The sequence below is a fragment of the Lacerta agilis genome, chromosome 16 (assembly GCF_009819535.1).
Source record: "Lacerta agilis isolate rLacAgi1 chromosome 16, rLacAgi1.pri, whole genome shotgun sequence".
NCBI classification, from domain to species: Eukaryota; Metazoa; Chordata; class Lepidosauria; order Squamata; family Lacertidae; genus Lacerta; species Lacerta agilis.
The window spans coordinates 39,078,552-39,308,241 of record NC_046327.1 but is presented as its reverse complement, the minus strand read 5'-3'; the positions used below and the strand labels follow the sequence as shown (position 1 = coordinate 39,308,241).

The following is a 229,690-nucleotide window of genomic DNA, read 5'->3' as shown; positions in this document are numbered from 1 at the left end:
AGATACAGATATGAGCCTAGAAAATGTTGCATAGACAAATTCATTTTTCCTTGCCTGAACGAGTGCACTCACCTGAGAGATAGCTCACTGCAAGGATGGGCAAGGAACGTCCCCTTATTAACCCATTTGAGTCTTCTTGTGCTTATGTAGCCAAAACTGCACCAAACACACTCAACAGAGAAGTCGTGGAAAGGCCAGGGCAATGCCATGTTATGCACAAACATGATAGGAGGGCGTTCCACAGGGTGGGTGCCACTACCAAGAAGGTCCTCTGTCTGGTTCCCTGTAGCTTCATTTCTCATGGTGAGGGAACCACCAAAAGGCCCTCGGCGCTGGACCTCAGTGTCCAGGCTGAATGATGGGGGTGGAGACGCTCCTTCAGGTATACTGGGTCAAGGACATTTAGGGCTTTAAAGGTCAGCACCAACATTTTCAATTGTGCCCGGAAACATACTGGGAGCCAATGTATGTCTTTCAGTGTTATGTGGTCTCGGCGGCCACTCCCAGTCAAGAGTCTAGCTTCAAAGGTAGCCCCACATAGAGCGCATTGCAGTAGTCCAAGCGAGAGATAACTGGAGCATGCACCACTCTGGCAAGACAGTCTGCAGGCAGGGAGGGTCTCAGCCTGCGTACCAGATGGAGTTGGTAGACAGCTGCCCTGGACCCAGAATTGACCTGTGCCTCCATGGACAGCTGTGACTCCAAAATGACTCCCAGGTTGTGCACCTGGTCCTTCAGAGGCACAGTTACCCCATTCAGGACCAGGGAGTCCTCCATAACTGCCCGCTCCGTCCCCCCAAAACAGTACTTCTGTCTTGTCAGGATTCAACCTCAATCTGTTAGCCACCATCCATCCTCCAACCGCCTCCAGACACTCACACAGGACCTTCACCGCTTTTAGTGGTTATTAGTATTATCTCACAACATGTCCAAACCTGTGCTGGGTGGGAGGTGACATGGTCAATGAAAGCCCTAACACCAGGGATTCATGAGGATGGTTGTTGCTGTGTTGAAGGTGCGATACCAGGAGAGAGCTAACTTTGACACCTAAGAAAACAGAAGCACACCAAACTGCAACTTCCAATTATTGGATCCTCCTGCCAAGCCTAAAGGGTAGACCATTATTGAAAGAATTCTCTCCCAGAGCGCTAGAATGACATAAGTAATCTAATGAGAGAATGTGATATGTGTTATTTTTACTGTACAGGTATATGATATCGCATGTCAACCTATGGGCATGGCTTCACTTGCAAATAGCCTTAAGAGGCATGACGTGAGTCAGGTTTACATGAAACCACACATCTGGGAGGGTGGATACCAGGTTATTATTTATTGAATATCTATATAACTTAAGGGACCAAAGGGGTGGGTGGGAAATATGTATAGTGGTACCTTGGTACCTATCCATTCTCAAAGAAAGCCCTGAGTGCTCACTAGAAGGACAGATCCTGAAGCTGAGGCTCCAGTACTTTGGCCACCTCATGAGAAGAGAAGACTCCCTAGAAAAGACCCTGGTGTTGGGAAAGATGGAGGGCACAAGCAGAAGGGGATGACAGAGGATGAGATGGTTGGACAGTGTTCTCGAAGCGACTGGCATGAGTTTGGCCAAACTGCGAGAGGCAGTGAAGGATAGGCGTGCCTGGCGTGCTCTGGTCCATGGGGTCACGAAGAGTTGGATACGACTGAACGACTGAACAACAACAACAACCTTGGTTCTCAAACTTAATCCATTCTGGAAGTCTGTTCCAAAACCAAAGCCTTCCAAAACCAAGGTGGGAAGCCCCAATATTTTTTCATTATCGGCCTTTTCCGATGACACTGACTAGAAGCTGGAGGAGGAGGAGGAGCCAGCAATGGAAGGTAACTCAGTTGTGGAGAGAGTGGCTGCTTAAGGCAGGAGAAATTCTGGCGCCCAAAAAAGAACAACCTCCTTGCCAAAAGGTTTCAGCAGGCTGCAGTCCACTATGCAGTAAGGATGAATGAAGCTGTCAAATTTGGTTTCTCTCATTTTTTCATTTTCCCAATTTTAAGTTTTCTGTATTTCCAATGCACAGTATGTGCATTGTCTCTTTCTTCAGGTCTTGCATTTTTAAAAAAATATCCTCTGCAATTTTCTCCTAATATATGCATTTTTGCAAAGCAATTTCCCCTAATGCAATGCATTTTGGTATATTATTTTCACAAATATATGCATTTTTATGCACACTTTATCCTAGTATGTGCATTATTTATGAGCAAATTTGTAGAAGTGTGAATTTCAAAGCACAGCTGTGTTTGGGTTTGCAAATTAGGTACATTTACCTTTAAATGTGTACTGAATCAACTTTTTCCCTCAGTCCTACTTGTGAGTGAATCCTATGGAATATAGTAGCACTTACTTCTTAGTAAACTTGCATTAGAACAGTTTTCATACAAAATTCCTCGTTCTTAAAGGAAACACAAACCCTGGAATCTAGCACCACTTGGAGATTGGGGCAGGTGCAACTAAAGCCATTTATGTTCCCTGCGGATGTCACAACTTAAACCTAATTATATTATAGAGTTATATATTGCTTAGACTGCCTTGTTTTGTTTTTTAAAATAATGTTAAATTGTTCCTTCCATTCTCCTCCCAGGCCTAAAAAAGCAAACAGTTACATGCAGAAGCCTCGTGCTCTCGTGATTTCCCTTTTGACAAGACTTTGAATAATATATAAATTGAAACTGAATCCTGGCAAGACAGAGGTGCAGTCCCCTGCAAGGAGTGGGGTCAAAGCTTGAGGGTACTTCTGGACCTGGACCCAACATTGTAATTGGAGGCTCAAGTTAGAGGAGGAACTCCTGCTTCTCTTTTATTTTCAGTGCCCTCAGCCACAAGCCCAGGGACCCCAAGGGTCATCTAGTCCAACCCCCTGCAATGCAGGAATCTCAACTAAAGCATCCATGACAGAGCCAACCTCTGCTCAAGACCATCCAAGGAAGGAGAGTCCACCACCTTCTGAGGGAGACTGTTTCATTGTTGAACAGCTCTTACTTCCAATGAAACCTTAGGAAAGTTTTTCCTAATGTTTCATTGGAATCTCCTTTCTTGCTACTTGAAGCCATGGGTTCGAGTCCTGCCCTCCAGAACATGAGAAAACAAGCTTGCTCCCTCTTCCATTTGACAGCCCTTAAGATACTTGAAGATGGCTGTCATATCTACTCTCAGTCTCCTCTTGTCCAGCCTAAACACACCCAGTTCCTTCAAGCACTCCTCATAAGGCTTCATTTCCAGACCCTTGATCATCTTGGTTGCCCTCTTTTGCACATGTTTCAGCTTGTCAACATCCAGGTGTTTGTCTGACCATGGCAGAATAGAGTGGTACTATTACTTCCCTTGATCTGGACACTAGACTTCTGTTGATGCAGCCTAAAATAGCATTAACTTTTTTTGCTGCTCCATCACACTGTTGACTCATGTTCAGCTTGTGGTCCACCAAGACCCCTAAATCCTTTTCACATGTACTGCTAGTAAGCCAGGTGTCCCCTATCCTATATTTGTGCAGCTGGTTCTTCCTACCTAAGTGCAGAACCTGACATTTGTCCCTCTTGTGCCCTGTCACTGTTACACTGCAACATTTCCTTGCAATGTCCAAATCCCAACTAATGCCAGAATGCCTAAGCTAGGTCAGATTTGCCAACATTTATGTCCACAAAAGGACATTTTGTCAAACCTTAGAGTATAATATGGTGCATCCATTTGGGACCTCCCTCTTATTCTCATCCCATCAGAGGTAGAGAGTGTGGTTTCAATTGCAATCAGCTGTGTCCCTTTGCATCTCATTGAAATTGGTCTTGGGGGGTGGTATAAAAGGCCCTTGATAAGGAAGCTTGGTTTCCCCACCTCTCCACCCAGTGTCTTCTGCCAGGAAGGATTTGTAGGTGTGCCTTGTGGTAGCTTGTTCATGGTAAGTACACCCCTTCCCCCATGATTATGCTTGTGCAATCTCTAATCCTTGGAAGCCATGCAGGAGTTTTGTAGTACTTTTTTTGGGTAGCTTCTGCTTTGTAAATTTCTCCCCCTGGTTTTACCACCATTTTCTGGCATCAAATCTTTGGGTGCAATCTCTTTCAGAGTGGGATGCTAGCACGGTCCTGCTCTTGCTTGTCATGGTAGAAGCCCAAACTTGTAGCTCTGTGGAGCTTGCCTTGCTCCACAGGATGGGGCTGCAACTCAGCCCCCACTTGTTCCATTATGGTTCTCAACAGTGTTGTGGATGAACCTGACAAATCTAGCTTACCAGGGACTCACTGAGAGGGACAATTAAAGCTTCTAAACTGGTGACAACGCACAAAAAAAACTTGCCGTATTTATGTATATGCTAAACAAGCTATATCTTAGGGCCCCACTCTCTTGGCCCCCCCCCCAAAGATCCACTATTAATATACTTCTAAATTGTATTTCAGTTCAACAATTACTTTGATAAAATACATGTTTTGTTATGTGCAAATGGCATTAGATACCTATTAGGTCCATAAATTACTATATACAGTAGCATACAGTATATTCCACACACAAAAACAGTGACAATTTGTTGACAAAGGACAGCTGGACATATAAAAGGCCCCATTACCTTCAGTAGCTTAGGGCCTCATCAAACCTAAATCCTGCCCTGGCTAAATTGGTGGAACTGTGAGACCAAACACTTGCCTTTCTACTGATGGTCATTTGGAGAATGGTTTCTGGTGCAAGAGAGTGAGTGTCTAGGGTGTGGTTTGGCCCTGGATGTTGAAAGCTTCTGAGAGCTGATGTTTACTCTGGCTTGAGGGCTCATCCAGAATTTCTTTTGTGTCACATTTCCCAAGTGCTTTCTTTTTCTTACCCTGGCACTTTCCCCACGAAAACCCGCTTTTTACTGCTGATTTGGAGGAAATGGCAATCTTGGAAAAACCTGAATTATCATGTGTTCTGATTCAGCATTAAAGAGCAGGTTTTCCTGGGGAAAGTGCCAGGTGTGTGTGTGTAGCCCTTGGACACAGAACTTTAAAGCACAGACCTATCACCTAGGAAGCATGGTGCAAAAGGCAAGTGTGGTGGATCCCAGAGTACCAAAGAAAAGAATTGTGACCCGGAGAAGCATGTCTTTGGTGATTCCCACATTGTAGTTATGCCATTGCTCCTCTTCCTATCTGCAGTGATTAGCTATACAATTTCAGGGTGTTGGAAAACTTTTGTTTTGTTTTGGGGTGGTTGGGGGTTTTTTTTGCCTCTTAGCAGATCAAATTGCTTAATCACAGGCAGATTGAAAATGGAATATTAACGACTGCAGACCTAAGCTGGTCTAATTTCGCTTCACTGGGGTTTAATTTCAAGCAAGCATATTTGGGATCATGGGGTGTCCCCACTTGATGGGTGTGGAGCATGTGCAGAGTGCTCCATTTTTGGGACTTGCCAACTTATGTCCTACATGCATGTTTGAACTAGGGGCAGTGGTCTCAGGGTAAGTTTCAAAACGTCTGAGAAGGTTAACCTAATAGCTTTTAATAGTTTTGCTGAGGCAGTGTCTTGTCACACTGGTTCATCCAGCCCAACAGGCATGGCTGACACAGGAGGGAGCTGCACCACTGTGACTAGAGCAGGGATGCAGAATCGGTGAACTTATTCTGGTGCATATTGACTGAAGCTGATGGATGCTTGAAGCCCCACAACAACTGGAGGGACAGGGGTTGCCCATCCCTGAGTGGGAGCACCCAGATTTACATCCTTCTTTGGCCATGGAGCTCAATGAACTCCATGGCGATAAGACAACCTATTTCTGAATGTTTGTTTTAAAGCAACCTTGTCCAACCTGCTGCACTGCAGATGTTTTCAATTTATAACTCTAAAAAGACCCAACCAGCATGACGGGGAGGATGGGAGTTGTAGTCCTGCAACATCTGGAGGGCACCAGATGTTTTTGTCCAAAGTTTGATTCAAAGATCAGGATCAGAGACACTGGCAGACACTGAATTAGGAGTCTATTGGGAATAACCAACCCACAAGCTTGCACTATACCCCTGACATGAGTTTCCATCTATTATTGTTTCAGCTTTGCTTGCGGAGAGTCTCCAAAGGCCTGGGCCAACTTGAAGCCTACATTGATGCAGAAGAAGGGGTGGCTTTCCAGATGGATAACAACCTGATCTGGGACTCATTGGATGGCCAATTCACATGGGCCATACAGGGCCTAATTGAAAAGTTGGCATCTGGCAAATTCTGGGTCACTTGTCTGCCTATGGGAAAGGTTATGCTGAGAAACTGGGCAGGGAAGTATCTCGCTGCAGTGGCTATAGGAGAAAACCCCGTAAACTTTCCCATCCAGCCTGTTCAGTACTCAGAAGATCCATCTTTGCAGTTTGACGTCTTTTACAAGGGCAATAGGGTAGCTTTCCGGGCCTACAATGGGCTGTTCTTGACCAGGACATATAGAGGGTTCACTTCAGTTGAAGCAGCCAAGTTGGTCGCTGATGATTCCTGCTATTTCCGCCCCCTGATTGGAGACCTCCTCCCCCCAAAGTTCAAAATACTGAGGGTGATCACAGGCGATCTCTCTCACATGATATACCACCACTCTGTGGTGGGCAAGCAGGTCTACGCCAACCGGGGGGAAGCAGCAGTGCAGCACACTTTCGACATGACTTGGGAGACGACCGTTGCAGACACCGTTTTCTGGAACAGTCTGTGGGGGCTTGGTGTGCAAACTTCCTGCCACTTCACTGTTGAAGATGCAACGCCTCGTTTGGAGTACACTGAGAACAATGACCGGACCGTCCTTGTGCAAAGGTATATTAATCAGAGGCTCACCCAGGAGGTGCTGGTGCCCCCCCACACTGAAGTATTGGCCAAGCTTGTTGTCCACAGAAATTCTACGGCTACTGTGTCCTTCACAGCTGTCATCCAAAAGGTGAAATCAAATGGGGATGTGGTGATGCTGAACAAAGGTGGGCTCTGGAAGGGTCTCATCTACCACGGAGTCCGGCTGGAGATCACAAAGCGGAAGCTGAATGAGCTCAGGCCTCTTGAGGAATGCCCCCTCCTGTGATGTTATGGGGAGGGGTGTCCTTCCAAGGGTGCCATGCGGACTGGATGGCAGGTGGCTCACCCCTGAAGAGACACAGCTGTGGCTGCTCAGATTCTGGACCATCCTGGTCCATTGTCACTTTGAAGACTCATCAAGGCAGGCAGGGGCTGCTTCCTGGCTGTCCTCTGGCAGATCCTTTCTACCTCCCAGGTGCCTGAAAATGATGGCTACCTTTTTTACGACAAAGAGGAAGAGAGCTCCTTGCCTTTTTAGCATAATTAACGCAACTTAAATAAAATGGTGAATTCTTTTTTTGTCTCTGAAAAATGCCTCCTGCCTCTTTGTGTGTGGATAGGTTTAGAATAGGGACACCTGGGGGTGGGGAAGGGTCACTGCTGCTGGAAAACATCACAATTTCAATGGGAAAGCTGTATGGAGAATATTTAAACTAACATTTTGGCTGCCCACAAACCATAAATTTCAAGCACGTGGCTTCCCCCAAATAACCCTGGGGACTGTCATTTACTCCTAGAGAGCTACAATTCCCAGCACCCTTAAAAAACTAGAGTTCTCAGGATTCTTTGAGGAACATAATTTGCTTTATTTAAAAGTATTATATGCATGCAGCTGAAATGTTTTCAGAATTAAATCCTTTAGTTAGCCTGGTTTTGCTATCTGCAGCAGTTCTGTGGAGGAACAGCCTGCTCCTTTTGATAATGTCTTGCTTTTACTCCTTGCCCTCCTGCTGCTCAGAGCCATTCTGTTCCCGCTGCATCTTTCCTCTTCCAATGGAGCAGGGGGAGCCATCATGGCAGCGCAGGGAGCATGTCCCGCAATGCAGCCCATTCCACCAAGTTCCAGTTATGTCACTACCACTACCAACATTTGGCAGTCCAGAAACAAAGCAATGCCACCTTCGGCCTGTGTGTGCAGGGCAAAATAGCATGGAGTACATTGGAGTAGCTGGAACAGGACGTCAGAGGGAAAGATACCAGGTCATTTCCTACTGCACACTGAGAATCTATTCCGGGATGACCCAAGCAAGGGATGGAAGTGAGAGATACTCATAGAAATTGAGTCACCTCAAGAGGCAAAAGAAGGCAAGACTCCTGCCTCTTTAATAGCAGGTGGTACATTGTGTGTACTATCTGTTTTTGTTGTAAATGGCCCTGAAATCTTTGGATAAACATATGCATTAAAGGGACCCTTTGTATAAGGAAAGGCTGGTGATCCAAATTCCAAAGCAAATGCAGTTCATATTGTAGGTCGGATGTGGTTGGGAAAGAGTGACTTACTAATTAATGACTATTCCATCATGCCATCCCTGCAGGGCAGTGAGAGTGGTTATACAGTTGCACCCTCCCTGATCCCCCCCCCCCGACCAAAGGAAGTAATCTGTTCCATTGGGGAGCCTCATGCTCTGTTGAGTTCATGTAGAGTGGGTGCCCTTGTAATAAGACTTTGAATAATAGGTAAATACTTTAAATGCAAAATAGTAACAGTAATAAGAATAGATCCAAGTTTGAGCAAAAACTCCCGTCTCTGGTTCTAACTTTTATCTGCCAGGGCCCTCAGCCACAGGCCCAGCTAACATATGCAGATCAGGGACACACTGCTACATTTTGTTGCAGCACCCCACATCCTAACTAATGGCAAGGATGCCCAAGTTGGATTGGACATGCAGTGAGACAAGGACACAGAAGTATCTATCTTTTGTAAGGCCTAAAGTACTACTGATCCATTGGGGAGCTCCCTTTCAGTCACCTCCCATCAGAGACAAGGTGTGGGCTTTTTAATCGCCATCAGCTGTGTCTATTTGACTTTGATGGACAGGGAGCAGGGAGGTATAAAGGTCATTAATGAGTAAGCTTGGTTTCCCCCCCCCCCCTGTCTTCTATCCCTAAGGTTTGTGGGAAAGCAGCTGATCTGGGCCTGGTGATATATTGCTAATGGTGATAATATTTTTAAAATTGAATAATGATGCTTGTGGAATCTCTAATAACTTGAAGCCTTGAATAAGTCTCATTCCCTCTATAGTGGGGTTGTGGTTTTTTATGGTAAGTTTATGCCTTTCTTAGCCAGGTTTTCATCATCTCTAGCATGCGCTCCTCAGGCACAATCTGTTTCTGATGACTGCAAGTATGTTTATTCAGAGAGCTATGCTTTCAAATTTAAAAGCAGGCTTCTGGGAATGCAGTGGAGATCTTTACATTGACTTGAATGCTTGCTCATCTGCTGTCCAGATGTTTGCCAGCTGTTGGACAACTTCAAGGCCGTCTCCCTCCTTATAGTTCTTCTAGTGGATCAGGACCAGGCAGTGTTTCCAATGAATGGCTGTTGTCTGTGAAGTGGGACACATTTCTTTATTTGTGAAGGATTTTAAGCTGCCCTTCATTAATTAAATGTTTCATATCAAGGCGGTGCAGAGAAAATTAAGACTAAAGGTGGTTCAATCACTGCCTGATACAAACACAAAATATAAAATGATAAAAACATGACCCAAACAACATTTCTATTAGAACTAAAAAAGGAATAGACCCTAGTAAGACAGAATTAAACAGTAAAATGCATGGAGAAGTGTGACCGCTGTACAAGCATCTTGGGAAACAGAACCATGTTCCAGAATCCTGTGGGCTGCCCCTGCCTCTAAATATCCCACTCCCCTCTTTCCTGGGTCAGATGTGAGGCTTCCACGGAGCTCACTCCAAATGGAGGCCTGAACTTGGTTAAGGACTGGCATTGGTGCCTGTTCCTGCATTGTGGAGTTGCTGCAAATGTGGTGTTGCTTATTATTACTGTCAGTGGCTCTCCAAGGTGTGTTGGGCAATGGTCTTTCGCAGCAGCAGCTCCTGATCCCTTCTTAGACTGGATCTACATTGATTTAAAAAAAAAAAAACCGCTGTAGGGGAAAATGCTATAAAAGCTCTCAATGCAAAACCCCACTGGTGAGGGATCACAGCTCTACATCGCCATCTGGTGTCACATGTTTATAATGCAGTTATAATTATATAATTGATGAGCGTAGCTGAATCCTAAGTGTAGATTTGAAGCTGGGACCTTCTGCCTGTACAGCACGTGCTCTTTCACACAGTGAGGGCCCCCAAGAAAGGCACCCTTGATGCACACCCCACCTCTTCCAGGTTGAGGTGGCCCAAGGATGCATACTGCACTCCCATGTCGTCTCTGCTCTCAGATGCCCCATGCAAAGGGTGAATGTGCAATCTGTGCCATTTGCCTGCTCTGCAGGATGGGACTGCAGCTGGGCTGCCAGGTTGTTCCACTTGGGCCTAAATTTCTGAGTAACGTCATGGTGAGCTCAAGTTAAAACACAGTTGTGTATAACATGTAGTTTGCCCTTTATGTTGAAAGCTCCTAGGAGGAGTTGTAAACAAAATTTGCCCTTATTCCCTTATGGGGTACAAAAGAGCCCTTCTAGAGTCCATCAGTAGGAGAAAATAACATAGGCCAACCAGAGAATATTGAGAAGCAAAGCAGCTAGTAAGCTAACAAGTGTCTGAGAAGTGTGCATGCACACAAAAGCTCATACCAAGAACAAACTTAGTTGGTCTCTAAGGTGCTACTGGAAGGAAATTTTTATTTTGTTTTGTTTTGACAATGAGTGTCGACTCAGTTTTTTAGCATCTTTGCTGACACCAGGGGGCAGTGTTTCTCTACATGTTGCATCCTGCAACATATTGAGACAGGTCCCGGCCTTGACAATATAATCTCCATGCCACCCTGGAAATGAAAATAAAACAGATTAGGACACCATCCAGCAACACACTGTGTACATGTTACCAACTTAAAACGTAGCTAGTTGTTCTTTTTTCTCAATTTGGATTGAAGCTGGGGGTATGTTACAAGAGATACAGGACAGAGATGGATTGTGACTATCAGGGTGTGTGCACCTCTTTCCAAACCAGTGGGGGAAGCACAGAGTCAATGGCAGTGCGTACATAACCTTAATTTCTTTTACAAAACAAAATAAAATAAAAAAATCCTTCCAGTAGCACCTTAGAGACCAACTAAGTTAGTTCTTGGTATGAGCTTTCGTGTGCATGCACACTTCTTCAGATACCAAAGTTCTCTTCCAAATCACTGCCTTCCCTAATCCAGATTTTCTCATAGCAGGGAACCTCAAAAAAGGAGATTGTATGAGAAAGCCTGGGCCGAGGGAGGGGGAAGTGTGGGAAGGCAGTGATTTGGAGAGGATGCCATATGGACAATGGAGGTTGCAGGAAGCTAACTTTCCACCTTAAATGGCAGCATGGAGGAGCCCTCCATAGCTCACACGTATACATTCCCAGCTGCACATTTCCATCCAGGCAAGCAGGAGCTGTTATCCCAGTGAGCTATGCAGGCTGGGGGTAGGGGCACATAGCCAACGGAGAGTCCCATGGGCCACATGCAGCTCCCAGCCCTTGGGTTCCCCAGTCCTGGTCTCTGTCCTGTCATCTTAACCTGCCTGCTTGCTGACTGTCTTCAGGAGAGGCTCTTCTTGCCCTTCGACCCGTGATGGAGGCGCGGCTGGCTGAGATGCAGGAGAGGGGCTTTGGCAATGGGACAGTGGAGGAGGGCTGCAGCTCAGGGGTGGATGGAGCCCGTGCTCTGCAGGCAGAAGGTCCCAGGAGCAACCTGGGCATCTCCAGGTAGGGCTGGAAACGGATTCCCTGCCTGATACTCTGAACAGTGGCTGCCAGACAGTACTGAGCTCCACCTGGCCTGACTCTGTATAAGGCGGCTTCTGAACTCCTTACTAAGACAGGCTTCTTTGACCTCCTCTTGCAAAATTTTTTTATCATTATTATTATTAATTGAATTTATATACCGCCCTATACCTGGGGGTCTCAGGGCAGTTCACAGAATGAAATCAAGATATAAAACCACCAAATACATAATAAAAATAAAAACAACAACCCAATAGCCCCCAAACTCCCCCCCCCAAAAAAAACACATTTTAAAAGGACATAGAATGTCAGTCAAATCAACCAACGGCCTGGTTAAAAAGGAACATTTTTGCTTGAAGCCTATAAGTGTATAATGAAGACACCTTGACAAACTTCCCTGGGGAGAGCATTCCAGAGATGGGGAGCCACTACAGAGAAGGCCCGTTCTTGTGTTGCCACCCTCTGAACCTCTCAAGGAGGAGGCACACGAAGAAGGGCCTCAGAAGATGATCTCAGGGACCGGGTAGGTTCATATGGAAAGAGGTGGTCCTTGAGGTATTGCAGTCCTGAGCCGTTTAAGGCTTTATAGGTCAAAACCAGCACTTTGAGTTGGGCCCGGAAACTAATTGGTAGCCAATGCAGTTGGACCAGGTTTGGTGTAATATGCTCAAACCATCTTGCTCTGGTGAGCAGCCTGGCCGTTCAATTTGCACAAGTCGAAGTTTCCAAACCGTCTTCAGAGGCAGCCCTACATATAACGCATTGCAGTAATCTAACCTTGAGTTTGCCAGAGTGTAGACAGCAGTAGTTAGGCTATCCCTGTCCAGATAGGGGCTTAGCTGGGCCACCAGCTGAAGCTGATGGAAGGCACTCTGTGCCACTGAGGCCACCTGAGCCTTGAGCAACAGCAAAGGATCCAGGAATACCCCCAAGATATGTACCCACTTCTCCAGAGGAAGTGTAACCCCATCAAGAGCAGGCGACCTCCCACCCATCTGGTCTAGGGAACTACCCACTAACAGTGCCTCAACCATATCTGGATTGAGTTTCAGTTTGTTGGTTCCATTACTGAGGCAAGATACTGGTCCAGCACTTCCACTGCCTCACCTGCAGATGTAAAGGAGAAGCAGAGGTGAGTGTCATCAGCATACAGCTGACAACGTACTCCAAACCTCCAGATAACCCCACCCAGCGGTTTCATGTACATGTTAAACATCATGGGGGATAGGATTGAGCCCTGCAGAACCCCGCATTGAAGGTTCCACAGGGCTGAAATGCATTCCCCAAGCAACACCCTCTGGGAACGACCATGCAAGTAGGACTGGAACCACTGCAAAGCAGTGCCACCCACCCCTAGTTCAGGCAGCCACTCCAGAAGGATACCATGGTCGATGGTATTGAAAGCCGCTGAGAGGTAGAGGAGAATTAACAGGGACATGTTTCCCTTGTCTCTCTCTCGACAGAGGTCATCATACAGGGTGACCAAAGCAGTTTCTGTGCCAAAACCAGGCCTAAACCCCAACTGAAATGGAAACAGAAAATCAGTTTCTCCCCAAAGCGCCTGGTTCTGGTCTGTGACCCCCACACTCCAGAACCTCTCCCCTTCTTCTGCTGGGATATTTCCCTTTCTACAGGTGTCTGACTGGAGGAATGTATTGAACTCAGCCTTTGCTTTATCTGCTTTCACCACTCTCTAATTATTATTAAAATGTTATTTTTAAAGTGTTATTAAAATGTTTATGATGGTTTAAAGCACACACACTGCCCTACAAGCTGCCCTGAACATTGTCACTAATACAAAGAGTCAGATATAAATATAAATAGACTTAACAAAAAATGGCAGCCTCCACAGAGGGAGGGTCATTCTCCTGGGATGTTAATGATCTGTCAGACCCCATGTGGGTATAAGACAGAAATCCCCTAAATACAGGGCAGGCTTTGCATAAGGAACCAAGACCAGTGAATCAGACAGAGGTACAGCAGGCAGGCCTCTCTTGGACTCAGAGAAGCCCTTAGGTGACACAGTCACTTGTTTCTTGCGGCAGAGTAGCAGTTCTCTAATGCTAAGGCCGGTAGTGTGACCAGTTCAGCCACACAGGGCACCAAAGCAATGGTGTAGAATGGAGTGCCAGAGGGATCCCCCTCCCAAATGTTAGCGGAGCACAAGGCACTGCTGAAAACTGAGAGCCCAAAGGCCACCACCATCCAGTGACGAGCGCTGAAAGTTTTCCTAGGGGAACAGTTAGGGCTGCAGGCAACAGCTTGCGAGGGAGATGGGGGGGGGGTAACGTTATGCATGTGAAATTGTGATGTTCTGACGTTGCGCACGTGAGCATCACACCAGGCAGAAGCTTCCCAGGCACCAGGGGATCATTTAGTGGACTAGCCTAGTCCCCTTAGTCCAGTGACTGCTCGCCCTGGCCACCATCTAATGGCATCACAGTATTCCCCAGCTTGCACCTTGGGAACGACCATGTTACAGGCCATTTCCAGCGTGACCTTGTGCTTCTGCAGTGACTGGGTGTCTGGGCAGACCCCTCCACCTCTTGCAAGGAAACACCACTAAGAGCTTTCTCCCAACAGATTTCTTACCAGGCACCCATTCCATCCTCTGAGTTGTCGACCACAATCTTAGCACAAGCCACATCTGGAGCGATGTTGTCTGTCAGCAGTTCTGCAAGGAAAGCAGATGGAATACAGACATGACGGGTCCATGTTGGGATGTTATAGGTCTGGATAAGTTTTGAGAAGATGGGGCATGGGTGCAGGTAGGTAAAAAAAAAAGGTAAAAAAGGTAAAAATTTAAAAGGTAAAAAGGGAGGGTGTAAAGTAGGCCAAACAATATCACCTGACCCATCCACTGTCCAATGTCACTGACCCACTCCCCATTAGCATGCAATTTGAAATGCCCTGCAATATTTCTATACCCTTATGAATTCAAAGTCAAATAAATGCATTTGCTGAGGTCTCACTCCTACAATGTCCAAAGAGACTACATCCCCTGGCTGGGAGGGCTGCATTTCAGGGAGGAAGCCCCAGCTAACAGATACATCAATGTACCAATCAGCTGGTCAGGCTATCCTACTTTTTACTTTTGGGATTGTGGACTCCACACCTGCAAAGAGCAGAAGGTGAGGAAGGACATCTGGTCCTTTCTGTCTCCCAGAAGTGTCTGATGTGGCTTACATCACAATTTAGAACAGGGTGGGGAACATGTGGCCCTACAGATGTCATTCAAGTCTAGCTTCCATCAGCTCCAGCCAACATCTGGTGGGCCAAAGGTTCTCCATCTCTGAATGAGGCAAATCTCTCTCCAGGGGAAGCCAATTCTCACCAGAGCATTGAATTCTGCACATGTTGGAACTTGGCTGACTGCCATTCTGGCACCAGTAACGACTGTTGATCTGGAAGATACCAAAGTCAGTGCTACCATCATAGTCATTGTAGTGCGTGGCAGCAGTATTATAGCTGCTCTCGTGGCATGCCGTGCAGACCCCTGAGACAGATACATGATCAGATCAGAACTAAGTGCACACAGTCTGGGAAGGATGCCCCATTCTTCACACACACACACACACACACACACACACACACACACACACTCTGCAGGTGTTTCAAAACCCTGCCTTATCAGGAGCTGTCCAGAGAGTCAGTGATCAGGACGTGGAGGGGGGCAGGGGAGCTGTCCAGCAAGGAGTCACAGGGCACATGAAACATGAAAAAGAGCATGTTTCTGGCACCTCTTTAGTCTGGCCTCCAACAGTGTCTGAGGGATAGTGAACTGGCCCCCTGTTTAAAAAGTTTGAGGACCCCTGCTATAGCAGGATGCAGCAGAGCATGTTCCAAATTAGCTATAGAAATGTGGAGGGAGGCCACCTTCCCCTCATAATGACAGCTAGACACATGGTCAGGGAGACCCAGAAGATCAAATACTCACCCCAAATGGAGTGTGTGCGCACGCGTGCACACACACACCCCCACGTGCCCCACTCTCAGATAAATTCTGTCTTTTCATAATGCCTGCCTAGTCAAGACCCGGATGCCCCCCCAATGGACTCACAGTTGGCCAAGCTGTAGCCAGCATAACCATCCAAGCCCAACTGCTGGAGCCTCTGAGCCAGCTCACAGCGCCCATAGACCATGCCTTCTCCTGTGGCGAGGAGACCGGTGAGGAAGGGCAGCAGCCAAAGAGCCTTCATCATTGCACTTCAGGAGGGCAAGGAGGAAGGTGAGGGTGTCACGCCTACTTTTATAGAGGCTCTTTGGCATTCCTCTGGAAAGCAGCCAAGTCGGTAGGACTTCATGAGACCTTTGAGGACGTTCGCCCTGACCTTGCTTAGCTAATCAGCATGTGTGTGTCTACAAGAAGCAGCAGGCATGGCTCCCTGGATCCCACTCCCTGTGGCGGAGGGCCGAGAGCTGTAGCTCCAGGTTCTAAGTTGTATTACTAGATTGTAATTAATTCATTTTTTAAAAAGTATTGCCATACTATATTTGATAAATTCACAATATAATCAATTTAATTCCTGTATTAGAATTTTAATTTTAATGTACAAATAGGGCAGTTTATGGGAACTTTCTATGGGTGGTATTCAACCAAGTCTTACTCAGAATAGACCCACTGAAATTAATGGACCTCATGTTGTCATGTTCATTAATTTCAACGGGCTATATTCAATGAAATCGTTGCACTAGTGCAGGGGTGTGGAAACCTTTTGACTCTGTGGATCAGATCCTGATCAGAATCAGCCTTGTGAGCCAATGTTGACAAGTGGGTGGGGCCTCTCACCTGACAATCACATGGCCTCCTCCAGTGTGATGTAGTGGTTAAGAGTAGTGGTTAAGAGCGGTAGACTCGTAATCTGGTGAACCGGGTTCGCATCTCCACTCCTCCACATGCAGCTGCTGGGTGACCTTGGGCTAGTCACACTTCTCTCAGCCCCACTCACCCCACAGAGTGTTTGTTGTGGGGGAGGAAGGGAAAGGAGAATGTGAGCTGCTTTGAGACTCCTTCGGGTAGCGATAAAGCGGGATATCAAATCCAAACTCCTCCTCCTCCTCCTCCTCCTCCTCCTCCTCCTCCTCCTCCTCCTCTTCCTATAGTGATTGGTTACCTCTCTAAGAGCCTGCAGAGTTGCTCTTGATAACTTTCATTAGTCAAAAGGACTTTCCTCGGATTGCCTCCTGACTTTTATCTTCCCACCTTCTGAACCCAGAGCAAACAGTAAGGTGGTTTGATTCCTGCTTCTTATTCGATGTCCAGTGGAAAATCTGGCACCTGGCTGTTTGCAAAGTAGTCAGCTGGCTCCAGCGGCACGGACTGTTCCTTCACCGCAGGGAAGGGTGCCAAGTGGTTTCATACTTGCACATTAGTTATTCATAAACAGAAAGCAGCCCAATATTATGTGGTATGACCCTGCCTTTAAAGCATATTCAAAGCACATCCTTTCCTGCAAAGAATGCTGGGCATGGTAGCTTGCCAGGAATTGTAACTCCCTGAGGGGTAAACTGCAGTACCCAAAATTCTTTGAGGGAAAGCAGTTTCATGGATGCAGAACGTTATATGGCAGTTGTGAAAGTGCAGGTTGAAATGGTGCAAATAAACTGGCTTCAAAAAGGGTTGTTGTTCAGTCGTTCAGTCGTGTCCGACTCTTTGTGACCCCATGGACCAGAGCACGCCAGGCACGCCTATCTTTCACTGCATCCTGCAGTTCGGCCAAACTTTTGTAAATTTATGGTCTTTTTGTAAATTATAATTATGTAAAAAGAAATATATGCTATATTTATTTTCTTATCTGATTCAAATATTTCTACATGTGGGACCTACAAGGTATTATAATATAACAGGATTGGAGAGCTGCATTTCTTCACAGTCCATTTGCCACCTTTTCTCTCTCTCATTCTTCTTCCCATTTTGCTTTATCAACCCCTTCTCACTCTCTCTTTCCATTTTTTAAAATCACCTCTCCCCTAAGCCCCAAGCAGTCTGGCCAGTGGTCAGGGATAATAACACATGGGGGGCACCACATTTGGTACCCCAGGGTAGCTTATTGGGAAAGGGTTGTGGGGAGCCCTGAGCCTGTCTGCTCCCCAACCTGCACATTGGAACAAATGACAGTTTTGTGTTCCATATGGACTCTGGGAGCTGCAGTTCTCACCAAAGCAGGACAAGGGCTGAGTGGGAGCTTATGAGAGTGCCCTTTATTACCAAAACAAAACAAAATAAAAAATTCCTTCCAGTAGCATCTTTGTTGTTGAAATCCAGCTTGCACTTCTGGGAGTTCTTAGTCCACATACTGCTTAAGCCTGCCTTGTAGAATGTAATTATTGGCTTTGCCTAAATTTAAACACCACTGGTCTACTCCCCTTAGTATCGCAAGATTGTCATAAGAGCACTTGGACTAAAATTGCCAACCAAAAGCTTTACTTTTCCAGTTAATCACCACAACAGTTATTAACACAGGGCTTCTGTAAAGCAAATAATTTAATTAGACAGTGCCTATATGATACTGAGTGTCAGAACAATTTGGTCACAATAAGGACATTTTTTCCATGGTATGATTATTTTCCACCTAGTCATTTTGACACTTTGGCACCCTATTTGCAAAATTTAACAATTCCAAAATACAGGCGCGCTTTTACTTTTGCACTTTTGTACTTTCATCTTCAGCTGTACTTGAGGGTCGATTTCAAAAAATCCTGCTGGAAAAATGTCCATGTCCATGTGGAGATGGCAGCATTGAGTCAGTCAGTGGCTCATGTGCTTCTGGCTTGCACTCTTTATAATGATTTGAGGAGTGAGGTTATTACCCCTCTATTTTTGTCCATGCCAGGTCGCCCAGCCACTGCCACAGCGTCACTTCTCTTGGCAGATCAAGGTGATAGAAGAACGGCAAGGTTTTTAGCGGGGGCAATAAGAACAAGAGCCATTATTTGATTATTGCTTCCTTCCAGTAGCACCTTAGAGACCAACTAAGTTTGTTCTTGGTATGAGCTTTCGTGTGCATGCACACTTCTTCTGTGGTGTGCATGCACACTTCTTCTGTGGTGTGCATGCACACGAAAGCTCACACCAAGAACAAACTTAGTTGGTCTCTAAGGTGCTACTGGAAGGAATTTTATTTTGTTTTGTTTTGACTATGGCAGACCAACACGGCTACCTACCTGTAACTTGATTATTGCTGTAAGCCTCTAGAACATATTTTGTACAGTTAACGTTTTTACCTCTATCTTCAGTACATTTTATTTTATTTTATTTTATTTTATTTTATTTTATTTTATTTTATTTTATTTTATTTTATTTTATTTTATTTTATTTTATTTTATTGCTATGGCTAGTGGCTGATGCAAATAAAGATTCTTCTGATTCCAGACTCCTCCTCTTTCTAGCTTTCATTTATGCACCCTCTCCCACCCCCAAAATCACACGGAGACACAAAAAGCCAAAGTGCAGGCAGTCTTCTGCCTAATGGTCCATGTCTATGCAGAGCTTCCCTTGTACTTGGCCTGGAAAATCCATTTACTACAGAATGCTGCTGCTTTACTTCTTTCAGGCATGAGATCCTGCCTGCATGTTGCAACTCTAAGTAAAGATTTGCACTGGCTGCCAATCTGCTACCAAGTTCAAGGTTTTAACATTTGTATAAAAAGCCCTTCTTGTGAGAGATTTTACTTTTTTGGGTTCCATAATCACTGCAGAAGGTGACAGCAGTCACGAAATCAGAAGACGCCTGCTTCTTGGGAGAAAAGCAATGACAAACCTAGACAGCATCTTAAAAAGCAGAGACATCACCTTGCCGACAAAGGTCCGTAGAGTTAAAGCTATGGTTTTCCCAGTAGTAATGTACGGAAGTGAGAGCTGGACCATCAAGAAGGCTGATTGCCGAAGAATTGATGCTTTTGAATTATGGTGCTGGAGGAGACTCTTGAGAGTCCCATGGACTGCAAGAAGATCAACCCTATCCATTCTTAAGGAAATCAGCCCTGAGTGCTCACTAGAAGGACAGATCCTGAAGTTGAGGCTCCAGTACTTTGGCCACCTCATGAGAAGAGAAGACTCCCTGGAAAAGACCCTGATGTTGGGAAAGATGGAGGGCACAAGGAGAAGGGGACGACAGAGGATGAGATGGTTGGAGAGTGTTCTCGAAGCTACTAACATGAGTTTGGCCAAACTGCGGGAGGCAGTGAAGGATAGGCGTGCCTGGCGTGCTCTGGTCCAGGGGGTCATGAAGAGTCGGACACGACTGAACGACTGAACAACAACAACAACAATAATTACATGTCCTACACCAAATCTGTAATTCAACAGAGGGGAGATTAGCCTCTTAGCACAATAAAGCACTTGGGACACAGGATGGAACAGGAAAAAATTGCCTTAGGCACTTAGATTGATCAGCTTCTGTAGATCCAAGGTGAGTGCCTGTCCAGATCTGAGCCCCATATAATATCTGTGCTCAGGGTTTAGCTTTGAACACTTCAAGTGCTGACGGCATGTGATTGCCACCTTTTGAATGGAAAAAGCGTGTCAGAATTTTGGCGCTTTGAGGTGCTTTTTCCTTTGCATATTTCTGATATGCTCCCCATGACCCTGTTGACTGAAAAATAAGGCAGAGGTATTTAAAGACTTTAACTTGTTCAATCAACTGATTAATCATATACCATCTATGGGCCCTATAGTTTCTCGAAAACACCATGACTTTCGTTTTCTTGTAATTCATAGCCAGCTGTCCTGAGAATGCCCAGAAGGAGTCTGGAACATTCCACAGATAGGCTACAGCCTTACATATCTTGTATATTACTGTTGGGTTGAATATATTGTTTAGACTGTAATCTGCCTTGAGCAGATTGGGAAGACAGGATAAAAATATTTGTAATATATCCATCTACTATATATTTTGGAAAGTTGTTGGCTCGCTATGCATTTGGACTCCTCTTAAGATACCACAACCAAATTTTCCATGATGATTCCTAAGATCAAGGAGCAATTTTTCACCTATGCTCTCACACAGATCAATGCCGTTTTGAATCAAGGTGGCAGATTGCAAAACTGCACTGGTTTTTTATTTATTTTTCAGTTTCTTAGAATTCCCAAGCAATGGCAAGTACCCTTTATCCTTTATGGCAAGTACCCTTTATCCTTTAGATAAAGGGTAACTGGTCTCAAACGTTTATTGGGGCAGTCCTAGGTTTCCTTTTTGTCCTGACTTCAAGCTTTTCAGGATGGAGGGTGAGGGGACAACCGTAGTCACCTGCAATTCCTGCGCAATGTTTGTCTTCTTGCCAAAGGATGTAGGCAGCTACACCTGCAGCAATTGCAAGTTGGTTGCCCTACTAGAAGACAAGGTCCAGCAACTTGAGGCCCGTATATCTACACTTCAGAAAATTAAGGAACTGGAGCTTTTCATGGATACAGCAGAGCACACTGTCTGCACCAAGGGGGAGTCAGGGCACATCCCTGAGGAGGAGGACAGTTCCCCAACACAGGAGCCAGATGTATGGAGGAACGTGACTCAAAGAAGTAGAAAGCCCAGGGATCGCTCTGAGTGTTTGGAGCTATGCAATCGTTTTGATGTGCTCTCCCTTGGCATGGAGGATGAAGAACAGACTTCATTTGAGGACCTATCCCTCATCACAGTTGATGAGGAATATGAAGACGAGCAGCACAGTCAGTCCTCTGGGATTGTGCAAAAGACTTTGGAAGGGACTGCACATGGAAGAATCCCAACCAAGCCTAAGAGGAGGCGTGTAGTGGTGATAGGGGATTCCTTACTGAGGGGTACAGAAGCAGTGATCTGTGGGCCTGACAATATGTCTCGAGAGGTGTGCTGTCTCCCCGGGGCCAAGATCCAAGATGTAACAGAGCAGCTGCAAGGAATCATAAAACCCACTGACAAATACCCCTTCCTTTTGGTCCATGTGGGAACCAATGACACTGCAAGCCATAGCCTCCAGAAGATCAAAAGTGATTATGAGGCTCTGGGCAGGAAGTTGAAGCAATTAAATGCACAAATCGTCATCTCATCTGTCCTCCCAGTTGAACGGCGTGGCCCAGGGAGAGAGAGAAAAATAGGGGAAGTGAACACCTGGCTTCGCAAATGGTGCCAGCAGGAACGGTTTGGATTCTTAGATCACGGTCTGAAGTTTCTTGAAGATGGACTTCTGGCAAGAGATGGGCTGCACCTCACAAAGGTTGGGAGGAATGTTTTCGCCAACAATCTCAAAAACCTCATCAGGAGGGCTTTAAACTGACTTATGTGGGGGAGGGAGATAGTGGTCCTGAAGGTAGGAGTCTATCAAGTGCTGAAGATGATCATCTAAATGTCAAGCACCAAATGGAGCAAACAGCATGCAGACCTAGTAGTGGGAAGGAAAAATCCTTAAATAAGAGACTAGGGGGAATGATCAATGGTCTTCAATGTCTGTATACTAATGCACAGAGCATGGGAAATAAACAAGATGAACTTGAGCTCTTGGTACACCAAACTAAATATGACATAATAGGCATCACTGAAACCTGGTGGGATGAGTCTCATGATTGGAATGTAGTAATAGAGGGATACAATCTATTTCAGAGAAATAGACCAAACAGGAAAGGAGGAGGGGTGGCATTATATGTCAGGGATGTGTATACCTGTGAAGAGATCCAGGATTTAAAACTTCAAAGCCAAACTGAGAGTATCTGGGTCAAAATTAAGGGAGAGAAAAATAACAGTGATCTCATTGTGGGAGTTTACTACAGATCGCCAAGCCAAACTGAGGACACAGATGATGCTTTCCTGGAACAGATGACCAAGTATTCAAAAGGAAGTGAGATAGTAGTAATGGGGGATTTCAACTATCCTGATATTTGTTGGATGTCAAACTCAGCCAAGAGCACAAGGTCGAACAGATTCCTCACTGGCCTTGCAGACCATTTCATTGTCCAGAAAGTGGGAGAAGCAACAAGAGGATCAGCCATTTTAGATCTGGTCTTAACCAATAGTGATGACTTGGTAAGTGGGGTAGAAGTGGCAGGATCATTAGGTGGGAGTGATCATGCTCTTCTGGAGTTCATTATACAGCGGAAAGGAGCAACCAAGCATACTAAGACTCAAATTCTAGACTTTAAGAAAGCTGACTTCAGAAAATTTAGGGAAATGCTGGGTGTGATCCCATGGTCAGTAATACTAAAAGGGAAGGGAGTTCATGATGGATGGGAGTTTGTTAAAAGGGAGATATTAAAAGCACAACTTCAAGCAGTACCAATGAGACGAAAACATGGAAGGTGCCTAAAGAAGCCAGGGTGGCTATCTAAAGAACTTTTAACTGATTTAAGATTTAAAAGGGATATGTACAAAAAATGGAAAAAGGGGGAAGTCACCAGAGAGGAATTCAAACAAATAGCCAGCAAGTGTAGAGACAAAGTCAGAAAAGCTAAAGCACAGAATTAACTCAGGCTTGCTAGAGAGGTTAAAAGCAATAAAAAGGGCTTTTATGGGTATGTCCGTAGCAAAATGAAGAACAATGAAACAGTGGGGTCACTTAGAGGAGATGGTGAAATGCGAACAGGAGACAGAGAAAGGGCAGAACTCCTCAATGCCTTCTTTGCCTCAGTCTTCTCAAAAAAAGAAAACAATGCCCAACCTGAAGAATATGGGGCAGATGATTCAGCAGGGGAAACACAGCCCAGAATAAGTAAGGAGGTAATACAAGAATACTTGGCTAGTTTAGATGTATTCAAGTCTCCAGGGCCAGATGAACTACATCCAAGAGTATTAAAAGAACTGGCAAAGGTGATTTCAGAACCACTGGCAGTAATCTTTGAGAATTCCTGGAGAACTGGCGAAGTACCGGCAGACTGGAGGAGGGTGAATGTTGTCCCTATTTTCAAAAAGGGGGAAAGAGAAGACCCAAACAATTACCGCCCAGTCAGCCTGACATCAATACCAGGAAAGATTCTAGAGCAGATCATTAAGCAAACGGTCTGTGAGCACCTAGAAAGGAACGCTGTGATCACTAAAAGTCAGCATGGGTTTCTGAAAAATAAGTCATGTCAGACCAATCTGATCTCATTTTTTGACAGAATTACAAGCCTGGTAGATGAAGGGAATGCTGTGGATGTAGCCTATCTTGATTTCAGCAAGGCCTTTGACAAGGTGCCCCATGATATTCTCGTAAAGAAGCTGGTAAAATGCGGACTAGACAATGCTACCATTCAGTGGATTTGTAACTGGCTGACTGACCGAACCCAAAGGGTACTCATTAATGGCTCCTCTTCATCCTGGAGAGAAGTGACTAGTGGGGTGCCACAGGGTTCTGTCTTGGGCCCAGTCTTATTCAACATCTTCATCAATGACTTGGATGATGGGCTTGAGGGTATCCTGATCAAGTTTGCAGATGACACCAAATTAGGAGGGGTGGCTAATACCCCAGAGGACAGGATCACACTTCAAAATGACCTTAACAGACTAGAGAACTGGGCCAAAGCAAACAAGATGAATTTTAACAGGGAGAAATGTAAAGTACTACACTTGGGCAAAAAAAAATGAAAGACACAAATACAGGATGGGTGACACCTGGCTTGAGAGCAGTACATGTGAAAAGGATCTAGGAGTCTTGGTAGACCATAAACTTGACATGAGTCAAAAGTGTGATGCAGCAGCTAAAAAAGCCAATGCAATTCTGGGCTGCATCAATAGGAGTATAGCATCTAGATCAAGGGAAGTAATAGTACCACTATATTCTGCTCTGGTCAGACCTCACCTGGAATACTGTGTACAGTTCTGGGCACCACAGTTCAAGAAGGATACTGACAAGCTGGAACATGTCCAGAGGAGGGCAACCAAAATGGTCAAAGGCCTGGAAACGATGCCTTATGAGGAACGGCTTAGGGAGCTGGGTATGTTTAGCCTGGAGAAGAGAAGGTTAAGGGGTGATATGATAGCCATGTTCAAATATATAAAAGGATGTCATATAGAGGAGGGCGAAAGGTTGCTTTCTGCTGCTCCAGAGAAGCGGACACGGGGCAATGGATTCAAACTACAAGAAAGAAGATTCCACCTAAACATTAGGAAGAACTTCCTGACAGTAAGAGCTGTTCGACAGTGGAATTTGCTGCCAAGGAGTGTGGTGGAGTCTCCTTCTTTGGAGGTCTTTAAGCAGAGGCTTGACAGCCATCTGTCAGGAATGCTTTGATGGCGTTTCCTGCTTGGCAGGGGGTTGGACTGGATGGCCCTTGTGGTCTCTTCCAACTCTATGATTCTATGATTCTATACAAGGCTGCTGGGTTCTAATGCATTGTGAATCCAAAACCAATATTATGCATGCAGTTATTACAGTCCCAAGGTGGCACTCATCCTCTAACTACCCAGCACAAAGTACTACAGCAGGGCAGTTTCCAGATGGCAAAAGCTGGCTACTGTGCTGAACTCATCAGAGTCCCATTCGGGCATCCATATCACCCCACTGAGTTCATGGTTTGCAAGAAGAGGATGAGATTCTGCCAAATTGCTCAGGGAAACATGGCGTCCTCCTTCACAAGTTGAAAAGCAGAGGTGGAAAAGTCCAAGGAGGACACAGTGGATTTTGCATCAAAGCTGCTGACATGGGGTTCTGACTCCTCCTGTTATTCCCCTTCGAATTCCCTGAATTTGGAAAACCTAACTAACTAATGGACAGTTGCTAATCTCCATTTCCTAAGCAAGATTTTGGAGCAAGTGGTTGCAGACCAGATCCAGGCACTTTTGGAAGAAACTGATCTTCTTTTCAATTGGTTATTGCATTTCTGGTTGATTGACCTAATCCAACACAACAGGACTAGACTGTGCTCTGGACACCCCATGAGATTCATCTGCTATAACAGTAGAGTCAAGGTCTTGGTGGATGCAAGCAATTTTATCTTCGAAATGCCTTGCAAACAAGTCACGGTGAGCTACCATTGGTTCTCCTACCTCCTTTGATTGGGTTTTGATTGGATTTTACATTTCTGGTGGTTTGGCTTCAATTCAGGGAGATTTTGGTTGTTTGGGGGATTTGGTGGTGGTGCTTCTTTTATAATAGTTTTGTCTGTGGGTTTGGTAGTTTTGCTTCATTGTGGGTGGTTTTGCTGCTTTGTGGTTAGGTGTTAGGGTTAGCGGGTTAGAGTTAGACTGTTGGGGTTAAGCTCACTCCTCCACCAAGGTATGTCTCAGCCAGTCTCGGAATAGAAGTTTCCTTTTGTTTTGCTTCAGCTTGTGCCTGCTAGGTCAGGGAAATATAATAATGTTTGATTTCCTTTTTTCTCAGATGGGAGCTGGTGGCGCTCAACCTCTTGGACTTGCCAATCGGAAGGTTGCTGTTTTGAATCTGTGTGACTGTGTGAGTTCCCATTGCTCTGTCTTGTGGTAAGGGGACAAGAGCGAGCCCTGGAAAGTGTGTGGTAACGTGTGCTTGACCCAAGGTCACCTAACCAACCTGCAAACAAATCAGGATGAAGGCTCAATAAATAGGTGGCCTGGGAAGCAACATCTCTTTACTACTCAACACTACTTATTGGGTCAGACAAGCTGCATCCTGGCCATTCTTAGCCCCGTCTTCCAGCACCTGTTATAAAGGTATTCTCTTAAACAAAGGTTGGAGACACCACCATATTTGGAGGGGGCAAATATGGCCCTTCAGGCATCTACATTTGGCCCTATGGAGACGAGGGCCACAGCCCAGCAGCTCTTGGCATGCCGCAGTTTGGCACTGGTATGCAACAGCCTCCCCATTGTACTTGAAGCTTCTTCATTTGGCTGAGGCACAGACCAGCAGAATATCGGCTCCACTCCACCACCACCCGCCTCGGGCCCCGCTGCCAGAAATCTCTTGGTATGAGGGAAGTGCAGATATTGCATGCTAATCCCAGATAGGTTTGGGGACTGGGAGGGAGAAGGCAGGAACGCCCAGCGTTTGGGGTCCAAGGTTGCAGAGATTCTCTTCTTCCCTGCCCTCTGTTTCCGGCACATTTCCTTCCAGGGTTACAATTAAATAGAGAATAGATAGTGGAGGACAACATGGGCTATAGAGCAACAAGCTAAAGTTTCATTAACAGGCAGTTTATTGTGCTCACATAAAAGGTGAAAACAAAGAAATCAACTAACACATGGACAGAGAGCAGTACCTTAAATTAACATCTGACTCCCACATGAATGTGCTACTATTACTCCCACTCAGGTTTTCAACTGTTCTCATCTAGTGCCCAAAGCTGGTGAATTATTGTGCAGTATCAAAAGCCCACGTTCCGCTGTGAGGCATCCATCTTGAAATGGGCTTGAAGAAAGCAGTGGCTAAGACGTGGCAGTGAAACTGTTGTAAGAGTGAGAGGAGGGAAGTGCATGCTGGATTGAGGTGATCTCAGGTTGCAGAAGTGACAACACATTGCTCTATCTAAAAATGTAAAACTGAAGAGCTTTGGAAGGTGACATTAATTAATTTAATGATGTCCCCAAAAACAATGGGGTGTAGAAAAACCGTACTGTGCCTTCTGAGCAGAAGAGCAATGATCTGGGAAAGGATGACTATGTAGTCTCTGTCTATCTGCCCACCCCCAATCATCACAAGAGCTGAAAGCTCCCCCCCCCCAACACCCTATATGTGAATGCAGCTGAGCTGCAATGAAATTTGCCAGGGGAGGCAGTCACAGCAAGCTTCTGGAGTCCAGCTTCTGGGGAAGCCCAGGCATCGTGAGCTGGACAGACATACCCACCATTTCTCTGACCCCCTGCCTCTATTGACAGTGGAGCTTCACAGCGTTACTCAGCACTCTCAGCACCCCCTTTAATGCTGCTTGACAGGCAGACAGCTCCCAGGAGGCATTTCCCACCCAGCTGGCTCTTAATGCACAGCATAAATTTAAACTGTGCAGGTTCTGCTTTGAGCACTATTCTTCTCAACTACTCAAAATTCAACCCCCTTCAGCCACTATTCTGCTCTTGAGTGTAGAATGGATCTCCCTTCTCCTCTTGTCTGTCTGCTTCAGAATCCCTCAAAATCCAAAATGAGAGCAGAGTCAGGATCTAAACTGAGCTAAGCAGGCAGGGCAGTGATGCTACAGGCTATTAAATAGGCTTTGGGATTTTCTGCCCACTTAGGAAGACAAAAGGCAACACTTGGAGAATCTTAAGGTCCACCACCAAGAATTCTTAATCCATCTGTTCTGTTCTGTTGAGTTCCCTTCCTGCTGCCATGCATTTCAATGATTGGGAGAGGGAGAGTAGACCGAAAGGCGAGGTCACTACAAAATGGCAAAGGAATAGGCAACTGTGAGAGGTACCAGCCCCACCTTCAACATGGAGGGCTGACCACACTATAGTCTGTGGGAAGCAGCATTTAATTGCTTTCACTCTCCCCCAAAGGGAAAGAAAAGCCATGGATCCCTTTGAAAAGCAGCTATGGTCCCCAAAATGGGGGTCAAGGAAGGGTGTCCAGATGTTGACTAGCATGGCCAAAGAGAACTGCAAGCAGACCAACAACCACAACAGTCAGAGAGGGTCGCCGCTGCTCAGGTTGTTCCGGCTTTTCTTGCGCTTTGTCTTGGCTGAAGGAGAGGAGAAATCCAGAGATTCGAGACGAAAGGGACGTGGCTGGGGCATCTCCACCGTTTGGGCAGGGGGAATAGGTGCCAGGCTGGAAGTCAGGATGGAGGTATTGTTGTTCAGCAAAGGGGGAGAATTATGGGAAGCTGCAAAGGACAAAAATACGCGTACACACACACACACACACAGAGAGAGAGAGAGAGAGAGAGAGAGAGAGAGAGAAAACATTGAGATACTTGGTCTAATTTCAACATAAAAACTACATCTCCCTGGAGAAACCTATACATCACTTAGCATAAATATTTTTAATACTAGGGGCTGCGGTCCCACCTCACTCCACTCACCAAGCCATTTGCCAACCCTGCAACTTCCCTCTCTCCACCTCACCCCCCTTGCCTATCCCCTCCTTCTCACAGCTCACCTGAACCCCCTTCAGAGGGCGGTTTTCTGATGCACCTCCTCTTCCCCTCCATTAAAGCTCTCTGCAGCCATGTTTAATGGATGGGGAAGGTGCTTCACAGAGCGGTTTGGCAAATGGATCAAACAGATGACCTAGTCCACCTGCCCTCGCCTCCTGACAGCCACATGAACTACATCATCAACAGCCTTACATTGTTAAGTATATAGGAAGATTTTGAGGCTATGCTTTTTAAAGATTTTGAGACACGCTTTAAAAACAACAACCCTGTACATTGCCTATTGTGTATGTGTGCATATTAGATACTTGTATAATAACTGAGGGTGTTGATGATATGGAATAGGTACGGTGACATACTAACACCACAGTCCTAACCATGTTTACTCAGAAGCAAGTCCTATTAACTTCAGTTAAATGACTGTAGGACTGCAGCATAAGGCCTGACCTTGTGTAGTAAGTACAGTGCCATCCAGGAAACTATTACCGGTAAGTAGTAAGTCCCTAGTTTCAGTCTTGCCACTGGGCCCTTACAGACTGTTGTTTGGGTGGGATTCAATCACATGATGCCAAATTCACATTGAAACGAATGCCGATTTGGTGCTTTTGCACAACAGAACTACTGCAAAATCAGACTATAGCAATAAGGAACGTGATGGGGAAATAGCAATTACTTGATGCAAGCTCATCTCTTTGCAACCTCAATCTGAAGAAGTGTGCATGCACACGAAAGCTCATACCAAGAACAAACTTAGTTGGTGTCGAATTTATTTTTTTATCTTTGCAAACAGATCAAGATGAATGCTCAATAAACCAGTTGTTTGGAAGTGAGCATTGTCATGGACTTACTGGTAGGTGCGCCAGTCCCTCCAACGCAGCTCCTCATTTGCAAAACAGAGATAATAATACTTCCTGGCCTATCATCCTGGGTTGTTGCAGAGCAGGGATGGGGAGAAACCTGCTTATCATGATTGGTCTCATGGGACAAATTTGACAAGTGGGTGCAGCCACCCACCTGTCAATTACACGGCACCACAGCAATGCCATCTGCAAGGTGCTACTGAATTGGAGGGGGAAATAAAGAGAGAGACTGAGATTTTAGATTTTGAAGGTACTGCTTTTTTTTACAGTGGGCATTTGCAGAGCAGGCTCTCAACATTATCCACATAAAAAGGAAGTAGAGGGTAGAGAGTGGAGAGAGGGGGGGCAAAGGCTGCTGAAAAAGGAGCCTGCTGATTGTGTGCTGCTGCAAAGTATTTTGCAGCCTTGGGGGACCTGAACTGCATGGACACTCCCCCACTGGCACTCTAGTGCACAGGGCTAATCCTTCTAGAGGTCTGCCTGCTTAGCTGCTACAACCTTGAACTTTAGAAGTCTAGTAGAGGGGGGAAGAGACGCAGGTGGCGCTGTGGGTTAAACCACAGAGCCTAGGGCTTGCTGGTCAGAAGGTTGGCAGTTCAAATCCCTGCAACGGGGTGAGCTCCCGTTGCTCGGTCCCAGCTCCTGCCAACCTAGCAGCTCGAAAGCACGTCAAAGTGCAAGTAGATAAATAGGTACCGCTCTGGCGGGAAGGTAAACGGCGTTTCTGTGCGCTGCTCTGGTTCGCCAGAAGCGGCTTAGTCATGCTGGCTACATGACCTGGAAGCTGTACGCCAGCTCCCTCGGCCAGTAATGTGAGATGAGCGTCGCAACCCCAGAGTAATCCGCGCCTGGACCTAACGGTCAGGGGTCCCTTTACCTTTAGAGGGGGGAAAGCAGCAGTTGGGTCTCCCCCTGCCCCCTGCCAATGCTTGCAAAAGGCACCTTTCTTCCTCCCTTCCCTGTCACTTGATGGGGAGGAGGGGAAGAAATAATGTTTTGGCTTGCAAGCTCTTGTTCCCTGTTGGGAATAGGCAGTTGCAGCCAAGGCAGAACTGAACTCTGGCCTTGCACTCTTCTGTTGACAGGTGGTTCTGGTGCAGGCAAAACTGGACCCCCTGGTGAGCCAAGATCCTCCCACAAGTGGGAGTGTCCCTGCCTCCATTGTAAGGAATTCTGAAATAATGTTTCAGAAACATTTAGGACACCTTAAAAGTACTGTACAAGTGTTGGGTATCATGTAGAAGTCAGGCAAACCTTTTGAAAAAAAGGAAAGAACACATGAATGCATTTACCTAGACTCTTCATGGGGTCAGCACTGAGAATCTGGCTTGCTCGTTTTGAGCGAAAATAGTTACTGGCAATATTCTCACTATCACTCTTGCTCAGCATCACTTTATAGCGGTCTTCTTCCTGCTGGGAACATAACCAAGCAGTCACCAGTCTGTCATCATTTAACCTAAAGAGGTCACTACTGTTCACCTTTTCGCATGAGGGAAACTGAGGCTGGAACCTGACATGTCAGCCCCCCTTTTAACCTGCTGAACTACACTTACTTCTCTGTCTAGTTTCCACACTGGTGTCCAAAAACTAGGTTGCAAAGCCTTGGAAAAATAATCTAATCCAGACCAAGTTATCCATGGGGTATAAATGAGAGGGTTGAGCGCTTAATTACACGTATCTTATGAAAAGCCATTGTGTGTAAAAGAGCTTAACTTCTCATTTAATTTCTGGGGGAGTAACAGCACTGCAGAATGTATACACTCTGGTTAAACATGAAAAATTGGGAAATATTGTTGCACGCCACCCCAATCTCTGAGCAGTGTGAGATTCCAGGGATTCACCCAGAGTTTGTGTTTCTTTTGGAATGAGGTGCGGCACAGACTGTGGTGTCCTATTTACACATATCCACAACCTGAGCCTGCAATGGAGGAGTTCACAGCATTAACACCGCAAGAAGGTCTTGCTTCACCATGACCATGATTGCTCCCAGTTAGCCGGTCTGAGCTTTCCACACTGACTTAGGGACTGATTTACATATTATACTCTAAAGAAAAGAATGCAGGAGATGAGGCCAATTCCTTGCTGCCGCTGCCGCCATTACTGCAACTTTGCCTTGGCTGCTGGAAGAAGGCAGGAGTTAAACCCTCCCTGCATTCAAGCCCCCACCCCTAATACCTGTAGGCCATTAGTTTCATTCTTTCCCCTCATTATGAAGGCAGTGTGTGAACCAGCTTGGGGCTCAACAGGATCCCCTGAAGTTTCACCTTTAGCTCTTATGCAGAAAGCAGCAAGGAGCCCTGCCATGCCAGTGAAGCACACTGGATCATTTCTTATGCGCACATTGTGTAACATTCTCAGTATTGCCCAAGTACCCTTCCTTAGCTTACCATTGTTGCTGCATCCCCGTTCTCCGATGATGAGCTCTTCCTGCCTGCCTTCGTCTGTGACAACGATGAAACTGCTATGGGGGGGAAAGAGTAAAGGTGGCTCTCAGCCTCAGTGGTGGCTCATTTCTCTGGGGCCAGTATCCAATATGTGCAGAGATTTACAAAGGCCTATTTAACAGCTTGCTTTCTAAACATTTTTTAAGCGGGGCTGCAATAAATTCCATCCGTTCATTAGTCAACAACAGTTGCTGTTGCTTAATTGGTGGGAGCCAATCAGAGGGCAAATGTCGATTGGTTGGTCAGGACTCATATTTTGACCTAAGGCTTGAGCAGTTTAGTCTCTTTCTCATAAACCCTCTATTGATCCACCCTTTCTCCCAAAGGAGCCCTGGGCAGCAAGGAGCATTTAAGGCATCATATATATATATATATATATATATATATATATATATGCGCAAACATTAATTGTGGGTGGGTGTGATTATTATTGGGATCACAGCAGGCAGGCAGGGTTTTAACCCTTTCCTTCTATCCAGCACTCCTGAGGAAAATCCTTCATCTGAAGCTTCTATTTGCATTGGGAGGAAATCTCCATTAGCACCAATAGGGATTTTCTGATGTATAGCTGTAGTCATGTACACACTTAAAGGTAAAGGGACCCCTGACTATTAGGTCCAGTTGCGGACGACTCTGGGGTTGCGGCGCTCATCTCGCTTTACTGGCCAAGGGAGCCGGCGTACAGCTTCCGGGTCATGTGGCCAGCATGACTAAGCCGCTTCTGGAGAACCAGAGCAGCGCACGGAAACGCCGGTTACCTTCCTACCGGAGCGGTTCCTATTTATCTACTTGCACTTTGACGTGCTTTCGAACTGCTAGGTTGGCAGGAGCAGGGACTAAACAACAGGACCTTACCCCGTCGTGGGGATTTGAACCGCCCACCTTCTGATCGGCAAGCCCTAGGCTCTGTGGTTTAACCCACAGCGCCACCCGCGTCCCTCCACACTTACCTGTGAGCAAAAGAATGAGGCTTAATTCTGAGTAAGCACGTGTGGGGTTTTGTAGTTAGAGAAGCAACACCTCACTGCATTCTGCAGTTTTTAAGTTGTTCTCCTTCCAGCTGGTTTCCATACCAGAACTGAGCTGGGCAGGGAGAAAAACTCTTGAAGGAACAAAGCGTAGTGGGGGAAGGGGTCACATTTGGCTCCCCTACTCTGAGAACTCCATTTTGAACGCAGTAAGTAGATCCACAACCCAACCACACATCTTGCTTAGCTCCCAGTCCATGAGCCTGAAGCCTGTTCCTGATTTCACTGTGCATGAAGGTGAGATGCGAAAAGTATTCTAAATAGTCCCAGAGTAGAAGGGACCATGAAGGAAATAAGATATCCAAGAAATCCTTAAGAAGTGAATGAAACCCACATGAAAATCCCGGGAGGCAATTTTTGCTCCATTTTATATGAATGGGCAACCAGACCAATAAAACATGGTAATTCTGAGTTGTTCTTCTTACCTGCAGGGAGACTGGTCTTCTGAGTGACAGGCTCTGGGATTTTCCAACAGCCTGATTCTTCATCCCACGTGGACTCCCGTTTGATTTTATCAAAGTTGCTGTAATTACAGTCCCGCCGTATGAGGGGCTGCACCTGGTCCAGTAGCTGCTGATAAAGGAGGAGCTCCCGCTCTTGGCGGCGGATGGTGGCCAAATAATCAATCTTCTCCATTTCAAATTCGGACTGAAGGTCTTTGATTTCAGTCTCAGCAACCCTCAGCTGCAAAGAAAGCAACCAGTTGTGGGAATAAGAACGAAGTAAAATGTTGGGATCCAGAGTACACAAGCTCACAAGGCCTTACCTGAGCCTATTATAGGGCTGGCTCACACCTGCAGGAGCCTCACCTGAGGAGCTTGCATTTCATGATGGACACTGAACTAGCTCAGTTGAAAATCATAATATAACTACAGAACTTTTTTTTTAAAAAAAAACCAACTTTTTATTTATTGTTAACAAAATATAGGATATTAATTACCAGTAGCCAAAGCCCTAGTTGAAGAGGAACGTTTTTGCCTGTTGCATAAAGGTATATAATTGTCAGGAACCCCCCCCCAGGGCTGCTGGAGAAAGCGAAAGAGCATTATAATTACCGAGATCCTCCTAAATTATATTCCAGCGGGGAGAGTTCTCAAGGCGAAGATTCCTCCTCCTCCTCCTCCCCCCTGCATTCCTCAAGTGGTGAGACGCCAGCAGAAGCAGGAAGGAGGGGTAGAGGCGAGACGATGAAGCAGCCTTATGGCCGGGGGGAAGGCTGGGGGGAGGATCAGATTCCCACGCCCAGAAGCAGGGAAGGGAGGGGTCCACATCGGATCCCACGCTGGTTTTGCTGGGCAAGGAACAGGAAGTAGTTATTCCTGGGATCTGTCTAGTCAGGAATGGACGTGTTTCTTTTGCTCTCACTGTACATTTTTTGAGCACAATAAAGAACTTAGCTTAGAAGTTCCTGTGTCTTGGCTTCACTCATGAACAGCCACTGAACGTCGTTACAGCATCCCAGGAATCCCTGCTGGCTGTTTGTGAGAGGTTTTATTTTCTTTTCCCCTTTGCCTCTTATCTTTTGGCTGCTACCGGCAGACGATGAGCACGGACGAGCAGGGGATGGCAGAGGCGGCCCAGCAGATTGCAGCATTGCAGAAACGAGTGGGGGATTTGGAAGCCTATGCAGTGAAGGTTAACGCCCGACTGGAAGAGAGGGAGAACCAGCTGGCAGCGCTCCAGCAGAGGAATGGTGAGCTACAGACCCATGCCGATAGGCTCAGCGCGCGTCTGGAGGAACACAGGCAGCTGAGCCAGGGGGGGCAGAAGGCACCGGTTGGCCGTAAGTTGGGGGCGCTGGTGAGCAAGTTTGGTGGGGACCCCGGGAATTACTTGAATTTTAAGACTGAGATAAAGTATGCCCTGAAGCTGCAGGAGGCGGAGTTCACCAATGACGGGGAGAAAGTTGCATTTGTGATTTCTCACCTGGAGGCGGAGGCCAGGGCGTGGATCAGGCCTTTAATTGCATCAGAGGATGCTGCTCTGCAGGACCTTACACAGTTTTTTGATGCTATGGATGCGATGTTCACATCCTCGGTCGAGAAAGATGTGGCCAGGCAGGAGCTGCTAGCGCTCAAGCAGGGAGCCATGACCGTGAGAGCTTATTGGTCAAAATTCTCAATGCTCTGCCATACCTTGCATTGGGACTTATCATCCGAACAGAGCCAAGCCTTATTTGAAGCGGGGCTCAATGAGGAAGTGAAGGACGAGTTGGCACGTTGTCCTAAGCCGAAGGACATGAATGAACTGATGCGGAGCGCTCTCTCCGTGGGCGTGAGGCTGGAGGAGAGGGCGCGTTTGAAGGGATCGCACAGGGCGGAGCGTTTCTTAAGCAACCGTATTCCAGGCAGTTCCGGCCATGCGCCCAGAGTACAGCAGCCAGAGCCGATGGAGATTGGGGGGGCGCCTGTGAAGCCTTCCCAGGGGCCTGGAGCGGGGCGCAAGGCTGAAGGCAAGGCGCCTCGGACGGGTCTCAAATGCTATGTCTGCTCCCAAACGGGGCATTTTGCGAGATCATGCCCGCAGAGGAGGGGGTGGCAGGGCATGGCAGGAACCGTTCAGCCTGAGGGGGAGAAGGTGGAACCACAGGGAAACGAGGCAGCCTGGCTGGAGAAAGGAGGGGCCAGCAGCCAGGCGGAACGGAAGTGAAGGTGCCCCGGCCAGAAGCGCCCAAGCCCAGCATTGTGGTTAAGGTGACGCTAGAGCTTCCCAACGGTCACCCCGTGGAGGTGGAAGCCTTAATTGACTCAGGTGCCAGTGCAGATTTTTTCAGCAGAGACTTTGCCTTGGAGCATCAGTTGCATCTGCTTCCATTAGACTTTCCGTTGCAGGTGACGACCATCGATGGAAGGAAGTTGTTGGGAGGGGAAATTGCCCATCAAACCCCTCCAATGCGCATGAAAATAGGGAGGCATGAGGAAGTAATCGCTTTTAATGTCACCACCTTAGCAGGGCCGCCCATTGTACTGGGCATGAGCTGGCTCAACCAGCATGACCCGGTGGTGGCCTGGCACCAGAGGTCACTAACTTTCGGATCAGCACATTGCATGGGGCATTGTCTGGGTGGAAGGAGTGACTACAATGGCAAGGTGTTGGCAGCAGCGGTCCAGATGTGTGGGGGTGGAGTACTGCCTGAAATCTACGCAGAATTCGCGGAGGTGTTCAGTGAGAAGGAGGCCGATCGGCTACCACCCCACAGGCCCTACGACTGCCAGATCAACCTGGTGCCGGGAGCAAGGTTGCCCACGGGGAAGCTCTATGCCATGTCGGATCAGGAGATGGATGAGCTCAAGGAGTTCATTGACAAGAACCTGAGACGAGGGTTCATACGGGAGTCCCGGGCAGTAGGAGGAAGTCCTGTGTTCTTCGTGGACAAGAAAGACACCACCCATAAGAGACTGGTGGTGGATTATAGATTTTTGAATTCCTTGACGCAACCCCTCACATTCCCAATGCCCCGCATCGACGACTTGTTGACGAGAGTGCGCGAGGGCAAGATTTTCACTAAGTTGGACTTACGCGGAGCGTATAATCTGATACGAGTGCGAGAGGGGGACGAGTGGAAGACTACCATGTTTACCCCCCTGGGCAGCTATGAGTATTTAGTTATGCCCTTCGGTTTGCAAGCGGGAAGCCCCTGCTTCCAGGCCTTCATGCATCACGTGCTGGGTCCTCTCCTCTACAGGAACTGTGTTTGCTATTTGGACGACGTCCTGATCTACTCGAGGAACGAGGAGGAGCACGTGCGTCACGTCAGGGCGGTGTTGGAGAAGCTGCGGGAGCATAGGCTGTACGTCAAGCTCGAGAAATGCCAGTTTCACACCAGAGAAGTGGACTTCCTGGGTTATCGTTTAACCGACAAGGGGTTGGCCATGGACGGCGAGAAGGTGAAGGCGGTGCTGGAGTGGAAGAGCCCTAGGAACAAGAAGGATGTGCAGCGGTTCCTTGGGTTCAGCAATTTCTACCGCAAGTTCATTCCCAACTTTGCCAAGGTGGCGGGGCCCATAACGGACTGTTTGAGTGGCAAGAAGAAGTTCGTCTGGTCGGAGGCGGCCCAAAAGGCGTTTGAGCGTTTGAAGAGGGTGTTTGCGTCGGAGGAGCAGCTGGTGCACGTGAACACGCACGCTCCACTCAGGGTGGAGACAGATGCCTCTGACCGCGCAATTGGTGCCGTGCTTTTGCAGCAAGACAAGGCCGGTGATTGGAGACCGTGCGCTTTCTTCTCGAGAAAGTTGAACAAGTCTGAGCGCAATTACACAGTGTGGGACAAGGAGCTGCTTGCCATTTATGCGGCCTTCAAACAGTGGAGGCACTTTCTGGTAGGGGCCACGCACCAGATACAGGTCTGCACAGACCACAAGAACTTGGAGTACTGGCGCACGGCTAGGGTGCTCAACCAGCGGCAGATCAGATGGGCAGAGTTTTTTGCCGGTTTCCATTTTAAGATCCAGTACGTCCGGGGAGAGCAGAATGTCAGGGCGGATGCCCTGTCCAGGAAGCCCGAGTACTTGGCAGACGAAGGAGCCCCGGAACCGAGACATGTCTTCAGTCAGCAGCAGTGGGCCTGCGGGGGGACCTTGGACCTTAGGGGGGAAATTGCCAGATTGACCAAGGACGATGAGTTCGCCCGCAAGCAGCTGCAGGAGCTTAAGGAGGGCAGCCCAGAGGGAGACTTTGCTGAAGGGGAGGGGCTGCTTTTCCGCAAGGGGGCAGTGTACGTTCCAGATGGGGGGTTGCGGGCCAAGGTACTCAAGCAGCTGCACGACACCCCCACAGCAGGTCACTTTGGTCAGCGAAAGACGATGGACCTGGTAACCAGGGACTTTTGGTGGCCAGGGGTGAGGGAGGATGTAAAGGAGTATGTGCAGGGGTGTGAAATGTGTCAACGGGCCAAGGGGGAGAGAGTTGCACCAGCGGGGCTGTTGGAACCACTGCCCACGCCCAGGGGGCCTTGGGAGGTAGTTTCGGTGGATTTCATCACCGACTTGCCAAGGTCCCAGGGGCAGACGGCGGTGTTGGTAGTGGTGGACTTGTTCACCAAAATGTGTCACTTCATAGCTTGCCCGAGGGCAGTGTCAGCAGAAGAAACGGCCAAGCTGTTTCTCAAGCACGTGTTCCGACTGCACGGCCTGCCGTCGAGGATTGTTTCGGACCGTGGACGGCAATTCACCTCTAGGTTTTGGCGCAAGCTCATGGACTTGCTGCAGGTGGAGGTGGCTCTGTCCACGGCCAGGCATCCTCAGACCAATGGCCAGGCGGAGAGGGCCAATGGGGTGTTGCAGCAGTATCTGCGTTGTTACGTGAACCAGAGACAGAACGATTGGGTGGACAAGTTGCCACTAGCAGAGTTTGCGTACAACAACGCAGAGCATGTCACCACAGGGATGAGCCCTTTTATGGCCAACTACGGGCGGCATCCTCGAGCTTTTCCGGGCAGGGACGAGGAGGTCCTGGAGGTACCGGCGGCGCAGGAGCTGGCTGGGGAAATGGTGAGGGTGCATCAGCAGCTAGTTGAAACGCTGGAGAGGGCCAAGGAGACCTACAAGAGGGATGCGGATAGGCACAGGAGGGAAGGGGAAAGCATTCAGGTAGGAGACAAGGTGTGGCTCTCGTCACAGGGATTGCCCATCAGGAGGGGGTGTAAGAAGTTGGTGCACCGAAGGTTGGGGCCGTTTGAGGTAACCCAACAGGTTAATCCAGTCACCTTTCGCTTGAGGCTGCCGGAAAGTATGCGGATTCATCCCGTGTTTCATCGTGCCCTCTTGTCCAAGTATAGGGAAGGGAGCCGGTTTCATAGGGAGGCCAGGGAGGAGGTACCAACACCGGTGTTAGAAAAGGAGGATTCCTACAATGAGGTTACGGAGATCCTGGATTCCAGGTGGAGGGGAAGTGAACTGGAGTATCTGGTGGCATGGGAAGGGGAGCCAGAGTCCGAGAACACATGGGTACCAGCAGGCACCATCTCGGAGGAATATCTAGTGCATGAGTTCCATGCCTTGTTTCCACATAAGCCCAAGCCGGCGAGGGGCTCGTGGGAGGAGGTCTTTGCTCCCACGGATGACAGTGAGGAAGAGTTTTGGGGTTTCCGGTCTGGTGGGGAGCGGGACGACACAGAAAGGGAGTCAGAGTGGGAAGAGGAGGTCCCGGAGGGTAATGAGGTGGAGGTCGGGTTACCCATGGGTTTCCAAGACATCTTCGCCTCCACGGAAGACGAGGAGGAAGATTTTAGGGGTTTTCCGGTATCGCCCCTCAGGGGGGAGGGAGGCGAACTAACAGAGGGAAACGAGGGGGGAGTACAGCAGGTGAAGCCCAGAGCCTCGGGGGAGGAGGGGGGCTTTGAGGGGGGGGTGGATGTCAGGAACCCCCCCCCAGGGCTGCTGGAGAAAGCGAAAGAGCATTATAATTACCGAGATCCTCCTAAATTATATTCCAGCGGGGAGAGTTCTCAAGGCGAAGATTCCTCCTCCTCCTCCTCCCCCCTGCATTCCTCAAGTGGTGAGACGCCAGCAGAAGCAGGAAGGAGGGGTAGAGGCGAGACGATGAAGCAGCCTTATGGCCGGGGGGAAGGCTGGGGGGAGGATCAGATTCCCACGCCCAGAAGCAGGGAAGGGAGGGGTCCACATCGGATCCCACGCTGGTTTTGCTGGGCAAGGAACAGGAAGTAGTTATTCCTGGGATCTGTCTAGTCAGGAATGGACGTGTTTCTTTTGCTCTCACTGTACATTTTTTGAGCACAATAAAGAACTTAGCTTAGAAGTTCCTGTGTCTTGGCTTCACTCATGAACAGCCACTGAACGTCGTTACAATAATGAAGGTGGCAACCGAACCTCCTTAAGGAGAGCATTCCACAAATGGGGAGCCACTGCAGAAAGGGAACATTCTCACTGAAACTCTCATGGAGGAGCCACATGAGGAAGGGCCTCAGGTGATGATCTCAGAGTCTGGGTAGGGCACTTCTGTTGATACAGTCTAAAATAGTATTAGTGTTAACTGATGTTAAGCTTGTGGTCTACCAAGACCCTGAGATCCTTTTCACAGGCTGAGCATTGCTTTCCTTTTTGGTGAAGACAGAGGCAAAGCAGATGCTGAGCAGTTCCGCCTTCTCTCTGTCACCCAACAGCATTCTCCATGCAAGGGACATACCACTTGGTCAAATATGGAGGTAGTCTTGGCTCCTTTAAACTTGAATAGTTGTAGCTTGTTCTGCAGGGTGGGGAAAGCTAAGCCTGTCGCAAATCCCCTTTTCTAAAGAACTGTTTCAGGTAAAGGAGCTCTGCCCTCATTTCCATAAGGCCTCTCTGGTTTTCTCCTCTCTCCCCACCACCCTTTCTCCTCTTAAAAAATCAAACTAAATATAGATACAAAATAAAATGGTGGTGATACTACAAACACTACTTACATTAGTATGAAATACAATGCTTTAAAGCAATGCTTCTCAAGCTAGAAAATTGTTGAAGGTCTTGGTGGACAACTTAATCATTTTTCTGCCTATTACAACAATTGCAACACGCTGTGTGAGATGCTGTATGCTTTTTGAATTTTATGGAATTTAAGTTGTAAAACAATATAATGTAAGAAGCATTGCTGGATTACCAAATAGGCAGAGTTGGCACTGGCCTAGGGGTCCACGCCTTTTAGGGATCCCACAGCAATGGATCAAAATAATATTGATTTGATCTTGAAAGAATTTGAATTTGGAAGAGAAACCTGCATTGACTCAGAAACCGAGCCTACCACCTGCAAGATTTCAACTGCCTAGGGGCCTCCACAGGGTTTAATCTGGCACTGGTAAGAAGAAGAAGAAGAAGAAGAAGAAGAAGAAGAAGAAGTGTTTGGATTTGATATCCCGCTTTTCACTACCCAAAGGAGTCTCAAAGCGGCTCACATTCTCCTTTCCCTTCCTCCCCCACAACAAACACTCTGTGAGGTGAGTGGGGCTGAGAGACTTCAGAGAAGTGTGACTAGCCCAAGGTCACCCAGCAGCTGCATGTGGAGGAGTGGAGATGCGAACCCGGTTCCCCAGATTACGAGTCTGCCGCTCTTAACTACTACACCACACTGGCTCTCCACACTGCCTCAAATCCAAGAAGTTAGAGAGACAATAAATATACCATTAAAATCAATGACTACTGAACGTGGACAAGGCACAGACCACCTGAATGAAGCCTGTAGACAACTGGTGGTCCATGCACTATGGTTTGGGAACCCCTGCTTTAAAGGTCATGGTGAGAGGGACCTGATCCTAACTCCATTACTGCACAATGTCCTCAAGTATCTACATGTGGTAAGCTGTCCTTACCCACCACTGTACAAGAATTCAGAGGGGAAAGGAATCACCTTTTCCTTCATCTTCTCCAACAATTTGCTTTTGGCTCGCACTTCTTCCTGGATGGAATCATAGACGTTGAGCAGGACCCAGTCACTGCTGTCCTCATCTGATTTCTGCAAAGCTGCCAGCAGCTGCTTCTTCCGCTCATCTGCAATTTTCTTTCGCCGTTTATGCTTTTCCTTCAGATCTTTGTTCTTGGCCTGTTCACCTCCTACCACCTGCTGCTCCAGCATCTGCAATCTAAGAAGGTCGGAGGCTATGTCTTAGCTCTAAGCACGGCTTGTCCAACTTTCTATATTCAGTCTCTCCCACCTCCATTTTGCCACTAACTTGTCTGTTGAGGATCCCTGAAACTTGGAACCCCCAAACTTTGAAAACTTTCAGCTTCCCAATTGCTCCCCATAGGCTGTGTAGATTTGAAGCCCATTCTTCCCCTCAAGCAATTCTGGGCGCTATCTTTTCCTCCTCACAGAGTTACAATTCCCAGCAACCTTTAAAAACCACAGGGCCCAAAATTCTTTGAAGAAAAGAATGCTTTGTATGTGCCTTAAAACTATAGTGTGGGAATATATGAAGACAAACTGTAAACAATTAAAAATGTTAGCAGGATTGACATAAACATGAGCAGTAAGAAATAATGGGAGTAAAAATGATAAATTTGTAAATAGGTTTGAATTGCTTATGCAGTAAGATTATGCTATAAAATAAGGAACCGCAGTGGGGGGGAGGGAAGTCAAATAAAATGTAGGTTAAATTTGTTTAGATTTAATTATTGTTGTTGAAACATTGTAAAATGGAAAAATTAAAAGGGGGAAAAGCTATAGTGTGTACTCAGTCTAAACTGAGACTGTGCCAGAGATGGGTGGGGTATAAATATTATTATTATTATTATTATTATTATTATTATTATTATTATTATTATTATTTCCAACACATTTTAGGAGAATACTGGTGATAATGGGCAGGCTATTTTGCATTTTTAGGGAAACTTCCCACTATTTCTGATTTTGTGACTAAGAAACCTCAACAAATCTGTAAAAAATAATAATCCCCAAATAGAGTTTGAGAACCAATGTTCTAGTGCACTGAAGAAAATAAATACCTCCAAAAGGGAAAATAATTTTTCATGCCAGACTGAGCCTACACATTCAAAGGTTGTTGGAGCTGAATCAGGGAGACAGACTTCAAAGGCTAGCCGGAGAGGCAGCTGAAACAAGACCCTCTGGACCACAGCTGGTCAAGGGAGGACAAGAAGGAAAGCATGGTGGGAAAGGAAGTGGGGACAAATGAGGAGCAACTGAGAATCTACTGTCATGAGGGAGGAAGAAGTTGCCATTCAGGTCACAGATGTTCTACCTTCTGAACAACAGAGTCCTCCACAGACAAGGCCTGGGGAGAGAAACTATGTGTTGGCCATCAGGCAATGGCTTTTTCCACCTGCCCTGCCCCCCCCCCCCCGCCCCCCAGGCCAAGGAGACCAGACTTGTAAAAACAGCAGAAGCAGATGCGAAGAGAGGAGAGTTCAGGGCTTTTCTTTTTAAATAATTTTATAAGTTGTGTGTCTTTGTTTCTCAATTTGATCCTTTTACATGGTTTTGTATGTATTGTGTTATTTTACGCATTGTGGCTTGCTGTTATTATTATTGATTATAGTTTAGCAATTATTTATTGTAATTGTTAATAATTAAACAGAAATTCACTCTTATTTGCTGACATTTAATTTTATTGTGCACTATTATATTCTAATGGATTATTGAATATTACTTTATATGATGTAAGTTGTTTGTTTTCAAGTTAGGTTTTTATTATGACTTTTTTTGTATTGTATGAGGTGTAGGATATTTTCTTGTTTCTTCAGCTTGTAAATTGCCTTGTGCATAGATATAGAAAGGGGGCATACAAATGACGTAAAAATGAAATGAAATGAAGGTGCATGCGGGGACTCCAGTCCCCCAACACTGAAGGGAAATGGAACAGGTCTGCTTCAGGCCTAGTGCCCACAATGGAGCCTCTCTGGATCAGAGCAAGTGAGCAAGTCCAACAAACATTTGCACCCCTTGATGGTCTGTCTGTTTCTCACACCGACCTGGCAAGTACTTGCTGCTGGTTCACTGCCACTGGGAGTTCCTCAGCCACATCAGTCCCAGGTGTCCCCGGTCTGACAGCTTTCTCCATATTCTGGGCCACAGAAGGAACAGGAGGCTCAGTTGAGTTGCACTCCTGAGTGTAAGGAAAAATGGGAGGCAGCCATTTTGAATATGCATGATATCCACATTGAGGGATGGACTCAAGCTGATTCACATGCAAGTTTCCAAAATTCAACATCCTATATTTTGCCAGTCTCCCAGAAGGGATTGGGAGAAAGGAAACAAAGACTGGACCATCCACTGGACACACAGTCTGAAGTCTAAGGTCAAGGCTTGCTGGAGCATTGTGCATCCAGTGCTTGGTTACTACTGCTGTTGGTTTTGCTGCCGCCATACTTCAGTCCCAGCCAACCAGCTGTTGTGCAAGGTTCTGGGAGAGGAAAGGGAGAGGAAACACTTTGCTCCCTGGACATGCCCTGAAGTTGCTGGGCAACAGTGAAATGCTTCTATCATCAACCAGCAGAGCAACTGAGCTGCTGACTTCACAATGCACACTGCAATGTAGGAATCTCAACTAAAGCATGTTTACCCAGAATTAGTCTCACTTATTTAAGTGGGATTTATTCCTGAGCAAAGCATGGGTGTAATCCTATACCACTTACTGGAGACTCACTTCTAAATAAACACACACGTGCTTGAAGGACTCATCCACACTTCCATTTGTCCCATGATTTCTAGGTATAGGTCAAAGAGGTCCTTTTTTGTCCTACCACTTTCCGCAGGAAAACCTGCTGTTTACTGTAGAATCGGAACAAACAATTGGTTTTTCTGAGGATTGGCGTTTGTTCCGATTCAGCAGTAAACAGCGGGTTTTCCTGGGGATAACCTCTGGAACCCATGCCAAGAAATTGTGGGAGAAGCAGACATCTGGATGAGCCCTTAGTCTGGTTTTCAAAACTGTTTTAATCCAGGAGAATACCTATTAAGTTCAAGTATAGTTCCTTACTCAAAGTTATCTCATGGAACTAAATATATAAATATATAAAAGTACTGGCTTTAATAATTTGTTACATCAGACACAGTTCATTAAATTCACTTGAATCCCATAATTAACCACCACGAAGGGTGCTTAAGCATTAGCAAAAGGGGGCAGTGGGGGGGGCAGAAGCACATTTCTGTTTCACTTCAATTGGTGAAACAGGATGGGCCAGCACTGGGTCCCTCTAATAACCTAGAGTTGGCATAATGGACTAGAGTAGTCCTTGAAAGCTTATACTAAAATAAATTGGTTTGTCTTTAAGATTCCACTGCTGTGTCCGAGTACACCACAACACAGCATATATTCAAGCTGGGCTCACCTGTAAGGTAGAACGGTTGAGAAGTGGCTTGGGCCTAAAAGACTCCTCTGCTGTGAACCTGCTAAAAAGCTTTAGGGAAGCCAGTGTCCTCCCTTGCTGACCTAACTTACCCGGCTCTTGTAAGAATCACACCCAAAGGGCTATGTTTAGATGTCATGATAATCCACAAAATAGAAAAATAGAAAATTCTTTCCAGTAGCACCTTAGAGACCAACTGAGTTCGTTCTTGGTATGAGCTTTCGTGTGCATGCACACTTCTTCAGATACATGCACACAAAAGCTCATACCAAGAACGAACTCAGTTGGTCTCTAAGGTGCTACTGGAAAGAATTTTCTATTTTGTTTCGACTATGGCAGACCAACACGGCTACCCCCCTGTAACATGATAATCCACAGTTTATTGTGATAGTCATTAGACTAGACATGCCTTGGGCTTGGATGCTCCCCTCCCCTCTCTTCTCCTACCTATGCTGTAGCTGCAAAGAGAAATTTAGAAGCATTCACATCTGGGTTTTTTATTTGTTAAGCACAGCTTATTGCATAAAAAACATAATAAATATTAACCAACTTAAACATTTGGTTTAAGAAGTTGGCTTGCTTCAAAAGCCCATAGCTAAGAATAAGGGTTGGGGATAATGCTAAACTGCAGTCAGTCAAAGACAGAAGCAGAAATCTCTTTGCAGCTGCTCCTAAAGAGCGGAAAAGGAAGGGGAGGAGGGTGTATCTAAGACAAAAAGTCATGATACCTAAATGTTAAATTGCTATTATTATTAAATCCAAATCCCCTCCAACTGAAACACACTCCAGTCTCCTGTGACAGAGCTACTCTGCATGGCCATCGGTGGTTCATGTTACACAGACCCAGACACCACAAATTATGAAGTACAATCTGACACATCTTGTGTCATTTTACAAGTATTTTTAAAGGGTTTATGCATGGCCATCATTTCATCTGTTGAAGGAAGTTCACCTTCCTGGGTACCTTGGCTGACACTTCAGTTTCTTTAGCAAGGCCTGGTGGCAAAGAATCTTGGTCAGCAATGGCTTCAACTGTCTGGGTGGTTTCTAGAGAAAATAAAGGAAATGCAGAGGAAAACATGAGTTTCAGCCTGAAGCTCTGTTAAGCTTGAGAGAGGCAGTAGTTTTTAACTGAGAGTGATGTAATTTTTTATATTTATATATTGACTTCTAAAATATCTACTTTGTCTTTCCATACAATACTATGGGCACTTTCAATAACTAATACAACAGATGGGTGGGGTATAAATAACAAATTATTATTATTATTGCAATAATAATCACAACAACAAAGCCTTAAAGCATACTAAAAGGCAACAGAAGCAATCAGATTTCTTTAAAGAACCAGTCCCTTCCTGAAGTTGCCTCAAAAGAAGGTCCTCAGGTTAAAAGGTATAAATGAATATCATCACCTGTCAATTTCCGACTGGTGGGTAGGAAACACACACACCTTATTGGTAGATTCTCCTGCAGATTGACTATTGATCGATAAAGAATTAGCCCAGCCCCTAAAACTTTTATCTTGAAATATTGCAGGCTGGAGGAACAAATTAGCTGACTCAGATTTTAAAAGGTACCTACACACATTTGACGTAGTCTGTGTGCAGGAGATTTGGCTCCTGGAGACAAACACTCTAAAGCTCCAGGGCTTTAGTACATGGGAGCAACCTGCCCGGAAAATTTCCTTGCTCAGGTGTGGAAGTGGCAGTTTAGCTATTCTGAAACCTGTCACTTTAGATGCAGAGATCGCAGAGATAGAGGACACTTCTTCTAATTATTGCCAGGTGCTAACCATCTGGGCTCACAAGCTGCGTCTGTTGTGTGCGCTGGTTTGTATCAACCTCAGACATGACAGCAGAGATTTGGCAAAGGATGGACAGAGTCTCTACTGGATATCCTAACTACCTTCTTATTGTATGTAGGGTTTTTAACGCCAGGATGGGGAATGACTTTTCTCATAAGTAAGGCCCTAGGGCTCAAACAAAAGGATGTCTTGAGCATTTCCTGTTCCTCAAATGATAAGACTGTCAACAAATCAGGCCAGGAGCTTTTTCCTTTAATTTACAAATATCAGCTGGTGGAGCAGCTGTCTCTCAGCACCATCTCTGGGACCAGAGAAGCGTCAAAATAGTACATCCTAATCCTATTCAAGAGTGCAGCCTACAGTCTCCTAGTCTGCATCATTTGTTCTTTTAATTTTACTACTTTGCATAATTTAACCTGAAGCTTAATAACCTGAAATTATTAAACATAATTTAACTGCTGGTCAGAGAGATGTGCTGGGGTACCCCACCCCTTCCATCTCAAAGGAACATTATTCAGCCGCTCTTCTGGCTTCATAGCTACACCTGCTTCCTTTTGGAGATTCTCATCTAAAGTATGGAACTTCATGTCATAAGCACTCCTCAAGGCGCTGATATCCTCCTCAAGCCGGACGCGTGATTCTTGTTCAGCTTCGTAGTCAGCCTTCAGCCGCGCCAGCCTCTCCTCATACTCCTGAGAAGTCAAGGAAAACAGCTGAGGGATCCTTGTGTGGCACATTCCAACTCTAGAGCATATTTGTTGAGGGAGGACACACAGTGGTTTTGCTCATTTATATTTTCAAGAGAATTGAAAACTTTAGATTTTTAAGAAACTTAGCCTTAAAGTAAACTTTGCTTAAGCACATTTAGCTAGAAGGAAATACCAGGGATATCATTAGAGGTTTGTTCATTTTGTTTTTTCAAATGGCTGTGCTTAGGACCACAGCTAAAATCAGAAGGTCAAACTCTCGCAATCAAGTAGTCAGGAGAAAATATCTTTTCAGTTGTGATGGCCTATCTGTGGACTGCTCTCCCAAAGAGGGTCCATCTGGCATTGTCACTAGTTTCTTGGGTGTTTTCTCAATGATGCACACACACACACACACACATTAGTTAATTATTAAAATAATGATAAACCCTTCATTATCCAGGGTGGTTTATAAAATACACTAAAGCACCATATACTAAAACAACAGTATCTCAAAACATTGGTACAATAACCACAGTAGAAGAATATAAAGGCATATTACCAAAATATTTCCCTGTGGAACGCCCTCCCATCAGAGGAGGTCAAAGAGATAAGCAACTACTTGACATTCAGAAAATACCTGAAGGCAGCCCTGTTTAGGGAAGTTTTTAATCTGTGACATTTTAATGTATTTTAATATTTGTTGGAAGCCGCCCAGAGTGGCTTGGGGGACCTAGCCAGATGGGTGGGGTACTACTACTACTAATAATAATAATAATAATAATAATAATAATAATAATCTAGGTATTAAACTCAGCAAATGCTTGACAAAAGATAAATATTTAATAGATGCTGGAACATAATTAAAACCATAATATGTGTGGTTCAGCTAATTAGAAAAGTTACCTGGCAAGTTTGTGCATGGAGGACTGTACTGTAACGCCACCCACCCCTATTGCCAGAAGATGTGGTGGCACCAACTTACTTCTCGAATGAGCTGCTTCTCTTTCTCAATATCGGCCAGGGATTCAAGAGAGGGCTCTGGCTTCGCCTCGGGCTGAGCAGCCTCAGGAGGGAGCATGTGAGACAACTCCACTAAGGAAGGAGAAAGGACAGAGCTGAGAAGATGGCACACCTAGAAAGCTTGGGAATTGGGCCTGGTAGCAAAGCTCACTTTTTCCTGATGACCCAAAGGAATTCATTTCCAAATAGTTTGATACAGTTTATATTGTCCACAAATCTATTAAAAGCCTTTCAAAACCCTGGAAAGTTCTGTTTCTTTTGTTATTTAACAAGGGGAAATATACACTGGTGATTCAGTTGCTGTGGCCAATCTTGCTTTCATACCCTTTGTTTGTCTACCCCAGCTGTATGTTATCCAGCCTGGTGAGAGGACCCCTCCCCTCTGAACTGTATTTGGGCCAGGATGCAGAGGTGTCTCTGAAGTGCAATAAGACCTGAACCAGGAGGCTAGGGAACAGACGGACCGCCATTGCTCTCTCTGACATTTCTCTTTTACTGTTATCAACCTCCTCAGGAGGAGAGCCAGTGGTGTGTCATCTCCCCCTCCCTGAAGCACACTTCAGCCAGGCTCCTTGGAGTGCAGCAAGACCAGCGCTAGAAATGTGACTGTCAGTTAACTCTCATTTTTGCTTTGTATTTATGTATGTCGAGATTAGATTTTTCTTTGTAATATTGAGTTTATTCTGTGTTTGCTAAATTGTTGGATATTTGTTATTTTTAATTTACTGACTTGTTTTGTATTGTATATTTGTATTTCCCATCTACTCTATCAATGTCCTGAATGTTTGCCATAAGCCGCTTTGGGTACAGGCAGCTCATTGTGGGAAAGCGGCATATAGGTAAGTAAAACCAATCAATCACTGTGGGAAACCACAATTTTCCCAGCACTTAACCCAGGGGCGAAACTAGGCTTTCTTTCATCTGGGTCAGACTCAGTCTAGCACCCCCTTGTGCATATATTATATCATATTAATAATAGAAACTGTATAAAAAATTCTTTCCAGTAGCACCTTAAGAGACCAACTAAGTTTGTGACAATGATCAGACACATACCAGAGAGTAAGTCCTATTGAACTCAGTGGGACTTACTTCTGAGTATAAGACTGTAAGTCTTTACACAGTGCCCTCTTTATAGACACGTAAGTTGTCCTCTAGATACAGACACATACAAACACACACAGAGAGAGAGAGAGAGAGAGAGAACACATATTATAAGCAAACAATACTTCAAAGTGCTTATCTTGTGAATTTGCCATTTATATTGTTTAATCATGACAAAAGCTCCCGTTTCTGAAAGATACAGGAGGTGGTGTTCTGATCTCTTCACCACTTTTAATTGATTTCTGAGATGCTGAGGGGAGCAAAAGGAGGAGGAAGGGTAGTTCAGGGGGTTGGCTGGGTGCCTTCCAATCCGCAATGATTCCCTTTAACAGTTGCAAAACGAGAAACAAAACTTCCCTTTTCAACTTTGCCTTTCCTTCTCCAGGATTTCTGTCTCACACAATTGCAAAAACAGAGAGGGGGAAAGGGAAAGGGGGATCAATACCAAGGTTTTCCTGCTTCCCCTTGCAAATAAGCAAAGATGAGGATTAGAGCTGCCTAGGTAGGAAGCTCCTTGCTGAAGGATGCTTTTAGACTCCAGAGCCAAGGAGGAATCTCACACAGCCTGGGAGTCTCCATGGTGCCCCTCGGGAGGTTTCATCTAGGGCAAAACCTGGCTAGCCACCCCCCCCCCCCTGAACCTGCTTAGACTGCAGTATGGGAGTTTCTGAGGAGATGCCATTGTTCCCAATGATAGCAAATGCCATCGCAATTACAACAAGAGAATGTAGCTGTGCCACCATCAAGGACACCTTTTTGAAGAAATGGTTTTCATTTGGGTTACAGAAGTACATACATCATCTCTATTTTCAGATCATAAAGCCCTTTTTACAGATCAGTTATATCTGATGTGAGACTTTGATGGTGTAAGGTTGGCGTAGAAGATAGGTGTGGGGGGAGAGCGGGTGAAGAGAGAAGGTGCCTAGTAAATGTTTATTATTTTACACAGTGTATGTGTGAGGTTTTGTGTCAGGGTCACATGAGTAGGTTCTTTTTCTATCCACTTACTAGTTTTCATAAAGGACAATTCCTAGTGTCAATGTTGTGCTGTAAAAATTATTTATTTTGTATGTCAGAATACTTCAAAAGATAAAACTTAGAAACCTAGCATTCCTAGCTCTCCCAGTGCAGCATGGAATACTCATTTAACATTTTAAATATTATTTTTGAAGTGGGAAACTCTTATAGCAATGCCCTGTCATTTTATGAAACTTTTGTTCCTTTCTGCACCTTGACTTATTTATTAAAAAATGATATTAAAATGCAACATTTTTTGAACAAGAACAGGCTTCTATCACATAATGACAGATGGAGTCTATTTGCCTGGCCAGGGTTGCCCCCGTGAGCAGAGTCTGTGGTCAGGGGTAACAATAACAGGAAGGCTGTTATATCGTATCTGAAGAAGTGTGCATGCAAACGAAAGCTCATACCAAGAACAAACTCAGTTGGTCTCTAAGGTGCTACTGGAAAGAATTTTCTATTTTGTTTCGACTATGGCAGACCAACACGGCTACCCACCTGTAAGGGTGAGTATAGTTACTGAACATGCATTTGAAAACCTTTTCCTTGGTGAAGCTATCCATGCCTCTTCCTCCCTGTATATGCCCCCCCCCCCAGGTTAAGGAAAGGGGAAGTGGAGATTGCAGTCTTGTTATATGCCTACCCACAAAGTCATTGGGCAGCTGTACTGTAGATACAACCTGGCTGGAATCACCTACGTCAGTTTTTTATCTTTTTCAAATGTATGTACTGTGTGATAACACAGAATCAATCTGCAATGAGCTTTTTTCTTTTAATGAAACCATTGCATTTCTGATTGGAAGGTAGTCCACTAAGAGAAGGAAAACTCTGATCCTAAACCTCTGCTGCCTTGCAGAATATATTTGGAAGAAGAAACGCCTAAGGAGTAAACCCTACACAAATCCAGAGTAGAGTCCTTAAGACAGTTGGATGGCGCCTTGTACGCCTCCTCCCAGCAACTCCTGCAGCCAAGCTGGTGTCAAACATTTCTCTGCTTTCCTTTGGACCACCCCGAGAGGGGCGTTTTGCCATCTGGGCACCGCTGGACCTCCATAAACACTGTGCCCTGGGAAGATCACTTCTGCGCTACTAACACAATGGCTGACATCACCCCTGGAGGCACACTCTATTGTCTGTCAAGACAGATGGACGCCAATAGTAGTAATAGTAGTAGTAGTAGTAGTAGTAGTAGTAATTTTATTTACACCTCGCTCTTCCCGATTTAAAAACTGGGCTCAGGGCGGCTAACAACAAATATAAAACATTGACTAAAAACGACTTAAAAAAACAGCATAAAGTACAGCATAAATGTAGCATCGCCAGGGCTAACTGGCCAAGTGAGTCCTGCTAGGGCCAGCAAGGAGACCAGGGAAGAATTTAAATGTGGGGTCTCTGAAGGGTTTCTTCATAGAAAAAAGGAAGGGAAAAAGGAATGGAGGATCAGGCTAATTCAAATTGAAGGCCAGGCGGAATAGCTCTGTCTTACAGGCCCTGCGGAAGGAGTTCAACAACAACAGATGGAGGGAGGAATGTGCAATAGATCAGTTTGTGTGTGCAGTGTGTCAAAAAAAAAACAACCCCAAGGATTCTGTTTCCATTGATTCTTGAATATGTTGTGTGTACACAGACTAATTGTTGAGAAGGGGCCACTACCTCCAATTAGAAGAATAGCTGCTGTTGTCACTCCTGGTGGACAGAGGTTTCCCCCAATGACTGAGGCACAGAACATAAGCCATTCCACCTCAGTAAGTGGTGAAGCAGCTACAAGAAGGGACCCTACCTTGCAACTGGCTCATGTTCATCTGCTGAGCCAAGATGGCTCTCAGCTTCTTGATTTCCTCTTGGTATTCCCTCAGCAGAGCATCCTTGGGGTCCTCATTGATGCGAGGTTTGTTCCGTATGTTCTTGGCTCGGTGGGCATAGCGCAAGGTGCTGAGAGTCTCGTCGTAATTGTTGTCCGCAGGAGACAAGCAGGCCACCATGAGTGTCTTGGTATTGCCTCCAAGCGAGTCCTGCAGCACCCGAGTCAGCTTGGAGTCTCGGTAGGGCACGTGTCTACACCTCCCATCTGCCAGGGCTGAGATGACGTTGCCCAGTGCTGAGAGAGAGAGGTTGATTTTGGTGGCCTCTTTGAGGCGTTCGCCCACAGCTCCAGTTTTGGACTGCCTCTCGCTCCCAGCCAAGTCCACTAGGTTGAGCTTTGCAGCCCTCAGGTGATCTTGCCCCCTCTCATCTGCAAGGAAAAGAGTCTGGGCTGAGAAGAGAACAATCCTGAATTGTCTACCAGGTTAATGCCAGACCTGAAGGGGCTTGTGCTGCACCATTAGCTGCTTGCTGTGATAAAATGTCTTGGGGCAGCCCTACTTCACATCATCAGACAGCAATGAGTTCCACAGATTATCATAGAATTGTGGAGCTGAACCCCAAGGGTCATCTAATCTAGATATGTCCTCTTTTTAAGGTTTAAAATTTCTGTCCAGGTGGATTATTAAAATTATGCAAAATGCCCAGTGTGTCTCGTCCACGCGCTCCATAAGGCTGCCGGCAGTGGCTGCTGCGGCTGCTCTGGGACGAAGAAGGGACACACGGTGCCTGGTGGCGGTGCTGCTGCTGCTTTGGAAACCTGTGCTGAAATTGCTGGGGAAACCCGGGTGGCCAAGGCAGCCACTTACAAGCAGCAGCAGTGAGTGAGCAGGCAAGCAAGCATGGTGGGACAGGGCTTTCGAGATCAAGTGTGAGACATCCAAGGCCTTGCTTGCTGGGAAACATGCCTGTGCTGGCCACAGGTGGAACTACCTTTACTGAAGGAGAAGAAAAGCAGAGAGGAGGAAGGGAAGAGGGCCACCCCCACACGCCTCCCCCTCTCCCACCACCGCTTGCAGCACGAAAGCATCCCTGCAATTGCAGCATGAATGTTTATTCAGTGATTTCCCCACGCTGCTTCCTTTCCCCGAATAGCCTCACTTTTTAAATGGTGTGGTGGTTGGTTAGAAGACTGAGGTGGTCAAAAGTCATGTCTGACTTCCAAAGCTATGCCTTTCAAAGCTGCCAGAGAGGATTTAAAATGCAGGCTGGCTATTGTTAAAAATGTTGAACGCTCATTGTCTTATACTGGGGGTGGGGGTGGGGAGAGAACGGAAGGTGGCTGGGCAACAGCGGGGGGGGGGCCCTTTGGAGAGACCTGGGGAGAGCATGTTGTATGCAAGTAGGCAGAAAGGGAAGGCCCCAAATGCGGCCACACTGTGAGGGGAGAGAGAGGCGGTGTGTTCTAGGCAAATGTATCCTCTTATTTGCTTTTCAAAATATGGCAACCCTAATGTAGTCCAACTCCCTGCAATGCAGGAATCTCAGCTAAAGTATCCATGGCAAATGGCCATCCAACCTCTGCTTATAAAGCTCCAATAAAGGAAAATCCAACACTTTCCGAGGGAGTCAAAAAGCTCTTAAAACTTCATTTCAAGCAGAATTGCAAGTAGAGAAACAGACACTGTTGCCACCCGGCGCCTTAACTCTAGATGTGCCAGTAGAGCACAGGCAACTTCTGCTGGTGCCTGAGGCAGACCAAAATTGTTGAGCTTTTTTGGGGGAAATCAAAGTTGTTGAGCTTCTGTGCTCCAGCCCCTGACTTATCTCATTCACATCCTCAACACAGGAATTTTCAGCTTTTACCTACGACATAGATCTCCATGTTGATGGTGAAGATGGAATGGGAACGGGAGGAGTCCTTGTTCATCAGTGTGTAGCCCACGGCACGGTTTTTCCAGCCCATCTCCATGATGCGCTCACACTGGGCGATGCTGTGCACTGTGTGCAGTGACAGGCCTTTCACGTAGACCCCTTTCTCTGGATGCTCCTTCAGCTGCAAGGAGGGCCGTTACAGCAAGTTACAGTAAAAGCTGCAGAAAGACACTTGAACTAGGAAATGACCAGAAGCTTGAGGGCCACTGCTATCGAAGGAGAAAGCTCTTACGCACAGACAGTGGCACTCTACCCCAAAGAACAAACCCTACAGAGGTGATGGGTTCCGAGATCTTTCCCCATCACCTACAGGCAAAATGGGCCATATCTTGCTCTGCCCATTTATACACTGGTGTGTTTTCCCAGATGGATTGCATCTGCTTATACACCTCTGGCAAACTGTATTTTTGGAACAAGAGCTGCAAATGTAGGTCTTGCATTTACCAGTAATACAACAGAACTGGGGGAGGACTATCATGCAGTACTGTATATGGGAAGGATACAGCAAAGGGTCTAGCAGAAGGTCCAGTCCCTAGTGTCTGCTGAAAGAATCTGGGTAACTGAAAGGCTGGGGAAGATCTGAGGCCTTGAAGAGTGCCTGCTATTTAGAGTAGAAAATACTAAGATAGTCTGGCTCATTGTAAGGCAGTGTGGCATTCATGGACATGACAGAACGCACATGGCCGTTAGCGGGTGCAACACCCCCACCCCCAAACTGGTCTATCTCTAGCATCTCCTGTTGTGAAGGAGTGATTCTGTAAGCAAGTATCGCTGGGTGAGGCCCCTCAGGTAGATGTTAACAATTAGTCCCCAAAGTGGGAGCAGGTGACAGGGCTGCCAGCATTCCCCAGCCCCTATAAATCTCTGTGTTAACCTGCAGAGGGAGGGGGAGAGAACATGCTATAGATTAGACTGCTGTGTGGTGTTTGTAGCTGGTGCCAGAGAAGACACCAATAAAGCCTGATAACCTGTGCCTACGTGTGAGTTTTTAGAAGCTTGCAGGGAGGACTTTGGAAAGTGACCTCCTCCTTGACACGGTGGCATAGTGGCGCATTCGAACAGGAGTTTTGGAGCTTCAGCATCTTGAGTGTGAATGGCAAGTGGCTGTTTAGACGGCAGAAAGTGTGCATCAATTCCAGGGGAAATGGCGCTTGTCTGTTTGGTGAGAAGCAGGAAGGGAGTGAGCTAGTTAATAGCTGGATGACCCTAGACACAATGGGTGGAGACGTAAAGGAGGAATATGGTCGGGTGTCAAGACCTAGAGTGGTTTGGAGCGAGGGAGACTACTCTCTAGAAATATCCTTCAAGGGGAGAAATAATTGTGTTTATTGGACAAGCATGTTTCCCCCATATACTGAAGGACAGGATTTAGTTGCATATTTTGCACTCTTTGAAGCTACATGTGAAGACTTTCTTGTTCCCATAAGCCACTGGATGAGAATTCTGCACTCCTTATTAACTGGTACATTGCCAGATGTAATGGGAAACCTGCCACCATCCAGTTTTAATGACTATGATAATTTTAAAACTAGCTTTGCAACAATTTGCTGTGTCAGTGGACCTACTGTCAAGCTTTTTGGAAAGTGGATGGGGGTGGGGCACAAATTCCTTGTTGCTATGAATACACTGACTTGGAACAGGGAGCATGGGCTCAGGGCTGCTGGAGTAAGCACTTTTAATGATTTAAAAGAACTGGTACTTTTGGAACAATTTTATCGTGTACTACCAGAAAATCTTCGGAACCCTAAAATTGCCAAAGATGCTGCAGTGCTGGTGGAAAACATGAAACTGAATCTTACAAAGGGGAGGAGTGGGAAAAACAAAAGCTTTGATAATAACAGGAAACCCCCTAGGCAGAAAGGTTTCCGTCTCCTCTCAGAGTGGCCTGTGTTTTGGTTTATTGGGTTGTTGGTTTTTTTTGTAAACAGCCAGGAGATCTTAAGAAAGACTCTAGCTTGCTGCAAGAGGAGCACAGGTGCGTGTGGTGCAGCCTGAGGAAGCTTTGTGGGAGGAGGGAGGAAGGCAGGCCAAGTGAACAATCTATAGCAGCACCTCCCTCTCCCCAGAATCAAGCTTCAACAGAAAATGGTTCCTCAGAAGAGGTGCCAAATGGGGTTCAAGAGACTGTGAGAATGGCTTCAATTGACCCACGACAATCGAGATGGGCTCAGGTGCAATTCAGTGAGGAAATTAAAATTAATAACCTATTAATACTAGAGTTAAGGAATACGGGGCTGACATTTCCTCAGTATACAAGGGGTTACTATAGCCTGGCCAAATTTTAGAAGGCAGTTGATTGTAACTCCCTATGGGGGCTAAGCAGTAAAAACCAGTCTAGCCCAGGTGGATTGTGAATACAAAGATTTTACAAGGTCCTTACCAGTGTTAGTACATGAAAAGGATGTTTACACCTTCACCTTATAGGCAATTATCTTGCTTTTAGACAGGGTTTAGCTCAGCTGTTGCCTGACCCTAAAGGGTCTAACTCTAGCCAATGTGTTGAGGAGCCTGTCACTGGAAATGTAAATCAGTTTGATGAAGCTTGTGAGTCAGCAGAAATTTCCTTGGCAAAGTCTGGTGAGAATATAGTGACTTCTCCTTCACCACTTCATGATATTGAATTTAAGAAAGAACTGCTTAAGGATCCAACTTTAGAATTATATAGAAGTGTGGGGGTGCCTAGGGCTGGCACTGAACCAAGAGTTAGTTTCATCTGGGAGGAAGGGTTACTTTATAGATGGTTCCTTCCAAAGAAATTGGCCCCAGAGTGTGAACTGAGAAGACAGTTGGTAGTACCCAAAAATACAGAAAGGCTGTTTCACATCTGGCTCACGAAGCTGCCTTTTCAGGACACTTGGAGTTTAAGCGTACATTAGGAAAGGTTACTAGAGAATTTAATTGGCCTGATGTGTTTCCTTATATGTCAGGTCTTGTGATGTATGCCAACGAGTGGGACATGATGGAGGTCATAAGCATTTCCCATTACAGCCCAGTGATATTATTGGGGAACCATTCACTAAACCTGGAATAGTTATTATTGGCCCAATGCCACAGGTCACTGCTCCATTTGAAATTAAGATTTAGTATGTAATCTAGCATGGGTTGTTTTGTCAGATTGCCAGATCTTGGGGTCTGATCGGAATACTTGGATCCCCAGGAGAAAGTCTAAAACTTCAGCATGAAGGAACAAAATCAAATTTCCTGATTGGCTTGAGAGCTGTGCTCTTTGCTCTAAATCAGGGGTCAGCAAACTTTTTCAGCAGGGGGCCAGTCCACTGTCCCTCATACCTTGTGGGGGGCTGGACTATAATTTGAAGAGAAAAATGAACAAAATCATATGCCCTACAAACAACCCAGAGATGCATTTTAAAGAATGGGCACATTCTACTCATGTAAAACACGCTGATTCCCTGACTGTCCACGGGCGGGATTTAGAAGGCGATTGGGCCAGATCCAGCCCCCGGGCCTTAGTTTGCCTACCCATGCTCTAAATCACCACGTCCATCAGGTTCTACCCAAGTTGCCAGTCTGCTGCATGGCCCACCAAAGGTGCCACCTCCTGCTCCAACCAGGCTCCACCCCCATGACCAATATAAGGCAACCTCTTGGCACCCACGTTCTTGGGGAAGGGCTGTAGCTCACTGGAAGAGCGCACACTTAGCATCCAAAAGTTCCCAAGTACAAACTCCAGATAGGGCTGGAAAATACTTCAGACTGAAACCCTGGGCAATCGTTCCCAGTTTCAGTAGACAGTGTTGAGCTAGATGGACTAATGGTCTGATTTTATATAAGACCCTAAAAGTTCCTACTTATTCTACTGCTTATTCAGATCCTGAACGAAAGGGAAGCAAGAGCAATGGAAAAAAATATGAGCAAAGAGCCCCATCACTGAGGGTCATGGAATAAGAAGGGTTCTGGTGATGGTGGTGACAAGGAGAGGGACAGATTTCACATAATGAGTTAACCTACCAAATTTTTCAATTCAGCTGTCTAATTTTCTCTGAATAAATGTTCTTTACATTCCTGACAATTCATTTTGTGGGGTTTATTTTTCTCACAGCGAACTGTCAGAATTCTGGTTTCTGGATTTTTTGTTTTGTTTTTTGACTTACTTCAAACTAAGTTGCTAGTCTGGTGTCCTCACCTCCAGTTTTTGTTTGGTGTTTGGACCAAGGAGGTCTCTGATGTCTTCGTTATAGATCTCCAGGTAAGAAGCCCTTACCAAGAACTTGGAGTTTTCAGCACACTGTAAAAAACCCGAAACAAAAACAAGAATAGACAAGTTTCCAAGCTGATTTATACTCTGTCAGGATTGTCTGCTGGGAGGACGGGGTTATTGATGGCATGATGGCTGTGTCCTCCGTCCGGTATTAGAGGCAACATGTCTCTGAATACCAGTTGATGGGAACTGCAACTAGGAAAGCGCGGTGGCACTCGTGTCCTGTTTGCAGGCTTCCCATAGGCACTTGGTTATCCACTGGGAGAACAGGATGCTGGACTGTGATGATGGGCCTTTGGTTAGATCCAGAAGGGCCCTTCTTACATGCTCATAACTGTATTTTGAACATCAGAAACATGCTTGGACCAGGTTCTCACTGTTTGGTCTGTAGTGTACCACTTCAGATGGAAAGTGGGAGAGAACGCCCCTGCAGAACGGAAATTCTTGCTCTATCTACTCTAGCTACGCAAAAGGAACCCACTGTTTCTACTCCACTAGGGAAACCATTTGTATATGACCAAGATGTGGAGACTGGCTTCTGCTCATGGTTGTTAGGAGAGAAACAAATTTCAAGCCCACATCTGCACTCAAGACAAGCCATGTTCTAGCTTTTCCTCCCTGGCTAGGGGCATACCTAGGAGTTGGTTAGGTTAAGGGTGCAGGCCCAGAGGGGGCACAAAAATTGCATGGCTAAGATAAGATTTCTTTATTGTCATTGTACAAGTACAACGTTGTACAAGTGCAACGAAATTGAATGCCATCCGATAAAAACAAAACAAAAAACACATTTTCAGTCACACTTGCACATACATACACACCCATCACAACTCTCCAAGGTCATATTATCTGATTACAGCAATTAAGATGGTTATAGCTCTGGGGTAGAAACTATTTTTTTAATCTATTTGTTGTTGCTTTAATTGTTCTAATGACATGTTGTGCAGCAGGCACCTCCTCTGCAAGCCCAAACCACACCAACCTTTCAGCTTTTCACAGTGCAGGGAGCCTGTGATTGTCTGGATGCCAAGGAGGTGCGGGTCTGGGCAGAGAAGAGGCCAATCTTAAAAGGGGAAGAGAGGTGTGTGGGATGCTGCAGGAAAAGGAGTAGCAAGGCTGGCTGCTACTTTTTAAGGGAAAGCAACACTTTAAGCAGCTGCCCAACAGAAATTGAAGGCAGGGCGAAACTAGGCTTTATTTCACCTGGATCAAAGACCCAGTTTGGTGCCTCCCCCCACCCCATGTGCATCTGCATACACTCATACAGGCTGGAAGCCTCACTGGTGCTCCTCTGGAGACTTCACAAGGGCAAAAAACCTGGCTAGCCCCCCCCCCCGCCCCTGCCCAGCTATGGCTTTGATTGAAGGGTGTGTGTATTTTATTTGGGTGGAGGTATAAATGATGATGAGCACCTGTGGATTCCTGACCATCAGAGTGGGAAGTCTGCCTCACGCAGGTGATATTGGGTGTCATGAAAGGGGCAGCAAATTGTTAAAGATTTTTATTTATTATTATGGTATTTTTATGGAGTAGGAAAGGTGCTTTTTGGCTTTTCTGCCTCAGGTGCTAGAAGAAACTGGCCAGCCTTGGCTACTATGCACCTGGATGTGGGGCGGGGCGTCACTGTCCACTCCTCAGCCATTAAAATGACTTAAGCCAGCTCTGGACAATTGGTTGAGAACACATTGTTCACAAATCTGTGGATAGCAGACCTCAAGGTTCAGGTTCAGCATTTCCCACATTTTGGTTTGCAGCATTATCGGAGAAGTCAGAAAGATAATAGTTCGTGAGGCGGACATATCATAAAGAAGCCATAGCTCCAATTCCTGCCAATTCTAAAAAGTTCAGAAGACATTCATGATTTCATAAAATAGATTTTCATCAAGTTGGTGCTTGTTCAGACTAATTAACTGGGAGCAAAGTTGTGTGGCCCTCACCTGTTCTGAATCCCTTCCTATCCTTCACCTTTGCAAAGAAACTGTGGACACTTGAACGCTGCAGCTTCTTTAATTCTTAGAATTTAAGTGCCTTACCTTGGTTCAGAAGGGATTGCTGCTTCACAATTAGTATTGCTTCTAATTTCCTTATGAATACTGCACAATTATATTCCATTTATTTAGTCACTACTTTTAGACCAGATTAAAACAGCAAACCTAAAATTATATACTAGGTCCAACTGAATTCACATTGGATTTACTTATGGGTAAACATGTTTAAAGATTACAATTCTGGAAGAAACTTACAATGAACTCTTTGGGATCTACTTAGGTGTTTAGGTTCTGAGTGACAGCACAGTGTGGTTGCTGTTGTTTTCAATAATTGCACACCATTAAAAAAACAACAGAAAACTTTTATGTGTTTAATTCTTGTTTATCTGACTGCTGGTTAAGACCCAGAAGGACAGCTGGTATTTCCTAAATCCACCATCATAAACGCCCAATGTTCTTTGGAAATAAGATTATATATTTCTGCTAAATCTCATATGCCTTTCTGTCTTTCTGCACCTGTGGCTCACATCCACGTGCCTTAAGCCAGCTTTTGCCAACCTGGTGCCCTCCAGATGTTTTGGACTACAACTCCTGGCCTCGACTCACCCTCACTCCAGAAGCTTCAAGTATTTGGGTTGCATTCCCCCCCCCCCCGGGGCGGGGGGGTGGCACAGTAAGGAGCAGGAGAGGAGCAAACTGCTTGTGCACATTAGATCATGGTTCAAAATAAGTTATTTTTAAACAATGTGTTTGAACCAGGCCAGCATCTCTCTCCTGCACCTGAAGGCAATAGGTTAGCTTAGAAGCAAGGGGTACGTTGTACGTCACAGAGAACGACTATTTTCTGCCCACAGGATTTGCTGCCTGAAGCAGCTTCCTAACTCTGCCTAGTGGTGTGGCTGGTCATAACTCTGGCTGATTATCTGGAGTCACATACAGGTCATTGAATGGAACAAAGTACTCCACCAGCAAGGGGAAAAAACACCTTACAATTCTTTACATGATCACATTTCCCAGGGAGAAAGAAAGACAAGTCAAGAACCCCTGATCTTGCTAAGGGTTGCTGGCCGGCTGACTTTCATTTCATATCATTCTGTTTTATTTCAACACCTTTGTTCAGAAAACACAACCAAAACATGACTTTGCTGTCAGGAGTGACCTGTGGCTCACTCTCCACCTTCTTGTTCCCCTCATGCAAAATGAGTCTCTCACCCACTTCCTGGTTCACAGCTTGCTTCCAAGCCAGAATCAAAATTCCATTTCAAACTGATGTTGGTTCTCTTTGGAGGTAATCAATGCTGTGGGGCTGTGTTCCCTTATCTGTTGTGATGTCCCCGTTACCAATTTTGGATGTCTTTGGGGAGATTATGACTCGGCTAGCATCGGGGAAAGTCAGGGTGGGGCTTCTGGATTTTCTTAAGCCATGAATAACTCACCTAGTAGCAGGAACACTGTAGGGAGCATTTTGATAAAAGTTTGTCACGTGTGCTCCTTTATTTGTCCCCTACACAAGTACACCTTGCTTATCAGATTTTCCAAGACAGTTACGGTTTAAATTTTATCAAATCAAGTGTCCAAAGAGAGGCCCTCTAGATATCTGAATTGCTAATTGTGTAAACAAGCTCTTAGCCAGCTAATCCCTTGGACAATTTTAATCATATGTACCTGCACACTCTCAAATAAGTGTTCAAATGCTCTGGGAATTATGCCCTTCTGGGAAGATGGATCCAGAATCCCTTGCATGGTAAAAGACTTCCCACTTCCCGTCTGCCCATAGGCAAAGATGGTACCATTATAGCCTTCGGTAACACCCTGGAATTTAAACAGAAAATTCAGATTAATAATAACTATCAGCTTGGATTTGTGTTCTCAGCTCAGGGCCTACCCTATCTCAAAAGATTTTGTTTGCAGGCAAACTAACCACAGGCATCAGCTACTATTAAGACCCACTCAAATATTTAATTAGAGTAAGCAAGCATCTCTGGGAGTGTTTCAAAAAGAATCGGACATGAGATAGCATGGATGTAGGGGCTCCATAGCCCAGGGCTTAAAGAAGTTACAGTTATTGCTACTTGCAAATTCTGCAATGAATTCTGTGATGAATTCTGTGTAGGCAGAATAGTTTTTCATACATATTATCCTATAGATCAGGAGCAGGGAACTTCAACTCTCATCACCCCTCACCACTTACTATGCTAATAACAGTGCAACAACATGTGGAAGACCAGAGACTCCCCACCTCTATAGATAACCACCAGTCTTCAACCATGCCACAGCTGAATTGCAATCTGATCTAACACAGGGCCCATCATCGTCTACTGGAGAAAGAGGTGGGGGGAGAGGAAACTGAAAAGTGTGTCTGATACATTATTATAACTACATACTTCTTGCTAGTCACAGAATCATAGCATTGTAGAGCTGAAAGGGACCCAAGGGGTCATCTACTCCAACCCCTGTAGTGCAGGAATCTCAACTCAAGCATTCCTGACAGATGGCTACCCAACCTCTGCTTAAAAACCTCCAAGGAAGGAGAGTGCATCACCTTCTGAGGTCATGCATTGGCTTGCTCTGTGGTTTTCTTTTGAGCAGGTTAACATGAAATGAGCTCCCTCAGTCTGAAAAAATTAAAGGCCATTGCTACAGATTTTTTCTGCTCCAGTACCTTAATTTCCCCCCTGCTTTAAGTTACCCACTTCCCTCGGGTAAGCAAAGTATGGACACATACACTTAAGTACAGTATGTAACATTTATATCACTGAGCTGTAGATTTCCCAACAGGTAAAGGTAAAGGACCCCTGGAGCCAGCGTTTGGCCACAGACAGCTTTCTGGGACAATGGAACACCATGACAGAAGCCAGAGCGCTTGGAAACGCAATACCTGCAGCTGGTTGCACTCACCTCTATAAGGGGGTAGGCAATTTCATTATAGATTTGCTCTGTGTTGTGGCTCATGTTATATGCCCCATCAAAAGTGAACTGTTTGGGTGGGTCCTCTGATGCCATAGGGTTCTGGATAAAGCACTGGCCACAGGAGCTGTCCATGTTGACCACCACCTTGCAGCCCAGCTGCTTTTCACGTTCATTCAAAGGGCGGCAACGCACAATCACTTTCACCGCTTCTGAGGCCATCTTCAAGGCCCATGAAGTTGGGCTTGGAGACTTGGTGTGTGGCTAAGGCACCTTACTTCCAGCACAGGAAGTAGGGCTTGTGCTCACTTCCATGGAGTGTCAAGAACAAGGCAGTAGAAAAAGGCAGCCTGAAGGCCAGCTGCTGTGCTGTCAGACAACTGGCCAAGGGTGAAGACTGTTTTGCCTGGCAAAGGAAGTAGTACAAAATAGGTAATTCCTTTTGGGTAAGAGCAGTGCAGGGAATGTGACTGTTAACAGGGCAACATGTGCTACACCAGGTGATGAATTTTCTAGGAAAATATGGGACACCTGAAGTGCCACAAGAGAAGTGCCAAGAATGTGAGGGGCCTAAGGAAGTACTATGTTAGGGCAGTGGGTGGGAAGCCTGGCAAAAGAACAGGTGTTCTTCCTTGGTCTTGCTTTGGCAGGAGCAGTGATGAGTAGTAGAGGCGTTTTCTAAGAACCTGGAATGTGAGTGTGACCTCACAAAGACCCTGCTAGGCAATGAAGGCTCCAGTGACAGTGGCCTGCAGCTCCGTGCAACTGTGCAAAGGCGGGCATGGAAGCCCTTTTCTTGCTTTCCCAAAGGACTCTGGGTGTTGCCGAAGGGAACAATGGGTGGGGAGACACTCATAAGTTTCACCTCTAAATCTGACAGAGATGATCCATAAATGTCTGGGCTGTCAAGCACAGAGACTTTGTAGCTACAGGGCCCTGGCAGTATAAGAAGCTGTGAAGTGGGCCTGCATGGGGCTGGCACAGCACGGCGGGGGGGGGGGGGGTTCAGCGGAGAGTGCAGGGAATGGGGGCAGTTGGTCAGCTGGCACAGGAGCACCGCAAAGGCCTGGGCCCACAAGCGGAGCAGAGTGTGGGAACAGCTAAGGGGCCCGGGGAGCCTGGCCAGGTGCGCGCGGCAGGAGAGCGAGTGGGAGCGCTGGGATCCTCACCGCAGCCTTACGGGGGGCTCCCGAAGGAGCCAGGCATGGCGCAGAAGAGGCGCGTTGCATGCGACCGTGGACATGGGATCCTGGTCCGCCGGGCGCAACCCCCTGCCTCCCCGCCTCGGGGTCAAGGGCGCGGCTCTTAAGAGGGGGCGCAGGCAGCAGAACTCAGGGCGAGCCGCGCGGCTTCGGGAGAGGAGAGGGGCTAGACGGTGCCCGCTCCGCGCAGCTGGGCAGGGGCCGGCATCGAGGGAGGGTCGGGGCGGGAGCTGCCAAGCGCCTCTCGCCGTCCCCTCCAAGCGGGCCTTGGCCTGCGTGGCGCCGCTTCGCCTTCCGGCCCGCCCGGCAGCTCCTGGCAGTGTCGGCTGCGTCCGCGTTGCTCGGGCGACCGGCAGCGTCTCTCGGCGCCCTCTCGGCGCGCGACAGCCTTCAAGGCGGGGCGAGGAGCGCCACAGTCCCGCACGGACCCGCGCGTCGCGCAGCAGCAGCAGCCGCCGCCACACGGCCGGGTGGGCGCCCCTTCTCTGAGCGTCAGGTGGGGCTTAACCCCCCCCCCCCACCGAACCCCCCCAGGCCTAACAGCGACTGCCCTGCCGCAGGCGAAGTTCCGACTAGTCCGCGGGTCGCTTTGCTCATTCATTTCTTAAATGTCTACAGCGCCCTCCCCCCGAGGACCACATGGACTGACAAATGGAGCAAGCAACGACCCCTTCCTATTAGCAGGCATGAATGTCCACTTCACCCCGCGACCGGGGGCGCCATGCGCTGTGCATGGCCCTGACACCAAAATTTGTGGGTGCCCAGCCCCTCCATGGGGAATTTTGTGGCTGCTCAGGCACCCAGAGCCCCAGCGAGTGGGATCGGGAACACCTCTTCATGCTGAAACTTTTTAAAAGAAGCTCAGTAAAACTGGCTTCCCGCCACGAAATCTTTTAGCAGTGAAATCTGGGGCTGCCACAGGATGGTAAGAAATTGAGTTCAATTGTACGTACGATCAAAAAGTGCGATCCGTGAATTGCCCAGGAGCATTAAAACTTTCGCACTGGACTGAATCCAAAGGTGTGGGAAATTATGCATCACACGTGGCAATTCGCCGCCGTTTTTAAACTCAAAAATAAGATCTCCACCGTTTTTCTTTTAAGCATTTCTGCCACCTACATTTCTGCCTCCAAAAGGATACAAGATGCTCAGAAATTTGGTGCTTTGTTTTATACCTGCGTGTGCGTTTTAAACCAAAAAAAATGCAGCCCTCCCTAACCATTGGGATAAAAGATAATTAAAATACATTAAATAGAATCGGAATCGAAAATAACAATTCGTCTGAACACGGGCGTAGCCAGGATTTTTGTTAAGGGGGCAGAACCGACGCGATTGGTCAGTTTTTTTGGTTTTACTTGATCGAGGGGGGCAGCTGTTCCCCGGCTGCGCCCCTGCGGCTGAAGACTTTTGTTTTCCTTTGTTGTTGTTCAGTCGTTCAGTCGTGTCCGACTCTTCGTGACCCCATGGACCAGAGCACGCCAGGCACGCCTATCCTTCACTGCCTCTCGCAGTTTGGCCAAACTCATGCCAGTCGCTTCAAGAACACTGTCCAGCCATCTCATCCTCTGTCGTCCCCTTCTCCTTGTGCCCTCCATCTTTCCCAACATCAGGGTCTTTTCTAGGGAGTCTTCTCTTCTCATGAGGTGGCCAAAGTACTGGAGCCTCAACTTCAGGATCTGTCCTTCTACTTCTACTCCAGGCCAAAGTACTGGAGCCTCAACTTCAGGATCTGTCCTTGTTTTCCTTACGCTGATCCAACTCACTTCGCAGGAAAGCAGAGCCTGGTTTGGCCACGGACCAGAACTCCCCGCCCAAGGGCTCGTCCGCACTTCCGCTTGTCCCAGGGCGGCGAGCGAGTTCTAGTCGCGGTCAGGCAGGCTTTCTCGGAAGCGGAGACCCGCGCGCGAGCCGGACACAGTCCGCGCGTCTAAGGGACAACCCGGACCGCTGATTGCGTGGCACAGGGCACATCCGGGCGGGGCCCGGCGCTTTGGCAGCAGAGCACGCGCGGCCGGAAGTGGAGGGGACCGCGTGCTCTCTCTCTCTCTCTCTCTCTGGAGAAGAAGCAGCAGCGATGGGGCGGCCGCGCAAGGTGAGGCGTGGGGTTGCGGGCGCGGGCGGGCGGGCATGAAGCGGGCGCGCGTCCGAGAGAGCCGGCACTCCACGTGCTCCCGTTCCTCCCTTGCAGACTAAGAACCAGAAGAAAGAGCGGGCGGCGGCCCAGCATCGCTCTCAGGAGGAGTTCGGCTCCGTCCCTCACTCCTTCGTCTTCCACCGCGGCCGCGTGGGCAAGAACCTGCAGCAGCTCATCCTGGATGTTCGTCGGGTGATGCAGCCCTACACGGCCGCCAGCCTCAAGGTGAAGCCTCGCTCGGGGGGCTGTGGAAAGGGCGGTGAAGAGAGAGGGGCAAATGCAGGACGGAATTGGTTTTGTGAAATAAATGGTGTTTAGGAATCATAGCGGGGGCAGGCGGGAGAGGTCTCTTACAAATGGAATTTGGCTTAGATGGGTTAAGATAGAAAATACAGAAATTGGGACTTCTGACTGATTCTAAGGGGAATATAGGATAGTATATGGGGATGAGGAATTAAATCCACACACAAATCCCCAGAAAACAGTTTGGTTCTTTAGCTATATACATTTTAAAATGTATGGTCTTGGACTGTTTTGTGATCAGAAGAATAAAACATTGCTCCAGTCAGCATAATCTTCTCCCTCTGACAGGGGCTGTCTAAATTCTGGATCATTTAGGGGGTGGGCTGTTTGTTTGTTTGTTTTTAATATATATATATTGCGAACATATTGCCAGTTATACAGATCTGTGTTTATGAAACCTGGATCACATAGTACCTAGCCATTTTGCATATTTAATGCAAAATGCTAGACCTTGTGATTGTTTTGTTTTGTTGCAAAAGTGTTCAAGGATGCAGTTGGGAATGGATGGGGGGGCAGGTAGGGTAAGAATACCAGAGGCTTTCCTGAGCACATGTTTGCTCAAAACGGATTTCTAAAACACTAGTAACTTCAAAGCATTTTACTTCAACTAATTTAATTCAATAATTTAAAGACAATTCTATGTCCTAGTTTTTGTCTGGCAGCACAGACAGTAGAGCCACACTGATTACAGGTCTTGACTTTTTTAGGTGCGCAAGAAGAACACTCTGAAAGACTTTGTGGCAGTGGCTGGACCTCTTGGGGTGACTCACTTCCTGGTGTTCACAAAAACCCCCACCAATATCAACCTTGTGAGTTAAGCAGTGAGAAGTTGCTCAGTGGTGGCCATAAGTGGTCCCAATGTTGTTCTGCCCTGCTAGTCTCATGTTTTTGTTCTGTTAGAATGTGCAACTTGAATTCTTTCTCTCTATATTGATGCTTTTCAAACTCTTGTCTTCAAATTGATTTGTTTGTTGAGGACAATTTTGTGTTGTCATTGTGAAGCTTCTACTCATAGCAGGAGATTCTGGGGCATGTACTAGATTTTACAGTCAATTCCTATGGAGCACTGACCAAGCTTCTTGGGCCTTGTTGCTAAGTACAGCCTCCTAGGACACACAAGTCCCCCTGCTTGCCCAGGTCACTGATGACTCCCTGCAATACGTAGTTATAGAGCAGTCTTCCCCAACCTGATGCCATCCAGAAGGTCATGGTCAGAAAGGCACCAGGTTGGGAAAGGCTACCATGAAGCAGTATGACAAGGCAGAATGGTCAGAAAGGCTTGCCTGATACTGACCCTCTCACTGAAGGAGTCCTGATAAGCATCTGAAGAACTTTGTCACTCTCCAGAACCCTGCTTTGCAGGATGGACTGTTGTGAAAGCTCAGGTCCTCTTCCTCTTATACCCTCTGTTGGTTTTGTTGGCCCAATTGAAGTATCATCGTAGCTCTGCCTGATGACCTGATGCAAATGATGACAATGTGTTTTGCTGAGTGAAACCTGTGATTCTCACTTCAAAGTAAACGCACTGATGCATCTGGATTTTGCAGAACACTAAAAGCAGAGTTTGAATTATGACAACCAATCTGCCTGTGGTAGAGGCTGCTCTGATTGTTTTCTCTCTTCCTCAGAAATTCTTCCGTCTTCCTGGTGGGCCAACCTTGACCTTCAGAGTTGCTCAGGTACCAATTGCTGGAAATACCGGTAGTAGAGTAGGCTAGTTGGAATACATCTGCCTCTGAAAGACCCTTTTATAGCTTGCTAAGGTTAGAAGGGTTTTTTGCTACCTGTTCTTTCTAGTGGGTTATTTAATTATTTATTTATTTAGTATGTTGCCCTTCATCTGTAGATCTTAGGGTGGTTCACAGCATAAAAATGCAAGATTAAAACACAAAATACATAATAAAAACAAGAACAAAACCCAAGCAAACCAATAACCACCCTCCCACCCCTCTTACAGACTGCTAATGCTTTAAGGTGTGCTGTGAATCCTTGACCTAGGTGAATATTTCTCCTTACTTCAAGACAATCTAAATTTTGCAACCTGTATCACTTATGTAAATTGCCTAATTTATCCTGGCTTTATGACTACTAAACATCATATTCAGCTACCCCTCCAGCTTCAGGGATTTCAGTAGTGCAACTCCCAAGCATATAGTTGCTGCCATGAGGTCTAGAAACCTGTGTGTGTGTTTTTAAAATGAAAGCTTGAGAAGCTCATGAAGCTGAACCAGTACCAAATTCTGTGTAGATTTTGTGGGAAACAAAGAGCCCTGGCTAGCTGCCTCAAAATAAGAGTTTACACAGTCTACAGGCCTTCTGGATTTCAGGGTTTACATCAAGGGTGGGCACTCCAGATACTGATGGAGTATAACTCCCATTATCCCTGACCTTTGGCTGTGCTGGCTGGGCCAATGCGAGTTGTAGTCCAATAGCGTCTGGAAGGCCACAGGTTCCCCACCACTAGTTTACAGGTCTGTGGTGTACTACCTCTTGGTAGTAGTGCAGGATCCTCTATTATTATTATTATTATTATTATTATTATTATTATTATTATTATTATTATTATTTTATTTAAATTTGTATACCGCCCTTCATCCGAAGATCCCAGGGTGGTTCATGACAGAAAAATACAAAATGAGAATACAAAGTACAAGAATACACCTCTGCTACTGCCTCACCCATCTGTTTCACTTCAGTATTCACTCATCAAAGATGTTGTGTCAACCCTGAAGCGGCACCGGATGCATGAGCAGCAGTTCAGCCACCACCCACTCCTGGTCCTCAACAACTTTGGCCTTCAGGGCATGCATATCAAGGTCATGGCGACTATGTTCCAGAACATGTTCCCTTCCATCAATGTCCACAAGGTAGGTGTGTGCTGGCCTGGAGACGGGGGGGGGGGGAGTCAGCTTGATGGTCCTGCTCTGCTGCTCAGGTGCCTCTGGCCCTGGTCTTCCATGGTGTGTCATACAGGTCAGCTGTGCCCTGCTTCTCAAAAAGGGCATGTGTTATTTATAACAACACTAGTGTCTTCTTCATCTGCAAATCTCAGGGCAAATTTACTTCTGTGAGGTTGGTTAGGTGGGATATGTGTGGCCTCAGTAAGGTGTGTCTTGGCTGTACCATGTTAGATTGGAAGTGAAGGCTCACACAGTTGGAAGCTTCTTAATAGACAAAAAATATCCCTCACCTAGAAAACATTGGGGAGAAAGCAAGGGTGAAACCTGCTCCCTGATGTGAGTTTAGAGAGGTTAGTTTTATGGAGCATTCAGTCTGAAATGACACCTCTGTGACAACAAAGCTAATGACAGGTTGATCTCATCCAAGATATATAGAGAGTGTTTGTGACTTAGACCTCTGTTTTCCATTCTGGAAAGGGATTATGGAAATTAATCTATATGTTTGTGTTGGAACTGCAGTGCATCTTGACACCATTCTTGCAGAGTTGGAAGGGACCACCCCTCCCATGCAGGAATCTCAACATGTCGCCCATCCAATTTGAAACCATACCAGACCCTACATAACGTATTTTTCGGACCATAACACGCACCTCATTTTTAAAGGAGGAAAACAAGAAAAAAAAACCCCGGTATTCTTTGTGGGTGACGCTGTGAGGAAACTGGTGGAGGCAAGCAGCTGCTCCTGACCTGGTGCGCCCATGAAGCCCAAAGCACAACACATGGGAGCCACTGCATAGACAGGGCGCACATACTACCCTTTCCTCCACCATCTCAACCCTCAAGCCAAGCCCCTCAAATCCTTTCCTTTCTGCAAGATATGGACTGGCAGGGGGTTTGGAGAAGCCTGTGGGAGAACCTCAGGAGGCACGCAGCTGCTGAATCCAAACACAGCCATGGATCAGCTACTGAAGATTCAACATGCACAAATCACTACACAAAGCAAATCGAAGCATGGATGCATGCACACAGGTAGGGGGGTGCACATTCAAGAGGAGTCCCCTCCTTTGTTGCAGCCCCCTTTTTGCCATAACTCCCTCGTGTTTCAGTGGGGAACGGCAGTTAGGGGAAAGGTTTTCACATGCAAACCAAGGAAAAAGAGACAGAGAGGGAGACAGGCAGGAACAACAGACATGAAAGCAAAATGAAAGGGCACTACAACTTCAGGTTGAAAGACAAGGAGAGAACTGTAGTTGGCTCCATCCAAGGGGCCATGGGGAGTTGGTGTGGGGCTGTCACTGAAGGGGGGAGGGTGAGAGAAAAGAGACAGGAACGTATCAGCTGATATTGCAGCTACAGAACAAAAGCAAAAAAGAGGGGTGAATGAAAGAACAATGCTCAAGAATGTGAAGGGTAGATTTATATTGTAGCACAGCAGAAAGAAGAACTGATTCAAGCTCCAGTTCCGACATGCGAGGAGAGGGGGGAGGGGGACAAGCAAAGTCAACACGTGTGTGTGTGTGTGTGTGTGTGTGTGTGTAGCAAAGGGGGGCAGAGAGAAAAAGGATGCAGTGAAGATGGGGGGGGGAGAAGAAAAGGAGGACCAGTTTGACGAGAGAAAAGCCACAAATGAGGAAGGGGAAAGAAAGAGGGAGAGGATCACTCGACCAACCTCCTACCCCTCTTTCCTGGGGGGGGGGAGACAAGCCCCCACCCCTTATACACCCCACTGAGGGAGGGGGCTCACCTCTACCTATGAGGGCGAGAAACGCCCTGGGCGAAAGTGTGCGGGAGCGAGGAGGTCCAGCTCTCCCTCCTGCGTGCCTAATCTGTGGGGAGTAGTGAGGTGGCAGCGCCCAGGAGAGGGAGGGCTAGGGCAGTGTGAGGGCCCCGCTGGGCGGCGAGGGGGCAAAGGCAAGCCGAGGGGCGGTGAGGAGGAGGAGGGTGAGGAGGGGCCGAGGCCGGGCTGGTAGCCGTGATGCTGCTGTTGCTGCCGCGGCCTCTCCTGCTCGTCCCGCCACCACCTCAAGAGCAGGGATAGGAGCTGGCAGTTGGGAGAAGCGCTGCGCTGCACCCCTCAACCGCGGCTTCTTTATGGAGGTCCTTCTGCTGTGTGTGCTTCTATCATTAAGCTGTGGCAAGTACGGCTCTCTTCTTTAGAAACTCTAGGTCACAGTTTGTGGGCAAATGAGGCAGAACTAGTCCTGAGCTTCTTGGGATTTTGTGCTTTGCTTCTGGATTTGATTTGTGGCACTGTGGGTTAAACCACAGAGTCTAGGGCTTGCTGATCAGAAGGATGGCGGTTCGAATCCCTACCACGGGGTGAGCTCCCGTTGCTCGGTCCCAGCTCATGCCCACCTAGCAGTTCGAAAGCACATCAAAGTGCAAGTAGATAAATAGGGACCACTCCAACAGGAAGGTAAACAGCATTTCCGTGCGCTGCTCTGGTTTGCCAGAAGCGGCTTTGTCATGCTGGCCACATGACCCAGAAGCTGTCTGCGGACAAACGCCGGCTCCCTCTGCCTATAGAGCGAGATGAGCGCCGCAACCCCAGAGTTGGACACGACTGGACCTAATGGTCAGGGGTCCCTTTACCTTTAGGATTCCCAAGGTCCTTCATTGGATAGCACTCACTTTATATGTACAGGTGAAACTCGAAAAATTAGAATATCGTGGAAAAGTCCATTTATGTAAGCAATTGTTTTCATTAGCTACTGGAGGTTAATATATGAGATAGACTCATGACATGTAAAGCGAGATATGTCAAGCCTTTGCTTGTTATAATTGTGATGATTATGGCATGCAGCTGATGAAAACCCCAAAGTTGAAATTGTTAATTTGGGGTTCTCACCAGCTGTACGCCACAGTCATCACAACTATAACAAATAAAGGCTTGGCATATCTCGCTTTGCATGTCATGAGTCTATCGCATATCTTAGTTTCACCTTGTATGCTAGTGGAAGCTAGCACATTGAGTCCTGCTAGCAGAATGGGACTCCTTGTCATCTCTGCCTGCTCCATTCTCAAATCTGCCCAGAAAGGTCAAGAGAAGCCCCAGGAGGAGGAGGAGGAAGATCATTCTATCTGGCAAGCAGAAATGCTTGTGCTGACAGAACAATTGCCTTAGCACAATTTTGAATTCCACCTCAAGAGTACTAGGGAAATTGAGTACTAAGCCTCCTGGGTTCTATAAAGGCTGTCACAGCTAGGGAATCTTCATTGCCACCTAAAATACTTCTCAGGTGAGGGACTTATGCCATATTGTGAGCCTTGGTTCTCATGCTGTTGTGTTCTCTTTTCTCCTACCCTGCCTGTCCCACCCACCTGCCTGCCCTGCCCCAGGTAAACCTTAATGCCATCAAGCGTTGTGTACTGATCAACTATAACCCAGACACCCAGATCCTTGAATTCCGTCATTAGTAAGTATCTTCTGTTTCATGCTGTGCTCCTCCCCAGTGCTGAAGGATCAGATCTGAGCTCACAGTAATCTGCATCTGCAAGAGGGACATATTACATGCATGGCCACTTTCATAAAATGTTTTAATTAGTCTCTGTGATAGTAGTTCATTGTTAGTGTGCCAGTCTGCATTATGCATGCCAAACATTCATATTATTGTGCTCATTAAACAAAACAACATTTTGCGCTGTAAGGATGTATACTCAGGGAAGAAATACTTCTTTGTGGTACATCCTATTTAATCCTTGCAATGTAAAATAGTTTAGACCAGGGGTCACAACCTTTTTGGACCGGGGCACATTTCAGATTTTGAAAGAGTGCAGTTGGCACCAGTCACAAAATGGTACAATATGGCTGCTGGGCGGGGACGCATGGCATGGCACGAAATTAAGAGAGAAGCCACAGTGAAACTTTTCCTGTAAATATATTTCTATATAAGAAAGGGTTTAGCCTGTTGAGTTTCAGCCTGACACACAGCAATTAAAGGCACAAGAATCCCGTTTTCCTCCAATGCCAACCGTAAACCGAAACCTAGGATGCCATCCTGTACCTACTTTAAAATATTACTTCTGAGAAGACGTGTACACCATTGTTCTGTAAGTTAACTAGTTAGTGAATTCTTAATGTGTGCCTAGTCTTTAGCTTCTGCACAGCAGGAGACATACCCAAGCCTCTTGGCAAAGTTTTCACATTTGCCGTTGGAGGGGAGGGGGATTTGCTTTCATCCATCCACACTTGTTCTGTACTAGTACTTGCAGAAAATAGCCTCCGGGTTTGCCTGATCTCAGATAAGCCCACCACAGGAAAGATGCATCCTGGGAGTTAGGAGGAAAAGAAGGGCAAACCAGGTGCACATGGGGAGAGTGTAGTCTGCTGATGTGTCTGATCTTAATCTGGAACAAAGCGTTCTGATGAATCTAAGCTGCTTGGGAACGGGTGGTGTCACACTACTTTCTTCCTTTTCAAGGTTTTGATTATATTAAGGTGATTTCAATTAAAAGTAATACAGCGATACAGACAAAAGAAGGAAAAGTGAGAGGAAGAAAACCAACAACAAAGATACATATCAAAGTGAAAAGGGTTTTGAACCTTTTTAAGGTTTTTGAACCCTGGAAAATTTATCTAACCAACATTTTTTCTAGTATATTATGCCACCTGCCTTGTTGGGGCCCAGAACAACTGGAAGACAGCCAGGTCGTGGGGATACTTCCCTGGATGAAGTGAGGATCCAAGGAGCTTGCCCCTGAATCTAACAGCTAAATTTTCTAGATTGTGTTCCACACCCCTGGCTGGAAGCCAGGCTTGTTTCAAGAGTTGTATGAAGATTATGTCTGCTAATACAGGAGCAAGGCAAGGATAGCCCCTGCCCAGATGATGATGTCAGCACAACACAGTTCACATAATGACCCTTGCCAGAGGCCTCAGGCAGAAGAGAGAGGAGTCTTTCCTAGGCCTGCATCCAAATAACCTTGAATTGGAGATGCCAGTGACTAAATTTAGGACCTGGTACATGGCAGCGCATATCTGCTCTGCCTCCTCCACCCTTATCCACCAGACACAATAGCAGTGGCTTGCTCCTCTTGCTTGATGGAATACCTTCATGCACCTCTCCTGCCCTTTGTGTTTTGCAGCAGTCTGAAAGTGGTGCCTGTAGGAATAAGCAAAGGGCTGAAGAAGATCATGCAGGAGAAGTTTCCTAACATGAGCCGTCTGGAGGACATCAGTGAACTATTGGTTAGGTGAGAAAAAGACCCTCCACCTCCCCATAAAGCTAAGCCCCCACTCCCACCCCATTCAAAGTGTAGGTTCGTTTTGGGTCTTGGAGCAGGTTGAGCAGCTCTTAGCAGAGCTAGAGACTCCGTAGAGACTTGTGGTTTGTGAATAAGGCAGGATGTAAGGAGGAGGTTTGCGCATCTTGTGCCCTGTTTCATGATGCCATTGCTTTTATTTTCTGTTCCTTTTTACTTTTGTGTATGTTTAAACTCCTGTGGAATGCCAAGCCAGCTTGATTCTCATGCTCACAATGATACGTCCTCTTCTTTATTGGTGCCCATTCTTTTTCCACCACACTTCTTCCCTTGTGTGTCTCGCCTTGCTGGGACTGTAAGGCTGGTGTCTTTTCTTGCCTTTTTTAATGAAAAAAGTTCTCTATAGAAATTTGTTGATGTCATTACAGATTTAACTTCACACATACACGTACATACAATCTTTTTTTGCCTTGTTTTATGTGCAGAGCTCCTTTTGTTACCAGCATGCCAGGAATAATGTTTTCCTTCCCTCCCTGCAATGCAGAGACATAAATCTTTCTGAGAGTGAAGCTGAGCAAGATGGCAGTCACAACACCACAGAGCTGCCTCAGGCCTACGCTGGCCGGGGGAACATGAAGGCCCAACAGAGTGCTGTCCGCCTCACCGAGGTCAGGCCATGGGACTCTTGAGCTCACAGAATGGGAGTGGGTGGGTGAGTGGGGGCAGCATAGAGCTGACCTCTGCTCCTTCAGCTGCTGCTGTCTACTTTAGCAGTGAAAGTCCCGATCATCCAAATTGGGATAGCCATGAGGGCTGCTGGAGCTGGTGGTGGTGGTGGAGGTGGTGATGGTGATGTCTCTCACCTAATGAAGTGTCTGCCTCTTTCCCCAACAGATTGGCCCTCGAATGACCCTGCAACTGATCAAGGTGGAGGAAGGGTTAAGCCAGGGCAATGTGCTCTATCACAGCTTCAGTGAGTGTCTTTCGCTGTTCATGGAGCCCTCCTCCCCTGAACTTCCCCCACTCCCACAAACACGTTTAAAAGGCTGTAGAATATTAATCAGCCAAAGGTCTGGTTGAAGAGGAATGTTTTTGCCTGGCACCTAAAGGTGCATAATGAAGGTGCCAGACAAACCTCCCTGGGGAGAGCATTCCACAAATGGGAAGCTACTGCAGAAAAGGCTCGTTCTTGTGTTGCCACCCTCCAGACCTCCTCTCGTGGAGGAGCCACACAAAGAAGGGCCTCAGAGAATGCTCTCAGGGTCTGGGTTGATTCATATGGGGACCGGCGGTCCTTGAGGTATTGCAGTCATCAACACCCATCATTTTATTTGTATGTCGCCTTTCCACAGTTAAAAACAGTGCTCAAGGCGACTTACAACATGACAAGATTTACATAATTACCAAAGTCATAAAACAATAAATACACCACATAAAAAATACACAACCAAATGGAAAACAATTTCCACATAAATCAAAATCTAAAACTAAGAATATAGCATTAACGTCACAGTTTAAAATGACATACGTAAAAAATAACAGCAATATAAAAACAACAGAACAAAAATGGAGGCCTCTCTGCCCAGCAGCAGCAGCAGCAGCAGCAGTCCTTTATGGAGCCCGTCAGGCAGGTGGTGAGCAGCAGGACTGGGGCCCTCAGGCACTTGGCAGGGGAGTCCTGAGCCATTTAAAGCTTTATAGGTCAAAAACAGCATTTTGAATTTAAAGGTCGGGGGAAGTTAAAGTGAATAGCTAGGGGTGCACCCCAGTATTAAAGATATTGGACAATAAGTCTGTATAACTTCTAGCCATGTTCAACAGTGCATGAATAAATCTGCCCTTGCTGCCTCCCCAGAACAGCAAAAACAGGCTGTTGGGCTTCCAAGCATGTTGCATTCAGGTTGGTGGGCCTGTTGTCAGCCATCGTCTTCAGTTGCTGAGTTGTGTTAGTGGTGCCACAGACACTTGCTTAGATAAAAAAACACTTGTGGAATGATCTCTCTCTGTGCCCACCCACCCCAGTTCTGGGGTTTCTACCCTTCCCTGCCAGCCAGTTGGGGAGAGAAGCACCAGTTGCACTAGCAGGACTCATTAGGTTGGCTCCCGCTAAACATAACTGCTTAATTGAATCCATCCCCATGTGTTTGTTTTATGCTTGCTAATGTGTGGTGTCAACATTAACAGCTGTTGGTTTTAATTTCTCACTCCTGCCCTCAGTTTATAAAACGGAGGAAGAGATCCAGGAGGCCCTTGCCCGGAAAGAGGCAAGGCTGCAGCTGAAGGCTGAGCGGCGCCGCAAGCAGGATGCAGATGTGGAACGCAAGCAGGAGCAGAAGCAAGTTCACAGGTGAGGGAGAGAAGAGCCGGAACCTTAGTTTCACAAAGCTGCTGTCCCTACAGCTGAAACTCGAAAAATTAGAATATTGTGGAAAGGTTAATTTCTTTCAGTAATTCAACTTAAAAGGTGAAACTAATATATGAGTTACAGGTAGGTAGCCGTGTTGGTCTGCCATAGTCAAAACAAAACAAAATAAAAAATTCCTCCCAGTAGCTACTATCTGAAGAAGTGTGCATGCACACGAAAGCTCTTACCAAGAACAAACTTAGTTGGTCTCTAAGGTGCTACTGGAAGGATTTTTTTTATTTTATTTTGTTTTGACTAATATATGAGATAGACCCATGACATGCAAAGTGAGATATGTAAAGCCTTTATTTGTTATAATTGTGATGATTATGGCATACAGCTGATGAGAACCCCAAATTAACAATTTCAACTTTGGGGTTTTCATCAGCAGTACGCCATAATCATCACAATTATAACAAGCAAAGGCTTGGCATATCTCACTTTGCATGTCATGAGCCTATCTCATATATTAAACTACAGTAGCTAATGAAAACAATTGCTTACATAAACGGACTTTTCCACGATATTCTAATTTTTCGAGTTTCACCTGTACATGCACACATTCCAAAGTAGCGTGCTGCTTTGCTTTGGGAGGACAGATATATGCACTTGTGATTGTACTGTTGTTTTGCGGGCTGCAGGAAGAAGAGTCTGGAGGGGATAAAGAGGAAGAAGAAGCAGGCAGAGGGAAGTGACAGTGATGCAGAGGACCCTGGGATGCAAGAGGACCAGAAGGTGGATGAGCCATCAGACGATGACATGGAGTATTATCGGCAGGAAGTGGGAGAAGAGCCTGATGAAGGTTGGTATCTAATTAGTGGTGCTTAAAAGACTTGGCGGCTAGGGACCCTGCTGGATGTAGCCGATGAAAACAGTTGTGCTTCTGAGCATGAACTGGGACACTTGCAAGGTAAACGCTCAGGTGCAGCTGTCCAAGGGGAGAGGGAGGGACACTGCATGTGTGAATGCTACCTCCTAGCTTCATATGGACCACCAGTTATACCTGTGTTACATGTAATGGTCTGCTCAGAAGCAGCCACCTTGAATCTCTCTTCAGAGTCGTGACCCACCATTTTACATGGGACCCTGTCCTAACTTTCTGACCCAGAGTGATGTTCTTCCAGAGTGACCAGATGCAGAGGAAGGGAATATTTTATCAGCATGTTCCTAGTCCAGCAGGACAAGTTGCCACCTTCCAAAATTTCCCCTTTGTAACCTACAGTGCTACAAGTTTTGTTTTTCTCTTCCAGCAGCTCTCTGCTTTTCTGAGGGTCCTGACATACCACTTGAAGACCAGTGGCCTAAAGAGCCTTTTGGACTTCAAGGCAGCATAGAGGCTGCAGTGATCTTTATCTTCTCTTCTTGTGACCCTCCTTTAGATCTGTTTCCCCAAAGCACTAAGAGGAAACGAAGGCCCAGTCAGTCCACTAAAGCTGGGAAAAGGCATAAATGCACCCATTCTGCTGGTGACCAGAGCCCAGCAGCATCTGCAGGAAACAGCAACAAGGCAAAGAAGCAGAGGACATCACGGCCCATGCAGTGGAAGCAGCAGAAGTTGAGAGGCTTCTCTCCCCGACAGCCCAAGGGGGCCCAGAGTCAGCAACAGAGGGAGGCCGCTCAGCCCACAGTGCAGCACAGAGTGTCGCCAAAGACCAGGAGGAAGCAGCCCCAGACCCCAGGGCAGCACCACACCCGGCGGCAGCCTGGCTCAAGGCCCCGGAGGCAGGGCAAGTCCGGACTGGGGCGGAAGCCGGTGCTCAAAGGGAAAGGAAGCTTCAGAAAGCCCGGACGTTCAGGGAAGAAGAGGCCAGCCTAGAGCCCTGGGCCTCCCTCCCTTGGTTTTGTATAGCTGTCCATCAAAAACTGTGGAGAACATTTCCTTTTATCTTAAGGTGGGTGTGGGACCTTATCTCTGACAGGACTCTAGGCCTGAAATTTGCTTACAAGATACTAAGCAGCCATCTGTACATTGGTCAAGAGAAATATATCTTGTTGGAAATACATACCCTTCAGCCTTGAGATCTCAATTCCTCAATTCCTGCTTTGGTGACTGCTGAATTTAGGCTGTAAACATGTTTGAGAGGATCCACAAAGTGTCCAGTTTTCTGTGCTGTTTGAAAAGCTCTTTGCCAAATGTTTTCAAGTCCATGTGTCTCACCTTTCACCTTCGAGTCATAGGTTTGTTGGCACCTGTCTGTCTCGAGACAATGGAGTGTGCCTCCAGGGGCTGCGTCAAACCACTGGAGAATTGCAGCGCCTGCTGTGGCTGCCTCCCGCTTTGGTTTTGCTGTGTCAGCAGCACTGAAGTGACCTTTCTGGGGCACAAGCCTGGGCAGTGTCTATGGAGGTCCTGGGTTGCCCAGACAACAAGACCACACTCTTGGCCCCACTGATGTGGTCCAAAGGAAAGGAAAACAACACATTTGACACTAGCTTGGTTGCAGGAGTTGCCGGAAGGAGACGTACAAGACACCATCCAACCGTCTTAGATACTCCACTCTAGATTTGTGTTGGGTTTACTCCTTAGCCTTTTCTTATTCCAAAGATGTCCTGCCAAAAAAGTGGGCATGGGTTTCCCCTCTGTTTACTCCTGAGGCCTTTCTCATGAATAGGTAAAGCCACGAGGCAGCGGAGGTTTGGATCAGAGTTTTACTTTTCCTATGTGGGCTACCTTCTCAGGTTGCTGAGCCCCATCTACCTCTCACTTCCATCTCCAGCACATGCAAAAGCCACCTTGACCATTGGACCCACTACTCAATACACTGAAGGGTGTCTTCTCAGGCAGGGGAAGTCCCTGTCTCCCAAAGCCGGCCAGTTGCCACTGTCGCATACTGACAGCTTCAAGGAGTCACAGGTGAAAGCTGGGTTACGGAGGAGCATGATGTCTCCCCCACTAAAGGGACTACCCCCTCCCCAACACCTCATAATTGGCATGACCCAGCTAACTTTAAACATGCCCAAATCAATGGAAATTGAAAACATTTAACTCTTGACTGGATTGTGCCCAACCAGTTCTGCAGTTTGTATCAACTTACTCTGCTAAGGAGCAATGCAGGGCACTGAAACTGTTGCCAGGCATTATTATTATTTTTATTTGACTTGTTAATCACTTGTTCCCCAAAGGTCTTTAAGCAATTTAGAACACAGCTATTGTAATGATTTCAAGCATACTTTGCAACATGTGCTGTTGCTTTGTTTGGGTGGAACTGCCTTGTGCCTCCAGGGGCCAAGTCAAACGACTAGAGAATTAAGACCTGTATGAATTCCCTAAGGTTACATTCCTTAAGCAGTTGGACTTGCCACCAAGTAGTAAGTTTACAGGACCTTCTGGCTATTTCTTCCCTCCTCCCAGTGAAGCAGACTTCTATTCATGTTTTTTTTTTCTTTTAAAAAATCCTTTCAACATAGAACATTATAGAGACAAAGTAATAAAACGTTACCCAGAAGCTGATCTTTAGGCCATGCATGCAAAATAACAGTGCACTTGTACCTCAGGCTGCAAACGCTGCGGGTTAAGTCTTTTCAGGTTGCACTCTGTGCTGAACCCGGAAGTACTGGAACGGGTTACTTCCGGGTTTCGGCGCTCATGCATGTGCAGAACCACTAAATGGCGCATGTGCTGAAGCATCAAATTGCATCACATGTGTGCGCAGATGCAGCACTGCGGGATACGAATGCTGCGGGTTGCGGATGTGCCTCCGTCATGTATTACGTCCGTAACCCAAGCGTCCACTGTAACATTTGTATAGGTGATGAACGGTTGAAGTTAACCAACATAGAGTCATACCTCGTGTTATGTACGCTGCGGGATGCGCACGTTCAGGTTACGCGCTGCGCTGACCCAGAAGTAACGGAACACATTACTTCCAGGTTTGGCGGTTCGCACATGCGCATCCAATGACGTCATGCGCAGAAGCACTGAATCGCATCGCGCACATGCGCAGACGCGGCACTTCATGATATGGACGTCAAGGGTTACAAACGGGGCTCCGGAACGGATCCCGTTCGTAACCAGAGGTACCACTGTAGTCTTATGAGAGGAGTCCTCTAGTTTGGATTTTAGCCATGTACGTAATAAAGCTGTGCCATTCAAATACAAATGAGTCTTTGCTTCAGGCCTTGTGCCAATTTTCTTTTTAAAAAATCACAAGTGCTATTAGAGAACATATTGGTACAATGAAGTATGGCTATCTCATTATTGTGAACCAGGCTGTTAGTAGAAGTTTTTAAACTTTCACTGGCGGTTCGTTGAGGAGGGGCTTATATGGGGTAACTGCATAGGCAGGAGTGCCATTTTTGCACTATTTTAAGTGCTACCTCTCTAAGAGACAGATTTCCTCTACACTGTTGATAGTTATGTGCTAATCTGTTTCCTGCATCTGCCTTAAACCATCTGATGTACCCAGTGCTTTTTAAAAAGGTGCCAGTACTCACCATGAAGTTGTTGCAGTAAGTGCCAAACCATTAACATTTTAAAGACAAAATGGTGCCAGTACTGCATACCCTTGAGTACCCCCAGAAAAGAAGCACTGGCATCCCATGTCTATTTGGATTAACACTAGACCCTGTTCTACTTTTTTAGCAGAATCTCACAATAGTGTCATACCTCATGATGCATCCGCTTCAGGTTACGTCTTTTCAAGTTGCATCCCGCGGCAACCCAGAAGTACCGGAATGGTCACTTCCAGGTTTCGCCGCATGTGCAGAGGCACTAAATCAGCGTGCGCAGACGCGGCGCTTCTGGATGCGAACACTTCGAGTTGCAAAAGCCGTATGAAGTCACCCTGTATGCACTCTTGCTTAAGAACATACATATTCTCTCTCTCTGACCTACCATTCTTTGTAATAAACCCAGTAACCTGTTCAGCAGATGACGAGATTGGCCAGTGATGTACCAGTTGACAAGGCTCTTCTCTCCTGTTCTAAGGGGTAGGACAAATAACTTCAAACCTTTATCCTTATTTAATAAGGTTGTGAAGTGTTTAGCCACAAACCACACAACACGGGGAGTAACAAACTAAGCTGCAGTCATTGTGAGAAAACCTTTTAAGAGGTTATGGATGGATGATAAAAATGGTCATGAGTCATAACAAGGACTGCAGGGGACCTGTTTCAAAACTCAGGCAAAGTAGCGATTTATGGGATATCAGAAAGATAACATCAGAAGCAACATGCTGAGTTTGGGTTACCACTAGTCAAGAAGTTAACAGTAAGGCCTTAACCAACTGTTGTACTGGAGGCCTCCCGCACCTAATCCAGAGTCCCTCCACCACCCCAGAGGGAGAACAGCTGGGGTGGTGGAGGGAAAAGAGGGAAAGCAGTTGGCCTCTGGCACCGTTAAGACATGGTACCTATGGTATTTCCTGTTTGCCTAAAGCCTTTTGCTAAGCTAAGCAGCAAAAGTTGCACAAGGCTATGCTGAGTGGGCAGCTTCACACATCCCAAACGAAGAGTGAAGCCACAAAGCCACAGAAGAGAAGTGTGATCAGACTCCTTACACCAATACTGTCACTTTCTCAAGCACCAATGTGTTGCATGAAGATATTTCTCAAATGGATCAGTGCCACCAGCAGTGCCTGTTGCTGGTCAGCTTAATTTTTTAGAAAAAGGAAGTTGAGGGCCACTGTGTAGATGTGACTGCATAGCAAACTGCACCACCTTAAATTACTTTTGCATGGTTGTAAAAAGATGCAGCTGGCATCCTGTCAGAAAAGATTAAAAGCATGCAGAAAATAACGTAAAGTGGATCTTACATTGCATACTGGAATTAAAGGGATATTGTAAGATTGAGAACCTTTTCTAAACAGAACTGTAAGAGTGTTACTCACTCCTCTTCATTTGCTCATTACTGGAGATGGCTGCAAAGAGTCCAGAATGTGACCAAGCAAGCCATACAAAGACAGCTTCCTTTCGCTGCACCTAATCCCACTCTGGGTCAAACCCAGTGAAACAGTTCAACATTTACTTCAGAGGCCTGGGTCTTCCTCTGAAACGGGGTTATTAACATCATAATAAAAATTAAACACTTGCATCAGAAAGCCTGTGTATTTAACAAATCACTCAGTAAAAAGAAACTCGGCTGTTAAAATGAAATCGGCTGACTGCAGCAACAATAGGGCTATCTATTTTGATGAGGGACTGACACACACCACAGGAGAGTGACTGAAAGGAATCTTTATTGGTGACTTATTTCCAGTGAGGAGCAGAACCGGGCAATTTCCGAAGACAAATGCAGGACAGGAAGCCTCAGTTGGTGGAAGGTCTGGGGGTGGGAAGGGAAAAAAAGAGACATTAATATTTTAACAAGTGGACGACTGAAGATTTTGCATCTAATGCAGAACCTGGAGAATCTGTTGCTCATATTTAAGAACAAAGCTGTTGTGAGAAAAGCTTGAAAATTCAAGGGCAACTTCAGCTATGGACTCAGAAACAGGATTTAATGGAGACTACTGTCTTCCCCCCTAAGCACCTGTTGCTCTTCATTCCAACATGCTAATTGTGACTGGCTCCAAAAGATGGCAAGGTTGGAAATTTGCTCAGGGTGAAAAGATCAACTGAGGGTTGGCCATCAGCCATTGTTACTTGGTATAGAGCCGTCAACTTTAGGAGAGAGGGAGAGAACTCCTAGGCTGCCAAGTCCTGCCTCTTCCTTAAGTCCTACTTACTTGGCCCATTCCACATTTAGGATCAGGTGATCATAGCCAAAGCCAGATACCCCTGCAATGGCCCTAGCAGCATCTTCTCGGCGATGGAAGCTGATGAAGGCAAAGCCCTGAAGGTAAGCAACAGGAAAGATGAAAATAAGAGATAAGATAATTTTTGCATGTATCTTTATTATTATTATTATTATTATTATTAATTTGTATACCGCCGGTTACCCACAGGTCTCAGGGCAGTTACAACATAAAATCACAATATAAAAGCACAATGTCTTCCAGCACTCACCTGTTGCCACTTCTTTCCCCACTTTGGACCTACCCAGTTCAGCCCAATTATCAATCCCTCTTTCTCACCTTGGATTGGCCAGTGGTTTTGTCCTTGGCTAAGTAGATGCGGGATATGGACCCAAAAGGACGGAACAGCTCCTGCAGGTCAGTCTCTCGGGTGTCCTCAGACAGATTGGTGACACGGATGGTGGCATTATCATCGGCTAAGATACAAGGAGGACTGTTGGATCAGGGCAGCAGAAACTGAAGGACTCTTAAATACCTGCCAGCTAAACTTATCTTTCAAGCAGGCCTAGGCTTGTATGGCACAGAATATACACAGGACTAGACTGCTAGATGCCAACAGCTACTGCTGTCAGGACACGACAGGTTCAGTCCCAACCTCCCCTCAAAGGCAATCTACCTCTACGGTTAGGCTGCATGGACTCCCCTCTGCGGGTGGCTCCATCTCTCAGGCTGGGTGGGACATACTTCCCAGTCTTGCTTTGTTGGGCTTGAACAGGTTCTGGTTCTGTGGAAACAAAATGCGGCGTTAGTGAAACTCGGAGCAGAACTCTCCTTCCCATCCCTGGCATAAGCCAACCTATCTGTCTCTGCAGGAAGGGCATATCCTCTGCCTTTTTGCACCCCTCACCTCCTGGCAGTTTGTCCTTCTCGCCTGTGGAGAGCCCCAGCTGCTCTGCCAGCTCCTTCTGCATAGGTCCCAGGGTGTCCTTATATGGGCAGCGAGTGGTCCAATGATCACCCTTGCAGATACGGCACGACACAATCTTCTGCCCTTTCAGCTTGTTCATGGGGTCCTCCTCCTCTTGGCAATTTAAGTCCTGGCAAAGGATACAACCGAGTGTGTGACCAACTGAAAGTCTGCTTGCCTTCCCACCCAAATTCAGAGTCCACAAAATGATTAAGTTCCAACCAAGTGTTTCTTAGCAGTGTCTTGGCTGTGCCAGTAGTCTTAGGAAGCACAGGCAATAGAAAGTGCCCTCTGCTTCACCCTCAAAAGGGAATATGTCAAGAATGTAACAGGCAACAGCCAACAGCTCAGTGGCAGACACCTGCTTTGGAAGCAGGAGGTCCCATGTTCAACTTTCTCTAGGTAGGGATTGGAAGGACCTGCTCCCTGAAACCCTGGAGAGCAGCTGCCACTCAAGGTGGACAATACTGTGCTAAATGGCGCAGGGGGCTGGCTCAGAACAAGGCAGCTTCCCATGCCATTTCCCCACAGAAACACAAGCGCCACAACCTACCTTGAAACCTCTGCTCTTTATTTTCACCCTCTACTTTCCTGCATGCTGCCACTCACCTCCTTGCTTGTGATGAAAGTCATGAACACATCATCGCTCACAGTGGTAGTGGCCACATTTGGGCCAGGGGCATCAAACTCTGAGTTTCCAAATTTTTTCCAGTTCTAGAGAGCAGAACAAAAGAGCTGGATGAAGTCTTTGATCTCATTTGCAATCCCCAAGAAGTGGGGGAGAAAGATGTTGCAAGACAGACAGTAGGAATGGGCTGGAAGGAAAGCAGGGTGATTTCTCAAAGAATCCCCAGCTGGCAGATTCCAAATTCTGAGCAAATTGCACACCAGTTGCTCCAAAGCAAAACAGCAGCATCAAAACATTCTGCCAACAAGATGTAAAGAGTATCAAAACACCATTTAAGATCCAGCATCTCAAAATATGAGATCATACAATGAAAAAAATCATCCACATTAAAATAATTTTCCCATCTAAAGCTATTAAGCCAATATGGCCGGAAGCCTAGGAAAGGTAAAGAGTTCCAAGGATTAGGAGCGAGGACTGCTGAAAACAGGCACAAGATATGACCAGCCGCTTCCAGGATATAAAAGAAAAATGAATTTTTGACCAATGCAGACTTAAAGACCAAGCCAGCTTTCCTCCCTCCCCTACTTGCTTCATTTAACATCCAGCCTGACAAAGAGTTTGAGTCCTGGTGGACTCAAAACACTTTTATGATTTTACTGTCTAGTTTCTTGTTTTTATATTTTTGAATGCTGCTGTGAAACATTTTTATGACACAGTGCCATATAATTATTCGTATAAATATATAAAGAAATAAAATAAATTCAGCCCCAAACCATGTAATTCACAGCTCAGTTGGCTGGAATAAAGCAAAAGACCTTGGGTGTTTTTTCCCCCTTTAGCCAGCCTCTCCCAACATGGTGCCCTCCAGATGTTGTTGGAATGTACCTCCCATCATCTAGTCAAATGTGAAGAATACATGCAAAAACGTCTTCACTCAGAAAGAGAGCAAGACTAAAATGTTACAGATCAGGAGGCTGAGTTCACAGAAAAGTCTGATGAACACCAAAACTTGCATAACTGTGTGTGCAACTAATGGTGGGACCTCTTAGATATCTCTTGCTTCAGTACCATTACTTCAGATCTGATGATGGCATAAAATCACTGCTTACATATGCCTAGTATACCTAGTGGTCAGGGAGGAAGGTCCAAGGGGGTAAGCTTCACTCTCTTAGGTGACTCACCTTTCGCCTAGCCACAGCCTTTGAGGCCTTCCGGGTCTCAATTCGAAAGGTGCGGATAATCTGGCAAAGGATAGCAACATGTCATATTATGCTCAGGGCAAGAATCAACAAAGAGGAAACGGGAAAAGACTGAGGATCACACCTGCAGGTAGAATTTGCTTGCTTCTTCCTGACCACACAGTTACTGTGCTTAAGTCACAACCAACCTCCACCCAAAAACCTATTCACTTGAGCCTGCAGAACTCAAGCAACATGAAAGATTGGAGGAAAACATCTAGCAGGGTCATCACTTTCAGACTGAAAACAGAAATGAACCACATGACATGGAGAGTTCTGCCCCTGTACAACCTAAGAAGTGGCGTGCTGGGAGATGAACTTTCACTGTCAATGAAAGGCAACTGGAAGTGAGGGTGGGGCCAAATCCCTAAGAACACAAGACACGAAGAGGATAATATGGAGGTGACCCTGAGAATGAGAGCTGGGGGGAAAGAAGAGAGATATGGCTTGATCCCAAGCCGCCACTCACCTTCACCTTGCGGCCATCCTCCTCTTCCCTGTACTCAGTCACTGTTTTGATGTTTCCATTCACAAGCTCCTTGGGTGATGGGAGAGGTTCTGTAAAAGTAGTGGGGGTGGGAACTATAGTAATCTTTCTGTGTCTCCAAGTCACCCAATACAGCAGTCCTTTTTTGAAATGCAAAGTAAGCATTTACCTCCTTTCACGAGCTCTGGCTCAATGCTTACAGTTACATTTACAGCTCCACCTCCGCCTCCGCCTCCACCCAGCACTCCACTCAGAGGGATGTCCTTGAGCAGGTCACTGGTGATGCATTTATCTGTGTTGGGGAAGCACAATAACTCAGTTAAAGTCTTTACATAAAGGATATTATTATTCTCTCTAATAATAAATTAGTATAGTCAAATTTGTATAGCTGTTGGGAATCAAAACAGGGCTGCCCAAAATAAACTACATAAATGAGATTCCAGAGGTAACGATGCTTATAAATATCTAAGTACTCCTGAACATGGCCCCATGAGCTTCAAGTACCTTTAGAATGTTGACAGCAGAGATAAGAAAATTTAGAGGAAGATCTCATTGTTTGGAGTAGAAGCTTCTGGGTTCACAATGAATATTATTATTATTATTATTATTATTATTATTATTATTATTATTATTATTATTAAGACCTCTTGGAAGGAATTCAACATTAGCAGTTTGCTCTGTCTGAGCAAGCATATCTGCTTACCTGATGGAATGATCTGCCCTCAGTGTGGCTCCCCTGACAAAAGTAGTAATCTGTTTCCAGCCAAATTCCCCCCCCCCTTAAACTATTACTCAGAATTTACATGGTTAACTTATACTCCCTCCTGCCCCTTCAAAATGGATTGTTGGGGCCAGGCTTCCATTTCTTTGGAAGAGCAATGTGACTTCTCGGGGTGTGAAAGGAAGTGTTGTGAGGCAAGACAGCTGCCTAACTTGTATAGCACCATAACTTGTCTGAAGGCATCCAGGTGGGATAGACAAGGAAAAAGCAAAGGCTAGCTGTGATCTAATTTTCTTGGTGTGTCCAAGATGTGAGTACATATTTCAAGGTACAAGGAAAATAAAACCCATTCTAGATGGGGTGGAAGTCTGCTCTGACTTCCCCTGGGCGAAAGGGGCTGCTCTTCCTTTAACATGCACCTTGTTCAATGACACATGAAATTTCTCACCATCATCCCCTTCCTCTTCCACTTGGTCTGCCCAACTGGGCTTGGAGCTGAAACAGAGTTAGAGATACCAAATTAAGTATCTGTTCAGTTAACGTAAATGTATAATGAGACCTTGCTTGATCCTCTAACCTCAGCAATTGCTCTTCCCACACTCAGTACTTTCTTACCACTTGTAGTATGACTAGTCCCTGACCCTCACTCATACACCTCATACTCTCCTTGTGAGTCACTTTAATTCAACCAAAATGGCTTCTTCATATAAAAAATAGGAACGTCTCCCCACCACATTCCAAATGGCATCCATAATGACAACTCCACCCTGAAACTCTATTCCAAGTACTCTGCCATTAACACATTTGGTCAACAGCTGCTCTTTTATTTCCTCTTCCGCCCAACCTCCAAGGAAAAGCATCCGACTACTAGTCAGCCACAACCTACTAAACCTAAACATTAGTCTCTCAAGGTTTCTGACCAAGGCCCAGGAGTTCTGCCCCCAAGAGATAAACATGTCGCCCAAAGGGCACAGGAGTCCCACAGAACAAGGTCTACCAAGCTAAGGCTTCATCTTCCTCCTCCTACACTCCTGCATGCTGTTCTCCTTCCAACGCCCCCCTCAAAATAACTATGCCCCAAACCCAGCAAAGAACCACCTTCTCCTGACCCAAGTATTTACCTCTCATTGTAATAGCTCAATCACCCTTTCCAATACCTTCTCTTGCCCAAGCCCCCAATGCACTCCACTCCTGAGCAAGTCTGAGGTGGAGGCTCAGCCGTCAAGAGCTCCTCTGCACATGCACAAATCTCCCAGCCCTCACAGAGAACAGACTGGCTTCTGGAGCCCATGTCTGTATATGAACACGACACTCTAGTACAAGGGGAGATGTGGCAGGTCTCCCACACACAGCTTTGCAACCTGAAAGAGGCCCAGGGAAACAGAGGCGGCGCAGGAACACTCATTCCTTGGGGCTTTTGGGGTGCTTGAGTTGAGATCCCTGCATTGCAGGGGGCTGGACTAGATGTCCTCAGGGTTCCTTCCAACTCTACAATTCTAGGATTCTCTGGCTCGGGGTCACACGCTCGAAGGCAGGGGCTGCTCCGGGGACGAGGGGCGGCGCGGCAGGGAAGGAGGCCCGAGCGAGCAGGCCACGCAGCCCTCTTCGGAGGCCTCCAGCGGCCGCCGCATCTCCGGAGCCCGGGAGGAGCCTCAGGGCAGCCGCCCTCGGAGCCCCTCGCCCGCCCCGAGAAGTGGCAGAGCTCCCGCCGACCCTCCCCACGCCCAGCACCCCTCTCTCACTCGTAGTCCCCCGTCGGCATGGCCGCCCAGCGCCGCTCGAGCAGGAAAGAAAGCGCAGGCCTCGTGCGCACGAAGCGGGTCGGGAGAGTCTCAGGCGCGGAGCAGAGCACAGGCCTCAGCGGGCGCGTAGCATCCTGGGAAGTGTAGTCTCTTCGGCGCGGTGGCTCACGGGTGGGGGAGGCCACTCGCGCCTGCGCCTCAAGATGCTTGTTGGGCTAAAGCGCCGGGACGTTGCGCAGGCGCAGAAGAAGCCTCCTAAGCCTCTCTGGCGTCACTGCAGCGGCGCTGTTGCCGCCTGGGGCGTCACGTGGGTTCGCCGCCCCACCCTCATCCGGGAGCCCCGCCTTCCCCTGTCCCCTCAGACGCCGCCTCTGCTCCGCTTTACTTAATGCCTCGTCGTGTTCTTTGTTTCTCTTGCTTCAACCAGACAGAGCCCCCCCGCCCCCCGCCGGGTCTTCTCGCCGCCCGTCGCAGGCCCAGGAAGAAGGCCCGGCGAGGAGGGGGGCGTTGGTGCCTCTGGGTGGTGTGGTCAGATGCGGACGCCCATCTTAGACCTCCCCAAGTCACAAAAGTGACGCGGGAGCCCATGAGGGGGGATTTTTCTTTCTGTTCCAAGTCCCCCTCGTCCCTTTCAGCCTGAAACAACTAGCTTCACCAGTATAAGATGGAGGACACTTGGCTTGCCAGCAGTGCATGTTAAAGGATCTTGAAGTCTTTTGTTGTTGTTGTTCAGTCGTTCAGTCATGTCCGACTCTTCGTGACCCCATGGACCAGAGCACGCCAGGCACGCCAATCCTTCACTGCCTCTCGCAGTTTGGCCAAACTCATGTTAGTAGCTTCAAGAACACTGTCCAACCATCTCATCCTCTGTTGTCCCCTTCTCCTTGTGCCCTCCATCTTTCCCAACATCAGGGTCTTTTCTAGGGAGTCTTCTCTTCTCATGAGGTGGCCAAAGTACTGGAGCCTCAACTTCAGGATCTGTCCTTCCAGTGAGCACTCAGGGCTGATTTCTTTTGAGAATGGATAGGTTTGATCTTCTTGCAGTCCATGGGACTCTCAAGAGTCTCCTCCAGCACCATAATTCAAAAGCATCAATTCTTCGGCAATCAGCCTTCTTTATGGTCCAGCTCTCACTTCCGTACATTACTACTGGAAAAACCATAGCTTTAACTATACGGACCTTTGTCGGCAAGGTGATGTCTTTGCTTTTTAAGATGCTGTCTAGGTTTGTCATTGCTTTTCTCCCAAGAAGCAGGCGTCTTCTAATTTCGTGACTGCTGTCACCATCTGCAGTGATCATGGAACCCAAGAAAGTGAAATCTCTCACTGCCTCTGTGGCGTTTGCCTTTCTAGGGTATACATATAGGAGAAGGAGTAAGTAAGGGGTTAAGTGGCTGGCCCTAGGCTAACCAATAAACAGAGGGGGGAGGAGCTAGGGGAAGCTGAAGGAGTCAGTTAGAGTTAGAGAGCGGGGAGTTAAGCAGTTGTTGAAGAGCAGTTGATCGAGGGAGTTGGTTGGTGGGTGGTTGTTGATTGTGAGGGTTGGTGGTGAGGTCTAGTGGTGAGCGTAGGCAGGGTTGTAACCAATTTCTTAAGTTGTTGAAGTTTTTAAATAATCACTTATTATTTTGTTTAAAATTGCACCCTGACTGTGAAAGTTATTACCAGGGAGGGGATCCTGGTTGGTGGCAGCGAAGCGCGTGGTGGCACAGGGATCAATAGTCCGTCAAACGACCGGGGACCCTGTGTGATCGCCACAAAACTGGCGGCAGCGACGGGATAAGATCAATACGCCGGCAGGAGACATCAATAAGCCCGTGGAGGGATATTGAAACCGTTGTGCCTGTTCACCACAAAATTGGCAGAAGCAGCTGGGGTTAAACAATACACCTGGAGGGGGAAGGGTAAATCTGTGAAGTGATAACCTAGCCCGGGGGGTGTAGTTGTGGTTACCCAAGGACACTGCAAGGCTAAGATAACAAAAGGAGAAAAGAGAGCTCACAAATCTGTTCTGGCAGAGGGTTTTGACTTGGGGTCCGAGGAAGTAAGCTTAACGGGTAGAGAGAAGACCCATAGCAGAACTTTGAGACCCGAGTCTGGAGAAACCTAGCCAGGGGGAACAGTGCTGAGAGGAGATTTCTCTTATTTTGTTAATTTAACTGTCAAATCCTCAATCACACAATATGCCACCTAAAAAGACAAAGAACCCTGTGAGGGAACCAGCTCAAGATAGCTCTGAAGGGGAGGAAAATGGGAATCCTCTGAGGGAAGAGCAGAGCTTAGAAGATGAAACTAATATTGTACCTGAGGCGAGAGAGCCACAAGTTTCTATAGAATTAGAAAAGTGGAAACTAGAACAACAATATAAATTTGAATTAGACAAAGAAAGAATTAGAGCTGAGAGGGAAAGTGAGAGAGAAAGAATGCAATTTCAGTTGGAAATGAGGAAACTAGAATTAGCAGCAATGGAGAATCAAAACAACAGTAATAACACCAGTAGTCAAATAACAGGGAAGGTAGATTTAAAGCGATTCCCTGAGTTCAAGGAGAAAGATAGCCCAGAGGCTTTTCTGATATCATTTGAGAGAGCCTGTAAAGATTTCCAAGTGAAGGATGAGGAGAAAATGGTGATCTTAAGGGCTAGAATTAGTGGGGTACTGGCAGAAATATACGCCCAAATGACAGAAGAACAGTCAACAGACTTTGAGATGTTTAAACAATTAATTTATACGAGGTTTGGAATTACCTCAGAACAACTAAGAAAAAAATTCAGGAGTGTGACAAAGTTGAGAGAAGAAACGTATGCTCAGTTGGGGGCAAAAATTACGAATTACCTCAAAAAATGGTTAGAGCAGGAGGGTGCGGATTCAATTCAAAAAATCAGAGAGGTTATTGCGTTGGAGCAATTTTATGCCACCATAACTGGGGAGTTGAAATATCTTGTAAAGGAAAGAAGTCCTAAAACCATCCAGGAGGCAGCAACCATCGCTGACCAAATTAATGAAATTGGGGACCATGGATTTGATAGTCCAAAATTTGGCGGGAAATTGTGGGGGAACCCCAGAAACCAATTTCAATATGCTAAAGGAAGCTCTTCTCCGGCAATGAAAAAGGGAAACATACCACAGTCAAAAAGCCCAAGTGACGTGGGCCAAACTAACACCCATACCTCTGAGGTAAAAGAAAATAAATCTAATTATATTGGGGGAAGAGATATGAGGTGCTGGTCGTGCAATAAACTGGGCCACAGAAGCTTTGAATGTAAGACTGGTGAACAAGTTAAATCTGGGAGCACAAACGCTCAAAAACACTCTTATTGTATCCACTCAGTAGGGCAGGGTGAGGCTAAGCAGGTTGCCACGGAAACCGAAGCTTTAGCTAGGCCTGAGACAGAGGAGATTCCTGAGGCCTCAGTAATACACTGTTACTTGATTAAACAGAATGATTTGCTCTTGAGAAAGTCAGGAGAAAATATTTGGATTGAAAACAAAAAATATCTAGGGTTAAAAGATACCGGATCCCAAATCACAATTGTTCATCCTGAGGTAATCAGTCCCGATAAAGTAATTCCAGGAAAAACTATAGAAATAAAAGGAATCGCCAAAGAGCCAGTTAGACTCCAAATGGCTGAGGTAAACATTAAGTTACATGACTGGAAGGGGAAGTGGCAAGTGGCCATTTCAGAGGAAATCCCCACTGCGGTCCTTATCGGTTGGGATCTCCTGGAGCATGTGCAGAGTGCGTTTGTTATTACCCGTTCCAAGGGGGGCCAACTGTCAACTGATACTGAGGGAAGCGAAACAGTTGCCAATGAGGGCAGGACTCAGAGTCCTCAAGTTGAAACTTTGAGTGAGCCAGGCTTCCTAATACCTTTTAAAAATACTCAAAAGACTAGTTTCTCTCAGGAACAAAAGAATGACATGGGACTAAATGGCTGTTTTGAGGCAGCAAAATCTACTGTTCCATTAACCCCTGATTGCCCAGAGAGGTTCTGCCTAGAGGAGGGGCTGTTATATCGTGAAGCCCTCAGCACACCTTATAAAGGGGGAGGAGGAAACCGCAGACAACTAGTGGTTCCTCACATGTACAGAGAAACAATCATAAAACAAGCCCATAATAGTATTTTTGGGGCACATATGGGGATAACTCGGACCAAACGAAGAGTGGCGCAAAATTTCTATTGGCCAGGCATGGGGAAGCAAATTAGAATGTATTGCCAAGCCTGTGACATTTGCCAAAGGCAGGGATCAGGTCAGGACAAAACCAAGGCAAAACTGTGTCCTTTACCTGTAATCTCCACACCATTCCAGAGGTTAGGACCCTTGCCTAGAGCGACCAAAAGGGGGAATGAAATGCAACTAGCCTGGGAGGAACCATCCCAAATCGTGTCCAAAATAAATAATGTAAACTACCTTATCCAGCAGGGGGATGAGGGGCGCAAGGTAGTTCACGTAAACATGATTAAGCCTTACCAGAAAACTGAAAGCTGGGCTCCCTGTGCTATCCGAGAGGACCCAGAAGAAGCAGAAATATCATGCTGGGAAGGGAGAGGGGAGCAAGAATGTAATATACAAGAAGTTAAGCTAGCCCCTACCTTAACCCATTCACAGCAGGAGGAAATAAGAAACATCCCACAAAAATTTAAAACGATTTTCAGTAATACTCCAGGACTAGAAAAAGGGGTAGTCCATCACACTGACACCGGGATTGCAAAGTCTTGTGATTTCATATTTGCTATGCCGTATGATGAACAGAGTCAGATGTGGTTGCAATGCAAAGCCAGAGCCAATGCTCCATATAACCACACCATAATGGAATATGAAAAATACATTCACATGGGCATTAATCCAAAGAAGATTGTGATGGGTGTTCCATGGTACGGCTATGATTATACCTGTCTAGGCTCAATTAAGGCCCATGTTTGTTCAATTGCAAAAGTTCCTTTCCAAGGGGCTCCATGCAGTGACATGGCAGGATGTCAGCGCCCATATAAAGTAAACATGGATCTAGTAAACAGTCTCATTTCCGGGATCCTGTGGGATGGGGAACAGGAAGCCCCATATTTAGAATACAAGGTCTTTATATTTGACATTGGGGGGGCAGGCCTGGAAAGCTTATGACTGGTCACATATTACCACAGTGGCGATTTGTGAAAAATATGACCCTGAGCTTATGGGTTATGTCCATTCAAGAGGAGTCAGAGTTGTTTTAAAAAGTGACCTATCTGTGAGATCAGTTAGAACAACTATTCAAAGTTATGATAAAACATTCATCAGTTGGAAATATAGAAAGAAAAACATACTGAAAGTTATAGTTGCCAGGGTGTCCCATCAACTTTCTATGAAAGTGAAAGTGTTTCCTACACTAGAGATTGTGTGGTGGGAAGTTGGGTACCCTGCTGCTCATGCAACACAAATAAATGCCCAAGATGAACGTGGTTACACAGCATTAACGTGGCCACCACGTCAAAGACATAAAAAGTAGTCTTCAAATTGCTTGAAGTGGGAACTGATAATTCAATACAGATCAAAGATGGACTGACAGCAAGGGAGATTGCTAACAGCAATAGGCAATCAGAGCTTTTTAGTCTACTTTCATTAAGTAAACCTGATTGTCCAAAAAGCTTCAGCAAGCTGACTAAAAAAACAGCTATCCACGAACTTCTGAAAGCAGTTCCCAATGAATTAAAAAGCCAGACAACTAGTTCTAATGCAGTTTTTGATGACTTGGAGACGTTTGTACAAGGCATCGAGCTTCAACACTTAACAGAGATCCTGAAGGAGAGAGAGGGTGATCCAAGAGAGCTTTTGACCCTGAGAAACAAAGACTCTACACAGATTGGAATCCACAATCGTTACAGACGACTGCAGGGATCGGAGTGGGACTGTGTCATATGGCGGGGGAAGACAACTTGCATCCCATCACGTGTGGCAGAGAAAAGACTGGTGCCCAGAGAAAGACACTTCTTGTGGCGGTTAAGGACAATAAGGAGCGTGAAGGGATCCTGGACATCGTGGCAGATGCCTTATCACGAAGACCCGAAGGCAAAGATTAAAATGGACAGTTACAAATTTTCTTGCAGTTAACTAAAGGTTTAATATTGCATGATCTATTGTATATAATGTGAAAAAAAAAACAATTATTAAGCCAGTATAAGATGAGGAGTTAAGGTTAGTAAACATAGAAAATGTTTGTTTGAATTAATGTGTCACGCAGTTTGATCAGGAGTATAACTCTGTGCAGTTATCCCTCCTGAATCAAACTTATTTAAGGGGGGAGGTATGTGGCGTTTGCCTTTCTAGGGTATACATATAGGAGAAGGAGTAAGTAAGGGGTTAAGTGGCTGGCCCTAGGCTAACCAATAAACAGAGGGGGGAGGAGCTAGGGGCAGCTGAAGGAGTCAGTTAGAGTTAGAGAGCGGGGAGTTAAGCAGTTGTTGAAGAGCAGTTGATCGAGGGAGTTGGTTGGTGGGTGGTTGTTGATTGTGAGGGTTGGTGGTGAGGTCTAGTGGTGAGCGTAGGCAGGGTTGTAACCAATTTCTTAAGTTGTTGAAGTTTTTAAATAAACACTTATTATTTTGTTTAAAATTGCACCCTGACTGAAAGTTATTACCAGGGAGGGGATCCTGGTTGGTGGCAGCGAAGCGCGTGGTGGCACAGGGATCAATAGTCCGTCAAACGACCGGGGACCCTGTGTGATCGCCACAGCCTCCATTTCTTCCCCTTCTATTTGCCAGGAGGTGATGGGACCAGTGGCCATGATCTTAGTTTTTTTGATGTTGAGCTTCAGACCATATTTTGCGCTCTCCTCTTTCACCCTCATTAAAAGGTTCTTTAATTCTTCCTCACTTTCTGCCATCAAGGTAGTATCATCAGCATATCTGAGGTTGTTGATATTTTTTCCGGCAATCTTAATTCCGGCTCGGGATTCATCCAGTCCAGCCTTTCGCATGATGAATTCTGCATATAAGTTAAATAAGCAGGGAGACAATATACATCCTTGTCGTACTCCTTTCCCAATTTTGAACCAATCAGTTGTTCCATATCCAGTTCTAACTGTAGCTTCTTGACCCACATAGAGATTTCTCAGGAGACAAATGAGGTGAACCGGCACTCCCATTTCTTTAAGAACTTGCCATAGTTTGCTGTGGTCGACACAGTCAAATGCTTTTGCATAGTCAATGAAGCAGAGGTAGATGTTTTTTCTGGAACTCTCTAGCTTTCTCCATAATCCAGCGCATGTTTGCAATTTGGTCTCTGGTTCCTCTGCCCCTTCGAAATCCAGCTTGCACTTCTGGGAGTTCTCGGTCCACATACTGCTTAAGCCTGCCTTGTAGAATTTTAAGCATAACCTTGCTAGCGTGTGAAATGAGTGCAATTGTGCGGTAGTTGGAGCATTCTTTGGCACTGCCCTTCTTTGGGATTGGGATGTAGACTGATCTTCTCCAATCCTCTGGCCGCTTGTTCTCTTGACAGAACTCTATTAGCCTTTGCCCTGCTTCATTTTGATCTCCAAGGCCAAACTTGCCAGTTGTTCCTTTTCTCTCTTGACTCCCTACTTTAGCATTCCAATCCCCTATAATGAGAAGAACATCCTTCTTTGGTGTCATTTAGTAGACCACAAATCGAGTAAACAATGTGATGCTGCATCAACAGAAGCTTAGTCTCTAGATTCAGCACTGCTCTACTCTGCCTTGCTCAGACCCCCCCAGGAATACTGTGCCCAAATCTGGGCATCGCAATTTAAGAAGGACGTTGACAAGCTGGAGCATGTGCAGAGGAAGGTGACCAAGATGATCAAGACTCAAAAAACCAAGCCTTATGAGGAATGATTGAAGGAGTTGGGTATGTTTTGCCTGGAAAAGGAGACTGAGGGGAGATAGGAGAGCCATCTTGAAAGATCTAAAAGTATCTCACATGATGAAACAAGTTTTGTTTCCTTCTGCTCTGGAGGCTAGGACCTGAACCACTGGCTTCAAGTTACAAGGAGATTCTGGCTAAATATCAGAAAGAACTTTCTGACAGCAAGAGCTGTTCAACAGTGGAACAATGTCCCTCGGAAAGTTGTGGACTCTCCGTCCTTGGAGGTTTTTAAGCAGAGGTTGGATGGCCTCCTGTCTTGGATGCTTTAGCTGAGATTCCTGCATTGCAGGGGGTTGGACTAGATCAGGGGTCGCCAAAGTAAGGCCCACGGGCTGAATACGGCCCGAGCGAGCCAATTATCTGCCCCCCCAATGACCCCCGCCGCCCACTCTTACCGGCGCGGCTGCCCATCTCTGGGTTGGCTTGGCAACGGACATAGCTTTTGCGCATCATTTCCAGCGCACTTCCAGGTCTGCGGAGGCCCGGGCGCACGCACACAAGCTATTTCCGGTGCTGTGCTGCGCCAGAAATGATGCTTGTACACAAGCTATTTCCAGCGCTGTGCCAGAAGTGCGCCGGAAAAAGTGAGTGTGTATGGGCGCACGCTCCCCCGCCCTCCGCATGATCAGCACCGGAGGAACTGACCCAAGGCTGGTTAACCCTGGACTAGATGACCCTTCCAACTCCACAATTGTAAGATTTTATGAAAGGTCCTTACAGCATAATGCAATTTAGTTCCATATGGTTTTCATGTTCCAGCACAGAGTCCAGGCAGGCAGACATTTCTGCCCTTAAAGCAGACATTCAGGCCTGCTTAAACTACTAGCCATAATTTTCTTGTCTAAGGTTCATTCCATTCCACAGCTTCTGGGGTTATCACCACCATCATGCACAGCTTTGCCCCCCAAACTGTAATTGTGCTGAGACTCCCTCTCACTTTAAAAAACAAATAACAATCACAGGAGGTGGCAGGTGGAAAAGCAGATGAGGCAAAGCATGATTTTGAACAGTGAAAAGCCAGAGGAAAGAATAAGGACCCCCTCTCCCCCTTTCATGTAAAAACACACAGCCTTTTATAGCCATTTGTTAAATAGTATGCCTCTATCTGTGGCTTGACCATGAAATACCATATGCAAGTCGCCAGAGAGAACAGTGTAGTTCTTCTATGATTTTTTAACCCAGTTACATGCAGTTGTCATGGCATGCCTCACCAGAGGAGTTTGCAGCACACCCGTGTATAGGCTTATGCCTTATCCTTGATGTTTTATGAATGGAGAGAGATCCTTGATCTGCAAAACAAAACTTCAGTTGTTGATGCTCTCTCTAGTACCATTTGAAAGCCAGATATTGCTTATTCCCTCTTGAGTTCTACTCAGTTCCATTTTGAGACCTTATCACTACCATCAAGGAAGGTTATCAAGTATTGATATTTGATCACATGGCTTATAACTGCAGTTTCATTTAGACACCTGTTTGAACTGCCTATATTGTCTGTGTTTAGAACAGGATAGATAGTTATCCATATTATCAATGTCAGCTGGCAATGGATTGTTGTTATATGTTTCTCTCTTTTTTCTCTTATAATTGCAAATACAGTGGTACCCCGCTAGACGAATGCCTCGCTAGACGAAAAACTCGCTAGACAAAAGGCATTCGCTAGCGGAAGGCTGTCTCGCAAGACGAATTTTTAATGGGCTTGCCTCGCAAGACGAAAAAAATTCCGATTTCCCCCCTGTCAAACCGCTATTCTCCCGTTGGTGCTTCACAAGACGAAAAATTCACTATATGACAGCACTCGCAGAACGAATTAATTTCATCTTGCGAGGCACCACTGTAAAAAAATAAACTTTTAAAAAAGTATTGAGTAATCAAGGGCTTGGTGTGTAGAAATGAGCCAGCATTCTTGTGCTTAGATTTCAGAGGCAACACTAGCACACCAGACACAATGGGCAAATTCATCTGAAGAAAGTCAGAAATACCCTCTTTGATTAATTTATAGCAGAGATTTTATTTGAAGAAATATTACAACATATAAAAACTACATAAAGTATTAATTTCCACTTGTATAAAGTGGTTGGTTAATTTTCAATACAATGCATAATAAAAACACCCGCAACCCTTCCCCCAACACACACACACACACACACACACACACGCATGGAGTGGCAGGCACTGCACAGTTGATCACTTGAGAATGGTTATTTGGAACATCAAAACAGCTTCAGAATGTCAGCCAAGTAGACAAACACTGCTCACAAATACAGGCTTGAAAAGAGAAAGACAGAACACAAAATAATTCCCCAAACAAACAAAAACTTCCAACAATTTTAAGCATGTCCAGAAGAAAGCAAATAAACCAGAAAATGAATCGAAGAAAATTAAAAACAATCAGTGCATGTTTGGGTGTTCAGGTGCTGGAACAGAAGAGCAGCAGGTGACGGGCTACTGGCAAATTAATCTGAAATGTCCATCTTTTCCTGCTTGATATTACCTGCAGAAGAACAAAATATACCAGAGAGATAAATTAGATATGTTATTCCAGGGATGGGAAACTTGACGGTCGTCAGGGATGATGGGTGTTGTACTCCAACAACATCTAGAGAGCTAAAGGTGCTCCAGTCTCTAGGTGTGCATGTGAGGGTTTCCAAGAAGCACATGGGCCCTGTGCAAATAAAAGCAACCCCATTAGTTCTTTCTGGAGTGGGGGGGGGGAATGCCTCCCTCCATTCCCCTTACCTACCTCAATAGTTACTCCCAGGACAGGCAAGTGATACAATGGTAGCAACTGGCCTAAGTCAGGGAAGATAATGCAGAAGTACTGTGCTGCTAAAGAGGCTGCAACCCTAGCCCAAACAGGTATGGAGGCATGTCCCTGCTTCATGCCACAGATGGGACATGGACAGTTTGCCAGAGCTGTGGGAACAGGTTGCTCAGAAGTCCTCTTTAAAATACATCACTGAAATCCCATAGCTTACCTGTAGCATCCTCTTTCATTTTGGCCAACACACACAATTTGATCTCTAGTCCGATGGCTTTTGCCAGAGGTGGAGGCACTGCGTTACCCACCTGCAAAAACACCACCAGGGCAGGGGTAGAATAAACAGTCATCACATGTCTGCAAACCACCTCACTTACTGCTAAGTATTGATAGGGCCACCAAAGCAGGTGATGGTGGGGTGTGTGCAAATGGACCCCAAAGGTATGAAAACTTTCTCCCTTCCTCTTTTTGCTCACTGTGTGAGCAAGCCATCTGTTGATCTGGCAATCAAAAGTTTCGGAGTATAAAAAACATTAGAATCTTAAGCCATCATCTAATGCTATCTTTACAATAAGTATTTCAGCAAGGGTATTTACTCTAATCTCTTTCCCTGTGTAAGTATATTTGTATATACCAAGCATGTCCAACAGGTAGATCGTGATCTACCGGTAGATCGCTGGCTCCCCCAAAAGAAGCTCAACATTTTACCTCCTCCCTGAAAAAAACTCAACAACTTTGACCCAAACCTCCCAAAAATGGGCCTTCCTCCTTCCTAAAAAAAGATCAACAACTTTGACCTGAACCCCAAAAAAGGGGGTAGATCACTGCCAGTTTTTAAACTCTGTGAGTAGATCACAGTCTCTTGGGAGTTGGCCACCCCTGGTATATACACATGCAAACACGCTCACTCTTCCCTGATGGAGAAATGTCTTTGTTGCATCCCGCTGGGCAGCTGCTTCTAGCATCTTCAGTTCTTCTTAGTTTACACAAATTCAGAAATGTGAAGCATCAGGAAGCTTTAAAGGTTTCATCAGAAGGTTTTTAAACTTGTTCCAACTTACATGGCTTTGATAACCTCTAATCTTCCAAAGAAATACTGTGCATACTGGAGGCAAGACAGCTATTTGCTTGTCAGCCCCTTTATTTTATTTCTGAAATAATGATAGGTCTGTGCTTCAGCACTAACTTTCAGACAGCTAAATAACAAACAAAAAGTAACAAAGCAACAGGGGAAGAAGGAAGAAGGCATCGTTCTGGGCATCTCCACTTCTTTTAAAAGCAGGGATGAGGAACTTGTGGCTCTCCAGGTGTTGCTTGACTTCAACTTGTACTAGCACCCAGGCAGCATGGCCAATGGTCAGGGATGATGGGAACATTTAGAGGGTCACAGATATCCTACCCATGCTCTAAAAGCATAAGAAGCTGTCCCATGAAAGTTGACATCTAAAGGTCTCCCTCCCCACCCAAAACATCTGTGGCAACCTACCTGTCTGTGCTTGTCAAGCACATTTCCAAACAGACGGTAGGTATCTGGAAACCCCTGGGACCGTGCACACTCACGCACACTCACGACCCGGTGCTGCTCGGGATGAAGCACACGCCCCTGCAAAAAAGGGTGAAAGACCATGAGCCATTTCCAGCTGATATTTGGACCATGTCCTTTCTCAGGGCATAAGGGGTAGAATTCAGCACTGCACTATCAGCTCACCAGATTGAATAACACCCCCCCTGCAGTTCTGGGGTTCTCCCACCCCACACCTGAGCCAATATACCAGGGGCTGCCTCTCCCCATATAAACTGCATTCCTCCATATGAGGTCCAGAGGGTGGCAACACGAGAATGGACCTTTTTGGCAGTGGCCCCCTGTTTGTGGACTGTTCTCCCCAGGGAGGTTCATCTGGCACCTTCATTATATAACTAGGCGCCAGGCAAAAACATTCCTCTTCAACCAGGCCTTGGGCTGATTGATATCCAATGCTTTTTTAAATGTGTTTGTGGAAGGGGGGTTATTGTTTTGTTGTTTCTGTTTTGACTATTTGTGCATGTTTCCCAAACTGGTCCTGTTTTATTTATTTATTATATTTACATACTGCCCTTCATCAGAAGATCTCAAAGCAGTTCACATGATAAAAACATGACAGTGCTCCTGGGGCCCCTCCTGGTCCTCCACATGGCTTATTTAACAGCTTTCTTTACATAAAAATATAAAAAGAGAAGAAAACCAAAGCAGCCCATACTGCATAAAATCTTCAGGGAAACTTTTAGAATTCAGAGTAACTGAAGAAAGGCCTAACTGAAGAAAATAAGCTTTCTAAATGGAAAAAGTTTTTGATGCTTCCTCAGTGTCCCTGATGTTGGGCAGAGTTGGGCACTGAGTTCTGCAAGGCCAGAGGTGCCACCACAGAGAAAACCCTGCTCCTAAGCCTCAGAAAAGACATTAGGCAATCCAGCTAAACTAACAAACTATGCCACTGAATGCATTATCAAGCAGTTCTCTCTTACCTGTTTGCCCATGGGCTCAGGGTTGGTGACTGTTGTACTGAAGAATCCATCCCACTCTAATCTTCCATACAAGCCAGCCCAGTGGTTGTGCCGGTTCCCCGTGTGGGGCAGACACCAAGGAATCAGGGTGTTGAACTGCCGGTCTGCAGGGTCACATGGCTTGCCTAGGATGGATGACAGAGTTCAGACAAACCTTCCACTGAATGTGTGGACAAAGGGGGACAACCCTTTAACACAAGAATCTGAATTACACCACAAGCCTCAGAATAAAACTGCAAGGGGCCATGGACTGTTACATCCTAGAAAAGCCACCACCTCTGCTTTCTAATTCAAAATACCATTTCATTACCATTCCTTTAAAAGGGTATTTAAAATTGCCACAAAATCATGAGGTCTACTGTCAAAGGAATTCACTGCAATTGCCGATCAGCTGATAAACACTTACAGTAACCTCACTTGAAAGCACTGCTGGGATTGTACCTTCAAAGGGATTTGTGTAACCACTGCTCAGCCATCTGTTGGTTCCAGCAAGCCTCTTATAAGCTTGGAAGGAAGTGGTTTGAATGCAAACCTTTTGCAGGAAAATGGAGAAAGCGACCCCTCTTGGCTGCACTAGGGAAACCCCAATGGAAAACTCAATTCCAATGGGGGTCCCTGTCAGGGTCAATTAGCTGATTGACGTGGACAGAGAACAGCCCCCACTTGCCAACTGCACCTGCTCCACACCTGACATCACACACATCCATTTGTAGAGCAGGCGGGTGCTGCTTGTATGGAATGACTCTGTGGACTAATCTGGGTGTAGCACTGGTTCCAATTAGGTCCATGGTTCAGAGGTTTCCCACAGTTGCCCTAGTAAAATGCCATTTGCCTTGTGGACCTGGGGCTTACTCATGGACTACAAAGAATATTCCCTGGTAGCTTAGAAATGCATGCCCACAAACCTAGGTTAGGAAAGATCTGTAGCTTTGGGGAGGGGAGAGCAAGGGGTTGTTACGCCCCCCCCCCCCACCTCGCCACTATTTCACTGTTCCTGCCCCTCACTGAATTCCAGTTAGGCACAATGTGAAGATCCAATTTAGACATAAAAGCTATCTATCTATAGGTGGCCTGTACCAAAAAAGAGCGGCAGAGTTTGCTTGTTAACTTGTAACAACTCACACTTCCTTCAAAATCTCATAAATACACCTATATTCCCGTTTCAATTACAGTATAGCCGTGTGTACTCAGTCTGTCCCCACACAAGTACCCTTACCTTTCAGAGCCTGTTCGTTGAGCAGGCCTTACCACGCAAGCAAGGTGGAGAGCTTTGAAGCTCAGCACACAGGCTCTGGCATGGTCTTACGAGAACTTGTGGGGCTGTCTGAGTCCCCACTAGAGAATCCTAGAGCCCATGTGCTAAGTGGAACTTGCTTGATAAGCAAGGCAGAGAGCTTCAAAGCTCTTTCTCCACCTTGTGCAATTTCAATTGGCTGGCTTTCAACCAAATTGTGCGTAAGATGCAATTGTACTATACAGCTATACTAAGGTTTTAATCATTTATAAGTTAACCATTTTCAATTATTTCTCAGCCCTGGTTATTAACATTTCAGGTAACAGACCCAACAAAGACCCTGAAGCACTGAATCCATTGGGATGAAAAGACCATCTAAAGGACTAAAAACTAAAAGGACCATCCTCTGGTGGTTTGTGGCAACAGTTCTCCTTCGGCCTCCTGTACCTTCAGCGCAAGAGCAGACCCCCCGGAGGGCTCCTGTGCTGCTGCGCCCATTTTTCTTCTCATGGTGTGTGTAGCGCAGCTTGCGGGTGGTGGTGCCATCGGAGAGACGCACTTCTATGTTGGGCAGATCACGCCAGTCTGAGCCTGGGGCCAGAGGAATGTGTCTCATCCGAGCAGCCACCAGTGCACTCATATCCTATGAAGACAAAGTCAAGAGTTCATCCTCTGCACTTCAGCTCTCGGCAGCATCAGCTTCCCAGTCAGAATCCATCAGGGCCACCGCTTACACCTCAGTATAAAAGGGAATACTCTTTGCCTGGCAGGAGACTCCTCAGTGGCACAAAAGGCACAATGGAAGCAGCAAAGTGGTGGGGAGGGGGCCGCACAGTACAGCTGCTTTGGTCTTTTTCTCCAGTAGCACAAGGGGAAGGGCTGCAGCTCAGTGGCAGAGGGTCTGCTTTGCATACAGAAGGTCCCAGGTTCAATCCCCAATGGCATCTCCAGGCAGCGCTGGTAGAGAAGCCTGCCAGTCGGTGGAAACAAAGCCTGATGGATCAACAGTCCAACTCTGTATGAGGCAGTTTCCCATGTTCAAATTATGTGGAAGCCTAAGGACTTTGCTTCAGAAATCAGAATGCAGCTATCAAGAGAGCCTTGTTCCTAGGAAGCTCTGGACCTCAATACAGTGAATTCTACCCCATCACCAGATAATCATAGTAAGAAAAAGTGCTTCACCTTACATATATGATCCCTGAGGATGGGCTGATACTGAGAGCCTCGAATTTGCCTCTGGAACCAAGATTGTGGCTCCCCATTGTAGGAGATTTCAAGTGCTGATGCCCCATTCCTGATTTCAGGAAGGTCAGACATGGTGTCCCGGACTGTGATGGTTCGGAATGGGCCTGAATAGGTCCTAGAGGACATCAGAAGAAGGTGCTTTACAGATCAACTCCTGCCTGGGCCTTCCCCTTCTCGGGGGGGGGGGCATGGCCCCACTCATACCAGGAAGCCTTGTTCATTAGCAGGCTTTGGCTAAAACTTGCTTCCCTTTACAAATAAAAAGCCTTACTTGAGAAGAGTAGTTATTCCCAACATTAAAAAAATAAGTTTCAGAAAACAGCTTAAAGATTATGGCTGCTGGCCAGAATAAGGGAAGGGAAGGGGGTGAAAACTTTTTGCTGCAGGGCTCTTGGGAGCCTTTCCTGCCCTCTTTACATATGTTGGACCCTGGTGGAAGGCAATCTGCACTCAGTGAACAGGGCTCAAAGCACAAGTGCGGGGGGGGGGGTCCTCAGATAAATCTGTCCCTTGTAATGTGAGAATCAGCTCAAACATGCATCCAAAAAGTGAATGAGAAACCTGACATATGTAAAAAAGCTTATCTGCAAACAGTGGTGATCTTGCAATGAAACAGTGCAGTTTAGATAAGATACTAAAAATAATCAGTGTTCAGTGTGATTTCAGACATGCTGTTGCTGAAGAAAGTTTAGGAGCATAGCCTTAAGACAAACAATGGAAGGCAGAGAAGAGCCTTTGTCAGGGCATCCTTGAAAGCTGAACTTTAGCCAGGAGCTGTTTTTTGACTTTAAAGGCACCCCAAACGTACACGCACACACCATGAAATTGCCAACAGTTAAGTTTGAAAGATGGCTGTTACCTTGTGATATTGCTAACAAACTTCTTATCATCCACCACCACACTGAGCTGGCACGCTCGGGGAGCAAAGACATGCAGGGGTTCAGGGAACATGGGAAGCTTTTCTCCTGGGGCTGCAGCCAGCACTATCGCTCTCCTGCGTGTTTGGGCCACACCATACTGACCAGCCTGGAAGGGAGGGAGATTAAAACACACACGTTAATGCTGAGGAAGAACAAAAGCTTCAAACTTTCCTAAAAACCTGTAATTTTGAATTCCAATCTAAAAAAGCATCTACCCTAGCTTGAAGTTCCATATCTGGTTCTGGAGGGCCACACAGGTTTACCACCTGTGCTCTAAACTATTCAAAACAATTGATGCAAACCAAGAATTGGCATAATGAGGGTTGGGGGGAGGGGGGAGGAAGCAAGCTCAGCAAGACCACCTAACAGCTCTCACTTTTCATGGCATTCTGGATTGACTCTAGATCTAAGAGGAATCTTTCTCCCTCTGAGTACCTGCAGAGGACACACTCGCTGTGACACGTCCCCTGCTCTGACAGAGAGGCTGCCCAACTAACATACCTGCAGAACCCCAAAAGTGCACTGGTATCCCATCCGGACAAGGCAGCGCAGGGTGAGCTTTAACACCATTGAGCGCTTGAAGGAGACAAAGTTCCTCACATTCTCAAGCAGGAAGAACCTCGGCCTGTAGTAGTCACAGTAGCTGGAGAACAAGAAGGGTCATAGGGGTTCAGTTGGGGGCTCTTTTCCCCTCTCCAACAGCAGACAGGTTTCCTCAGCAACACTAGGATATGGGGGCAAGTCCCAGCCCAACCACCTCACCCACTCTCCCAGTACAGCCCCAGGTCTTGCAAGGGTTCCAGCCACTGAGGGACAGAACATTCACCCATTCCATGCATACTTATTCATAAAGTGAACACACTGCAGTAGAGTAACAATAAAAGCATTTTATGATGCTCTGGAGCATTCAAAGCACTTCACGCATACCTTACACACATACCTTACCTAAGGCGGTTCGATAAGATTCCTGTACTGGAGGACCAGGGGATGAGAGAGTGGCTTGCCTTAGCAAATCCATAGCAGAAATGAAATTCAAACTGGGAGCTTCCCAGTTCAAAGCAGAGTCTCTCACCCCTATGTCCCACTGGCTTAACGGGTGTGTACTCTGCTTCTCCCTTGTTCAGAGCACAGATGAGGGATTCTGAGATGACATTATTGCGCAGCTTCCCTCCGCCTCCCGCAAATCTACCTGTGATCTCAAATTCCCAAGCCACCTTTCATTTGTTCTTGTGGAAAGCTTCCCCTTATACAAGGTGCACACAGTGGGTGCATTTCAAGGTTCAGGCTGTGATTGTGTGATTCTGCAAATTTGAACAAACTGCATAATTTCTCTTAATTTTAATGGAAACAATAATTTGGGTATTTCTAGTTATGTGAAGGGGGAAGGAGATATGTAGGGCACTGAAGCCATCCAGTCACTGGAAATGCTGTTAACAGGAGCAAAATAATAATAATAATAATAATAATAATAATAATAATAATAATAATAATAATAATAATAATAATAATAATAATAATTTATACCCAGCCCTTCCCCGCCAAACCAGGCTCAGGGCGGCTAACACCAATAAAATCACAACAAAAACAAAAAACAATTCATTAAAAATACAGATTAAAATACAATTTAAAATTTAATTTAGACTGCAGCCTCATTTTTAAGTAGCCCACCAATCACAGCAAAAGAATGAAACATCAGGGTTAAACTGAAACCAACCCAAAGGCCAGGTGGAACAGCTCCGTCTTGCAGGCCCTGCGGAAAGATGCCAAATCCCGCAGGGCCCTGGTCTCTTGTGCCAGACCGTTCCACCAAGTCGGGGCCAGTACTGAGAAGGCCCTGGCCCTAGCTGAAGCCAACCTAGCATCCTTGTGGCTCGGGACGTCCTACCTGGGACATACCAGGAGAGGTGGCCCCTTAGGTACAAGGGTCCTAAGCCGCATAGGGCTTTAAAGGTCAAAACCAGCACCCTGTACTCCACCGGGAGCCAGCACAGCTGGTAGAGCACTGGATGAATGTGGTCCCGCGGCAAAGACCCCGTGAGGAGCCTCGCTGGAGTTTCTGGGTCAGCTTTTGGGGCAGCCCCGTGTAGAGCGAGTTACAATAATCAGGTCTGGAGGTGACCGTCGCATGGATGACTGTGGCCAGATCAGGGCGAGAGAGGTAGGGGGCCAACTGCCTAATACGGCGGAGATGGAAAAGAACCTGTGGCCCTCCAGGGGTTGCTGGACTACACCTCCCATCATCCCTGACCACAGGCCCTGTTGACTGGGGCTGTTGGGAGTGGGAGTCCAACACCGGGGGGGGGGCACGGGGTCTCCACCCACACTAGCTGCTTTGGTTTCATTTAGAGTTGCAAGGCCTAGAAATGTGCCTCCTCACCTTCACCTCCAGCTTAAAAAAAAAAAAAAAGAATACCCAGAGATTTTCCAGGAAAGCTGAACTATGTAGTCACTGTCACATTCTATGTTCTGTCCCCCTGTGGAACTACAGCACATACACAACCCTGATTCAGCTTTTTAGAATGGTCTACACTGACTGGCAATGGCCCCCTAGGGTTTCAGATTGGGTGGGGGGACATTCCCAGTCTACCTGGAGGCACTGGGGACTGAACCTACAATCTTCTGCATTTGAAGCACGTGACCTACTGCCGAGTAATGGTTTCTCCCCTAGAACTTATATTGTTGATTAAGCCACTGTCACCTGAGGAAGGAGACCACCAGGGAGTTCTTGAACTTTGAATAGGTGCGCGAATTGAAGCGGTTCATCCCACTGAAGCCTTGGCAAGGTGGTCCACCGCACAGCATCTCCACGTCTCCCTTTTGTGGCAGCTTCTGACCCAAGGAGTTGGTCTTCTCCCCAGACATGACCAGCTTGAGCAGGACGTTGCAGTCCTCCGTGAACACTGTGGTGCCAGGATTGTTCAGGCGGAAGGCCTGTGCTGCTGGTTCCCACATCTCGATGGCCCACAAAGTCTCTGAGACTTCTGCCATTGGGAAAAGAAACCAAAAGAGGAAAAAGAGCTTTACACTGCGTGCCTCACTTCCAAAGCCAGGTGGCAGGGTGCAAAATTCCCCTCCCCTCCTGCAAACAAAACTGACTACCACTGGCTCCATCATCTTGGCTGCTAATCCTGCACTTCCTAGCCTCCCAATGACTTTTTTAAATGGCCTTGCCTGCTTGGTGGAACCCTTCTGACAAGCCTCCACAGCCAGAGAAGACATCCAGGCTGCGCAACTTTGATGGCTTAATCTCAGCAGCTTCAATTTCACTCTGCTCCGTCGCTCCTGAAGATTTCCCTTTGCTTTTACCTATGTCAAAAACAGAACAAAACTGGGGTGAGAGGGTGTTCGAAATTGGGTCATAGCAAGACAGCTACAAGCTGCCACTCTGATCCCACAGGGTGCAGGACAGGACTTGGACTTTTAAGGTCCCCTTAAGAGCCGTTTTAGAAAGTGATACACTGTAGTGCAAGGGAGATTTCCAGGAAGTATAAGAGGCTTTTGAAGGCTAGCTGCTGGCTTTCCATAGGGAGCTGGGACATTGCACCTTCACCTCCTCCCCATCACGCAAAAGGGGGGCGAGCCTCTCATGGTTTTCCTTTGTTTTATTCATGCATGCAAAGGAGGCAGAGTATGGGCAGCAGAACAAAAAGGAATGGGCACCCTACTTTAAGCTACCAGGGGGAGGGGTGCTATCTTTTAAAAATGACCCCTGCTGCAGTGAACGCTGCAGGGAAGAAAGGTTCAAGCCCAGCCCACTCTCTGATCTGCTAATTTGCTACTTGCAGGAGGTTTTTCATGTAGGGGAGCATTAAAAAGAAGATCCCTCCCTGCATTCTGAAGTGCAACAGCCCATTCTACAACCTAGAAACTCTGTCTCCTCATTCCTCCCCTCACTGCATTTGCATGCGTATCCAGCTTCCATCTGAGCAGCCCATCTAGTCCAGCATCCTCTTCTCAGTGGCCAACCAGATGACTCTATGGTTGAAATCCTCCATTGCCCATTCACTGGGTGGACTTGGGGCTTTCCCACATGATCAGATATGGGCCCCCAACTACATTTCCCTTTTAGTGTGTTATTAGCCCTCAGAGACAGTAGTGCTATCTCTTAGACAAGCTGCTGGGATATTTGGTGGGCAGGGAGAGCGGGAGCCTACTGTGAATGGCTCCCCCAGCCTTCAGAAAACCCCGCTATAGATTAGGCTTTTGTGCAGTTATGCAAAATGAAAGTAAGGAACGGGGTGTCCTGTGTGTTCATTTAACAATACACTAAAAGGACACTTCAGCCACTGGGACTGGAAATAACTCTCCAGAGTTACTACCACTGAATTGCAGGCCCTTACAGCAATTTTCTAACCCTGGTGTCTGGAAAAATAGGACTGAAATATATACCGTTAGAGGAGTCCCATATGCTTGAGGACAGAGCAGCTCCCCTCAGAAGTCAGGGGGGGGGGGTTGGTTCTCATGCCCTGCAAAGCTCTTTTTGCCTCTACATGGATGAGTACAATCATGCAAACAAGCAGTTATGAGAAATGGCTGAAATTCAGCGCTAGTCCTACTCCAAGTACACCTAACAAAATAAGCAGACATAACCAAGTTAGGTTCATTAATTTAAATGAGTCTACTTAGACTAGGACTTGGTTGAACTCCACCCAATGTTGCAGTATCTGATAAAAGTTGCTAAAATCATTTTTCTGTCTGCAGAATTACTGGATTAATCCAGTTTGGGATTTTGATTCTCTCCCCCCCCCCCCCCCCAGCCTGCCTCCCTGCAGGGCAGCATTCACACAGCCTTCCTTTCTACTTCCAAAGGTCTGAGGGAAGAATTCAGCACTCTTCAGCTTTTCCACAATTCAGCTTCAACAATCCCCTGCTCTCCTCCCCTGCATGCTGTTTTCAAGGTTATCCTGGGGAAGGGGGAAGTCTTTGCACAGCCTGCCTCTAGCAGGACTAATTAGTTGAATCCCACCCTGTGAGCATGCTGGGCTCAAACACCAGTGTGATGGAGGCAGTTATGTACTGAATAAACACCCACCTTTCCCTTTCCCTTTCCCTTTCCCCTTCCCTTTATTTCCAGAGCTACGGGCATGATATGGGGGGTCTTCAAAGCTTTTCGTTTTTGCATTATATGCCTAGAAAACAAAAACATAAATAAGAATAAACTTAACACTAAACATTTTGGCCTTCAAGCTAGCCCAGACCAAGCACAAAACTTTCCTGAAATTTCCCTGGGCTCCCAGGTACATGGCTGGGACACATGGACAGAGTGGAAAAATTAATGCTTTAGACCAAAGGCTCCAACCCACCATAAAACAGCTGTCTCAGGCAGTGGATTTTGGATGCTGGGCAGCAGCCCAGTCTGACCCAAGGGGCGCATCCTCCTAAGTGCTGCTCCTGTCCAGGTCTTGCCCTGTACAGCTCCTCTTTATCATAAATGGGGATTACACTGGGGAAACTTGCCAGTGAATTGGTCTTCCTGTTCATTAGTGCATGTTTGGGGTGGGGATGGATTTTGCATCTCTGACCCCAAAATGCCTTGAGCCAGTAAGGGCTTTAGCAGCCTTTGGCTACCAGCTGGCGTGTAGGCAATGCATCAATGCCTGCACAAGTCAAACTGCGCCATGGGAAAGGTCACCTCTAGGAAGTAGAAGCGATCAGAGCCACTGGCAGAATAGTCCTGGATGTTTTCTGTCAAATCTTCCCCATACACCACCGTGCAGCGGCCCTGCACATCTCTGAACTCTACGGTGGCCTCTTCATCGCTCCAGTACAGTAAATTGATGTCTGCATGGTAGCTGGCTTTCACGGACTTATGGGTGTTCTCTGGCCTGGAAAAACAGCAGCACAGAAAAGTATTTTCTTCTGGGAAAAGATTTTCATCAATTACAAAACAGCTGCACTTCTTAAAGAGTTCAAAAATAAGGGTTTGACTTAAATGGGCTAACACTGGTTTCTTCCACCCTTCCACCTTCAGTTCAAAGACTTTCCTGACATACATTTCGGTGTTTTCTTCTCTGGTGTGCTAGCCAGTCGTTTTTCTAAGTTGAGGATTTCTGCCTCAGTCCCACTCTGCCCGTGTACATCTTCCTTACTCACCCTTTTGATACCGGGATGCAGGGACGCCCCCCAGGACCCCTGCCTCCTGACATCTATCAACACCATCACCATGTAAAATCCTCAAGCCTTCTTCGGACCATTTGTTCTCTCTGCTCCCTACGTCTCATGTCAAAGGGCTTCGTGTGTTAGAAGACCTGGGTTCAAATCTTCACTCTACCATGAAGCTCACTGGGTGACTTTGGGTCAGTCACTCACTCTCAACCTAATCTACTCACAGGGTTTTGTGAGGATAAAAAGTGGGACGATAACCATGTATGCCACCTTGAGCTCCTTGGAGGAAAGGTGGGGTGTGGAAGGAAGGAAGGAAGGAAGGAAGGAAGGAAGGAAGGAAGGAAGGAAGGAAGGAAGGAAAGAAGGAAGGAAGGGACCTCTCTTTAGAACTGTAATCTGCCCACTGTTTGCTAGTCCTCAATAAAGATTACTGTACACTCCAATATGTAGGGCACATACATCCTATACTGACCTGCTATACAGTGGAGGAGGAGGGAGCCTAAGTAGAAGAGACACAAAGTGTGTCCACATTATTAACGCAAATAGAGGATTCCCCCCCCCCCCCCCATTGCTAACAGCAGCTTCAATGAGCAGGAATTTTCATCAAGACCACAATAAGGGAAAAAAGAGCTAAGCTGTTCCTCCCTGCCTGCTCAGTTGCTTCCTCATTCAGCAACTGATCTTAGCATTTTTTTTAATAACACGTTAAAATACAAAGTTGCATTTGGTTGTGGCCCTGTTTGGTCCTGAATCCAAACATTGCTCCTTCTCCTGAACAGCAAGTTACCAGGATCATATATCTTTGTTTTGCTTTGCTGGGGGAAAGGTTACCTCATGGGCAATCCTGAATGCAAGGTCTTTGCACCCAGGAAGACACACAGTTTCCCATTTAGGGAGATGCATATGAAAGATGCCTTCTGTATCCCCAATTCACAAACAAAGTTTATTTTTCCATCTTGCTGGTAAAGCCATCCTGGTTGCTGTTTACCTGTAAAGTTTGTATACACGCAGCTTGATTTCTGCTTCGTTGGGCCTGCCATTGCTGCGAATATTGCAGTAGATTGCCTTGATTCGGCCGATGCGATACGGCTCAGGTGCATCCTGGTTGCTGCCTTTGATATATTCAGAATACTTGCGGTAATGCTCAGGATGCAGTTCCTCGTCTACTGCCTCCTTTTTCTGCCGCTTGGTAGGGCTGGCAAGCCTCAGGCTAGGGAGAGGGGAGAAAATGGGAATAAAATAAAAACCAGGGCAATCAATGGGCGACACAAAGTCAAAGTTTCTGCAAATAGGAGAGTGACTTCAAACTGGTATAAGTGTGGGCAGACAAATGGGCACAAAATTTTGTGGCCTGCTCAATAATTATCGTTGATTTATTTGCAAGGCTGTGCTGGGGACTCTTGACTGATTCAATATTTAGACGGCTGCCCTGAAGATCTGCAATGTAATGGCACTTCTTTCTTAATTCTTTAACTCCCACAACTGTATCCCACGAGTTTCCTTCTCTTTTAGTGACCCTTTTCTTCTAACTGTTGATGTTTAAAGGACGTTTTAAGATGTGATATTCTGAAAAATAAACATTTCAAAATGCGTTGGGCTGGTATGAATCAATTTGGTTTTTTGATTCCTGCATTATCAATTAAGGAGCCAGCCCTATACTAAGCAATCCCTTCTCTTGCTCCACCCATAAGCCAGTTCAAAGACCAACCTGAACAGGAAGGCATCTGGTAGGAGGAAGACTCCATCTCCCACCCGATACTGCACTCCATTTTTCACTGCCATGCTGTAAAACATCTTCCCTTCCAACTCCTCCTGGGGCTCCAAGACTTTGGGGATTTCCTTCTGCCTCACCTCGTCCAAACTTGCGCAGCTCATGCAGAACCTGGGAGGAAAGCAAGATGGCTGCTTGGATTAGATTGAATGGAGTGGGGTAGACACAAACAAACCCTCACCTTCTAGTGCTAGATTAATGGGACAATGTAAACTACTGGCTGAAAATTCTCTTTAATACAGAGTCAGAAAGTCTACTAACTTTTTTATTAAAGGATAAATACAATTTCACTTGGTTTTCCAAGTGACTTAGGCAAATAGGCTTCACGGTGGATTCCCTCTTGTTATCTGAGGAATCACACATTTTTATGCTTATCAAGCAGAGGCTGCTAGATAACAAATTCCAAAAACTACATCCTTCGCAGCCTTCTGTGTGTTCCCCTGCCTATCTGGGGCTGCAACCCCATTACGGAAGGATGCCTAACTAGCTTTATGATTTGGTTATTCCATTACACCGCAGAGTATTTATGTGGGCGCGTTTGAATGCCTTTCCGTCCACTGTGATATCTGGAAGGTTTAGAGGCACCCCCTTCCAGAACAGACTCTGCATCTGTGGTCAGAATGTTTCTGATTCTATACACCACATCGTTCTGGACTGCCCTCTTTTTAATACCTTTTGTGAAGATCCTTTGATGTCCTCTCTATGGCCCAGGGTCCCCTCTAATAAGCAACTCATAGTCCAATTTTTGCTGAGGGATGATTCTCCTGAAGTCACTAGAGCTATGGCCCAATTTTTGACCAGGATTTTTGAAATAAAATCTGGGGTGCTCTGGTCTGTACAATAGCGGTTGCCGAAGATCCCTCCCCCCTTTCCTTCTCATACATTGTATGTTTTAGAATCTCGGTATATATAGGTGGTTTTATGCTTATTGTTTTATTTATGGCAATAAAGGTGTTGTATTGTATTGTAAACAGTTTGGAGCATCCAAACCAATGCCATAAAGTTCTATCGCACCAAAGGCTACACATCCATGCCTTCTACCCGCTTTCAATATTTTCCAGCTACACCTCCCCTGCCAAAGCCTTCTAGTCTGGCGCACTAACTTGTATTTGTTGTCTTCAGGAGGCGGAGTCTTTGGCGGAGTCTCAAACCTGGCATACTCTTGATCATACCACATTTGGTAGAAATAGGTTCTGCCATCATCTTCCACCATTTTGATCTCTGTATCAAGCCCTCCCTATGGGAAGAAGATTTTGGAAGTTGAGGGGTGGGGTGGGGAGGAGAGAGATGAAAGCAAGCAGATTATCTAAGCAGAACAAGAAATGGCCACTATGATTTCAGCATGTGCACATGAACACCAACACATGCAGAAGCCACAAAAGCCCAGTTTGTCTGAGGAATTCCTGGCTGCAGGATGTTCTGAATGGCAACACATGGACAGGATGCAAAAAGAAAATGTGCTGCAATAGTTATGGTGGGGGAGGGATGAGAGTCATGCTCAAGGTATCCCTATGAAGCTGGAAGTAAAAAAAAAAGGGGGGGATGCTACAACAGATGCTGGCAGAAGCAGAAAGAAAAATGTTTGGGGGTGGGACAACCTATGCTTCCAGACCACCTTGCAAGGAGACTTAACATAAAGTCACAGCTCCTACTGGAGTTATCAGGTGATTTGATCCTTCCAGTGTCTTAGAAAAAGCTGGTGCTTTGCCTGGCCAGGACCCCTGACTTGGGGCTCCCAGGCAGCCCTCCTGCAGCCAGCAGCCTAATCTGACTAGGGTGGGAACCTCTTTACAACCTTACCCCATATATGCCCACTCTACTGCTTTATCTGCAGAACTGGCACTTTTACAAATGCCACAGGATGTTCATTTGGCACTTGTAGGAAACTGATCTTTCTGCAGGGAAGAATCTATGCCCTGGAACTCCCTGCCCTTTGAAATTAGGCATCCACTTTGGCTGCATTCTTTTTGGCACCGGCTAAAGCCTTTTGTTTTTAGTTAGACAAGCCTGTGCAGATATGCACACTTGACATTTTAGCATGTGGTTTTCTTTTAAAATGTTTATTTTGTAATTGCTGGTATTATTTATATCTTGTCATTTTCTTTTGGTTAGTTTGTATTTAAGTCTGATTTTTACTGTTAATTTGAATGTATGTTTTATTTTATATACGCTGCTTAGGGACTGTTTTAGAATTAAGAATTATACCAATTCCACTAAATATGAAGTGTGTGTGTGTGTGTGTGTGTGTGTATATACACATACCCACCCACCCCCCCACCTAACTTCTTCCTATGATACTCACTCCTGAGCAAGCAAAGGCAGCTCTGGCATGGTGCTGTGAGCAACCTAAGTAGCTGCCATGGGCTGCTGCAGTGCTGCCTCCCAAAAGCTGGAGCCAGGCATAAGAACAAGGCATAGTGGAGAACTGTGAGCATATTAGCCTGGCACCTCACCTGCCACCCTCCCATCAAAGCTGCCAGAGCAGTGAAATTCCTCAGCATACCTCTAGGGACCAGTTCTCGGAGGGAGCCTTGTAAAGGACATTGACTTTGCCGTGAATGTACGCCAGCTGCATGTCTTCACACTCATCCACCAAGAAAAGTTCCAGCGGATCAGATGTTGCTCCCAGAACGGTGTCAGTGCCACGGCAAAACCAGTGGGCATGGAACATTGGCCCAGTGCTAGCATCTTCCCACATGGCAGTGACTCTGGGAGGAGGAACAAAGATGAGCTTCAAACTGGAAATTAAGGCAAAGACATCACCCCCCCCCAAAAAAAAAGATGTTTTGTCCTAAGTGCTCCCAGAAAAGGTGGCCTAGCTGAGAATGCACCAAAGAACATGTGGGGCGGGAAAGAGGAATTTACCTCTAGTTCTGTGCAAGTCAAAGGGTTAGAAAGGCTCCAAAGAAAATCAGTAATCCTTATGAACTTTGTAAGGTAGGCCAGTAGACCCCTTTATACTGAAGATTGGGGGTGGGAGGAGAACTAAGGCTGGGAGAGAGCAGATTGCAAAAGGCCACTTGAAAAGTTTACAGCTGAGGCCATCTTTCAACCTAGGGCTTCCTAGTTCACAGCTCAGCCCCCTAGCCAGGACATTGCAACAGCTTAAAAGAGAAGCCTATACTGAACAGGTGGAGACCACCTTGCAGGAAGCAGCAGTGGGCTCAGAATAATTCATACCAGTAAATGCAACCCCCCTTCCATGGCTTCTCTCTTTCTAACACGCTTGGTAATAAAACACATACATATTGTATACAGCCTAATAAGCAACTTGCCACTGTCCCTAAATTATAAACAGGGCAGACAGTTTCTGGGTAGCCTTTGTCCAAGTTACACGACAGGACGGAAGGTTGAGTCCAAGCCCAGCCCCTCCACCAACAGCATGATGGCACACCTTGCCAAGTAAAGAGGTTTTGTGGGGTCATCCGGGCTGACAGAGACACAGTCACCAATTTGCAGGGCCTCTGAATCAATGCACACCTTCTGGTAGAAATCCTTTTTGCCGTCAATCTGCAGACAGAAAGAGGATGGTGTCAAGGAGACGGCAAGACGAGAAAGCACCCGTGCTGGGGTCTTGAAGACTACATAAGCAGACTGACACCCACCTTGCTTGCTGCCACCACATCTCAGAGCTGCCTCTGTCTTGGCAGAAGGGATTAGAGCAGTGGTTCCCAATCAGCTAATTACTGAGGACCCCCTATTTTTCAAAAGTTAAGCCATGGACCCCCTACATCTGAATATTTTGATAACTCTATGGTAGTTAACTCTGCAAAGCATTTTTTTGAACAAAATTTGGGGTACCCCCTAAAAAGCAAAGGATTTTCAGTATATTAAAAACAGACTGGGGCTGAGCAATATCTGGTTGTCAACATCATGATATATCAGCAGCTAAACATAGTGATATTCTGATGTATCAAGATGTCTGAAATGAGAGATCAGGCATGGGGATGAGGGAAGGAGCAGTCACAGAGACTGGATGGGTGAGGGGAGGGGAGGAAGTGGAGTCCCCTCCACCACATGGTTTGAGTGGGAGGGGGTGGGGGTGCATCAAATCGCCACCAGCGGAGGCAGTCAAGATGCACATCCACTGTGGCTGCTGCTGCTGCTTTCCTGCTGAGAAAAGCCGCTCTGCCTCAGTGCCAGGGGAAGGTAGTGCCATGGTGCCTTGGAGTGAGGGCGACCAGCTGCCCTGTTCTCCGTCAGCGTGAAGGGAAGGCAGCACCTTGCAATCGGCTGCCCTGTTTTCCCTCAGCATCAGCAAAGGCAGCTCAGATCAGCAGCGTTATCAGCTGAGATCATCGTGCAGTATTGGTGGTGCCCTGAAACTGGCTGCCCTGCTCTCCCTTGCACAAGGAGCAATATATTACTGTGTATTGCTGGGTCAAAATCATTATCGTGGTGTGATTTCAAAACTGATTTTGGCCAATATATTGAAAAATTGCACAGCGCTAAAACTGAACATAAAATTTGTGATATTACCATGGAAAAATGACAAAAATTTAGTTGGGGCAGGCAAGGGATGGGGCCACGGACCAACTGGGTGCATTCCAAAGACCCCCGGGGGTCCCCAGACCCCTAATTAGTAACCACTGGATTAGAGGATGTTGCCTGGCCACCACTGCACCAGGAACCAAAGCATCTGGCTGGCAGTGTGCAGAACTGCTGCCTTCTTTAGGTCTCTGAATGGCGCGTGTTCATTTTTCTTTTTGTTTTCTTCTAAGCATGTCTCTAACTCTCATGGTTGCAAAAAAGAAAAAAAGAATTTGTTTCAGCTTCCTTTAATTAGTTTGTGCTCTAATGTTTTTGGTTTCTGAACTGCCTAAAGAATGTTTGTTATGGGTTGGTTGGTTGGTTGCAGACCGAAATGAGGTACACTAGGCATTTCCCAATATTTAAAGCATATCTAAAGCATGTGACATTCATCACATGGATAATGGAGCAAGCTCTGTAGGGCAGGAACTGAACTAATGGCTCCAAATTACAAGAAAGAAACTCTGGCTAAATATCAGGAAGAACCTTTTGACAGTAAGAGCTGTTTGACTGTGGAACGGACTCTCCTTCCTTGGAGGTTTTTAAGCAAAGGTTGACTGGCTTGTCATGGATGCTTAGTTGAGCTTCCTGCATTGCAGGGGTTGGAGTAGATGATCCCTGGGATCCCTTCCAACTTTATGATTCTATTAAAAATGTAGTAAGTATTTTTTTTTAAAGACAAAAGATGTGTCTAAACCACAAATGATAGGGCACCCAGGAATATCAGGCCCATAATGTGGACATCTACTGACTGGGAATCTAGCAATGCACCACAACATTGTTTTACACCAGGGGTAGCCATCATGGGGCACAAGGAGAAAGGGACAACAGAAGACGAGGTGGTTGGACAGTGTTATAGAAGTGACCAACATGAATTTGATGAAACTGCGGGAGGCAATGGAAGACAGGAGTGCTCTGGTCCATGGGGTCACAACTAATCGACTAAACAACAGCAGCAGCAGCCAACATGGTATCCTCCAGCTGTTGCAGGTGTCCATCACCCTTTAGCTCCAGCTAGCAAGGCTAACTGTCAGGGATAATGGAAGATGTAGTCCAGCAACACCTGGAGGGCAACCTGCTGGGTATCCCCAAATGACATGGTGAAGTGCAAAACACAAGAATGCAAAGGTTGAACTCAAGGGATCTCTGCATCCCCCACACAACTTGGATGAGAGACACCAAGCTAATCCCTTTTCCAGCTGCTTGAACTGCCTTTTCCTGTGCAGGCATTATACCTTGACAGGCTCTCCCACCCAGGAAATTCGGCTCTTGCTTTGCTTCTTCTTCCTTCCTTGCAGCATCTTTTTGGGCGAGGGCACTTCAGGGATGTTATCATCCACTTCCTCATCTTCATCAGCTTCTTTTACGGCCAGATTGGGACATCTAAAACCATTTTAAAAAATACAATGTGTAGCTGAGAAAAGGAGGCCTCATTTGGCACAGACATGGACACATACTCCCCTCCCCCCAAATCCCTCAATTTTGCAATGTGTTCATTTTGCAAGCAGATTTCTCAACTGAGATATTATACCAACAGCAATATTTTGACACTGAGCAGCAATAAATTGCTGTAGGGAGGAGTTTGAAGATGGGACTAAAGATGCAATTGCTCAGAGACAGAAACCAAGGCAATTTTAAAAAATCCTCAACTGAAAACTTTTCGATTCACATTGATTCTAAATCCATATAGCCATTTCAGGATTCAACAAGTTCCTCACGTATCTTGGCCAGGGATGTGATAAGTGGGTGGTGGGTGGTTTATTTCAGTAAGAGTAGTAACACAATTATTTGCATTATGTAAACTTGAGAGCATGTATATGTTGGCCAAACTGCGAGAGGCAGTGAAGGATAGGTGTGCCTGGCGTGCTCTGGTCCATGGGGTCACGAAGAGTCGGACACGACTGAACGACTGAACAACAACAACAACAACATATGTTTTCCACTGTTGGGTCGGCAAAAATGGACACTGGTGGATCTCTTGCCAAGCTTGCAGTCTGTTCCTCTTTAAGTCCTTCAAGGCAGAGGTCATAATTACCTTCTCATTGTACAGGCCTGTTTTGACTTCCCAGTGCCACCAAACTTAATCATATCCTGGCAAGCTTTGCATTTGCCACACTCTGGCTGTTGGCAAACCTGAAAAGAGAAAAAAAAAGGAAGGAAGGAAGGAGGAGCCGAGAAAACATATGCATATAGCCCAACACCTGCCAGGAGACAAGTATCAAAACAAGGGTAGTTCACAAGGAAACTGTGGCTGGGGAAGCAGAATGGGCAGGTGTATCACAAACCAACACAGGCTCCACTGTGAAGAAGACAGTAAGGTGCTGACCCAGCTTCCATCGGTGGCAATTCCTGACAGGCCTCTAAACAAAGCAGAGCCTCTAAAACAAATCACAGCCTTTAAATAAAATAAAGGATGGTAGCCCAGGAAAGGGAGGGAACTATCCATGATAAATGTTTTCGACTACAACTCCCATGAGCCCCAGCCAATTCCATGGGAGCTATAGTGCAAAATATCTGGAGTGTGCCAGGTTGGCAAAGGCTACGAGAGAGGGAGGGAGATGGAATGAATTTGGGTGAAATGTTAAGAAGTTTGACTTCTTCCCTTAAACTTTTATAAAGTCTTCCCATGGCAGCCTGCCTTATTAAGCCTTGTTATTATCATTTCACGCCAGGTGGATAAAAACATTCATATTTTCCTAGACTTTTAAGAACTGCTGAAGTTATTTTTTTTAATTTGGGCATTTTATTTTACAGTCCATTTGAGTTTACTGCTGCTGCTTAAGTGCGTTGTGTAAGGATATATGCTTTATTTTATTTCTCCCCACCCTCTGCCAATGTAGCTTTTGCTGTTTCTCACTACTTTGTTAACCATCTCAGGAATGTGAAGGATAGAAATTGTGCAAATAAACTCTGAAAATAAGGGTCATATTAAACAGGGTTGCCACCCATCCCTTAAAAAATGGGATTGTCCTATTTTGGGGGCACAGAGTCCCCTGTCCCATCTGGCGCCCAATTTGTCCCATGTTTTAAGTCATAAAAACAAAACTGGCATTTGTGAGCTCACCCAAACTTGGTTGTCTCATGCAACCAGAATTGCTAGGTGCTTAGGAAATTGAGCCCGCCCTCCCCTCCAAAACCAGCTAATTGGTGCTCCAGGGTAGCCAACAGTGGAGCAGCAGCCTTTTCAAAGGGGAGAGAAAGACTGTGGTTGTCGGAGGCAAGGAAGCAGCACATGGCTGAACTTGAGTAAGAGTGCTTTGTTCAGTTTTGCTTGCAAGATGAAACACATGGCCAGGCATACCTTGGCTTTCTTTGTTTTGATCCACTAACTTTTTAATATAATAATTCTGTCCCAGAAGCAGCAGCTCTGGAGCATCTGAATACGAGTCATCACTCATCAGGTGTCCTCTATTAATCCTGCCAATTAACTGTTTTTGAAACATACTTCCCCCACCCTTCTCTCACGCAGAACTAAATGCATATTTTAATGATGGCACATGTCACCTACAATGATTAGGGCTGGTTGTGAGTTTGTTTGTTTTTTAAAGTCATTTTTCCAGCACTTCTTAGACCCCTGTATTGCAGACCAACCTTGTTACCCCTTATATTAAAAATGCAGGGGGGACTGGCAAAATCAGTAGAACTTATAGTGACTTTCCTCTAGGGCTAGGCAAATACTGAAACTCCAAATGGTGACCTGCTCAGGGAAGCCATTCCTCTCTGTTTAAATAGGCAGGAATGGTTGGCCCAAGACATTTTGCTACCTGAAAAAGAACAGTGGTATAGCAATCAATCCTTCTTTCCAGAGGACTCTCGGGATTATATCTCTGGGAGAGCAATAGGGGGTCTCAAAACAAACAAGGATTCTTTGGGGGACAGAAAGAAGAAACAGTTCTGACAAGGGAAGATTGACAATTAAAATTAATGGAATATGCAGAAATGGTGAAACTCACCAGAAGAATAAAAAATAAAGACAGGAGATTTTAAAAAATAGACTGGGGAAATATTATTGAGTATTTGAAGACACATTGTAAACAAATTAAAACATTTGCAGGACTGATATAAGCATGTACAGTAAGAGACAATTAAGGGGAAGATAAGGAAAAAAATGTAAATATATTTGAATCAGATATACGGTAATAAAAAGATATGAAATAAAGAACCGCAGAAAGGAGAGGAGGGAAGTCGAGGGGAAGGTAAAATAGATTTGTAAAGATTTTGTTTTTCTTGTTAAAATATTTGTGAAAGCTGAAAATGGAAAATAATATGATTTTTAAAACAGGATTCTTTGGGGGACTCCAGAACTTTTAGTTGCTTTAAATGGTGCTTTAGCTAAGATTCCTGCATTGCAGGGGGTTGGAGTAGATGACTCTCAGGGTCTCTTCCAACCCTACAATTCTATGTTTCTATGAATGCCTAGAGATAACAAATGAATTCTTTTAAAAATGCTTCAGGTACATGACAAGAAAACCCTAGTGGTAGGATGAACTTGTCTGACTAGGATGTGTGTGTATGAATGAATTGGCATATGGGACATTGGAGGCAAAGCTCTGTCAGAAAAAGAAACCCAACTGTTGCTGTCTCCAGCTCTTTCTTTCTTTCTTTCTTTGGCTGGGTTTCTACATTTACCATTCTTCTGACAGGCAGAAATTCAGCGGTTGGGGAGGATGTGAGTCATTGAAATTAATGTGCATTGCTAACTTAGATCCATAAATTTCATTGGGTCTACTCTATGAGTATGACCAGTACTGGAAACAATCCATTGTAATGGATGGCTTTGAAATAATTTCATTCTGCACCAGGTAAAGTAATTTTTAGCCCACCAACTCCCCTCCCACAACCTGTCCCAAATTTTGCCCAACCAAAAGTGGCAACCCTGTATTTAAAGAGCTCCACATTGCCCTGCAGAAAAGGATGACTAGTTACCTGTGTCACATGACCACAGGTGCTTTGGGGTCTGCTTAGAGATGTGAAGGCCCGGAAAAAACCCGGAAAAATTCGGGGGGGAAACCGTTTCCCCCGTTTTTTTCCTGAAGCCTTTTTTGGTTTTTTCCCGAAAAATTGAAAAAATTAAAAAAAGATTATGGAATGTTTCATTTTAACGTGATGAATAAAATATTTTAATATAAGGGGTTCAAATATTTTATAAATCATTTCTAAAAAGTATGTATGGTATATCAGATTATTCTAATTTCTGTGAGGACAAGCAAGTCCTAGGTTACAAACTGAACTCTCCAATGCAAGAACAAGATACATTTCTTCCTTTAGGAGGTGCTGTTGTCACCAGAAAAGAGAAAGGTTTCAGTTTTGGTTTTGCATGTGTGTGCTATGCATTGGTTCTGTTCCTCTTCACTAGGCCTCAAAGCACTGGAAGAAAATAGAGGAACAAAAAGGGCCTGAAACTATATACTTAATTACAGCTCAGAAAATGATTCTGATTAAATTTCATGCCCATTCATTGAAACTTAGTCCCACTTCCTTCTTCAGTTCTTTTTATGAGAATGTTTCTTTAAATACTGTGGAGAGGAGATATGAATAATTGTTACTTCTGGATTTTTAAAAATTGTTTTGTGCAGTTTTTTTTGTTCCACATAAACTAGTAAACAGTTCAGGAGATTGTTGCTCCATTTGTTACAAATAAATATTATTTTTAAAGTAAATTCTGTTTGTAATAATTGTTTGGATACACTATATTTTTAATTTGCAAGTTATGATAATTTTATGCCCATTAAAATTGTCCATAGTTATAATTTATGTTTCTAAAGTAACAGAATGATTTTCAATCTGGAAAAAGAAGTGCTAATGTAGCATTTTTTTTCAATTTTTCCGAAAATTTCCGTTTTTTTCCAAGCTTCAAAATTTCCGGAAATTTTACATCTCTAGGTCTGCTTCAGGTTGCTTCATGCTTCCTCTGGTGGAGCAGAAAGGTAATAGCAGGTAATCAGAGAACTCTGCTCCCACTCAGTGTTTGAAGCTCCCATTGTTAGGCGCATTTGCAACTGGTAATGTCATTAGCGTGAGCAGTTTCTGAGCTCTGGGCGCATTACGGCACCTAAGATTTCAGATTAAAACTGCAGAGTGGAAGGATATTTGAAGAATTTGGGAACTGTTTGGCCAGGAGCAGCATGCTGGAGGGGAAAAAAAACAGTGTTGGGGAGGGGAAGCAGCGAGGTCTCCAGTGGGGAGGGGCTGGCAGCTCCAGGAGCAGAGGCTCTGGGGATGTTGGAGAGACCCTGCACTCCCCTCGCTCAGCGGGTGAGGAGGGAGACACGCCATTTCCGGCGCCCCAAGTGCACAGAAAGAGGGGTGAAACACAAGGAGGGGAGGCGGAGATTTGGGATACCGAAACTCTTACGTTGGGGTCACAGCCAGAAGGGGCCACTCCCGGATTCTGTGAGTGACTGATACAGACATGAACTTGCAGCTCTGCACTGTAAATAGCATGCACAATAAACCTGTTAAAAGACAGGTCTGTGTCTTGCCTGGTTACTCGCGAGCAACTACCCCAAGGACCTTACACCTTTCATGTTGGAACTCCTCATGCCAACCGTGTAGCCACGCTTTCTCTGTAGGTCAAACAGGGTGTTTGGGTCAACAATGCAGCCTCTCTTTTTGTTGTTACCTCACAAACCCCACAGCGCCTGCGCTTCAAGCTGTTCTCTTTGTCTTCCTCCTTTTCGTTTTTCTCTATTTGCTCAGAGAAGAAGGTGTCAAATATCAAATGGACCAGTTTTGTGGTGGTTGCCTTGGTAGGGCCTTTGTCCTTGTCGATTTTGGTAGGGTGCCGGATGGCTTGCCTTCTTGCCGCTCGTCTAGGAGGAGAAGGCAGATGTGAAAAGCTAAGCACCTGCAGGACACAGGGAAAACACTGGAACAAGATGGAATCCCCCCTTTCTCCAGCTCTCAAAGCCAACCTGGTGCCCTCCAGAAGTTGTTGGGACTAAGCACCCCTCACCCATGACTGGGCTACCTGGGACTGATGGGAACTGCAGCGCCACCAACATCTGGAAGGTACCACACAGTCTATCTCTGAGCCACAGTATTCTATCCTCATACAGGCAAGAGGAAAATTCACCCACACGCTCCTCCAAATAGCACAGAACTGATCTGCAGGAGGAGATCTAGCAAAGTGATAGAGGACACGCTTCTCAAGGAAAAGGTCCCAGGCTCAACCCTCATAATCTCCAGGTGGGGCTGGGAAAGAGACAGTACCAAAGAGAAAGTCTAGAGCCCATCTCCCGAACATTTAGTGTGGGGAATACTGAGCACCAAAGAATGTGCTATGATGCAAGCCTTCTCCTTTGGCATTAAGTTGTACAGCCCCAAAAAACAAATGAAGCCCCTCAGAAGGGCCACTCCCAGAGTGCAGCTGCTGCTGCCGTACCTTTTCCCTAGCGTGACTCCTGCCAGTTTTATCAGGTCTCTCATGCAGGGGGTGATGAGAACAGGAGGCTCGTCACTGTCTCCTGCCTCATCATAGCTTTCCACTTGCTCTACCACAAACTGGGCATGCCGGAGGAGGGAATCTTCTGTGAAACGGTTGAAGTTTAATCCAGCAGGAGGAACAGTAGTCTGGAGACAGAATTAGAGGGAAGTTAACAATTCTACTGCTTTTAAACTGGCAACTCAGGAGAAGAATGTTAAGCAAGAACAAAAAAGCATTGCAATAGCAGGTTCATCTGCTCTCTCCACTGCCTGGTGTTCAAAGATGGCTGCTCAGCCATCTCAAGATGGTGACACACAATGGCAGTCTAACCTACCTCATAGGGTTGTTTTGAGGACAAAAAGAATTGAGATGGATAGACAATATGCTGATCTGAGTTCCTTGACGTCAGTCTTCTTACAGACACAAGACACAGCTGCCCTGGTCTGCTGGACTAACCTCTATCTTGTTCAGCAGGTCCTCATAGCTGACATCAGGGTTATTTTGCAAGAATTCAACAACAATTTTGCTCATGTAGATCTTCTCCTGCATCACTGCAAAGATGGGGGCGTATTCCTCACTTGGTTCCATCAGGATATAATCTGCAAAGGCTAGAATGGAATGCAAATGTTTTTCCCAATGAACGAGACTTGGGTACAAATACATACTTAGCCATGAACTGAGTGGATGATTAAGCAACATGTGTGAGCACCTAAGAATGACAAAAACTGCATTAGTGAGCAAGACCAGAGGTCTAACCCTGCACCCTGTTCCCAACAGCAGCCAGCCAGAAGGCACAAAGATTGCTTGTCCCCATCACAGGGCTATCAAAGATACACTGCCAATGAACATGGAGGCTTCCTTCAGTTCTCATGGCCAACATTTACAGGAGGGTAAACCCTGGCCTGTTGTCTTTGTCCATGGAGTTTTCTTGGCAGGGATACTGGAGCGGCTTGCCGGTTCCTCCTCCAGGTATGAAAGGAACATTTCAAGGAAGACATCAAGAAGAGGTGGCAAGAATATACAGATGAATTATACCGGAAAGATATGGAGGTCTCATACACCCTAGGTAGTGTGGTTGCTGACCTTGAGCCAGACATCCTGGAGAGTGAAGTCAAATGGGCCTTAGAAAGCACTGCTTTCAAGGCCAGTGGAAGTGATGATATTCCAGCTGAACTATTTAAAATTTTAAAAGATTGTGCTGTCAAGGTGCTACACTCAATATGCCAGCAAGTTTGGAAAACTCAGCAGTGGCCAGAGGATTGGAGAAGATCAGTCTACATCCCAATCCCAAAGAAGGGCAGTGCCAAAGAGTGCTCCAACTACCACACAATTGCGCTCATTTCACACGCTAGCAAAGTTATGCTTAAAATTCTACAAGGCAGGCTTAAGCAGTATGTGGACTGAGAACTCCCAGAAGTGCAAGCTGGATTTCGAAGGGGCAGAGGAACCAGAGACCAAATTGCAAACATGCGCTGGATTATGGAGAAAGCTTAGAGAGTTCCAGAAAAACATTTTCTTCTGCTTCATTGACTACGCAAAAGCTTTTGACTGTGTCGACCCCATCAAACTATGGCAAGTTCTTAAAGAAATGGGAGTGCCTGATCACCTCATCCGTCTCCTGAGAAATCTCTATGTGGGACAATAAACTACAGTTGGAACTGGATATGGAATAACTGATTGGATCAAAATTGGGAAAGGAGTACGACAAGGCTGTATATTGTCTCCCTGCTTATTTAACTTATATGCAGAATTCATCATGCAAAAGGCTGGACTGAATCATAGAGTTGGAAGAGACCACCAGGGCCATCCAGTCCAACCCCCTGCCAAGCAAGAAACACCATCAAAGCATTCCTGACAGATGGCTGTCAAGCCTCCGCTTAAAGACCTCCAAAGAAGGAGACTCCACCACACTCCTTGGCAGCAAATTCCACTGTTGAACAGCTCTTACTGTCAGGAAGTTCTTCCTAATGTTTAGGTGGAATCTTCTTTCTTGTAGTTTGAATCCATTGCTCCGTGTCCGCTTCTCTGAAGCAGCAGAAAACAACCTTTCTCCCTCCTCTATATGACATCCTTTTATATATTTGAACATGGCTATCATATCACCCCTTAACCTTCTCTTCTCCAGGCTAAACATAGCCAGCTCCCTAAGCCATTCCTCATAAGGCATCGTTTCCAGGCCTTTGACCATTTTGGCTGCCCTCTTCTGGACACGTTCCAGCTTGTCAGTATCCTTCTTGAACTGTGGTGCCCAGAACTGGACACAGTATTCCAGGTGAGGTCTGACCAGAGCAGAATATAGTGGTACTATTACTTCCCTTGATCTAGATGCTATACTGCTATTGATGCAGCCCAGAATTGCATTGGCTTTTTTAGCTGCTGCATCACACTGTTGACTCATGTCAAGTTCGTGGTCTACCAAGACTCATAGATCCTTTTCACATGTACTGCTCTCAAGCCAGGTGTCACCCATCCTGTATTTGTGCCTTTCATTTTTTTGCCCAAGTGTAGTACTTTACATTTTTCCCTGTCAAAATTCATCTTGTTTGCTTTGGCCCAGTTCTCTAATCTGTTAAGGTCATTTTGAAGTGTGATCCTGTCCTCAGGGGTATTAGCCACCCCTCCCAATTTGGTGTCATCTGCAAACTTGATCAGGATGCCCTCAAGCCCATCCTCCAAGTCATTGATAAAGATGTTGAATAAGACTGGGCCCAAGACAGAACCCTGTGGCACCCCACTAGTCACTTCTCTCCAGGATGAAGAGGAGCCATTGATGAGCACCCTTTGGGTTCGGTCAGTCAGCCAGTTACAAATCCACTGAATGGTAGCATTGTCTAGCCTACATTTTACCAGCTTCTTTACAAGAATATCATGGGGCACCTTGTCAAAGGCCTTGCTGAAATCAAGATAGGCTACATCCACAGCGTTCCCTTCATCTACCAGGCTTGTAATTCTGTCAGAAAATGAGATCAGATTAGTCTGACATGACTTATTTTTCAGAAACCCATGCTGACTTTTAGTGATCATAGCGTTCCTTTCTAGGTGCGCAAAGACCATTTGCTTAATGATCTGCTCTAGAATCTTTCCTGGTATTGATGTCAGGCTGACTGGGCGGTAATTGTTTGGGTCCTCTCTTTTCCCCTGGATGAATCCCAAGCCGGAATTAAGATTGCCGGAAGAAATATCAACAACCTCAGATATGCAGATGACACAACCTTGATGGCAGAAAGTGAGGAGAAATTAGAGAGCCTTTTAATGAGGGTGAAAGAGGATAGTGCAAAGTATGGTCTGAAGCTCAACATAAAGAAACTAAGATCACGGCCACTGGTTCCATCACCTCCTGGCAAATAGAAGGGGAAGAAATGGAGGCAGTGAGAGATTTCACTTTCTTGGGTTCCATGATCAATGCAGATGGTGACAGCAGTCACGAAATTAGAAGACGCCTGCTTCGTGGGAGAAAAGCAATGACAAACCTAGACAGCATCTTAAAAAGCAAAGACATCACCTTGCCGACAAAGGTCTGTATAGTTAAAGCTATGGTTTTCCCAGTAGTGATGTATGGAAGTGAGAGCTGGACCATAAAGAAGGCTGACTGGCGAAGAATTGATGCTTTTGAATTCTGGTGCTGGAGGAGACTCTTGAGAGTCCCATGGACTGCAAGATGATCAAACCTATCTATTCTGAAGGAAATCAGGCCTGAGTGCTCACTGGAAGGACAGATCCTGAAGCTGAGGTTCCAATACTTTGGCCACCTCATGAGAAGAGAAGACTCCCTAGAAAAGATCCTGCTGTTGGGAAAGATGGAGGACGCAAGGAGAAGGGGCTGACAGAGGACGAGATGGTTGGACAGTGTTCTCAAAGCTACCAACATGCGTCTGAGCAAACTGCGGGAGGCAGTGGAAGACAGGCATGCCTGGCGTGCTCTGGTCCATGAGGTCACGAAGAATCAGACACGACTGAACAACAACAACAATTAATACATTTTGGGGGACCTATTAATATTTGTATGGTTGTTTGTTTAAAAATTGTTATATTTTGTAATTGTTGGTGAATTATCTTGAAATATTGCTGGTATTTCATTACACAGATTTTTCTGATGCTGTTGTGAGCCATTCCAAGTATGCCCTGAGCATGAAAAAGCAGGATACAGATAAAACTGAAGGGGATGATGAATGCTTTCCTTAAAAGCTTACCTGTGGTGAATCCAATCAAAGCCTTCTCACCTCCATCAAAACCAGTGATCCACCATGCATTGATGGGGCCCATCTTTTTGGCTCGGACACCACCTAAAATCAGTGATGAAAATGGAGAGGCATCATATTTTAAAATCACTTAGTTGCTAGGCCACGGTGGATGCATGTGCTTTAATAAGCCCACGCTGAGGAACAGGAGCTGTGCAACCACCTCTGGCTTTTTCTCAGGGTTCTTTGCTTCCCCTGGAAGCTTGCAAGTGGGCTGGCCTGAGAAGCTCACTTCCTTTTCCACCAAGTCACCAGATCCACACCTGCACCAAAACCAAGGCACTTAATTGGTCCGTCTTACCCTTGGGAAGCTGAAAACATCTCGCTACTTGATTTACAATGGCTAATTAAAGACAAAAACTTTTGACCTTCCTGTCATGAATGAACCATGCTTAGCTAATTTAGGAGCATCCAGTGGCTCGTCTAGTGATGCAACAAGCAAACACGGACTGCAGCCCATTGTGACTTGACAGGATGGGTCCAAGGAGTGGCAAATGCCTCCTTGCCACAGGGGGCTTTGGGGGAAGGTGAATGCTTCTCCCCCTTCTCAGGTCATCTGGGATAATGGTCTGGATGGGGCCCAATAAGCTGGAGCTGAGTTCCAACAAGATGTTGGCTCTGCTGGTCATTGGTTCCCAATTCCAGAAGATGGGTAAATGGTGTGTCCTGAAGGTTGCTGCACTCCCCTTGAAGGATCCAGGTACGAGGCCTGGGGGCACTCTTGGATCCATCTTTGTCATGAGAGGCTCAAATAGCTTAATGAAAGCCTTTTTCTAGCTCTGGCTGGTTTACCAGCTATGGCTGTCCCTGAATTGGCATAGTCTTGTCACAGCATTCCATGCCCCGGTTACCTCAAGTCTGGACTACTGCAATGTGGTCTGCATGGCACAGCCCTTGAAGACTGTTCAGAAGCTGGTATAGAATTCTGCTACTAGGTTATTGAGCAGCACGCCACTTTGAAGTCATATCACATTTATTTTCCGTGATCTGTGCTAGCTACCTATTCATTTACATAACTAATTTAAGATTTACCATTAACCTTTAAACCCTGAAGAGTTCAGGGTCCATGTAACTTGGAAGAGCACCCCAATTGGTATGTGCCAGTCTGGTCACTAAGATCAAAGGGGTCTTCTTTGGGTGCTGCCTCTGGGTGAGGCCCAGAGGCAGTTCCATGGCTGATGGTCTTCTCTGTTACAACACCCTCCCTGTGAAACTCTGTTCCTTTGGAAGTCAATCTGACATTATTTGCACTCCAGTTTTATGACAGGTTAATATGATGTGTCAGTTATGTATGTGGCAGAGTGAATGTGAACTTGGATTTTTAAATTAAGAGCATCATATAAATTAAATTGGGGGGGGGGGGTTAGGGAAAACCTGCCTGCAGGGCCACACTTACCATCTAGACAAGGGTTATCATCATATATTGGCTTTACTGCACCACTGAAGTAGAGTTCGATATTCCTTTCTATGAGACCAGTATCAAATGGGCACAGGTGGCCTTTTCGATCATAAACACTGCACAGAAAAGGAAAAGGTTACATAGTCTTTGGTTGTCTATATACACCTGTCATTTACAACAGCCAACTAAAAAACCTCCAGTTTCCCATTAATATAGCTGTGAAGTGCTTCTACAGTTCTCGGGGCAAAGGGTGGCAAACCAAGTGGGGATGGCAAAAAAGAAGAGTCAGGACTCCCGTGAGGGCAGTGGCGAGGCTTGGAAACATAAGTGGAGGCCATGAGATGCAGAACACAGGAAGACTGCTCCACCTTCTTCTTTTTCTTTTGTAAAGTAAAAGGAAGCCACACTGATTATAGAATGGCCAAAGGCCAAGAACCAGAACCATATATAACCAATATGTACTAATATCACCCACCACTGCCGACAACTTCCCTGGCCAACCCTATTTCACAGATGTATACAAAAGCTGGGGTGACTTAAACCAGGGATGGGCAGCCTTGAAACTTGTGTGTTCTGCCTTATCTACTGAGGACCACCAACTGGAGCAAAGTCCAAAATAGTGGTCCAGGAACATAAGCTGAGAATAAAAGACAGTGTGTCTTTATTTTATTTTTATAAAGAATTTATTGGTTTTTTCCATAACAAAGAATACCATCACCCACCCACATTTATAAAAAAAAAAAAACATAACCACAAATCTTCTTCTTTTTTTACACACACAATGAAAAAATTCTAGTTTCAAATCTTTACAGTTGACTTCCCCTGCCTTCTCTCCTTCGGTTCCAAATCCAGATTCTACTTTAATAACTTCATCTCTCAAAAAAATTTAAATTCAAATTTAAACAAACATCTTAATCCATAATAGTTGGTAACATAACTTTATATCTTAACATCTCATTCTTACATCAAATCTATACTATTCTTCTTTCCCTTAAACTGCTGCTAGTAACATAGAAATTTAAAATATCCCTTTTCTTGTTAAAAAATAAAATAAAACTTAATGTCTCTTCCCTCCGATTTCAGATTGCCATAGTAAACCATTTATATTCTGCACTTAACACATTTCACCCTATCCCCCCTCTGTCCAATGTCCTTCTCCATCTTACACCGGAACCACTCCTCAAATTGTCCTCTTTTCTTGAACATCCACAGAACCAGACACAGTCTCCAACAGACCTTGCATCGAACATCAGGGTGCACTGCTCATCTTCTTTCAGCTTCTCCCATTCAATGCTGCGTTCTTCTTCTATTTGTAAAAATCTTAATTTCTTGCCTTTCGCTCCCGAGCTCTCACCCCGGGGGCTGGATATAACATTCCTCGCCGTCCCCGGGCTGCCACCACCGAAGGACGTTTCTTTTTCTGGGAGTCGCCAAGCCATCTCTCTCAGTATTCCAATCATCCCCTTCAGCTCTTTGCCAAGGCTCTCTTCCATAGTATCGAATACCTGAAAGGTCTCCTCTGTGGGAAATAGATTTTTCTTCATATCCCCACTCAAAACCTTCAATTTCTGATTAAGCAGTTCCAGTTTCAGAATAATAATCCTTTGTTCGTCAGTTAATCCAGAGTTCAAAAGAATTTCAAAAACAAAGCCCAGCATGGTGAGGACGGGCATAGGTATCAAATTTCAGTTTCTATTTCAATGTTGTCCATCTTGTAACAGTAATTTTCCACTTCGACTCAGACTTTTCACAGCCATTTTCTCTGAAACCGGGGTGTTGAGACCATAACTTTCAAAAGGAATATTCTCCATCCTCTTCCTCCCCAAAGGGAGATCTATAAGGTCTCACTTATGAAAAAATCTTAACAATGTAGCCATCCAGTAGCAACAGTATCACAGACCGTTATTTTCTTGCCACCGAAGGGAGGGAGGCAGACTTCCTTTGTCTAAAGCCTCCCGGATCGTTAAGTCTTTAAGTTCAGCAATTAATCCAATCAAGTACTCACGACCTCCGGGCTTCTTTTCCTTTCATCTCTTTCCGCCCGGTTGGGGCATTTCCCCTAATGGCCCAGCTCCGCGCTCCCTTCACCCCCACTTCCCCTTTACAGGGGGACCGAGGGAAGGGTGCGGAGCCTAGCGGGCCCGCCGGGGAGCCCGAGGCGCGGGACGCTCTTCCCGCGCCTCACCGGAGCCCCGCGTAGCGGTGGCGGGGCTCCAACCCCCGGGCTGGACTGGGTCGCCTCGCTGCCGAGGCAACCCACGACCGCCCGTGATGGCGACCTCGCCGGAAGTCTAAAAGACAGTGTGTCTTTAATCCTGATCAGCCCAGGATTAAAAACTCAGCCTGTCTTTTCCTCCAAAGCTTTCTCCATGTCAGAAGCCTAATTTAGGGAGTGCAGGAAGCCTTTAAATTGTTCCCATTGTTAAGACAGTTGGGATTCAGAAAGTCACCACTTCTGAAAACCACCAGAGATCCAATACCCCTTCCTGTGGATTAAACCACACCATCTTGATAAGGGCTAGGGGCTCCAGAGGGCTGCATGTGCAGTTTACTGCGCTGCTGGGCACCCGCCTTCCCAAAGATCTTACTGCACTCAAGCAACACAGACAGTTCCAGCAGGTGCCCCAAGGATCCCCACCAGTCTTCTGTGGGGATGCTTGGAGGCTGCAATAGAGCACACAGCCCCTAATCTAGGAACACATCGGCGTATCCTCAAGGCGGATGTTGATTAATAACGTGCCCCATACTGCTGCCCCAGCCCAATGTCAACCCTTTCTATTTGGCAAGCAAACACACGCAGCAGCACTGTAGACCTCTGGATCAGAAATAAGTGACATTCAAAGCTTTCTTTTTTGAGCAGACTGCTTCCTGCTTCTACGTGCTTCCTTCTGCCCTTATCACCCTCTAGTTTCTAAGCCTCAGAGCTTAGCAGATCCTTCCTCCAACTGCTGCTACTGCAGATTCCTGCTTGGAGTCTGAGATATGGGGAGAGGCAGTCCTCCAGGCAGCAAATTTCCAGTATTCATGACTCCTTCCATAGTTGCCCCACCTTGAAATTCAATTACCTAGGCTTTACAGTGGTGGTTGATAATGTGGCATGCTCCCAATGCTGCTGGACTACATCTACCACTAGTCATGGAAGACCACAAGTTAACCACCCCTGCTTTATGGCAAGTCAGCACAAGGCCTCACCTGAAGAAAGTCACTTTGTGCTGAGGCAGGTCATCGTAACTCTCAAACCCATCTTCATTGGCATCAAAGATGGACAAGCGCTCGTCTGTCAGCATCTCGGGTTCATCCAGCTAGGAAGATACAACATTGTGCATTTCATTCTAGACATATACCAGCAAGACAGAATTCTTATTGTTCATCTGCAAAGGATGGGCTTACGGCATCATCAGGATCTCCTTGGAAGAACTTGAGATCAGGGTCATCTAGGTATTGCCTGCATTCAACACACTTGGGAGGTGTGGTCTGGAAGAGAAAGATATAAGGAGAAAAGGCAAGGTGGTGAATTCAGGTAACCAGGATCTAAAAATGGTGCTGCCAATAAGCTTGTGATGTGGCTGAATAACTCTAGGTATTTGTTACTTAAGTGACATTAGACCCTACCATTTCAACGTAAAACATTTGTAGGTCCACTTACAAAAATCATACTAAAAACAGCAGGTTCCCTCCAGAAGTTGCTGAACTCCAATTCCCATCATTCCTGATCACTGGCCATGCCAGCTGAGCTGATGGGAAACGAAAGTCCAAAACATTTGAAGGGAACCAGGCTGGGTAAGGATGATAACAGGGTCAGGGAACCTGTGTCTCTCCAGATGTGGTTAGACTCCAACTCCCATCAGCCAGTGTGGTCAGTGATAATGAGACTTTGAGTCCATCACCATCTGCAGGGCAAGAGGGTTCCCAATCCCTGGTTTAAAAGCTGTTACTGTACTGCTCTGGGTCACTGGTACCTAGCCAGAAAGGATACCCAACAGGTTTCATACGCATAAGTGGCATTTCTAGAAAATGCAGGGATTGCTCACTCATAGTTGGCTAAATCTAGCTGAAAGGGGGAGGCAGGATTTCATCAGTCCTTACATTCCATTCCACTGTGCCAGCCGTCATTTAGGGAGCCCTTCCAAATGCATAGCTGCTTTTCTGACTCATTTTTAGGAACAAAACATGCAAAGCTATGCCACTTTCCTTCACTATTTTTCTGTTCTTAAAGACAGTAAACCAAGGCCAAGATATGGTGATCAGAGCAATGCTGATGCAGTATATCTGAACCCACCCAAAGTTCCACCTGTCAGAGGCATTAAATGCCTGTCCTGAAAATCAGAAAAAAATAGTCTCTTCTTGAACTGCTGATGCTCCAGTCATTCAAGGGCGGAGTGTGTGCATATGCACACCACAAATGTCTAGTATTCCAACCAGATAAAAACAAACCAACACTTACTTACCTTAACAGGTGGCACAGTTTTAACCTGGATTGCTTCTTCTTTTATTTCAGACCTGGGCAAAAAACAAAACCAAACCAAACCCTCACACAGTGCAACAAGTTGGGTAATATAAGCGATCACAAGAATAATATTGTTTAAGTCACTGGATACAGAGACTTTGATAAGTCCTTACAGTAACATGCTTTCATATACAAAGAAACTTTCAGCTTAAAGAAACTGTGTATTCTGGGGAGCCATTTTACACCCTGTACTCTCACTTCCATCAATGCATGAACAGGGCACAGACTGACTGCTCCATTTCAACATTCTGTGTTTCTTTATTTAGCCCAAGGAATGAAAATAAAGCACTTCTGACCTGGTTGGGATTCCTGATGTTCCTGGTCTCTAAACAATGGTTTTTCTGTAGGGTAATCAGCCTGAGGCCCTCTAGATGATTTAGACTACAACGCAACATGCTGCCTGGACCTGACAGAAGCGGTAGTCCAAAGCATCTAGAGAGGACCAGATTCGGGGAAGGAATCGATTCTCTCCCCTGCGCCTCCTGCATGCAAATTTCTCCTTTCTTCCCATCACAGAGCTAACTAGTACATTTGTACAGATGTTTGAAGCTAGCCAAGGAGGAGAAGATTTGCGTAATCCAAACACCCACCGTCAGCCACTCTCCAAAATATATCCCTCCTCATGCCAGAGGCAACATTTACAGGGCTTTTTTTCTTATTTCATTTTTAGGAGTGCAACGGGGTAGCTTTTTCTTTGCAGAAGACAGCGAGAGCTCAAAAGAACATGAACTATCACTGCTTCCTCTTGCACCTTTTATTTGACATGGGAGAAAAGGAGCCCAATGAAGCCCAATTGCTGCCGTGTTACAGGCTCTCTTGCACCTCCCCTCTTTTCCCCACATGCAGCTGGCACCACTCTTGGCAGGGCTGGGTGAGCAGCCGGCAGCTCTCAGCCCAATTTCAAAAGCTTCCTGCAAACAATCAGTTTCAGCCTCCAGCAAGAACAACCCATTTCCCTTCCAGCTGCTCAATGGGGGGGTTAGAAGGGGTCAGACCCCTTGCTTCTAACTCTTGCCACATCCAACACTGGCATGTGACCCTCAGGAAATATATTTATCATCATCATCATCACCATCATCACTATACTACTACTGCTACTACAGTTACTACATTTATACACCTCCCTTTCTTCCAAAGAGCTTACGGTGGCATGTGTGGTTCTCATCCTTCTCCATTTTATCCTCACAACCATGTGAGGAAGGTTAGGCTAAGAGACTGTAACTGGCCCAAGATCAGCCAGAAAACATCATGGCTGAGTGGAGATTTCAACCCTGGTCTCCCACTACACCAGTGGCTTGAGTGTTGGATTTGTTGTTGTTGTTTAGTCGTGTCCGACTCTTCATGACCCCATGGACCAGAGCACGCCTGGCACGCCTGTCTTCCACTGCCTCCCACAGTTTGGTCAGACTCATGTTGGTAGCTTCGATAACACTGTCCAACCATCTCTGTCATCCCCTTCTCCTTGTGTCCTCAATCTCGACAAGACAGAGGTACTGTTCGGGGGGGGGGGGCAGGGACCTCCCTGGTTTTGAATGGGGTAACTGTGCCCCTGAAGGACCAGGTGTGCAGCCTGGGAGTAATTTTGGACTCACAGCTATCCATGGAAGTGCAGGTCAATTCTGTGTCCAGGGCAGCTGTTTACCAGCTCCATCTGGTACACCAGCTGAGACCCTACCCGCCCACAAACTATTTCACCAGAGTGGTGTATGCTCTGGCTATCTCCTGCTTATTGCAATGCGCTCTACATGGGGCTACCTTTGAAGGTGACTCAGAAACTACAACTAATTCAGAATGTGGCATGTAGACTGGAGACTGGGAGTGGCCGCCAGGACCATGTAACACCAGTCTTAAAGAATCTTCACTGGCCCCCCAGTACATTTCTGAGTACAATTCAAAGTGTTGGTGCTGACCTTTAATGCCCTAAACAGCCTCAGTCCTGTATACCTGAAGGAGCGTGTCCACCCCCATCATTCAGCCCGGACACTAAGGTCCACCTCCAAGGGCCTTCTGGTGGTTCCCTCACTGCAAGAATGAAGCTACAGGGAACCAGGCAGAGGGCCTTCTCAGTAGTGGCACCCTTCCTGTGAAACGCCCTCCCATCAGATGTCAAGGAGATAAAGAACCACACAACATCTGAAGGCAGCCCTGTATCATGAAGTTTTTAATGTTTGATGTTTTACTATGTTTTTACGTGTGCTGCATGCCACCCAGAGTGGCTGAGGAAACCCAGCTAGATGGGTAGGGTATAAATAATAACATTATTAACTATATTATTATTATTATTATTATTATTATTATTATTATTATTATTAGCTGTCATTATCTGTGGTGGTCATGTGTCATAAATGTTTAGTTTTGGCCTAAGTATGTTTCCAAAAACATACTTTTCGTGAGCATTGCTGAAAATGGTTACATTTCTCGCTAGCAAACATACATGCAGAGAAAGCTGGTGAGATCTCATGCGCCCAGTCACTTACCCTTCTTTGGCTTCTATTTTGATTCTTTTCTCATCTTGTTCCTTGAGAGCAAAAGGGAAGATGGTATTGAGAAGAAAGAAATATTTTCTCTTTCTTTAAAATTAGGTGTGAAGTATTAACCTTCTAGGGACGCGGGTGGCGCTGTGGGTTAAACCACAGAGCCTAGGGCTTGCCGATCAGAAGGTCAGCAGTTCGAATCCCTGCCACAGGCTGAGCTTCCGTTGCTCGGTCCCTGCTCCTGCCAACCTAGCAGTTCAAAAGCACGTCAAAGTGCAAGTAGATAAATAGGTACCACTCCGGCGGGAAGGTAAACGGCGTTTCCTTGCGCTGCTCTGGTTCGCCAGAAGCAGCTTAGTCATGCTGGCCACATGAGCCAGAAGCTGTACACTGGCTCCCTCGGCCAGTAATGCGAGATGAGCGCCACAACCCGAGTCGTCCGCGACTGGACTGGTCAGGGGTCCCTTTACCTTTACTATTAACCTTCTAGGGTAGCCTTCACCAACCTGGAAGCCTCCAGGTGCTCCCATCAGGCTGACAGGAACAGCAGTCCCAAACATCTGGAGGGCACCAAGTTGGCAAAGGCTTTTCAAGGGCCCATAATTTATCCCCAGTCCTGAGAATTCAGAAGTTTCATGCATACATTTCAAGCATTCTGGTGGTGGTGGAGTAAACTAGTACAGCAATCAGCATTTACCTTCTCTCCAGGATGCTCCTCCTCTTCCTCCTCCTCATTTTCTACACTAATTTCTTGTTTCAGGTCTCCATTCACTTCCTCAGATTTGCGTTTATTGGATCTATTGCAAAAAGGAATTAGTTTAGGTGAAATTATTTTGACAAGATGTTCAGTGTGCTTATTAATGAGGATGGAAAGCTAAGAAAAACTAAATGGGTTTTAACTTTACAAACCATGTTCAGATTATGCAGCATGAATTGGATAGGCATGGATATATGACATTTTAATTTAATTCTTTTAATTGATTTTTATTGAAAATGTTCAAATATACATTTCCATCATTAAATATCCACCATTGTAGCCATACATTCATCAACTTCCCTCCTTCCCCTTCCATGGTTCTTTAAATTTTCCCATGTTTTCTGCATATTCTAAGAACCAAAAAAAATCCATTTAATTTAGTCGTCCCATCCCGCCCCGCCCCCCACAATTATATCTCTCCACTGTGTGTTATACTGTTGAATTTACCTTAATGCCGCTAACGTTTTTACTTGCTTACAATTATTTTCCAAATATTCCACAAAATTTTTCCACTCCTCTTTATATACAGTCATACCTCGGAAGTCGAACTTTTTTGCTCCCGAACGCCACAAACCCAAAAGTGAGTGTTCCGGTTAGTGAACGTTCTTTTGGAACCCAAACATCTGACGCAGCTTCCTGTAGCCAAGTCGAACAGACTTCGCGCCTTGGTTTCCAAACGTTTTGGAAGTCGAACGGACTTCTGGAACGGATTCCGTTTGACTTCAGAGGTACGACTGTGCTTGATCTTCTTGCTCTCTTATTCCGCAGGTTAGGCCGACTAATTCTGCATATTCTATAATTTAAAGCTGCCATTCCTCTTTCTTGGGAACCTCTCTCACCTTCCACTTTTGGGCTAACCAAATCCAAGCTGCTGTAGTTGCATACATAAATAAGTTTTTCTGGCTCCTGGACACTTCTGTCTGCACAATTCCCAGAAGGAATCCCTCAAGTTTCGGGGGGGAATGTTTTTTAAACTTTTTTTCATCTCATTATATATCATTTCCCAATACTCCTTAACTATTCTGCATGCCCACCACATATGAAAAAATGTTCCTTCTTCTTCTCTGCATTTCCAACACATATCAGATTCAGATCTACACATTTTAGCTAATCTGCTCAAGAGTTATATATTATTTTGTATCATTTTCATATAGTTTTCTTTCAGTGTGTAGCATGCAGTAAATTTCAAATCTTTCTTCCATAGTTTCTCCTCGATTATCTTGCATGTTTCCACTACATATGCCAGCATTCTTCATTTTGCAATAATGAAGGCTAGGATACAGCCATTGTTGTACCAGACTGGAAAACAGGAGAAAGCCGTCAGTTGAGAACCAGTGGTTGCTGGTACAACAAGCTATTTCCTTGATCTCCTATAGAGGTCCGATGTTTCTTTCCCCAGGACACCTGGCTGCTCTGTTTCTCACCTGAACACCTGTACCGCACCACCCATTCAGTGCTCAGTATTAACCACCTTGATGTAACTGTTAATGAGGCAATCAAAGTAAATGGTGGCAGCAGGGTGGGGGATGAAAGTCAAATAAGCAAAAGAATATTTAAGAAAAACCCACAAAAGAACAGTCACACCAGGTTTACACACAACCTACTCACCCTTTGGAAAACATAGCTACTATGGTTGGTTGCTTGCCAGAACTACGGGTGATCCTTGAACTGCTTGGGGATTCTGCAGATTAATTTAAAAAATAGAATCAGTTGCAGTTACCATACATAAAAGGTTTCTGCTGTTTTCAAAGTGCTTAAAGCAGATTACACCCGCCCCCAGCCAAGCCCAACAAACCCATCTTCTATTACCAACTGCAGAATCTTATCCGCAGCAGCCTTCCCCAACACAGTGCCCTCCAGATGTCACAGGACCCCTGATGCTTTTGCCAAAGGGAAAGAAAAATAAAAAGGGAAGGGACTCAGAACGCTCACATTCCAGAGCTATTTCAGTTTACCAGGCTTGTTGAATTTTGAAACAGAATTTGCATTCTCAAAATCATCATCACTTCCTATTTTCCTTATTAAAAAAAAAAAGTTTTACGCTCTTAAAGCAGGATGAAAATCTATCTGTATGCAAGGATACAGCAAGCCAATTCATGAATAGGAGCTAAGAGCAGATCCTGAAGATGACTCATTTGGTCCAGGCTGAACGTAAATGAGAACCTGCAATGCTCCGCTAATAAAACTAGTCCGAGGCCAACCTCTGGCAAACAAGTCTACAGAAGTAACTATGCCACATTGTTTTTCAACTAACCCATCTGCCCTCATTTATTTGAAACCTAAATAGTGAGTGGGAGTGGGGAGAGAAACACCCTCAACTTCCAGAAGGTTTTGGCTTTCCTGCCATCTATGCTATGTATCCAGAGTCAAAGTAGTGGCGCCTCCGAAGAGCCGTGTTAAAGCAAGTCTCTAAATGACGTACTTCTGTTCTCACTGTTGGACTTGCTCTTCCTTCCCCTACGGGCTTTGGGCACAGAGGGTGAGGCCAATGGTGTGGAGGAGCAAGACGATGCTGCCTCCTCCACCTCCATGGTGCTGTCCTCTTCTCCCTTGCTGCCTGTTCTCTCGGGCTCTTCATCACTGCCATAGGCACCATTTTCTGTGCAGCCATTGGGCTTCTGGCCAAGCTCCGGGTTATCTCCATTCTCCAAAGCGAGTTCTTGGTGGAGCAGGGTTTTGACTTTGGCCAGGTACAGTTCCTGCAGCAAAGGGGGAAAGGTACAGGCTGAGTGCAGTGCACATATCCTGGGCACATCAATGGAGTTTGCAGAGGGGGGGAGAGATAAGAAATTCTGAGATCCTGGTTCCACCTGCTGCGTCTTTCCTCTGGGAACGAAAGAGGAAAGACACAACCTGCCAGCTCGGGTGAAGGCAATTTGAGCTGCCGATACATGGCGGATGGGAAGCCAAGACATATCAGCAGCTCAAAATGTCTGAAACCGATATTGCAATGTGAATGCCATACTGGTGTCAGACAGTAAATCGGATTATTGCCCAGCTGTGGAACACAGTGGACAATCTGTCCATGCTCCTTTACAGCAGATGAGTTGTGTGGCCAAGATATAAATCACAGTCAAACCTAGACATATATCCTTTCACTCACACAGTATTTCTGACATGCAATAGCATGATAAGTATGCTGCCAACCGCCCTGAGATCTATTGATGTAGGGCGGTATACAAAATTTAATAATAATAATAGCCCCCCATACACAGACTTATTCTCACAGCACAACTATAGAGTCTAGGGCAGAGTGTAAAATCAGTGTTAGAAACAGATATGAAGGATGGGAGCTAAATGGGACCTTAAACCTCGGTTATGGGAGCAACAACTGAATGTCTAGGCGCACTTTTTATAACAAGAATACAAAGCTGAAAATGAATGAACTGCAGCTAAAATCTCATATTCATGTTTCACATTGTCTAGTCCTCATCTGAAGGCCTGCCCACCCCCTACGTCCCCTGCCCACCCCCTACGTCCCCTGCCCACCCCCCCTAATATTCTTAAGAGGGCCCCTTCTCCAGTCTTCAGAGAGTAGCTGGAAGTGGGGAGGCAGAAAAAGGTCCTCCTTTGCTTCCACTCTGCCGTTTTAATCTGAAATCTTAGGCGCAGTACAGCACCCAGAGCTCAGAAACTGCTCGAGCTAATGAAATTACCAGTCGCAAAATGCGTCGAGAACAATGGGAGTTTCAAACACTGTGTGAAATAGCACTTAGCCTATAATGCAATGATCTGGCTCAGTGTCCTTGATTATGTATAGAAAAAGACAGTCAGAAATCTATTATTTTGGCAATTGCCTCAACAGAATACTGTGGAGTTATCATCCTAGTTATGATCCTAATGCAGATTCATACAATTTAGCGCAATCTAGAGCAATCTATGGAATTTACAATCTGCCTTAGATTTAAAAAAAAACAATTTATATGCTTTTCAGTTTCCTTCAAGGCAGTGTAAGAAACTAGAAAAGGGAAGCTAGGAACTATGCGGCTCCTGGGACTTGTGTTCTAGGTACCAAAACAAAATGTCTAGGTGCCATTTCATTTTTTTATTTTGCTGCCATGCTACCCCATAGACCACCTAATTTGCCCAACAGTACAGCAGCAATCAATCAATCAATATTATTATTATTATTTGGCTGCCCAGGTGAATCAGGTGGTCTGCAGGGAAGCATGGCAACAAAATACATGTCTTTTGCTGCCCTGCTACCCCGCAAACCAACTGATTTGCCCAGCAGAATTACACACACACACACACACATATATATATATCCCACTGCTAGCTAGATCAAGAGTGAATGAAGTCCCCACCTGAAAAAAGAAACAAATGAGTTGATATCTGCAGCAAACTGGAGCAGCTTTCTCATTTTAGAAATCATCCCAATCCAAATGGGAAGGCAGGCACAGTCAAACCCACAGAACAGTATCTGAATGGAACAGGAGGAAATGACCCATCCCTAAAATTACCTACCTCTGAAAGCTCCTCTTTGTGAAACTTGGTCTCCAGGTCTTTCAGCTGATTCTGAACATCAGCTTGCAAGAAGCCGTGCATCAGACTCAGTTTTTCCTTAACACATTCCTAAAGACAGACAGAGAGGCAGACAGACAGCATATTACAAGTGGCAATCTCAGGGGATGGCTGCAAGGAGGCACTGGCATGACCCTCCATTAAAAGGGCGAGGGGGAACACTCATGCACTCACTCTTTCACCAAGACCATCTTCATCCCTTTCTAGATCTTTTAGCCTGTTCAAAAAACAAACAAAAACAAAAACAGTTCCTCATTAGGAAACAGCCTCTTACGGGTCTATCCACACCAATGGAGCTTCAGAGGGCTGAGAGAGGTGGTATTTCACCTCCTGGATGACACTGGGGTCGGGAAGGGGGAAAGAGGGGCTTGGCAGCAGGATGTGGGACACCAGCACACGTCTCCCTGCTGCCCTCATGACTGGGCAATAGGACTCAGGGGGAAACTGCGTTCCTTTGCAGAAATGGAGAACCTGAACCTCTCCAGATGCCTCAGGTTCTTTTATCTGCACCGTGTCATCTATCAATAGTGCCCAAGAGCATAAGGTTGGCTGAAAGAATAAAATAAGTTACTTCCGCCTCCCTTATTCTAGCCCTGATAACGGCTGTGGCTGGGATGGCATCCCTTGCTTGGTTCTCCCCCCCAGGAAGCCTCACCTCGGGAAACATAAATCAACACATTTCCACTGAGTGAGAAAATGGGTGTCTCCCTCAGCTGACATGAGAATTTGGTCATCCAAGCCCAGGAAGGACAAAGAACCTGGGAAGAAGCCAAGCATGCCTTAGCATTCCATTTTGCTATTTGTTTTGTTGTTGTTTATTTGCCATATTCACTAAGAGGGCAATCCAACAAAACCATTCTGAGGGAAGGAATTGGAATTGAGTGGGGTAGAAACCTATATAGAAAGATTATCCCTTAGAAACAACTGGGGTGAGGTCTAGAGTGTTCAATTTAGGGAGGAAATCCATGCTACTGCCCACCCCTTCACAGACCCACAAACCGAGAGCATGTTCTAGCTGGCTAGCAAGGATTCTTTCAAATCTGTGGAATGCTTCACTAATTTTTTCAGGAAGAGTTGGCTGGGGGAAGCCAAAGCCAACCTCAGCCCTTCCTTCAGAGGCAGCACCTAGACCAGGGCAAGCCAGCCAGCATGTCCTGCGGGAAATTGTTTTACTGCAACTCCCATTCATCCGTGACCATTGGCCAGGCTTGCTGGGGCTGATGGAAGTTGAAATCCAACAATGTAGTCGTACCTTGACTTACGAGCAACTCGACTTACGTAATTTAAGAGTTGCGAAGGGAAAGCAGCGGCACAATACCTCTACTTAGGAAGATTTTAATGCAGTTTTTTCGACTTGCGGTGTTTTTTTCCGACGCTAGATGGCGATCTTCGACTTACGAATATTTCGAATTCCGAAAGCTCTTTCGGAACCCATTCTTTTCGTAAGTCGAGGGACCACTGTACCCAGATGTCACCGTGTTAGCTACCCCTAACCTAGGCCCACAGCTGCCTACCTAGAGGGAAGCAGCAGTGGGGTTGCTGACATGCCAATTTGGGTTGGAGGGAAGGAATGGGTTCCATTGATGAAGGCCAAGGGAGAGATGAATCGTAGAATTATAGAGTTGGAAGGGACCACAAGGATCATCTAGTCCAACCCCCTGAAATGCACATAGAAAACCTGCTTCCTGAAACAGACACTGTTGTGAAGTGACTATGCTTCCCTCTGGTCACCCCCTTCCTATACTGCTGTACCTGTATTGGTGGATTCACATGTATTGGTGGATTCACCTTAGGCTTTGAATTCCACTCCCCCCAAAATCTATGTGTCCTCTTCTCAAGAGTCAAACATTTCTAGCTGGAAGCCAGAAATCTACAAAATGACATATGAAAGTTTTCCCTCAAAGCACATGATTCAACAGAGGCCCCAGTTATATACAGGCACCAATAGGTTCCAGAAAGCAACTCTGGAGACCCTCTTCTGCACTTTCTGTCATTTCCTGCTGTGTACAGACACACATGCCTGTAAGAACAGGACCAAATTTTTCAGAAACTGACTAATTCCTTAACTCCACTGAGGCAAAATGTTTCTCTTTGGATGCATACCAGGGAACCACCCCCTCAACCAAAAACAAAGAGCTGCTGACACACTTTGCCCCAGGACACGAGCCATTTGCTTGCACTTTGCACATTTAGTTCCTGTTCCATTGTGACATTCCCTGAGGCCAAGGCAGTGCTGCCACATGCAAGTCCCCCCCCCCCCCAATCCAACTTTGCATCCAATTTTGATATTTTTTCCATGTCTCTTTTGACTTATCCTACAAATCCAAAGTGGCCAGCCACCACTGCCCTAGCATGCACACACATCCTTAGCACAGTAGTCTACATTCTTGTTTTACAACTTAGTGAACTGTAGGGAAGAAATCTCTGTTAGGCAAGAAGTCTTTTTGTAAATAATTTTTTATTAGTTTTCCAATATTCCCTCAATAATAGCCAAATTATAACAATATCAATTAACTGCCAATTAATACAATTATTCAAATGCCAATCAACTTCCAATTAATACATTTTAGTTAAAGTGGCTCCCCGCATGATGGATTGGATGCATTTCCGATCTTGTGTCACTGTGTTTCATAATCTCATTAATATGTTATATTTCAGTTATAATAATAATCCTTTAATCAATAGCTGCATAATTAATTATTTCCATTCGTGTTGCTATATTATATAAATTTATAAAATTTCAAGTGAGGAACTCAAACTATTATCTTTGTCCTGTCCTGCATGTGAAAAACTGTTATGTCCATGGAGATTCCTTTTGACCAAACAGTCGTACCTCGTGTTGCAAACGCTGCATGTTGCGTTCGTCACAGGATACGAACGCGCCAAACCCAGAAGTACCGAAACAGGTTACTTCTGGGTTCGGTGGTTCGCGCATGCACAGATGTGTCAAGTTGCGGACTGCTCAGGATGTGATCGGGGCTCTGGAACGGATCCTGTTCGCATCCAGAGGTACCACTGTATATGGTGTTGTCTCTTTCACTTCCTGGCTGATGCTGCCTCCCATCATGACTTGGGCAGAACTGAGTCTCAAAGTTTCTCAAAGGACTTATCTCTCCATCCCTTGCTTCAATGTCTCAGAACAGACAGCAGCCTGCTAACTGAGCCTCTTGGGCTTGCCGATCAAAAGGCTGGCAGTTCAAAACTGGGGTGAGCTCCCATTGCTCTGTCCCAGCTCCCGCCAACCTAGCAGTTCGAAAGCACGCCAGTGCAAGTAGATAAATAGGTACCCATAATCGCCTTTGACTGGACTTAACTGTCGAGAGGTCCTTTACCTTTACACCATTGTTTTTCTTCAGCCTAGGCAAGTGGGCTATTTTCGAAAGTGCTGGAGTTTTTCCTTTGCAACTCTCAGTAACTCTGCAATACCATTTCCACAGCCCCGTTTCCATTCTTCCTTACAGCTGAGATTTATGGCCAATTATCCTTTATCTTAAATTACATTCTGTCAGCACAAACAGATCTCAGTCTCTTTTTCCTTTTTCGATGTTTTAAGTGGAGGTGGGGGGAACAACTCTTATGTTTCCAGCATACTTGAGTTTCCCCCTTCCCCTCCTTTCTTCGTTTCAAGTCACACACAGTCTTCATTCTTGCTAATTAATCTCAATAATATTCCAATTTCTTCCTTCCTCACTTGTAAATATTTTTTTCATCTTGCATTCTAGAGACGGTTGCCGAATCATAAATATAAAAAGAAGCTTAGAATAAACAAACCATGGGCTTCCCTCTCCCAGCCGTCTCTCGCAACGAATAAAATCTTGTTTCAGTTCATACCTTTAGATCCATGCAGCTGAATGTCCCACAGTTTATCATCACATCTTTTTCCAGCACCCCCCCCCATTACTTTAAAGCCAATTTAAAAATCCAATTAATTAGGTGGCCTCTGCTTCTAGAAAAGGAGTCAGGGGTGTTGCGGCAGACAAAGTGCTTCTGCATCCAGTGCCTTTGCCTGTCCTCACATTTCATGGGGAAGCAAGTGCCAGACCTCAGGGCAACCAGCGGATGAAAGTCCATTCCTCTCAAGCCCAGATAGGAATTCAAAGAATGGTTTAACTCCCACCATTCTCATAATCTTTATCTGCTTCTCCCTGCGATGTCAAGGGAGTCGTCCATTCCTGACGCAGAATGGAAATGGAAGCCTGTTAGGCAGGAAGTCTTGTTGCTAAAATACAACTACTTCCAATGCCTTCTCTCCTTGGGGAAGAATCTCTTTAAAGACTCCTGAGAGAAGCTGCCAAATCTGAATTATTTTTTCCTCAAACTTGACATTATCAGACATGCTCAACAGACTGCTGAACTCTGACTAAAAGTGCTGAATGTATAACTTGCTTAAGGTCAGCAATGCAAATCTACTGGGCCAAATTCAGAATCCTAAGAAATGCCACCTACCCACAGCCCCCTTGCCAAAGAGAAATAGAAGTCTTAATTGTTAGAACATAACTTACAGGGAGAGCACTTGGGCTGAGCTGCTGGCCCAGCCAGCATCCTTCACTCAGAAGCCCCATTCCATATGAAAGCACCATAGACCCAACTTGTGTGCAAGGCAACACAGAGATGGAAAATAATGGAAGCTGAAGAGGTTTTGTTTGAGAACATGTTGCTGTGTTGGACAAGAGTCTACCATCAGCCCCTCCTCTTCCAAGAATGATATGTTCCCATTGAGGGAAGACAATCGAAAAATGCGGAAAGGGGGAAAATAGTTTAGGAAAATCCCAGAGCTGAAGTTTAGAGCCATCACTGGCTCTCATAAGGGAAAGCCAAGCGAGTTCCTCCCAGACTGTTGACTCCAGACAATAGCAGAGCAGCGGTTGCTGCCCGCCTGCACTGCTCTGAGAAGGAGACTCAGGAAGTAGATACGCAAACAGATGCACCATGTGGCACAAGCTACAGCCTCACAACCATTCACAGCTGTAATGGTGGGCAAAATGCACATACTAGAGCCTTCAAGGTGGAAAGCAGGCTGAAAAAAGGAAAGAAATGAGAAATAACCATTTCCTTCTTTCAGTCTCTGCATAGCTGTGCAAAGGCTAGCTTGTTTACTTTCTAGATTCCATTTTGCAACCGGGCCCAAAGGACCACCTAGGTTGGCTCTGAGAGCAGGAACACAGAGACATGACAGACCCTGAGCTACAACAGCATACTACAGAACAAGGAGCACATGACTCCAAATCTATTTTCCATCTGAGGGAGAAAAGTGGAAGTTAGAAAACAGAATACAGAAACAATTAATGATGTTGATAAATACCGGTATTTGCTACCAACCATTTCAGAAATAAGACCAAAAGCTCAAAAATAAGTTGAGAAACAGTAAAGGTCTGCAGCATTACTTTTGTGTAAAGAAGCAACTGGCATCCTCTAGGTGAGAGGCTAAGTAACTAGGAAGAAATCCCAATGGGGCAAAAGAGGGCAGCGCCTATCTCCCATCCCAGACCCAACCCGTTTTGGCAGCAGAGCACAGTTATCAGTTTCAGAAGCAGCAAGCAGAGGCACTTCGACAAAGGAAATTGTTTTGAACAGATTAGGGAAATAGACAGCTACTATTATGTGGAATGACAGGTAGGAGAGATTAGACCTGGGGGAAAAACCCACCAAAAAAGCCACCTCCCAAGGTGAGCGGAGGAAAGGGCTCCATTGAAATGCAGCGGGCATGAGAAAGTGGAGAACCATCCAGCCACTGCAAGCTTGTGGCTGCCAATGAAGCCAACCCACTATGGCGCCCTTTTTCTACGCAGAAGTCCTTTGCCGTGGCTTCCTCTTAACCCTTCCCCTCAATACACACAGGCACATTCCCGCCAAGCCAGGCTTTCCACTAGATCAGAAACTCTCCTCCGTTTCCTGTCCCGGGTGCCAAGTGTGACACAAGGAGAGAAAGGGGTCCCAGTGAGCAAGGAAAAGGCAAAGCCCCCAGAAAACTGAAGGGCCGCTTTCGGCTTCTCTGCTGATTCTCCCCTCTGCACCCCAACGAAAGGCAGGTTGGCTGCAGGAAAAGTGACTCTTCTTCCTCACATAGTCACTGCTTTTGGAAAATCCTAGCTGAGAATTACAGTCACCTTCATTCCCCAGAACCCTAATTTTTTACGAAGGAAATTTGGGGCATCAGACCCTTCAGAAGGGATGGAGGGGGGGCGGAGGGGGCTGAAAGTTGACAATTAATTCCTTGGGGACATTTACCGACAACTAAACACCCTTAGTTTTGTGATTTGACAGCCATAGCAATGCAGGTCTAGGAACACCCGTACAATTATGCATTAAAGGGGAATTAGAAGGGGAAACCCTCCCCCCTTTCTTTACTGGGACACTGCCATTCTCAGAGGGAGGACTCGCCCCCCCCCCCCAGAGTAATGCGGGCCTCCAGGCAGGCGAGGCTCCCTCCGGCAACCCCCTCCGCTCCACAGGAAACCAACGTCGGCGGGGCAGAATCCCAATTTCGGCTTCCAAGGGACCCCTTCCTCCCCCGCCTTTCGGGAAACTTTACTTCGAAGGTGTGCTGGCTGAGAGGACGCGGAGCAGGGAAAGCGGGGCGGAGGAGGGAGGGGCGTTTCGGGGCTCGGGGGGCACGGCAGAGAGAAGGAGGGGAGCCCCCGGGGAGCCCCCGGCCTCCGCGCAGAGGGAGCCCCCGGCCTCCGCGGGAGCAACGCGCCCTCGGGGCGGAACCGGGAAGCGGGGCTCGGGACCCCCTCGCCGCGAGGCTGGGCGGGGAGGCACCCGGTCCCTCCCTCCTTCCCTCCCTCCCCCCGCGAGGGGATCCGCACTCACCGCCTGCGCAGCTCCTCCGGGGTCAGCGGGGCGGCCCGGGCGGGCATCGGGACCAGCAAGGCGGCAGGAAGGCGACGGATTCGCGCGCGCGCGCGCCGGGGAGGGAGGGGGCGGAGCGGGCACCGAGACAGACCATCCGGAATTGGGGAGGAAGGGGCGGGACTTCACCAGCAGCCACTCACGGAGAGGGAGAAACCAAATAGGTGGGGGGGGGAGCGGAAGAGGCTCGAGAGAGGACTCGGCAAGAGGTGCTAGGGGAGGCCGAAGAGGCGGGAGGAATGTACCATTATCCTATCTATCCCTCTACGTACAGATACTATATGTATATATACAGTATGGAACTAAAAGGCCGGGCCCTGGGAGGGTGTTTTCGGGCCGCCTCGGAGTCCATCTCCCCTGGAGCCGAGGCGAGCGGGAAAGGCAGCCCTCAGGCCCGGCCCTTGGGCGCTCCGCTGCCGCTCTGAAGGCCGCCGGGTCGCCCCGAGAGGTCCGCCTGCCTGGCCTGCTTCGCCCAGCGCCCATGGCCTCCCCGACCCCGTGCTTCTGAGACTCCTGCCCGGCGCGCAGCTGGCGCTCTATTGCGATGTGGAAAAGCAGACGTCGACCAGCCTCCACGTGCGCGTGACAGAGCGAGAGCGCGCGGCTGGGGGGCTGCTGCTGACATGAGGCCGGGAGAGGCCTGAGGCGGCAGGATCCACGGGGGCAGCAGATCCCAGGGTGGATCATTGTAGCACCCCCCCCCTTGTTGCTGATGGCGATCTTCACTCCCCTCTTCTTCCATGGCGGGGAGGGGAGAGCACCATTTTGTGGTTTGTCTCAGGTACCAAAATGTCTTGGACCGGACCTGACCCTATGCAGCGGTGAGGAGCCTCCAGCCCACCGGCCCCGATGCCTCTCTGTAATTTCCTCAGAATTCCAGCAGATGGCCCTGGGAAGGTGCTTAATGAAAAATAACAAACTTTTAAAAAAGAAAATAAATAATAAATCCCCTGTAATTATTTTCCCCGCCGCATTGTGTCACTGTATTTTTTTTTGTCTCTACTGTCACTCTTTCTGTTGTTTTGTTTTTCTGTTTCCTGTTTTTCTCCATTACCCAAACACAGAAACAAGTTTTTATAGGATATTGAAAGTTCTAGCAATTCAACCTTTTACTCAGACCAGAGCCGTCTTTCCCAAAGGGCTTAGTGGCTCGTTGCACCAGGGCGCCAGCCTCTCGGGGGCGCCCCAGTGAAGTGGGGGAGCTGCGCGGCTTTGCCAGCGGCCTCCCCTTTCCCTGCACGCCACCCGCTGCGCCCCGCCAATCATCTTTCCTTCCTACCCTCCTCGGCCCGCCCCACTCTGCGGGCGGGCGCATTTGCGCTGCTGCTTGTGCTGCTCCCACAAGTGCTCTGCGGCAGCAGCGTGGGGTGCGTCAGATGAGGAGCCGCTCCCCGACTGTGAGGCAGTGGACGAGGACATGACTCCACCGCCTCTTCCTCCGCCACTGCCTCCTCTCCCTCAGCCGCGGGAATCCCCTCAGCCACCGCCCATGGCAGGAGCGGCTCCCAAGGGGCCTCCTCTGCGTCACCGGTGCCGGCTGCCCCACCGCAACTGCCTCCTGCTCCTTGGGCCGCTGGGCAGCAGTGGAGCCAGCAGTGGGCTGTCGTCGTCAGGCAGCGGAGGAGGAGGAGGCACCCCGGAGCCTCACAAGCGAGCGTGGGGTTCTGGCGGTCTGGCCAGCCACGCCATGTCCATTACATCAGCAGCATATTCTGTGGGTGGCGCGTTTTTCGGCTTACGTACATTTCGGGTTGCGTATAGCAACCCGGAACCAATTAAGTACATAACCTGAGGTACGACTGTATAGTTTGAGTTCCTCACTTGTTTTACCTTTTTCACCCATGGCCCGGTCCACTTTCCCTCAGACCATGTAGTAGGCCGGACTATATATGGGGGGGGGGATGAACTATTTCCTATGCCCCACAAATAACCCAGAGATGCATTTTACATAAAAGAACACATTCTACTCATGTAAAAACACCAGGCAGGCCCCACAAATAACCCAGAGATGCATTTTAAATAAAAGGACACATTCTACTCATGTAAAAACAGCACAGTGGCCATTTTAAGTGAGGCCTCTGGGGACCTTAAAGAGCATTCTCCCCCACCCTAGTCCCAAAATTATGCACCCCAGCGACACAATCCCCTCAGAGCCGGTCTTACTCAGTGCAAGCTCTCAGGCATGCCTCCTGCTCCGTCTTTTTTCCTTTTGGGGGGGGGTGTATGCGAAGCTGCGGCAGCCATTTAGGTGAGGGCACTGGGGACCTTAAAGAGCATTCTCCCCACCCTAGTCCCAAAATTACGCACCCCAGCAACACAATCCCCTCAGAGCTGGTCTTACTCAGTGCAAGCTCTCAGGCATGCCTCCTGCTCCGTCTTTTTTTTTTCTCAGCGCATACGAAGCTGCAGCGGCCATTTTAGGTGAGGGCCCTGGGGACCACCCCCACCCCCACCAAAAGCAAGTTTGCCTGCGCCACGTTTCCACTGAGCGGTTTGTGTCAGAAAGTCCTCAGGTGCTTACAAATGGCAGTTATAAAATGGTGGACAGGGCATTGTTGCTCTGGCCAGGTCTGATGATGTCGACGGGCGATCCGCCTTTCTACTGGATGCTGTTGGAGTCTTCATTCCTTTTGCTGGTGAGGTATAATAGGCGCACCACTTTTTTGCCTTTATTCTATATTTTAGGCATGATAGGTGTGGGTTTTTTTTGAATTTTTATGATGCCAGATCCTTCCTTGATGGTCAAGTTACGCTTTGTCCTAATTTGATGCTGTTTGGTGCAGCGGTTACAGAGAACATTGGTGTCCACCGCGCACACAATGGGAACACACACACACACACACACGCATATATATATATATTTCATTCTAATAATTTCATTCTAATTTCTAACATTTATTTTTCCTTCTTTTTTCATTTTTTTCATTTGTCATTTTCAATAAGCTTTGTAACCTGACCCCAAGCATTTTGCTATTTCATTCATTTTCTCCTGTAACTGTTTAAAGCAGGTATTGGCTAACACCCAGTTTATGGGTTCCTGTCAGCAATCTACCTGCTGTGTTTTGTATCAACTAAACTCTTATGATACATTTTAAAGACAGCACCATTTAGACCATATTTATTTCTATATTAAAATAGTTATATACTGTAGGACTTCCGGCGGCGACGCCATCGCGGAGCGGTCGTGGGTTGCCTCGGCTGCGAGGCGACCCAGTCCGTCCCGGGGGTTGGAGCCCCGCTACCGCAAAGCGGGGCTCCGGTGGGGTGCGGGAAGAGCGTCCCGCACCCCGGGCTCCCCGGCTGTGCCCATTATGGCTCTGAACCCTTCCCTCGCTCCCCCTGTAAAGGGGGAGTGGGGGTGAAGGGACAACGGAGCCGGGCTATAGGGGACATGCCCCAACCGGGACGCAAAGCGGCGGTCACCCCCGCGACGAGCGTCAAAGTTCTACCTGTTATGTTCGGAACTAAAGAAACCCGGTGGTCGTGAGTATTTGATTGGACTACTTTCTGTGTTTTATTAACGATCCGGGGGACGTTTGGAAAGGAAGCCTGCCTCCCTCCCTTCGGGGGAAAGAAAATAACCAGTTTAAGAGGCTGCTGTTACAGAGATGGTTACAAAGTATTTGAACTTTAACAAGTGAGACTTTTTAGATCTCCCCTTGGGGAGCAAGTTTGTGGAAAATATCCCCTTTTAAAATTTTGGTCTTTGCGCCCTGGTTTCAGGGAAAATGGCTGCGAAAAGTTTGAGTTGAAGTGGAAAACTACTGGTACAAAAGGGAGAACATAGAAATAGAAACTGAAATTTGATACCCATCCCCTTTCTCAACATGTTGGACTTTTTTTGAACTTGTTTTGAACTCTGGATTAACGGATGAACAAAGGCTTACTATCTTGAAGCTGGAACTGCTTAATCGGAAATTGAAGGTCTTGAGTGGGGACATGAAAAAATTTTTACTTCCCACAGAGGAGGCTTTCCAAGTTTTTGACACCATGGAAGAAAACCTTGGCAAAGAGCTGAAAGGGATGTTTGAAGGATGGAGAGAAATGACAGGGCGACTCCGGGAAAAATACACGTCCTACGGGGGTAGCAGCCCCGGGACGGTAAGAACTGTTATATCCAGCCCCCGAGGTGTGAGCTCGGGAGTAAGGGACAAAGAATCAAGATTTCTACAAATAGAAGAAGAATGCAACATTGAAGCGGAGAAGCCGAAAGAAGATGAGATGTGTACCTTGATGCTCGATGCAAGGTCTGTTGGGAACTGTGTCTGGATCTGTGGATGGATAAGAAAAGAGGAAAATTGGAAGATTGGTTCCGGTGATAGATGGAAATGGACAATGGACAGAGGGGGAGTAGGGTGAATTATTAAGTGTAAAATCTAAATGGTCTGTTATGGTAATCTGAAATCGGAGGGTGAAGACTGTAAGCTTTATTTTGTTCTTTTTTAATAAGAAAAGGGATATATGGAATTTCATGTTATTAGCAGCAGTATAAGGGATAGAAGAAGTTAGTATAGATCTGTTATAAGAATAATTTGTTAAGATTTAAGGATTTACTATTAACTACTACAGAATAAGATGATTGTTTATTATTAGTTATTATTAGCTAATATCAGCTATTAAAGATTAAGAGGATTGTTTATTATCAGCTATTATAGATTAAGATGATTGTTTCTTTAAATGAATTTAATTTTTAGAGAGACGTTGTTATTAAAGTAGATTATGGACTTAAAACCGAAGGTGAAAAGGCAGGGGAAGTCAACTGTCAAGATTCAGAAATAGAAATTTTTCTTTATGTATATGAATAAGAAGAAGAATCATGGCAATATCTGTATTTGTTTTATATTTGTAGGTGTGGGTGTGGGTATATGTTTTTTTATGAAAATGTCAATAAATTCTTATTAAAAAAAAAATAGTTATATACTGTAAAAAAATATCAGAGCATTTACAGCATAAAGCCATAGTCAAAACCATAGTGCTATCTTAAAAGTGGAGATCAGCTAACTATTATATTGCTGCATTCCCAGAACAGATATACTGGCCCTGGGAAACTGATTAGCAGGAGTATTGTTTTAAAGGCATTGAACTCCTTGCTGAAAAGAATCCAAAACAAAGGAGTGAAAATTTTACCCCAGGCAACCACAAAGCTGGACTGAGACCAGTTTCTGAATTTTGTGCATGCCAACTTTGCTTTATTTTATTTATTAAGATACTTCTATACTTCCTATTTTGCAGACATGTACAGTATTTTTGCAAATTCAAAACTATGCAAATACAATGCAAATTTAATCAAATCAAGCAGACAGTAAAAAAAAATTAAAAGTCTACAGCGGCTAACATCATGAGCCAGCAAAATCCACAGTGAATAATAAAAGTGTCTAGTGCTTAGTTTGTGCTGAAATTGTATCACAGTCATACTTGCTTGTCATTCTCAGCATTATATTTGCACTAGAATCTGAAGCCAGTTAAGTTACCAGTTTCTGAAGACATTCGGCAAATATAAAGCACTACAGTACTGCTTGGGCAGCAGGTGGGGCCATTCACTAGGTTTTGCCACAAAACCAGGTCCCTTCCAGCAAGTGTCTTTCTACTGAAACAAACTCCTGGACTCTGAATGTTCATCTGCACCATCTCAAAATTTGCATGTTTCTTCATTTTGGGGAGTAGGAAGCACATTACACCTACAGGCAGGGTGATTTGTCAGGTTTTTTGAAGCTAAAATCCACTTTTCAACTAATTGGTATTAATGTGAAGTTTTCTAAATCCATTACTTGCCACTGTGCCATGTGATATTATGTGTTTGTCACATCCCGGTTTTGCGGTTCTCCCATTTCCTGTGTCTCTGGGCTGCTCCCCAGGCCCGCTCCTCCCAGCCTCTGCCCTCCTCATCTCATTTCTTTTTTGTTTTGCTGCTGCTCATTTCCATGTTTAACAGGGCAGCTCTGCCAGTAGAGCATAAGACTATTAATCTAAGGGTTGTGGGTCTGAGCCCCATATTGGGCAAAAAGATTCCTGCATTGCAGGGGGTGGAATAGATGATTCCGTGAGGTGCACCTTTCTCTCTTTTCTGTGTGAATTTACATGGGAAGTTGCTTTGCACTCAATGGGGCTTACTTCTAAATATGAGTGCCTGGTGGAATCTACACACATTCAAAAATACGTTGAATTTTGCATAGCTCACTGTCACCATCTAGTGTCACATTTGTATATTGCACTTTACACACATTTAACGCGCAGCTGTGTAACTGAGTTCCCTGAGACTGAGTTGTTCTTTGCATTAGTCAGTGAGGAACGCAGGCTGGATTTTCCTTTATTTGAGGGGGCACTGTTAAGAGCATAGCTGTCAACTTTTTCCCTTTTTTAAGGGAAATTCCCTTATTCCGAATAGGATTCTTCGCAAGAAAAGGGAAAAGTTGACAGCTATGGTTATGAGGGAATGACACACTCACAACCAAACTCACGTGTTATTCCCCTGGCTGCATTTACCACCAGAAAGCAGCTAAGCAAATCCACTGGCACCTTCTTCTATAACTGCACAGCAGCAGCAGCAGCAACAACAAACCCAGAAGTGTGTCTTCCTCGTCCTCCGTTACAGCAGTGATGGGCTCAGCATGGCTGGCAGCGCTGATAGCAGGGCTTTTTTCTTAAAAGTAATGGGCTGCAGCATTACTGGGGCAGTCCAGGGTTGGTAACTGAATCATTCATCTGAAGGTGGATGAAGGAACAGAATGAGTTGAAAAATAGACTTGAGTGAGTTAGGAAGGCAAAACAAAAGCAAGCAAGCAAACAAACAAACCAGCAAGAATTAGGGGCAGGCAGAGGGTCTACAGTTTTCCTGAACAATAGGCTGATCAATCTGTTACCTAGGCAGGCTGTTCTCTGGAAATATCTATTCCCACCTATCATCTGCCTTGGAGACAGCATTGTCAAGTACCAGTGTTCTGCTGGATTAAAGGTAAGCATTGTTGTCCAAGTGGTATGAGATTCTAGGGATTCCAGGCGCTTATCCAAGGTTTGGTTTCCTTGGAAGGAGGGATAACCGAGACTGGTGTCTTTAGGATATATGTTTATTTACCTATATATACAACCTAAGGCTACACTAAAGGGGCTCACAGCACTAACACCTCAAAGGTCTTGCTTTCCCCACAGCCACAGTCTTGGATTCCAGCAGAAATCAAGCCTGTCTCTCCCACTCTGGCTTCTGCCTGCTTCTAGCCCTACTTCTGAATTGGAAGTGGCTTAAAAAGTGCATCCGCTGTCTTGTAATCAAATGCATCAGAATGCAGGTTCTAAATAATTTCTGGAATGTCTGTCTGTTTCTACCCTAAACCTGGTCCTAGAGGGGAGTAGTGAAATCTACAGCTGTGGCACCCACCAAGAGCAAGGAATTTCAGTTCAAATCCTGACACTAACCTAATCTCAAATAACTTTGTCACCATTGCCATGTGGCGGGCCTTTCCACAGCCCCTCTTATTAACCCCTTGACCTCTCCTCCCAACTCCAACTTGTTCATTTAAATCAGGGATAGCCAATGTGGTGCCCTCCTGATATTTTGGACTATGGCTTCTGTCATCCCAGATCACTAGCCAAGCTGGCTGGGCTGGAAGGAGTAAATTTCTGGTGTGAACAGGAGGAAGCTCAGCTCCTCTCTAAATTCCATACAAGATGCAGTCACAGAAAGCAACTATTTCCTCTTTAAAGGGGTTTTGACTTTCTCCAGGTTTTAGATTATTCAGAGGCCACCTCCCCCACGAGTCCAGCATTGCATATGAGAAGTCCCACTGCAACAAGGCTCATTACTCTTCAGGATCCGGTCCCTAATTAGGAAGTGGAGAACAGACACGGAGGCAGCGGATGTGCGCGTGTATGCAAATAGTTTTTATAAGTCCCTGCTGAGCTGTTATGAGAAGCCCAGCCAATAGCAGCAGCACAGCTACAGCCAGCTGTATTTTATCAAAAAGTTATTTTCTTTTGTAAGGAGAAGGAACTGCACGTCAGCTGAATAAGGAGACTCACTAGGATTAGGCCTTGTCCTGGGGCCTCTCTGGTTTGCCTCCCCTCCCCCCCCCCAAGCAACACCCTTGGAAGCATGGACTTTTGTGTGGGGGAGGGCAGAACCGATGTGATTGGTCAGTTAGTTAAGCATTTCTATTGTTTTACTTGGTCTGGGGTTCAGCTGCCCCCCCCCGCCCCCTCTTGGCTATGCCCATGCTTGGAAGCAGGTTACTTCTTCCTGAGATAGATCTTGCTGGTGGTTGTGACATTGTTTGGGATTCCAAGGACCTCTTCTTGTCACCTCTGATGATGGAGCAGGACTAAATCGCTGCTTTTTCTCCAAGAGGTTTCCTTGGGGAGGCACAGACCAAACCAAAGGCGATTACATGGTTGAATTGTAAAATCCAAATGGCCTTCTGTTCCCCAGCTTTTAATATGTGTGGGAGTCACCTTGCACAGCTCCTGTTCTCTTTGGGAAGAATGTCCTGATGGAGTGAACCCATCTCTGGGCCAGATCTTCTTGTCCTCCCTCTTTTGCCCTTAACACAATGTCTGACCCACCACTTATGGGAGCTCTCCTTGGGGCAAAGACATCGTGGAGATCATAAGGGTTGGAAGGGACCCTGAGGATCATCTAGTCCAACTCCCTGCAATGCAGGAATATGCAGCTGTCCCTTACAGAGATGGAACCTGCAACCTTGACGCTATCGGCGCCATGCTCTAATCAACTGAGCTATCCATCTGATGGCATGTCTCTCACTACTGCTGCTCCCTGTCTTCCTTGACTGCTTTGGCCTGGCTGGAAAGTGTCCTAAAACTGTGGCAATGCCTCTTGCTTGGCAAGATAGAGAGGTGTGGAGGTGTGGAAATGTTTGGCTTTTGCATGGCTAGATTGTGTAGCCTGCCATACTAGGGTAAGACTTGCTAGGAGCTGGGGAAAAGGTAAAGGTAAAGGACCCCTGACAGTTAAGTCCAGTCGCGGACAACTCGGGGGTTGCGGCGCTCATCTCGCTTTATTGGCCGAGGGAGCCGGCGTTTGTCCGCAGACAGCTTCCAGGTCATGTGGCCAGCATGACTAAGCCACTTCTGGCGAACCAGAGCAGCGCACGGAAACCCCATTTACCTTCCCGCCAGAGCGGTACCTATTTATCTACTTGCATTTGACATGCTTTCGAACTGCTAGGTGGGCAGGAGCAAGGACCGAACAACAGGAGCTCACCCTGTCGCGGGGATTCGAACCGCCAACCTTCCGATCGGCAAGCCAAAGCTCAGTGGTTTACACCACAGCGCCACCCACATCCCTAGGAGCTGGGAAACCAGGATTCAAAACCCCACTCAGCCAGAAGCTTGTTAGGTGATTTGGGGGGTCTGTCACAGTCTCTCAGCCTAACCTACCTCACAGGTTTGCTGTGAGGAGACCACCTTGAGTTCCTTAGAGAATAGTTGGGATATAAATTTAATAATAATCAAACAAACCTTTGCTTCTGACCACCAGTGGCACATGGCCCTGACAGGTTGGCCAAAAGAGAATGCAGTCCTCAGACTGAAAAAGTGCCCCCCCTCTTTAAAATCTGCCACCAAAGCTGTCACCTTACCATCATGGTAGCAACAGCGCTATTTATCAGCAAGCTTGTGGGCTTCACCAAGGGACTTTCCTCTTTTAAAAAATGATGTGTTTTCCTTAGTATGTAATACAGTTTCTGTGTTTTGAAATGAACACACTGGCAGGGCATATAACACTTGGTCAGGTGCCAGACGATTAAGCAATCCAAAACATTGGCGTACTAGAGATGCTGAGCATTTGAGAGCTTTGCCAGCAAAGAAGTCAAACTGTCTGACTTGGAGAGGCGTATTATTTTTCACTATGCGAATACACTTCCAGATCATTTGCATCAAATGCTGCCACTCAGAAATTGGCAGCTCTCTCCACTGTTGAGTCACTGGTTCCGCAGCCCCTTCTTTCACCCCCACAGTGCAGCTACTGCCACTGCCAAACAGGCCAGGAAAAGAAGTAGCTCAGTCATCATGTGAATTTGGGCAAGTGGCCAGCATTCACCTGCAGGATGTGCATGACTCGAGGCCTTTGCTGAGGAAGATGCACAGGGCTTGCCTCCAGTGGCACAACTTGGTGTTTGTGTAGACCTTGGACCTTGGTCTTACTGTGGAAAGTGCAACAGCAGAGATCATTTAGTATGTAACTTAAAAGAGTTAAATTTGTTGTCAGTAAGCCAGCTAACCAAAGGGTGGGTGGGTAGGTTTATGTGGAGGTGTTGCTTAGCAACTAGGCTGGGTGGCATGATATTTACTGAGGTAGCACACGCTCTGATTGGCTGTGTAGTTCTGAGGGCGTTTTCCTCTGTATTTTTCTGTTAAATGTCTCCCTGCTATGTACAAGGCCTGAACTAAGAAGGACACAAGCGCTCTGTTCCTTTCCCCTCAAATTGTACAGTTTTTGGCTTAGTAAAGTGTTATCTATATTTGTTTCTAGACTCTGCATTATTTAAGTGACTTTGCTAGCACTTGTTGGGGTAACCTTTAGATAGCCAAGCAGATTACTTCACTTGTGAAAGTGCACAATTAACCATTTTGTTCCTCCTGCCCTTGTACTGCCATTCCATGTATCTGCTTCTGCGTTCCTGATACATTAGCACACACACAAAGTTTGCTAGTCCTGTTTGAAAAAGAACATTGCATTTGAAACTTACTTGAATAATAGTATCATCATTACTACAGGAATAAAACATACTTTGCTTCTGCTGCTCTGATGCTAAACATGGGCATGGGAATAAATACTGTTTTACTGTAGGGTTTGGCCTGTTTGTCCAATATAAAGAGCTGAAGGGCACTGTTGGCATTTGATGGCAACAGCTCTCTATATTGGACAAACAGGCCAAACCCTACACCAAAGGATGATGATAATAATAATAATAATAATAATAATAATAATAATAATAAATTTTTATTTATACCCCGCCCTTCCCCGCCAAACCGCGCTCAGGGAGGCTAACACCAATAAAATCACAACAAAAACATAAAACAGTTCATTAAAATACAGATTAAAATACAATTTAAAACTAAATCTAAACTTCAGCCTCATTTTTAAATCTAAACTTCAGCCTCATTTTTATAAATGGACATAAATCTGATATCAAGAATCAGAAGACAGAGGAACTACAGTTTAGTGTACATTCCTAGCACACTGTGTGCTGGGTTGCTTTAGCATTGTACACACAATGTCAATCCCAATCCAGACATGATCCTGTTTTTTTCAATATGCTGAATTCCTACCATGGTCTCCTGAACTGATCTGTTGGTCCGATCCTTCTCTAGAGTAATACATCAACACCATTGCACCATAGCCCTCCCTATCCAATTTTGTGCGGTTTCCAGCCACCCAGGGTCTCCTTCCTCACTTAGGGATGTGCAGTAATCAGTATCACACACATCAGAATGAAACTTATGTAGAACTTTGCATACAAAGTGGAATAAATTCTATAGAAAGGATGAGTCAGTTCTAAACAGAAGAAATGTGTTAATACTGAGCATTCATAACCAGTTAGTTTCCTGGAAGCAGTGCATAAGTTACAATATAATTTCAGCTATAAGCCTGCTCAGGCGTTCACAAGGTGTTTTAGGCTCATATTGCTGAGAAAGAGGGATGCTTCATGCTGCAGTTTTTGTGTGGTGGCTGGATTTGGTTGCAAGAGGCGTCTCAAAAGGCACCACAAACTAGAAGCTGAGTTGCACCAAGAAGGCCAGAGCAGGGTTACGTGGCGAAGTCAATCCATCTATGAGGTCAGATAGGCCAAGGGCAAGGCTACAAGCCTGTGGGGAAAAGAGAGGGATCAGGGCCGCTAGTGTTATGTATGTTCCTGGGTGCCCCCTACTCTGAGCCTGAGTTCACATGACAATGGCCAAAGTGAATATAAATCAGACCCTTTCCCCTGTTTCCCCCAGTCTGTTCCTGATGCCTCAATAAAGCCATTAAAGAGAACCACTGCCTTGGGTCTTGCTTGAACCCACAGATACTTCACTGGTGACAAGGAGGGGATACTAGGCTAGGGATGCAGCTCTGGCTAGCTTCCACAAGCTGAAATCACTGCTGGGAAACTGGCTGAGCTGAATCTCCACTGAGGACTTGGCTAGAATCACTGACCACAGCCACAAGGCTGGACCTCATGGCCACGCAGGGCAACATCAGGGAATTTGACCCCACAGTCCCAGGAAAACGTGACTCCTACGCCTGCCACATGGCTTGAGTTTTTCCTCACAGCCAATCGGGTGACCGACTTCAAACTGAAGCAGACCATGCTATGCAGTGTGTCTGTAGACCTGTCACATTTGAGATTGTCCAGGCTCTATGGGCCCTGGCCAAGCTGAGTGAGACGCTGTGCGACACAATAATGGAGAAGCTGAGCACACACTTTGTTCCCCAGCCTTCAGAGATTGCCTGCCAACACGACTTCTATAAATGAGACCAGGCCTCAGGTGAAACCATTGGAGCCTTTGTCACAGCCACTGCAACTTCAGCAATCTGGAGATAATGCTCCATGACCGTCTCATGTGTGGCCTGAGGGACAAGAAACTACAGTGGCACCTTTTTGCTATGAAGGACCTGACCTCCCAGATTGTCTTAGACAAGGCCCTCATGGCGGAGATAGCTGACAGGATGGTGAGAGAGATTCGCCAAACAGAAGGCCAAGGCTGTGAACTCAGAGGAGATTGTGGACAGTGAGGAGCACTTGAGACTGCGCATTGGCTCGTCCAAGTGTTTTGGTCAACTGAAAAGTGCCAGGGGGATTTGCGCCAGTTGCCCACATGAATGCCAGTAATGCTGTTTCCATGATGCCCAGTGCCAGGCATGTGGGAAGACTGGCCATATTGCACACCCCTGCTGGGCAAAGGAGCAGCGGTACACCCCCCCCCCTGAGTCCAATGTTAGGGTCTGGGAGGGTTGTGGGACTCCATGTGCAGAAGAATGCCACGCCATCTCGAAGTGTGCCTGCACACAGGGGCCAGCTGCCATGTCTATCCAGAGCATGCAGCAGCCTACTCGAGAGAAGATTCCAGGGGTTACCTTGCAAAATGGAGGTTGACTCCGGGTCAGCGCTCTCAATGATTTGTGCTGAGACATATCAATGCATCTGCTAGATGGGAAGAGCCTCTCATCCGCAACCATTTGAAGTGATCCTGACTAACTTCCATGGGAAGCGTGTGCCCATTTGCGACATCGGCACATTCACAGTCCAGTTCAAGCGTTTTAGCAGACCCCTGCAGCTGGTGGTCATTTAAGGCCACCATACTAGCCTACTTGGCCTCGCCTGGTTCAATGCGCTGGGCATCCATGTCACTGGGGTCTAGCACATTGGCCAGTCCAGGTATAAGGCCATCTGTGATGAGTTCACAACCATGTTCAATGGGTTGCTGGGGTGCTACCAAGGCCAACTGGTCGCACTATGCCTCAACCCGGCTGTCGTACTGATCCACATGAAGGCCCAATAGGTGCCATTTGGCCTGAAGCCCAAGATCAATGCAGAGCTGGATTACCTCATCAAACAAGGGGTCACCCAGCCAGTTCCACACACTCAATGGGAAACTCTGATCATCACTCCCTTCAAGGCAAATGGGGACGTGAGGATCTGCACTGACAACAAGTGCACCCTCAACAAGGCCCTACAGCAACACAAGTATCCTGTTCCAGTCGTGAGTCACCTCCTCACATTGTTGGCCTGTGGAAAGGTCTTTGCGAAGCTTGACTTGGCCAGGCATACCAACAACTCCTGGTCCATCAACCACCTATGAGGCAAAGACAAAGACCAACCGCAGGGCCTTCTGCATCAAGAGACTACAGTTCAGCGTCAGTGAAAAGACAGTGGAAAAGACAGGCCTTTTCTAAAATCTCATGGAAGATGTACTGAAGGGCCTCCCTGGTGTCATTCTATCTTTTAAAGACGTCGTCATCACGGGGGTGGGGTGGGGTGGCGGGAGTCCCGAGGCAGAGCTCATGGGCCATCTTCAAGAGGTCTTTTGTCATTTACACGATGCCGGCCTAAAGGTGGGGGGGGGGAAGTGCCGAGGAACCCAAGCTTCTCTGGGTCCTGATTGATGCTGACAGCACCCACCCCACACCAGTAAAGGTTGAGGCCACCCAGAGCACTCCACTACCACATGCCAAGCAAGAATTGCAGTCTTCTATCACTTCTATCACTCCTTTCTTCCGCATAAGGCAGCAAATGTGGAGCTGCTACACCAGCTCTTGGACAAGAGAGTTCCTTGGATCTGTGGCCCACTCAGGACACTGCTTTCAATGCTGTCAAAAACCTGCTATCCTCTGACAGCATCCTTACCCATTTCAATGACACTAAGCCTGTTGTGTTCTGGCGGGAAGGTAAATGGTGTTTCCGTGTGCTGCTCTGGTTCGCCAGAAGCGGCTTAGTCATGCTGGCCACATGACCCGGAAGCTGTATGCCGGCTCCCTCGGCCAGTAAAGTGAGATGAGCGCCGCAACCCCAGAGTCACCCACGACTGGACCTAACAGTCAGGGATCCCTTTACCTTTACCTTGTGTTTATTTATTTATTTTAATTCATTTTATGAGAAACAAAACATAACAAATACAAAAACAAACACAACACAAACAACTCTTATATAATCCTCACATTTTCACTTTAAATGTGAAAAATGTGAAAATGCGACTTCTCACCACCTCTCTTTTCTGGGTTTCATTTCCATTCTTCTTTGACAGTTCCATAGATACCTTCACTTTATGTTTAACTAGGGATCACTATGAGGACTCTCATTTTAAATACCACTATAAATATAAACAAATATAAACAAATACCTCATGGTTTGTCACTTTCAGATTTAAAAGAGGGTCATGATTGTATTAATATTAATAATAGTGGGGAGTGGATGTCTTCAACGGGGGGGGAGAGATCTGCCGGCAGCTCTCTCTTTCCCCTTTCTTATGGGCCTCTTCTCGGCATGTGGATTTGGTTGGGAAGGTGGTGTTACGACCCTCCCAGTCTCCCAGTAGGCAGGAGAGAGTGGGGTGGAGGTTTGTAAACCTCAGCTGCCTGACAGGATGACACTTCCCTTTTCTTCTCTCAGGAAGTGGGGAGTGAAATGGGAAAGTTGCCCCCCCCCTTTCTTGGATAAAGACAGGAGATCCAACAAGAGCTGCCTGAGCCCACCTGTCAAGGAACAGGGGAAACCACTCAAGCACAGACCCAGGAAGCATTTCTTCCGAGGAGGGACACAGCTCCGTGAGAGGGGGGAGAGGGAAGCATCGCTCCGACTGAGGACAGGGAAGAGGAGGCAGAGGAGGGCTAAGGCAGCTGGCTCATGTCCTTCGCTGCTGCCACTGGCCGCCTTTGCTCCCCCCCCCCCAACATTTGACCAAATTCTAAATTTCCCACACTCAAATTTTAACACTGAAAAAGGCGACCTATCCTGGGGAAACTGGACATATGGCAACCCTACGAAAAGAGGAAGTATTTCTTCACCTAGCTGCGTGCACATGCTTAGCCTATGGCAAGAGGAGGAAGTCACATTCACAGAGGACAATGCTATCCATGGCTGCCAGCCACAATGCCTATGTTCTACCTGCACGGTCAGAGGTAGTATCAGTTTTGGGGAAAGGCAGGTGGAGAGCAGGCCGTTGCATTCCAGTCTTGCTTGCAGCTGCAGGCTTTCCATGGACACTGGTTGGTAACTGTGAGAAAAGAAGGATGTGCTAGATGGGCCTCTGACCGGATCCAGCAGCCAGGCTCTACTCTAATTGCCAGGCTCTACTTTATGTGCTACCAAAATTCCCTGCATGGATGAAATCTTTCCATAGTTGACAAGCTATTGCCTATAACTGAGAAGGGAGGAAAGTACAAAAACAAACAAACACTTGCTTCCTTTCCCCTCATTGGTGAGGGGATGGAAATTTAGCAGGCTTTTACTTCTTCCCATGTTTGCCAGTTATGCTATTGTGCCTTTGCACTAATCAGCTAGAACACTGAAAGGCAGGCACTTTCTGGGCAATTAGGGCAAATGCCCCGAGCATCTTTCCCCTCTTATCACCCCATGTGAAAGTGTTTATGACTTATCCCCCCCCTTTCCCCCACTAAATGAAAGCTGCAGTATATCAGAGAAGGGATTAAGCAGGGCAAGGCAGCCCACCTCAGATGATATGCAGATTTTGACATATCATTAAAATGGATGGGTGTGGCGGCCCTGTGGATGTCTTAGTCAATGTGCTCGTTGGGGCAGAAGGGAAATGGAGTCCAGCAACATCTGGAGGGCAACTGGTTCCCCATCCCTGGTCTCCTAGCCCAGTGAAAGTTCTGAGATTGATACTTTATGGTCTTTGGGAGATGGGGAATGGTGGCTGAACTAGGAGAAGGATAATTATTTGTGAAATCGCAAGAACTGAGTCTTGAGTCACTGCAAGGCAGCAAGAAGTTATTAATGAGCTATTTTGCTTGCATTATTTCACAATTTTGTTTTATCGTTACACACTGCAGCTTAGCGTGCATTCCCCACTTTGAGAATTTAATACCAAATATGTAAGAATGGTATATCAAATAGATGGTGGCTCTTGCACTGTGTTTTGTGGCTTCTGTGGTCATCTGTGTACACAGAGTCAAGCAAATCCATTGCAGATGCTGGTCTGCAAAAGAAAAACATGCTTCCCTCACCCACCCAAGCCGCTATGGCCTGTGCAGCTGCAGAGGAGGCACTGACCCCTCCAGCTTCCCTGGGAATGTTTCTCTTTCGGGTCTGAGCTCTCAGTAGCTCTTGGCCTCACTATGCTGAAGACGGAGGACCTTGTGTCCCCAGTGGGATGACCTCAGTAAGACAGAGGAGGTGGAGGGGCTTGAAAGGAAGACTGGGAAATCAGGCCTGTATTTTATTAATAATTGCCCTAACATCATCCTGCACCTTTTGATCAAATGGTTGTGCATGCAATTAATCATTACAGCAGAGTTTTCCAGACTTTTCATGTTGGTGACACACTTTTTCGATAGGGTTGCCTATCTAAAAGTTGTTGAACTTTTTGGGGCAAAGTTGTTGAACTATTTTTAGACACGCAGAAGTTTGTGAACAGTCATTCAGTTTTACTAACAAACCAGGGGTTAAACTTAACCCTTTGAGCCCCGGGAGCACATTCATGCAACACACCTAGACACTGCAGCTGACACACTAACGTATCACAGTACAGAGTTTGGAAACCTCTGCATTACAGTATTGCTGCATGGTATACTTTACCTTGCCTTCTGTGGCCAGAAAGTAGCGGGAGCAAAGCAGAGGTGACACTGGATTACAAAAGATCAAGCTCTAATACTCAAAAGATTAGGTGAAATTTGTTAGTTTAAAAAAAAAAAAAACCTCTGGGTGCATATTTTGGATTCTGAGGTTTTTAAACCCAAAAACGTTCAGGAAAAAATGTAATCATAGGGTATAACAAAAAATTTCTGAACATTTTGGCCTTAGAACTTAAGTGTTGGCAACATGCTTCAAAATTAATGTTGTGAAGAAATATTAGTACTTCTGAACCTGATCTTGCTCCTGGTGGGTCAGATTGCAGCTGTGGCTGAGGTGCTTATGCACAGGGTAGGCTGTTGTGTCAAGTATACGGTAGTTGTTCCTGAAAAATGCAGATCTGGCGACTGTCACATGTGGCACTGTGGTCTAAACCACTGAGCCTCTGGGGCTTGCCAATCAGAAATTTGAAGGTTCGAATCCATGCAACAGGGTGAGCTCCTGTTAGTCTGTCCCTGCTCCTGCCAGCCTAGCAGTTCAAAAGCACACCAGTGCTGTGGCGGGAAGGTAAACGGTGTTTCCATGCACTCTGGAACTTGTCATGGTGTCCCGTTGCACCAGAAGTGGTTTAGTCATGCTGGCCACGAACCAGGAAACTGTCTGCAGACAAACACTGGCTCCCTCAGCCTGAAAGCGAGATTAGTGCTGCACCCTATAGTCAAGTTTGACTGGACTTAACCGTTCAGGGGTCCTTTACCTTTACATGAGCTTTCCAACAGTCCAGACAATCAAACTAATGTAAAGTGGTCTTCATGAGGCTACCACTGAAGGGAGTGCAGAAACTCTGACTGACTCACAGTGCTGTCGCCCAACTCTTATTGGCAGCCAGTTACTTGGAGCATGTGATGTCAATATCTGAACTGGTTGTCAAAATGCTTCCAAGCCCAATTAGAAGTGCTGGTGATCACAACCTTTCTAAAGTCCTTCATTGTTTGTGGGACCAATTGCTCCTACATGATCCCACCCAACAATTCAATTGTCGAGAGGCTCTGGCTGTGTACACACAGCAGTTGTTTAAAGTGGATTTGATGCGTCCCATGTGGGCATGTGATTCACACGTTGGCTTCACCCAGGTGGCAGCCTGCATTTCCTGACCACTTAATTCAATTTGCCTGCTTTGCAGATAATGCAATAAGGAAAAAAAAAACCAGTGTAAAGTAATATGTTATTCAGCCATGGATGTACTAAAGTGTATTGTGTGGACATTATTATTATTATTTTTTTTACATGAATGATGATGCTTTGCTGGGTACCATCCATCACTACACCCACTGCTTCCATTTGGTGAGGCACTCCTCAGTGGGCTGCTGGTGACACACTTCTTTAAAAATTCAAATGCAATTCAATGTTTTGTGCAAATCTGGTATGTAAAAAAAAAAGTACCTTTTTTTAAATAAAAAAGCACCATGTTAGTGCACATGTGCACAATGTTGCAAAGCAATACAATTTTCTGTGTTATTTTCACTAATATATACATTTTCATTTTCATTTATACTTTACCATGCTGTGTGAATTTTCATCCACTACATGGCTGGAAAACTGCATTGCAAAATTAAGAGAAGCATGAATTTCAAAGGCTAGCTTTGCTTCTGCCTGTGTATTGTTTCAGAAAGTGCAAATTAGGCAAGAGGGAAGACAGTGGGATGGATATGGCTAATAAGGTTGGATTTGCAATGTTGGGAAAATTAAGCATGTTCACCTTTAATTGTGAACATTTCATTTCTTCCACCTCCCTACTTAGCAACAACAGATGTGAAGGCTCTATGTTATCCTGAAGCTGAGGCTCCAGTACTTTGGTCACCCCATGAGAAGAGAAGACTCCCCAGAAAAGACCCTGATGTTGGGAAAGATGGAGGGCACAAGGAGAAGGGGACGACAGAGGATGAGATGGTTGGAGAGTGTTCTCGAAGTGACTAACATGAGTTTGGCCAAACTGTGGGAGGCAGTGAAAGACCGGCGTGCCTGGCGTGCTCTGGTCCATGGGGTCACGAAGAGTCGGACACGACTGAACAATGTTCAAAAACTCAGTTGTGTAGATAACATCCTCTGGCAGTGTACCAGGGTACTTGTTGGACCCCAACCCACCCACTTCTAGGTTTGTTGATTTATTTATTGAATTTATATACTGCTCTATACCCAGAGGTCTCAGGGTGCTTCACAGAACAAAACAAAAATATAAAACCACAAAATATATCAAAATAAAAACAACAACCCAATAAACCCCCGCCCAAAACACCCCCACACACATTTTAAAAGGGCATAGGATGTCAATCAAATCAACCAAAGGCCTGGTTAAAAAAGAACATTTTTGCCTGGCGCCTAAAGTATTGAATTCTCTCTTGCTCTCTTCTTTTGCCTTTTTTTAATCAGCACTTTGATTCAAATTTGGCCAGGTTGTTAAGGCAGGGTGGGGGAAATTGCGGCCCTCCAGATGTTGGTTTACAACTCCCATCCCCCCCCCCGATCATTGGCCCTGTTGGCTGGGGATGATGGGAGTTTGAGCCTAACAACATCTGAAGAGCCACAGACCCTCAAAACCTGTGTAATGGGCTAGAAAACAATAGCTTCAGGGTCCAGACTCAGCCCTTGGGTCACTAGTCACCATCCTTGCTGGTGGGCTGGAGGAAAGAACAGCTCTGATTCTGTGGGTGTGAGTCAGGAAAAGGGCTTGTTTACATCAGTTGTGTTGTTACTTTACACCCAAAGGAGCATGGCTTTCCTTTCAACACTACTGCACCATCATCCCCAAAGTTAAATATGAATAGCTTGGCTAAGCCTTTGGGAGCAAAGAAAAGTGCTGTTCTCAGCAGGATTCTTGACTGGATCCCTCTAGGGAGATGGGGGTGGGCAGAAGGCCTTTTAACAGTAAAAAAAATAAAATCTTGTATAATCATTCTGTCCCCCTGGATGTGAAAGGGCTTGGCTCCTATAGCCCATCAGACAGTTGTGTGTGTGTGTGTGTGTGTGTCTCCCAGCTATTGCTATACTTCAGCTGCAAATTGATATATGGATGAATATTTCCTTCCCTTACCTTCCTTACCCCACAGAAGGATTGGAGGGAATCAAGGAGGCCAGCAGCTGGAACAAAGAAATACACACTGCCCTTTCCTCTTTGCTAGAATGGATTGGAGGAAAAGCAGCAGTAAGATTTGACCCAGCAAGGCTGGGCAAAGCCTCTTAATTTGGACTATGGTCCCATTCCACCCACAATCTAGTGTTGGATGAAATGCTTGGAAATAAAGCATTCATTACAGAATAGACCTGGAGTCCCAGAAAGCAAAAGTGTTGTCAACCGTGAGCTGGAGATTCACAGAGGAAACAGCCTTTTCACCACCAGGTCAACCTTTCCCAAACTGGTGCTGTCCAGATGTTTTGTTGGACTACAACTGCCATCAGCCATAGTCAGCACATCCTTAAGATGAGACAGCTGCAAGTTCCCTTATGCTGCCCACTTGGATACTCTTTGCAATGTGGAAACAGAGGCATTTTTAGGAGTGGGAGGTCCAATGTTGGGTCCCTGCCAAATGCCTGGACTTACCCCTCTTAAGGAGCTGTCCATGGGACTATTCACTAATTGTGACAACTCCTATAAGAAAAAGCAGGTAAGATGTGCATAAGGGAAGAGACCTCATGCATTATGGATTCAACGGATCCTAGTGAGTGAAGAGTCCAAAGGGTAGACTGAGCATGAGGGTTATCAGTGGCTCCTACAATAGGAATGAGAAACCTGCGGCTCTTCTGATCCCGCAGATCTCCAAATCCCATCAGCCCCAGCCATGCAAGGAAAACCATGGGGATTATGGGAATTTTAGTCCAGAAGCATCTGAAGAGTTATATGTTCTCCATCTTTGATTTACATATACTCTTCCTTCAAAATACACACTTAGATACTAGGCTGCACAACTTCTTTCATATACAAATGCAAAATCTACATTGAATAGCTTCTGTAATTTCTTTCACATTAACATTCCCATAAATGCAAATGCCATAAAGATGCATTTTAAACATGCTATGTGAAAAAAGCATTGTCCCTTCCTGCATATGCCTTGGAGGACTGTGGCAGGGAAGAGGTGGTCAGAACCTGGAAGCTTTTATGATTCTATTCAAAGCGGAGGCTCCTAATGATTAATTTTTTCCCAGGGTAAAAAACCAAAGAGAGTCAGCCTTTAAGTGTTTTTGCAAATGTGCACATCCTCAGATAGCATGGGCAAGGGAAAAATGCACAAAGGACAACTATAGAAGCAAGTATTTTAATACATACAAATCTCCATTAAAAGGGAGAATTATGTTTAAAAAACACCCCACCCCCGTTAGTGTTTCCACAGGCAAGATTCTGTTAGGGAAAGGATAGCAGGATTGAATAGTCAAGACCGTACCCTTTGGTGTGTGCAAGAGAGAGAGAGAGAGAGAGAGAGAGAGAGAGAGAGAGAGAGAGAGAGCGCACAATTGCAACAGTTCGCTTCTGCCTCTAGAATTCTTCCAATGACTGACCCAGTGTTTTCCTACACTAGATTCACTTTGTACTACAAAATGTATTGCCAGCTTCATATATTTTTAAAGGTCATTGATTCCTCCACAGAATCCTTGCAATTGCAATTTAGTGAGGGTGCTGAAAAATCTATTGAAAGATCTCCAAGGCCTCACCCAGTGCTAAAATTCCCAGCTACAGCCTGTCCTGAAATTGTCACTACTCAGGGCGGTGTCATGAAGTGATGGACATGGGGGAACAGGGAGGGGTGGCCACCAAGCATGGGCTTGATGCATTTGGATGTGGGAGCAGGGAGTGGATTGGCTGTTTCCGGAAGTGAGGACAAACAATAGTTCTTAAGAGAAATGAAAGTGGTCAGGTAGGGCAGTTTTGTGTGTGTGTATTGTACACAAACAACATGCCATTCTTTTGCCCGAGTGTTGTCTCCAATTAAACAAGGTTCTTGAAGTTCTACAAAATCCTGCAAAACCTCTGAACAGTGGGAAGAACGCTCACAGTAGAGGCAATAATCCTACGAAACATTGTCACCCAAAACTCTCGGGGGGGGGGGGGAGGAGATAAAAATGTTCTGCTCTCTTTGCCCTGGCTGGGTGCACATCCATCCTCTTCATTTGCTTGCAGTAGCTTGCAGTAAGTGCTTGAAGCAGGGGTGGGATCGCCCTCACTCTCCGGAGGCAGAAGGATACACTTAAGCACCATGTAGCAGTCTCCTCTTGAAAGCAGCCAAGGGCTCAAGAGTAGAGAGAGGTATAAGCAAGGACAGTACAAGAAAACCAGGCACAGGGAACAGGGAGGAGGTGAGGTTCTGCATGGCACCACAGAACGTACACGCAAGTGTAACAGTGGTACCATGCTATTGCGGGAGGAGAGCAGCACTCCAGGTCCATTCACACAAAACAAAAATGTTTATATGCACGAACAAGCACAGGCACCAGCCTAAATGCACACGTCACTGGCTTGGATTGCGTGGACACAGGCCATAGACCTGTGTCTATGCAGATTACAAAATTACAACTCAAGAAATACCTTGCAGAACTTCACACATCCACATCTACTGGCACTTGCACACAGAGGTTGTGTGTGCACACACATGCAATGCTTCATTGCTACAACAAGCAGTGCAAGCACACATATGCTTCACAGGCTCTACAGCTTTAAACATCAAACCTACATATACTTATCTGGGAATAAGTCCTATTCAGCTCAACTTGCTGTTGAATAGATGTGCACAGGATTGCACTGTGATTTGACATTACCCAAAAAAACCACTTGCAATAATAAAACTCCCTTCAGTTTGCTTAGGTTCTTACCTGCACAGGAGGGTAAGCCATAGTGGCTCACTATATACATGCACAGGGCTGAAAGTATTTGCAGTTTCACCCATCTTCTGCATGCTTTGCCATGTGCCTGGTATCTGCACCTTTCAGTGCTTAAACCTATAACTTCAGAAGGGCCAGGGCTAAAAATATCCTAAGGGCTCTGTTTGAGGTGGATGACTTAGCTGGCTAGCTACCATCCAACTAAAGAAATCCCAATTCACATACTCTGATGAAATAGCCCTGACTCAGATATGTCCTGATTTGTGTGTCAGGGTCTTTATGGGTAACATTTGACAGGGCACACAACTGCCCATTAACAGACCCCTACACTGCAGTTCCCCACTCCCCATCCCATAAGCAATTCTTACATTTCTATGGGTTCTTGTTTAGAACCAGCAGCCATGTTAAACCAAGAAGCAACATTTTAAAGTTTTGCTTGGTTTTTAGCCAGCATTTTTTTTTTTAAAAAAAGAGTACCACACAGGCTTATTTTATTTGTACAAAATGTTGTTCTGAGGAGGTGAAGGCAGTGAAAAGGAGGGTGCATTATTTAAAGCAACCTCACCCCCGCTCCAGCCTCTGGGCTGCATCACCCGTGCTTGAGGAGGGACATGATTCCCACGCCTGCATCTAATTCCCATTCATAAAAACACCCTCCTCATTCTCAATGGCATGTCCCTGCACATCATACTGGGTGAATCACGTTTCCACCTGCAGCAGCTGTAGGCAGGACACCCACCCACACATGGCTCTTTCCTTGAAGGAATAGCCCTCAGATGCCTCTCTTCTTTTCACCTCTTCCTTAGCAATGCCCCCAGCCTCACAAACCCACCTCCCCCAAACCCACACGTTTGTTCCCACACTACAGAAGAACTTTTACAGAGAGGCTGGCAGTCAAGGGCCTCCTGTTGTCGACTGGTATTACAGGTTGGGAATGCATCCTGAGGGTGGCTGCATGTGTGTGCAAATCTAGCCTTCCAACACACACACACACACACACACACACACACACACACACACACACACACACACAGAGTGCTGGAGGAAAGAGGACTCTTGATTCTGATGACTCAACAGGATGAAGCCAAGTCTGTCTAACACCAGCCATCAATCCTACACACACTTCCCTGGGAGTAATTTAAACTGAACTCAGCAGGACTTACTTCTGAGTAGACATGCATCACACTGTTACTAATTATCATAGAAGCAACTTTCCCCTCAGTGCTGCCTTGGCACATCCCTCAAGGCTGCAGTTTGTTTTAAATTGTTCTGAGCCGTCCTTCAGTTCACTCAGGATGTGCTGCGGGATGGGGGCTGGGAGCTTAGTTGGTGATGGGCTTGTTCCAGCTCAACACAAGACATTTAAGGGCCTGGAGAGGGAAATCCAGGTGGCAGCCTCTCCTGCGAACTGTCATGGGATACAATCCAGTGGGAAACTGCTCTGCATTTTAAATAGACAGAACCTGAGCCATCAAAAGATGAGCACTTATCCACGTTGACATGGGTTGCCCTTCAAATGAGGTACAAAATTTGAATCACCCAGTTCTCTGGCTTTTGCTCAGCCCCCCCCCCCCGTCCTGGCCCCCCACCTCTGCCAACAACCAAGGGGACTGCAGCTGTTGATGCACCTCCCATCCAAGTTGGACACAGGAAACTGCCTTATTTGGAATCAGACCACTGTTCATCCAGCTCAGTATTGTCTCCTGACTGGAAATGGCTCTCAGGGTCGCTCCCACCAAGCTACAGCCCTGGAAGGGGGACACTGTATTTATTTCCAACACGATTCCCCCCTTATAACTGCCCCATGACCCTCTCCTCAATCTTAAGTCAGCAAGGCAAGGCTGCAGTGATTTTTTGCTACTTCTTTGCAAAAGAACACTTTAAGAATGGGAGAGACTGAATGCACTCTGTTTAATAAGCCATGCTAAAAATAATATATATTTGTGTGTATACACACACACACACACACACACACACACACACATATGTAAAGTGTGAGCATAGGACAGGACAGTTTCATAGGACTCCCCCCACCCGATGGCTCCATATGCATTTACGCATATCCTTCACTTCACCAAGGGTGGCGGCAGTGCAGTAACCAGATACCTTTAGAACAGTTGCAAAAGTGATCATCAGTGATGGAGAGAGCACATAGCTTGGTTTTACTGAAGAAACAAACTCTAGCCAACATGCACTCATGCCAGCCACACATGCATCTCTGGATCTGACTAAATGACCTTTGGGGTCCCTTTCAATGCTACAATTCTATGATTCCATGAAGGGAAGAATTGGCCTTTCCCTGGCTCAATTTGAAATGCACAGAAAACCTGCAAAACCAGTTTGAGCAGAGCCCAGAGCAGGAGACACACACACACACTTGCACTGCAGGCAGCAACAGAACTATCAAAGTGCCCTTGTTGTTCCAAAAATGTTTTGCATCTGTTTTCACCTCCAGTCACCCAAGGAAGCTCCTTGGCTGCTCTATGGCCACATTAGGACCAAGGCAAAGAGAACCAAGCAGATTTGAGTGACTGGTTGCTACTTCCTTGGAAAGGAGTGAATGCTTTGGGAAGGAGGGAAGGCATGAAAGCATGCTCTGAGGTGCAAGACAGAAGGAACTCTGGGTGTACAAAACAGGCAGGGCACCTTTTAGTAAAGCAGCAGAACTGTACCAAAGCAAACTGACAGCATCTGAGCAGGCTGCTCACTCACTTCAAGTCATTCAATCTCTCTCTCTCTCTCTCTCTCTCTCTCACACACACACACACACACACACACATACACACACACACTAACAGAATGTTCTAATACTGTGCAGGTCTAGTGAACAAACGGACACCTCCACCTATGTCAAAGGCAGGTTGATTTGGCTACGAGGAGGTTAGCATCCCGTGTACCACATCACCTTTGTACCGCTCACTTAGGTCCAACCCACTCCCCTTTCTTTCATCATCCACCCCATAGTTCCCTTCCTTGTGTTTTTTCACACAAATGTGGAATGTTCCTTCTTCATGAAAGGCGCAGTAGGATTGTCCTGCTTTTGGGTCCGTTCCAAGGAACTGGAACTGCGGAGGGGAATCATGCAACGCTCTGAAGGCTTCCCCTGCCCCATCATACCCCAGCAGCAGAGCACTCGCAGGAACTCCTTCCTCATGTCCTTGCTGCGGAGGGTGTAGATGAGAGGGTTGATGGCTGAATTGAGGGTGGCAAAGGCAAAGAAATATTTCGACTGGAAAAGGATGGGGCAAGACTTTCTGGCACATGAAACATCTATTGAGAGGATGATGAAGGCAGGGAGCCAGCAGATGATGAAGGCCCCCAGGACAAAAGTGACTGTTCTGAGCAAGGCTATAGTCTGGGAGCCAGCCATCTCAGCATGGCTGGAACGGACGATGCGATAGATCCGGACATAGAGGACCACAATGGAGAAAAGAATGGCGGTGAAGACAGTGACCACAAAGACAATGTAGTGTTTGGAGTAAAACGGTAGGACAGTGGAGCACTTGTCAAGGTCATGTATGCAGTTCCAGCCAAGGATGGGCAGCCCCCCAATGGCTGCCGAGATCACCCAGCAAGCGCCAATCAGAAGCACCATACGGCAGTTCTTGTCGCTACTGTAGACCTTCACCTTTGTGATGGCCACATGCCGCTCTATGGCAATGGCCAGCAGGCTGAAGACTGATGCTGCCAAAGTAGCAAAGGCTGTGCCCTCTCGCACAAACCACAGCAGCGGGGTGAGGTGAAAAGTGGCTGGGCCTGAGAGTACAACGTTGGCTATGAAGGCTGAGCCAGCCAGTAGGTCTGAAAAGGCCAGGTTGCCGATGAAGATGAACATGGCCGAGTGGAACTTCTTGTTCCTCCAGACGGACATGAGCACCAGCAGGTTCTCCAGGATTATAAAGCAGCAAAGCACAATGACAGCAACAGAGCCGCTTGACAGTGAAGGGTCATCATCTTTCTCCAGCCTATCCTTGGTGTAGTTGTAGTGCTCCACAATCTTGTGCTTGTTGAAGTAGGAATCGAAGGTGTTCCCCATGACTTTCCAACAACAGGTTACACTTGTGCCCACTCACGGACGTCTGTATTAGAGGGCATCAAGGCAAGACCACAGTGAGAATGTATTCATTCAGGAGAGAGGGGTGAGGGGCCAACTTGCAGAAGCCTGGGGATGATGAAAACACATGAAATTAACAGGGTTAGGAGCTTAGAACAAAGAACAAGGAGTGTGGTGTTGGGAATGCAATGTAAAATATAGCCTTACCCTGTTAGAGAGGCATGTGTATCAGAAGTACTAGTCTTCAATGTCTTAGCCTTCCATTTACAGGGCCATGGCCTGCAGGGTGTGTTTGGGTGTGTGGGTGTGAACTGACTGCAAGAGTGCAGCTTTCCTTTCTTTTTTCTCTTCCTCCCTCCCTTCTAAAGATGAAAGCACAAGTCTTTAGCCCAAAGACAAAAACCCTCCAGGTATTTCTGGATTCTAACTCCCACCAGCCCAAGCCAGCATGGCCAATGGCCAGGGATGATAGGAGTCGTAGTCCAGCAACATCTGGAGGGCTGCAGATTCCCCCCTCCTGATTCAGTTTTTTACTAATGGAGATAGAAAAAAGTGTGCTGGTTGCTAACATTCCTTTTGCCTGTTACATTGTGGAACTAAGGTGTGGTTTTTTTTATCAATATACTGCCATGTTGCACTAAATTTCATTTGCACTAATGGGCATGGTGCCACACAACAGGGGATGCCATTGGACATGTCACCATTCATTCATTCATTCATTCATTCATACATACATACCCCGCCCATCTGGATGGGTTTCCCCAGCCACTCTGGGCGGCTTCCAACAGAATATTAAAATGCAATAGTCTATTAAACATTAAAAGCTTCCCTAAACAGGGCTGCCTTCAGTTGTTTTCTAAAAGTCTGGTAGTTGTTTTTCTCTTTGACATCTGGTGGGAGGGCATTCCACAGGGCGGGTGCCACTACCGAGAAGGCCCTCTGCCTGGTTCTCTGTAGTTTTGCTTCTCGCAGCAAGGGAACTGCCAGAAGGCCCTCGGCACTGGACTTCAGTGTCCGGGCAGAATGATGGGGATGGAGACGCTCCTTCAGGTATACTGGACCAAGGCTGTTTAGGGCTTTAAAGGTCAGGACCAACACTTTGAATTGTGCTCGGAAACGTACTGGGAGCCAATGTAGGTCTTTCAAGACCAGTGTTATGTGGTCTTGGCGGCTGCTCCCAGTCACCAGTCTAGCTGTCGCATTCTGGATTAGTTGTAGTTTCTGGGTCACCTTCAAAGGTAGCCCCACATAGAGTGCATTGCAGTAATCCAAGCGAGAGATAACTAGAGCATGCACCACTCTGGCGAGACAGTCCGCGGGCAGGGAGGGTCTCAGCCTGGGTACCAGATGGAGCTGGTAGACAGCTGCCCTGGACACAGAATTAACCTGACTCCCAGGCTGCGCACCTGGTCCTTCAGGGACACAGTTACCCCATTCAGTAACAGGGAGTCCTCCACATCTGCCTACCTCCTGTCCCCCCAAAACCTTACTTCTGTCTTGTCAGGATTCAACCTCAATCTGTTAGCTGCCATCTTTACGCATGGGCATGCTTCTGTTTCCCCATTAAAATGGCAGTAAGGAACAGTATGCCAGGATACCACTCCAAATTTAAACACATGGTATGACCTATAAAAACAGTGGGAAAATTACAGTACAAAACCGTTGTGACAACCAAATACCAACTGGACATGTGTGCAGTGGTGCAGTCGGGCAATTGCAATTTTTTGTGCTATTTTCTGATTTCGCACAAATTAGAAGGATGAAAAAGAAATGGAAGCTATTATAAGTAGATATGGGAAGGCCTGGAAAAAACAGGGAAAATGCGGGGGGGGGGGAATCCAGGTTTCCCCCCATTTTTTTCAAAGCCATTTTTTTCCCATGGGGGACAACTGTTGTTGTTGTTGTTTTTCAGTTTTTCCAGCTTTTTCCCAGCCCTTTCCATCTCTAATTGTAAGTTTTCAGCGCATATGGCTGCTCAATATATTCACCATCAAAATTTTATGTAAGTTTGATAGTACAGTTTTGTGTTTGGTTCAAATCTGGGGAATCAAAATAAAAGGAAACATTCCTCTATTCAGGGGTGCCCCAGAAAGAGTTACGAGCCCAGATGGGGGGAAACGAAAGCAGAGAAGAATAGCAGTTATGGAGCAGCAGAAAACGGCAAACAATCCCTGAGCTAGATTAAGAGCATGAGACTCTTAATCTCAGGGTTGTGGGGTATGAGCCCCATGTTGGGCATTGCAGGTCTTGGACTAGATGACCCTCGTAGTACTTTCCAACTCTACAATTCTATTATTCTATGATGCTAAAACAAATAATCTCTGACAATGAGTAGAGCTGTTTGGAGCCCGATTTCCCCTAATTAATCAGATTCCCCCTGTGTTGAGTAAACCCAACTTTAGAAGGGGAAGGTATCAAGACCAGTGTTGTTTGAGGATAATGTCAGGTGAACTATGCAAATTAAATGGGAATGCAAACAGCTGCAGGCAGACAGTAAACTGATGTAGACTTGATCAGGCCTACATATTGTAGCCCATCGGTCATGTACAGAGTTCCAGTCAGGGTGCTGATGAGCCTCTTATTTGGCTACCTGTCAACAACTACAAAAACAAAAACAAGGGATGGTCAAGCCCCTGGCCTCCATGTGCGGTTGGTGGGCCACATTTGGCTTGGTAGGTCAGGCCTTGGCCAGCTGTAAGGGAAGAACGACAAAGAAGGAGCAACTGGCAGGCCCTGCCAAGGAACCATGGCGAACACTGCTTCTGTTAAAGCCCAGGTTTCTTAACTCATTGCTTTGATCTTTTCAACTTGCTTTTGTAGAATGTAGAGTACAGTGGTAATGAGATCCTTACATTTAATGAAACATTCATATAACAATTAAGGTGTGCTTCCACTTACTTAACAATGTAGCATTACTGTCAGAGCAACAAGACAGGTATTCAAGTAACAGTGTTTTTCTTCTTAATTAAATAGATATCACACTTCAACTTTCACTTTAATACTAGGTTGGGTGCCCCACCTTCCCTTTCCAACACAAGTCTCTGGGAGTTAAGAGGTCTGGCCTGAGGGCAGGCGGCCAGCCACACCCACAAAAGGCAGGCGGTGGGGGTGGGATGGAAATGGCTTCCCTCTACCCCAAATCATTAATGATTTACCTTCTTAAGAACCAGGCATGTGAGCAGGCACCAGCCCCAAAGAAAAGACTGCGTGTTAGAATGGGAGGGGATTATGCTGGGACAAGGATTGCAGGGCTGCTCTGTACACATTAAGGCACAGGAAATTTAAAGTGGTGTTGGGGGGGGGGGGGAGAAAGTTCATAATTGACCAGGGATTGTTGAAGGATAGAAAACAACCTTACTCATGGCTTGCCAAGCATATTCCACCCTACTCCAAGTGCCCCCCACCTCCACTGGAGAGACACAGTGGGAAGCCAACAACTTTTAAAATGCAGGCAACAACCATTTTACGCCACACGTCTAAGTGAAATAGTGTATATTGAGAAGATCCTTGAAAGAGCCTGCAAACACCCTCTAAACCTCTGGAAACCCTTGAAAACCCCTTTTAAAAACCAGCAGCACTTGACAGACTCTCTCCAAACCTCCTTGCTCAAACTCCAACTCTCCACAGGCCTCAATGGTTGATGCAAGGGCTCCTGGAATTACACTTGTAAAGGCTCACGGGACTGCTAGGTGCTGTTTTGTGACATTTTTGCCCTTTCAGTGCTCTTTTTAGGGCTGTTTTTGACATTTTCCTAGTCACTTCCGGGTTCGCGGCAATGCACATGTGCACAGTTGCACACATATTCAACACATGTAAAATGGTTGTTGCCTGTATTAAAATGGTGATGGCATTGGAGATGAAGGGACTGGAGATAAGAGAAAAAGTGTTGCACTTTGCCAGTGGTACTATGGGCAATAGGAGCAATAAAACAGTACAAGCAACACTGCAAATTCTAGCACTTCTCCAGCAACCAAATATACGGTAGTCGGCGACCTGTTTAGGTGTATCCAGTTGATGTGTGACCCCCGACATGTGGGTCCTTTTGGACCCAGAAGTGGGAGGAATGGGGGAGTAATGGGGGCAGGGTGTAACAGGGCAAGCCTATGCACACTCCATCCCCGTGCAAAATGGTCATGCCTATACTACAAAAATGTCATTCCATGCAAAGATGTGCGGTTGGGGCAAATGAGAAGTGTGCACTTTTGATCCTATGGAACCAATAACTACTTTATTATGCATTGGAAAGAAAACTCTCCAGCCACATCTCATTTCTAGTACTGAAAATCAGGCAAGTCCCCTATGGTAACATATCCAAGAATTGTGGAAAATCCCCCCCCCCCAAAAAAACCCCCACACAGTTTAAGCACAACGGAAATGCAAGTTACCTGAGGAAGCAGAGTCTTCAGTAAGGTACAGAAAAGGCCTGCCAGACCAATGCAGAATATCCTTGCTTCACTTATACTTCAGAATCCCAGCTTCCAACAGCAGTCAGCATTGCAATCTTCTGAGGAAGAATACAAAATGCAGGGCAGTTAGTGGGTGGACCCTCCACAGGTCATTTTCTCCAGGCTTCTCATAGCTGCAAGTTATGCTGCGTTTCTGGTATGCATACTGTTAGCTGCCTTAGGTGCCTACCTGTGAAAAGGCAAGGTATAAATTTAAGCAAGTTTAGGGAAATGCCATGCATAAAGTTGCATAAGCCAGAGCTGTAGTTGGAGGAGGGCTAGCCAGGTTTTTTGCTCTGGGTCAGGGGTCTGCAACCTGCGGCTCCGGAGCCGCATGCGGCTCTTTTACACCTTTGCCGCGGCTCCGGGGCGGATACGCCCGTCCACTTCTCCAGCTGGCCAGCGGCAGCGGCCGCCCTCCGGAGGCTGAGGGCGCTGCTGCTGTGCTGCTCTGCTCATGCGTCGTGCCTCGTTTCTGTCAGCACAGGCGCAGCAGCAGACAGCAGCAGTTTCCCTCCGGAGGTGTGGCTGCTGCTGCTGGCGTGGAGCTGCTGCTGGCTGCTGCGTCGAGGCGACGACGAGGTAGGCAGCTGCGGGCTGGGCCAGGGGCGGCGGGTGGCGGGCAAGGGGGGAAGCCCTCTTTTTAAAAATGGTCGAGGAAGCAGCGCCTGTTTCCCTGCCGCTGCCTCCTTTGCTCCTGGTTCCGCTCGCAGCCTCAGACCGCGCTCTCGCGGGCGCGCGTCTCTCTCTGCCCCAGAGCAAGGCCGGGACGCCCCAAAAGGTTGCAGTTTTTCCTCTGTCCTGAGTGTGTGTTAGGGCAGTGTTTTTCAACCACTGTTCCGCGGCACACTAGTGTGCCGCGAGATGTTGCCTGGTGTGCCGTGGGAAAAATTGAAAAATTCAAGAGAATTACTTTATATATAGTCAATATAGGCACAGAGTTAATTTTTTTAACATTTTCTAATGGTGGTGTGCCTCGTGATTTTTTTCATGAAACAAGTGTGCCTTTGCCCAAAAAAGGTTGAAAAACACTGTGTTAGGGGAGCCTTGACAAAGCACCTGTTGGCGTGGAAGAGAGGAGTCCTAACTTGGATCTGTGTTCATGTGCAAAATCTATCGCCATTGTCATTAAGGGGGCAGGGAACTCCCCTAAAATGGTTTGAACACTATGAACTACTACAGCCACCTGTATGAAAGTCAGCACAAACATCACAGGCTTCTCTGGTGCAATTCTGTGCTTTATTTAGCAAGAGAGGAGGTTGGAAGAGGTGAGCATAGCCTCTGGTCTGGAATATTAAGGGTAAGACACTAGGATTATTGTAAAAGCCAGCAGTTTTCAATTAGACACGGGACAAACATTTAACACAAGTGTGCAGTTGAGGACTCATTTTTTTAAAAAAACAACAACAAATCAAATATTTGTATGCTGTTGCAACCCACCTTGGATCAGGCTGTGACCTGGTAGTGGTCCCCAGGGTGGATAAAAATGAATTTTCAAAAAAAAATGGATTTTTTATTTAAATCAGATTTTTTTATTTAAATCAGATTTTTTAAAATTTAAATCGGATTTTTAAAAATAAAATGCAGTGTTATATTTGTTTTAAATGTCGCAGTGGTTTTGCGGCTCCCAGTTTTTTTCCCCCTTCGGAAACGGGTCCAAGTGGCTCTTTTTGTCTTCAAGGTTGCAGACCCCTGCTCTGGGTGAAGCCTCCAGGGTGGGGTGCCACTGAGGCTCCCAGCCTGTGTGTGTGTACGCAAATGTGTGGGTGTGGGTGTGCCAAACTGGGTCTTTGACCTGGGTAAAATAAAGCCTAATTTTGCCTTTGCATAATCCAAGCACCTTGGATTGTTGCTAACAGTGCAGGGCTCTGTGCAGACACGTGATTTAGTCACCAGATCACCAAATGACTCGGTGACAAGGAAGGTGGTTTTGAGGGCCAAAAGGGGCCTGTAGGTACAGCCCTCTCACTCCCACCATCTCTTTCCCCTGAGTAGTTTGCTCCAAGCTGGGGGAAAGTGCCTGGAGGCAGAGACTGTGGGCAGGGATGTTGCTAAGCACTTCAAAGAACTTGGGAAGGGTGTGTGAAGGGGGTGCCAGGAGAGCCTCTCACACCTTTTCCTTGCTCAACTGCTGCACAACAGCCCTGCAGTGCTGCCAGGGTTACTCCCTGGCAGTGCTACTCTCTGGCAACTGCTGCCACCAACACCCTTTTTGGTCACCTACAGCCCCAGAAGCAAGGAAGGAAACGGGGGAATATTTAAAGTGCAGTCAAACCAACAATTCATGTTTTGCTAGATAGGCACATGGTCAGAGCAGAAACTCAGTTTTCCTGTAAACTTGCCAGAGAGAACTCTGTGAGAGACACCCCCACTGTGCCCTGACATGGGAAGGGCAGAGCTATACACATTCTCCCACCTGCCTGGGCACACTGTACCTCTTTTCACCATGCCAGCAATGTGAGAACATCAATTTTAAGCTAGACTTAAGTATGTATTTGTAACTGAATTACCATGTTAAGCCTGCCTGAACAAAGCTGCTGTATCTGTTACTCTTCAACAAGTATTCTGAGTAAATGTTATTTTACCTTTTACAAGACTGTTCGTGTGATTATTGTTTTAAGAGAGAGAAAGGGGTGAAATACCAGGAGAATCCGGTCTGCCTTAAAGCTTCCTGGATTACTTAAACTAAAAGGCTAAAACTAGCCCATCTAGGGCACTCTGCTGATCTCACAAATGTGAGGAAGGAAGGATAATACCTAAGAAATATATCATCTTCTAGCATCTATTCACATCCCAATATAAACTGGGAGTGTACGATTAGTTCTTCAAATCCTGGCATCTTGGACCAGTGCCCCTCATGCCTCCAGCCAATCCCCTGCCAAGCATGCAGAGTGAAAAGCCAGTTCTCCAGCCCTCGGCTTCTCTCCAATAGCAGGGCAAATGTCTGGCTTTACCTACTACGCAAAACAGTGGGATGCGGGTGGTGCTGTGGTCTAAACGTGAGCTGGAAGCTGGACGCCGGCTCCCTCGGCCAGTAATGCAAGATGAGCGCTGCAACCCCAGTGTCGTTCGTGACTGGACGTAATGGTCAGGGGGCTCTTTGCCTTTACCTTTTAACAGCCTTTAAGGAAAGTAGACTGAAATAAATAAAAATCAGTCAGGCAGGGAGAAATGGTAAGGTTTTTCCATGCTCTTCAATTAAACGACAAAAGAAAAACCATGGAGGCTTATGCTTGGTTATGCAGGAACTGGTGAAAATTAACAGGGCTTCTAAGAATTTGCTTATCTATATATATAAAAATGTTCCCATTGCGTGCGCACCCGACACCACCTTGCTCCGTAACCGCCGGACCAAACAGCATCAAATTTAGGACAAAGCGTAACATGACCATGGAGGAAGGATCTGGCATAATAAAAATTAAAAAACCACACCTGTCATGCCTAAAATATAGAATAAAGGCAAAAAAAAATGGCGCACACATTACGTGTCACCAGCAACAGAACTGAAGACTTTGAACAACCACCAATAGAAAGGCTGATCGCAGGGCAGCATCACAGACTGTGCGCCGACCAAAAAACCTCCTTCACCTCAGTCAGCCATTTTCAGACAGCAGGGACAACCCCCTATTAATCTCCCTAGCCCCAGCCTCTGCCAAGGGCCTTACCGCAAAAACAAAACAAAACAAAAAAAACAGCTAAGAGGAAGGCCTAAACTCTCCTTCCCCAGCCAGAAACGTGTTTAGTAGTTTTCAGCTCCAGGCAGGAAAAGGTTTTTAGGCCCGGGCCATACCATTCCTTATGGCTGGGGGGATGTAGGATGAGAAAGCTCAGCAACTATGCTTCGCTCCCTATCCTGTCTCCACACACAATCCTTTCTGCACTGCTGTATCGCTTCACAAACAAAACTCCAGTTATCAGAAGAGGAAAAAGCACCGCACACAAATGTATAAGGACCCTACCAGTTCCCCATCACCCCTCCTTGCATCGTTATGGTCCCTTCTGACCCCAGGCTCAATGCCGGAGCGGACTGTACCATGTATCAGGTTTCCAGAGGGGGGGGAGGAGGTAGTAAAAATCAGTAAAGAGGGTAATTGAAAACGGAGAGGGGGGGGAGAAGGGGCAGACAGAAGTTGAACAGGGGAACTTCTTCAACTTCACAAAATCATTGAAGGTGGGGACAGAAAAGAGGGTAATTGAAAACAGGGAGGAGAGAAGGGGCAGATGGAAGTTGAACAGGGGAACTTCTTCAATTTCACTAAATCAATACAATCAAAAAACCATTAAAAAGCACAGCAACGCGTGGCCGGGTCAGCTAGTTATACACAAAGTTGCTTGGGGCTTGTTCACTCCAAGATATCAAACTTGGTTCATCCTTGGACCCCAAAAATGGCCCAGAGCAGAGGGCACCAAAGGGGGGAAAGGAGGGGGCGGAGAAAAGAAGATAAACGAAAAGGACTTCTGTTTTTCCCTCTGTCAGATACATAAAAGAAATTATTGAAAACATTCACTCCAGGATGACATCCAACAGTTCTACTTTCTGTTAAGCAATATTTCCCCAATGACAGCAATGGTTTCCCCTCTAATCAAACGTATCAGCTTTGTCTGCAATAACTTCAACAACCATTCCTCTACATTATTAAACAATAATAAGCCTTTCCATCTTTGTCCACGTCAGAGTCTCTACACCATGATCATGTTTCTATTATGCTAGCGTTTTTCTTGTATTGTGTTGTTGCCAGCCTGCCCAGGGACCCTTATGGTGAAGGGTAAGAACTCGATTGTTTAGTGGGCGAGGGCAGTTATTGAGGTTATTTTTTGTTCTTGTTTTTATTATGTTTTTTTAATTTAAAAAACCTTGTATTTTTGTGTTGTGAACCACCCTGAAATCTATGGATGGTGGGAGTTAGTTATACAGATTTATTTATTTAATTAATTAATTACAGTGGCACCCCGAAAAGTCCGCAACTAGAGCGCCTCTTCCGCGCATGTGCGTGGCGCGATTGAGTGGTTCTGCGCATGTGTAAGTGCACAGGTTGCTTCTGCACATGTGTGTGTGGCGAACCTGGAAGTAAACACTTCCGGGTTTGCCACGTTCATAAGCTGGAAGTCCCTAACAAGAGCAGAACACAACTAGAGGTACCACTGTATATTAAAATAATATACCATAGTTTGTTTCTTGTTATGTATTCCTTGATTTACACCCAGTTTAACCCTTGGGGTCCATTCCAACTCTATAATTCTATGATCTGTTTTATTTGAGTGGTTTTCCATCCTGATTTTTAAAAATTATCCCTTCTATTTATGCTTCTTCAATCTTTTTCCAAGAAAAGTGCCAGAGGTTTGATAGCTTTTTCCTAGGTCTATCACTGCTAGCTCAGGATGTCTCTTAATCTCCTATTAATCTCTCCATCCATGGCTTCATTCCACTCCTCCATCATCACAATTCCACCATTTGACTGTTTAATATACCATGCTATGATTTTCAAATCAACATTCCATAACCTCTCCCATGCAGCCAATTCAATGTTATAACCTATATCCCTCGCCCAGTGTATCATCACTGATCGTCTTTTCTTTGCCATTCCAATAGTAATTTGTACAATTTAAAAATCACTTTATCTTTATTTTCTATTAGATCTCTTTCAAATTGCAAGGTTATGTTAGAAAAACAATTCTTTTATCGAACTTAATGAAACATTAAGTTTATGATATTGCAGCCAATCAGTTACTTGCTGTCCTAACTCTTCAAACCTCTTTAATTTTATGTCTTGATCTACTTCTGTTAATATGTCGCCCTGTCACGTCTTTCAAGTGGTGAAAGCCACCGTGGTGTCTTCCTTTCCAGCAGATATGTCTCTTTTATATCTAAATTACTTCTTATTCTTCTTGCCAAGACCTCTAAAACCAATATAAAAAGTAACGGTGATAAAGGACAGCTCTGTCTTGTCCCTTTTGATATTATACATTTTTCTAAAGTTACATTATTTACAATCAAACTTGCATATTGGTTAGAATATATGGCTTTATTGCCTTTTATAAAAGTCTTCCCAAAGTCAATCATCTCTAGTGTTTTGATCATAAAAGTCCACAAAACATTATCAAAGGCCTTCTCCACATCTAAAAGCATCAGTACTGCTTGTTTCTTGTTTCCTACTTCCAGGTATTCAATTATATTTCTTACATCCAGTTTAGTCTTTTATATATTAAGTCCTTAAATATTTATTTCAGCCGATTTGTCAATAATGCTAAAATAATTTATAAAAGTTATTTAGCAAGGTGATTGGCCTATAATTTTTCACTAACAGTAAATCAGTCTCTTGTTTCAGAATCAACATAAAATAGGCATTTCCCAAAGATTCCGGTAATTCTCCCAATGACCAAAATAAGAATTTCAGAAATAGACAGTTGCTGAATTACAACTTATTACTAAACTGAAAACTATGGAGAGACCTGGTCTAAAAAGAGATATTGGATTCTTGTCTCATTACATATGCTAAAGCTATTTTTGGACATCTGCATACTATCCCTTGCTTTTTCCTGTAGGACTAATTGCAGTTGTTAACAGTTGTCAACAGGTTTACCATACCCATCAATTACCCATCTCCCACTACCCTTCTGAGAAAAGCCCCACCCCACCCTCTCACTACTGTATATATAAGAGTCTGGGGACATCTGTTTCAGTGTATCTGAAGAAGTATGCATGCACACGAAAGCTTATACCCAGAACAAACTTTGTTGGTCTCTAAGGTGCTGCTGGACTTTTATTTATTTATTCCAATAATTATTTAGCAAAGCGTTCAGCAACACAGACCAAGAGTTTTATTCAGACTGCCATTTTTGCAGCCAATAAGGCTTTGTACTCTTTTTTATTTTGAAATGGGTTGGAGGTAAATGTCCAACAATGTATTTGCAATACTGAATGTTCTTCACTCAGAACTCGCTTGTCCATTTAAAACTTTCTTGGCTCAAACAATTAGTGCCTGCTTTTTGTTCTGCCTCCAGCCCTTCTATGATCGACTTCCTTTCCCTTCTTCTTAAAGTCAGTAAGTAGCTCACACACTGAATGTAAATTTCCACCAGCAGACAGAGAAACCTCTTTTAGTTGTAAATTATAACTGTCTCAGAGATGATTTTAAAAGGGAGGCTTATGCAGATCCCAAACCCATTAGGGCTCTTAGGTGGCTTTTGGGTAAGATACAGATTCCTCCACTCATAAGTTGCTCACACCTGTAAAGGTTCCCAGGAACTGACAGTCTCCCAAAGCAGAAAACAGCTTTTTCAGAGCATTAGAGGTTAATCCCCTGTCCAGAGTGAATTTAATAGCCAAGGTTTACGCCTGGCTATCATCAATTGCCACGTCGGCAGCCTGCTGGCAAAGGATGTACAGTGGTACCTTGCTTCTCAAACACCTTGGTATTCAAACGCCTTGGTTCTCAAACACCGAAAACCCAGAAGTAAGTGTTCCGGTTTGCGAACCTTTTTCGGAAGCCGAACATCTGATGCGGCTGTCAGCTATTGTTTCCGGGGTGCTTGTGCCCATCAGAAGCTGCGCCTTGGTTTTCAAACATTTCAGAAGTCAAACGGACTTCCAGAACTGATTAAGTTTGAGAACTAAGGTTCCACTGTATATGGCGCTTTTGGTTTTGCTTTTTATTTTGCGTTTTTGTTTTTGAGGCTTTTTCGGTTAATTTGTTTTTGTGACTGTGTGGAACCCAGTTCAGCTACTGATTGATGTGACTGTGTGATTGCGGAAATGGATAAAAGCCCCCCCCCCCCGGCAAACAATGACTATCACCAGTGTAGGTAACAAAAAAAATTAATTACAATTTTTATCATCTACAATACTGTCTTATATATTTTATAGTACAGTACATTGATTATTGCTTTAATTTATGGATCAATGATCTTGTTAGATAGTAAAATTCAAGTTAGTTTGCTGTTTCAGGGGTTGTTTTTAAGTCTGGGCCATTTTGCATTACTTTCTATGCGAAAGTGCGCCTTGGTTTTGGAACGGACTTCCGGAACAGATGAACTTTGAGAACCAAGGTACACTGTACAGTCCACCACGTTCCTCTTCTTGAGGTGAACCCCAATGCTTCTTTCTATAGAAATCACAAGTTCACACAACTGCATTATACATACTTACTGCTAACTTTTGTCATCCACAGTCTTCCAAATTAGTCCACAAAAAGTAACTAACCTAGGAATTCTTTTTACTAGCCTACCAGTCTAATGCATACCAATCTAATGAGTCACTATGACTCACCAATGGCCCCAAAGAGGCAACTATTTCCCACTTTACAGAAACTTCCTTGCTTGGTTGCCTGGAGAGTATCATTACAAGCCTGACTGATTATTTACAAACTTGCCTTAATATAATTAAATGCTTTTTCACTATGCAGAGTGGATACAAGACCAACACCACAGGGCTTTTCCAACCTCACAAGAACAAAGAGCAAGAGGCACTTCCCATCTGAATGAAAATTCAACCCCATCCCAGCTTCATTTCAGCCACAGTTCCCGCTGGCTCCCAGCTTCCCCCCTCCTTCATAGCTGCCAATAACTTGTTTGGCTCATTGCCATCTGCAGACACGAGAAAGCACAACCCTGCTCTGGCACAGCCTCTTGACTGCACACACTCAAGCACCCAGTAGCAGATCTGCGGGGCTTGAGATGTGTCCCCCCCCCCCCCCGTGTGCATGGGAGCTGAATGGCCTGGAGGAAAGAGGCAGGCGCAGATCTCTTGATGTTTTGTTTGAGCACGCAGGTCTGGAAGCAGCTGGAAGGATCTGTTGTTGTTTTAACCAACAACAGCAACAGGAAGCCTTCAGATCTTGCATGTTTTACATCTTGCAATTTTGTATGTAGCATTAGCTGTTTTATTGTTTTTATGTTGCTGTCAGCTGCTTTAGGTTCATTTTGATAGAGGTCTCATCTGTATTCCACCCTCAGAGATCTGAGTTCCCTGGGAAGAAGGACTGACTGTTAAGTCACTCTGGAGATTGTAGCTCTGTGAGGGGAATGGGCACCTTGAACAAACTCTCAGCACACTTACCAAACTACACTTCCCAGGAGTCTTTGGGAACTGTTTAAAATGGTATGATGTTGCTTTAAATGTACAGTGCAGATTGGGCCAAAGAGAAGTGGGATATAACTTAGTACAAAAGAAGACAACAGCAGCAATTCAACTGGTCCAGTTTAAAGTGACTTATTTAAGGGGACAGCAAGTGACTTGTTTCCCCAGCTTTGTCCTCTACTACTGTCTCTCAGCACACTGACTCAGTAAACAAGCAGCTGACCTGGCTTGGATGAACATTAAGAGACCGCGGACTGGGTCAAGCAAATGTTACACAGCCTATCTTTCACTTGGGTGATATACCAGTGCCAGGGCTGCACCAACATCAGTTTAACCTCATGCTACACTGCTCCTCCTATCCAGGTGGGAAACTAGTTTGGCTTCTGGAAGCTCATGACCAAGACTTTTAAGAGAGGCATTTGCAAAGGTGTTTTGAGGGGGAGCCCAGAGTACTGTCATCATGGTGTACATAGGACCAAGAGACATGGAGGGCTATCATTAGAGAAAACATCAGAATCCATCCCAAAGGCGTTAGAAGAAATTTTAAAAATCTGGACAAACTGCATGTTAAAATTGCAGTTTAGTAAAACTAAGATGTTAGTGGAAAATATGAAGGATAGTGAGAAAAAAGAATTAGAGGGAAAAACAGGATTATTGATCGAGAAAAACGTAAAATATACAGTGGTATCTCTGGTTAAGAACTTAATTCGTTCAGGAGGTCCGTTCTTAACCTGAAACTGTTCTTAACCTGAGGTTCCACTTTAGTTAATGGGGCCTCCCACTGCCATCACGCCGCAAGAGCACGATTTCTGTTCTCATCCTGAAGCAAAGTTCTTAACCCGAGGTACTATTTCTGGGTTAGCAGAGTCTGTAACCTGAAGCGTCTGTAAACCGAGGTACCACTGTATAGGGATATGGTTAACAGCAAGAAATATAAATTTGTTTCAAGATAATTATGTTACCATATTTTCCGGCGTATAAGATGACTAGGTGTATAAGACAACCCCCAACTTTTTCAGTTAAAATATAGAGTTTGAGATATACTCGACCGCAGATTCTCCACCCGGCGTATAAGACGACCCCCGACTTTTGAGAAGATTTTCCTGAATTAAAAAGTAGTCTTATACACCAGAATATACAGTAAAACATGGAGGGAAATTAAGAAAAAATTGGAAACACGGGGAAGGATGAAACTTCCTTTATTAGGAAGGGTGTCAGTCAAAAATGAATGTTCTGCTGAGAATGTTTTTATTATTATTATTTAAGACAGCTCCAGTGATAAAAAAAATACAGGATGCTTTAAGGAATGGCAAAAAGACATAATTATTTGGCAGGGGAAGAAACCAAGAATAAAATATAAAATTTTAATCGATGCAAAAGAAAGAGGTGGCTTTTCACTGCCATATTTAAGATTATATTATGTGGCATCCTGTCTCTCTCTGTTGGTTAAAGGAGTGGTTTTTATTGGGAAACGTGCAGGTTTTGGATCTAGGACACAATAAAAAAAATTGGCTGGCACGCATATTTGTGGTATGGGAAAACTGGAATGCACCAAGGTTTCATGAATCATATAATTGGGGGGGGGGAATAAAAATATGGAGAAATATAAAGACTTACTGAAGAATAAACCACCAATGTGGCTTTCTCCAGTAGAAGCCACAGTGGTGGGGAGAATATGGAAGAGGACTGGTTAACATATAGGGCAGGGGTCCCCAAACTAAGGCCCAGGGGCCGGATACGGCCCAATCGCCTTCTAAATCCGGCCCACGGACGGTCCGGGAATCAGCGTGTTTTTACAGAGTAGAATGTATGCATCAGGGAACTGTCCCCGGCTCAGCATAGGGTGGTGGAAGGGCTCTCGGGATGCTACAGAGCCTCAGCCCCACCTGACCAGTAGCACCTCCTCGTCCAGCGGAGGGAGCAGCGAGGTCTCCAGTGGGGAGGGGCAGGCAGCTCAGGAGCTGGAGAGACGAGGCTCTGGGGATGTTGGAGAGACCCTGCACTCCTCTCGCTCAGCGGGCAAGGAGGGAGACACACTATTTCCGTCACCCCAAGTACGCAGAGGGGTGAAACGAAAAGAGGGGAGGCGGAGATTTCGTATACCGAAACTCTTATGTTGGGGTCAGAAGCAGAAGGGGCCACTCCTGGATTCTGCAGACGGTTGATACAGACATGAACTTTTAAGCTCTGCACTGTACATAGTATGCACAATAAAACTACTAAAGAAACGGCTGGAGTTTTGCCTGGTTTTTCATGAGCAACCATCCAAGGACCTTACAGTATGCTTTTATTTAAAATGCACCTCTGGGTTATTTGTGGGAAATAGGAATTCGTTCATATTTTTTTTTCAAAATATAGTCCGGCCCTCCAAAAGGCCTGAGGGCCAGTGGACCGGCCCCCTGCTGAAAAAGTTTGCTGACCCCTGATATAGGGAGTTGTTGACAGAGGTAGGAGAGGTTAAACTAAAGAGATTTGCAGAGATAAGTAGTATATTAACAAGTTGGCTACAATATCACCAACTTAACAAGACATTTAAGGTAGATAGGAAAAATGGTTTTACAACCCAAACTTCACAATTAGAAAAGGACCAGCTAAAGAATAATTATAAGGTAATGTCTAAAATGTATAAACTATTACAGTCATACCTCGGGTTACAGACACTTCAGGTTGCGCATTTTCGGATTGTGCACTGTGCCGAACCCGGAAGTACCGGAACGGGTTACTTCCGGGTTTCGCACTTCGCAGAAGCATTAAATCGCACTTTGCGCATGTGCAGAAGCGCCAAATCGCGACCCGTGCGTGTGCAGATGCGGTGCTGCGGGTTGCGAATGCGCCTCCTGCACGGATCACGCATCCACTGTATTAGAATGGCAAACAATGAAATGGTTAAATCATCAATGATCCATTAGACAATGGACACAGGTCATAATATTGATTTGGCAGGGTGGAAAAGACTCTGGAATGCAGATTTACAATTTACAGCCTGCTCTGCGTTAAAAGAAGAAGAGGAGTTTGGATTTGATATCCCGCTTTATCGCTACCCGAAGGAGTCTCAAAGCGGCTAACATTCTCCTTTCCCTTCCTCCCCAACAAACACTCTGTGAGGTGAGTGGGGCTGAGAGACTTCAAAGAAGTGTGACTAGCCCAAGGTCACCCAGCAGCTGCATGTGGAGGAGCGGAGACACGAACCCGGTTCCCCAGATTACGGGACTACTGCTCTTAACCACTACACCACACTGGCTCCCAAGAAAATTATATGAAGATGATGTACAGTGGTGCCTCGCAAGACGAAAATAATTCGTTCTGCGAGTGTCTTCGTATAGCGATTTTTTCGTCTTGTGAAGCACCAATGCAAAATAGCGGTTTTCGCGGGGGGGGGGGAATAATAATAATACAAAATTCCGTCTTGCGAGGCAAGCCCATTGACTTTTTCGTCTTGCGGGGCAGCCTTCCGCTAGCGAATGCCTTTCGTCTAGCGAGTTTTTCGTCTAGCGAGGCATTCGTCCAGCGGGGCACCACTGTACTGTGGTACCTTGGGTTGTGGATGGGATCCATTCCAGAGCTCCGGTGGGATCCCAAAGTTTTCGCAACTGGAGGTGTCTGTTCTGCGCATGGCGCGGTAGAGTGCTTCTGCGCATGTGCATGCGGCGAAACAAGAAGAAATATTTCTGGGTTTGCCGCGTGTGTATGCTGAAGGATAGGCCTACGTAACCAGAGGTGCTCGTAAGTAGAAGTACCACTGTATAGATGGTATTTGAAGCCTAGTAAGTTAGCTAAAATGTATACAGTAAGTCTGAATCCAATATTTGTTGGAAATTTAAAGAGAAGGATGGCACTTTTTTCATATGTGGTGGTCGTGTAAGGTTGCAAAAGCATTCTGGGAAATTAATGCATGCAACCACGTCTGATCAAATGATATCTGCCCAAAACTGGAAAGAGGAATTGGCTCCAAAAAGAGACGACTGGCAGTAAAAACTAATGGAATATGCAGAGATGGCAAAACTCACTAGAAGATTAGGAAATCATTTTAACAGAATGGGGAAAATTTATTGAATATATGAGAACAAACTGTAAACAATTAAAAACATTAGCAGGATGTTAATAAACACGAGCAGTAAGAAATTTAACAGAATTATAAAGCACAAATGTGATAGGAAAGTAAGCAACTTCAGAAAGGGAGGGAGGGAAGTCACAGAAAATATTTGATTGGTGTAAAATTATATTTATTGTTGAATGTTGTAAAATGGAAAATTGAAAAAAAAAATATTTTTCTAAAGTGAGAGAGATGGAGGACAAGAGAGCTGCTGCAGCGATCTGCAACACCTGTGCCATGTTTGTCTGAGAATGTGCAAAACCACACATGCAGCAAGTGCAAGCTGGTTCATTGCTGGAAGAGAAGGTACGGGAAGTTGAGACCCACCTATCCACACACTTGGAGCTACTGGCCAAGATGAGGAATTCCTTGTTAGAGCAGCCTGGACTGTCCTGGAACAGCGATGCTAGGGAGGAAGAAGACTGCCTGTTGCAGGAGATGAACCCTAGAGGAAGGTGACACACAGAAGCAGGACTGTCAAGAGCCATGTTGTGTCATTGGAGCTGCAAAATCAATTCCATGCTCTCACGTCAGACACATGAGGAGCTAGGACAGCAACTGCCAACTTCAGAACACACCCAAGATGGCTGTGGAAGGTACAGTGCACAGAACAATTTTTGCCATTCCCCAAAGTGCAGATCTGGGCGTGGAATCCAGCTTCTCAAGAATCACAACTTTTATTTTAGAAAAAGAAAAAAGAGGAGGTGGTTGTGGTTTGTAGCCCTTATTACTATGAAGATATGCTCAAATTGTGTGGGCAGTGAAAACTCAGAAGCCAGAGGGATGATTGTTGCAAAGCTGCTTGCTGCTCCCAGTGTATAGCAAAGCCGGGATCATGTAAATTTTTGCAGATTTCATAATTTATAGAGGATGCAGAATCCAGTTTTTCAGGGTATTTTTTTAAAGGACAGTGTGCAAAAGCAGTATGTGACCACTGACACATGCGAAAATCAGAGAACACATACACACAAATAGCTTGCATAAATGTTATTGATTTGGCTAGAATGCTACAGCTTCACAGTGAACAACTTCTCCTGCCAGGAGTGAAAATGCTAGTGGAGAGAATTAGGGGCGGGCAAGCTGGCAATTGCAGGGAGCCTTGGGATAGGACAGGCTCAAATCTGCTTTTTAGGGCTATATTTTTTAGAACCGGAAACATTCCCTGTCTCAGACCATTCAAGTGAATCCAGTTCTAAAGAAGCACTAGGAACACTCTGACAGAGGCTGGATCTAGACACATCAAAAAAGTGTTTCAGTTTAAAACGTTGTAAATTTGGTTCCGGCGAGGTCGCCATCACGGGCGGTCGTGGGTTGCCTCGGTAGCGAGGCGACCCAGTCCAGCCCGGGGGTTGGAGCCCTGCTACCGCTAAGCGGGGCTCCGGTGAGGCGCGGGAAGAGCGTCCTGCGCCTCGGGCTCCCCGGTGGGCCCGCTAGGCTCCGTACCCTTCCCTCGTTCCCCCTGTAAAGGGGGAGTGGGGGTGAAGGGAGCGCGGAGCTGGGCCATTAGGGGATATGCCCCAACCGGGCGGAAAAGCGGCGAGTGCTGGCCGTGACGAGCGACGACGTTCTCCCTGTAGAAGATGAAAGGAAATGAAGCCCGGTGGTTGTGAGTACTTGACTGGATTAAATCTGTGGACTTAACGATCCGGGAGGTTTCAGGGAAAGGAAGTCTGCCTCCCTCCCTTCGGTGGCAAGAAAATAACGGTTTATGATACTGTTGCTACCAAGATGGTTATAATGTTTGGATTTTTTTATAAGTGAGACTATTCAGATCTCCCTTTGGGGAGGAAGAGGATGGAGAATATCCCTTTTTAAAGTTATGGTCTTTGCGCCCTGGTTTCAGGGAAAATGGCTGCGAAAAGTCTGAGCCGAAGTGGAAAACTACTGGTATAAGATGGAAAACATTGAAATAGAAACTGAAATTTGATACCTACGCCCGTTCTCACCATGTTGGACTTTGTTTTTGAGCTTGTTTTGAACTCTGGACTAACTGATGAACAAAGGATTATTATTTTGAAACTGGAACTGCTTAATCAGAAATTGAAGGTCTTGAGTGGTGACATGAAGAAAAATTTACTTCCCACAGAGGAGACCTTTCAGGTTTTCGACACTATGGAAGAGAGCCTTGGCAAAGAGCTGAAGGGGATGATTGAAGCACTGAGAGAGATGGCTTGGCGACTCCCGGAAAAAGAAACGTCCTTCGGCGGTAGCAGCCCCGGGACGGTGAAGAATGTTATATCCAGCCCCCGAGGTGAGAGCTCGGGAGTGAAGGGCATAAAATTAAGATATCTACAAATAGAAGAAGAATGCAGCATTGAATGGGAGAAGCTGAAAGAAGATGAACAGTGTACCCTGATGTTCGATGCAAGGACTGTTGGGGACTGTGTCTGGATCTGTGGACGCACAAGAAAAGAGGACAATTTGAGGAGTGGTTCCGGTGTAAGATGGAAATGGACAATGGATAGAGGGGGGATAGGGTGAAGTGTATTAAGTGCAGAATACAAATGGTTTGTTATGGTATCTGAAATCGGAGGGTTAAGACATTAAGCTTTATTTTATTTTTTAACAAGAAAAGGGATATTTTGAATTTTTTGTTATTAGCAGCAGTTTAAGGGATAGAAGAAGCTTGCTTAGATTTGATATAAGAATAATTTGTTAAGATATAAAGTTTTGTTATTAATTATTATGGATCAAGATGATTGTTTAGATATGAATTTTCTTTAAATGAACTCAATTTTTAGAGAGATGATGTTATTAAAGTAGAATCTGGATTTGAAACCGAAGGAGAGAAGGCAGGGGAAGTCAATTGTAAAGATTCGGAACTAGAAATTTTTTTTATGTGTGCAAACAAGAAGAAGAATCGTGGTTATGTTTGTATTTGTTTTGTATAAATGTGGGTGGGTGATTGTCTGGGTAGATGTAGGTGTGGGTGTGGGATCATTCTTTGTTATGAAAAATACCAATAAATTCTTTATAAAAAAAAACAAAACGTTGTAAATTTAAACAGGGAAAACTGGTAGAGAAAAATGGGGCTCCATGTCGCCATCTGGTGGCACAATGTTATATCACACATACAAATCGTTTTTTCTTTACCAGTCTAGCTGAGTCCTTAGAGCTTCAGGATCCAGCAGTCACCAGTCCTCTGCCCTGTATTTCACATAAAAAAACAAAACCCAAAACTGTGGAAAAGCAAGCAGGACCAAGCTGGGATGGGGCTGGGGGTGGGCTGAGGGCAGATGACACTGTGTGCCCCCCTCCCACTTTCATCCTTCCCCTGACCTGCCTGTGCTGCCACTCTTGCTCTGCTTACTTTTTGCTTGGTCAGGAGTTAGAAGCAGCATATTCTCTTTCCTCTGTGTTTCCTTTTGCTGCTGCAGCAGTAGTTGCAGTACGGACAAGGCTCCTTGCTCCTGTCTCCTCCTTGGCTGCCGTGCAGATCACACTGTTCTAAGTGCTGCTTCTTTGATGCAAGTCCCAAAAAACTAATTAAAAACAAAGGCTGAGCAATGGAGAACCAGTCACACTTCTCTGACAGCTGGAAGGTTGACAGGGCATGAATACTAACAGTATAAGCCATTAAGCTCCTCTAACAGACCATCCTTTTTGCTCCCTGAAAAATAGGCATGATGAAGAATTAACAATTTCCATGCCTGATCCAGATCACCCTTGAGAGATGGCAAGCTGCTAGCACTGAAAGCTACAGGAATGGCATACCTCAGGCCAGCAAATCCCCAGTGATGACTTACGAGTCTCCACCCCATACAAATACTGTCCCAACTCTCCTCCTGTTTCTCTCCCCATGGCCCATCTGCAGAGCCTTAGGGTCTGCTTTTCTCTGGCTTTAGCTTTGCTAGAAGAATGAAACTGCCTATGCCTTTGCTCCTCCAGCTCTGTCACTGATAGCTGTCCTGGCGACAATAAGGCAGCTTGTTTGGATCCTCCCAAGACACAAGCTTTCTGCTGTCTAAGGGAGCTCATTACACACACAGAAGGAGGCCTTGTCCCCTGCTTGTCCCTCCCAAAAGCTCATTCATCTCAAGACTAGACAGCACAGACACACCCACCCACTATACACCCCAAGGGCATTGGGGTAGATGAATGGGATCGATTCCTCCTCACTAAAGGACAGAAATAGAAAGGAAAGCAGGAAGAGATATATCCACAAACTGGGTAGGGATAGGATGGTAAAATGGGGAAGCTTGTGGTTAACACTGATATAAGGGGCAGGAGGCAGGCTTTTGGTGCCAGCAGGAGCATCTGGGTAGGACACATATGAAGCTGCTTAATGACAGTCAGGCCACTGGTCTATCCAGTCTAATATATAATCACCTCCATCTGGGGCAGCTCTCCAAAGTCCAACATGGGTCTTTGCCAATCCTTTCTACTGGAGAGTAAACCTGAAATTATATGTATGCAAAATTTGCTCTACCATCAAATTACGGGCCTGTCCCAGACAGACATATCTGATCCACAGGGCATAATTGGTGGGAGAACTCTCTTGCACAGCAAGAGTGAATAGAAGCCCGCGAACCCAGTGGTGGGAGGACATGGAAGAGGGGCCTCCTTCCTTACAGCCCACACTCCTTGCGCAGTACAACACGAGAAGAGACCAGCTGGAAAGTGCCAAAGGGCCTTCTAATCCAGTATCCTGGCCTCACAATGGATAACTGTGTAGATAAAAAGGGATGTAAATGTGGGGAACCTGACTGGGCCATTTCCCCACTTCATGCATTTGCAGCATTGAGACACACATGTGCACTGGTGCAACACTCATGTTTCCCAAAGCAATTCTAACATGTAGTGTGGCCATTAGCTGCTTTGCTACATCCTTGTTGTAAAGAAGGGGTCAGCAAATGTTTTCAGCAGGGGGCCGGTCCACTGTCCCTCACACCTTGTGGGGGGCCGGACTATATGTTGCCATGATTATGACCCGCATTTTTGGCAAAAGCCCTTATTGGGACCAACCCCAACGTTGCCCAAATGTGATTTTTTTTTTGGGGGGGGGGGGTTGTTCCCTCATACACCCAGGCTGCTTCCTTTGCATTTTACACGTTGGCAGTTATTATTTCTCTCATAAGGCGGGGTGGGGGGCTGAGGTAAGCACGCTATTCCCGTCAGTCCTAGAGAGCGTGTGCGCATGTGTGGGTGAAGGGAAAAGCCATTGGCCACACTAAGTCAGGCGGGTGCCACTCAAGCAAAAACATTCTTTTCCCCACATGAGGGAAGACGAGGCAGTGGTGGCTATTTACCTTTCCATGGCTCACACTGTGTACCTAACAAGAGGCCTCCCCAGCAGAGGGCAGAACCGCTTTGGAGTGAGTGTGGCCGCCCAGGTGCTCCCTGCTTCCTCTGGCGGGGAGCACTGTTACCATAGACAGCGCCTCTGAGCCCCTGCTGCCGCAACTGCCCTCCCTGAGGCCGGTCACTGGCAGCTCCATTGTGGAAATCTGAACTGTGGCCCCTTACCCCTCTTCCCCACCGCCTACCCCGGAAGAGATGATTGCTGCACGCGCACAACAGAAGGAGAAGGGGCTTGTCTAGAGCAGCCGCCTGTCTCACTTTTGACCCCCAAGCCTGGCTGAGTCACTAAAACCATCACACACGTGCACTATGCTGGCTGCCTGGATTCCCGGACCATCCGTGGACCGGATCTAGAAGGCATTTGGGCTTGATCCAGCCCGGGGACCTTTGCTTGCCGACCCATGTTGTAATGCAATAGGCTTTTCATGTACAGTCATACCTCTTCTTGCGAACACTTCATGTTGCATTTTTTAGGTTAAGAATGCGGCAAACTCGGAAGTGTCTACTTCTGGATTTCGCCACACGCGTATGCGCAGAAGCGCGGCTCTGGTTGTGGACGCTTTGGGGTGCGAACGGCACCCTGGAATGGATTGTGTTTGCAACCAGAGGTACCACTGTACCAAAGTCTCCACTTGGGTAAATGGGATGACAAACATTTAATAAGTATTTAAAAATTAAGCAACCTACAGAAGAAATACATGATGCCTGTCGGGCAGCCTTATATTTGAAAAAAGCAAAGCAGAAAACAGGGAAGGGCAGGACAGAATGCTTTCAAAATGCCAAATTTGTGGAGCCAGTGTGGAAAAACTCATAAATACAAAAATTTACCAAACTTATTTACCTGGAGGGTCAGCATGGCCAGGCATCTTCCAAGGAATCACACCCCAGCAGGGCCCCCCTGAACTTCCTGCAGCAGCCTTTGCCAACCAGGTGCCCTCCAACTGTTGTTGGGCTCCAACTTTCATGGAGTTGGCTGGGGCTCATGGGAACTGTAGTCTCTTCACAACATCTGGAGGGAACCAGGCTGGCAAAGGCTTTCCTACGGTGAGGATGTAGATTCATTATGGAAGGGGAGTGTGGGGCACAAGGGCCCTTCCAGTGGCGTAGGAAGGTGGGGGCAATGGGGGCGGGGTGCCCCGGGTTCCAGGGGAGGGGGGGTGACACTCAGCGGCTCCTCCAGACGCTCCCCAAGCTGAGCCCCGCCGCCCGGCACCCCGTCCGTGCGGCAGTGGCTTGTAAGGTTGCTGTGGGAGCAGCAGTGCCGGCCTGGATGGAGTGCGCATGTGCGGAATGTCACACATGTGCACTCCATCCAGGCCGGCGCTGCTGCTCCCACAGCGACCTTGCGAGCCGCCGAGTGATTGGCGGCTCGTAGGGCTGCCACATGCAAAAAGCAACACGGATGGGGCAGCTCCACAAGCCGCCAATCGTTTGGTGGCTCGTAAGGTTGCTGCGAGAACAGCAGCGCCAGCACGGAGGACTACACATGCGCAGTCCGTCCTGACATGCGTCATGACGTCACGACACAAGCGTCAGGACGCCTCTGTTTGCCACCCCAGGTGGCCAAGCGGCTTCCTCCGCCACTGGGCCCTGCAAAACATTTGCCTTCTTAACAGTCCTTAACTGCTTGTCTCTAGCCTTACAGTTGCAACACAAACATTACGATAACCCAGGAAAATAAATGATTTGCACCCATTCACTTGCATGTGGCAAAAGGTGTGTTTGTCTCTGGCTCCTTTCCAGTCACTTTCCTACAAACATTGGCTTGAAAAGGTTTGGAGAGGGGAACCAGCAGTTTCCATAACACAAAAGGAAAAGAATCCCAGCACAAGCACCTCCTCTCGGGGAAGAATGCTAAGATGCTAAAGATGGCATCTGAACTAATTCTCCAAATATTTCCAGTGTCCTTATCCAAGCCCTTTGCATCTCTGTCGTAGCAAGCTGCTACTTTCACAGCGCTGTACTAGAGGGCAACTCAATACTCCCCACCCAAACTCTGGGGAATTGTGTCAAGACCCAAGAGGCCAAAGGCCTAAAGGCCAAAAACTACATTAGTAGCAAAGCAAAGCTCCGCAAGGCTGCCTGGCAGACAGAGTCACATAAGCAGAAGGGTCACTTAGATTGCTGTGCAGGTACAAAGCTTCCTCTGTGCACGGCAGCTGCTGGATTGGGGCACTTCTATTTCTGTAGCATCTTTAGCAAATTATTATATTTATATTATAGATATAGATATCACACATACATGGCCCTTTAACATATTTAAAAAAAACAGTTGCAAAACTGTTTTGTGGATTGGGGGCTAGGGAGCTTTTTGGGGGGCAGGACATAACAGAGCCAACTTTTTCCCCATTCAAAAACCAAACCACTCTGAAAAGTTGAAAGACAGGTTCCTTGCCTTCATTGTTTGGGCTCTGCAATTGTTACATGGGTGTTTTACTCTTCAGCATCCTTTAAAAAAACCAAGAGAGAATCTATTCTGAGAGATGCAGCCAAGGTTCAAATGAAGCCATTTCCCTACTAACTGCAACTGGCCCCCAAAGACTGTGGGCAGGTTAGCCTAGCCAGCTTCAGGTTCAGAACTTCATTGCTCTTTTGAAGGAAACCGGTTGTTTCTTTAAACCACCAAGGAACTAAAGATACTGTCTAGTGTATGCATTTCAGCATCTTTATACGGAAGTTAAGAAAATCCTCACCTACAATGCTAATATCGACCGTGATATTACAGTTGATAAGATTAAGGCTGGGTACATACCATCTATTTTAAGTGAATCCCTTCTCCACACACAACAAAAAAGATTATTGGGGACTGCAAGTTCCAATTCCCAGAGCTCCAATTCCCAGCACCCTTAAACTACAGTTCCCATGATCTCCATGTTTCCTGACTCTGGGTATGTTCACATTCATGAGCATAATAAACAATGGCTTGAAATGCAGCAAAGTCATCATCCCCCTCCAGCATTCCTAGTCATATTCTTACATTGCTGTTCAGAGCAGAGTAAGAGTAGAGATGTCTTCACCCAATGCCCATTAACCAGTTTATTCTCCTGTGCTGATCTCCGACTCACCTGGGCTGCCACCTCCACCTGTTCCACAGCTGCCTGAAATGTACCCATCTCAGTTTAACTGTGGCTTCTGTTTTCAAACTGGATGGAAGTTGGTTTGAGGAAAAGTGCATCAGACAGGAGTATTTCTCAATAAGCTACAGGACACCGAAGTGGGTAATGTCATGCAAAGAAAGAAAGAAAGAAAGAAAGAAAGAAAGAAAGAAAGAAAGAAAGAAAGCATTGCAAGCTGATCCACCTCAGCATTAAAATGCCAAGCAGTCTGGAAAAAGATTGCAAGTGCTTGATAAACGTAATCTGAACTGCAGGTATAAAGACAAAGCAGCTCAGTTAAGAGTTCCAGTGGTGGATTTTTGTGGGCAATATGTGTTGAGTCTGAGATCTTTGACTAATTTGGTACAAAAGACTGAACTGAATAGAAACAAATCTAAATGGAATGCTGTCAAAGGCTGTAAGGATGTGTTTCATATTTCATGCAATGCCTTATTACTAGAGTGTAAGCTGTGGCCCTCCAACTCCCATCACTGCCAGCCAGTGTGGCCAATGGTCAGATATGATGGGAGTTGTAGTCCAGCAGCATCAGGAAGGACACTCTCTCCCCATCCCTCCACAGGGATCCACAGGCACTGCTTGTGATGGCATTAAGAAGAAGTTAAAAGGAAGGGCTGAATTGTTCAGAAAAGCTGAAGATTATACTCAAAGCAAAAGGATTTACAGAAAAGCCTAATTCATCTGGCAGAGTCAAAATAGGAATGTGTTTGGACTCACAAAATATGAATAAATCAGTTCTTAAGACAACATTTTCAGCCACCTGATTAGAGACAATGTGGAGTGTTGGACTCATACCTTTATAACAGCGATGAGAAACCTCAGACCTGAGGGCCAAACAAACCCTTCCAGGCCTCTCTATCCATCCCTTCGGACTCTTCTCCCGGCCACACTGCTTGCCTCCTTGCCCTCAAATGTTTTTGCTGGGCTGGAATGGATCCTAGTGATAATGCTTCTTTGTTTGCCTGCATGAAGGATGCAGAGATGTGGGGCATGGGGATAGAAACCTCTGAATTTTGCATAGTTAGAATGTGTCCTACACATCCTTTGATTTGCCCACTTTTGCCACCAGCCCACCAGTGATGCCACCAGGACAGGACTTTGGGACAGAGGTAACAGGTTCCTTTCAGCAGGAGGACTCACCAACTCAGCAAGGCTGGTGTACTGCAATTTGAAGTAAGTGAAATAACACACATGGCCATTGAAAAAGCGGGAACTTCTGTAAGATGAGTAAGTCTGAAATAACAGAAGTGTACCACTATAGATTATGTTCTCATGTGGGGAAATACCATACAAGAACATAATTCCAAACAACTGCCCAGAGGAATCTGAAACTGAATAAAGGAAAATGCAAATCTGCCATTTCAAAAATAAAATACATCATCTGTATCTTACTCAAAGAAGCCTTAAAACTTGATGCATCTAGAATAGAAACCATAGCTCAAGTACCTAGACAAAACAAGAAGGCTGATTGATATGAAAAGGGTTTCTAGAGGTTACCATTCATTTAGCAACATTTATTTGAAACATGACGACGGTGAAAATACTGCTTAAGACAGTTACGGATTCGCATGCATGAAAGGAAGAGCAATATTTTTTCCTTGGTGGCTGCCTGGAGGACTCCCAAGGAGAGGGGAGAGGAGAGGAGGCTGAGGGAATACTCCACAAGGGGGGGGGGGACCTAACTGGGCTCCTGAGCCCCACAGGGGTGCTGCAGAAAGAATGTAGTTGGTCAAGGGAGCCATGGACTCAAAAAGGTTGAAACTTCTGTAGTAGGAGATTCTGGATACCTTATTTACTTTGGCTCAGAAAGAACAGTCTAACATCAATAGGATTCAAATGCATTGATTCAAACTGTGACATCTCCAGCTAAAATGATATTTGAGAGCAGGACTACAAAATTCCTCAGAATGCAAGACTCTGGAGATCTGCTGCCAGTCTGAGTTGGCAATACTGTACTAGATGGACCAATGGTTTGACTCAATATAAGGCAACTTCATATTTTCACATTCAGATGCCTCTCTTGCCAATGAAAGCCATCCTGTAAATAAAGGTGTTAGTTGAAGATGCTACAGGCACAGCTTACATATGCATGCAAAAACACAGAGAACATTTTCAAAGAATCCACTCAGCTGGTTTCTACAACTTCTAACTGTACAGTGCCAGAACCAAATAAAGAGGATGCAGAAAGTGGCTGCTTGAGTAGGCTTTTAAAAGCAGTATTGAACAGGCAGCTTCTCCTACATTCAAGATCTGACATGCGCTTTATACAGGCAGCATTCACAACAATTGCTCTGACTGAAAGAGTTGAAAATAATTTTTGCCTCAAGCACAGAACATGCGGTCTGATTCACACTTAGGTTTCCTTATAGCAAGGGTGGGGAACAAGGGCCCACCTCAGAAGCTGCTGGACTACAGCTCCCATCATTTGACCACTGGCTATGCTAGTTGGGACTGATCCGAGTTGGGAGTCCAGTGACATCTGGACGGCCACCAGTTTCTCATGCCTGCCTTACATGGTTACAGTCCAGGTTGTGGGGAAAGGGAGAGAATGACTGTTTTAGTATTTTAACTTTTGTATATTTTAAAGTATGGCTGGGATTTTGTCTTGATTTTCTTGTTTTATCTTTTTGTGAACCGCTTTGAGGATTTTTACAATCAAGTTGTGTATCAATTTTATAGAAATAAATATATAATAAAAAATACAGCAGGAGTTGCTTTCTGTGAACCATGCCTTATTCCATAAATGCAGGGGGCAGACAACTTCTGATCACATGGCTGCAGCAGTTTTTAGCCCAGCCACCTTCACTCCCCGGCCAAACCCCTTCAAAGGATTTCCAACCTTCGGTTGGTTGAGGGTTCCTCAGATGCATCTCCCATGCTGTTCAAGTGATGCTTGTTCTCATCTCAGGATGTTTACGAAGTGAATCCTGCACCATGACCTGGCAGGATTCCCGCACTAAACCAGGATGCTGAGATGCACCAGCACAGCCAGCCCAAAAATCATATCCAGGCATGTCCCAACCTACAGCTTAGGGCTGTTGAGTCACTGGCAGAAACAAGAGGGAATACTTGTTTGGGAGCAGGGAGGGAATTAACTACTGGGAAGCCAAGAAGAGAAAAGAGCTGCAAGCTAGAGAAAGCAACCATGCAAACAACAAAGTATTAAAATACTCTGAGTATTAAAATATTAAAAAAATAATAAAGCAAGAGAGCTGAGAAGCATGCTAAGCAGGAATACGTTAATACAGCGGTTTTCAACCAGTGTGCTGTGGCACCTTTGGGTGCCTTGAAGGATGGCCAGGTGTGCTGCGGGCAACACTGGCCTCTGTCCCTCTTTCCTTACCTCCTCCTTCTGATGCCCTCTCATGTGTCTGCCTCCCAAAGGCTTGCACGACTGTTTGTTGCAGCAGCCCTGGCTCCAAGCTCTCCGGGCGAATGGTGCCTCTGGGGCTGGTCAGGGGCGCTGATTGCCAGGAGCTGAGGTGGCCTTGGAGTAAGCAAGCAAGGGGGTGAGGGAGCCCAGCCCGCCAGCCCTTGCTGTTGGGAATGGACAGACAAGTGGGAGGCCAGGCAGGCAGGCAGGCATGTGCTGAGCTGGCCTTTCTTATGCTTGCTGTGTGCAAGGCCTGCCTGGGAGCTGAAGGGGAGCCTTTCCACCACGCAGGCCTGGCAGCACCCACTGCTGTCTCCCAAGGTAAACTGCTAGCCTCATGTTCACCTTTGGCCAATCTTTGTTGGGCCACTAAGACTGGGGGCATCCTCTTCCCAGGCCCCTGTGGGGCAGTGTGAGGAGGCACCTCTCTTAGGGGTGGAGTGGGGGGTAGCTCAGAGACCAGGGGCAGCAACAGTGGCTGCCCAGAGGACTCTCAAGGAAAGGAGGCTGAGGGAACACTCCACAAGGGAAGATGTTCAAAAAAGGTTGAGGGGCTGCCAGCTCTGCAGGCAAGGAGGGGGGACATAACTGGGCTCCTGAGCCCCATAGGGGTACCACAGAAAGAGTGTAATTGGTCAAGGGACTCAAAAAGGTTGAAAACCTCTGCGTTAATATGTTAAGAAAGATGGGAAATGAAGAATATCCCCAAACAACAGATGAATGGGGACCAAGATTCAGCAGGCAGGCTGAGATGCACGAGTGCTTGAGCAGCACATCACAGTGGAAGGCAGCTGTAGCTGGAGTAAGAGTCAGAGCTTGAGTAGTTTTCAAGCAACTCAGAGACTACAGAGTCCAGATGCAGCAACCGAGAAGTGCTATTGCTGCTGCAATGGCTCAGGCAGCCGTTAATGACGCGTGCAACCCTGCACTCCAGAAGGAAAGTCTGATGGGGAGCATGAATACAAAGAAGCTTAAGGCTTGTGCCAATGCATCTCTCTCTCTCTCTCTCTCTCTCTCTCTCTCTCTCTCTCTTTCACACACACACACAAACACACCAGAACAGACGCAGAGGGTTGCTTGTGCTCTGTGTTGCAAATGCTAAAATTCTGCATCAAGAAAAATTCAGTTCTGCAATCTGTACAAATTATGCAAACAGAATTTGCAAATCAATTTTATACATCATGGGAAGGGGCAAAAAGTTGCAAAGAAGCCTTGTCCACAGTCACTAGAGATCATACTTGGCAGCTCCTCTTTCTTTTGAGATTGTGAAAGCATTTTTAAAAATTACACTTATCTTCCACCTCTTTCTCCAAGGAACTCAAGGTAGTGAAAATGGCCCTCCTCTTCCTCATTTAATCCCCACAACAACCCAGTGGGGTAGGTTAGGCTGAGAGGAAGTGACCGCTCAATAAAGTGAGCTCTGTGGCCAAGTCTCCCAGCTCCTAGTCTGACACTCTACCACTGCACCACACTGGCTCACCTTTGGCACAGCTTCAACCATATATTTGCAACCAATAGGACTAGTTTCCCCTCCTCTTTCAGTTAAAGCTAAGATTCTTTTGGAAGTTGAATTCTGTGACGGTCCCTCATTCTGCATTTTCTTCTAAGATCCCACAGAATTATGATACTGTATAGGTACAGTTCTATGGATACTGCATAAAGCCACTATTCTGATAATCCATCCTCAGTGGATTTTTAATTTTTTAATTTTATTAAATATAATTTCACAAGATTACAAACAATATTCTATATTCAGATGTGAGATTCAAAACACTAACAAAGAAAACAATATATAAGGGCAAGAAAAAGACAGAAAGACGCAGGCCAAATTGACCCACGAGTCACAGTTCAATGGGGAAGTTCTCCTGCACAAGCCCCTTTGAAATGAATGGAAGCTGCCCAAGGGCACAGAAGTTCCCCTCCCAATGGATAACTTTGATAAATGCTCAGACACAAAATACACAGCAGGGGCTTTTAGACCAGTCACTATCTCCTGGCTTCAACTTCTTTGGAATTCCCGTGGCAAGACTTTGGTGATCTCAAAGACTGGGTGATTGCAATATGATCTATGTGGGCTGGTGCACAACTTGGTTGTGAGGCTGCTGAGTGGAGTGAGCTAAAGGAGCTGCACTGACTGGAAGTCTGCTGCCAAGTCAGGTTCAATGTGATGTTACTAACTGATAAGGCCCCATGTTGCTTGAGAGAACCAGGTTGCTTGAGAGATGCCATTATCTCAGTAGAACCTTGCAACCTACAGAGAGGTTTCTCCCAAAAGTTCCAAAGACTTCAGATAGCCACACTGGATTAACTCAGAGCAGGGCCTTTAGTGTGCTTGCTCCTGTTCTGTAGAATAGCCTTCCTGTCAAGATACAACAGGCAGCACTATCTTCATGTTCCAGAAACCATTGAAGACATATTTATTCCAACAGGCTTTCCCAGCTGGATAAATGCGTATTTGCCATGGAATTTGTTTTGCTTTGTATTGCTTTTGTTTTTAGCTGGTTTTACTGTACATTGCCTTGAGGTGGTTAGTGGTTAACAAATTATTGATAATAATAACAACAAACAAGTTTGGATCTGGTTATCAAAAGGACCACCATATAAGTGATGCACCAAATGGCTCCTTAAACCAAGGTTACAGTCACCAAAACGGTATGTCTAGTTGCCATTTTTGGGGAATACGGCTCTAACATCTTATATTTTGAATGATGGACGGATTGCGAGTGATTCTCAGTTAAACATCCAGCTAGTTCAAATGATAACCTTGAACTAGGTTAAGAACTTTGAGAGCTTAAAGAAGAAAAGTCACTTGATCCAGGGACAGTCCACATAGAAATTGGCCTGTTCCTACCTCTTTTTCTTAATGGTGACTGTGCCTATTCAGGCTGCACAGAAAAAAGCATTTTGGTTACTGAAATTCATTGCAATTTTGCAGATAAAATAGAACTGATAGAATTCTACAGGATGTGGTATTGATGGGCATTGCCATTCAAATAGTGGCGTGTCATGTGATCAATTATGTGGGGGTGGGGATTACCTGCCCCCCCTATTTTATTCAAGTTGGCACCGCTGTTTTGGAGGGTCTTTTCTGTTTTGACAGCCAGCTTCTGGAATTACCATCCTTAGTTGTGTTTTGACACTTGTTAAAGACCTGTTTGTTTGTTTGTTTATTCAACCAAGCATTTGCTAATTTTCAGTACCTAGCTGTAAGTGAGATGTTTTCTACTATAGATTGTTTCATTTATTATTTTAATCAATTGGTGTGCAATTGTATCCTGTACACCACTCTGGAATTTTATAATGAAGGGTGGTATATAAGATTTTTAAAAAATACAATATTGTTTTTAGAAATGAAGAAATAATCACAGTCCTGCTGTACACAGAAAAGAGTAGTAAAAATTTGGTTCTTTCCCATCATCCAAGGCATACTGATGCAGGGAGTGGAAATTCCAGTTCACATTTGTGATCAACTCAGAGAACCAAAGATTGCAAATTATTTTGGATTCATGAACAAGAATCAATTCATGAACAAGAATCAAGGATGCAATCTTGTGTATAAGGAATGTGTGATCATTACACAACTTGGAGGGTGGTAGTTGCCCTGGGTTAATTTCCTCACTGGAAGACAGCTGGTTCAACAGGGAAAAAAAAAGTTAGAACCAAGTTGTCACTACATTCGCAAAACTAGAGGAAAATATGAGAAGCACAAAAGCAGGAATTGGCTGAGAACAGAACAGACATGATGTATTGCAACAGAAGGTCTGGTTTGGTTATGGGTGGCTCAACTCCACAAGCAACTCACGTGATTACCTTGAGAGGCAATGTTTGTGTGATCAGGGGGACATTGATGCATTGTCCTCATTTGCACACCACTATAGTTAAATTTAACTATAGTTTAAAGGTGAACAGGGAAAGAACTGCAGCCACTTCACTCTTTCCCTGCTCAGCCATGGTTTACCTTAAATCTGTGGTTTGTTTTCCCCAAGTAAACAATAAGCAGTAAGTCAAAAACAAAATGTGCTTATACTGTAGCTTGTGGTTTGTTGTTTGCAGAAAGACAAACCATGATTCTTGTTTCTGAGAGCGGGGGGGGGGCATACTAAAATGCCTGCGATTTCAGCAGTGTGTGCCACCAGCATGCTGCACTTTCACTTTGTACCACAATGAAGGTTAACTGTGGCTTAAAGTGACATGCAAATTGAGCCACTAGTGGTGCTTCACTAGGGCAATGAGCATTTTGAAGTTAGGCTGCTCGTTTGTCTTATCAGGGGTTCCCAATTAGTTAAGTACCGCAGACCCCCTGTTTTTCAAATGTCAAGCCATGGAGCTCCTACTTTGGAAAATGTTGATATCTCTGTGGTAGTTTTATTTATGTGAATGGTGCCCTGGACCCCCTGAGTGGGTTATGCTGATCCCCCGTGGTCCGCAGACCACCAGTTGGGAACCACTGCCCTTTGGAGATAAGATAAACTGAGCCATCTTGCCTCAAGGCAAGGCATGGGGAGTACTGCACCAGTCTATGATATCCTTAAGGAAGTTGTAGGGCTGGGAAGAGAACACACAATTCTAAAGTCTGTTCTATCAAAAGCAGAATAAAAAAGGGAAGAGTGTGTCAGACACAGAAATGCGGAAAGGGAGAGATGATGACATAAAGGCTTCCTAGGTTTGCATAAATCCCAGCCGCCCTTCAGAGGTGAGCCTGACTGCAGAGCTATGTTCCACCAAGCTGAACACTCAAGAAAGCCTGCCTTCCCCACCCCTGAGACATCAAGTCAGATGTCCCCCTTCACGTTTTAAAAACAGCGCATGCCATGCACACTTCTTCATTGATATGCCCACCCTCTGAACTTGACCAAGAGGAGAGGGGCCTCCAGCTCCTTTTCTATCTCACTGGCAGGAGTGACTTGCCTCTTCCATAGGAACAGGGACACCAGAAGGGAGATAGCAGTTTTGCAACCTTTGCATCTTTAGAAAATTCCTGACTTCCATTTTCACATTCAATCAGGTTCCTTTTTAAAATCTGACTGTAGGTTTAAAAATAACTCTCTTCCACTTTCCATTTGCCCCTGATTACTTCTGGATTGACCTACGTACTCACATTTAATCGGAAAGGATTCCTTGACCTTAAAAGCATCCCAAGATGCAGCCATATTGTTGTTCAACACATCCAGGATAGGAAGTTGGGAAAACTACTTTTCCAAAGTGTTTGTAATCCAATTAACCTTTACATAAAAATTATTTGGATTTGAAAAAAATATCCTATTAACCTTATAGCATCTGTAGCTTTTGCTTAGTATTTTTTTTCTTTTTACAGTTAAACCCTTAGCTTATTGTTTCTCTCTCCACATTTCCCCTTCCCACCAGAAAAATTGCTTCCCCACCCAACTTTCAGCAGACTTTTAGAGGGCTAAACTTTGGAAACAAAAAACACCACTGAAGTAGGGCAAGCATAGAGTGTTATTTCATTCCACCTGTGATTGTTTCTCAGTCCCTTTGGTCAAATCATTCATTCTACACACTGACCACCTATCTGATATAAATCAGGGACAGAATTCTCACCTCCCATCAGCCTCAACCAGCAGAGCCAGTGGTCAACGATGATGGGAACTACAATCCAACAACATCTGGAGGGCCACAGGTTCTCCAAACCTTATAAATCAATTAAACACACAAATCCCTTTTCTTTCCAAATAAGAAGGGAGGGTGGGGGAATTGATTTGTGTTGATTAACAATGCTATATTCTTAGAAGAGGTGTTTTAAGTCATTGCAACAAATTATTTCAAAAACACACTCTTATTGAACAATATATTTTTAAATCCATCCAAGACTGGGACTTTGAACCTTGCCCTATACCCCACTTAATCCAAAATGGCATCTATCAGAGTTAAAATATGTCTCATCATTTTCAGCCTTTCCTGATATGTTGTGCAGCCTGTACCCTACAATGAGGAACTGAGCAATCCAAGCAGCTCTCTCTCTCTTTCTCTTCCCGACACGTATGCAAAAGCCAGCTTGAGGAAGGGGTTATCATCGCAGTCCCTCCAAGTGTCCATATTTTCCAAGGACAGTCCCGGATTTACAGAAGCTGTCCCAGTTTCTGATTTGCTCCTGGAATGTCCCGCTTTTCTTTAGGATGTCCCTATTTTCATTGGGTAAATATTGGAGGGTATGGTAGGATGTCCCTATTTTCATCACAGAAATGTTGGAGGGCATGAAGTTATGCAACCCCCAAGCCAAGGAGATAAGTAACTATACAACCTTTAGAAGACACCTGAAGGCAGCCTTGTATAGGGAGCTTTTTTCAATGTTTAATATTTTATTATGTTTTTATAAGTTGGAAGGTGCCCAGAGTCAGATGGGCTGGGTATTGTTATTATTATTATTATTATTGAGCATCCCTATTTTCCCTGGAGAAATGTTGGTGGGTATGTCATCACTCCTTCAGTGGTGATTGGAACCAACACAATTTCTCTGCATAGGAGCATAATAAGCCTCTCAGGAAGAAAGGGGGGAAAGGAACTCGCATTCCCGCCTTGGAAAAAAAGGTGCTTTAAAGAGTAATGTTACCATTGGTAGGAATGGCCAGCTCTGAAAGACAATGATGTGGTGGTTGGCGCTGTGCACATTCAGTCACCAGCCCCTGCTCCAAGTTAGACATGAAGGCATCCTTCTGCTTACAGCAGAGATTCAGCCAGTCCGTTGAACTCAAGAGCTAGCATCTGCCCTGTTTCTGGAACACCAGAGGCAAATGCCAGAGCCCAGCTGGATGTTGATTTCCGCATTAACTCACTTTTGTCCCTGCAGGCCTGATACTGATCTGAGCTTTGCACATACAGCATGGACACTCCTTGTCCACCCACCTACCCTTGTGTCCCTGTCCACAAGCAGCCAAGGAGGCCTTGCTTGGGAGCCAAATGACATGAAGGCACTTCCTGCTCTGTGGAAGTTGAGAAAGACTGTAGGAGTATTAGGGTGGAGCAGATAGATTCCTTGTCATGGATGAGGTCATCCTGGCAGGAGAGAGTTCCTCCAGGTTCCTAAATAGCACTCGTGGGTGGAGAACAGCTATTTCTTCCTGGTCTAATTTCCAGTGATAAATATCCTGCCACCCATCTCTTAATTTATCTGCCTTGGGGACATCTTGCAGCACATGGCAGGACAGCAATCTTGGCCGGATCTGAACAGCTGCAATTGCTTTATCAGAAACAGACCCCCACCCCAAGCCTCTCCAGCACATCCGAAGCCTGAGGAATGCGGTTGCGCTGGCCACAGATATCAACAGATTGTTTTTGTTGTTTGGCGGAGATTTGGCCAGAGGCTTTGGGAAAAGCAATGAGGCAGGAGGAAGGGGTGGGGTGAGGGGAGGGGAGGGGAGGGGAGGGAAAAGATCTCTCCTAAGGCAGTAGCCCACAAGCTGGGGAGGGAGGGGACAGAGAGAAACAGCGTGCTGAATGAAAGCTTCGTTCTGCACTTTCTGATAGGCTGATTAGAAGATGGTGATAAAGTGAATGGAAAAGTCCTTGGTCTGTATATGCATTAGCAAACAGAGTAAGAGGAGCACTAATAGATTGCTGGCAGGCAGGGAGTGCCATAGAATGACAGTTGATTTGAAGGGCAGTCTGAGGAGTGTCTAAAACAAACAGCTCTGGCTGGGATCAGATCCTCATGGCCATTCTCTGTCTCAGAACTTTCTGAGTATGGAATATTTAAGGATTGTTGCTGCTCCACTCTGAGTTCTGTAGCTGGCAATCAAGAACAAGCACCAATGTTATATGCATGCTATGTCAATGTGTTGCCCCACAGATCTTGCCGGACTATAACTCCTATCATCCTTGACCATCAGTCTGAGGCTGATACGAGTTGCAATTAACATCTGGAGGGCACCACTGTCTACCCCTGTGTTATGTATAGAAACCAAAATGCCTTTTAAAAATGGGCTTTCCTGCCTAACTCCTGATTTGGATAAATTTATCACTGGGCCTTTAAAATTGCCCAAGAAGCACCTGACAGTCCCCAAAGAGGCAATATATGTAATTAATATGTGCACTTCACTCAAAGGGTTTCCCTGGGTCAGTGCTCTGTAGAGTACTCAATGTTCTGAGCCAGTAAAAAACTTGAAACTCGGTGTTGCTGAGAAGTACTGCGAGACAAAATGAAGACGTTTTTCTTATAACACTGTTAATTTGCCACAGTGCCATTATATAAATCTACAGTGTGACTGCATTTGGAAAACTAGAGTTCTGATGGCTCCACCTCCATGAGGATATTCAGGAGCTGGAAAGGGTGCTGTGGCTAGTAGGGGGGGGGACCATAAGTCAGTGAGGAGTGTATGCATCCAAGCAGTTGGTTCCAGGTTCAACCCTTGGTGTCTTCAGTTTAAAGGCTCTGATAGCAGGTGGTGTCAGTGTCCTCTGTGGGACACTTCCTGTCCGTCAGAACAGATAATATGGGGCTACATGGACAAATAATCAGAGCTGGTATGTATGTACCAAAAGAAAAAGCAACCAGCAGTGCAATCTATGTATTGCTACTCAAAAGCAAATCCCAAATAAGTGTGTATAGGATTGCAGCCAAAAATGACGAGGAGGCTGCCTTTTTAGTTTAGAAATAAAAGATAACCAAGTTAGGAAAAAGATCAGTGCAGAGACTGTGGACACAAACATTTTTGCCCTCTCTTGTAACCATGTTGAAAGGGTATTCAGGGTGGAAGGAAAAAGGTCTATCTTTGTACAATGCAATTCAACATAACATTGAATTTACCACTGTGAGATGGTTGATGCCTCTAAAAGGGGATTAGACTCAAGAAACCAATCTGCATGAGGAAAAGCATGCCATTTCCAAGATGCAGCAGCCTTTGGCGTTGGACATGGCGCTAGTTCCCATACACAAGGCACCCACACAAATGCAGTACTGTGACTCAAAGCAAAAGAAGGAAAGCATATGATCTATGGTTCTACCAAGGCCAGTATAATTTACTTTAACAACCAACTGCTCTCCACAATGCCCTGGGCAGAGGTTCTTTCACAGCCATGCTAGAGATGCAAACACCTACAAAAATATCCCAAGAAAAAGATGTGCCTTCCTCTCTCATCTTCCTCGGAGCCTCATATTTCTACCAACTTTAGGAGAGACTTCCAACTGCATTCTGGACCTGGAAGCATCTTCATGTGCTCAACCACTGAGCCTTGCCCCCTCTCAAGAGGACACAGAAAACTGTCAGTCCTAATAACAGACTGCAGAGGAACAACTGAGATCTGGGGACCAGAGGCAACCACAGAAAACAGAGGAAAGGTGACTCCAGGGAGGACAACACAAACTCAGGATCAAGGAGTCAAATTGGCAGGTCATTCTGACAAGACATTTGGCACCCAGTTGTGTAGAGCAGGGGTGGCCAACTCCCAAGAGACTGCGATCTACTCACAGAGTTCAAAACTGGCAGTGCTCTACCTCCTTTGGGGGGGCTTCAGGTCAAAGTTGTTGAGCTCTTTTTTTACGGGAGCCAAAGTTTTTGAGCTTCTTTAGGGGGAGCCAGTGATCTACCTGTGATCTATCACGGACGTACAGTGATCTACCTGTTGTTGGGCATGCCTGGTGGATAGCATCTGTCCCTCATATCTTTTTCTTTGTCAGAATAAAAGCAGGCTGGGAGGAGACTGTTTTGAACATTAACAATATGGCCAGTAGGAAGAACTTTCTGAAAGCAAGAGCTGTTAAGACAGTGGGATGGACTCCCTTGGGATGTGGTGGTTCATTGGAGGTTTTCAAGCAGAGGTTGGGTGGCCATCTGCAGTGGATGCTTTAGTTGAGATTCCTGCATTGCAGGGGGTTGGACTCTACAATTCTATGACTCTGTAACCCCGCCTCTGGAGCCAACAGCCTGAAAACTCTTGCATCATTCAGACATCCAATTCCTGCCTTCCACCTATTCCCAGCCCCCACAGTGCCACTCAAAGCATGCCACTTCAATATGCTGTGTGGCATAGTGGCCCTTCTAGACTTTGATCTGAGACAGCCTTACAGTTTTAATAAGCCCAGGAGCAAAGGATAGATTTAAGATCCAATGCTTGAAGGGATAAGGCCTCTTTGAAAACTATAGGCTGGCTTGTTGTGCCAGAAGAAATAATTATTATATTAAGAGAAGCTTTGTGACCTCTTTGTGGTGCCCAAACATTACATTTGTGATTATGTTTCCAGGTCAAATTCTATGCGATCCTGAGAATTTCTGATTATAACCATGCAGCTGATTAAAACTCGTAAACCTGCAAATTCACTGCAAATCTGTGAATCGTGTGGGCTGAGAAGCTGAGTGTGCAAGGCAGGTCAGTCCTGCGGCTTGTGTGCTAGCTTTCCACCTGAAGGTTCCCTAATCAGAGTCCATCACAAGCCCCTGAATGTTTGGGGATGCACAATCCCTCTTTATATTTTATGCCGTTACTATGTGTGTGAGAGAGCGCACACCAGGAAGTACCTAGTCCAAATCTCACATCAACCATTAACCTTCTAGATTGCCTAGCTAGGGCAAGGCAGTCTCTTGGCGCTCTTTCCCAATTGCAACAGAGGGATATTAATACTGGCCTCTTTTACAAGGTTGTTGGAAGGATTACCAAGATAACAGGAAGCATGGTGAACACTCATACTTTGCATCCATAAAACTCATCACAAGAACAGTCCATAACTGGGTTCCGTCTCCTTTCTTTTCATAGGTAAGAGAAGAAGATAACAATTCTCTCCCACCAACTCCTCAAATTTGTCTGTGGAGAGGCTATAGTAACCATTAATGTCTTAGGAATACAGTATGCTTGAAATGGCACTACAAAGTCCATGTAAAGTTTTTTTTTGTGAAGATTGTATTGCATACCTAGACTTGTTCCAAGTTGTAACAGTTTTATCATTTTGAAAAACAGCAATTTCTTTTTTGGGGGGGGGGGGGGTAAGTAGCATAATGACTTCCAACAAATCCGTGTGGTTTGAGCAAGAAACACCCTTCATTAGGTGACCTGTGTGTGTTAAAGAAAAGATAAGCTTTGATTGAACAGAAGAGTCTTGCTTTTTAAAATCAAAAGCTATTCTGAGCTGCCTTCAGAAGATACAGTCCCACAAATCTTCTCAACCCACATGCCCTGATTAGACCTTGATTATTATTATTTTATTATTCAAAGCTTATGTTTTCTTAACACAGAGTTCCCCTCGTCTGCGGCCCAAAATGTGTCAAGGCTGTTAGAGCTTATTTGTTTGCTTTGAATAAACTCTTTTTTCTGCACCCACTTACAGACTTCCCTCTTTTTGTGCTCATTCCAGGATGTTCCCTCAAGCTGGAAGGGACTGCAATATACCTTCTGTGTACAAGAAAAGAGGGGGGCCTTCCTATCCACATTCTCCTATATAAGAAAAAGGCAGTCATTCACTTCCTTGGAGAAAAGCAGAGCAGGAGGGCAATAGCTGATGATGCCATGACACTGGCCTGCAAAGGGGGGGGGGGTGCAATGCGCCTCTGGGTGCTGTGCATGCAGAGATGCTCTGCCCCTCCACCCACCCACCCACCTCCCTGCAATGCCAGTCTCCCATGTCCACCAGTGGAGCAACAGGCATTTTGCTTTCAATATGCTGTACACAATGACATGAAGCATGAGCACAAATAGCAAATACAGTGGTACCTCGGGTTACAGCCGCTTCAGGTTACAGACTCCGCTAACCCAGAAATAGTACCTCGGGTTAAGAACTTTGCTTCAGGATGAGAACAGAAATTGCACGGCGATGGCGGCGGGAGGCCCCATTAGCTAAAGTGGTACCTCAGGTTAAGAACACTTTCGGGTTAAGAACGGACCTCCAGAACGAATTAAGTTGTTAACCCGAGGTAGCACTGCTGTATTAGGCCTTCAGTCCAAACATTGGGAGCCCCTTCCCCTTCGGCTGAGCTCGCAGCCAGGGGCAGTGCCAATGAGAGCCTCGCCACCTGGCCATTGTCACTCGCAGGGGCCCAATCCACCCCGCCCCGCCCCGCTCTGCTCCCAGAGAGCCGGCAGCCAAGGCCAGCGTGAGCTTTCCTCCTTGGGAGCAGCAGCCTCCCCGCCCCGCTCCACGGGCTTCTCCCCAGAGGCGCAGCTCCGCCGAAGAGCCCGTCGCGGCGCCGGAGGGCGAGCCCAGCACTGACCCGGGTCGGCGGGGGGGGGGGCAGCAGCTGACGGGAGAGAAGGCGGCCTGGCGAGCGAGGAAGGAGGAACGCGGAGCAGACGGCGCGGGCCAGCCGGGAGACGGAAGGCGGCGGCGGCAGGAGGGAGGAGAAGGCTCGACGGGAGGAGCGGGCAGAAGGGGGCCGAGCGAGGCGCTGGGTTCGAGGAGATCGGCGGCAGCGCAAGAGAGGTCCTGCTGCCGGAGCTCCTCCGCCAAGGAGGCCGGCGGGCGCCCAGGCAGGGTCAGCGGGGCTCGGCACTCACCTCGAGGCTCCCGGGGCGGCGGCGGCGGCGCGGGCTCCTCTCCGCCGGCTGGGCTCGCCGGGTCGCGCAGCGGGGCTGGCCAGCTGCCTCCATCGCGTCCGCCCGCCCAGGCGTCGGGGAGAGCCAGCGGCGCGCAACAGGCGGCAGGGAGGCGCGCCGGCGGAGGGGCCGCGCTTTCTCCAGCAGGGGGAGCTCCGCGCGCCGCCCGCCCCCGCCCCCGCCCCCGCCCTGCCAGCGGCGCCCGGCTGCGCGGCCCGACGGTCGGGCTCCCCCCTTCCCGCCGCGGGGCAAGAGAGCGGCTGCTCTTCAACGGGCACCCACCATTGCCTCTTCATGGCGTGCAATATAGTTAGAGGATGCTGTTTTGCAATGTGTAGAGCGGTGTCAGATGCTTACAGGCCTGGGAGCCAACTCCGGGGGGCTTTGCCCCCATAAAGTGGATGGGCATTGCCATTCCTCTGCGTCCTGTGATCGATTATGCAGGCCAGGGCTTACCTTGGCCCCCTCAATATTTTATTCAAGTTGGCACCTCTGTTTACAGGGCTTCTCGGGCATTGTGGTCTCTGCAACAACCTTGTGAGGTAGAACTGTGTTTTCCCACATATTTGGACACAAAAAGAGAGAGAGCACCTTGCCAAAGGCTTCTAGGCAGCCTGCCCCCGCGCGACTCCTAACCCACTAGGTGGGCTTTTCGGAGGGATGGAGATGAACCTGACAGATGAAACTGCACCAAAGCACACAGCCATGGGCATAGCCAGGTTTTTTTTTAGTGGGGGGAGGCAGAGCTGAGTTATCTGAGACGCAACTGGTTCATTAAGTACGGTATTTTTTTATTTACTTGATGGGGGGCAGCCCCACACCTCCTGGCAACCCATGGCCACAGCACAGGAGCAGAGGCAGGTTGATAAGCTGGTAACCTATTTACAAGGCAAGTTTCTGCTTCAATATTACTGGAAGGGAGCACTTGAGTGCATTGTGTGCTGACCGGGGGTGGGGGGGGTGGGGGTGGCAGTGCCAGTTCTGCAGATGGAGGTGGCCATGTGGGCATTTGGGGTTTTGTGGGTAAGGTGTTCTCACAAGTTTTGAATGAGCAGGAATCCAGTTTTCCAGAAGTGATTGAGAAGATGCTCCTTGTTGCAGCTACACATTACATAAAAGAATTAAATGAGGGTGGTCCAATGGAAAGGAGGACAGGGCTCTTGCCCCTTTAATAGCTGTTCAGCCTCCTCTTCACCCATGCTAAAGGTACAGGAGTCCTGTCCTCTTTCCACCTGGCCAAAATTAAATGGGTCTCACTATTAGGAATGCAAATCTATTCTTAGGTTAATATATGATAATAACATACACCCTTGTGCAAATTAATTGAAACAAAGCATGTTTTCTATCTTACTTGTAATCCTGTACTCAAAACAAACATGAAAAGTCAGTTGATCATTATGGTGTCGGAAGCCTGCAGCCAATAGAAGGAATGATGCGCTCGCCACAATATACAGTATTGAGGTTCTACGAAAGAGAGTTATTCCAGAGCTGGAAAAGAGGTATCCTGACAGGACTGGGATATTGCAGCAGGACCTAGCCCCCGTCACATATTGAAAGTGGTGAAGAAATTCACGACAAAGCAGCAAATACAGGTACTTGATTGGCCAGGGAATTCTCCGGACGTAAATCTCATTGAGAATTTGTGGACTAGGCCTACAGTATATGCAAAAGTTGCCTCTGTGCTGTAGACTGTACGACTGTGGAGAAGCTCATTCAGGCGCTGATTCAAGTGTGGTACAGGGATCCAAAAATCAACAGTAACTGTTCAAGACTTGTAGACTCCATGCCAAACTGTGTTCAAATGTTGCTTAAAAATAGTGGGGGTCATATCCGTTACTAATGTGTGAGTTTTGTACATGTATATGTGAGTTTTTCACAATAAACTACATTGTTTGTTTCAATTAATTTGCACAAGGGTGTATCTTAATATACATACCATTGCAGGTGCTGTATAATATTGTTTCACATTTGCAAGAAATCTACCGTTTAGTGCAGCAGTACTCACACTTTGGCACTCCCTCTCCAGTGACATCAGGCAGGTACTTTCACTGTACTCTTTTATGTGCCGCCTAGATTTTTTTTTCTAAGTTTTTTTTTTAAAAGGAAAATGCACGCAGGGCATCCATTTCCGGTGTGCCAGGAATGGACGACATCACAGGAGGAGACAGATGGATATAACAAGAGAATGATGGTGGAAATTCATTCTCTGCATTCCTCTCTGGCTTTGAGAGAAACGGGCTTTCACCCACAGTTTGCCCTGCAGTCTGGCACTCGCTTCCCCATGGAATGCAAGAGCAGGCAAAGGCACTGGGTGCTGCGTACTCAGCCTGCTGCAACCCCCTGACTCCATTCCTGGAAGCAGATGTTACCCTGTTAATTGGATTTTAATTGGAGATTAAAGTACAGGCATGTGCTAGAAGAGATGAGATCACAAACTGTGGAACAACCCAGCTGCAATGGACTTAAAGGTTTGAATTGAGATAAGATTTCATTCAGTGCCAGAGGCAGTGGGGAGAGAGAAGCCTACGGTTTGTTTATTCAAAGTAGTTTCTCTACATTTATGATTTGGCAACCCTCCCCAGAATGCAGGTTAAAAAATAATATGTACAAGTGAGGTTAGAAGAAATTGGATTATTAATATAGAATTTAACAACAAAAATGGAACTGTGTGTGTGAGAAAGGGAGAATCTCTACTCTGCGAAAGGACTATACTGGAAACAAAACTATTGTAGGTGTTGAATGTATGATGGGAAGATAACATCACTGATTTTTTGTTTTTTTGTTTAAATGGTTATATATATGTTGAGGCTTCTGTGTACCTATTGTCATCTTTTGCCCAATTAACCAAGGAATCTGTCATACAGTCAAATCACTGATCCATCTAGCACAGTATTGCCTGCTTAGACTCTGCTGCATGGCTGGCACTGGCTCTCTGGCAGGGGTGCCAACTTGAATAAAATATTGGGAGCGGAGCAGGTAAGCCCTGCTCCGCATAATCAATCACATGATGTGGCACACACATGCTATTTGAATGGCAATGCCCATCAACTTGGGGGGGGGCAGCCCCATCAAATATTTTATGGGGGAGTGAAGATCCCTTAGCCCCTAGGATTTGGTTCCCATGCTCTCTGGAGCTCCAGGCTGGAGTTTTCCCCATCCTGCCTGGAGATGATGGGTAAGCATGCCCTGTATGCCTGAGCTGTGGCCCTTTTAAGACTGCAGCCAGTCTTATACCAGGGATGAGGAACCTGTGGCCTGAGATGTTACTGGACTACAGCCCCCAACAGTCCTGTATTGGCCATGATGGCTGTGGCTGATGGAGTCCAACAATGTCTGAAGCACCATGGTTGAAGTCCACAAAGGTTTCTTGAACCATGTGGTAAGGAAGTCGCTATACATGGTGTGGGCTAAATATAAGGACCTGTTACAGCCTAAAACGCCTATCTCCGATAGAAGCGTTCTCGGTAAAGAAAGAAAAAACATGAGAGGAAACTGGGCAGCTCACAAAGTATTATTGGAAGAGGAGGAAAATAGCATAAAACTTAAAAAAAAAATTGAAGAAATTTGAACCCACTTAGCAGATTGGCTACAATATTTCCAGCTAAATGAGACATTTAAAATAGATAAACAGAAGGACTTTCCCACAGAACCATCAAGATTCCATAAAGAATTAATTCAAACTAAAGAAAAACCACTCTCTAAAATGTATAGACTCCTCCTAGACTAGGAGGTTAAGGAGGAAGAAGTTAAATCAGTAATGGCCCAATGGGCCAAGGACTTTAGCTATAATATTCAAATGGAGGACTTGAAGTTCACTGTGTGCTGTAACCTGAAAGAGATTTCATGAAAATGCTTTGCTGTTGGTACCTAACACCTTCAAAAGTGGCTAAAATGTATAAAAGCAGGTCGAGCATTTGTTGGAGATGCAGAGAGGCGGAAGGCACAATGATACACGTGGTGGAACTCTTTAAAAAAGAGAATTTTGGGATATAATATACAATGAGCTTAAGAAAATGTTTAAATTTTCTTTTGCAAAAAAAACCTGAAGCCCTTTCCGCTGGGTATAATGAGTAACAATATTCCAAAAAATATAAGGAGAATTTTCATGTATGCAATAGCCGCAGCAAGAATCTTAATAGCTAAAAGATGGAAAGGAGAATCCATTCCTACTAAGTTGGACTGGCAGGCGAAAATACTAGAATACACTGAGTTAGCAAAAATGACAGGAAGACTTAGAGATGATACAGAACAATGATTTAATAGAGAATGAGACACTTACAGAGTATACCTAAATGAACATTGTAAACATCTAAATTCTTTGGCAGGTCTTGATTGACCCCTGCAAGACAGTAGGAAACTTTAAAAAACCAAGACAATTGAGACAATTTATGAGAGACAATGGAAAGTGTGCAGTCAAAAATGTAACTTAGGAACCACGTTGGGGTCATCGGAAGTCATAATGGAATCTGTTATGTATGAATCTAATTTTTTCCTTTTCTTTTTGTAATATGTATTGATCTTGGATTGTTTTTGTCGATTGTTTTTTTCAAAATTAATAAAGCATTAAAATAAAAAATGAAGCACCACAAGTTCTCCTTCCCTGCTTTACACCTTCATATCTAGTATTTCTTCAGCAGCTGTGGCTGCTGGTTCCTCCCCTCTCTGTTCTTTCCCAGGTTTGGTAGCAAACCCATTTCCAGTGGTGGCACCAGAAAAGAATTATTGGAGAGAGAGCACTAAATGGGCAAAGTGCATTTCATGGAGAGAAGAGGCTGAAACAAGTGCCCTTCTTTCAAGGAACCACAGAAGCGCAGCAGGAGGGAACTCTTTGTCCAGGGAGGTGCTCTCTTGCCTCTCCCCTGGTACTCCCCAGGATCTCTTCCCCCATCCATCGTAACAAACAGAACATTGATTTTGCCTGACAGCAGGTTGGGAATGTGAATGAGCCCAATAAATGATAGAATGGGAGAAACTCTGGTGGCAGCAACAACCTCCCTCAAAACAGAAGTTAGATTTTCTGGGTTGCAGCCTTAAACTTTGCACACACATGCTGGGAGCCTGATCCCATCTGCACTTCCTCAGTGGCACTCACTCCCAGTAAGTAAGATTGCAGCTAAGGCAGAATGCATAAGGAATCCAATCAACTCCTTGACTAGACAGGATTGCTTGGGCTTCCAGTCAAATAGTGTGCAAAGTGAAATTAGTTTCACCCCCAGCTATCATTGTGACATTTGAGGAAGGAGCCTAGCTCAGTTGTAGAGCAACTGCTTTGCATGCAGAAGGTCCCAGGTTCAGTCCCCAGCATCTCAAGTTGGGCTGAGAATTTCCCCTGCCTGAAACCCTGGAGACCCGCTGTGTGTCAGTGTTGGCAATACTAAGCCAGGTCATGAACCAGTGGCCTGACTTGGTACAAGGCAGTTTCATGTGTTTCCCTGACATTGATATTGCAAGGAGTCCTTGGACACACTTGTAGATCATGTAGCCCACCTCCCAGGTAAACTGTGACAGTGTGACACTGAGGTGTCAGGAGCTACACACATAACCCCAGGACTTGGTGAGTCCCAGTACCTCTCATTTAGAGGTTAAACCACTTGTGCCATATTTAATGCATGCATTACTTAGGAGAAAACATAATATACCCATGCTCAATAGCCAGTCCATAAAAGCCTTTAAGGGTCAAGGAACAATTCTGGTTGCATGTAGTCAGATGTCCTCCCCCTGCCCCCATACTCTTCTGTCTCTAACACATAGCTGTCAACTTTCCCTTTTTTTAAAAGGGAAATTTCCTTATTCTGAATAGGATTCCTCTCAAGAAAAGGGAAAAGTTGACAGCTATGCTCTAACATTGAACAAACTAATCATTTCAGCCACTTGGACAACATTAGTAGTTTAATCGGAGCCAGGGCCTACCATGACATAGCATTGGGACGGTTTTCGGTTCTGCAAATGTGAAGCAAGAAGCTATGAAGTGTGTGCAGACTACTTTTCACCTCTGACTAATCACAGCTAGCCTCCACATGCCTGGGATTGGACAGAATACCTTGCTGATTTGGGGATGGGAGTGAACAGTCAGTGTGTCATCCACACCAGACTGAGACTTGTGATTCTACTTTCATTTCATGATTTCACTGACAGCTGTGCTATACAGTGGTACCTCTGGTTACGTACTTAATTCGTTCCGGAGGTCCGTTCTTAATATGAAACTGTTCCTAACCTGAAGCACCACTTTAGCTAATGGGGCCTCCCGCTGCCACTGCACTGTCAGAGCACAATTTCTGTTCTTATCCTGAAGCAAAGTTCTTAACCTGAAGTGTTATTTCTGGGTTAGCAGAGTTCATAATCTGAAGTGTCTGTAACCTGAAGCGTCTGTAATCCGAGGTACCACTGTACCTTCAAAGCACATTTGCAGCACACTTCGCCCCCTCAAAGAATTCTGGGCGCTGTAGTCTGCCCCTCAAGGGGTTACAATTCCCACCAACTTTTAACGAACTACAATGCCCTTTGAGGGAAAGAATGTGCTTAAAATGTACTTTAAAGATGTAGTGTGTGCGCAGCCAAATGGACCCTCAAGCAGACCCTCAAGACCACCAGGCGATAGAAATCAATGCTGCAAAACCAAAATCTGGCTCACTGTCTGTGGAGGGAGAGGAAAACGTTGAAAATGTATTATTCCCTCCCTCACACTTAAGCTGTCCCATTTTCCTTAATTACAGTGGTACCTCTGGTTAAGAACTTAATTCGTTCTGGAGGTCCGTTCTTAACCCGAAAGTGTTCTTAACCTGAGGTACCACTTTAGCTAATGGGGCCTCCCGCTGCCATCGCCGTGCAATTTCTGTTCTCATCCTGAAGCAAAGTTCTTAACCCGAGGTACTGTTTCTGGGTTAGCGGAGTCTGTAACCTGAAGCGGCTGTAACCCGAGGTACCATGGTAACGGGGTGGGGTAGGGAAGGAGGCAGCAACAGGGAGGTCCTGGCTGGAAAGTAGTATAGAGGAGCAGAGTTAGGAAAACTCAGACTGACATTAAAATGGCTTTATACATTCATTTCAGAATTTACATTATTTTCTTCTATTATGGAGGCTTTTAAATGCATTAAATATTTAAACATTTAAATGTCATGGATTAATGCAACAGCAATACAGTACTAAAAACAAGAGCAGCAGCACACCAGCAGCAGAGCAGGGCGAACACAGGAAGGAGCAGAGAGATGAACCAAGGAGCTTCTGCCTCCAAGCGGCTTCTGGTTTGACTCAAGCATGGGGCGGGCAGCTGAGTGTCATGGGAAGCAAGTTTCCATTTATCATTATTCCATTTTTATCAACAGAGCGAGAGAGGTACTGACAGAATTTTACGCCACAAATGCCAAAATAGTTCAACTGAGTTCTTTTTTAAAAATTTGTATTTCTACATTTTCCATTTTAAGTTTACATACATTCATCATCTTACAGACTTCCATTGACATCCTATATGACTTCCTTTGATCTGCTACATCTCTTTATTCCACCCTTTTTCATCCCCTCAATTCTCTTATGTTTTCTACTGCTGTTCAGAAATTTGTCCCTATTTGAAAGTTTACCTTAATACCATCTCTTTAAGTACTCTCCAAGGCAATTCCACTCACTTCCTATTTTCTTTTCATCCCAGTTTCTTATTTTGGCCATCATACTCACTAGTTCCACAAATTCTATTAATTTTGGGGCAGGCCGGGTAAGTTAGTGACTGTGCCGTGTGCCAGTCCCTCCTCCAACCTGGGGAATTGTGGTTGTCATATCAGCCAGCCCTCGGGTCTGCGACTGCTGCTGTTGAATGCCAGGTCAGCCCAGAATACAATCTCCCTTATCCGTGATCTGATTATGGATGAGGAGGCTGGCATGTATCACTGAAACTGGGTGGGTGAACAGGGAACGGGTTAATTCCGGGTTCGCTGCGTCGCGCATGCGCAGAAGCGTGCGGTGACGTCACGCGCAGAAGCGCCGAACCACGTCGTGCACATGCGCAGACGCAGCACTTCATGATATGGACATCGCAGGTTACGAATGGGGCTCCGGAACGGATCCCGTTCATAACCAGAGGTACCACTGTATAATAAATGTTTATAAGTGTACCAAGCAAACATGTACATGAATGTATAGGCCACATGTCTGAAGCAGCACAGGAAGACAGGCCTCAAAACCATTCTGACTCCCAAACTGACAACACGTTTCTCTGCAAGCAGGGAGGGGGTGAGGGAACCTTCCCATTGTCTCAGGAATTAAAGTGATTACCATTTCAAAGGAATGGTCAGACATACCAGGAAGGGCAATCAGAGAAGGCATGAAGACATTATATGATCCAAACAGGGTTGCCCAAACTTGGGTCGCCAGCAGTTTTTTTTTTGACTACTACAACTATCATGCCTAGCTAGCAGGACCAGTGGCCAGGAATGATGGGACCTGTAGTACAAAATAACAGGCAAGAGAAAAACAACGCTCTCAAATTTCTGTTGGAGACCGCCTTTTCTGTGATGCAGGTATGATGTTTGTTGGGGGGTGGTCTTGGGCTACACCCCTTCTGTGATGTATGCATGATGTATGGAGGGGTGGTCTTGAGCTCCAGGGCAGGGAATTTCAAAATGGCAATACAAGGCCTTGCGCGCCATTGTTTGAGGTCCTCCTCCTCTCTCCTGCGTGTGAGGGGAGCACCCTGTTGCAACAGCTTTAATAAAGATCAAGCTTACTAGCTGCTTTGCTTCTCCGTATTCTCTGGTTGGCCTCTGTTATTTTCTCCTGCCGGTGGAGAACCTACAAAGGACTTTCCAAGGACTCTTGTGTATCCCATAAGGGAATAAGGGCAGATTTTGTTTATTACACTCTGCCCTATGTTGTTTAACATCTACATGAAACCGCTGGGTGGGGTTATCCGGAGGTTTGGAGGACGTTGTCAGCAGCATGCGGATGGCACTCACCTCTATTTCTCCTTTACATCTGCAGGTGAGGCAGTGGAAGTGCTGGACCAGTGTCTTGCCTCAGTAATGGAACCAACAAACTGAAACTCAATTCAGATGAGATTGAGGCACTGTTAGTGGGTGGTTCCCTAGACCAGATGGGTGGGAAATTGCCTGCTCTTGATGGGGTCACACTTTGTCTGAAGGAGCAGGTTCATAGCTTGTGGGTATTCCTGGACCCTTTGCTCTCACTCGAGGCTCAGGTGGCCTCAGGGGCCCAGAGTGCCTTCCATCAGCTTCCTTTCATGCTCCATTCTAAATCACAGTTGCCCCCTGTGGCACCCCTGAGGCTCTGCACCCAGTGTGCCCAAACTGGTTGTGTCACCTTAGGACCAAACTAGACATGGTGCTAATCAGATCGTTTCAAGCTGGCATTGCTTGTTTGCTATTAATACTCAACATGATGGCATCCAGAGAAGGAGGTTTAATCTGAAGTTCCTCCACTGTGGTCATGACAAAAGCTGCCATTTACAGGGGGAAAGTCCCACAGGGCCCAGTGTAAAATTTATGGCTCATAGCAGCTTTGGCATTTTTTGATTTTTTGATTTGGTCATTACCACAGTAGAGAAAGATAGGGTTAACCTTTGTTTCTCCATACACCACCAGAATTCCAACTTTAAAGTAATGTCTTTAGCGTCAAGATTCATGACTACTTTGGCCCTTAGTTTGGTCTCCATGGGGAA

General features: G+C 46.0%; 7 protein-coding genes and 1 non-coding gene across 15 annotated transcripts; 3 read left to right on the top strand and 5 right to left on the bottom strand.

Annotated features, from left to right (window-relative positions):
- The first annotated feature begins 3,830 nt into the window (after positions 1-3,830).
- Positions 3,831-7,329, top strand: LOC117060757. Its single transcript, XM_033173275.1, has 2 exons — positions 3,831-3,926; positions 6,048-7,329. The coding sequence occupies exons 1-2, from the start codon at positions 3,924-3,926 to the stop codon at positions 7,038-7,040; spliced, it is 996 nt and encodes a 331-aa protein (XP_033029166.1). The 5' UTR covers positions 3,831-3,923; the 3' UTR covers positions 7,041-7,329.
- A 3,317-nt stretch (positions 7,330-10,646) lies between these two features.
- LOC117060784 (lysozyme C-like) lies at positions 10,647-15,921 on the bottom strand. Its single transcript, XM_033173319.1, has 4 exons — positions 15,747-15,921; positions 15,021-15,182; positions 14,279-14,360; positions 10,647-10,757 (listed from the first exon to the last, which is right to left on the bottom strand). The coding sequence occupies exons 1-4, from the start codon at positions 15,886-15,888 to the stop codon at positions 10,691-10,693; spliced, it is 453 nt and encodes a 150-aa protein (XP_033029210.1). The 5' UTR covers positions 15,889-15,921; the 3' UTR covers positions 10,647-10,690.
- A 12,071-nt stretch (positions 15,922-27,992) lies between these two features.
- Positions 27,993-64,017, bottom strand: KIF17 (kinesin family member 17). 5 transcript variants are annotated; one of them, XM_033173699.1, is made up of 14 exons: positions 63,233-64,017; positions 62,000-62,146; positions 58,275-58,376; positions 54,062-54,251; positions 52,173-52,625; positions 48,234-48,343; positions 47,107-47,254; positions 45,723-45,805; positions 43,382-43,515; positions 41,304-41,535; positions 33,392-33,650; positions 31,882-31,952; positions 30,787-30,907; positions 27,993-28,364 (listed from the first exon to the last, which is right to left on the bottom strand). In XM_033173699.1, exons 1-14 carry the CDS (start codon positions 63,461-63,463, stop codon positions 28,165-28,167), a joined length of 2,481 nt encoding a protein of 826 aa, XP_033029590.1. In that variant the 5' UTR covers positions 63,464-64,017; the 3' UTR covers positions 27,993-28,164. The 5 variants fall into 5 exon arrangements, with proteins under 5 accessions (XP_033029590.1, XP_033029591.1, XP_033029588.1 ...); XM_033173700.1 differs by having other exon boundaries at positions 30,787-30,904; XM_033173697.1 differs by having other exon boundaries at positions 31,882-31,955; positions 63,233-64,015.
- Positions 64,018-66,514: 2,497 nt separating this feature from the next.
- Positions 66,515-79,520, top strand: LOC117061036 (suppressor of SWI4 1 homolog). Of its 2 annotated transcripts, none has more exons than XM_033173703.1 (11): positions 66,515-66,535; positions 66,632-66,802; positions 67,588-67,689; positions 68,509-68,559; positions 73,120-73,196; positions 74,866-74,973; positions 75,527-75,650; positions 75,877-75,955; positions 77,200-77,329; positions 78,028-78,188; positions 78,766-79,520. In XM_033173703.1, exons 1-11 carry the CDS (start codon positions 66,518-66,520, stop codon positions 79,200-79,202), a joined length of 1,458 nt encoding a protein of 485 aa, XP_033029594.1. In that variant the 5' UTR covers positions 66,515-66,517; the 3' UTR covers positions 79,203-79,520. The 2 variants fall into 2 exon arrangements, with proteins under 2 accessions (XP_033029594.1, XP_033029593.1); XM_033173702.1 differs by lacking the exon at positions 66,515-66,535 and adding an exon at positions 69,577-69,747.
- LOC117061341 lies at positions 68,338-68,419 on the top strand. The gene has a single exon (XR_004428075.1). It is a non-coding gene; the product is annotated as a small nucleolar RNA U105B (small nucleolar RNA).
- Positions 79,521-83,542: 4,022 nt separating the features above from the next.
- On the bottom strand, positions 83,543-89,908 carry EIF3G (eukaryotic translation initiation factor 3 subunit G). The gene is made up of 11 exons (XM_033173704.1): positions 89,844-89,908; positions 88,550-88,596; positions 87,550-87,672; positions 87,363-87,451; positions 86,837-86,896; positions 85,637-85,741; positions 84,968-85,157; positions 84,737-84,844; positions 84,400-84,536; positions 84,052-84,158; positions 83,543-83,648 (listed from the first exon to the last, which is right to left on the bottom strand). The coding sequence occupies exons 1-11, from the start codon at positions 89,861-89,863 to the stop codon at positions 83,633-83,635; spliced, it is 1,002 nt and encodes a 333-aa protein (XP_033029595.1). The 5' UTR covers positions 89,864-89,908; the 3' UTR covers positions 83,543-83,632.
- A 9,785-nt stretch (positions 89,909-99,693) lies between these two features.
- Positions 99,694-151,034, bottom strand: DNMT1 (DNA methyltransferase 1). 2 transcript variants are annotated; one of them, XM_033173717.1, is made up of 34 exons: positions 150,948-151,034; positions 144,309-144,351; positions 144,078-144,185; positions 142,033-142,309; positions 141,219-141,291; positions 139,551-139,650; positions 138,857-138,897; positions 136,321-136,372; positions 135,263-135,346; positions 135,065-135,174; positions 131,870-131,988; positions 130,426-130,518; positions 126,692-126,843; positions 126,194-126,381; positions 125,432-125,621; positions 120,845-120,942; positions 120,045-120,192; positions 117,674-117,789; positions 116,783-116,987; positions 115,383-115,516; positions 114,217-114,390; positions 113,497-113,718; positions 112,036-112,228; positions 111,436-111,532; positions 109,575-109,709; positions 109,102-109,384; positions 106,905-107,046; positions 106,343-106,509; positions 105,421-105,598; positions 104,686-104,881; positions 102,966-103,129; positions 101,950-102,066; positions 100,681-100,771; positions 99,694-100,196 (listed from the first exon to the last, which is right to left on the bottom strand). In XM_033173717.1, the coding sequence occupies exons 1-34, from the start codon at positions 150,992-150,994 to the stop codon at positions 100,159-100,161; spliced, it is 4,575 nt and encodes a 1,524-aa protein (XP_033029608.1). In that variant the 5' UTR covers positions 150,995-151,034; the 3' UTR covers positions 99,694-100,158. The 2 variants fall into 2 exon arrangements, 1 of the variants encoding a protein (XP_033029608.1); XR_004428047.1 differs by lacking the exons at positions 99,694-100,196; positions 100,681-100,771; positions 101,950-102,066; ... (1 more) ...; positions 104,686-104,881; positions 106,905-107,046 and having other exon boundaries at positions 105,462-105,598.
- A 25,081-nt stretch (positions 151,035-176,115) lies between these two features.
- Positions 176,116-182,806, bottom strand: S1PR2 (sphingosine-1-phosphate receptor 2). 2 transcript variants are annotated; one of them, XM_033173054.1, is made up of 2 exons: positions 182,537-182,806; positions 176,116-178,259 (listed from the first exon to the last, which is right to left on the bottom strand). In XM_033173054.1, exon 2 carries the CDS (start codon positions 178,131-178,133, stop codon positions 177,081-177,083), a length of 1,053 nt encoding a protein of 350 aa, XP_033028945.1. In that variant the 5' UTR covers positions 178,134-178,259; positions 182,537-182,806; the 3' UTR covers positions 176,116-177,080. The 2 variants fall into 2 exon arrangements, with proteins under 2 accessions (XP_033028945.1, XP_033028946.1); XM_033173055.1 differs by lacking the exon at positions 182,537-182,806 and adding an exon at positions 178,359-178,380.
- Between the last annotated feature and the right edge of the window lie 46,884 nt (positions 182,807-229,690).

Coding starts and splice junctions, on each gene's coding strand:
- EIF3G (XM_033173704.1), bottom strand. CDS start 89,863: ATGCCGACGGGGGACTACGA. Junction 87,452..87,549: donor GCCAGAGCTCGTGAAAGGAG/GTAAATGCTTAC, acceptor CTACTTTTACAG/AACCTCTCCCATCACCCAAG. Junction 84,159..84,399: donor AAACCACTGGCCAATCCAAG/GTGAGAAAGAGG, acceptor GCTTACCTTCAG/GGCTTTGCCTTCATCAGCTT.
- LOC117061036 (XM_033173702.1), top strand. CDS start 66,773: ATGCAGCCCTACACGGCCGCCAGCCTCAAG. Junction 77,330..78,027: donor GAGCAGAAGCAAGTTCACAG/GTGAGGGAGAGA, acceptor TGCGGGCTGCAG/GAAGAAGAGTCTGGAGGGGA. Junction 78,189..78,765: donor GGGAGAAGAGCCTGATGAAG/GTTGGTATCTAA, acceptor ACCCTCCTTTAG/ATCTGTTTCCCCAAAGCACT.
- DNMT1 (XM_033173717.1), bottom strand. CDS start 150,994: ATGCCCGCCCGGGCCGCCCCGCTGACCCCGGAGGAGCTGCGCAGGCG. Junction 105,599..106,342: donor TTTGTTAGCAATATCACAAG/GTAACAGCCATC, acceptor GATGTCCTCTAG/GACCTATTCAGGCCCATTCC. Junction 104,882..105,420: donor TCAGGGATCATATATGTAAG/GTGAAGCACTTT, acceptor TTGTCTTCATAG/GATATGAGTGCACTGGTGGC.
- KIF17 (XM_033173697.1), bottom strand. CDS start 63,463: ATGGCCTCAGAAGCGGTGAAAGTGATTGTGCGTTGCCGCCCTTTGAAT. Junction 52,626..54,061: donor CATGGAGATCTATGTCGTAG/GTAAAAGCTGAA, acceptor TTTTCCTTGCAG/ATGAGAGGGGGCAAGATCAC. Junction 31,956..33,391: donor GAAGACCAGTCTCCCTGCAG/GTAAGAAGAACA, acceptor TCCCCCCCATAG/CAGTTTCATCGTTGTCACAG.
- LOC117060784 (XM_033173319.1), bottom strand. CDS start 15,888: ATGATGAAGGCTCTTTGGCTGCTGCCCTTCCTCACCGGTCTCCTCGCC. Junction 15,183..15,746: donor TGGCTACAGCTTGGCCAACT/GTGAGTCCATTG, acceptor TATCTGTCTCAG/GGGTCTGCACGGCATGCCAC. Junction 14,361..15,020: donor GTGCAGAATTCAATGCTCTG/GTGAGAATTGGC, acceptor CTTTCCTTGCAG/AACTGCTGACAGACAACATC.
- S1PR2 (XM_033173054.1), bottom strand. CDS start 178,133: ATGGGGAACACCTTCGATTCCTACTTCAACAAGCACAAGATTGTGGAG.